The 288,358-nt window shown below is 42.5% G+C and overlaps 5 protein-coding genes across 13 annotated transcripts; 3 read left to right on the top strand and 2 right to left on the bottom strand.

The window, feature by feature from the left end:
- The first annotated feature begins 12,632 nt into the window (after window positions 1–12,632).
- ppp1r26 (protein phosphatase 1, regulatory subunit 26) lies at window positions 12,633–21,387 on the top strand. The gene is made up of 5 exons (XM_034095644.2): window positions 12,633–12,816; window positions 15,439–18,657; window positions 20,321–20,435; window positions 20,618–20,703; window positions 20,803–21,387. Exons 2-5 carry the CDS (start codon window positions 15,509–15,511, stop codon window positions 20,840–20,842), a joined length of 3,390 nt encoding a protein of 1,129 aa, XP_033951535.1. The 5' UTR covers window positions 12,633–12,816; window positions 15,439–15,508; the 3' UTR covers window positions 20,843–21,387.
- Window positions 21,388–21,430: 43 nt separating this feature from the next.
- Window positions 21,431–30,997, top strand: mrps2 (mitochondrial ribosomal protein S2). Its single transcript, XM_034096543.1, has 4 exons — window positions 21,431–21,539; window positions 21,770–21,886; window positions 21,979–22,099; window positions 30,051–30,997. Exons 1-4 carry the CDS (start codon window positions 21,515–21,517, stop codon window positions 30,613–30,615), a joined length of 828 nt encoding a protein of 275 aa, XP_033952434.1. The 5' UTR covers window positions 21,431–21,514; the 3' UTR covers window positions 30,616–30,997.
- Window positions 30,998–35,481: 4,484 nt separating this feature from the next.
- Window positions 35,482–40,864, bottom strand: dipk1b (divergent protein kinase domain 1B). The gene is made up of 5 exons (XM_034096199.2): window positions 40,363–40,864; window positions 38,544–38,678; window positions 37,619–37,726; window positions 37,120–37,296; window positions 35,482–36,817 (listed from the first exon to the last, which is right to left on the bottom strand). Exons 1-5 carry the CDS (start codon window positions 40,429–40,431, stop codon window positions 36,005–36,007), a joined length of 1,302 nt encoding a protein of 433 aa, XP_033952090.1. The 5' UTR covers window positions 40,432–40,864; the 3' UTR covers window positions 35,482–36,004.
- A 1,777-nt stretch (window positions 40,865–42,641) lies between these two features.
- Window positions 42,642–71,564, top strand: ttll11 (tubulin tyrosine ligase-like family, member 11). The gene is given in 11 exon segments (XM_034096640.1): window positions 42,642–43,325; window positions 43,327–43,771; window positions 47,652–47,751; window positions 48,971–49,104; window positions 54,562–54,852; window positions 55,621–55,905; window positions 56,383–56,478; window positions 56,569–56,681; window positions 66,829–67,071; window positions 68,055–68,161; window positions 69,565–71,564. Coding segments are annotated over 11 exon segments (2,205 nt in total). The 5' UTR covers window positions 42,642–43,251; the 3' UTR covers window positions 69,882–71,564.
- Window positions 71,565–74,078: 2,514 nt separating this feature from the next.
- Window positions 74,079–281,451, bottom strand: LOC117455833 (disabled homolog 2-interacting protein-like). Of its 9 annotated transcripts, none has more exons than XM_034095420.2 (16): window positions 281,346–281,451; window positions 173,464–173,585; window positions 162,062–162,180; window positions 120,358–120,511; window positions 119,061–119,159; window positions 115,563–116,117; window positions 101,399–101,543; window positions 99,734–99,878; window positions 98,289–98,525; window positions 97,957–98,158; window positions 96,454–96,641; window positions 93,211–94,096; window positions 90,263–90,400; window positions 84,219–84,421; window positions 83,446–83,533; window positions 74,079–77,892 (listed from the first exon to the last, which is right to left on the bottom strand). In XM_034095420.2, exons 2-16 carry the CDS (start codon window positions 173,548–173,550, stop codon window positions 77,725–77,727), a joined length of 3,414 nt encoding a protein of 1,137 aa, XP_033951311.1. In that variant the 5' UTR covers window positions 173,551–173,585; window positions 281,346–281,451; the 3' UTR covers window positions 74,079–77,724. The 9 variants fall into 9 exon arrangements, with proteins under 9 accessions (XP_033951311.1, XP_033951319.1, XP_033951315.1 ...); XM_034095428.2 differs by having other exon boundaries at window positions 173,473–173,585; XM_034095424.2 differs by lacking the exon at window positions 281,346–281,451 and adding an exon at window positions 277,044–277,269.
- Window positions 281,452–288,358: the final 6,907 nt, after the last annotated feature.

Below are 288,358 nucleotides of genomic sequence, written 5' to 3'. Positions count from 1 at the left end.
TCCTGGGGGTGGGACTTTTCCTTTGGGTCGGTCAGTGGTCGTCCCGTTGCCCTGACCGGTGCCCGTTTCCCGCCTGCTTCTGTCTTTTCAAGCAGCCTATAGCACGATGACCCTCCTCCCCACAGAAAAAGCAGTGGCTACAGTTTGGTTGAGCCTGAGCTATGCATTGTGGGCACCCATACGGTCTCCTGGTCTTCTTCTCTGGTCTGGTTTTGTCAGAGCAACACTGGTGAGTGGTTTGATGTAGCCCCTCAGGCACCTGGGTTGTTGTTGATAGCTGTTTCAGTGTTTCCATTGCCTGTGTTAAAGCCTCAACCTGAGCACTCAATCTCTGGATGACATTATCCTTACTTGTAGTCTCTCCCACACTGCTGAGTATCTCTTCAGGTTCAGCGAGTATGCTGTGTGCTTGAGTTAACTTGCAGTTGGAACTGCGTCCCAGTCTGCGCTTTCTTTCACTTTCTTCCATCGTAGTCTTGATAACCTGCCTTAACAGAGCTTCATCAGACACAGTGGGGTCAGCAAGCAGAGGTTTCAGCTCCCGTCTGACATCCTCATGTCTCTCTCCCATGCCTTGATAGACTGCATTCAAAAACACACCCTGCAGTGTAGACGCATCATACTTAATAAGTGCATTTTCCTGCTTGGAGGTGAACATTATTTTTTGTTTCAGTCCTATCATGCGGTATAGGAATTGCTGTGGAGCTTCATTTTCATGCTGTCTAGCACACATCAATTCCTGGAAGAGCTCTGTGCTGCTCTTCTCGCCAAGGTGGGACTGCAGGAAACTCTTCAGCTCGGTGACTGTAAGATCTTCCTTGTTTGTCAGCATGTCTTTAAAGTTTCCACCTTTTATTATGCGTGACACCCCTCTAATGATCTCGTCATCAGTGTGTTGCTCTCTGCAGCCTTCCTCAATCTGTTTACATAAGCTGTTAAAGCTAATGTCTGATGAAGTGTCAGTTATCTGCCCTCCATGAATCTTAAACTCCCGTCTATGCAGAAATGAAAGATCTTTAAGGGAAATCATGCTCTCTCGGGTGGGATTAGAGAGTCCTTCTGTAGATGTATGTGGTGAGTTGGGTATGCTGCTACTGGGTTGGCTAGAGTGAGGTTGCGGTGTGTCTGAACTAGGTGTGGTGACACTGTGTTGAACTTTGTTTTGCACCTCCTCTAAGCCCTTAACAGTTTCTGTATGTCTGCGTCATGAATGCCAGTCTTCAGTTGGATTGTCTTATGGCTCAAGTTGTTGGTTAGCGTTAACAGTAGCAGATAACATCAGAGGTGATTTAACAGAAGTATCCAATTTCACCCTCTTTGGAACACACGGTACCAGTGCTACGGTTTGCAATAATCAAATCAACAGTATCTTGTAGACACAACAACATTGACATTCCCTCATCTTTCTAGGTTTAGTAGAGTCATACTGTTCATATTCGCAGCAATATACTCAACACAGCCTCCTCGCCTCATCCCTGTTTAGCTCTGATGAGTCAGTCCTTCCACTGGATCGAGGTGTGTGGCAACTTCATACGCTTCATCTGCTGTTAGCTGATGAAATCTTTTCTTGATGGACCAGCTTAGTCTCTTCCTCTCGTTGTCAGCCATCCTGTGTGTTGGGCAACTGTGGCAAACAGTTTCTGCACTCCTAGGCGTAGATCCCCTTCAACCTGGTCTCTCTACCTCTTGAGTCGCTAACTGGAAGCACCTTCACTCCGGCAACACGTCGTCAGTCCGGTCCTTTAGGTCCAATATCACTGGATCAGCATGTGGTCGTCTCAAACGATGCTGACCCGGACGAGCCCCCAATAATCTGTAACAGGCCCCGCTATGCAGGGCGCGATGACAGATAGTATTTCCTGTAAAAACAAGAGAAATTATGAGCAGAGAATTCCTTTTTGCCAGAATGGCACTGCTAACGACAGCTCCCTCATCACGTCAGACATTTACGGTAGACGCGTAAATAATAACAAAACCCCTTATGGCCAGTGTTACTCTGCCATCTACTGCCCATGCTGTCCATTGTTAAAACAGGTAATATAAAATGATATTAAATATAAACATAAAATTGTGATGCACACACTGTGTGGGTCACACACATGCACTAACCTCCCCAAACACAAGGGTTTCAGTGAGACCTCTACAGTCGGACCAAGCCTTCCAGAGGCTCAAGAAGGCCTTCACCACGGACCCTATACTGACCCTTTCCCGGACCACGTCTGCAGTTTATGGTGGACGCTTCAGACGTGGGGGTTGGTGCTGTGCTCTCCCAGCGCTCCAGAGAGGACAACAAGGTTCACCCATGTGCTTTCCTCTCCCCGGAAGCTTTCTACCTGCTGAGAGGAATTACGATGTGGGGAATCGAGAGCTGTTGGCTGTTAAGGTGGCCCTGGAGGAGTGGCGTTCACTGGTTAGAGGGAGCTGAAGTGCCATTTATTGTGTGGACCGATCACAAGAACCTGGAGTACCTGCGCACAGCGAAGAGACTCAACACTCGTCAAGCGAGGTGGGCTCTTTTTTTTAATCGGTTCAACTTTTCACTAATATTATCGTCTGGTTCTAAAAACACTAAGCATGATGCTCTCTCCCGTCTCTTGATACGGCTCTGACCATTCTTCCCCCGCTACCATCCTGCCTCCCTCATGTATGGTGGGTGCTGTTACCTGGGCTATTAAGGAGAGGGTCAGAGAAGCAAATGTTGATAACCCAGGGACCGAATGGTTGCCCTCAGAACAGGTTGTTTGTGCATTCTTCCTCTTCGCTCTCAGGTCATCCACTGGGCTCATGCGTTCCCCTCTCTCCTGCCATCCGGGGATCAAACGGGACCATGTTTGTGGTCAAGCAACGCTTCTGGTGGCCCAAGATGGAGAGTGAAGTGGGGGAGTATGTTGCTGCCTGCCCGGTGTGTGCTCGGAACAAAGTTTCTCGTCGGCCTTCTCCTGGTCTCCTACGTCCCCTTCCTGTACCTACTCGCCCTTGGTCGGACGTCTCTCTGGACTTTGTAACGGGTCTTCCCCTGTCCCAAGGTAACACAACCATTTTGACCATTGTCGACAGATTCTCAAAGTTGGTGCATTTTGTTCCTCTGCCCAAGTTACCCTCTGCCAAGGAAACGGCAGAGGTTGTCCTGTCCAATGTTTTCCGGTTACATGGCTTCCCTAAAGATGTTGTGTCAGATCGGGGTCCCCAGTTCGTCTCCAAGTTTTGGAAGGAGTTCTGCGCTCTCCTGGGTGCCACCGTTAGCCTCTCCTCCGGCCATCACCCTCAGTCCAACGGACAGACCGAGCGGCTCAACCAGGAGTTAGAGACCGGTCTGCGCTGTCTAGTCTCTCAGAACCCCACTACTTGGAGTAAGAATCTTATCTGGGTTGAGTATGCGCACAACACATTGCCTTGTTCTTCTACTGGTCTTTCCCCATTTCAGTGTGCGTATGGCTACCAACCGCCCATGTTTTCCGTCCCTGGAGGGAGAGGTCAGGGTTTCCTTCTGCCTTGGCACTGATTCGGAGGTGCCGTCGCATCTGGACTGGGGCTAGACAAGTGCTGCTTAGGACGTCTGCTCTGTACAAGAGGGCAGCAGACCGCAGACGGATCCCTGCTCCCACCTATCGTGTCGGCCAGAGAGTATGGCTCTCCACTCAGGACCTTCCCTCTTCGAGTCGAGTCCCGTAAGTTGGCGACTCGCTTTGTTGGTCCCTTCCCTGTCTCAAAGATTATTAATCCTGTTGCTGTGAGACTCAAGCTTCCCAGGTCCATGAGGTCGCAGCCCAACGTTCCATGTGGCTCGGATCAAGCCGGTCAAAGAGAGCCCTCTGGTCCCTGCCTCCAGGACCCCCCACCGCCCCCCCGGTTCATCCGATGGAGGGCCAGTTTATTCTGTCAAGCGGCTCGCCAGCGGGGTCGTCAACGCCAGTATCTGGTGGATTGGGAGGGCTATGGGTCTTGAGGAGAGGGAATGGGTATCTTCAAAGAACATTGTCGACCCAGACCTCATCCGGGATTTCCACAGGCATCATCCAAACGAGCCTGGACCCGTCCAGTGCCGGTCGTTGAGGGGGGGGTACTGTCACATCCTGGCCCTGGCTGATCGCCTCACTCCCTCACCTGTGTATTTTTCGCTCCCTGTTAATCACCTGCCTGGCCTCAATGAGCCTCAGCTGTCCCTAATGATCACTCCTCACCTGTGTATTTAGTCTGTGCTGTTTCCTTGGTCAGTGCCAGTTCGTCTTGTCTGTATAGCAGAAAGTGCTCCATGTTTCTCTCCTGACGTAAGCTATTGTTCTAGCTGCTTAGCATTTTGTACCAACCTAGTTGGTTGTTTTTTTGTTGCTTCTCTAGTAGTTTTCAGCCAACTAGTTGGTTGTTTTTCGTTACTTCCAGTCAGTACATTTTTTGATCATTGCCCGTTTTATTTTTACCTTTGGATTAAACGCTTGACTAAAGACCTTATGCCTGGTTGTACTCTTGAGTCCTATTTTTTGCTCGTGCTCGTACTTGTGCTTGATACTCGCTAAGCGAAAATCCGGCTTCATAGTACAGACCTCTGGACTTAATGATGATTTTTGATAATGTATTAAATCTAAATTAAAGTAATTGATGTCAATGTCTCTCAAATAGCAATGATTATGGATGTCTGGCTTTTCTCTCTTCTATATCATACCATCATCGTACCATTGTCTTGAAGTGGATGGTCTAGATATATATATATATCTAGACCATCCACTTCAAGACAATGGTACTTGCGTACCATGCTGCGAATGGATCTGGCCCTTCCTACATCCAGGACATGGTTAAACTGTACACCCCAGCACGTGCACTACGCTCTGCATCAACCAAACGGCTCGCTGCACCATCGCTGCGAAGGGGACCCAAGTTCCCATCAGCAAAAACACGTGGGTTTGCTATCCTGGCTCCAAAATGGTGGAATGAGCTCCCCATTGACATCAGGACAGCAGAAAGCTTACACACCTTCCGGCGCAGACTGAAAACTCATCTCTTTCGACTCCACTTCGAGCGATAGAACTATTAACAAAGCACTTATATACTAATAAAGGGCTGGCTTATCTAAAGCCAGTTGAGTAGCACTTGAAATAGTTTTGCTCTATGAAGCCTGATGTACTTATATGATTCTGTTTTCTTCAAGTTTGTATGTTGTTGGTCGAACGCACTTATTTTAAGTCGCTTTGGATAAAAGCGTCAGCTAAATGCAATGTAATGTAATGTAATGTAATATTAAACTGAATACCTGACAATATAATCAAGGACAACCTTTAGACTTTGATAAACTGGCATGTCCAATTTTCTTTCTTTTTTACATTTTATAGACCAAGCAATCCAGAAGATAGTAGGGAGTTATAGTTTTTTTCTTTCAGAGACGCATCCCATATTGTATTTCAAGAATAAGAGGCAACTTTTATCTAAAGAACTCTAAAAGCGGCTAATATTGATTGAGAAGCTAACAAGATGGCTGTCCAGAAATATTTGGGTGAATTTTATTTTAAAAACATATGATATTTTCCCTCAATAAACAGGGGCCTGGCCAGAGTTGATGTCGCTGTTGTGTTTCGGCAAAATATTTTCTAGAATAAGAATATTTCAATACAAGCTTAGATATTGCACACAATGCCAGACTTTGTTGTTATATCTGTAATTTCTATTAAAGGTCCAATGTCATGGCCATTTCCACTGATCATAATTCCATTGTTGAGGTATACTAAAATAGATTTATACGGTGCATCTTTCCAAACACACATTGGTTTCTCATACAGCATCTCTGTAAAGAGTGTGTATTCAGCAGTATTCACTAGGCTTGTTTGAGACAAGCGAGACCTGCGCGGACCTGCGCAATTGCGATCAACGTCTTGCTAGTGCGTTGCATGATGGTTAGTCATTTTGTTGGACTTGCTCTGGAGGCTCGCCTATGAGATGTTGAAATCTCGCGGGACAAAGACGCCCGCAGACTTGAGAGCGAGGCGCGGCGAGGCGGCGTTTTGAGGTTATAATTCATTAGTACCTAAACATAGTATGGTATAACTGCTCTGTTGGAGCTCCCTAATCTGACTTTTCAAGGCTTCGTTCTCGTCGGCCACCTGATTTGCCATCACTGCCGTCGCTGGATTTAAACAGTACTCATGATCAGGCAGCGCAACTGTTTCCACCTCGTACTCAGCTGTCAAGTCCGGGGTGGGGCTCTCTGCCCTCGGCTGACTCTCCCAAACATTACGTCTTGGTGTAGGTAACTCGTAGTTATTCCATGAAAAGATAACAGGTGTAGCTCCTTTCTGTATTCTGGGCAGTCCTCCAGCTGTGACCAATAAGTCTCCTGGTCGAAAATGCACACACGGATATTTTTTGTGGGGCTGAAATTGTCCCTACGGACCTTGATCAGCCACTGAGCCTTTACCTCAGCATCAATAGGAAATGCATGGAAACTTATCCCCCGATTATAACGGGACATATTCGTACACGGGCACACAGCAATGTAGTGCTGACTTTCTTACCCGCTGGAAGGCCAATCGCTTTTCTTTACCCCAAAATCCGCTCATTCTTGCTCTTGGTGTGTCATAACAAGCTGTCAAAACTGTACTCAAACCGGAAGCACTCGCCCTCACACCCACCCGCCGGAAGTTGATAGACGCCATCTTGTGCACAGAGCCTATTGGAACAGTTTTTTGAGGCTAATGAAATTGATAATGGAGACAGACAAAGGGCCATATTAATAAGTGTTGTAGGATCATCAACATACAGCCTTATGAAAAACCTCCTGAGTCCAGATATGCCCAAGGATCAAACTTACACACAACTTGTGGAGCTGCTAAAAAATCACTTTGACCCAAAGCCTAGTGAAATTGTGCAAAGGTACAAGTTTGACTCCTGCAACCCAATGAGTCAGTAATGGAATACGTGGCTGAGCTGCGTCGGTTAGCGCAGGATTGCAACTATGGTAACACTTTGCAGCAGAGGTTGAGAGACAGGATCGTCTGTGGAATAAATGAAGATCGGATTCAGAGACGACTTATCAGAAGCGGATTTAATATTTGAAAAAGCATTGTCAATTGCTGTGGCGTCAGAGACTGCAAATAAAAATGCACAGGAGATACAAAACCAAGGGGCCACAGCTAAATGCTTCAAAATGGATAAAAAGCCACAGGAGGCTTATGCACACAGAGAACTTCAAAGAGTGTTACAGATGCAAGGGAACCAAGCACGAAGCAGCAGACTGTAAGTTTAAACAAGAGAAATGTCATGCATGTGGTCAAATAGGACACATTGCCAGAGCTTGTCGTAGTAGATCTACACAGAATGGAAACAGCAACAAAAATGCAGACCCAAAGAGGGAAAGGAGGCAAACCACATATCACCGTTCTCATAAAGTACAAGAGCAACAGAGCCAAAGTGATAGCTCAGAAGAAGATACATTCTTTCTGAATAAGATGAGGTTCAGATTGGGACGCATGAGTGAAGTGCACCTGAGACGAGTAGACCTATACATGGTTGAAGTGAAGCTGGATAGTAAGTTTGTTAACTTTGAGATAGACACTGGCTGTAGTCTCACAATAATGAATGAACAGACATTCCAAAGACTATGGAAAGACACAAAAAGTCCATGTTTGAGACCAACCAAAATCCACATCGAGTCTTATACAGGTGACCCTGTTAATGTGGTCGGAGCTGCCATTGTTAAAGTGAAATACAAACATCAAAGGCGGTACCTGCCCCTCATTGTGGTTAAAGGGGACGGCCCCAGCCTGCTGGGAAGAGGCTTGCTGGAGGAAATAAATCTGAGTTGGAAAGAAATCAAGCTCAGACACAAATCCCGGGTCCTGAAACACCTGAAGACAGAGGACAAATCGTTGCAGCAAGTACTGAGCAAACATGAAAATGTCTTCAAAGAGGAGCTTGGCCCACTGAAAGGTATGAAAGCTACCATCCATGTAAAGGCTGATGCAGTCCCTCGTTTCTTCCATCCAAGGTCTGTCCCGTACGCCATGCGCACAAGTAGATGAAGAAATAGACAGATTGTCGAAAGAAGGAGTAATCTCACCTGTTAAACATGCAGAATGGGCAGCACCAGGTTCCAATACTGAAGCCTGTTGGGACAGTAAGGCTATGACAGTAAGGCTATGTGGAGAGTACAAGCTCACTGTAAATACAGTTTCCTCACTTGAACAATACCCCATACCCCGAATGGAAGATCTGTTTGCAGCACTGACAGGAGGAAAACAGTTCACAAAGTTGGACATGAGTTATGCATACCAGCAAATACTCATGGATGATGAATCAAAGAAATACTTAACAGTGAACACGCAGGCTTATTCACATACAACAGACTGCCTTTTGGAGTAGCATCAGCCCCAGCTATATTTCAGAGGACAGTGGAAGGTCTCCTGCGAGGCATTCCTTTCGTGGCAGTGTATTTAGATGACATCCTGGTGAGCGGTGTGGATGAGGAAGACCATCTGCAGAACCTCGAGACAGTGTTGGCAAAGCTGGAGGAGGCAGGATTGCGTCTGAGAAGGATCAAGTGCACTTTCCTGGAAGAGGAAGTGGAATATCTGGGACATCGAGTGGACGCACAGGGACTTCACCCTGTGGAAAGGAAAGTCAAAGCCATCATGGAGGCTCCCAACCCCACAAATGCTACTGAACTCAAGTCGTGCGATGTGCGATGGACATGGCAAAAGAAACAGGAAGAGGCTTTTAAAAAATCAAAGGCCCTGTTAAACTCAGCAGAAGTGTTGGTGCATTACTCTGCTGACCGAGAGTTAATTATGTCATGTGATGCGTCACCTTACGGGGTGGGCTCTGTTTTATCACACGTAATGGACGAAGGAACTGAATGTCCTTTGGGGTTCATGTCGCGTACCCTAGCGCCTGCTGAAAATAATTACTCACAGCTAGACAAAGAAGGCTTAGCAGTTATATTTGGAATCAAGAAACTTGTATGGTCGAACTTTCACCATCTATACAGATCACAAGCCACTGATCTCTCTCTTCAACGAAAAGAAACCCATTCCACAGATGGGTTCCCCTAGAGTTCAGAGATGGGCGGTGCACCTGAGTGCCTATGAGTATCACATTGTGAACAAACCAGGAAAGAAGCATTAAGCAAACTGCTGCTGTCGGAAGATGTGCGAGAGAGTGAGACCGCAGAACAAGTGCTCATGATTGATCTTCTAGATGACACACTCGTGGACACAGCCAAAATAAAACACTGGACAGCTAAGGATGTAATATTGTCTCAAGTTCATGGTTATGTCCTGTCGGGATGGCCTTCAGTGACTGAGGCTCCTCTCAAGCCGTATCATCAGAAGAGAGAGGAACTGGGTGTGAGGGATGGCTGCGTGCTCTGGGGAGCCAGAGTCATCATACCAAACAAAGGCAGGGAAAAGATATTGAATGTCAAGGATGAAAGGTCTGGCTAGATCTTATGTATGGTGGCCTGGGATGGACCAGGATGTAGAAAAGGAAGTGCAGTCTTGTGAGGAGTGCCAAAAGCACCACAAGTCACCACCATCAGCACCAGTACATCCCTGGGAGTGGCCGGAGTCTCCCTGGACGAGAATTAATGTGGACTATGCAGGTCCTTTCCTGGGAGAGATGTTTCTACTGATAGTGGATGCTCACTGAAAATGGAAGGATATTTATCCAGTGACCATTGAAAAGCTGCGTCAGAGTTTCAGTGTTTTTGGACTTTCATGAAACAAAATGGCATCCGCCATGCGAGGTCAGCACCGTTTCACCCGTCTTCTAATGGGCTGGCAGAGAGGGAGGTCCAAATCTTCAAAGGGGGGATGAAAAAGATGAAAGGTGAAACAATGCAAACTAGACTGTCAAGGTTTCTGTTCAGTTACCGCATCACACCTCACGCGACCACAGGCCTGTCACCTGCAGAGTTGATGATGTCAAGGAGACTCAGATCTGCACTTGACCTGCTCCTGCCAGATGTGAAAACAAGAGTGCAGCAAAAACAACTAAAACAGAAACAGTTCCATGACACAAACAGGAAACTGAGAAGTTTCTCATCAGAAACTACTCTCATGCCCCTTTCACACCAGCGCCTTTTCAGCTCCGGCTCGGAGCTAGAGCCTGAAAAGCGCCGGGTTTTCCTGTTCACACCGCAGCGGCGCCGGTTCTTAGCTCCGGAATCCGCTTCATTTCCAGCTCCAAAAAATTGTCGATCCAGAGGCAAGAGATTTGGAGCTAAGAGGCGACGTCGCTTACGTCTCTCTTACGTCGAGGCGTGCAGGAAACTAAACCCACCTCCCCTGAACATGGGTCGACTGTTGTGCCTGCCTACAAGCAGTAGTGCCTATAAACACACTTTATAAAGTCAGGCAGCACTAACCAGGCTGCGTGTGATTCTGTTTATTTGTGCCTTACTTTGACCATCCGTTCACTGTTATCGATCATTGAGGAGAGAGGCAGACGTGTTGTTTTGTATTATTGCAGCTATCGGATGCAAGTAGTCAGTTTAGCTTCGGTTGCTATGCCAACATCACCCGTTTTATACCAGAGAAACTTTCATAACAGCGTTGTGATACCAAACAGTGTCAATTCAGACTGACACACATTCACTTAGGCTAAGGGGAACCGGGGATATGCATCAGCTGCTTGTGTGAGTCGGACAGTGAATACTTTAGAGCGGCCGCTGCAGTGTGAGCTAACCGGGAGCTAACGGGAGAATAAACTCCCGTGGAAGAGCAGCACTGCAGCGGTCGGTAAATGCTGCAGAAACACATTAATAAACAATGAACCACGGCACTCTGGAGAAAAGTATAAGGTTGGAGAAGTCGTTATTCCATTTATTCTGGCTTTGTGTGATTAAAAGCAACACGATCATCGACCCGACGCTGTTGTTGTGAGCGCTGTAATGGGGCCGTTGGGGAGCAAATCAGCGATGTAAACGGTGACGTCATGACGCAGCAGGGGCAGCTCTGGGGCGCCAGTGGGCGGTGTGAACAGAGCGGGAGCTGAACCAGAAAAGCTCCCGCTCGGAGCTAGAAACTGAAAAGCGCTGGTGTGAAAGCCGCATCATAGACCTAAATGGATCCCTGTGGTCATCGAGAGCTCATCAGGTCCAGTGTCATATACAGTGATCATTGGAAGTGGTCAAGTCGTGAAGCGGCATGTGGATCAAGTAAGAGCCAGATTGACAGACACCGTGCCCTTAGAGCCAGTGCTGGACTCCAACAGAGACACTGTGGTTCCAGTGACAATCAAGCAAGAAGGACCTCCTGCAAGTGAGCCAGTGGTTCTGTGTACTCCGGTCCCGCCGGACTTGCCTGCTACACCCGTAGTGAGACGATCAGAGCGCGAGAGACAGCCACCTGTTTACCTGAAATACTTTGTTGAATAGATTTGAATGGTTCAAAATGTAGGGTCGCGATTTATTGACAAAAGAAAAAGTGGGTCCCGAGGCCTGACCAGTTGAGAACCACTGCTCTAATGCTTTTCCATTTAGTATTCATTTCTAAATGGCAATGCATTGATTTGGCAAGGCTATTCCCTTGGAGGAGGAATGGGCTTATCTTTGCCAAAGAAGAGACATGATGCAAATGCTCTCTGTGGAACACAATCCAAATCATACATTATTGGAAAAATAAACCAGACATGGACTGCTCTTTCTGCTTCCTTATGTTTTTGGGTAGCAGTTTTCATTTTGGGTTTTAAAGCTTTTTGTGAGCATTTTTATTTAGCCTGCATCTGGTCTGTTTTAGTAATGGTAATATTATACAAATATTAAACTACATTCTTAAAATGTAAAGCAGCACGATAGTAAATCACAGCATCATTAGTGCTCATATGATAAATGATGTTATATAAAAGCTATATATTTTTTAAAGGGCAATTCTGCATAATACTAATGCAGTGGTGTATAGTATTTAAGTACATTTACGTATAGGTAAGATTGTGTACTTTGTATTTAAACTTGCAACGTTATAGCCTACTTCTATTAATTGGCAGATCTAACTACTTGCTCTACTACGTTTATTTAATAACTTCAGTTACTTTTAAGATTCAGGTAAAAAATACAAAATATAATCAGCAAATGAATTGCCATCTATTATTAAAGGTTGTGGTTAACTTTACCTTAGTGAAATTCACTAAACTGGCAGTAGGCCTAAAAAAAACAATGTTTCACCATTAGCAGAGCTCTGCAACATTAAAGTGCACATTAATGCATCAATGATTATGATCAAATAATATATTGGCCAATATTCTACTGAAATAGGCCGTTTTGCATAATGAGTAAACCTAAATTACTTTTGGTAGTCTTTAAGTTTTAAGATTTTAGGACGTATTTAAGTACACTATACTATTTGCATGATAATGCTAACCTACTACCTAAATAAGATTTTGAATGCAGTACTTTTGATGTCGACAGCGAATTTCTACTTATTTTATCTTTGTTTATTTACGTAAAGTGGGCTACTTCTTCCACCTGTAGTGTAGGCTACACTAAATTGTTCCCGAAAAAGCCAGTTTTCATGTTTTAATCTAGAAATACTAAATGTAAAACGTATCCCATCCCTGTGTTTTTGTTATGGCAGAGTGTACTTTAAAATGAAAGCGTGCATGTCTTCCGGTGGTGTGATGCCGTTTGAAAGGGGCCATGCTTGGCTGGACTCTGGGTTTAAGGAAGCTGGTCCGCCCGGCAGTTGCAGCGGAGGGAGACTCGACGGATCGAGCTTCTGGCGCTGTGTGAGCTGGCGACGGACCCCGAAATATCTCCACGACGACACTACAAACATCCTAAAATCCACGCAGCACTGAACACAATCTTACCGTAGAGCTGTTTTGTGTCATATCTAGGTGAGTTAAACGTCTACGCTTGTGTTTTTGTGCGAAATAGCCGAGGCTAGGAGGGTAAGCTGTGGCTCAATACAAAGGCTTTCTTTGCCGGAGAAAATGCCGGGGCTGCAGCAGCCGGGAGGCCCGCCTGTGTCTTTCAAGTCACCGAGTAGCCACGGTTATCGCTGCAACGTTTCACACCACCATCTGCTCAATTTTCTCACTAAATATGTAGCCATACTATTTTATAAAGACGTGTTTATGGAACTTTTTCGCGTTTAGAGGTGATATCGACTGAATATGGAGCGTTTTGACAACCGTGGCCGGTACGAAGAAACATGGTTGCTCTGCGGAGTCTCCTAGCGCTGCACGCCGGGCATCGGTGCAGTTCGTGCCGCTAGAGGGATACGGTGACAGCCGGGGTTTCTTTGTCACAAACAGGAAAGGGTCCGGAAGGGAAAATACACCCAACAACACAGTTGCTTATGCATTCTAGAAAATGCTACCCATTTATGTTTGAATGTGTAGTTAAACTTTGTTAGATATGTCAAACAAAGTTGGCATACGACTGCGTTATGCTACGTTTTTAGCTCGTTGTTTCTGCTTCTCGGCGTATTTTTTTCAGCGGGGCGTTTTTGGTGACCCATCCTAGTTTCCTGTAGTGGTTTGCTATTTTCTACACGTTTAGCAGGTTTTAATAATAGGAGTTGTGCATTTTGTCACTTGGTGTCAGGCTGTAGAGGGGATGCCCATATCCCCCTGCAGGGTGCAGAGTTCGGGAGGATTCACATTTAGGGTAGATACTAGGCTAAAGGCGGTTGCATAGCGACTGATATAATGTATAGTAGCATGTATTTACATGGATGCACAATACTGGCTTTTGCATCGTTGATCTCCAGACATGACTCATTATAGTATATGGTTCACCAGGTGCCATCTTACCATTCAATATCTACGCAGCCTGGCAGGTATCCAGTTATATTTTCGATGTGTTTGCATGAACTGCGTTTGCACCATGACACAGGAACAGTTAGGGTTACAGTCAATATGTGTTTAACTGTTACATTTACTCCAGTATTTGAGTATTAATACTTTTACTTCCTTTCATTTCAGAGGAAGGCTAAATATTATTCTTTTAACCTCACTACTTTTCTCAAACAACTTTATTCACTTTTGATTTTGAGATGGATCCTAAATGCAAAAGATAGATCAACTATCAATTACAATGTTTTATCACAGATGAGGCCACCCAACAGTACAGTAAAATAGTCGTTTTACTCCTCTTCCAACAGCCTCAACATGAGTTAGTCTCATTAAAGCATGAATAATTGTATTTTAATAATGTAATGTTAATAATATTATCAAGCAGGGCATTCTGCATAAGGAGTACTTTTACTTTTGGTACTTTCTGTGCAAAATCACGAGTTACTTGGTTTTGAGAGAGACATTTATTTGTTTAAAAGCAAAATGCCATCTTGTTCCATTATATTCGAGGCAACGCAGGGAAAAAACATAATCTGTATAATATCCGTTTTATGCATTGAAAATCAGACAAAATTAGCTGGGAACTAATTTCCCAACAAAGGATTTTGTGCAATATTATGCACCCTTATTTATTCTGTACTTCATTACACAGTTTGATGTGTGCATAGTCAAAGCTGTTCATCAACAAGGGTTTAAACAATATCCAAGCGAATGTGGTGTTAAAACTGAATTAGACAAAGGTTGTTCAAGAGACAAATACCTATTGGATAAACATGATCATATAATGATTTTAATTTAAAGTAATTGATACATTAATTTAATTAGAGGGCATCTTTGTATTAAAGTACAGCCGTTACTCTCTCTGACATTGTTAGTGCTTAGTAATAAATGCATGACCAAGCTACAACAACCCTTAACTTCAGTTCCTACTCCTACCTTACACAAGATGTATTGTGTAAGGTTTATACAACATTGTAAGCATGAGTGATCCACAGTGTTTCCCATTATACCTGCCAAGCAATACATACAAATGTGTTTATTTCTCTTTACTATACATGCTTTAAAGGTGGGGTAGGTAAGTTTCAGAAACCGGCTCGAGATACACTTTTTGTTATATTCCATGTAATGCTCTTAACATCCCGATAGCAATGAAAATCTTAAGTGCTTTGACAAAAAATCCATAAAAAAATTTCATCTGTAGAAGCCACAACTTTGATAGGATGGCCTACCTGCCTGTCAGCCTTCCATCGGGGCACAAACTTATCTCGTGCCCTCATTGGTCATGTGCGCGTTCGTGTGTGTTGGAGGAGGGGCTCTATAAGGAAGTGGCAGATTTTCTCTGGTTGTGTATTTTCAAATTCTAGCGATCTCGAGCCGGTTTCTCAAACTTACCTACCCCACCTTTAAGTAAAAGGGAAGCCCAATGTTGCCTTTGTATGCAGACCTTTTAAATAATGAACATTGGGTATCAAAAATCTATCTACTGAAAGTTATTATTGGATTTATTTTAATTCATTCTAATTTCCCTTCATATTTCTGCCAGAATGACGACAATTGTTTAATACATTTCATTTTATGTTGTCTTTAAGACATTTTTGGAAATACTGAATGTAGTCTGACGGGCTTGTCATTGTTTCTCTATTTCTGTTCTCTCCTCAGATTGAACGATGTGATTGATTGGAGGCAGCTGCACTCCAATGGTCGAGGACCTCACCCCCCCTCCACTAGAATGTACTTGATGAATGTCCCTCCTGTCGCAGCGAGGCAAACAGAATGGAGAACATGTGGCCCACCTGGAGGCTATAGCCTTCCAGTCTGCTTCAATGACTCTGACCCAGAGTTGTCCACCAGAGGCACACCTATCTCAGATAAGGTCCAGATGATCATAGAGAGCCTTAGGAGCACCCAGACCTCACTCGAGATGGGCGACGAGATTGAGGGAAACGTACCACCAGGACAGGAAGTTCACCCCCAAGTGTGCAAGGTTACGATGGGTTCTTATGTGGGGGCTGAGTCCAAAATTAAAAGTCCCACTGAGAACCAACAGGCAGATGTTTCCTCCCCAATCAACCACGAGAGCAGTGACTCTGACAGCGATAGTTCTGTGGACAGAGGAATTGAGGAGGCAATACTGGAATATTTGAAGGAAAAGGATGATCACAAACGCAAGGCGGAACCATGCTTCACCTTTCTCGATTCATCCAACATTCCCAGGAAAAGCCCTTCTTGTCCTGAGGTTTCCAAACAGAACTCTGACACCAATACATTTTTGATTGCCAGCAGCCAGTTCCCAAAAAGTGTCAAAGCTGAGACTCCCACATCACCAGCTGTTATACCTATACAAAAGTATATCAAAAACAAAATCTCCCCAAATGAAAACACAGCTAATACATTTGATTTAAATAAAAGTTCAACAACCAAAAGTTTAGTCATGCCCCCAGAGCCAATGAAGATCCCCTCGAAAACAATCAACCTCTTCAACAAGGCAAAACTCCCGGAAGTGGAGGAAGACTCCAATGATTCCAGTAGTGATGATGGCATCGAGGAAGCCATTCAAAGATACCAGTTGGAGAAAAAGGAGCAACAGGACAAACCAGAACCCTTCATTCCACACGCATTAAAAGAAGAGTCTGACTCAACTAGCGATGATGGGATTGAAGAAGCTATTCGCTCCTACCAGCTTGAGCAACTCAAAGATAAGAGTGTCCTTAATCCATTCTTGCACAAGCCAAAACACTTTACTAAGTCTTTACTGCATGTTGTTGGAAGTACGAGCACTGAAAAAATGAAGAAAAAAAGACTGAGAAAGAAGAAGACCGTAGCAGAGAAAGAAGTCAAATCTGTTCAAACTCCTTCTTCGTCCATTTTCATACCCAAGAATACACTCTCCGGGAGCTCGACGGGTAAAGGACATGAATTGCTCTTGTTTCAAGTTGAAGGTTTTAAGGAGCAACTTACTACGTCCCCTTCGAAAATTAATACTACTGCAGAGCTCATGTGTGCTGAGGCAATACTGGACATTTCAAAAACTGTCATGCCTGAAGTCTTCCATCATAGTGTTGGCCATAGCAGTTGCACCCCCACCGAATCTTCTGTGCAATCATCCCCTCCTGGCAACTGCCCGGGTGAAGAGAGTGATGGCAGCTCCATTGATAGTGAAGATGGGATAGAGCAAGAAATCAAGAATTTTCTTGAGCAGAAGGCCCAAATGCTCAAACAACCGCCCGCTGCTAAGACTCAAGAGACTCAAAGTATAAATGAGCCAGAGACAGCGAAAGAAGAACCAGTTGCAACTCAAAAGAAACCCCTAAAACTGTCTTTGACTCAGAGAAGAAAACAAAAAGAGGCAAACCTGAGCATTTCCAACCCTCCAAGGACAGATGACAATGTTGAAGAAACAGCCACGAAAGCTTCACCTGAGCGTGGAATAGATTCCAGCCCATCATTATTTCCCCAGAGTAGTCAAACATCCAGACTAATCAAGAAGGAGGAGAGTGGAGACAAAAGCAGCTCGCTTGACAGTGATGAAGACCTAGACACGGCTATAAAAGACCTGCTCAAGACAAAGAAGAAGACAAAGAAAAAGCGAGATCTTAAGCGGAAATCAAGGCTGAGCCTAACGGATGGAGAACCATTTCTGGGAAATACTTTAGAGACCAAAAAGTTAAAAATTGATCCTATTTCCATAAAGGTTCTGAAAAAAGTAGAAACGAGAAAAGTTGAGGTAGGTAGGTCTGGATTAAGTAAAAACAGAATTTCACAACACAAACAAGGTGAATTGACAGCTGGTGTTCAAGCCACTCTGTTGCCGTACAATACACAGACTGCTGTTGAGACAAAGGAGGACAGCAGTTCAGTGGACAGTGACGATAGCATCGAGCTAGAGATCAGAAAGTTTCTGGCTGAAAAGGCGAAAGTATCAACCACGGAGAAAAGTAAAGATGCAGATGTATCAAGAAACGGTACTACGGCGGTTTGTGCCCCACTTCAAGAGAGAGACATTAAACAGGAAAATCAGCAGGCTGAAATTCCAAGTCCAGGACAATCTCCTTTCTGGAGTCAGCCTCTTCCCACACCACAGGGTTTGATGCCAGACATATCTGCTGTCGGCGCACAACCGCGTCACTCCTGCGGCCTGGCTGCTTTGGAGCCAGCAGACGGGGCGGGGGCGGCGAGAACTGAGCAAATGAGGCCTGCCTTTGGAAAAGGTATCTTCCACAATGTCACCCCACAGATTGCGAAGGTTAGGCCTGTGTTGAGTCCTAACATTTCTCATTCTCGCTCTGAGGCAAACAAGTGGCGCCAGAGCTTCGGACTTCCCATTACTGACTCTAGGGTGCCTAGTCGAACTCCATTCCATATCACATCTTCTAAAATCAGCGAGACTTCATCAGCGTCTCCCGCTTATCAAAGCGAGGGGCCCAAATCACAAACTCCAGGCACTGTTTGGTCCTCTGCAAGGACCAGCAGAGCTCCTTTGCCCTGCTCCACAGAGACACATGTAAATGCCACGTTCAGATCTCCTGGTATGAGTCTTTTGTCAACTGCCAGGCAGCATCCAAGAGTGTCCTTTACACAGAGGTCTCAGTTCCCTATAGAAGGAGAGACGGAGAGCATGGTGCACATATCTAAAGACAAGAGTGTGTTTGTTGAACTGGAGTCCAATAGGACCAACCACGTCCAGGTTCGAAGCAGGGAAAGAAGCGAGGGCAATGAGAAGGTGGACTTGCTACGTGAGATGAAGAGAGAAAGTGAGAGTATGGAGATAGACGATAAAGAAGAACATCTAAAGAGGAGAGAGGAAGACTTTGTAGACGAGGCAGATTGTGAGTCAGGCAACACCAGAAATCCAGGGCAGAAGCAGGGCTATTCCGATTCGTAAGTATTTCCTTTGGCCTCTATGTCCCATCGCATCATGAATTCTATTTAAAATGAGTTTCTCAATTGTGACCTGCTTATAAATATAGTATAGGTTATGGTCAAGCTCATTCATGTTTGGGACGGAAGGGAATGTTTGTTAATATGGTAAGATGAAACAGGCTTTTTTTATGTGTGTTTGTACATTTATATGGCCTTGTAACGCAGTGGCACCACCATGGCAACTTGTTTTGTTATTTCATATCAGCAAACCTTTGGGAAGCAATACAGTTAAATGTTCAAACTGAAGGCAGACTGAATAAGTAGTACGATTATCAAAAGGCTTTCTTGGAGAAAAATACAGCATCATGCTAAACATCTTTCACGTTTTACTTCAAAAGATACATAAAGATTTAGGGTTAGGACCAAATGTGGATGTATCTTTTTTAATGTACCACCGAGAAAACTCAAATAGCAATGTTAATCAGAAAATACATGCTGTCATCACAAAATCTTACCCAATATAACTTATGGGCTTACTTTAAGTCATTTAATGTGCAAAAGCTAAAAAGTATTGTTGATGTTATTGTAATATGTTTTCCATCATTGCCTTCATCAGGGGTATCTCAATAAAAGCCATAAGAAAAAACTAAATTACAGTGTTCAATTAATTCACGTTTTCGAGTACAGTAAATCAAAAAACGGCACAGTTTGGTTTCATTACTTGATTGGTATATCATAAAAGAGATTTGCATGCAAAACACATTTGTCTTTGTCAGAGAGTAAATTGCATTACTTTAGGTTTTGAACATCACATGGGTCTCTGAGGAGCTCTGATAGGTAAAGATGAATCAGTTGATAAATAAATGGCTAATGGAAACTAGGAGGCCACTTGCAGAATGCAGACCCAATGACCTCTCACCCATAGATTGAGAATAGCCTTTCTAACTTTTGCACATAAGGGAAATAGCCAGGGTACACTTTAAAAACAGATTATATCCTTGACCCCTTGACAGGCACCTTTTGTAGACAAAATCTATAATAACATTTGGAGTGGAACAATCATGTTTCCTCTCTTAACTACTGTAGAAACATTAAACCACGTCTTCTCAACATTTGTTTTTCACGGTGCCCTTTTATGGTTTAAACTCAGATTAAAACGTATTGCTCATATAAGAGCCGCAATGACAGTCCTGGATTTATGACCTCTATGACTCAAGCGTTTTTCCAGAAGCCGCGTGGTTATTTATCTCTGGTTGATTATATTGATATTTAGTGTGTTAATTTCTTTGTCATGTTGACGTTTTCTCAAATTTCCTATATGAAAAAGGTTATTTATTTTTGTTTATCAAACAAAAGAAGTTACTGAACATGCTGTGCATTGCCAGGTTTTGTAAATATTTTGTAAGTTCTGTTTCTTTTTTTCTTTTACTCTTTTACTCTTTCAGAAAACAAAATGTTTTAAGTGCATCGGTGTAATAAAGATTGGAATCCGAGCTACATTGGGTCCTCATTAATAATGTATAATAACTCTAATTGCATCACTGTAACGCTCATCGTGGTTCATTGAACCCCTACAATTTGAATGTACACACTATGTTAACTTGCTTGAAGATGGAGTGATTAATAGAGCATTAAGTCATTACTAGGAATTTGTCTGATGTGTATCCTGCTCTTTGCCCAGGTCTTTTTCCAGTGCTATTGACCCTGGCTTCACCTTCAGACCTTGCATAGCTCTAACCACGGAGGATAGAGTCAGGATGTTCGACACGAGGTTCATTCCACACACATGCAAGAAGGTACAATTACATAGAAACCCCAGTGTCGACACGCTGTATCTTTTGACCTGAAACCAGATATTTAGCAACATAAAAGCTCAGATCCTTCAGCAATCTTTGGGTGGTTTTGTGTTATTATTTTCATTAGATGTGAGTTCAAAGTAGTCAATATCCAGAGTGAGAATTATTGCAATATGTTGCAGGGGGTTCCTTCGTACAGCCGTGCTCCTGCGTTCAGAAAGGCAGTGGAATGTGTCAAGAGAAAGCTTCAGTTCATTCCTGTCGACAGGTATGTGTGTGTGGTTAGACCTATATGTTTTTTTCCACAGTGACTAATCACATTCAAATAAAAATCCATTCATTTTTGGACGATTTTCATCTTTTTCAGGAACAGTGAAGCATCCAGCCACCACAGCGTAACAAAATAAAACATGCATTTGAGGCATGCATATCACAATATGTGGGTTGCTGAATAATTGTTTTACACTTCATTAAGCGTTAGAACATTTGTTGTTAGACTTGATGTTGAAGGCAGGTGGCATTGTTTTAAATTGGATTTCAAAAGAAACATCCTAATCCTAATTAAATATTAATAAGGATTTTCCAAAATATGTAATGAGTTTTGGAAGTTAATGTGTTGTTTATTTAGCCAACAGAGGACATGATTCTTGAGTTTTGGCAGTACATCTTCAGTTTTACATTGCTTATAAAATAATTAGTTTTAAGGTAGCCTATTGATATTACCTTATTATTATTATTATTATTTTCCTGCACCAAATAGATGACATGAAACATACTACAGCTGTTATTGTTTGTTTTGATACGTCATCTTTATTGTCAGACGTGTTCAATTAGTTATTTCTTCAAAGTAACGTTGGTTTATATTGTGTATATCTTTTAAAGCCAAATAACACGATGCCGTTGTTGTCAGTTGTTGTATTTCTTTTTCAATAAAGTTTAAACGTAAAGACAATTATTTTTCCGTCATGGGTGATGTAGTTTAATGCATAGAGCGTTCACGACAGACGGACTTTACGGCAGTCCCTGAACTACAAACACGCAGTCGCAGTTTGCTGACCTTCCGTGGTACTCAAGCGAGCATGGCTGCCCGGGCACTTACGAAAGGTATGGAAGCATAGTTTACTATCCGACACAGTAATGTTATAAACTGAATAATGTGGGAGTATCACACACAATAAACATGCTGTAGCATTGTTCTGCTTGTAATGCTAACGGAAACAATAGCATCACAGTTAACGTCCGTTACGTTAGCAAGCTCCGTAGCTAGCACTACTCGCTTGTCACAAGTTAACTTATATCGGTTTCTTTGACTGATATTTGTGTTTTATCTGAAGGGCTTTGGGCGCTACGACAGTCCAGAGCTGTTACAATCGGATACCCCGCTTCTGGACATTTCTACGGCACCGAGGCAGCTGTCAAATCACCTCAACTACAAGTTGAGGATGCTTCAGGTAATCGAACAAATGCTAAACCATCAGGTCAGGTGTCAAGTTGGATTTGTTTTCTGTTAGACTTTAAGCAATGTCATTTCTCCTACATACAGAAAGGATAATGACCCTGCCACTCGAGAAGCCTGACTTCTTTCGTGTGTCAGAGCTCTTCTCGGTCAAATCCCTGTTCGAGGCCAGGGTGCATCTTGGACATAAGAAGGGCTGCAGACACAGGTTGGTATTAGTAAAGCTCATCAGCTCTTTATGTATTTTGTTGCGTTGGATCTGCAGTGACATTGGGGTGGGAATTGTTTGGTTAGGGTCATCCATGTACCATAACCGCATACCGTATAAGTGCAGAGAGATAAATAATGTTAAAGCAACTCTATTTATTCAATCATTTGAGTGTAAAAGATTGGCCTGCAACTTTTTGTTCCTTATCAAGTAATCTGCTGGCTGTCTTCAAATACATTTATGATTCGTTTTGGGCTCTTAAATGTCAGAAACAAGCAAACAACTGAAATATCACATTTTCTACACTCAGCACCAAATGTGTCATCCTTAAATACATTTTAAAGGTCTCTACGATTCCAGTGAAACTATAATTGGCCATGCAATTCTTTGTTCACAGGTTCCCTTCAACAATGCCAATGTTTTAAAATGCAGCTACTAATCAGTTTGTTAGTTAGTTGCTGATTGTTCTTTTTCAGTTGTAAAACCAATCAATAAATTAACAAATAGCTTCTGATCAACTAAAGGAAATTGACCAGTGTTGTCTGTACTTTGGATTGACCTTGTTTCTGTTTTGATTTTCGAAAAATATTGATTCAAATTAAATCAATTACCAGTTTCAACCCAGTGGAGTAAATCTAGAGCATGGTAACTGTACTGGTAGAAAATAATTTTGGGACGAGTTAAAATAAAGTTAAAGTTAATGCCTTTTATTGTCACTATACACAAGGTATAACGAGATGCAGAGTGCAACTCTGTCCCGGTGTGCAAAAAATATACAAACAAATACATAACACCAAAAAACACAGCAATAGGACATACAATCATACGGGGGAATAAATAGTTAAAAATATTGACATAAAAAAAAAAAAAGTATATAAAGTGCATTAAAAGTGTGTGTATGTGTGAGAATGGTTACAGTTATTATTATGTGTGGTGGTTGAGCAGCCTGACGGCCCAGGGGTAGAAACTGTTTTTGAGTCTGTTTGTCCGTGACTTGAAGCTCCTGTATCTCCTCCCAGAAGGCAGGAGAGAGAGAACAGTCTGTGACCCGGGTGAGAGCTGTCCTTTATGATTTTATTAGCTCTGCTGAGGCAGCGGGAGGTGGAGATGTGTTCCAGAGAGGGCAGGAGGCAGCCGATGGTTTTCTCTGCCATCCTGATCACTCTCTGCAGGGCTTTCTTGTCCGCAGCTGAGCATCCTGCATACCACCCCGAGATGGAGTATGACAGCACGCTCTCGATGGTCGCCCGGTAGAAGGACACCAGCAGCTTCTTGTTAAGTAGGTTTCTCCGAAGCACCCTCAGGAAGTGTAGTCGCTGCTGGGCCTTCTTAACTGCTGCAGTGGTGTGTGCTGTCCAGCTGAGGCTCTCCGAGATGTGAACCCCCAGGAACTTAAAGGAGGAGACCCTCTCCACTCTCTCTCCATTGAGGTGAAGGGGGGCGGGTTCTGGTCGGTGTTTTCTGAAGTCTATGATGATTTCTTTCGTTTTGCTTGTGTTCAGATACAGATTATTTGATGAACACCACTCAGACAGCTTCAGGATCTCGTCTCTGTATGCCGACTCGTCGTCTCCCTTATGTATTTGGCCGACCACAGTGGTGTCATCTGCAAATTTGATAATGGAGTTAGAGGGGTGATTGGGAGAGCAGTCGTGTGTGTAGAGAGTGTAGAGTAGAGGGCTCAGCACGCAGCCCTGCGGGGAGCCAGTGCTGAGGGTGCGGGTGGAGGAGCAAAAAGGGCCTATTTTCACTGTCTGAGGACGGTCTGTAAGGAAATTATAAATCCAAGCGTATAAGATGGAAGGGAAACCTAGGCTTGACAGTTTTTCCACTAGTATGTCAGGTATGATGGTGTTAAAAGCTGAGCTAAAATCGACAAACAGCATCCTAATATAGTTGCCTGGGCCTTCTAGGTGGCTCACAGCTGTGTGAAGGACCGTGGCGATGGCATCATCCGTGGATCTGTTGGCTCTATAGGCGAACTGATGAGGGTCGAGGGAGGGTGGGAGGCTGGCTTTGATGTAGTCGGCTATTAGTCTTAAAATACACACGCACAAAACATTTAGAAACCCGCAAAATACACACATGTAGCTACAGCTCTGCCGCTGGCTGTGCCCGCAAATTCGCGGGTCTAGCTATGTTCTGAGTGTGTGTAGGACTGTCATCCTGGTTAGTGGTTACTCTGGGTTCTGTCTTCAGGACAGTGTTGGATGTTTTTGTTAATTGGATGGGACTTGATTGGATTTAATATTAGAGTAATTTTCTCGTTTGTGTGTTTGTTTAAATATATTTGGCCTTTGTTTATGTGATTGAATGATTTACTCAAATAAAAAGGTTGATGAATTATCATCTAATGATTTGTATGATGTTTTATTTATGTTAAAGGTAACTTTGAATGATTTTAACTAATGATAATGAAACTCACATTTTAAATTCGGGACGGTCCACATTAATTTCGGGACGGCTTAGATTGTATTTCGGGACGGTTCCGGGAGGATGGGGAAAAAGTTAGTCGAGAGCCCTGCTGCCCTGTATGTATATATGTGTATATATATATATATTTTTTTTTTTTTTCTCGCCGATCAAATGTCCGGACAGAATTTATTTTACCGGACAAATTTGAAATGTACCGGTCATGTTTCAATAATAATAATAAGAAGAATTGTGTGGCAGAGTTTCCCTCTCTCTCCTGACAGCCCGGCAGCGCGCTAAACAGTGGGCGGGGCTTCAGGTGATTATGCAGCAGCTGATCTGATCTCTCTCTCGTGTCTGGTTATACTCATGGATGTATAATAAGAACTGGATACAGCGTGGGAGGCGGGGCCTCATTCATTCCTATGAGAGCTGCTCATTGGCGCATGATGATAAAATGGCCCAACTTTTGAGAGAGTGAAACGTCAGATTACCCGTCATGCCTGAGAAGTACCCGTATGTGCGCTCATAGAGCATGCGCAACTTTAACCACGCCCCCCAAAAGGCTCGTTCACATTAAGCACGTCAATTTGCGTACACGTAACAGCACTGCGAGTTCATGACAGCATGGTACTGGATTTGTTATGATGGATTTGATATTAACGAGGCAGCCGCGGCAGTTAGCAGCTAGCGGCTAGCTAGTAATTATGCTAAGTTACACATCAATCGTTATGTACTTTTATATTACGCTGATAACAGGATCTAGTGATATCCAAGCAACAGAGCTTAATTTAGCATGATACTTGTGTGGGTTGTACATGAAACCACTTGGTAATATATAAAAATGTATGTATTTTGAAGCCTGTTATGATCAATTGTGAGTTAAATCTTATCTAAAAAGTAAAGCTGATGATGGATTACTACTGTGGCGGAGTTAAAATAACGATAGCCTTTTTCTCTTTGAAATGTGATGGAGTAAAAGGCTAGTAACTGTGACTATTCATGTTAAGTACCCCACAAGTAACACAAATGTATAATACTTGAAGGTAAAGTGTAAAATGTTTCCATAAATACCAATATCACACACTACAACACAGACACAAACACCCCTTTTTGTTAACTACCAACCATATATATATATATATATATATGCCGCCAAAACTGTGTAATATACCAGGCTGCTAAATCCTCCAAACTTTCCCAATGTAAGTCAATGGGAAAAAGTGTTTCCGGGCCCAGCTACCTAACGGAAGTGTAGTACCGCCGTTTGGCCACAACGAATATTCCCATCAGAGTTCGGCACACTTCCTGGGGGCTTGGTTATACTTCACTCGCGTTTATGTCCATATCGATCAGATCCAGCTCTACTGATCGGCTTTTATAGAGAGCACAGGTCAAACTATTAAGAGTGAATATCGGCCGATAATGATCGGCGGCCAATCGATCGGAGCATCGGACATTTTGACCGGCAGGTTTTGAATTTACCAGTTTTTTTTAAATTTTACCAGCTAAAAACCGGTAATTACCCGCTAAGGTAAACCCTGATACATACATACATAGGGTTCCCGCGGGGTCTTAAAAAGTCTTACATTTGATAATCAGAATTGAAGGCCTTAAAAAGGTCTTAAATATGATCAAAAAAATAAGAAAGGTCTTAAATATGATTTTAGAAGGTCTTAAAAATTATCGAATTTGAAAGGTACTTCTGTGTAGCGATCGCGTCTAAATGTGTTTTGGGGGAAATGTCCGGGCTGCAAAGTAACCAGTACGGTAATAGCCTTTCAGTTCCCCCCAACAATTTGTTTTTAAATAAATCAACATGGAACTAGGGGTGCAACAACTAATCGACTTAATCGATTAAAATCGATTACCAAATTAGTTGCCAACTAATTCAGTCGTCGATTCGTTGGTGACGTCATCACGTGCGTTTTACGCGCCGTTAAGCTACAACGTTATTGGTACTGGGGACATTTAAAAAATATGTCATGTATTATTGATACAAAAACATTATATCGCAGTCTTAGTGTGGCCAGCTCGTTTCTAATATGCAAAAAGACAAACAAATGCGTCTATGATGTATTTTCGATCAGACGAGATCTCTCTCCCTGGTCTGTGTGGGAGGGGGCGGGGCCGTTTACACACACGCGGCTGCTACATGCAGCAACACACACACGGAGGAGATGGCGGAGAGAACGCCGCTCCGAGGTGTTGTTAAACTTTACCCGTCTCGATGCTCGTTGCCAAAAGTGCAATAAGAGTTTAGCATGTAAGGGCGGTAACACGATCAATTTATCTAAACATTTAGCAAAAGTGCTCCACATTCAGACGGAGGAATGCACCGGGTTCGACTGTCTTTCTAGCAGCTCTGTAGCCCCGTCCACGAGTAACGTTTCCACGTCAGGTGTTCTGTATGCTAGCAGCAACACACCGAGTTAACTACATTATACAAACATGGGGTAATGATTTGAGGAAACTGAGTTATTTAGTTTGTTAAAGTTTCAGCTATTCTGTTTACAGTTCTGTCATCACATTATTTATTATTTGCTAAAACACTGTTGTTTCTTTTGATGTGAAATATTATTTATTTAATTTAAATGAAAAGCCATGTTCATTTTGTAAACAATTTGTTTAGATCATTTAATAATATGTATTTTTTAATCAAGTATTCATCTTTATTGTCTTCATTGTTAGTTTCCACATGCCTAAAACAACCTCAAACTAAATCTAAAAGTTGATGGCTAAATAAGAGCGCTTGAGAAATTGTGCAAGGCGTAATAGTCCGAATAGTCGATTAATCGTTTCATTAATCGACTATCAAATTAGTCGTTTGTTGCAGCCCTACATGGAACCAGTAATCACTAACTTTGTTTCCCCCGATCGGAGAACACCCAGTTAGTAACCTAGCAACCAACCAAGCTTCAGCTAGCGGCAGTCAGAAACCTTGGTATCTTTGAATCTACTTACACATAAATATGGGGAAGTGTAAGTTCAACCGTATTTGGTTGGAAAACATCAAATGTAGTGCTTGGTTGAAACCAGTGGAGGGGAACGTGTTTGAAGGCCGCTGCACCTTTTGCAAACAAAATTAGCATTAGTTAGCTAATGCAGCGTTGGCTAATGCAGCGTTGGCTAGTGCAGCAGCTCCCGCAACAACATCGGGGTGCCTCCGGGTGACGTTTGGGTCTACGTCAACCCTAAAAGCAGAGGTGCTGTGGACGCTAAATACCGTAGCTAAACACCAATCCTACAACAGCATGAAGACAGCAGAGCTCTGACTATAGCTCTTGTAGCTCACACACACACACACACACACACACACACACACACACACACCTAATCAATAGCTAAACACCAATCCTACAACAGCATGAAGACAGCAGAGCTCTGACTATAGCTCTTGTAGCTCACACACACACACACACACACACACACACACACATCTAATCAAATCAAGTTTTATTTATATAGCACATTTCAGAATATCAGTATGAGAAAAAACGACACCCTCTATCCTTAGATATTATACACACAGAGAGAGACACACACACACACACACTTTTTGTCTAACACGCTAACACAGGGACTGTTATCAGGGATGCAAACTTGTCACCTTTCGGCGATAATCGGCGTTTTGAATCGAAAATAGGTCGTTTGTGTGATTCATGTAGATCTGCAATAAAAATATTTTTGGGGTATGGGGGGGGGTCTGGGACACACAGTCTCAGCCGAAGTAAAAACAATAAGTGTGGCTTGATATTGAGAAGAAAAAGGTTGATAAACGCTGTGAGAATGGGTCTGCAGAGAGAATTTCGCCGCGATCCCAACTGTCTGTTATCAGCAGCAGCCCGGAGGAGACATCAGCTGAGCTGCGTGTGTGTGTGAGGAAGTCCGTGGATTGGTCAATTTGGACCAATCAGCGGGGGACTTAACGTAACGGCTCCGCGGACTTAACGTAACGGCTCCACGGATTGGTCCATTTCGTTCCGGTTACAACATGACGTCCTGATGTACCCGGAAGAATCAAATGGATGATGACGTTTCACCAACGAGGCGTTTTGGGGAGTTCTTCTCTGTGTTAGAGTTGTACTCGCTACAGGGTGTACTTTGAGGGTTTTGACTCTGCACACCGTTTACATGCATAAAAACCTTCATAACACACAAGGGGACGGGTGATAACCGGAGAAAGCATGACATGTCACCTTTAAATACATGTAGTGGAGGAAAAGTACACCATTTACCTCTGAACTGTAGAGGAGAAGAAGAACAAAGTAGCAAAACATTAAAATACTTAAATTAAGTACAAGTATCTCAAAATTGTACCCAAGTTTAGTACTTGAGTTTATGAACTTTAGTTACTTTACACCAGTGGATATACAGATAGAAAGACTCAGCCTTGCACAGAGGCATGAAAATAGATTTTCAAAATGCTCAACAGTGCTGCCAAAATTCTAAACTGACTGCTCCATCCATCCATCTTCTCCCGTTTATCCGTGGTCGGGTCGCGGGGGTAGCAGTTCCAGCAGAGAGCCCCAAACTTTCTTTTCCCTGGCGACATCAACCAGCTCTGACTGGGGGATCCCAAGGCGCTCCCAGGCCAGCGAAGAGATATAATCCCTCCACCTGGTCCTAGGTCTATCCCTTGGTCTCTTCCCAGCTGGACGTGCCTGGAACGCCTCCCTAGGGAGGCGCCCAGGTGGCATCCTAACTAGGTGCCCGAACCACCTCAACTGGCTCCTTTCGACGCGAAGGAGGAGCGGCTCAACTCCGAGTCCCTCCCTGATGACCGAACTTCTCACCTTATCCCTAAGGGAGACACCAGCCACCCTGCGGAGGAAACCCATCTCGGCCGCTTATATCCGCGATCTCGTTCTTTCGGTCATGACAAAACTGACTGCTCCACAATTAAAATAAATGCTTTTATATATTTCTATTAGATGTGACTCTTTGGCGTTTCTGTTATTATTACCTGCTGCTTTAGTTCTGACTGCTAAAATCCTCTGTTATTCCTCATTTTAAAGCCGATATTCCGTGGGGCTCGGATCCTTGTCACCTTTTTCATACCTGATGAGTTTGCATCCCTGTGTTATATTCAGTCATCGTTCTTATGTTGAACATGAATACATTTACTTTGTTTGTAATTATGGGACGTATTTCTTCTTTCATAGCAATTTTCCTTAATACTTTCTTGCCGTGAAATAGGTCTTAAATGCTCTTCAAAGTGGTCTTAAAAAGTCTTAAATTGAAGTTGGTGAAACCTGCAGGAACCCTGCATACACCTCTAACAAACATTTAAACCGTGGCACTAGCCCACTTTTTACTATACTTTGAGAAAAGCAATGGCTTTGAAGATTATTTCAGGAAAGCAGAACAAACACCATTTCACAATCTCCAATCTGAGGCAAGAGGAGGAAGCATTCTACATCCTAGGGAAATAAATATCTCGTCCATTAAGCCCACATATCATACTCAGAAACTGTGGCAATGAATAGTATGCAATATCATACATAGCCTAACTAACTGTAATTATTTTTGTTCACAGGCTCATGGAACCATACCTGTATGGCTGCCGATTGGAACAAGATATTATTGATCTGGACCAGACCGTGGAGCACCTTCAGCTGGCCCTGAACTTCACCGCACATGTAGCATATCGGGGGGGCGTCATACTGTTTGTCAGCCGCCAGCGTCAGTTCAGCCAGCTGGTGGAGAGCACTGCTCAGGGATGTGGGGAGTACGCTCACACCCGTTACTGGCAGGGCGGCCTCCTCACCAACGCCCCGATCCAGTACGGCCCTGGGGTCCGCCTGCCAGACCTCATCGTCTTCCTCTCCACTCTCAACAATGTGTTTCAGCAGCATGTGGCAATCAGAGATGCAGCAAAGATGAACATTCCTACAATTGGAGTGGTTGACTCAAACTGCAACCCCAGCCTGTTGACGTACCCCGTGCCCGGAAATGATGACACGCCTATTGCCATGGAGTTGTACTGTCACTTATTCAAGATGATTATCAATCGTGCTAAGGACAAAAGGAAACGCATGGAACTACTGCCGTCCGCTGCTCCTCTTAATGCTTCTGAATTATTGGGGAAAAAATCTAACTAGTGTTTTGGGGGAAAAGCAAGAATGCTGTCTTATGTTAAGGGTTGCAACTCAAAATTCAAATTATTTTAATAATCGATTAATCTGTCACTTCTGGACTATAAATTGTAAGAAAATTGTGAAAAATGTCCATTCCAGTTTCTCAAGATGTCATGTTTTGTCAGTCAATAACCCAAAAGTATTCAGTTTAATTTGATATAACAGAATAACGGACAACATTTGAAAGGCTGGAAAAAGCATTTTTGCCATTTTTGTAAATTACCTAAGCAATTAATCGATTATCAGAATATTTCTCTGTAGATTTACTAAGTGTTGCAACTCCACTAATGTTAAGACTGAAGTTGTGTGTATGTTATTATTATTATTAAAGTAATCTTTTTGTTAAGTATGGTCTTCTGGTTTTAATTTAATAACCTACTGTATTTTTGTAGACCTTCACTGTTTTGCATCTCTGACTAAACAATGAATTTTGTCTACTGCCATAATCTAAATTCTTGTGTTGCTGTTGTGAAAGTGTCAAATTACTTTAAAAACTCCTGTTATAGTTTCCCAGGTACCAGAAAGATTCTGTTCAAATTGCTTGAGTTGTCTACCCATTGCTGTAAAATGCTTAATAAAAGAGGATATAAAGGGAAATCAGCTTTTTTGCATGAAAAATGACTCGCCATCCTAGCCAAATCCCAACATCACATACAAACAAAGTTATATGAAAGGCAGGTTAATGCTGTCAAAAACAAATAACAAAACTAAACACAATCCTTTCCCTTTTTCAGTACAAACATGGCACCCTCACTTTATAGTCTAGCAGGAAGGGCCCTCAGATGTTGAGATACCCCTACCCGAGGTAGAACAAATGACGACAATGATTTTTCTTATCTTTAGGGTCTCCCATTAATGAAATTGATTGTTGTCAAATTTTATTTTGGGGAAAAAAATGTTTTTTTGGTTCTTTAGAACTACCCCAATCCCTGAAAAAGAGCCAAATTAGACCAGGCCGAATGTGGGAAAGATGACAAGAAAGTCCATCATTTGAGAATGACAACTCTTTTCCTCTTCAGATTTTCTGATGTATGAACCAGGTGGCTGTCCTACATCACCAAATATTATTTAACTAAAAAAATACTGAATTATAGTCCTGTAAATGTAGCTTTAGTTTAGACGGAAATTGTACTTTTGTTGATAGGAACATAGGACTCCATCACTTTTCTCTAATTTATCAGAAAAACAGAAATCCCTAAAAAATACACCATTACTGAATTGTCTAGGCTGCTATTGAACACTAACCAGTAGTTGTATGGAAATATCTGGTACAGTTCTATTGCAAATGAGATTTCATTAGACATCGGCCTACCTCTTCTCTGATACAGTCACATTCAGAATGGGGGAGAAGTGGCATAATAGCCTATAAGTTAAGAATGCTCACTCTGATGGTCATTATATTTGGAGAGGGAAATACTAGGTGGCTGAACTACATCACCAAATAGTCAGAATAAGCGTAACCCAATACAATAAAGTGTATCAGTTCTAAATTGCAAGCCTCTAAAACAGAGGTGTAAATAGTACAGGTTTTATTGAAACTGGAACCTTAATTCAAAGTACAGTATACAAATCATCAAATAATTATGTGAGAGGTCAAGTATATAGATACTAGAATATAATGTTAAATGTCAGGTTCCTCAGAAACGTTAGGGGACACATTTTGACATTCTGCACAGCAGGTGCAGAACTCCGTACAGGGAAGGCCAACAGAGAGGCACTGGCACTTTCCACTCTCTCCACACTTTGCATCTTTGCAATACAAGTGAGTAATGTCTCTCACTTCTGTAGGTGCTGGGGTTTTGTAAATAGCACTGGTTGAATGGCCCCATCTCTGACAATCCACCCCTTGCCAATAGGACTCCATAACAAGGGTTTGGGTTCGGGCTGTGACACCATATCGCATGTTGTTGAAATGCATCCTCTGTTGGCGACAGATTTTCCGAGGCTACATCCGTTGTTGATGCAATTATGAACCTCAGTTCATCCAAGTTTGTGCACATCAGTCCCATTTCCTTTTTTCCATATAGCAGAAGCGCAATTTCTCTTGCAACTGGCAAAGACTCTTCCAAGCTGGCAGAGAGTCCAAAATGGGCCTGATCTTTGAGCTCGCTGAGATGGGTCTTGAGTTTGGTGAATGCTGTTGTCTTTCCTATTCTGTACAAACTACTTGTTGTGCCACAGCCAGTGAGTGCATGACATGCTGGTAGACAGTTAGACATGTGGTTGCCGCCCAGCTTCAGGACCATCTCCAACTAAACAGCCTCTTTGAGAAATTCAAGTCCGGTTTCCGTTCCGCCCACAGCACTGAAACAGCTCTGGTCAGGGTCACAAACGACCTGCTGATGGCGGCTGACACTGGTTCCCCATCTCTCCTCATCCTCCTGGATCTGACTGCAGCATTCGACACATAGCATCCTCCTTCAGCGCCTCCAATACACCATCGGACTCTCTGACTCCGCCCTGAGCTGGTTCCAGTCCTACCTGTCTGGAAGAACAGAGTTCGTCTCCTTGGGAGGTGCGAGGTCCCAGACACACCCTGTCACCTGTGGTGTCCCTCAAGGGTCGGTCCTCTGGCCCACTCTGTTCACCCTGTACACTCTGCCCCTTGGCCGTGTCATCAGCCAGCATGGAATATCATTCCATTGCTACGCTGATGACACGCGGCTATATATAAAGACAGACCCTATCCCACATGCATCCTCACTGTCACCATCATCATCACCGTTCCCATCAACATCCTTTAACACCTGCATTGAGGAGATAAAGACTTGGATGCAACAAAACTTCCTGCAGCTAAATAGGTCCAAAACAGAGGCTATTTTAGTTGGCACACCAAATCAGGTCCAGTCATCCCCCATAACCCACATCACCTTTTCTGGCCAAAACATACCCCTCTCCACATCAGTTACCAACCTGGGTGTACGATTTGACCGACATCTGACCTTTGACACCCACATCAAACACCTGTTCAAAACCTATACTACCATCTCAGGAACATTGCAAAACTCTTGTCAGATGCTGAACAACTGGTCCATGCCTTCATTTCCTCAAGGCTTGACTATTGTAACGCTCTCCTCATCGGGACTCCTAACGGGAGCCTTCAGAAGCTCCAATACGTACAGAACAGTGCCACTAGGATCCTGATGAGGGTGAGAAAATACAACCACATCACACCCGTCCTTCATTCCCTCCTCTGGCTTCCTGTCTCATTCAGGATTGAATACAATATATCACTACTCGCCCATCAGTGCATCCACGGGAATGCTCCTTCATACCTAAAATAACTACTCACATCACAAACCTCACATATCTATCTCTCCTGATTGTTGGCACTTGACAATCACCTTCCCTGCATTTTACTCAGGTGTAACTAAAGTCTGATTTAAGGGTTGTTTATTATATTTCACATCATTAATCAGAATCTGAAAAGTAACTCAAATAAATGTAGTGGACTAAAAATACCAGGTTAACCTCTGAATTGTAGTGGAGTCGAATTACAAAGTAACAATGAGCTGTCATGTGGGTATATATTAATGCTGCCCATTATGGATAGGCTACAAGCGATTTTCACCCATGTAGCAATTACATGTTTTACATTTGTACACACCAATTTGTTTCCTATCGCCTAAACCTCCAGGGCTGTACACAGTTTAATACTGTCAACTTCTAATTTTGGGGAAAACGAAAACGTCTTTTAAAACTACAATTCCCAGTAGAGACAGACGTGCCATAGAGAACATGTTGCGAAACACAATAGCCAGCATGTGTAGTTCTGGGGGGGCGTTCGAGTCCAGTTTTGAATAGTTTGCCGTGATTTCGTTCCATTTCACAGAGCTTGACGCTCGGCGTAACCTTGGCGCACTGCCACTCCAACATCCAATCACAGAGCTTGAAGATTAATCACGGGGTTTGTCGCAAAGCGGACAGGCGTCGTCACAACAATAGCTGGGGATTGTGGGTAGTGTAGTGTCTTTGGCGCTCCACATTTCAGAGAAAACAAGTTGTTTCTCAGAATTGAAGGGGAAAAACACAAAAGCATTGTACACAATTTAAACCTATCAATGTCGTTTAATTAACAAAGGTAATCTGGTGTTTTTGAGTTGATGAGTAGTGGAGATATCACTTTCAAATCAATCAACAGTAAGGATAATACTTACTTCTGGGTGTACAATTCTCCGTTATCCAATGGGAATGGACGCTCACATTGTCTTGCTGCCGACATAAATGGATGCGGTGCTTCCCTGAGCGTGAAATACCGCCGCCGATGGGAATACATTGTAATCAGTTGAAAGCTCTTTGCGTCCATTTATGAAGCTGAAGGAGCCTCGGCGCGTCCCAACTGCACGCCACGGGACCCTGACCAAGCGTAGCTCCTGGACGTTTAGGGAGTGAGAGTGTGTTGGATAAACATGCAACAGGCTATTTTTTTGTTTTAAACTGTTTATGATATCTATGGCATCATAATAAGAGTTTTGTGTTCTCTTAATTGACTTATCCTAGGCCAATTAGTTTATAAATTAGCTGATTTTAGCAAATGTACTGGTGCTGTGTGAGGTTGGGTGTGGCTGCTTGCTGAGAGCAATGAGACTGTTACTGGTGACTGAGAGCTGTCATCAGTGGTCTGAATGTTCTTGGTCCTTTAAATCAAATCATTTATAAAGAATTAAAGAATTACCTCAAGTTGTTCCTTGTATCTCCATCCATCGTATTACCCATTTAAGAAAAAGGTACCAGTTTTCAATCAAAACATACTCCAAGAGGTCAGAAAGCTCACCAGAGTTTCAATATTTTACAATGAATTATTTGAACCAAATTATGTTTATTCACAGGTCAGAAGTTCATTCAAGTATAACCATGATCATCATATACAACCCCAGTCTGTACATTATAAACATAGGCACACATCAGTACTATCGTATTATTCCATCCATTGTTTGTATCTTATCTGTGCTTATCTGTGCTTCATTTATACTGTTCACAAAAAAAAAGAAGTTCAATAATTTCCACCAATAATTAAAATTGTACAAAAACCATCACGCCATGTCAAATTTGACATTCAGTAGGGATAGACAAGACTCTTTTATATATTTTGAAAACTAAATGTACTCAGATTATTTTACAAATAAAGTTAGAGGCAAGCGCCCTGAGAATATTATGTCCAAGGAGATGAATGTGCTTCTCAAAATAATGCATTGTAATGCTGTTTCGTACTGTATCACAGTTCTCTGTTGTTCACAGTCAATGCAGAGGGAAAACATATTCATAATCACCACCTTTCAAAACATTTGGCAGAGCTTCAGGAGCAAAAACGACCACGTTCATGACATAATTCACTGTAGATGATAAGCTCCTTTCAAGAGTACTGCGTGTTGGAGATTTTCTTCCACAGTAATGTCTTCAGGTTGTTGAGCACCAGTGAGTGGTGAACCTCCATTTGACTGGCCAGGCCGCTGAGTGTCACACAGGTGCGTAGCTGCTTCTCCAGATCCCCACGGAGGTCCACAGGGGCCCCAAAAAGCAGATAATCCTGCAGCAGCACACACACCTTCGCCAGATTGGGCTGCACCACCTCAGAGTTACACTGCTTGACCAGCCGGTCACAGGTGGCCGTGCAGTCCCGGCCGTAGGTGCAGTCTGCGTTGGTCTCACACCGCCGCCCCCTCATGAATCCCCGCACCACTGCCTCAGACGCCACGCTGCGCAGTTCGGCCATCTTGCAGTCATACTTTGAATTGTAGCCCACGTGGCGAGGACTGGCATCACATATGAGGAAACTCCCATAGGAGCCGTGGAAGACCTCCTCCACAAACTCCAGCAGGCCGATGGTGATGCGAGCCCTGCGAGGCCAGGCTGGAGCGAGCCAGTGGTTCAGGCTGGAGCTCAGGGCCTCTGGAACCAGAGCCTGCAGGTAGTGAGGCACCTCCAGCCAGTAGAGAGAGCTGTGGCCCACGTGTTCCGTCACATACAAGTCTCCACAGAAACCCAGCAGCTTGGGGGTGTGCTCCTTCTCCTGCAGCGCCACCATCAGAAGGAACTCGTTGATCTGCAGAAGAGCCCAGATAGACTTGGCCTCTGCTAGGGATACTTTGCTGTCCTTGTTGATATCAGCCAGAGTAATGACCCTGTCCACCAATGTGTTCAAAGATGGCTGCTCACCAAGGTTAGCCTGCAAGAAGGAGGTGAGTAAGGCTGTTAGAATTGGTCAAAAATAGATTAAAATGTTTCTTTAAAAAAAATAAACATTTAGGTTTTAACAATTAAAACATCTATTTTTGCACATTATGTCAATGACACGACATTCCAACTGGTTGCGAGCTCAACAGACCATTTACATTTTCTTAAAACATTCTTTTTAACTATACAAAAATATATATACATTTTTAGTATTTGTTGAGAACCCTGATTGTGATATATATTTTACTATTAATATCACAACAATGAATGTAGGTGTAATTGCTTAAGAAATACCTTGAGGAAACTGTGTAGCATCTCTTTAAATTCATCCATTGAGGTTCCACGAGTGGGTTTTTCAAATAAGCTCATCTCCTGTCGCAGAATAGAGCCTGGAGCCCCATCAGTCTTCAGCGGATCCTCAAGCCCACACTTGATCACAACAGCTCTGTCCTTCCACAGTCCACTGTACACCTGTGAGTTACAAAATGTGAAGAGAGAGAGAATATGGTATGGTTGTGATCAGGGGCGCCGTAAGGGGGTGAAAAGTTAGGACGATTATAAGGGCCTGTGACTGACAGGGGCCCTAACAATTTTAAAACATGAAGAAAACAATGTGATATCTTTTCATGGGGCCCAAAATCCCTGGCGGTGCCCCTGGTTGTGATACAATTAAGACTAGTGGCTAGACTGTCTATGGGATTTACATACAAACAAACCCTTTAACATACATGCCAAGTGGGTCTGGTTTGGTATTGTTTTATATCTGTGTGGGTGTGTGTATGTGTTACTTTACCTGGTGTGTAGAGGAGGTGGACATGCAGCGCTGCATGGTTAGAGTTCTCTGATCACACAATGCCTTGCAGGACGAGCCTGATATAATGCCCCTTCTGTAGTGATCACACTGAAAAAGGAAACAGGAAATGCTAAGCTTGAACTAACCAAAGACCTTATTTCAGTCGTCCAAACACAATCCATTGTGCCTTTGAGACTAGGGACTGGAGCTGAGGCACACAAAAACACACACACACACATACATTTCAGCCGCCTGTTCTGACAACATCTCTGGAAACAGCTGGGCACAGCAGGAGATCAGTCCAGCTAAAGGCTGTATCTTTAGCCAACATCAAAGGCCATGTGTAAAGGAAGAGGCCAACCCAAGCAGCCCCCAACTCTCCCTCTTCTTTTTCTCAAAAGACAGTCTTGTCCAGTATCCTGCCTTATTCCCCTTTGTTTTTATGATGATACATTATGAACTGTTTCTAAGGGCTATCTGCTGTTCTGTGGCCCTGCTGGAGCAACAAGAACAAACATAGTTTCAATGTTTACCCTAAACGCATTGGTCAAATATATGACAAAATGTGACAGAATTGCAACTGTTTAATTTTCACCCAGTATCTTATAAAACATATATTTTGGGTTAAAAAGTCCCTTCTGATTTGCATGTGAACAACTTTTTTCAAACATCATAATGTAGTTTTTCTTAAACTTGCCTCTATTTGTTTTGTAAATATTTGTTTTAACCCCAAAAGTGTATCAAAACATTATTTGAACCTAGTTCCCACAATAGAGCCAACTTTCTCGACCTCAGCTTAGGTATACAACTTTTTGGAGTGATTTCAGAAGTCTTTCAAATGTATGGCGTTTCCAGAAATGTGCATAAAAACAGGTTAATGAAAACGCACATATTGGGTGTTGCAGTGTTGAAAGACTTTACTTACAATGACCATGTGGCAGACATGCCCGCGGCACAGCTCAGAGTAGGAGGCGTACTGCATGTAGATGACCCAGCTGGTGATGAGGATGCCCAGCCAGGCCAGGAGGAGATACTTCACCTTAATGGCTGGCAGACGACTCTGATGAGGGTGAGAGTAATGGGATGGATAAGGAGGATAAGAGAAAACACAGTGAGGATGAAAACTGATCTTAAAAATAGGCCCACAACACAATAAAAGAACAGCTAGTAAAACCAAGATAGCTAGATAGATAGGGGAATATTTTATTTAAATCACACTTTGTTTGAATTGGATGTCTTTTGTATTTATTTATAGTTCTTCATGCAGTATTTTTATCCTTTTATGTCTGGAGCCTGGGATGTCCCATTTTCATTTAAAAACAATGCTATAGTGGTTTTCAAACTGTGGGGCGCGACCCCTGGTGGGTCGCGGAGGTACTGCAGGGGGGGCGCGGGAAGATTTTTTAAATTTTATTATTTTCTCCTTTTAGCTTTTTAAGCACCTTGAGATGACGTTGTTTTTAAAGTGTGTTATATAAATCAAATGTATTATTATTATTATTATTCAATTGTAAACAAACACTGCTCGAAAATATCTCATTGGTCAGAGAGCTGTGGGCATAATGCTGCCTTTTGCAACATCCTACTTGTGTGAGATAGGCTTTTCTTGCTGCCATCAAAACGAAATACAGATCAAAGCTGAACATTGAGAATGAACTGAGAGTGGCAGTCTCAAAACAACAGCCCCAGTTTGAGAAGATCTGTGAGGGAAAGCAAGCACACACAGTCATTGATAGGCTATGTGTGGAGGAATGGTAAAGTGATGTGATTGTTTGCAACCTGCAGTAGAAATAATAATTCATTAATATATTTTCCTTAAAGAAATTTGAATTTAAAAAAATCTACTACTCTGGGAAGAAGGCCTGCTAGTTTTAATTAGGCCAAAGTAATTCACAGTATCTATTACAAGCACTTTTGTTCATGTGTAATCCATAATAAAATATACAATTATAGTTGGATCTTTGTATCTTATTATTATTAGTAGAGAAAATGTAATGTTTTTACAACAATATACAATTAATCCTACCAATATAGATGGGAACCGGGTTGGGGGGTCCCGAAAATATTTCCAATTACCCAAGGGGGGCCCGACTGAAAAAGTTTGGGAACCACTGCTATAGCTAGTTTGCATAAATAAACCCTTTGTATTTGAATTTATCAGACAAGCATTGGCGAAATATTCAGATCCTTTAAGGGGATAGTTTAGTTTGTATATTGTTATTTTATTTTATGTGTGTGTTAAATAAATTACATTTGAATAAAACAAACAATGTTTCCCTTTAAAACGTATAGTATAAGTATACATATACCTATGATGATACAAGAATCGTGTGTTTGCATTTACTTATCATTTTATTAGAATATTATTTGTATTTATTTGCGCAGTATTCAATACAATAATTATTTATTATCTATGACAATTGTATTATTATTATTGCTATTAGGCAAGATTTTTTCCATGGTTGCCCTGTGTATTGTTTAACCCCTTGGATGTTTGTTATTTTGATAAATGAAAAGGTTAATGTGGAGGAGCCAGCTACCTGCTATTAAAAAGTGGCGGCAGGTAACCCACAAGTACCTAAAATATGTGTACGGGCCTGTAAAGCATATCAAATTGTATTTCATTTGGTAGGCCTATACTTAAGGAGCTCTAATAGCCTATGTAGAGTATTCGCCTAGATGCATATCCCCACTGCATATCATGGACCCTGGTACCACAAAGGCAGATCTGCTGGGCTCCATACCTGCAGCCCTTTGGACAGAGGGCAGAACAGCACCATATGGACCAGTCTCCGCAGAGCTCTCGGCATCATGAGCGGCTGGTGAGGAGGAGAGAGGAACCTGACCACTATCTGATCACATCGTCAGGGCAGACCTGCGCCATGCGTCGCAAATAACCAAAACCCAGCGCATCTGCCATAATATTTCCCGCAGATTTACTGCAAAAATGCCATAGAGCTGACGCACACGGTATTTCAAAATGCTGTTTTTAACACATCGCTCATAAGAAGAAAAATATATCAAGAGAGCGTCCTTGAAATTGAGCAATTTCACAATTCAGCTCCATATGGGGGAGAAAATCTCGGCTACATCCCAGATTTAAAGTCATCGTCCTCCTCAGACTCCAGCGATCACCAACAAATCCGATTAATTCAAAAGCATCATCTTATTTATCCCATCAGATTAAGCTAGAAGAGAAAATGTGACATAAATAGCCAGTGGGTCTCCCGATGAGCAGTCTGTTTCCCAGCGACTCATCACTGCGCTCCTTAAAGGGGAAGCTGCGGGCTCTCAGCCGGGAGAGAGAGGCTTTTATTCCGCCGACACAAATCTGTCCTCTGCTTCCGGTCCGTCTGATTTCTCCCAGAGAGCCCTTGCTTCAGCCTATGGCTTAAAGTCACTTTAATATTTGTATTATTTAAAAAAAACAACGTGTTCTATAAGATTACATTTGAGAATATAATTTTACCATATCAAATCTACATTCACAGGTTTCTCAATGTTAGTGTGCAACTGAGTTTAATCCTTAAATGCACATTTTAAAGGTAAACAAAATGAAAAGTACTATTTAGGGAGGCCAGGGACAGTTTTTGCGATTTTTCCAATAAATGAATAAATATTTCCTATGGTAATTTGCATCATTATAAACCTCAATGTGACAACTTCTGAAAAAACATTTAAATTAAATAGTTATACAATATCAAAATGCAGTGCAAAAAAGCTTTAACCCAAAGTTACTGATGTAGTGTCATCATAAGTCATGGAAAAGAAAGCTTGTTGAGAAACGTATTAGGTCAAACTCTAGCAAAACCGTGTCAAATACCGATTATCAACAAACCTCTTCCTATCAGAATTTGATCAATTGGATCTGATGCCATTTTGTGTTAGAATGCTCATCTTGTCTTGATATTTTTGAAAGTGATGCTTCACATTCACAATACAACCATTACAAAAATAATTATTCGTATAGGTTTAGAGATGAACAGTGTTATGACAAATAAAAGGAGACATGTGTTTTTGCTTATTTACCTATAGAGTTTGCTGTTTGAATTCCCAGTTGAAACATTGTATGTGAGAGTTCAGTTTGTGTTGAGAAATGAATAATGGAATAACATCAGTTGCATTGCTCATTTTATTTGTGTGCAGATGAAGTCCTTTGCATCACATGCATACACCTGTATCTGATCCCATGGACAGTATGTATGTATGGCAGGTGTGTATGGTTAGCAACATGATTGACAGATCTGTTCTTTTTATGCCAGCGCTTCTTGAATTGCACCGGCTGCCATAAAGCGAGGTGATTTCTGCAGCAGTTGTCCTCTTTGTCAAATGTCCTGGACTGGTTCTCGTTGGCACTAGTTCTGGATCTACAATAAGCCCTCCCTTTGGTCTGTATGGGACACATACCTCATACAATGCAGACCCTTCTGAGGACTTGGATGGATTTGTAAATGTTGCAGAATGTCAATTACCAGGGTGATTCTATTTTGTTCTATGAGTCTTGTTGGAGGGATCCTGAAATCTAATATTTGTATTGCTAAATAATTGTAATATGTGTGCTTATAATAAAACCCAGAGCAATTTAATAAATGTCCACAGAGACATAGATTAACCCAATGTAAATACATTACTGTATTTATTTAAATTGGGTTGAATAAATACAAAATACTGAGGGCCAAAATGGGTTAACCCAATTTAAATAAAGGACTGATTTATTTAAAGAGTTGTACCTATTATATCCCGCAGTAGGGTGAAGAGAAGAGGGTTAAGGATGTTTTTGATCTGGGGGACACACAGTCAATACAACATGGCATCCCAATAGGCCATTGCCTTCAGGTGACGTTGGAAAAAAAATACTACATCTCAGCAGAAACCAATTGAAGACATACATAGTACAGCTTCACAATATGTCAGTGTTTAAAATCGTACTCTTAAAGAAACAATTACACGTTTAAATTATTTTTCTTAACATGTATTTATAGTCAAAGTTATAGGGCCAACACGTCTTTGGAAGTCGGAGATTACGAGGAGCTCAAAAGGCAGCATCAGCTGTGTTCAAAGCAGATGGAGGCTGGGCGGCTCTGCCTTCTTCACAACACAGGGACGATAACATACACAGAGAGCGGACGAACTGTGGGCAACTCTACAATGCTGCTGGTGGCCGCATAAATATACATAACGCTACCTGTAAGGTAAAGTCTGTCATGGGTTAACGGGTAGTTACGCCAACGGCCCATATGTTAGCTAAATGACAGGTTAACGGCAGGTTTAGCTATCTTCAATTAGCTGCTAGCTACAAGTGCTAACGTTAGGGCAAGTCAACGCCAGCTTGTGACACTCGCTAGCCTTTTAAAGTTGTATTATTGTGGCCATATGGCAAACGTCTAGCGTTATTTGTTCCCCTTAGCATGAGTTGTCAGCCGGTAACTAGCCTAAAAAGACTGAGCATATCTCCACTCTGTTTATTAAACGACCTGACATAATCAAATGGCTTATAGTGTTTAATGAGCCACTTAAGCTAGCAATGCGTTCAGCATCCTTCCAGAATACCGTTAGCTTTCCGGGTTATTATTGCACTGTGGGGCACACCTGTCCCCTGCTCAGCAGCCTCCCTGCACATAGCATACCGCATTATGAGTGAGCATTATGTAAAAGTCAAGATTCACGTCGAGCAAATTAAACCATTCGGAGAGGATGCAGAGAATGCTGGATGCTGAGCAGGAGGAGCAGGTGGCCGTGTCTTCGTCCCCCCCCGCCTCTGTCTCACCAGACCCGCCCAGCATCACCATAGCCGGGAGAGACGTGTCCAACACCTTTAAACATAGGGGGACAAGTCGAATCAAGATGGGGAAAGATGACAAGAACATTTGTGGCAAGCACAACTTGGATGTGTCATTGCATGGTGGGAGAAACGTGAATAAACTAGGGCATGAGCGGACACTTCACATCAAAGGGACTGGACAAATACTGCAGGGCAAGAATAATGAGAATAATGGGGTCAGTATGCATCCTTCCAAAAACATTCAAGTAGCACGCCGTGAGGACGGATTCAAGCTCGCAAGGAAGAGAAGGCCAGTGACTGTGGACACGTCCAAAGCCAAAACCTCGCTGGAGGCCCTGAAGTTGAGCATCAGGCAGCTGAAGTGGAAAGAGGTGTGCTACATGTCTTTATTTCTAATGATTGTGCTATTGATATTCACCCATGTGCTTTGCAGGTCTCATTCCTATGAAACACTAAGGTACTGGTGAGAGCTGCAACCATTTTACAGAAAAGTTATCCTCTATTGATATTCATTAGGATTTAAGTAATTTTCATGCATAAATAGCAGGAAATGCAGCTTTCAGCCTCTTAAAAATGGAGATCTCCTGCTATAAATTAAATGTTTGCATATAAACATACTTCTTTCTGTCCATCAACTGCTTAACAGTTAGTCAACTAATCTATTATCCTTTTCTTTTGATATGTATTACTGAATGTGATGCAATTAATACCAGCTATCATTATTAACATGGTCTCCATTATGCATGAGAAGTAAAGAAGGGCAACACGATGACATTGCCGAAGTAAAGTCTCTACTTGTCACCGGTGACCACGCAGTGACACTTAACCCCTTGCAGGTCTGGTATTGGAAACAGTAGACCGAAGGCCTATACATTACCACGCTTTGTCCTCACCGCGCACCCCCGACAAAGTCAAGGGCGCTATAGTTCCTCTGACATTTTGAAAGTACCTGTCAGCATCTTTGAAGGGTCCCTTGAAACTCGAGTAGCTTGTTGAAAAAACTTGAAAACGTTAGCGATTTGTAATATGAATAACTTAAAAGGGTAGTTTGGATGTTTTAAGGTGGTGTTGGATGAGGTGGATACACTGACTATGGTTACCTGATAGAACCCTACTAAAAAGACCAACGCTTTACCATTCAATGACCATTTACATCCAAATAAGTTCTTCTCTACATCTGCAGTTATTTTGGCCTGAGAAGGACAGCTGTCCACTGACTTTCAGCTTATGGCCTGTACTCACACAGTGGGAAATGATTAGCTGTAAGCACCTCTAATCCAATAACTCCTCTAGTCCTCTTTTAGGCAGAGAGGTTGGCAAGCCTGAGGGTGTAGATGACAACTTCAAGAGATGAGACTAATAACCGTGCATCGAGGGATGCACTTGTTTTATTAGGATTCTACAGACATAGCTGACATTTTAAATGGTCTGCCACCTGGGCAGCCTTGGAGCATCTTTGGAAAATAATAACTTGTGTAACTGAACATTTTAGATGCTTTTTACATAACAGATGTTCTACAACTTTAAATATAGAATGATTCTAATTAAAGCGACTATTAATCATCACACACTGAAATGTAGACTCTAGGAACTGGCCCCTCTCCTGGCACCATTCAGCACTCAGTGCTGTCTGCTTCCTGAACCAAGTCCCTACGGACTGAACTACATTTCTCTGCCGGCCTATATTTGGTTGTCGAATACAATGGGCCTCGTTTTATTATAGGCTTTTCTTTTGTTCTTGTGAAAGATCCAAAGAAAAATCTGCATTGCATGTTCTCAATTTTGTATAATTGTTCGTACCTGTTTACCTAATATGAAGCACATGCCAGTGGAACATTGGTAAACGTTGTGCAAATTGCAAACTTGAGACTGCAGTGCCGTGCATACAGAAAATTGAAAAGGAAAAGTTTCGAGAAATAAGTAAAGAATGTTCAAGCGATTTGAAAGTGTGGAGCATCAAAGTCATAAAACAAGTCAATATTTAGTAGTATTAGTAATATTCCTGGGATGCTTATTCAATGTTGATTTGGTACTTGCAGTAGAACAGATACTGAAAAGGTCAACATTGAATGCCAAAAAGACATTTAGAGGAAGGACATTTGATGAACGACGCCCAATGTCCTTGTGCTTGGTTTCAGATATCAAAGTATCTTCATTCATAAAGTAGCTTAAAAACACAAACTTAGCCCACACATGATTTATTCCACAACACGGGGTGACCATGTTTCTATGTCTCCATTTGCGAAAAAGATGGCTATTTTATTTTCTCTGATTTAGAAAACCATCTCCATTTAATTGACTCTGATGGGATCAGACTGGCAGTATTGATAGCAGCTCTTGGCTGTGCAGCAGGTTTCCCTGTTTCACATGCTATGATGCTAACTCATTAATGAGATGCTCTGTCACAGATCTGACTCGTAGCTGGCCAGTGGCTCGGGTCTTATGAGAACCGCTTTAAGAAGTGCTCAGGATTTCCTCCTGACCTTAATACATCTTGATGTAGAGCCCTGATGTAATGAAGTTAAAGATGGCCTCCAGGACTAAATGATTCGCAGCTCAACGATGATGTCTTGATGCTCAGATGTGGGCTGTGTCATGTTTTGATATATTAATGAGGAGGTGGAAATCAGGGAGGACATCTTTAAAATAAATTATTCAGATGTGTTTCAGAAGATTTTCAGGATGAAGACCTTCCCCATAGACTGTAAAAATAGTATAAAAGACATTATTTAAAAAAAAATTGATTTAACGTTTTCCTGTCCTGGTTACAACTCTTGGTTATGTGTTAGCAGTGCACTTAATTATTACATTACTTTACATTTTATTTACCGGATATTTTTATCCAAAGCAACTTTAAATATTTTGGATATGTTGGTTCTGTTGGTAGTTTTCTAGTTGCATGCAATCAGAAGAGAGAAAGCTTCCTGAACAGTGCTGCAGGGTTGATGGTTTTGTGTAGGCCAACCCGCAAGTTGGCATCGCCCTGGTTCCCCTGACATAAAAACAATGGGTGTTTTCCATTGGATTATTGGAGACTCCCTCTGGCATACTTTATATCATGGTGCTATGGGAATTGGACACAAAGTCAGAGTGTGTGACAGAGGAAATGTGCTGCATATAACATGGGGGTCGCTTCGTCACAACAGAGGCCAGCAGGCTGAACAATACAGGATGCCGGGCACCCTTACTACAATATATAGTATTATATTTACAGAAATGTCACCTGCCGCCTTCATTTTGTGTCTTTCTTTACATAAATGGGAACATTTCCAACATAAAGTAGTGCATACAAATGCACCACAATGCAGGAAATGAAGTGTTTAATGCTAAAAGTTTCCTCCCCCATACATCCCCCTATGTTGAAATAATAAATAATTCAATTGAAGAGGAGGAGCCCAGCTGTGCCTCCCTGCGTGTTACAAGCAGATTGCACATGTGAGGTCGTTGTTAGCCCTCCTACTGTATGCAGGGAAATGCAGCCTCGCTAACTTTAGTTGAGCTTTTTTAGTCTATGACGCTTTCTACTGGCTCAAGATAACATGTGACCACAACTCATTTAAAAACACTGGGCTCTATTTCTTAGTGACACACAAACTAGTAGTGACTTTAGATAAAGACGTATGACTGTAATATTAATAATGATTCCATGGTAGCAGCACATGTGTTGGATAGTAAATGGTTTGGAGTGTGTGGATGTGTGCTGGAGTAGAGGTGTGTTAAAGACAAAAGTGGTGGCGTGTGCCAGGGGGATCGTTTCCCAGCTCATCACAACAGAACACGCACTGCCTCCCATCTTACAGCAAGATTACCCCTGCACTCTGCATGACTCCATAAACACCCGCTAATGTCCTGAGTCATATTACGATTACGATTCTCAATCATTTACTGATGCGATAATAGTGTGACTAAAAAATACAAAATCATTTTCTAACTTGCATGAATCAATTAACCTTCATACTTTTATATTATATTTTAAATAAGACACTCTTTTAACATGTGTAATAGTATTATTGCTATCTCTTGTATTCTTTGCTTTTTAATATACATTTTACTATCTCTCCATGAACAGTGATATTTACCTATGTACAACCTGATGTAGGCATTGAAATGTAAAACTCAATTTCGGATAATTTTGTATGTCCTAAAAAATGTCAATAAACAAAAATGTGAGAGAGAAGTAAATGTTTATCCTCAAAATCATTTTTTGTAACCATCTTTATTCCCATGTTTCCGTTTTCTCTCCCTCTGTAGTTTCCTCTGGGGAGACGAGCGCCCTGTGATGTCTACTGGCATGGCGTCTCCTTCCATGACAGTGAACATATTGTCTCTGGGCAGGTGAACAAGTTCCCAGGTATTTCACAGCTTCTCGAACCTCCTCTCGACGTAGAGCACCTCAAAGGGATGGATGTATTTCAGGCCGCAGTGCTTCATGTGTGCTCAGTATTCAGTGATCACAACAGCAGGGATTTAGTTAAACCCTGACTGATCCTCATAGAGCCAACGCTAACCTTTTCATGCCATGGCAATAATAATTAGAGGAGACTCAGAGATCAGAGATCATTGTATTAGTGAGACATGAGTGTCCAGGTTACTATGTATCTTCAATATATGATAGTTATGTTGTGGCTGCATGATTCAGTCTAAAATGCTAATCACGCTTATTTATTCGAGAATTTATAAATGTTAGCGACCGTTTGCTGCAGTTCTGCTACACATCTATAGATATTTCAAACGACAAGAGCTTGTTCCTCATTCACAACGCACCACCTAGAAAACTGAAGTAAAAATAAATGACTTTTGTTTGATTTTGATTAGGGCTGTCAGTCGATTAAAATATGTAATCGCAAATTAATCGCAACATTTTTTATCTGTTCTAAATGTTCCTGAGAGGAATATTTTTGTTGTTGTTGTATTTTGTTTATTATCATAAATATTGATTCTCCTGAATATTCTCAACACAACAACCTGGAATCTCTCTCTCTCTCTCTCTCTCTCTCTCTCTCTCTCTCTCTCTCTCTCTCCCTCTCCCCCAACCCTGTGTACTTCTCTGCACTGAGCCAGTTGCTCAAACAGACAAGCCTGTTTATAGTTGTCGGCGAAATGCCGCTCCTCTGTCTTCATAACGGTCAAAGCATGAGACTGAAGTTCCCACCTTGGGTCAAAATAATGCGCTGTGATGTGCAGTCGACACGTCGGATGCGATCCGAATTATCTAACGCAGCCCCTCGTCCTCCACAATGTTAAGCTGTAGCCCCCCATTTAGCTATCGCTGTTGTTGTTTGTGTCTCCCCGGCAAACTTTCAAGCGTGGTCTGCCGCAAGCGAGCGGCAGGAGCGGGGCTGTCAGCATCAGCTGTGTGCTTGGCTTGCTGTTTAAAACACCTTTTTCATATCCATATCTCTCGCTAGAATTTCCCACCTACCAACTAACAACAACAACAACAACAACAACGTCAAGCCTTTCGGCTCTGAAACTACGGGGCGGGCCGAGTACAAATACACATGCGTTAATCGCATGCTAAAATAAACTCAAACTCTTGCATTTATCATATACCTTCTTTTTTGTCACAGGAATGATTGAAATGCTGAGGAAGATCAACCTGAGTCGGGCAGTGCGGACCATGCAGGAGTTGTTCCCGGAGGAGTATGACTTCTATCCCCGCTCCTGGATTCTGCCTGAGGAGTGCCAGCAGTTCTCCACACAGGTATACTTCATGTCGTGATCCTGGACATGATACGACGAGATGAGTTGACCTATCATGCAAAATGCACTTTTTGATGTCTTTTATACATAAATAAATAAATAAATATGTGTCCCCGGTGTGTCAGGGAACTGGGGAGCCCTGGAGGGTTCATAGAGAGAAATATAACGAGGCCAAGTTTTATTAATTTGAACTGAATTTCAAAATAAAAATAACCGGAAACAGACGTAGGCCTATAAGGGACATTTCGAGCATCATTGCGATTGTCAACATTTTTGAGTTTAGGATGGCCGAAGACACTACACTACCCATAATCCCCAGCTATCGTTTAGGACTACAGTCCCCATGATTACTCTTCAAGGTCTGGGATTGGATGTTGGAGTGGCAGTGCGCCAAGGTTACGCAGAGCGTCAAACAGCTGTTTGAAATGGAACGAAACCACGCCAGACTATCCAAAACTGGAATCGAACGCCCCCCCAGAACTACACACTACACTATTGTGTTTCGCAAAATGTTCTATGGGACGTCTCTACTGAACGTTTTCGTTTTTCCCACAATTAGAAGTTGCCAGTATTAAACACATTGGTGTTATCAAATGTAAAACATATAATTAATAAATGGGTGAAAATCGCTGTCCATAATGCGCAGCATTAATATATAGCATTAATATATACCCACATGACAGCTCATTGATACTTTGTAATTCTACTCCACTACAATTCAGAGGTTAACCTGGTATTTTTACTCCACTGCATTTATTTGAGTTACTTTGCAGATTCTGATTAATTATGTGAAATATAAACAACCCTTAAATCAGACTTGAGTTACACCTGAGTAAAATTCAGGTAAGGTGATTGTCAAGTGCCAACAATCAGGAGAGATAGTTGGTGCTTGAGAAGACTAAACATGTATCTGCAATTGATATTAATGGAAACGAGTAATAAAGTATATTAATTACTCGTTATTCTCTACTAATAGTTAATTAAAGACTGTATATTATGGCTATTTTGCACATCCCCTTCAAGATTTCAAAGGTTTATTGACATATCATACACAACTACGGTGTAGTTATGCAATGAATGAAACACTTGGGTCACAGGTTCCTCAATAGTGCATTACAAGACATCTATCAATATGTGTGAACCTCCACCATTAAACTGTCATATTCTGCACATTTCTTATTCTATCTACATACATAAGAGTATAATCCATATGTATAATATTAGTTAAAATAAGTGCTTCAACATAGTTAACATTGCAGGAAAGCAATATATTAGACGTTAAGTACTTTTTCAGGCTTAATATTTATCTGTAGATAGATACCCCAAAGTTTTTTCTTATTTAAAAGAAGTCCTTAATCTGTTATTTAATATTTAAATAAAGGTTCATTCGTTTTTCGGTTTTGAACCTCCTATTAATATCTTTGTACATCCTGCACTAAACTGTTTTATTGTAGAGATCACTTATAGTATCTTCTTGATTTTTTATATTCTATATTTCTATCACAGACCTTCTACTTTCCCCCTATGAAAGTATATGTACTCTTAATATTTTTTTAATCAAATATAACACATAAAAACAATAATTCAATAACGTGCTTTAACCACACAAGGTACACACAGACACTTGTAAGTACAACATCTGAAGATGTGTAGTTTTATTCATGCTTTCACATAATTTTACATTCAAAATTCAATCAAATTCAAATCAGTAATATCTTTAAAAACTACAAGTCCTTTTCTATCAGCTGTGCACCTTTATGGTGTAAATATAATCTATCTATGAATTATATCAAATGTAAAAGTCAGCCGAATTAGTGTTGATACTGCAAGGAGACGTATTGTGTGAAGAGAAATTGAAGATGTTTTTTAATTGTTGATATATTTATGATCCACGTCAAGTATTCAGTTTCGGCGGCATTTCTTCAGTTTTTCCAAAGGTCTTCTCATCAGGGCTCTATCAATAAAGAACTACGGCAGATCTGTAATATGTAATGCAGCTGAACCGTGTATTACAATGCCGTTATGTGATGACTTTCAAAGAGAAAAGCAAGAGCACTCGGAATTAAGTATTATTTTGTTCTTTTAAAAATGTTTTCCGGATTTCATATAATATAAACACCAAATCACAGCATGCTTTGCGGCTAAAACATCCAATCAGCGTAGCTGAGGATCTTGGGTAATCGCTCGGAATGCCTACGTCTGTTTCCGGTTATTTTTATTTTGAAATTCAGTTCCTGACGAACGCAAAAAAAGCCTGAGATTATGGAATTAAACCAATAAATAAAAGCAAGGATAATTGTGTGTTATTGGTGAGTAAATAACAGTGTGTTATTTTGAAAAGAATAACAAATTAGAAGGAAAAAAAGATTTGAAAAATACGAGGCTCTGAGCCCCGTGTATTTTCCTCACAGACGGCAACACTAAAGGTCTAAAATAAAGACCTAAATGAATATTTGGGATGTTCTTGCCTTTAGATTCTCCCAATAAGTCCAAGTACAGAGGGTGACATTGCTGTGAAAAAACACATTTCCACCAAAAAAACGTTAGCAACCATGTGTACACATTCATGAAGTAATCTTCGTCATAACTAGCAAACTAAACATCATGTACATGTACTGCACAAATAATCAGAAATAAAAACTCATTACTCGCATAAAATGACATCAAAACGCATTTTAATGGCCAAATGAACCTTAAAATAGGCATTTTCCACCGAGAATAACACGAAGGTTGGCCATTGTTGTTGATCACGTGTACTGGGAGCTGTTGCAGCGTCCATAGCAACCACCTTAGCAACCATGAATGTGTACACATTCATGAAGTAATCTTCGTCATAACTAGCAAACTAAACATCATGTACATGTACTGCACAAATAATCAGAAATAAAAACTCATTACTCGCATAAAATGAGATCAAAATGCATTTTAATGGCCAAATGAACCTTAAAATAGGCATTTTCCACCGAGAATAACACGAAGGTCGGCCATCGTTGTTGATCACGTGGTCTATGAAGGTCTATGGGAGGCCCTGCCCGTAGAAGCCTGACGGGCAAGGGGTACCCTGTACGTAATATAGCGACGGGGAGGGGCCCTGACCGTCCGTCAATATGTGACGGGATGGGAGTGAGTGTGTGTGTGTGTGTGTGTGTGTGTGTGTGTGTGTGTGTGTGTGTGTGTGTGTGTGTGTGTGTGTGTGTGTGTGTGGTTGTGTGTGTGTGTGTGTGTGTGTGTGTGTGTGTGTGTGTGTGTGTGTGTGTGTGTGTGTGTGTGTGTGTGTGTGTGTGTGTGTGTGTGTGTGTGTGTGTGTGTGTGTGTGTGTGTGTGTGTGCCGACAGCACTTAGCACTAGCCTACATCGAGATTAAGATTAAACGAACTTCTTTCACTTGAGAATACACATATGGAGTTGGCCAGATGTGTGTAAATTACTGTTCATTGTAAATTGAAAACAAATGCCGGTGTCAGACACACATACACCGAACACACAGACAGAGCTGAGCAGAGCACAAACACACACACATCATATAGCATTTCACGTTTCCATAGCAACAACTTCCTGTCAACAGCGTAAACTCGCCTTCAAAATAAAAGCATCTAAATAAAACAGGAAGTTAACCTATATAAGACATATACAACTGCAACGAAAGTAACAAAAACAATGTCATATCCTTTGTTGACATTGTTTGTGTCACAGAACACAAATTGGGTTATTTACACATCATGCGCCCTGGTGACCGGACATCTCCTTCATAAAACGAGTAATAGGGGGGATTAATCGGGCAGTTCGGTGTGTGTGTGTGTGTGGCTGAAACCTAGCAACCTCAATCTCTATTCAGCTGTTCTAATGAAGGTAAACACAGTGAAGGCGCTGCGTAAAAGACACAGCTCTCTGTGCGCAGATAGCAGATACTGTGAGAGTCACGGACATGAATTCATAGATCAAAGCAGACTGGTTCACAGACTCTCCTGTTTTGCGAATCCGGTGCTTAAACAAATAGCTCTACACCTCTGGCCGAAATGTCCCTAAAATGAAGTCAAATGTATGCACTGCCATTTCCCCACATAAACATAACGGTCTGCAATGAAACGGTTATCTCCTGTGCGCTCCACTTCCTACTTGGTGCACCGGTAACTTTCTCGTGCGAACGAGAAAGTGTCTCGTGCGCACAGAAAAGTATATTGTGCGAACTAATTAATAAAGCGTGGCCTCGTTTTATTTATTTTTCTCTCTATGAACCCTCCAGGGCTCCGTAGGCAGAAAATGAAACCCTCTCTCTTTTCCTCCGTACCCAAATCTCTAAAAACGGGGGTACAACGAGCTGATCCAGATCAGCCCTATCAGAAACGTTGCTATCGGAAACAATTCCCGACTGTTTTGAACGTACTATGGTCTTTGTTTACATTAGCAACCATCACTAACACTCAGAGCTAACCTGTACTGGAGAGAGTATGTGTAAAAAAGCAGGAAATAAAGAAAGGAATTCACCGGTATAACCGGCAAGAGAAAAAGCATTTGAGCTCCATACTGTTTCAGAAATAATTCTTGATGTGGTTTGGAACATGATATGGCATTTCATCACGGCAGTGTTTCCCTGTATCCCGTAGAATTCTGAGCAGGCATTAGCTCCGCCTTTCTTTTCTTTTTTTTTCAAGCTAAGGTCCCCGAACCTGCATTTCTCTAACAGGGCTGAAACAGAGGGATATGAGGGATTTCTCAAATGCATGATCTGTTTGGTATTTTGAGCAAAACACCTCATAGATGTGTTTTTTATATATTTTTATATATCTGAGACCCATAATATATGCCTAAATATTTCATAATAGGAGAACTTTAAATTGCATGCACAGATAGTAACAAACGACATATCACATTGCAAACTGGTAGTAATATTATAATATCTCCAGCAGGGGGCACCAGAATATCAGTTTTCATTCCAAATGTTTGCAGCAGACGAGACTGAAGGACAAAAAGACCCAAACCTCCTTTAATATTTTTTGTATGTCACACTGTCAACATTTACTCAAGACACATTTATTTACAGCACATTTCAGCACTCTTGCAGTTCAAAATGCTTTACAGAAGACATGAATAGCATTGAAATAAATGATCATAAACATGATAACGACTTTTAATTACAATTTAAATCGGTCATTAAAGAGCTAAACAAAATCGAATATTCAAAGAAGCTGAAATGTAATAATAAATTAATAAAATGCAGCTCCAAAAGTTAAAGTGCAAGGCCTAATAATGATTTGATTTAATAAAAATATCTGGCATAAGATATTAAGGACCTATGCACATTTTATAAACCACCATAACACTTTTCTCACTCAATCTCTGGGACCTTTGTTTTAGATTTTTTCAACGGCTTGTGAAAATGTGTGATTCAATTCTTACCAGAAACTGTCTTTGAGGTTCTTGTTAAACGTATCCTCACCCACCCGCACCTCTGCTTTAGATCCGCATGGTGAAGGAGAACGATGCCTCTGTGAATCCCACCTTCATTGTGAAGCCCGATGGGGGCTCTCAGGGCGACGGCATCTACCTCATCCGGGACCCCAGTGACCTGAAGCTCATGGTGGGTTCACAGGCCAAACAGGCTGTGGTCCAGGAGTACATCCAGAGGCCGCTGCTCATTGACAAGCTCAAGTTCGATATCCGCCTGTACGTGCTGCTGAAGTCCCTGGAGCCGCTGGAGATCTACATTGCCAAGGAAGGCCTGACACGATTCTGCACCGAGCCATACCAGGTAGCCATGACGGAGCTGTGGAGGTCCACAGGTTCACTCTGAAGCTGTTCATTTGCTTCGATGACATGAAACACGTACTTCCACTTTTATGGCATGTCACTAAAATGGAAGGAGTTTTTCTGACCGCTTTGAGTTTTTAACCAATAGAGCAAAAAAATAAACAATCTTAAATACAGTAATTATAAATGATAAGGTGCCCCAGGAAAGACAAATATTTTGGGGGTCTAGGCATGCACACAATTTCATTTTTGATTGTTTTTTTCCACCTAATTGTAGAGAACATCAAGTCTCTCCTGAAGTGGAATTAACATATTATGGTTCCTATTTTGATTGTAAGATGCAGAGCAACATATGTATTTTTCAAAATGCACATTGGGAAAAATAAAATACTTAAACTACATGTAAAACAGGCAATATATTTTAAAGCCTCTTTTTGCCTTATTGTCTTGCGTCTCTGAGTCTGTTCTTTCTTACATTATAATTTTCCGTTTTCTTTTCGATCAGGATCTATGTTTAACTTGTCTACCATAATAGTGAGCTAGGCTTTTCAAGTTGCTCATGTGAGAATATTCACAATTATCAAGATGATGGAAATGGCCCATGGTCAACCTGTTGAGTGTTTTCCATTGCAAATCTTTTTAAAAGTGAAGTTGTCTGGATGAGCCGCTTTACCTGAGGAAGAGCAATCGGCTCTTTCTGAAAAGGAGCTTTTTGAACAGCACTGCAGTTGTACATATAATTAATGCGACTCTTATTCTCATTTTGTAGGAACCAAGCCAGAAGAATCTGAGCCATGTCTTCATGCACCTGACAAACTACTCGCTGAACGTCCACAGTGGAAACTTTGTCCACTCCAACAGCCAGAGCACAGGCAGCAAGCGCTCGCTCTCCAGCGTGCTGTACAGGCTGGCAGCTAAAGGCGTGGACATCAAGAAGGTGTGGTCCGACATCATCGCCCTCGTCATCAAGACCACCATCGCCGTGGTGCCTGAACTTAGAGTGTACTATCAGGCTGAAATACCTCCTGGCAAACCGGGACCCACATGCTTTCAGGTGGGGGACACGGAACGAAAAGAAGCTTAGTGACGATTCATTTTCTACCTCCTTCCAGAGGGGTTTTAAAGGAAGGGGAAGAAAACTCTAACATGAAAAGTAAATATAGCTGTCAGACAAATGTGCAGTAAAAGCTTCAAGATCAAGTGGAGTAGAAGAGCGTTGTAAAAAATGTAAATACTCAAGTTAATACAAAATATGCATACATTTGTTTAAAAACTGAATAGTTTCAGAACTTCTTTCATAATCATCAGATCAGAATTCCACTAATCTCATTTAATGTTGCCCATTAGGATCCAGACCATTAACAGCTTGAAACTATACACACATCCGTATATTCTAACAACTTCTATTGTAGGCGTGACCACTTTGTTCGTCAATCTGATTAAAACATAAAGATAGTGGCTGTTGTTCTCCTCCAGTGTACAGTCTTCTTTCTGTAACGTATGAACAACAAGAGATGTGTTTGTTTCTCAGATTTTGGGTTTTGACATCCTTCTGATGAAGAACCTGAAGCCAGTTCTATTAGAGGTCAACTCCAACCCCAGTATGAGAATAGAACATGAGCAGGAGGTAAGCGTGAAGGTCATCTTCAGTATTTGTCGTAGTTGTGTGATATTGTTGTATTCCCTTTGCTGTGATACGTCTTTGTGTTGGTCTCAGATGGCGCCAGGAGTTTTTGAATATGTTCCCAGTCCGGTCGACGAAGAGGTCAAAGTGGGGGTGATCAGGGACACTCTGCGCCTTATGGACCCCGGCCACAAGAGGACTGCAATGTAAACACACACACACACACACACACACACACACACACACACACACACACACACACACACACACACACACACACACACACACACACACACACACACACACACACACACACACACACACACACACACACACACACTTTGAAGTGGGGTTGTAAAATGATACCAATGAAAATACTTTACTACAGATTGCAATTCATAAAATATCACAAAAACACACTTTAACTACAGTATACAACACACACGTTTATTTATACATTAAACACAATTCTAACACAGTGCACATTCTACACTTATCCAAATTCAGTGGCAGCAAAACATTTTTATAATCCTCAACACATCCATATGTGTTCACATGTACGCTATATTTGGAATATTTTCACTCATTGAGCATACCATAAGAAATCCATTTCTGTCCGGACACCTTAGCTGATATCTTGCTCTCTTCAAAGCCACCAGTCTTCTTTGAGAAAAACAAGAATCGTACCTTTCAGGACACTGGAGTTACTGGTCTCTCTCTGCCTTGATAGGTTGGTCTGTGTACGAGCCTTTGGTGCTTGATAGGGTTAGTTTGTATCATAGATTGTATATTTATTACATGTCACTTGTTAGTCGCTTTTATCCAAAGCGACTTACTTACTCAATACTGTGGACAATCCCCACAGGAGCACTTTGGGGTGAAGTGTCTCAGGGACACAACGACATGCTGACTGCAGCGGGGTTTGAACCTGTGCGCCCCTGATCTGAACACCAACGCACTAGGCCACTGCGCCACACGCCTCCCTATATGTAAATGTTAGACGCACCAATGCAGTCAGTGCCAGTACTCTGTACTGTTTGTTGCTCCAAGTTGAAGCCGTCTGACCGTCATCTGTAATACTCTGACCATGCAAGAGTACCTCATTTAACCCGCTTCAAAACATCCTCTAAAAGAGTCCATTTTTAAGGATGTGTTACCATACCCTACGCTTCCCTTCTCAGAGCGCTGCACCGCTCTCTCCATAAGCCTGTTAAATGGAAAAATGTGATTGAGCCGAGTCGAGGTGGAGAGTCACACACAACTGTACGAGTGTGATGGCTCAATCTGCGTCGGACCAGCCCTGCTGCCTGGCAATAACCCTCCACCATTTTATTTTTGTACCCCTTTAAATCAGTTTTTCTTCAATGACAAGAGGATTTACTGTTTTCTATTCCACCACCATATCCATTTATTTCCTCTCTCTCCATTTCTGCCTCCTCCGCAGATTATGTTCCACATCAGATATTTGATCTGCTTTGTTCTGCCAGCGACGGGGATATCTTCTCGGGATAATACCCACTTAGCTATTACATTCATGATGATGAGTAACGCATCAATATAATGCGACTATAATACGTTTAATCCTCATGCCTCCTGGGTTGCTATATTTTCATCCAGCTAGAATCAGCAGAATCACATCGTGTGTATGAATTACACTCCAGCACAATGTCAAATATATGATTGGAATTCTGTTCATTTCAACTAATTCCAATCTACGTACTTATACAGACTCTTAATCCATTCATCCAATGCCACTTACATTTGTTATATTGATTTTGACCTCACATTTCCTATAAATATTGCAAGACATTTATTAAAAACACATCTTTTAAATATCTATGTTTGTATCAGCCACAACATTTCAGTGTTGGTTGAGCTAGCATGTTTCTCACAGCCCCATGTCCACCCTGTTTCCTTGTGACTAATATGAATAATAGTTGTTGTGTTGTGAAAATGTGGCTTTTAGCCTATGATTTTCAAAATCATCTGGCTCATTTCACTGTTCAAGGTCATAATCTCTCGACATCGGTACTGGAGGTTAAGCAATGTGTTAACAGCACAGATGGTGCAGCCACAAGTAAACACACGTGTGTTGTGGTCTCTGACAGCTGGGGCCTATGCTACGAACCTGGTTCAACCTAACCTGGATATGTTTGAGTTAGCCGGTTGGCCTAATCCAAAACATACGCGCTCTCGCTAAACTGTACTACGACGCTGGTTATCAAGTGGATCGCTCAAGCCAGCCGTGTCCTATCTAGTTAGGTGCGCGTTCACATGAAAGGGGTGGTATTTGGAGCATTCGACCAATCACAAACATGGAGAAGCGTACTGACAGCGCAGCGTCATACTTCCTGAATGAAAAGTGAACTTTAATACTAGTCAAACATGAAGAAGTTAAACTTTAAACATCCATGACTTAAACACTTGATCCAGGATCAAAGCCACAGAGCTGCACCTGCAAGGTGAATAGAGCTGGTAAAAGAGAAAGTGTTTGAATGCGTACATTAACAGGTTTATGATATCACTGCCCCGTCTAAAACACGATCTGACTTCAATTACATTTGTCTCGAGTGTTTCGTCAATTTATGTGTTGCTTAAAATAATACTTCTGCATACAGTATGTGACGCTGTGAGTGTTGCACGGCCAGATACGGCTCAGCTGACTCAGATCAGGAGATATATGATACATTATGAAGTGATATGCCGCGGACTGTACTTAATGTACTCTGATCCGGTTACTTATGTTGTGGCCGATATGTAAGTAAGCTTTCTTAACGCTAATGTTATATTAGTCAGATTGCTCTGAAGATGGAGGTGATATTCTATTCATGTTCACGTTCACACAGTCGGTGATTTTTGCCGGCCGTCTTTCCTGCGACGGCAGTTTTTCTGTATTTCCTTTCCCCTGTAATATGACTTGATCGCTTTAAACTCCGCACACTGAGCTCTGATTGGTCAGCAGGCAGTGCTTTCACTGAGTTGAGCTCTTAGCCTGCAACCTAACCTGGGGGGTATACTGCGAAGCAGGATTTTCGCTTAGCCGGCTAAATTCAGGAAAAACTCCGGCTTTCCGGTCCTACGAAGCTGGTTCTCTTTTTAGCAGGCTAGATCTCCATGGTAATATATGCTAAGCAGCTAACCTGGTCGGGACCAGGTTAGGTTGCAGGCTAAGAGCTCAACTCAGTGAAAGCACCGCCTGCTGACCAATCAGAGCTCAGTGTGCGGAGTTTAAAGCGATCAAGTCATATTACAGGAGAAAGGAAATACAGAAAAACTGCCGTTGCAGGAAAGACGGCCGGCAAAAATCACCGACTGTGTGAACGTGAACATTAATAGAATATCACCTCCCATCTTCAGAGCAATCTGACTGTTATAACATTAGCGTTAAGAAAGCTTACTTACATATCGGCCACAACATAAGTAACCGGATCAGAGTACATTAAGTACAGTCCGCGGCATATCACTTCATAATGTATCATATATCTCCTTATCTGAGTCAGCTGAGCCGTATCTGGCCGTGCAGCACTCACAGTGTCACATACTGTATGCAGAAGTATTATTTTAAGCAACACATAAGTTGACGAAACACTCGAGACAAATGTAATTGAAGTCAGATCGTGTTTTAGACGGGGCAGTGATATCATAAACCTGTTAATGTACGCATTCAAACACTTTTTCTTTTACCAGCTCTATTCACATTGCAGGTGCAGCTCTGTGGCTTTGATTCTGGATCAAGTGTTTAAGTCATGGATGTTTAAAGTTTAACTTCTTCATTTTTGACTAGTATTAAAGTTCACTTTTCATTCAGGAAGTATGACGCTGCGCTGTCAGTGCGCTTCTCCATGTTTGTGATTGGTCGAATGCTCCAAATACCACCCCTTTCATGTGAACGCGCACCTAACTAGATAGGACACGGCTGGCTTGAGCGATCCACTTGATAACCAGCGTCATAGTACAGTTTAGCGAGAGCGCGTATGTTTTGGATTAGGCCAACCGGCTAACTCAAACATATCCAGGTTAGGTTGAACCAGGTTCGCAGTATAGGCCCCTGGTCCCGACCAGGTTAGCTGCTTAGCATATATTACCATGGAGATCTAGCCTGCTAAAAAGAGAACCAGCTTCGGATGACCGGAAAGCCGGAGTTTTCACTGAATTTAGCCGGCTAAGCGAAAATCCTGCTTCGCAGTATACCCCCCTGGTGTGCAGCGGGATGTATGGGATTCAGTCGCTCAGAACGCAGAGTTTAGACTGAAGTCACCCACGTATGAATCTGACTTGTCAAGATGAAGTGGAAGAGAGGGGAGAACTGACCAGGCACACAATACAGAGATACAACTGTTTTTCTTATAAAGAAGACTGAGTGAGACCTTATATAAATCAGATAACTAAAAATAAAGTGGCAAACAAAAGGGCGAAAAAGTGTCATCTAGGAGAAAAGGGGGTAGAGGCTAATGGGGATGTATTCTGTGATGGTATCAGGGACACACAGCTCATTCATCCTGTGTGTGATGTCTGAGGGTGATTTATGAGTCATCATGAGAGATGTGTGGGTGGGAACAAACAACACATATTTGGAGGAACACATTTGTTAAAATAGTGTGCGAGGGACACGATAACTAAGGCATCATACACGTTACACCTTCATCTAAAAGCTGCATTACTAGGTTTTGGCCACTTGGGGGCAGCAGAAACAAGATGTGAACAAATGATTTACATGTCGACATCTTGTAACTGTGTTAACAAATAGTTGCTTATTAACACATACTGCCATTGCAGAGCATCATTAGCATAACACAACACTAACTCATGTGTTAACTTATGCTTCTTCTTCAAATCATGTCTATCTTCTTTTAATAATATACATTTAATAATTTAACATGTGCACTTGTCCTTGACATTGCTTGTGTTTTTCGAATTCCCTCATGTTGAAAATAACTTTGTGGTTAAGTGCTCTATAAAGAATGATACAGTGTATTATTTTAGAGTCTGGAGGTGTGCTTTTGAAGCAGCGCTCCGCTCACAGACTGGGACATTAAAGCCCAAATAGGTTACACACTATCAGATTGAAATACCTTTCCTGAGTCAGCCAGGACCTTTAGCTTGACTTCTCTTTTCTCATTTCTCTCTGCCATTGTTCTGCCAACTGTGCTCTTGGCATGAAGGCAACATTTGGCCCTTATTGCCAAATGGATAATTGCAATCGGATGCAAACGCGTTATGGTTGTGTTTGCGCTGCATTATAATTAGCTCAATATCTTTTAGGAATCAGACCTTGAGATGGGGCAGATGGCACTTGCAAAAATAATAATTGCATGGTGATTTTATCAGGGGGGCTGCGATCTCTTATTTGTGAATGTGTCCATGAGAGGGGGGGGGGTGAACCAAAAGAGTTGCAGTAATGATCTGGAGCCTGTGTTAAAGCTCCAAAAAGCCGAGGGGAGCTGCAGATTAGGGAGATGTCACATTTTAACACTTTCATGGGACTCATAGATGTAGTAGGTTGTTAATGTTATACTTCTTGATGCGTTATATTTCTGTGATTCTTGTAGTTGTGGTGATACTGTAGGGACAAGTGAAAAAAGTTAATATTTTAAATCACACGCACACACCTGATTTACACACATGTGGGAGGCTAATTTGTTCTGTTTGTGTTTCGGTGTGACTCAGCCAATCCATCCTGAATTCTACCTTTTAAGACTTTCGACAGTCTGAAACCACTTTGATGATTCTTTCACCAGGAGGCCGGAACAACCATAATTGCAGTGTAATGACAGCTACATTAGTCGTAGCCTCGTCTCACGCACACTCGGCTAGCTTTTAGCACCAGGCGTCTGAGTCTTTTTAATATCCTGCCAACTTTTTCTTCCTGGCCTAGCCTCCATCCTTTTCTCCCCTCCCTCTGCTGGGACCTTCCCCTCACTGTCTCTCTGCCTGTCTGTTGGCTTCTGGTGAAAATGTGTCTGTTTTTAGCCCAGCCGTCCTGTCTAAATACATGTGGGTGGTGTCCTTCTGGCTGCTGAGGGATGATTGATTCTATTAAACATTCAGCAGTGCTCTCTGTGTGCCATTCACACTGCTTACTAATTCATGGAGAAAGAAACTGTCTCCTAAAAGTCAGCAGCACTGAATCCCCTTGACGTTTGAATCCCCTTTGCCTTTCCTTCGTTACTTGTGTTGAACATTGGAGCTTATTTAAGGCGCTGCACACGCACACAGGTGTTGTCACTGACTCTCACGAATGAGACCTCTGCTCAGGTTGCTATGATATGATGGCATTTATTCAAATTCACTGCACAATGAACTTAAACAAATGATGAGGCCTAATTGATACTGGCCTACAGTTACAAGTTCTGCAAAGCCAACATAGAGAGTGGGAGATGTCTGTTAAGCACAGAGTCTACACTCCCACACATTCCTGAGGGTGAGGATGTGCAGAAACTTCTGACTGATCTTCATTTTCTGTGAGAAGGAGGACAATCCCTGGCACAACGGGAGAGCTGGCAGCGAGACACAGGCAGGCGGTGCAGAGCGCATCGTTCAGATGAATGCATTGTGACCTTAAAGAAGTGGAAATGAGTGGGACTGTGACCAATCAGACTTGATGCTCATCACATGCTTATTGTGAATTAGACGTTTTCAATATAAATTCATTACTTATGCAGGGATGCAATAAGTATCCGGCGAAATTCGCCGTTTTGAATCCAAAATAGGTCGTTTGTGTGATTTATGTAGATCTGCAATACAAATATTTTTGGGGTATGGGGGGGGGGGTCTGGGACCCGGAGTAATCTGCGGCCGCAAGCTGCTATGCCATCATGACACGCATGGTGTTCTTTTTGTATATATTATAATGAAGCGCGAGCTGTGTGCTCGAGTCTTCCTGCCTGTCGGCTCTGCTCATGGATGTATAATAAGGCTCTGCTGCTCCGCGATGATGGGCTAGCTTCAGCAGCTACATTACCTATAGCGTTCGTTAATATTAACTGTGTTGTCCGGAGTCACTGTGTTGGACCGCTGGTGAACAGCTGTTAGAACAACACACTCTCACTCCCTAAACGTCCAATAGCGACGTTTGGTCAGTGTCCGTGGCGTCCAGTTGTGACGCTCCAAGGCTCCTTCAGCGTCATAAAGGGACGCAAATAGCTTTCAACTGATTGCAATGTATTCCCATCTGCGTCGGGATTTGACGCTCATGGAAACACGGCATTCGTTTATGTCGGCTGCCCTTAAAGGTAATGTGAGCGTCCATTCCCAGGAGTAAAGGATGGCAGAAGACACTACACTACCCAGAATCCCCAGCTATCGTTTGGACTACACCATGTGCTCTTGACAAACCCCGTTTTTTTCACCATTCATTCTGATGGCTGGCGTCTATGTCACATGATCTTCAGAGCTCCCTGTCGGAGCGCAGAGCGTGATGTGCACTGAACAGTTTTTCTGTCGCAATATTATCGTTGAGCTAGCTAACTAGCAAACTAGCATCACTATCTGCTAACGTTAGCTTTAGCCTTCGTTTTCTATTAGTTTTTTTCATAGGCTATAAACGGAGGTGGTTTAAGTATATATCTTGTAATTGAGTAAAAGTAGAAGTACCCAGGTCTTGTACTTGAGTAAAAGTAGAAGTACCAGAATGTAGAAACAATCCTGCAATCAAAATGTTCCTCAAATAAAAGTACAAAAGTATTATCATCAACAAGTTAAAGTAGCGACAGTAAAAGTACTCAGATCTCGTAGGCCTACTAGAAGCACCAGAGTGTAGGAATACTCTGTTACAGTAAAAATACTGCATTCAAAATGTTCCTCAAGTAAAAGTATTAAAGTAGCGACAGTAAAAGTAGTCATTGTGCAGATTGGTCCATTTCAGAATACTATATGTGATATGTGTTTTATAATGATTGATCATGAAAGTGTTCTCAAAGCTGGTGAAGGTGCAGCTAGTCTGAATGAATGTGTAGACTGCAGGGTAGCTGGTGGATTTACTCCAGGTGGAACTAAAGTCTGATTTAACACTTGGTTATATTTCACATCATTCATCCACATCCGTGAAGTAACTAAAGGGATTAAATACATGTACACCATGTACCTCTGAACTGTAGTGGATTAGAAGTACAAAGTAGCAAAAGAAACATTGAAATACTTAAGTACAAGTATCTCAAAATTGTACCCAAGTAGTACTTGAGTTTATGAACTTAGTTACTTTACACCAGTGGCCATAAAGATAGAAAGACTAAGCCTTGCACAGAGGCATGAAAATACATTTTCAAAATGCTCAACAGTGCTGCCAAAATGTTAAACTCACTGCTACACAATTAAAATAAATGCTTTTATATATATTTATATTAGATGTGACTCTTTGGCGTTTCTGTTCTTAGTAACACTGCTTTAGTTGTTCTGACTGCTAAAATCATCTGTTATTCCTCATTTTAAAGCCGATATTCCGTGGGGTCGGGGGGCTCGGATCCTTGTCACCTTTTTCATACCTGATGAGTTTGCCTCCCTGTTATGTGTCAGGGGGTCCGCGGGGTCTTAAAAAGTATTAAAAGTTGATAAATCAATTTAGCGAAGATTAAGGCTATTAAAAAGTATTAAACGGCATTTTCCAAGGTGTTACATTTTGTAGCTTGTTTTCAAAAAGTATATAAATGGTCCAAAGAGGTTGTATTCTACAGTCTGCCTGAATGTAATCATGGCGTAGGTGTGTAGTGTGATTCTGTGCAGTTTATTGATGGCATCCCGTTGGGTCTGACGTCATCTGAACAGGACATCGCACGCTCACTGCTTGATAGCGCGAAGGTCCGTTTGAGCCGGTTGTTAAACAACATCGTTATGGGGAAATGCAAGTCTGCGTCCAAATGGTTGGAAGATAAGGAGGAAGGACAATCAATGCTGTATAGTCAATGTGAGGTAAAGTGTGTCGCCAAGGTAACCGGTTAGAACTCCAAGAGGCGATGAGGTCTTAAAATGTGTGGAAAGGGTCTTAAAAGGTCTTCAGGATTCCTGCATACACCCTGCACCTACTGCGGGGAAGTTTGGGGAAATGCATGCGAAACCATGACTAATGCTATATTACAGATAAAAGCTATAAGGATTGTGAACGGAGCCGTCTGTCATAAACCAACCAACGTATTATATTACTATAAATGATTCTAAAACTGCACGTTGAATGTATAAAGTAAAGAAGTACGGTGCGTTCAGAAGTGTTTTTCAAAATGAGATTATGAACTAAGTTTACAAAAAATTGAGATTAAAACAAATGAAAAAACAAAGATGTTAATGGCTAAATAAGATGCTTAAGCATATATTTTTACTTTATTATTATTGAATAATGTGTTTTTTGTGACCTTTTGGCTAAATATAAAACATACATTTATTTTGTGTCAGGACTTTTTCTTAACTGAGCCTGATACCCTTGACCTCCACAGCATATCATAATTTAACTTTTAACAATCAAGTTTTTAATTTTTGATTCAACACGTTTTGAAGGTCTTGGCAATACACATAATGCCTTTTTTAGGAGAGACACTTTCAAGCAGGACTTTGTTTCAAGAGAAACTCCTCGGGCTCCCTTTTCACTAGGGATCGTGAATGCGTCTGCTATCTCATAAAACATTTTCAAAACTTTTCTTTCAAGATTTTAAGACCAGATTCGACTTCCTCATTTGCATGGAAATCTCTTGTGAGAGTGATGCTGAATATACAAACGGACATAAGTGCTTTTATATTCTGCCTCACCAGCATTCATAGCATCTATCATGACGTCAATAATGAACCTCTGAAAGCGAAATGAGTCCACCATCAGCAGCGTGTGCATGTAACGGTCCATATTGCTCTTTTAGTTTTTCATGCTCAGGCTTGACTTGACTTATGTCTTATATAGAATAAAAGCACTGTGGAGCTTCTCCAGAGGCTCTGCTGGGTGGGACGTTTCTCATGAGTCAGACTGCTACTCCCATCATAAGTACTATTCCTTTTTTACTTAACTAAGTCTCCAAACTTTGTGAGGAGTATTAACTTTCTCTTTATAAGCATTCAAAACATATTTTAATTCTACATGCAACATGTATCGCGTGTAGATGTATCTACCGTTGCATTACATGTGAGCACAGGCAGTGAGAAGGCTGAGAGACGAGGGATACCCAAAAGTAAATCTCTGCTTTACGCCCGTCCTGAGGTGACATGGAACTCTGGGTGGCTTTTTGTTCTCCAGCTTCTCTCCTGCAGGGCCTGAGCAGTAAAGTAGGGCCTTTAGTCGTCCTTAATCCACATGCTCGATCAACTGCTTTCTTTTTTCAATACATTTTTAATATAATATGTTTTTCTTTTCATTTCCCTCCTACCATTTGGTTGCCATAGTTCCAACCTGAGGGCGGGTGGGCTGGACCACGGGGAGGAGATCCCCATGGAGGCGGAGCCACAGGACAGGAGCCCTGATGAAGGAGCCCTGCCCTCTCTGTGTCTGAAGCAGGTCTACCCCAAATACACCAAACAGTTCAACTACCTGCGGCTGGTGGAGCGCATCGCCGCGCTCTTCATCCGCTTCCTGGGGGTCAAAGGCAACATGCGGCTGGGCCCCACCGCCTTCCGGACCTTCATCAGGTACACGGCTCATCCATGTGTGCTATTGGGTCCCCGTTAGCTTCTGCCATAACGGTTACATGACTTCCTGATTGTCAATCAAGATCATTCATAGTGGCAGCATACCAGCAGTCGGATGCCGTGAGTACGAATGCCCTGTCCTCTGAGCTAGTGGCCTTTTCTCAACGATCAATGATTTCAGTGCCCGTTATTTCAAATAAAGATGATCTTGAATGGCATTATTTTTTTATGTATAAATCATTTGTCCTGTGTTCTTCTTCAAGAAAAAGTTACAAATGTAATATATATGTAATGATGTATTATTTACATAAAACAGTTGTATAGATCCATTCCTTGTTTTGGGTTATACAAAACCATTTTTTTTTGGGGAAGATTTTTTTTTAAATGTTGAAAGCATCAATCTGGTGCCCTTAGGAGCAACCTTAGGAGCTCTATGGATACCTCTCTCAACACCCAGATGAAACAGACCTGTAAACAGATTTACTTTTCTTTATGGATATTTTACAATTTAAAAACATCTTGACTTTTGAAACTTTAATATTTATTGAGTTTTTGTCTTTGCATACATCTGTGTGATAAATGATACATTTCTTCAAATAAAACATGTCCTCTCTCTAAGACGATAGATGACTTTATTCATAGCAGTTATCTCTTTAAAATAATTTCTGTAGGGGATTCAGTTTCATACCAATTTCTCGTTATTCTTGCTTGTGATCAATAATATCTTGGTTAAATATCTATCAATATAATTCATATAATCCTATTTATTCCTAAAGTGTATCATTGTGCATTCCTTAGGTATTGCATAACCCCAAATAGTTGTGTGATGTTTGCATCTGTATTCCATCATAATGTGATTGTGATGAGTTTGAATGTCCTTGAGCTGTTGACAGTATGTTTGACTGCAAAGGGGAGGAGTTACTAACTTCTCCGGTGGATTTGAAACGTGTCGACTGACATGTGTGATTCCACCGTGTCTTCAGGACCTGCAAGCTGAGCAACAGTAACTTCTCCATGGCCTCAGTGGACATCCTGTACATCGACATCACACGCCGCTGGTCAGGGACAATGGCTGACTCGAGAGAAGCAGGTAACACACACACACACACACACACACACACACACACACACACACACACACACACACACACACACACACACACACACACACACACACACACACACACACACACACACACACACACACACACACACACACACACACACACACACACACACACACACACACACAGACACACACAGGGAACAACATGTACAGTAAAGGACAGAGAGCCCGATATCCTCGAGACTCGGAGCAAACGACGTGCTTGGAGATAATTGCTTGTCATTCTTTGTCAGATTCCCTCTGACGCCGTGCGCCAGCGTAAATGAGCTGAGATCACAATGTGACAGCCAAGTGACTCTCCGACATGAATTATTCAGACGTTGCACCTTGCGAGGAATGTTTGCGAGGCGGAACGGATGGATGGAGATCACATGGACAAGGATGGAAGGGTCTGTACGGAGGAGGTGGTGGGCTGAATTCAGAATGAGCTCACACGTACTCAGAGGCACTCGAGTGGCGGGCGCTGTTACTTCTCTGGATGTGCTTTGGAGGATTTGTGGGGAAGCAATAAGAGGCGACACAATAGGATGTTGTTCTATGTTGGGGACATGCAGCAAAGTTCTGAAAGGACACATGGAGGCATTTAGGAAAACGCTCGCTTCTGGGATCTGTAGCAGTTTGGATTCACAGCAACACACTCACCGTGTCGCTCCTCTGTGCTTTGGCATCTTTATTCATTATTCTCATTTTCTTTTTTTGTCTGCAAATAATGTCTTCCTCTTCTTGATCGACAATCACAGAGGCCAAAGTACGGAGTAATTATCAGAGCTTTGGCAATTGTTTAATGACAATTCAAAAGGTATTTTGCATATTTCTATGACGTTATTTTATTTACATACTATGCCATGCCATGTTGTTTCAACATACTATGACTAGTGTTGTATTCTTCTGGGTGCTTCTTACCTTTGTGTTAACACACGGTTCATATCTACAGAAGCCGTGTCGAGAAAGAAACCTGGTTCTCTATTGTTTCATTGCCGGGTGAAATGGACAGTTATGGAACATAACATTATACAGCATGAAGAAATGTCAACCTGCATGCTTTCATCCTCATTGGAACGAGGGGTAGTGATCCACTGTAGCCTCCTGTGGCCAACATGAGTATTACAACAACCGACATCTTGGCCTTGCATGGAAACTCTCTCTGTTTTGACATTTGATAGAAGAAGTTTTCTCAGGGAACTTTTCGTAATGAGCAAGTCTAGACACTATTTACCGACACGCAGCAAGTATGAGCGAACACTTGGTGACAGCAACATGGAGTGACAGCTCAGAAACCTCCAGCAGAACCAGGGTCTGGGTTGCATTTAGTTTTTTTTATTGGCTTTGTCACAACTGATTCTCCTCTGAACCTCACTGTGTTGCAGGTATGGGACTCCAGGCCTTTGTGGAGGCCTTCTTCTACCTGGCGGGTCGCAGGTTCAAGTCCCAGCCTCTGAGGGAGCAGGTAGCCTCGCTGCTGGAGCTGTGTGAGGCCCAGCTGGAGACCCCCCCCCCGGGCGGAGAGGAGAGGCGCTCGGTGAGCTGCAGCAGGGCCCTGCCTCGCTCCATCAGGACTCAGACCCTGCCCCTCCCCCACCCCCAGCTCTCCTCCCCCGGACCCCTGCGCCGGGCCGCCAGCCAGGACTACCGGCTGCACCAGAGACTCAAGCCTCGCTCTCTCAGGGCCAACCTGGAGAACTGAGGGGGGGGCTCCAGCCGGGGGGTCCCACTCCCAAACCACGCCTGTAGCCCTCTCCCCAGGAGCTGCAACATTAGCAGCCCCTCCTCTCAGCTCTCACAAGCAGTGCATGATGGGAGCTGAGAGGAGGACCCCTGCTGGCTCACTTTGCGGGAGCACCGTTCTCAGCCTGATTGCTTTTTCTCCAGAGGGGGGGGGGTCTGCAGGGGGGAGAGTTGGAGAGGAAATAGAACATGGGATTCCAGAAGGTTGTTGCATTTCTTCCCCCCCCCCCTGCTGAGATCATATATGAACAGCGTGGTCCGGCCAGGAGGGGCTGCGTTCACTAAATGGTCTGATTCTACAGGGCAGCTATTCACTGAGACTCACACGAGGAGACGCTCCGGCCTCCTCTCGATGGGGGTAAACGGGCTGAGTGATCTTCAGCCACACACAGCCCACACATCTGTGCTCCGTGCAGCCGAAGCCAATATTCACATTTTTGTATTTTTAAAAGAACTTCATATGCAAACCTGAAGAAAGGCTAAGATGTATTTTAACATATTTAAAATGAAACCAAATCTAACATCACTATTATTAACAGTTTGACACTTTAAATGTACTTTGGTTTTTTTAAGGACAAAAGTACATCAAAAAACATACTTTTAACTTTTGCCTGAGAATTTAAATGAAATGCTTTGATGTAATCTGGCAAATCTTCTCCTCCTTCAGAAAGCTACAACCTTTCCCCTGATTGGCTGATGAGTGATCGTCCCCCGCACATCGTGCATCCTGAGTTTCACCCACAATAACTGGGTGTGAGGGAGTGTCCTTATATTCTTGAATTTGCACAACAACTCTGTGACATTTGCACAGAGACGGATGAGAGGGTGACCGAGCATTTGTGAGCACAATGTGTGTGTCAGTGTGTGTGTGTGTGTGTGTGTGTGTGTGTGTGTGTGTGTGTGTGTGTGTGTGTGTGTGTGTGTGTGTGTGTGTGTACTGTATTTATTTGTGTTTGGCTCGATGATGAAAGCTTCTTTACAGCCGTGGCTCAGCTGTGTGTCGCAGCTCCGTGAGCCCGTCGGTGATGGGTTAAGTGAATACGTATTCAAAGGGAAAAGGCCATGCCACCACTTATCCTCTTTTTCTGCAGCCTTTCCAGTCAGGCAGCCTTTCCAGTCAGGCAGCCTTCAGACCCCCAGTCTCCAGGATGCTCTCTCTGAAGGCACAATCAATTCCCAAAAGCAACTGCTTTTGGGAATTGATTATTGCATGGCAGGAAATGTCCCAATTAAACCAGATGCAATGTTTACTAATCAATCAGATAGCTTTTTGTAGTAAAGCCTCATCCTGTGGCCCCTCCTCACAACATGACGATACGACCATGGCTGTTATTTTAAGTTATTTACACTACAGCGACTCACTGAACATTCATATTTGAATTGTACGTTTGTTTCTTTTACACTTATTTGATTACATGACGTGACGCACTAAAGAACAATCCAACTGTAGCAGATGCAGCAGGAACCGGTTTAACAGTCTCTCAGATGTGTGTCCACGATACGTCCTGAGGACTAACATATTCTCTGCAGTATGTTTGTTTCTATGAAGTAGATATGAGGTTATTAACAGTGATCGATCATATGGATGAAATGTATTCATAGCACTGAAAATAATTAAAGTCATTTTGCTCTTTGAACTGAAGGTGTGTGTATGTATATATATATATATATATATATATATGAATATTTATTTTGAAAGAACTATGTTTAACTTTAGCTTTTTATTATAAAAAAACTAAACATCTCTTTAGTGTTCTTTATTCACCAGCTATGTTGCTAATCATGTATGCTCTTTTTCAGACATACAACTATGACGTTTATTTGGACATACTATGACGTTTATTTGGACATACTATGACGTTTATTTGGACATACTATGATGTTTATTTGGACATACTATGATGTTTATTTGGACATACTATGATGTTTATTTGGACATACTATGACGTTTTAAAACATTTCTTTCAACATACTATACTATGACTTTTTTTCATGTTTTGTCCACACACTAAACTATGACATTTTAATAGAAAATACGACCTGCAATGATGTTTAAAGAAACGTTTCGATATACTATGACATTTTTTTTAGACATACTTTACTTTGCCGTTTAGAATATATTTTTTAGACTTACTATAACCTTTTATTTCATGTTTTTTTATGAACTTTAAACTATTATGTTTTTTACGACATACTATGACTTTTTTCACATTTTTCGACACATGACATTTGTTGGACATATTATGTTGTTTAAAAAAAAAAAAAACGTATGACTTTCTTTTCATATTTTCCGTCAATATGACCTTTATTTCGTATTTTTCAACATACTATGACGTTTTTAATTATTTTTGACATATTGACTTTTCCTTTTTATCAACAATATAGTATGACTTTCTTTCACATATTTAGCCATACATACTATATTAGGAAGTATCTTTCGTATTTTTCGACATGTTTTCTGTTTTTTTCAAACATACTATACAGTACTATGTCGTTTTACATTTTTGTTCGACATACTACACTACAACGCTTTCTTCCAAATACTAAACTATGACCTTTTTTTTCAGGTTTTTTATGAACTATGTTTTTTTTCGACATACTGTACTATACCATGACTTTTACATATTTTTTGATATACTATATTATGACGTATTTGGAAGACATGCTATAATATAATTGTTTATGTTTTCCTTAATACAAAGGTGTTTTCGACACACTATACGACTTTTTTCAAAATTTCCGACAAACTATATGATGAAGTTGCATTTTTTTTAAACATCATATTATGTCCAAATAAACGTCATAGTTATGAAAAAATACATGAAAAAAGGTCATAGTTGCCTATATGGTGAAACGTTTGCATAGTATGTTGAAAACAGGTGTTAGTATGGTATGTCGAAAAATGTTTAAAACATCATAGTATGGGTGTCCAAAAAAACGTCATACGAAAAATATGAAAAAAACGTCATAGTCACAGTATGTCGAAACATTTTTTTAAACATAGTATGTCCAGATAAATGTCGTAGTAAAAGTCATAGTATGTCGGAAAAAAACCGTAATAGTTTATTGTTCAAAGAAATACATGAAAAAAGGTCATAGTATAGTATGTCTAAAACAAATGTCATACTAGAAGAATAGACGTTTTTTTTCAAAATACTATACTGTGACTTTTTCTTTTGTTTTTTTATGAACTACAAAATATTGTTTTTTTTCGACTTCCTATACTATGACTTTTTTTTCCAATTTCCCTACAAAATATACTATGACTTTTTTTTCTTCAAATACTATGACTTTCTTTCATATTTCTACGATATTTTTTTAAGACAGTCTAATCTATTACTTTTTTCCATGTTTTATTCGACATACTATGACCTTTTTTCTCCAGATTTTTCTGATTACTATGATATTTTTTTCAACTACACTATGATGTTTGGCAAACTATACTACAACATTTTTATCCAAATACTATGACTTTTTGTTCACATTTATTTTTGGACATACTAAACTTTGATGATTAAAAAACAGAACATTCTATATCATGCTTTATTTGACACATTTTTCTTTTAGAAAAACTATAAATACTATAATATGAGGCTTTTTTTCATATTTTTGGACATACTATACCATGACATGTTTACTTTATTAATGTGGTTCTCGTGTCCCATGAGCCTGACACCTTAATGCCCAGAGAGATGGTTCCACTTGGCCAAAGTGTGACTCTCAGGGAGCAATTAGCCTCCCAGGAGCGTTCCTTCTAATACACCTGAGAATGATCCGCTGTTAACGAGCTCCACACTCCCCATTGGAACATACTGTTTCATGATAACTACATGTCGCCTGGCTTTGAGCTATATTTAGAAACAAAGTGTGAGCATTTAAAAAAACAACAACAGTTAATTCTGTAAGAGACATTTTGCTAAAGAATTCCCCGTTATTTCCAGTCTTTCTGCTCCACTGTGGGGAATACCAATGAGGCGTTATGTAGGTCACATCGTACCCTTCACTCTGTCTCTGGACCGCTCGTCTGAGCATATGGTCTCGAGCAACTTGTTATCTATCTAGGCCTGCTTGAGTATTTAATGCGCATGAGATGCAGCTCCCACACGCAAAATAATCTTAATTTACATATAACAGAATGAGACAGACAAGAGGCAACAACATTTTTAAAATAGCTAAATAAAACTTTAATAGGTCTAGTTGCAAATGTACATAAATTGCACAGCCACATTTTGTCAACACAAATTCCTCTGTACATTATTGTTTTGTCACTGTCGTCAAAGGAAGCAGAATCCAGCAAATACTTTATACTTTCAACATACTTACAAAAGTATTTTCTACAAGATAATAGAAAACATACAACATCTTTTACTTTATTTATAGCTTTATATTTTTAATAGATCTTTTGTCGGACTGGATGAAATGTGTGACCAGAGCTTGTGGTTATTCTACTAAAACCTGGGTGAGAACATGGAGGGGATAAAATAACTGATTGATGAGAAGTGAAATTAAAAAAACAAAGCAATACTAAGTATATCAGTTAACTTGTATAGTTGTAAACTGAGATTTGAAGTAAGACTATGTCAAATTTGATAAACAACAGCCTTTACCTAATGCTTAACTACTGTTATGCTAATCCTCTGATTTAGCTACATGCTAAACCAGTTAAAAAACCAATAGCTTGGCATTTAGCTAACATGCTCTTACAGTAACTGAATTGAATAACTGCCTTTTAAAGCAAACATGACCTGACATTTGCTAATGTTGGCAACCAAAAGTGATTTGTCATAACAGACGATGCGAGAATTAGCATCACTAATTCCATGTGTTTAGCTAAGGTAAATGCTAAAAAGTAGTTAACAGTTTAGCATTTAGCTAAAATGCTAAGCATGGTAACAGTAGTATTAATAGCCATTATTCCAGTGAACTGAATAATGAATATGCCTTTTATCGCAAATGTATCTTGAATGATTTGTAATAAAGTATTATTTGTTTGTCAAAAGTAACATAGTCTTGCTTTAATCTCTGCAGTGAAAGATTAAGGACTGAATGTGAGGTAAATTTTTTTTGCACTATGAGACTTCTTCAGTCTGATAGAAAGGTTGGTGAATGGTCGATAGAAAAAATCCCTTTCTTAGGTTTTGAAATATGCCACTTTTTAAACAACTGAAATGGTACTTTGCTTAAAAAACAAGAAGCTAAAAAGCTCAAATAAACACCAACCACCGAGGATAAAAGTGCATTGAGCTAGACTGATGAGAAATGACAGGATTGGGCGGCATGTTCCACTACTTCCCAAGAGTCTAACTGCTCCTTAGTCCGTTTTTTGGCTAGTGATATTACACTCTAAATACAAAAACAATAGCTCTAACAGGGAGTAAACACTGAAGGTTAATTTAAATTGTATAGTTCTACCCCATGAGGACAGATGACTGACTGAGCCATTTTGTATTTACAATATCCATAGATACAGCAGAGTTTGAGCACAAGATACATTTACAAAAAAGCTCTGTTAACATTAGGTAAAAATAGTGTGTGCATTTTATTTACACGTTCCCAGGCTGTCCAGCCTCACGATGCACTCGGTTATCATATATTTACTGTATATGTCTGCAGCAAAGCATTCATCGTTGTCGTCATCACCTTCGAATTGGCAACACAAAAAAATGGTCTCGAGAGCGAGGTGAAGCATGCGGAGCCTCACACTTGATGTTTACAGTCTGTTACAGGTAAGAAAAAATCAATACAAAAATATACAAAATACAGATGCTGATGCATGGGAGCAAATGCAAAGAGATAAAAGGACCACACCCCATGTTAAGACCATCTGTGAGCTAGCATCTTCACATTAGAAGAGCAAGGGATGAAGAAGGGTGGAAGCGAGGAAGAGGAAGAAGAAAAGAAGCAAAATGATGTCACGAGGATTAATAATCACAGTTTGGATGCAGCACACGTCATCACCACCGACACATAAAGCAGTTAGAGATAAATGTTGAAACATAGGAGGCCATTATGAGAACGGCTCACCAGTCCAGTGTATAGTGTGAGAGGGCGGGGCTTCCGTTATCGGGTTATTTAAATCCCTCCGGTCAATATATTAGGTGTGGCATCATTGAAGGGCAAATGTGCCACTGATTGTATCATTTGACTGGCTGGGGGGGGGGGTCGGGGGGGGTCATGTGAATCACAGGCAAAACAAGCCGGTGAGCTTTGGTTTTGTTTGGGATTTTTTTCGTCCTTCTTTTTCACTGAGTTCCTCTTATGTGGGTACGTATACGTCTACAAGCTGGGTAAGCATACAATTACTAAGCCAAATGGTACTGTTAAGATGAATAAAATAGTTTATAAAAAATGATCCATTTCTACGTAAGAGGGGCATACCTCACATCAAATATATAAACCGACTGGGCTGTTTGCAGACCCTTGTGTCGTATATCCACCTGTGACTGTTGAGCACACGTCGTGCTGCAGCAGCCCCTCCACTTGGCCTGATGATGTGGCTCTTTAAGTGGCCTGCAGGTGAAGATCAATAAACACCAATAACATTTGATCAGAAGTCCTCCCAAGTGTCCAGGAAATTGAGATCTTCTAGGGCCGTCACTAACTGTTTCTAACGGAAACCCTGTGAGGGAGGGAGTGAGGGAGGGTCTTCACACGTCTCTCCATAGCTCCGGTGCTGCTAGAGCGAGAAGACCAAACGTGTGACTCAGAACGATGAGCACCAGAAGAAGAAACCGAACACATGCACTGCACACTGATGTAAAGGGTCAATGATGCAGGTTTGAGGGGGGGGGGGCGATGGTGCTGATCACTGCTCGGGGGGGACGGGGACCCTCTCCTCCAGGGCTCTGCAGCGACACACTACAGTCTTTCATCGCAAGAGAAGAACACTAGATCTCACTCCTAAATAAAGGGCTGCTTTTATATTTGAGATTATCAAATATAGACATGTGTGTATACTCTATAGAAGACAAGAAATGCATACATCTATATTAAATCTCATCAATATAGCCATCACATAGATTTACTTCACTCTTCATTATACATGTATGTGTGTACACCTTTCCTGTACCCTTTACAAATCCACAGTATAAGTTGTGCCTTTTTTGCAGAGATCGGGAGCTGTGGGATAAAGTCGAGGTGTGTTCCTGACTTAAGGCGGTTCATGTACCAATAGCTTCCCACAAAGTGCACGACATGGGGATGGGGGGGGGGGGACACTCAGGAACACACCAAGGAGAGAGAAAAAGGGACATAAAGATACTTTTGTTGACTAAAAATATCTATTTTTTTTGCGCACCTATTTGGTTCTTTATAAACAATGACTTTAACTGGAAGGTAATCCTCTCCAGACAGCGATGGTCCTCAAAGCGTGTTCGCGGGCCGCTCGGTTCTCAAGAGGGAAAAGCAGAAAGAGAGGAGGAAAGGAGGGTTGCGAAGGTGACCGTGAGAGGCGGTCGTCACTGTGAGTGGTTGAATAGTGGTTCGTCCCACGCGTAGGCAGGGTCTTGAACGTCCCTTCCGTCCTCTGGAGAAGTGTTTGACAGATGGACAGCTTTGAGTTTTCTATGTACAAACTCTGCCCCGCCCCCTCGGCCCGCCCCTCCCAACGAAGGCCGTCTGGTGGTCTTCTCGAGGGATCTGTCCGCTACTTGGCGCCCTCTCCAATGCTGCCCAAAGGCTGAAATATCCTCTCTAAAAACACAAACACTCGCAGTCTTTCAAACCGACATGCAGCCATATGCGTGCATGCAGACGTCCTCTCTCTGAATAACTGTACACACTCCACAGGGCAGAGGAAGGCTCTAACAGTTGCTGCTGTTCCGGAACTCTCCGTTCTCAGTGATCTGCAGCTTGGAGGGGTTGGTGGGGGAGATGCCGTTGCGGGTCTGCATGCTGTAGCGCTCCTTCAGCTGCGTGAGGGCGGACATCAGACGGGCGTTAGCGGCATCCAGCGAGGCTATGCGCTTCTCCTGCGCACACACACACACACACACACACACACACACACACACACACACACACACACACACACACACACACACACACACACACACACACACACACACACACACACACACACACACACACACACACACACACACACACACACACACACACACACACACACACACACACACACACACACACACACACACACACACACACACACAGTTAGAGCAACAGATGGAATCTATCTACATATACAATAGAAGGATGCTGCATGGAAGACGTGTTCTCTGAAGGCCACCGGGTAATGTACAGTAAACCTACAGTATGGTGTCTCGTTGAGCCACAGATATCTGCTGTTCATCAACATGTGAAGAATTCTGAAGCCAGCACACTCAAGTCAAACTGAAACCCACTGACTTCAGGTAGACGGGACCTCAGTGCAAACATGCAACCTTACTTTGACTTTATTCCTGCTGGAGGGGGGTTTCTAATGCGACATGGTCTTCTTCTTCTTCTTCTTCTTCTCCAAACCCCTAAGTACACCTTCCTTTTCTATAAGGCTTGCTTGTACACTTTGGATATACACATGTGTCTAAATTTCTTGTTTCATATGTGAAAAGTTATCCCAACAAAGCAAAGTGATTGGATTAGAGCAGAGTATTCACTTTGCTTCTGATATGGCGTACATGCAGACATGTTGTGCCCCTAACCAATGAGTGTGTGGGGGCTTCCTACACCAGGCTCTCCGTGCTGATCATGCAGAGGGCTCAGAGCGGGCACACCTCCCTCTCTGTCTTCATATGAGAATCCTCATCTCCCTCTCTGTCTTCATAACGAGAATCCTCATCTCCCTCTCTGTCTTCATAACGAGAATCCTCATCTCCCTCTCTGTCTTCATATGAGAATCCTCATCTCCATTCTCTGTCTTCATATGAGAATCCTCATCTCCCTCTCTGTCTTCATATGAGAATCCTCATCTCCATTCTCTGTCTTCATATGAGAATCCTCATCTCCCTCTCTGTCTTCATATGAGAATCCTCATCTCCATTCTCTGTCTTCATATGAGAATCTTCATCTCCCTCTCTGTCTTCATAACGAGAATCCTCATCTCCCTCTCTGTCTTCATAACGAGAATCCTCATCTCCCTCTCTGTCTTCATAACGAGAATCCTCATCTCCCTCTCTGTCTTCATAACGAGAATCCTCATCTCCCTCTCTGTCTTCATATGAGAATCCTCATCTCCATTCTCTGTCTTCATATGAGAATCCTCATCTCCATTCTCTGTCTTCATATGAGAATCCTCATCTCCATTCTCTGTCTTCATATGAGAATCTTCATCTCCCTCTCTGTCTTCATAACGAGAATCCTCATCTCCCTCTCTGTCTTCATATGAGAATCTTCATCTCCCTCTCTGTCTTCATAACGAGAATCCTCATCTCCCTCTCTGTCTTCATAACGAGAATCCTCATCTCCCTCTCTGTCTTCATAACGAGAATCCTCATCTCCCTCTCTGTCTTCATATGAGAATCCTCATCTCCATTCTCTGTCTTCATATGAGAATCCTCATCTCCATTCTCTGTCTTCATATGAGAATCCTCATCTCCCTCTCTGTCTTCATATGAGAATCCTCATCTCCATTCTCTGTCTTCATATGAGAATCCTCATCTCCATTCTCTGTCTTCATATGAGAATCCTCATCTCCCTCTCTGTCTTCATATGAGAATCCTCATCTCCATTCTCTGTCTTCATATGAGAATCCTCATCTCCATTCTCTGTCTTCATATGAGAATCCTCATCTCCATTCTCTGTCTTCATATGAGAATCCTCATCTCCATTCTCTGTCTTCATATGAGAATCCTCATCTCCCTTCTCTGTCTTCATATGAGAATCCTCATCTCCATTCTCTGTCTTCATATGAGAATCCTCATCTCCATTCTCTGTCTTCATATGAGAATCCTCATCTCCACTCTCTGTCTTCATAACGAGAATCCTCATCTCCCTCTCTGTCTTCATATGAGAATCCTCATCTCCATTCTCTGTCTTCATATGAGAATCCTCATCTCCATTCTCTGTCTTCATATGAGAATCCTCATCTCCACTCTCTGTCTTCATAACGAGAATCCTCATCTCCCTCTCTGTCTTCATATGAGAATCCTCATCTCCATTCTCTGTCTTCATATGAGAATCCTCATCTCCATTCTCTGTCTTCATATGAGAATCCTCATCTCCACTCTCTGTCTTCATAACGAGAATCCTCATCTCCACTCTCTGTCTTCATATGAGAATCCTCATCTCCCTCTCTGTCTTCATAACGAGAATCCTCATCTCCCTCTCTGTCTTCATAACGAGAATCCTCATCTCCACTCTCTGTCTTCATAACGAGAATCCTCATCTCCACTCTCTGTCTTCATAACGAGAATCCTCATCTCCACTCTCTGTCTTCATAACGAGAATCCTCATCTCCCTCTCTGTCTTCATATGAGAATCCTCATCTCCCTCTCTGTCTTCATATGAGAATCCTCATCTCCACTCTCTGTCTTCATATGAGAATCTTCATCTCCATTCTCTGTCTTCATAACGAGAATCCTCATCTCCATTCTCTGTCTTCATATGAGAATCTTCATCTCCATTCTCTGTCTTCATATGAGAATCCTCATCTCCATTCTCTGTCTTCATATGAGAATCCTCATCTCCACTCTCTGTCTTCATAACGAGAATCCTCATCTCCATTCTCTGTCTTCATAACGAGAATCCTCATCTCCCTCTCTGTCTTCATATGAGAATCCTCATCTCCATTCTCTGTCTTCATAACGAGAATCCTCATCTCCCTCTCTGTCTTCATATGAGAATCCTCATCTCCCTCTCTGTCTTCATAACGAGAATCCTCATCTCCATTCTCTGTCTTCATATGAGAATCCTCATCTCCCTCTCTGTCTTCATAACGAGAATCCTCATCTCCCTCTCTGTCTTCATATGAGAATCCTCATCTCCATTCTCTGTCTTCATATGAGAATCCTCATCTCCCTCTCTGTCTTCATATGAGAATCCTCATCTCCATTCTCTGTCTTCATATGAGAATCCTCATCTCCATTCTCTGTCTTCATATGAGAATCCTCATCTCCACTCTCTGTCTTCATAACGAGAATCCTCATCTCCATTCTCTGTCTTCATAACGAGAATCCTCATCTCCCTCTCTGTCTTCATATGAGAATCCTCATCTCCATTCTCTGTCTTCATATGAGAATCCTCATCTCCACTCTCTGTCTTCATAACGAGAATCCTCATCTCCCTCTCTGTCTTCATAACGAGAATCCTCATCTCCCTCTCTGTCTTCATATGAGAATCCTCATCTCCCTCTCTGTCTTCATAACGAGAATCCTCATCTCCCTCTCTGTCTTCATATGAGAATCCTCATCTCCATTCTCTGTCTTCATATGAGAATCCTCATCTCCATTCTCTGTCTTCATATGAGAATCCTCACCTCCCTCTCTGTCTTCATATGAGAATCCTCATCTCCCTCTCTGTCTTCATAACGAGAATCCTCATCTCCCTCTCTGTCTTCATAACGAGAATCCTCATCTCCCTCTCTGTCTTCATATGAGCATCCTCATCTCCCTCTCTGTCTTCATATGAGAATCCTCATCTCCCTCTCTGTCTTCATATGAGAATCCTCATCTCCCTCTCTGTCTTCATAACGAGAATCCTCATCTCCATTCTCTGTCTTCATAACGAGAATCCTCATCTCCCTCTCTGTCTTCATATGAGAATCCTCATCTCCCTCTCTGTCTTCATATGAGAATCCTCATCTCCATTCTCTGTCTTCATAACGAGAATCCTCATCTCCCTCTCTGTCTTCATAACGAGAATCCTCATCTCCCTCTCTGTCTTCATATGAGAATCCTCATCTCCCTCTCTGTCTTCATATGAGAATCCTCATCTCCCTCTCTGTCTTCATATGAGAATCCTCATCTCCCTCTCTGTCTTCATAACGAGAATCCTCATCTCCATTCTCTGTCTTCATAACGAGAATCCTCATCTCCCTCTCTGTCTTCATAACGAGAATCCTCATCTCCATTCTCTGTCTTCATAACGAGAATCCTCATCTCCCTCTCTGTCTTCATATGAGAATCCTCATCTCCCTCTCTGTCTTCATAACGAGAATCCTCATCTCCCTCTCTGTCTTCATATGAGAATCCTCATCTCCCTCTCTGTCTTCATAACGAGAATCCTCATCTCCCTCTCTGTCTTCATATGAGAATCCTCATCTCCCTCTCTGTCTTCATATGAGAATCCTCATCTCCCTCTCTGTCTTCATATGAGAATCCTCATCTCCCTCTCTGTCTTCATAACGAGAATCCTCATCTCCATTCTCTGTCTTCATAACGAGAATCCTCATCTCCCTCTCTGTCTTCATATGAGAATCCTCATCTCCCTCTCTGTCTTCATATGAGAATCCTCATCTCCATTCTCTGTCTTCATAACGAGAATCCTCATCTCCCTCTCTGTCTTCATAACGAGAATCCTCATCTCCCTCTCTGTCTTCATATGAGAATCCTCATCTCCCTCTCTGTCTTCATATGAGAATCCTCATCTCCCTCTCTGTCTTCATATGAGAATCCTCATCTCCCTCTCTGTCTTCATAACGAGAATCCTCATCTCCATTCTCTGTCTTCATAACGAGAATCCTCATCTCCCTCTCTGTCTTCATAACGAGAATCCTCATCTCCATTCTCTGTCTTCATAACGAGAATCCTCATCTCCCTCTCTGTCTTCATATGAGAATCCTCATCTCCCTCTCTGTCTTCATAACGAGAATCCTCATCTCCCTCTCTGTCTTCATATGAGAATCCTCATCTCCCTCTCTGTCTTCATAACGAGAATCCTCATCTCCCTCTCTGTCTTCATATGAGAATCCTCATCTCCCTCTCTGTCTTCATAACGAGAATCCTCATCTCCATTCTCTGCGCCTGCTTACCGAGGGAGGCAACTCATCGCCTTCCTTTGGCGTGTTTGTTTGCACATGCAACGTCTCATTACTCCCAGCGTGAGGGAGATTAATCACCTCTCCGTGTCGGCGAATGTTATGCTGCTGCAGCAGGGTGTCCCCCCCCCCCCCCCATGCTGTTGATGACTCCCATTGACATCCATCTCTAAAGACGCACCTTGGTGCTGAGAGGCTTTAAGGAACACTTTGTCTTTGTGCTAACTTCTTTCTTGCTTTTTAATTACTCTTAGCTCTTAGCTCGTTATATTCCCAACAATCAACTTTTAAGTTTGCACTTTTTTGCGTTCCTAGACAGATCTGAAACACAGTGGCATAGGAACAAGAACCACATGATTATAGAACGGCTTCGTGTTAACAGACAACTAGATAACAAATGACTAAGTGTAGGTTTCAAGAGAGAGGGAGCAGAGCCGCCCGAGCTTGTCAGCAGCAGCAGCTCTGAGTCGGCTATGAATGAGACATCTCTGGAGCGACCCTTTGTTTCCTCAAGCAGAGGACACAAGTGGCAGCACATAGATCTAGAACCACATAGATCTAGAACCACATAGAACCTGCAGAGTGAGCTGACCTGTGCGTCGATGATCTTCTGTTTAGAGTCCACCACGGCCTGCATGTCTGAGTGGTCCTTCTTCAGCTCCTCTTCCACCGACATCAGCCTGCACACACACACACACACACACACACACACACACACACACACACACACACACACACACACACACACACACACACACACACACACACACACACACACACACACACACACACCACACACACACACACACACACACACACACACACACACACACACACACACACACACACACACACACACACACACACACACACACACACACACACACACACACACACGTAAATATACAACTACAAATCATTGATTGTTAAAAAACCTCTTAAACAAAAGAATCGGACTTTTATCGTTTAAAAAAATGTGTCGATGGTATTGTGAATATTGTTGACCAGTTTCCTCTAAATCAAAGTCAAGTACAAGTAATTGCAATTGTTAAAATATTTAAAATACCTTTCCCTTTTGATTTGGGGATGTGCACAGACCGAGCGTGGTGACACAGCTGCTGCTTGTTTTCCCTGAAGCTAAATATGACATTTATAAAGCTTTACGAGGCCGTCTCTTAAAACCGTTGGCTCTTGATGGAGAATAAGAAATACACATGACCCCTGCCACTACATGCTTTTTTCACTCCTCCTCCTCCTCCTCCTCCTCCTCCTCCTCCTCCTCCTCCTCCTCCTCCTCCTCCTCCTCCTCCTCCTCCTCCTCCTCCTCCTCCTCCTCCTCCTCCTCCTCCTCCTCCTCCTCCCTACCTGCTGATGATGCCCTTCATCTGCAGGTCCTTGTCGTCCTGCTGTCTGCGCAGGCGCTCCTCGGACTCCTCCAGCCGGGCCTGGTACTCCATCAGGACCTTCTGGGCCTGCTCGTCCTGGCCCTTCAGACGGGCCTCGTACTCCTCCAGCTTCTGCACCGAGGCCCGCAGCTTCTCCTGCAGCACCAGGATCTCCTGCTGGTACTGAACAGAGAGAGGACCATCATCATGTTCTGCTTATCACCACCACCACCACCATCACCATCATCATCATCAGTATCAGCGGGGCGCATTCGTTAACATAGCTGACAAGAAGCAAAAGACATCTCTCATGGGGCCGAGAGGATCCTGTTGTCCCTGAGAGAGTCACTTAGACGGAGAGGGAATCACACGGTTCATTTACTGGACAAGCCATTTTCATTATTGCACTCGTACACTTTGCCTGAATAGCTGCCCTAAAAAACGTTCTGGGGAATCAATTATCCTTTTTTTCTTTCCCATCATTCACTTTCATCCATTTAGCAATGCTTTTCTGGCAGACAATACATCAGTGAGACCTCTGCAATAACCCTTATTGAGAAGTCAAACTGGCATTCAAATAGAGTGGAAGAAAAGAGAGGAAGTTTAGGATGAAACGAGAACAAAGAGGAGGAGGGAGGAGGGAGAAGGGAGAAGGGAGGCATGGCAGTAGTGAAGTAGGAGTCTAGTCTGTGAAATAAGCTCTGACAATCTCTCCCTGACCTCTCGCTGGCCCTCAGAGCAGCTTTCTCCAGGCGGGGGGGGGGGGGGGGGGACTAATGGGGAAATCGAATCTCTTCAGGATAGAAAAACACATTTCTTACAGCAGTGAGGGACACTGATCAGTCGGCGTGACGCTGAGACCAGGGAGAGTGAAGCCTACAGCCACTGCGAGCTAAGAGCTAACGGCTAACAACAACTTGCCCACAATGACACTTTACACATGTTAATGTTTAACAGGTTTAATATATACATGATTAATACAAATTGCAACTGAGGCAGAGGTCAGTAAACAAAGCATGTGAACATGTTGATCTGATGAATAATTGAACTTTAGCCAAATTCATTTCAAGTCTTCCTCAAAGGGACATGAGCAACTGTTCTGTTGCCACGGCTTTGCCTCCAGCAGTGACAACATCATATCGTGATATTGACTAATTGGTTGTCATCAGGACTAACCCTCGATGAATAAATTGATGTCATGGCAATCCAGGTCAGCTGACTGCTAATCACATGAAGTCACGCTGCCAGCCTGACTAAAAGGGGTGAACAAATTGTGATGCTGTCATATGTGTAGCACTGGTTGTTCTACTTAATGAAATCAATATCTTGTTGTTTTAAAGAAAATACTAGACTATTGACTATACTTCTACATTATCTCCTGTCTCCCATCGCATCAACGACAACATTCTGGTCCTCACCTACAAAGCACTCCACCATCTGGCCCCTCCTTATCTCTCACACCTTCTCACCCCCTATCAACCCCCACGGTCCCTCAGATCCACCGCAGCCGGACTCCTATCCATTCCCACATCCACACTCTGCAGCCTTGGGGACAGAGGCCGTTTCTCCATGTCAAGGAGGCTTGCTTGGTAGCACAAGTATGCTGGGCATTTAAACAGTGATTCGGCGCCAGTCGATAACGTAGTATGCTTGACATAGTGGCTCTGGAGCAGCTTTACTCGACATCGAGAAACGGCCATGGCTTCTCAGTGGCAGCTCCGAGGCTCTGGAATTCCCTGCCCTAAGATCTCCGTGACTCTGAGTCCCTCACAGTCTTTCAGTCCCGCCTCAAAACACATCTTCAACTCTGTCTACCCATAAGCCCCCCCCCTCTCAATCAACTTCCTCTTCACTGCCTTTTCTGTTTATATTATTTGACTATATTCACTTGTTTGCCTCCCCTCCCTCATACCGTAAAGCGTCTGTGAGTTGTAGAAATATCATGTGTTATTGTTATGATTAAAGCTCCCTGCCCCTGTCAAAAGTCTTCTCTGATATACCTGATACTAACATCTTTTTAGACCAAAGGAATAGAGCCTAAAAAATGAAGTGATGTTTTTTGCAGGGCGTCTAATGATAAGGTCCTCGTAAGATGCTTTTCAACAATATTTAGCGTTAAGAAACCTATGTAAACTGTACTAGCATTTAGCTAACTTTATTGCATGTCATGCCTTTCATCTTTCAAAAAGTGTCCTTTGAAAGTGTATTGTTAAAGTGCATTTTAAAGGGTGTCCTATTAAGACACTGCTTTGTTCTAGACCTGGTACCTGCAGAAAAAACTGAACTTAATATTATGCAGAGTTAACAGCTTTTAATGAAGCAACACAGCTTTTAAAATTATATACTTAGTAAGTTAAACTCAAATGTGTTTGTAATGTTATAGGCTATAATCAACTACCGTACTTTTCGGACTATACGCCGCGACTTTTCCCCCCATTTTTTTGTACAGCTACCGGCCACTAGGGAACCTCCTAAATCTATGGATTTTACAGGTAAAATTAACCACCTTTAACCCTATGGGCTCTAGGACCGGTCCGCGCCCGCCACCTTTAAGGGGCGGGCTCCAGCAGGAAAAGCTGGAGGCCGGAAAAGAGTGAGACAGGTAGCGCGCCAAAGTGAAAGTGGAACCGAGAGACAGAACGAGAGCAAGACAGACGGACTATTTAGCTGCTGCGGCTTATATGCAGGTGCGCTTTATAGTCCGAAAAGTACAGTATAACAAACTTATAAAGATACATTCAAGACATAGTCATCTATAAACTATTAGTTTATGATAAAGCCTAACAGTCTTATGATGCTATTATTTACAGTTATACACTCTTCTACCCAGATAATAAAGTGATACATCTTATTGGGGCCTTCTTGCCAATGAAATAAGGCTCATTTCAAATGAGCTGTTTCTCTGTGTTGTGTATGTTAACATGCTGCAGCTCATTACCGAAGAAGAACTAAGCAGGTCACAGACTAACTGCCGCATTCCACTTCTTTTTCCACCTCAATCTCTTGCCCACTACTGGGACACTTTCCCCATCATCCCGCTCTTCCCAGGAGGAACGGTGACGTCAAATAGATGAACCTCATGGCCTTTTGTCCACTCCTCTCTGTGTCTCTAACGTCTCCTGCTGTGAGATCCACTGCGTCTGTACCTGCCGCTGACAAACTCACCAGACATCCACTCTGTACCCCGATGTCTTTCCCTACCACGTGTGCATGTTTTAGAATAACTGTAGATAATGTCAAAACAAGCCTTCAAAAATACAACCTTTTAACATTTCCAGCGCCCACATGGAAGAGACAGACTACCCATGAATCGCTCTCCACGGTGCATTGTGCAGACATCAAGTGCACAGTTAGCTATCAATACAAAATATATCAAAGTACCTAATAGAATGCTGACAACATTTCAAGTGAACTGACCGTGCCCTTGCCTCTCTCCTCTATATTTGGAATACACTGTAGGATAAACTCAGAGCAAATCAAACTATTAAAGAAGAATTAATTAACTGTACTCCCCTTTGCTGTAGTTCTTTTCAGCCTTTCAAACGGTACCTTAGCAAAGGGCTGCATGTCTCTGTGTGCAATAAAAGCTGTTACTAACTTATTATTTTACGGCTGCAACTGATGTGGTATTATAAACAAGCACTGTTCACTTGAGTGCTTCTAATTGTTTCTTATCTTGACTTAGGCCAGTGCTTCTCAAAGTGTGGTCCGCGGACCACTGGTGGTCCGTGAGTGCCCCCTATTGGTCCGTGAGTATATTGGTAAAAAAGTTTTCCGCACTCTCGCGGGAATATCTCCGCAATGGAGCGAGCTTAAGTTTCACTTTTGATTGCATGTGTTTTTGGATATTTGTGGAGTTAGGTGGTCCGCGAGTGTTTTTTTATTGGTTAAGTGGTCCTTGGTATGAAAAAGTTTGAGAAACACTGACTTAGGCCTTTGACATTTGACCAACTACAGATTAGAAAAGTACATCTGACTATATAACAAAAGAGGACTAAAAAACAGAGGCTTTACACATCGGTTCAAACAGCAATAAGGATAAACGGATGTAAACATAATCCATAGGACAACACACTGTTGCAGTTTTTATGTCAATTCAATTGGAATTATATATAGTTATCAAAAACAGTCAACCCTTGACTTCCTGCTAAATCAGAAATCTAAATAAAATACACTGCACAAAAGATCTAAAATGTTAGTGCCTCACCTGTTATGCACTCAGTGGTACTCAACCGGGACATTTCTGTTGATATTTGAACTGCACACAGTGTCTTATTATTGAACTAGTTTGTGTTGAAATGAGAATATGATTTGATGTATAGGAATTTCCTTTTTGAAGTCTCCTCCTCCTATCACGACACATGCATGCTGCAATTTGTTCCAGATCTCTGAGCAGATGCAGCTCATGTACATGTGTGTGAAGGCTGAACATGGCTCCTGGAGATCTGTGTGTGGACCGTTAGCTGCAGCCCTCCTCTTGTTGCGGCTCTGCTATTTTAAGGCGACGGCGGCGGCTTCTTTGTTAAGACTCAAGTTATTTCCTTCTTTGGTTGCTCTCCCTGCCGCGGCTGCTGCCTTCCATAAAGTATGAGCTATGTTAGGATGACAGGCTTGTATTCATTATAGATGGAAAAGGAAGAAGTGGGGGAGCGTGTGGCAGCCAATCACAGCGTGGAAGCGAAGCTGAGGGTAGGAACAGCAAAAAAATGCTTTTTCTGTCTCCATCCCTCACATCCATGCAAGCTCCAACATGTCTGCGCTGTGACACACACACACACACACACACACACACACACACACACACACACACACACACACACACACACACACACACACACACACACACACACACACACACACACACACACACACACACACACACACACACACACACACACACACACACACACACACACACACACACACACACACACACACACACACACACACACACACACACACAAGGCTTTGTAGTTCATTCCAAAGATGGTGAGAGAGACGGGGGAAAGTTGTGAGGGGGTTATTCGAAGGCAGGCGGCGGGATCTTTTTTAATGAAGGAAGAAGGTTCAAACTACAACATCCAGCATCCCCTCACTGCACACAGTATTTCTAGGAGTTATTCGTGGATGTTGACAATATAAGTAGGGTATTTTTAGCCGTGCAAACACAATGGTTAGTTTATTTCTTGGTCAACAGCTGCAAATATTTTAATGATGGATGATCAGGTTGTGGCGGTGTCACACGGCTGCTCTGGAAGCACCGCCCAGTTATTTACTTGATTGCTCCATGTTTGTACAAGTGGGTTTTTAAAGTGACGGATCACAGGGTGCTCTTTTCAAAGTAGTTGCCTATGTCTGTTATAATGGATCCTTTGTCTTTTAAATGAAATACAAATCTACAAATAAAATAACCTACACCTGATTGATCTTTTGAGTCTAGGGCTGAACATAACAAATATGTTCTTGTTACAGACCATCGATACATCTATCTTACTTGTCACGTAAATAAAATATGGTACAATTCCAGTGAATTTGAATCCCAAATCAAAGTAACTGATACTTTGATTTGTAAATGAAAAAGTGATTGTTGATAGTAACACCGACTTTCTGTTGTCATTGCTGTTGCTATGAGTCTCCTGCACGCGACACAATGAGGCTCACTGCCGGCTGGGTGAAAAGCACAGGTATTGAAACACAGCATGTGCATGTGCACTAAGAAAGAGGTATTATGCAGCCTGCCTGACGCACAATATAAGCTATTTACCTACATGTTATGTAATAAATGTGCATATCATGACTATAAGTGTCAATTTGGGTACGTCTGAAGGCTTAGAGGAAAAGGAGTGGAGATAAATCCTGCAGACAATTAAAGTGTGGAAGGGCTGTTTAAAGGGAGGGAGGTGTATGCAGGAGCTAATGAGGGGTGAAGGAAGGAAGGAGAGTTGAGTGGGAGCGTCAGGTTGAGGTGGGTTGTGAAAGGAGGGGTTGGTAAAAGGTCAAAGGTCGGATGAGGAGGTAGGTTACCTTCTCCACCTGAGTCAGATCCTCTCTGTTTCTCAGTGACTCGGGCTCCATCCCCTCATGGTCTAAAAACTGCACATTCATATTCAAAAGCCAGGCTGCTGTGCGGTCCAGCGCACTGGGGTTCACTGGGGAGGGGGCCTAGTGAACACAATACAACACACACAGACACACACACATACACACACACATGAGCCGAGTGCAAGTGACAGGGAGGGGAGGGGAGGGGAGGGAGGGAGGGCAGGTTGCAATAACAGCACAGAAACAACAGAAATAAGCTTGAAATGCACCAAATCATCTGGACTGAAAGCAGCAGGTGGAATGGATACACACCGCTGTCTTCAAGCTCACACACACACACACACACACACCGGAGCACACACCTCCAAGCGCTGATCTGTGAGTGTGAGTGTGGACGCCTACAGTATCGTACTAGCAGCAAAGAAGGTAAACACTGTAAGATTAAATTAGAGCAATTGAAATCAGCCTGGAGGCCGATACTAGCAGTTACGGTGTGTGTGTGTGTGTGTGTGTTTCCATCTGCCAGTTGCCTGATATACAGATGAGAAGAAAAGCTGTGGGCTGTTGCAGAGCATGAGAGCAGAAGGAGGATGTGTTTACAGTTCAGCCCACTCATTTGCATCGAGGGCTTTTTAAAAGGCTGAAAATCGAATATTGGCAAACGGACAATATGTAATAAAAAAATAAAATGTGGGTGCCGTTTCCTCATTGGCTAGTCTTTTTTTTTTGGAAATGTTAAATAAAACTTGTACTCCTACAGATTAAAACAAATTATAATTGTTGTTACAATTACACTCATTCTGACTAATTATTGAATCGAGACCTGTAGGGAAAAGTCAAGATATGAATTTAAATTCATTTGGAATCAAAATGTTACTGTTTTCTAAACACATACTTCACTTTGAATCTTTTAGATGTAGCACATGTACAGTAGGTTCAATGGGTAGGAAAGTCAACTTAAAGCCAGTATGCAGAACTCAAATATTTCTGAATTTCTACTGTGGTAGGATCAAAAATAGTTATATTAAAAAAATGGTGATAAATACATTAAAAAAATGAACCCAATGCTATCGTTAGACCACCAAAGTAATTACAGATCATCCCGAGGGAAATAAAAGTGTATGGACAATAAGTCAGTGAGAGATATTTCTCTAAAAACCACAATCATCGAACAGAAGGAAAAGTCAAGTTCCTAGTATGCGCGAACCTACCTGGCAATACACCTGTTTCTGATTCTGATTCTGAGTTCTGATCTGGGAGCCATGAAGGTCTTTAGAAAATGTAAAAAAAAAAATCTATGTCAAGATATTTGACTAGACAATTTAAGATTTAGTGGTGCAAAAGGTCACTTGATCACAAAGCTGTTTGGATCCATCCTCTGGGGATCATTAACGTGTACAATTATATGGCGATCCATCCCACAGCTGTGGAGAAATGTCATTCTGGACCAAAGCGATGGAGCAACCAGCATTACAATCCAAATCTTTTTTTTTTAAAACATAAAAATCCTCACATAGTGGCTTTAAGGTCCTTTGGTGCTTCGACCAATACATCATAAATGAGTTCCCCTCACATGCACATTTCATTAGGGTTTGGTGCGATCAGTGAATAAGTCAATACTGTAGTATCCCACAGAGACGAGAGCTAAGCATTATGGTTAATATGCCCTTCCCTTGAGCCACTATCCAAGGGCAACTATTGATCAGTGTGTTAATTACAGCTGATAGTCCTGACCTGACATTATTGAACATAGACTTTCGGGTGAATGCATCAAACAATGTAAACCCCCCCACTGTGAGGACACACACAAGACTAAACCTAATTAGGGTGTCTGTGCCGAGCCCACCCACACAGCCTTTTTTAACATTAGATACAATTGCCGTTTTGTAATAAGAACTTTTAAGTGATTACATATGGCGCTTTCAGACCAAGTACTTTTCCCAGGAATAGTTCCCGGAACTATTATTTCCCCGGAACTATCTAGTAAATCGCGTTCACACCGGAATAAGTCCCTGAGGGAAGATTACGCAAATGAAGCCGCTGACGTCACTTCTTCTTCTTCTGCTTTGGGTTTACTGGCAGGCCGCAAACAACTTCACGGCGTATACTGCCACCCGAGGTCCCGGAGCCCCCCAGAGTCCGGGACTTTGGGTGGCAGTAAATCGCCACCCGAAGCCCCGGGTAAATCGTCAGAAGCGCCGACACCTCCTCATCACATGTTTTATTTTGTGTTGCCATAAGTTAGTCTCTCTCCGTTGGTGCGCTGGGTGAATGCTAATAATGCGAGGAAATAAAATGGCGGCTTCACAAACACTTTTCAGAGGTTTTTTTTTTTTTGGTTTGCAATTCTCTCCCCGAAAAACACAACATCCCAGGAACGATCGGAACTATTTCTGGGAAAAGTACGGGAAAAGTACTCCGGTGTGATAGCGCCTGAGGCAGCTCTAGTTGGCTGTCTTGAATAATGATCTTTAAATATGTTACTGGAATTCAGAAGAATACTTCCACCACAACATTATGATTTGTGTATTAGTTAGTCACCCTGTGTGACCTTGACACTTAGTTTTTAAACGGGACTTTTTAATCAAACTGAACAAGCGTATAGTTTATCATCAATATTATTTGTGTTTAGGAAGAGGTAAGATTATGAGTTCAGATTTATTGAATTGATCCTAAATTGGGATTTTGTTTTGTTACAGCATGTACAGTACATGTAAATATGGTATTGCACATACATCAAAAATAGAAACCCTAACCCAGAAAGAGTGTTTTTAAGACAGATATTTGGTTTAGTTTTGCTGTTTTTGCTGCCCTAAGTTACTTAAATTCATCGATCATTTTTTTTTTTTATACATGAATAGTGATTTTTACACGGTAACACAGGGTGGGTAATTGATAGACTATGTGTACGCTACACTGTGAGTGCGTACCTGTTTGTGTGGCCCCCTCTGCTTGGTCTCCGGACTGTCCCCTTTAGAGGAGGAGGACTGCTGCCGTAACCGCGCCCCGCTGCCGGGCCAGTCCGGTGAGTTGGTCATCATGTTTCCAGAGGAGGGCCGTGGGTAGGGTCCAGTGGTGAGGAGGTTTGGGGGGGTGCGCCCCCGAGTGATGCTCTGAGGCGGGGGCTGGTCTATCCTCCGCTGGGGGCCGGCGCTGTTCTGTCTGGGCACGGTGGGCTGGTGCTGCTGCTCTGTGAGGGACAGCTGTCGGCGGTTAAACTCCCCCGAACGCCGGGTGTACTCGTCCCCGCTGCTCCCCCCCCCTCCTCCACCTCCTCCACCGTGGTTCAAGAAGGAGTGCTTCCCTCCCGCCGTCCCATCCTCGTTGTTGCTATGGGAACTGACAGAGCTTTGGCACTCTGACCCCGAGTCGTTGATCCCGCGGGGGGACACAGGTAGGCAGGCCGCCATCTGGTACACAGGGTTCTGGAAGGAGAGGGGGGCTAGGAGCTGGGCGGGTCGGCTGGGGGTGCTCTCTGTTGCCAGGGTGGGGGGGGTCTGGCCTGACCTCCTCAGAGTGGGACCCCCCGGGATGATTCCTTGTGGGACTCTGGCTGACCACACCCCCAAAGAGCTTACACCTTCACTCAGGGCCTCCGAGGAGCTGGGACCTGGGCCCCCCTCCAGACTACGGGGGTCCTGGAGGTCCACCATGGACAGGCTCTTGCTGCCGTTGGCCATGCCCAGGTCGGGTTCATTGGTCTCGGAGTAGCTGGAGCTGCGTGCTGGGGAGGGCTGGATCCCTGAGCTCCGTGTCACAAAGAACAGGTCCTTATTCTCCGGGGTGGGGGAGGGTAACCGGGTGAAGTCTACTAATCTGAAGGAGACGGAGCGAAAACATACATAATTAATATGGTGTGCATTTTAAAACCTCAGCCAACTTAGTTCAGCCACAAGTGAACCTTGAAATGTGGACCCACACAAGCAGGAATTAGTTGGTGATTTCCTGTTTGTGAATGCACTGTAATTGCATATTTCCATCTCAGTGGAAACAGAAGACAGAGGTATTGTTTTCACCTTGAACATATGTGTTTAAGTATGTCAGTATGTGTTTGTGTGTGAACATATATTGTAACCATGCTAGGGTCGCACACAATGCAAATATAAAAAATATCACCTTTATGCCCAGTGCCAGATTTGGTGTCACAACATGTTCAGGGCGTGTAGTCGATAAAAACAAGATCACCACAAAGGGTGGTACGCAGTAGTGCTAACAAAACAAACATGAATATGCATTAAATGATGTGTTGGTGATGGTGATGGTGTTGGTTGCAGAATGTCCTAAAAGGCATCCTTGAACCACTTTAGCCCCTTGCCCAAAATGTGTCATTGCTGCTCGTGTAATCTACAGTATTTTAGCATGTTGCTACACAGTAGAGCGTGTGGAGAAGAGTCATAAAGTCATTGAACTGACTCAGTAATGTGGTCATTAATTAGCACTCTGTCTCCATAAGCTACTGGTCATAAGTAAGGTTGTCTAGCAACAGTAGTTTGAAAATGTAGCAAAAATGCTAAGCTATTGTGAAAGTAGCTGCAGTGGAAAATAGTCTTGAGGCTAGTCTTTGAGAATGTGTGGCCCTGCGGTCCCTTCCTCTCCCCTCTCTTCCTTCCCCTCAGCCAGCAGACGGAGGCTTTATGGCCAGAAGAGACGATTACCTTGACAGCCGTGATTTATCTTCCAATAATCCCAATGATTCACATCCCGCTCATCTCCTCCTTTCTATGTCCTTCTCCCATCCGTTCCATTACCCTCCCCTCATAACTGCTTTCCCCCTCTTCATTCTGCTCAATTTCTTTCCTCTCTCAATGTTGGCACCGTCTCCTACTTTGCGTGTTGAATGAGAAGCAATTATGTGAGAATCGTGAACTCATTTGAATATGGCCACAGACACACACAAGTCAATATATGAGCAAACGGTAACTGTGATAAAGTAAAGAGACGGACGCCAGGTCTTATAGGGACCTCTCTTAATTAGCTCTATTGATCGTGGACCTATGATTAGCATAATGCCAGCAGCTGTATGACCCTCTTCCTGTTGTGTGCAGTGTGTCTGCTGGCTGTTACTCACACATCTGGGCCCCTGTGTCTTCATGCTAATCTTTAGAAGTGTCACCTTGCCTGCTGCATTGTTCTGCCAGGGAGTTAGAGGACATAGCTAAGGTGCAGTCAGTGTATTCACCCGCAGGAGAGGTTTCATCTGGCTGGTGTAAACAAGCAGGGGTGACACTCACGCTGTGTCACGGCAACGGCTGACAGACATTAACACTCAGCAGAACAGCTTCTCCTTCACTCGTCCGTGTTTTAATACCCACTTGGATGTGTTGGGAACTGACCTTTATGCAAACGGGTGAGCTGTTGCGAGGGTTGCACGTTTATATTGTTGGCACCAAATGTTTGTATTTGTTTGTTTCCTAATATAAGGACTGTTTGAAGACTTTGTTGATTGGCTTGAAAGGCTGTGATATCTACGAAAGTAGGTTTTGTTTTTTCCAGGAATATGTAAAAAAGCTTTAGCTAGATTTTCATAAAACTTGGTGTAACGGTGTTAAATTGGCAAATGAAGAACACATCCATTTGGGAGTGGATATGAATCACAGTGCGGATAAACAAATACATGTTCACAAGTGTATTATGTTGTTACATCGTTTCAGATGTGATGTTTCAGTTGTGCTCTTGATAAGCCATTACAACAGTAAAAACACGTTCAGTTTCCTTTTGCTTTTTGTGTCTCCTGTTCACCAAAACATCCATCTGTGATGGAAAAAGAAAGTAATCCAAAAGTAATCTAAAAGTAATCTGATTACGTTTAAGACACGTAACTGTAACTGTATTCGGATTACTTTCAGAGCCATGTAATCAGTAATCAGTAACTGATTACATTTACAAAGTAACCCTCCCAACCCTGTGCATAGTATACATGTTTTAATTGTTCTATATTAAGGCTTTGCATAGCTATGGCTTGCAGCTGCAGGAACATCAGCTAGCTTCCTTTAACGTGCTGCTCGATCTAACAGAAAAGATACTCTATCAAATAGATAAACACCAAACAAAATAGTCTTTGAAACTTCTAATCTTTCAGTTAAACATAAAACAGTGTAATCTGCATGAATGAACACATAGTGTGTGTGTGTGTGTGTGTGTGTGTTCTAGAGGAGGTGTTTAATATGTCTTACCCTGAAAGCTCGTTGTCTATGACCATCTTCTGCAGGCCGGTGGAGATGCTGCAGCCGGCCTCAGGGGGGGGCGAGCCTGAGAGCTCTGAGGAGGGTCCGGGGGTCATCTGGACGCAGGACGGGTTGGATAGAGCCGAGTTGACCTCCCGCAGGATCCTGGGCAGAGGACCCAGCTTGGAGGCCACGCTCTGTGAGGAGGGAGACGAGGCAAAGGAAGCATCACTCTGGAGCTCTTCAGTGCGCTAGCTGGATGTAACAGCTGAGCTTTTTAGCTGAAGACGATATTTGCATATTTGTTAGACTTTGCTATTTCCCAGATGCCATGCATTCAACTCTCTTATTCAGACAACATACTGAATAATGAATAAGGCCGGTCAGCCTGATGGACTTATCTAGACACGCTGTGATTTCTGAATTATTGAAAGAGAGCAGGATGCTCTAACAAAAAAAGTGAAAAAAAGAATCTGCCCTTTATCTAATTATTACCAGCTTCCCATCTGCTACCAGCGCTAATGCACACGTCCTTGTAAATCCATTAATAAGCCTCCCCAGCATCTCAGGCTTCACTGTTTACGCAATGCAATAATGAATTACTGATTGATACGATTCCATAAACATCCTAATGTAGTCTGACTCAAACCCCGAAGCTTATGATAATCATTGAAAGACCTTTGGACCTCCGCAAAAGCTGATTTCGATCCTTTAAGAAATCTGTAGAATATTTATACATCCCAATTTCTTTTGGAGAGAAGCGATTGCATAACAATCTGAATTGTTTTTTAAAGAATGTGGAATACTGTGTTCAGAACAGCACGCTGGTGGCTGGAACAAACGGCTCTCGGGAAAAAAAGAATCAAATAATGAAGTAATATTCACTATTAACATGTCTCAGGCTTTCTTCTTTAAAGTCTCACACTGTTTTAAAATCCATACAGGACTTTTCAACCTTTCCCAATAATACATTTTCTGTTTCAAACACTTGACTCCTTTCTGTACAGGGATTGTATAAAGCAATAAAAGTGTATTTATACGTTTTGGATATGAGATTTGACTTCCTGCTTCCTTACATAACATTTGATTTGTCGGCCGTCTGGGATTTCAGAGAATAAGGAATCCTCCAACACGCTGAACAACAGCAGCCCTGTGCCTGCTGGTACTCCACCTATACACAAGGCTTTAGCTACCATCCCTCTTGCTGCAAGTCTCAATTTAACTTGTGGCCGCCCCTGGCCAACTTGTGGCCCCACGCAAAGTTATGTGATGAGGCCCCCATGTCGCGAGCGTCGGGGGGCCAAACTGTGGCGCGATTACACTAATTGCGCCGCATTTGCGCTTCATGATGATGCCCCCTCAGCAGTCTGCGTGATCGGCCTGTAGGGAGGGGCGGGCCTGATTTAACATCAGTAACCTTGTCAACATTTAAATGCACTGACAGTTATTCCATCATGTTCATATTGACGACATTCTGAGTGAGAGAAAGTCCTGGTGATGCCGAGTCAGTACCTGGTCCATCTGGAACACCACCTCAGAGAGGAGGGAGTGCAGGGTGGAGAGCTCCCTGCCCAGGTCGATGTACCCCTCGAAGCCCGCCGTGTTGGAGATGGTCTCTGGGTTTGAGATTTCCAGCAGGAAGCGCTGCATGTTGGTCCACTCGTGCTCCAGGAACTGGTTCATGAAGGACATGTACTCTTCCTTGTTGCCAAATCTGACGGCGAACAAGGACAGGAAGGGGGACAATGAAGAATGCAAACAAAGTTATTTTAAGCAAATTCCAAAGTCCTCTGCTCATAAGATTGGGACGGATGGTTTCTCTTTATCCAAATACCCACACTCACTTGGTGAAGTTGGCCAGGTTTTGTGTGACTTTGGCGATGAGTGTGAGCGTGCGCGCTGTGCGGTCGTCTGGATACTCCTGCATCAGATTGAACAGCGAGGGGGACATGATAGCGGGACAGAGGAACCGCAGAAACAAGGAGGCGCTGATGAGGCGCTCGCTGATGTCGGGGCGACCCCTGTTGCTGCACTCCTGACGCCACGACGCAAACACCTCTTTCAGCTCCCTTGGAAATACACTGCAGAGGAAACAAGGAGCGTTTGAAGGGCGGAACAGAGAATGAACATCGTGCCACGTGCACAGCATTAATAAGGTGTGAAATAAAGTACACATGAACATGGTTTTGGTCTTTTTTATATTCCCAAACCAGACTTTAGAGACAGATGGGCTGGAGCTGTTCATTCTCACTCCTGCTCCCCAACGTGAGAATCCAAATGATTCCAGAACGTTCTGTCTCACTTCAATGCTCTTGAATTTAAAAGAGCTGAGAATGATCCTTTAAAAAAAAATTATGAATATCAACACGTAATCTAAAGCGATATGTAGAATTCAGAACAGTTTTCTTTTAGCATATTATTTGCATTTGATTTGATGTGCCACCTTCCTTCTGCCTTTGATGAAAGCAAACAACAAGAATGAAGCTGTCACTCATTTGATTGCAATCACCTTCTATACATCTTGTGTTCTCATTATTCAGAACGCCTTGGCTTTCTGTTGTTTCCTTTTCATTAGAATTGAATCCAATCCATTTTAATCTATCAATTATCCATCACTTGAGTTTTTCTCGCAAGCCGACGTTATAATGAAGATTACAAAAAAGGAGAACATTTTTTATGAATGAAAGAACATGAGTTGTGTCAAAGAGTTCTGTAAACGTTTGGAAACAAAGGTTTGAATAGAGTTTTGCTTTTTGTTAAACAAGGCGCCTCATGTACTTATAATACATTAAGAATATTCTCAGTTTTCTGTTTATTTCTTCACTGTGTGTGCAGGCATAGAAATCAACATTTTTGATAAACAAATGATCATTTTTGGGATTAAGTGTTATGATTACCGTACTTTTCGGACTATAAAACGCGACTTTTTCCCCCATTTTTTCTGTACAGCTAACGGCCACTAGGGAACCTCCTAAATCTATGGATTTTACAGGTCAAATTAACCACCTTTAACCCTATGGGCTCTAGGACCGGTCCGCGCCCGCCACCTTTAAGGGGCGGGCTCCAGCAGGAAAAGCTGGAGGCGGGAAAAGAGTGAGACAGGTCACGCGCCAAAGTAAAAGTGGAACCGAGAGACAGAACGAGAGCAAGACAGACGGACAATTTAGCTGCTGCGGCGGCTTATATGCAGGTGCGCTTTATAGTCCGAAAAGTACGGTACTTGGAAGAGTGGATATTTTAAGTATGCCCATTGAGACACTGTTTATCAATGCTGTGTTCCAGTGCTCACCAGTATGAGTTGATGATTTTGCAGAAGGCCAGCTCGCAGCACATCTTCAGGTTACTCTGGTGCTCCTGCAGGTCGCCTGAGGAACATCTGGACGGATCCACCTCACAGTTCTCATCTGACTCATACAGAGCCTTGATGAACTCGCCTGAAAGCAAACACACAGGAAACAGGAAATGTATTGAGCTTTTCTAGATCAGGCAACTGGATTATTTGCTGATGTTCGTGAATTTAAGTGCTGCAAAGTCCGACACAGCTGAGCGAGGACAGAGGGAAGTATGATGGCTAAGCTACGGGGACAGAGTTTTACATTGTCCTTGAGATGTTTGCAGGCTGAACCTTAAACTAAAAAAAAACGGAAATTACTTTTTAAAACAGATGATTTTAGTTTGACCTGCTGTGAAAACGAACAAAAAGAGCTAGAAGATTCATGCACGCCAAGTAGGGCTGCACGATATTGGAAAAAACTGACATTGCGATATTTTGTGATATATGTGAAAAAAATACAGGAATTGAAGAAAAGACAGTTTTTTTTGTCCGCTAACCATCCTTTCTTGAACTTTAATGCTATACAATTGGTATTATTTTAACAATATTTAACCGTATGAAGGATTTTAGTCACGGACGTCTGGATCTTAAGTTATCAGAGCAACAAGCTGAGCCAGCTCCGTTATCCTGATGTGATCCTGATGTGATCTGATCAAGAGTGATTGTGATTGGTGGTTTGCTGTGCATGCAGAGCCTGCATGTCTCTCACTCAAGTACCACTGACTTGAGAGCCGTGCACGTTTTCCTTTTGTGGCAAGCAGCAAAAATAATTGTAACATTTTGTGTTTGAGTTCATTTGCCTGCTTAATCTCGCACGTCCTAAAAAGAAAATGTTTTAAAAATGTAACAAAATAATCACATGTCCTGGGATGTGAATATCATAATGTGATTAGCGTCACGACACGATATATCGTGCAGCCCTAACGCCAAGCAAGGTTACCCTCACAAAAATAGTGGCAAATATAACAATGTCCTTTGTGTTATGGGATAACAGACAAACCATAACTGCTACAATGACTCCATGCGTGTCCTTGGGATGACTCAGTGGTTTCAATAGTTCAGCCACTCATTAAACAACTACCACCATAAACACTAATGCATAATCGACCAGCCTTTCATATTTCTCTGAATAAACCCTGTGATGCGTCTATCGTTCAAAAGACACATAAACACACACGTTGAGCGTTAACATAGCAGAGGAGGGGGTGGCAGGAGGGATGTGTGCCGTTGAAACTGCCACTGTGTACATTTCTGAATGAGGGAGGGAGAAAAGTACACGGTGCATACAGAGTGCTTATTGTTACGCCTGCAGACAAACACACCTTGTCCAACACTGCAGTAGTGGGGGTAAAATAATCAATTATTTATACAAACACTCATTTGGAATTCCAACAGCAGCTTTTAAAAGCAGACAAAACAAACTAAAATGAAAACTCTTGAGTGAATGAATGCCTTAAGAGGTCAAGCAGATACAAATTGAAATGCGTAATATTAAAAGAAACCCCAATCTACGAACACATAGTAACTTTTTTCCACTTTTAAAACTATTTCTGACTCTCGATGAGGAGCAGCAGATAACAGCCTCTGCCTCCCATCTCTCCGGATCACTGCTCCACTCACCCAGGGCGTCCTGCAGGTACTTCTGTCCCACCAGTTTCAGGTATTCCTCGATGGCCTTGGTCGCGAGTGTGTTCTCTCTGAAGATGAGGTGCTCGTTCTCCCCGCAGCGATCCACCTCCGACATCATCAAGTCAGTGAGGAAGTCCTTCAGACAACAACAAACACAAACACAGGGTCAATCACTGCAAGTCATACAATCATGTGAAATTATTGACACGATGTCTGTCCATTTTTTGATAATCTTGCTTTTAAGTGGAGTAAATAAAACGAGTTTAAATGTATGAGTGGGTTGTAATGGGAACCCAGATTGGTCACCACAGTTTCCTCTGACTCATCTCTATCCACTTCCTCCGTTTGTCCTCTGATATTTTACATTAGCCATTTCAGGCACAGTTATTCCTACTTTCCACTCCCGTGGGTGTTTGGTTCCATTCTGCAGCTGGAACACCTGCTCCCTATCACTAATCCTCCTCAGTGAACACAAACTCCCCAGCCACTTTTCACCTGTCCACTAGCTTTGTTTTGTTTCCTTTACTCTGCTTATATTCAGGTTGTTTGTTTTTGTGTTTGACACACCAAGAGGCGCATTCACACTGCGGTACTTTCCCCCCAAGGGTTCATTAGAACTTAGTTCATGAGAACTCTTTAGTTCGCATGAACTAAGTACAGATCGCGTTCACACCGGAAAAAGTCCCTGGGGGAGGATTAGGCAAATGAAGTCGCTGACGTCACTTCTTCTTCTTCTGCTTTGGGTTTACTGGCAGGCCGCAGACCACTTCACGGCGTATACTGACGCCCAAAGTCCCCGGCCGGAAGTCCCCGGAGTTGGGGACTGGCTTCAGTAGAAGCTGCTGGGAGTCCCAGCAGCTTCTCCTGAAGCCTTCCGAGTAAATCGCCAGAACGCCGACACCTCCTCATCTCCACCGCTCCCATGTTTTATTTTGTGTTGCCATAAGTTAGTCTCTCTGCGTTTCTGCGCTGGGCTAATGCTAATGCTAATAAGAGGATAACAAAATGGCGGCTTCACAAAACTTTTTGGGAGTTTTACGGGGCGTGGTTTGCAATTCGCCCAGCCAATCAGGAATATAGCTCTTTTCTCAAAAAAGAGCCGCTCGAAAGTCCCTGCTCTCTAGCAGGGACTTTCGAGGGGGTAAAAAGGTTCGCATGAACTACTTTTAGTACCGGCTCTTTTTGGTGTGAACGCGATCATGAACTAAGTTCGCATGAACCTTTGTGGGAAAAGTACCGCAGTGTGAATGCGCCTAAAAAAATTGTCCCACAAACTAACCAGCAGTAGAACAGAGAGTCTTGTTCGCTGCGAGGTAGCATGACTGTTTCTGTCAATGCAGTCGGTTGGCTTTGCTGAGCAAAGATACACACGCCTCCGTTCCCTGTTAGTGTGAGCTGTCTTTTGGCAGAGTGTAACTGTATAACATATAAGTATACGGTACATTTGAACTGCTATTGATTTAGTTAGCCTTTTTGAGCTGGCTAAAATATGTGAGGCTGCTGCCCCATACAAAGCAGTCATTTGCTTTCTGTGTCGTCTGTGTTCTGCCCACCTCCATCTACAGTACCTAATAAACTAAAAGAACATCCATAACATTCATCTGTTTGCAACTCATATATCAATATTCCAATTACTGTATATTGCACTGTTTCTATTATATTCTATTTTATTGTATTTACTTATTGTATTGTGTTGCTCTGTTGGAGGAGCCTGTACACTCAGATGTTCATTGTCATAACTACACTGGAGCTATGCACACATGAGTCAATAAAAGCCTTGAACCTGACTATGGATTAGTACCTCACACTATCTCTTTGACTTGACTGAGCAGGAGAAGGTTAGCAATGAAGTTACTGTAAATCACAGCTTAGTAACCCAAGTTCCCATCAGCAGAAACCCGTGGGTTTGCTATCCTGGCTCCAAAATGGTGGAATGAGCTCCCATTGGCACCAGGACAGCAGATAGCTTACACACCTTCCGGGGGAGACTGAAAACTCATCTCTTTCGACTCCACTTCGAGCGATAGAACTATTAACAAAGCACTTATATACTAATAAAGGGCTGGCTTATCTATCGCCAGTTGAGTAGCACTTGAAATGTTTTAGCTCTATGAAACCTGATGTACTTATACATGTATGATTCTGTTTTCTTCAAGTTTGTATCTTGTTGGTCGAACGCACTTATTGTAAGTCGCTTTGGATAAAAGCGTCAGCTAAATGCAATGTAATGTAATGTAATCAATGTAATAACAGCTTGGATCAAGAGAATGCATTTGCACAACTTAGCCCCATCCAACAAAAACACACAACATGTTTTGTGATATATTTGGGTGAAACTGCAATGTCTTGATGATTTCCTGTGGGTCTGGGATCAGGAAACACATATTTTACAGACATGTAGTCATTAGCTCCACTGTTGATATTAAAAACACAACATATAGTAGCATTCATGCTAACAACATTAGCTACTTAATCTCCTTCCTTTTCCCTGCATCTATTTCCACATGTATCTTTTTAGTTGTAAAGGTTAGCAGCGTGCCTCACAAACCTTCATCAAGGTGGACATCACACGTCCAATTATCAATGATATATATCCCCTTTTCACAGGAATAACAATCCCTCTCAATTAACTGGTGCAATCAAAAAATGTTGCCCATTGAACGTAAACAAAACATAATTCTGTCATTAAAATAAACGGAAGGGAACGAAATAGCTCTATTTAAATCATCTTTGAAGTTGACAGAACGGATGAAAAACAGTGAGAGTACTCATATTGTTAATATAATGAGAGCAAACTATTTATTCAATTTCATTCAAATGCTACAACAATTAGCTTGTCTCCGTTTCCCACAAGTAGAAATGGAGAGTATTAACAAATAAAGGCAAACAAGAAAAATCCAAGAAGCTGAAGCTGTCAATATGATATGTGTTTTATCTACAGTATCTTTTAAAGGTGGGGTAGGTACGTTTCAGAAACTGGCTCGAGATACACTTTTTGTTATATTCCATGGAATGCTCTTAACATCCCGATAGCAATGAATATCTTAAGTGGTTTGACAAGAAATCCATAAAAAAATGTCATCTTTAGAAGCCGTAATACTGTAAAAAGTACAACCAATTGGATGGCCTACCTGCCTGTCAGCCTTCCATCGGGGCACAAACCTATCTCGTGCCCTCATTGGTCATGTGCGCGTTCGTGTGTGTTGGAGGAGGGGCTCTGTGAAGAAGTGGCAGATTTTCTCCGGTTGTGTATTTTAAAATTCTAGCGATCTCGAGCCGGTTTCTGAAACTTGCCTACCCCACCTTTAAGTCTGCAGTATGAAACATGTGTATAGAATTCTCTTATTTATACGTTTTACTTTCTTGTGAAGGAGTTATCTCTATTAGGACGACACAGTACTGAGCAGGAGAAGGGACATGACAGGCGGAGACATGCTTCACGGCTCCCAACATCCCACAAAAAGTCTGAAAAGGAGAGATGGAACTGGAGCCATCTGGGGATGAATCATCCCTTGTTTAGATCCCTCCGAAAGACTTCTGGGTGTACGCTCCTGTAAGTCCCCTGGCAGCTTGTTAAACTAGGGGAACCAGCGTGGCAGCAGCGGAGAAGAAAGTGACAGATGTAGAGAAGGAGAGGAAGAAGAGACAGAGCGGTGGTCTTTAAAGAAGAGAGGAGGAGGCGGAAGGAGAGACGCAGCCTCTCAGACTCTCTAGCTGCTGCAGACGCCTGTTATCCAGCTAATCAAAGATACACCGCAGGGAGCCAATCAGCACTGATGCGCAGCCAAAGGAGCCTTTTTGGGGACGCATTTGCACATTTTACACATGGACCAACCAACCCCATAAACACACACACACACACACACACACACACACACACACACACACACACACACACACACACACACACACACACACACACACACACACACACACACACACACACACACACACACACACACACACACACACACACACACACACACACACACACACACACACACACACACACACACACACACACACACACACACACACACACCTCAACTTTATCAAATTTGCATTAATACGAATTTTAATTCAACTTAGATTGTAGCATTAGAAGTGTGTTAGTAAGTCTATGCGTGTGAGTTTGTCGTGATCTGCTATTCACACAGACAATGATTTATAATATAATATACAAATATGTGCGTTTTCATGGTTTCCTTGTGACACACTATGACATCAATAAAGTGTCTTTTTTGACAGAGGTCAACGCAAATAAACATCTACAATGCAATTTGAATAAATTACAAATGTGTGTGCATACGTCCATTCAAAAATACCTAGTACAGTTTTTGCAGTGTCATGGCAAAAACATAAATGTTGAAGATTGAGGGGCAAGTCAGTGAAAAGTGTTAGTGACAATTAGGGCATGGATGTCAGTGACCATCCATCGTAAAGTAGTACAGCTACATCTATCAATTAGGATCATTAATGAGTGGTCGTACGAGAAGGAGATATGTACGGAAGCTAGGAGAACTCTAAAAAAGATTCAGAGTTTTAGGGCCTGATATTTCAAAGACTGCACACCACAGCGGTCTGGATGCTTCATGAGTCACAGCTTCATGGGGGGGGGGGGGGGGAAGAGGAAGAGGACACATATCTTTAAAAGACCTCCGTAGACATCACGGCTGCAGTTTTGCCAGAAGCCATGTGGGAGACTCTGAAGTCAGCTGGAAGAAGTTATTACAGTCTGATGAGAAACTGAGCATTTTGGCCCTTAGACTAAATACCATGTTACACTGCACATCATCATAAACACGGCCCCCCCACCGTGAAGCACAGCGGGGGCAGCATCACGCTGTGCAGCTGCATCCGCACCACTTCTGAGGGGAGAGGGCCACATTCATTCAGGGGGATCCTGAGGAGAAAAACAACTGATGTCGTCTGCAAGAAGCCTGTCGTCGCAAAGCTACACTGACTTTAAGACAAGTGAACGTGTGAGTGGCTCAAGGATGTCACTGCTGCCAAAAGGGCATTGACTGAATTTAAGGAGGTGAAATGAAGCATTTGGTGTTGTATAATGCATTTGAACACTTTGCAGAGATATGCTTGACATTAAAATGTTGTTCTGTTGATTAGTATCAAAAAAGTCTAATTAAATCTACCTTAGTGAACTTTACTGCACAGTAAATTCCCCCTCCTGTTTCCGAGGACACTTCCTACTTCAGGAATCTCATTCATGCTGGCACCATTACAATTGATGTAACACTTTAGAAATAAGAAAATGTCATCGCAATTATGATCTTTTCTCTTTCCTCCCCCCTCTATGGCTCACCCCTCCCTCCCTCCCTCCCTCTCCTCTGTACTCCCTACGAGGCCACTGAGGCGAGGCACATCCAGGTCTGATTACAGACAGAGGACGATTGGAGGAAATGGAGAAGGAGAGAGTCTGAAACTGAGAGGAAGACATCAAAAGTGAGCCGGAACAATTCCTCTCTCTCTCAATTCAATTCAATTCAAAGGGGCTTTATTGGCATGAAAGTTAAATTAAACAATGTTGCCAAAGCATCACAATACAAAATAATTAACAACATTAACATACATTTCAAATGTTTACATATTATTGATGATATATATACAGTGATATAATTACATTTCAACACGTGTGTGTGTGTGTGTGTGTCATTCACTGTCCCTCAGGTTGTGGCATGTGTATACATATTGGGCAGCAAGGTGTGCCTTGTCTCCTTCTCCTAGGAGTACTCTCAGTCTTGAGAGGTCATCAACCTCCTTGAAACCTGGGATTACAGAGTTCAACTTGTTCCAGTAAACGCTCCTTACTTCGTTGAATGTTTGGCACTTCAGGAGTGCTCTCTCTCTCTCTCTCTCTCTCTCTCTCTCTCTCTCTCTCTCTCTCTCTCTCTCTCTCTCTCTCTCTCTCTCTCTCTCTCTCTCTCTCTCTCTCTCTCTCTCTCTCTCAATGTAGTGAGTCTGCAACTTCTAGCATGAGCGCACATGCTCTCAGAACTTCATCACAACATATTGATATAAGGAAATTAGAGGGACTATAAAGTTGGATTTGCACACTATCTCACCTCTGCCTTGAGTATAAACATTATCTCCACCATATGCTGGTAGACTGGTATCTTACCTTCCAGGTGGCGACTTGTGCCTGGTTTTCTTTTCAGCGTGCTACTAAAACAGACTTGAAAATGGACCACAACTCTCGTGTTTACAGACTTGTCACAATCCCTAATTCGAGAGCTGGCTGCACTGACAGGGCTTTGGAAATCAAACCAAGACGATGTGAATTGATTTCTTATAATAACCAGACCAAGAGATTATGCTGGCGCTAGCCACTGTGGGATGCTACAACACCAAGAGAAAACAACTCAAAGCCTGGGTGTCAAATATGGCATGTTGTTTTTTTTTTTTAGCTGCGACCAATAACTTTACAGTTTGCTGTGGCAGTCCAGAAAAACTATTCCCCAACCTTTGGAGGAAGTAGGAAGAACTAACCTAACGTAAATGCTACCTTAACTGATCAGAGGAAACACATCTAATAATAATATACTCCTTTGCTCAGATCTTTCAGACCAACTTGTAACAGCCGTATCACTCCTCTAAACTGCAGCCAGCTTTTTCACCTGTATCAAATAACATCAAAGTCTGCCTGGAAGGTGCTATAGGAAATCAATGCAAAGCTCTTAGGTATGCTTTGGAAAATGGTTGGCAGCGATGCTAAGTGCATACATGTCTTAGTTTTAGTGCGGTGTTGGCGCAGTGGGTTAGAGTGTTGATCATCAGATCAAGGGGCGGCGGGGAACTCCAGTTCGAAACCCGCCTCGGCCGCCACTGCGTCAGGCTGTTGTGTCCTTGGGCAAGACACAGTGTCCACAATGTCCACAGTAATGACTCTTAAGGTGTAATTGTAAAGCGCTTTGAGCTCTAATAAAAAATGTGATGCATTATTATTATTAATAGGTTAGGACATGAAGAACGACTGGCATTATGAAAGTATAAACGACCAATACCTAAAAAGAGACTGGAGCTCCTTCCCGTTTCCCTCCCATCATCCCTCAGCCTTTTCTCTGACGCCCTCAACCCTGCAGCCCCCCCTCAACTCCCGTCCCCTCTGCTTCAGTGCTAATAAGGAGAAGTAGAACGCTCTCTGTATTGCTGCCACATCCCATCAGCCAAACCATGCCTCAAAAAAAGCCAACACACGGGGCACAGAGAGGGGGGGGGCAGATATGAAGCTAGGGGGGTAGATGCAGCACGGCTGATCATATCTAATAAATAATAAGGCAACCGAGCCCTGTTGGAGAGGACGAGGAGCTCCCTGTAAAACTCATAACGTCTTGTGCTCGACACACAACCATCTACCTCGAGGCACTGTGTGTTTGCTTCCATCTCTATCCTGAGATAGTCTCCGGCTCAGTCTGCAGCTGCGAGTTATGAAGGTGAAATATAAAAACTTATTGAAGAGACGCCGATGTTTTAAATGGCACGCATTGCAATTACTGGACCTTGAGTCATGGGGAGGAAAAGGGAGAAAGAGTAGACGAATAAAGCGTCAGGCGTTTGCTTTGTGCATGCTCAGATGTGTTTGTGTTTCTATGGCAATATAAAGCAGAGAAATACAAGGTTGAGAGCAAGACAATGCCTTAAAAGGAAAATACTGGAGCTGTGAAAAAGCAAGAGGAGGAAACAGAACATGTTCTTCAGCTCAAGTTAAGTGTCGCTGATGTATCACTTTGCCCACCTCAATGTTATCAATGCACTGTATGTGCGCTGAATGTAAAAGCGATGTCGATAATAGTCCTGCCGGTATCTTCACGATATACATTTAGTTTTCCATGTGTACATATTATATTTCAACGATGTGCAACAGAGCACAAACTAAGATTTTTCTTTTGGCATAAATGCTTATTCCTTCTTCACAGGTTGTAAATGGGAAAACAACATTATGATTGGAGAGTGGATTGTGGAACTAATGGAGATCATTAGAAAACCAACAACATGGAATATACCTGTTGGTGCTTTGAGTGTGTAGCAATGTAACACATACACATTTTGTAGGGCTCAGTAATTGGAGGATTGTTACAGATCGGCATGACAACATAATTGAATGCGATGGGGAAATGAAACCCTATAACAGAAGCAGTTTGTCTGATCGATGAGGCTGGTTCTTCAGCCTCGGGCAAGGGCTGAGGACAGACTCCGGGGGAGAACACAGGAACCACTCCCGCCTCTCCACCCTTTAATCTCCTCATCTTTCCCTCTCTCTCTGCCTCCCCTGGTCTCCCTCCCTGGAGACCCGGTGGCTAGGATTACAGAGTCATCGCCTGCAGCTCTTCCTGTGAGGGTCATATCGGGTTGAATGGAAGGACTGGAGGGCCAAATGGAAGTGGAAGCGGCTCCTCCCTATATGCACAGAGGCCTGTCATTCAACACAACAACAGGAAGGGCTGCAGCGCTCCTGAATTAGCTAGCGGTGCACATGCTCGCTATGAGGTTAGCTTTGACCGGAGGGGGTCTTACAGCAAGTGTCATCAGCATCCACACCTCATGTTTGATGATTACTCTGACTAACTGAGAATATTCCCGACGCGTGTGTTTCTGTTTCTGTTTCGGTCCTGATTTCTATTGTGTTGGAGTAATGATCTTAAAGATGTTAAACAAGGGGAATTATGTTTATAGCCCACTCGTAAAAGTATTGAAATTTCAAATTATTGTTAAGTAACTTAACGTTAGTACTTTTACGCTACTAGTACGCTACTTTTTTTTTTAGTCGGCAAAAGTTATTTTTCATAATCAAAAATGCCTTACAAGGCTTTTTTGGGCTCAATTTAAATCCTTGCAGTATTTTGTTCCTCTCCTCTGGGACATGTCTCCGCGCTCTAATGTTCAAAAAGCTCTTTATTTTTCTCATACTGCCTGTGCTACAGCACCTCTTTTCACCCTCTGTCTGAAACCAGAGCCCAGTCTTGGTTAGCTGGCCGGCTCTGTTGAGATAGGTCAACCACTTTGAGATGTCCCGCCCCTTAGCCTATCACCTACAATGTGTTTGAGCACGAGCCAATAGAAGCGAAAGTGTTACATAATGATGTCACTATGGTCCGTAAGTAAACAAAGGAGTCCAATGGATGCGCTTCAGTCGGTGGGGGGAATGTGTAGGAGAGAAACTCCCTCTGGAGGGAACACAGGGATTTCCCAGGCTTTTTTGGACTATTGACATGCACACACAAATCTGTGTAACACACTACAGAAAAGGGCAAACCCAAAAAGCATAATAGGGCCTCTTTAAACAACATAGAGGTGACTGAATCTCATAACAAGGAGGTGACGGAGAGAACAGTGCCTTTGTATTCTCAGTGCCAACACAGACGTCCGGAGGGTCCGGATCGATGTGTTGCTGAATGTTTCTCCTTGCAGTCTGCGGCTGTTTGGCGCCGCCGCAGCCACACCATCTCATTCTCCCTCTCCCTTCCTCCCCTCCTTGTCAGTGCTCTCACCTTTCTCCTCACCTCTCCCTGCTTCACCTCTCCTCCATCACTCCACGCTGTCAGGGGACGGTCAATAAAAATCCTGCTGGAATTACCAAGCAGTCTGAAGATATGATGCATTGCCTTTGTAGTGCACATAGGAGTGCCTGCGAAGAGTGCTTTGATGGGTTTGGTCTTTATTTCCTGATTTCATTATAGTCGGTATATAACTACGTGAATAGCTAACATCTCCCGTTATGAATGTGCCCTCCTTCTCTCACTCAAACACACTTCAAACACTGTTTGTCTCCAACATCGATCTGAGTTCCTCCTAAGAATGCTCACTTCTTACGAGTGAAAACACAAGACTACAGCTATTAAAGGGGTTAGTGTATCAGACAAGAGCAAGTACAGAATACATTGCAGTATATATTCGAGAAACACCGTTCTAGTGGTTTTCAAAAAAACAATGTACATCAATAACGGCAATATTAATGCAGAGAGTATTGACAGCTAGCTAGCATGTCATAAATGCTCGCTGGTCCTCTCAGGGGACGACTGAGTCATTAAAAGACGGAAGAGGAATATAGTACCAGAGCCTTTCATGCCGCGTCGGTAAATCATTTGTCACATCGTGTTATGTCCGAGCTGTGTGAGAGCGTTACAGCTGTGGTGATGACAGCGCTGCACTCATTAATGTGATGTGTGTGCTGAATGTAAGTTGTGCTTCAGGCTGCCGACAGTTCACCACAGAGGATGTTCGCTAGAGAGGAGAGTCTTGCATATTTCACACTCCTAAGAAGGGCTCGGATGCAGTAATACAAAAACCCAACGGCTAAATAACCAGATCCTCACTGGAATCTGCCAAGTGACCATGAGGATACATCCTCCTTATCGGCGATGCGGAGAAGCAACACATTAGAACATAATCCTCCCACAGGGCCGCGGCGCCGAGAACACTAGATCGATAGCGCAGAGGATTCATGCTGGCGGTGGATATTTCCAGACGATAGGAACTTCTTCCAACACAGCACAGGGTCTTGTTGTTGAAACCGTGGGAGCTTCCAAGAGCGCTGTGTGTGTGTGTGGATATAACATCATATCCCACAGGGAAGGAGAGACTGGTGTTGTGACCTCACAGGAAGCCATGATTGGATTTTTCATTTCCATTTACGGTTGGACTTACGGGCTTCAAAATCAAATAAGATCAGCTGATAGAGAAAGACTGCACTGCTGACCTTTCCATGTGCTACTTAAAGCCACATGTGTCTTAAAACAACCGACAGCCTACTTGCTCAAGTGTAACATGTAATCACTGACCTAAAACCACCTGCTTTAGGCTTATGGTTTATACGTAGGTGTGTGCGTATAACGTTAGCATCCGCAGGGCGCGCCCGTTTTGCTCACCAAGGCATCCCGACATCAATACAGCATCCGTAATGACATCGCTCCAGAAAGCTGTGGCCTCATGACGCAATGGAGCATGACAGAGAGATGAAGGAAGACAAAGACGGAAAGCAGGGAGAGGACAAGAGAGAAGGAGCCAGTGTGCAACGGAGCGGGATATTTGGTGTGGGATTATTTGGTGATGGGGGATAAAATGAGACGGGAAGAACCAGGAGTGTAGTCGGTGTTGTGTATACTAATACCGCCTGGAATCTGCATCTCCTAACAGCAGCCTTCTGCAATTATAGGAGATGTTTTCCACCTGTACACAGCTGATTAAACACCATCAGCAGAACTACAAAGTCACCGCTTCATCGCCTCCCGCTCACCCACGCTGGGTGGAGGAGTGTTAGTTAGTCTTAGTTGCCGTCTCATGCGACAGCAATGCAAATCTCTGTCTGAAGTACAAACTGAAATACACTGGGGTACTGGAATAAACAGACACTGCCTCATGGATTTGAGTCGTTGGAAGTCTGTGTGTCCCTTATTCAAAAAACAAGTTAATAATGTATTAATTGTAATAATAATTGTATTATCGTGAACATATTCAGGCGCCTCTTACATCATTTGGTTTCTTGTATATTCACAGACTTTCTCTCCACCTCACTACAATTTATTTAAATGTGTCATTCGTTTGAAAAAATTTACTAATGGGGCAAAGACCACATCAAAGATGGCCGTATGTACACATAAATGGATACAGACTAATGGTTTTGACTGTTTTGGAAGTGTTGCGGTATACCAGCAATGACATCAAATTAGGGGTGGGCAATATGACGATATATATCGTCGTAACGATATTAGGTCTCCACGATATGCTTTTTCAGAGATATCGTATCTATCGTGATAAAAAAAAATAAACTTTTCCCTTCAGTTATGCTAAAGTATTTATTGCACTTCAAGTCTAACGTTTACATTTTAATTGTTTGGCACTGACTTTTCCTCATTGATGTTTTATGTTTTACTTAGTTATGTTTTACCCTCCTTTTCATGTGTATTGATGTTCCCTGCTAGTGCTACCTCAGAAAGTTCTTGTTTATACTGAGAAACTGCCTTGAAGCCATATCAAAATGTTGAATTGTTCATTCAGGGATTCATTTCAGAAATAAAACCAGCTTGAAATGCTATTTTGGTCTGTTACTCCTTTTTGTTTTAGTTGCTGTTACCTTGTAGGTGCTTGTACTGTTAAGTAACTTGAAAAATAACCATAATAACCGACATGAAAAAATATCGTGATATATATCGTCTATCGTGATACTGCTTGAAAAATATCGTGATAATATATTTTTCACTTTAATATCGGGAAAATAATAAAACTGTTGTTTCTGTTACTTAATTTTGTAAGCTTTTGTAAATGTACACGCTCTCCACCTCTTCACCCAGATTTTGAATGTAAATAATTGTGCCCGTACTTACGCAGCAGAGGATTTTGAAATAGGTCTCAGGAATATACGAGTGGTTTATTGGTATTGCCGTGTGCCGTGCTTTGCCAAACATCACTCCTTTACCCACCAAGGATATATTAACAAAACGTACCGTCTAAATACCCATGTCAGACCGCTTCCCAATGTGTAGAATGATGAAAGTCTTTTGAGCGAGGCAGCTGCAGCTCACGGCTCTGACACTTGACATTTCTAAAGCAGCTTTCATTAATGCTTCCCGTTTACGTCAATCCGACAGCTTCTGTTTGCCTATTTCTCAAGAGGCAACACCAGCTCGTCTTTGTGTGTACTGCCAGCTAATGAGGAAATGAAGAGGATTTGTTTTTCTTGAACATAAATGGGATGTGTGCGGGTCAATCTCATTACGAGCAACCTTGGATATCTATTGTGTATTAAAGGCGGCTCTAAGGCTGCAAAACGTGAAGGTAAAAACTCATCATGACTATTTTTGAATGATTTAGTGATTACGATTTTTCTTAATATCATTAAAAAACATATTTACATGAACATAAAGTGACTTTTTAAAGAGGATCTGTACCAATCAAATACGTTTTTTTTTAATCCGTTGACTTTGATTTGTATGACATATCTTTGCAGCTTCACAAAAAATGGTGTTACAACACATAACTAGCCTTTACAAATATTGTGCTTAGTATATATACATGTCTTAGAATATTGCACTAATCCATATATGTAATTTCAATTAAAAGTAGTGATACATTTTGCAGCACATCCACTAGCTAGCATTGAACACTTGGAGGGATGAGTAAACGTTTTAGAGCTGTGCTGGTAAAGTGTGGATTAATTGAAGGTAATTAAGGACATGGCACCTCTCAGGAGACCAGAGCAGCCCCCCCCCCCCCTCCATCAGCATCCATCAGTCCTGAGTCTAAAGCGGCAGTACAGTGTGGATAGACATCACTTCTTAGGCACTGATCGTTCATCACTCCGCTGAGCTGTGATAAAGTCAGAGAAAGTTTCAAAGCTCTGCTGACGAGATGCCGTCAACGAGAAAACTAAATTGAGGCATAAGCTGTCGCGGCCGACTGAAGAGAGAAGACGAAGCGTCGAGGCCGCAGTGAAGAAAGCCGACTGAAGAAATATGACTCTAAAAGCAGACGGCTTTTTCAAACAACAGGAGCTGATGAAAAAAAGATCTGTAATAATATATGCTTGGGATCTGAGTGTGCTGGTTAATTTCATCTTTCATTTTCTCTATATCCCTTTCTTCATCAGCAGCCAATAAGACAGCCTTGCCTCTCATGCCCCATGCTGATGTTATGCAGGGTCAACAATGCCTGCGTCTGTTTCCCTGCACTCAAAAGGCAAACGCTGTGCTGTTAAAATGAAGTCAAATACAGCCATTCGTGCTGGATGTGAGATTATCTGAGCCCAACTGCCTGCTGTCGGGGAGACGTGGCTCCCGCTGTGGCAGACTAATCTCCCCGTGCTTCATTGCTGCAGACAGCGGTGGAAACAGTGTGCTTCCGTCCTGCATCGGTATGCCATGAAGCACTGCGGGGGATACATGTAAGGGATTAGCTTGAGTTAAAAATGTAATACCGGCTGGTGCAGCGAAAGGAAATCACCCGTCTGTCTGCTCTTTGTCTGCCCCTTCGGGGGGTCAATAGTTCATAGCATGAGCAGGCGGCGGAGGAATTGCTAACCTCATAATATCTTGTCAGTGCCTCAAAGCAGAATAATGGTTTCATTTGATGTTTTTTTATCTGGTATGTCTCCTTGGAGAGTTCAAACGAGGGTAAAATGGAAATAAATGATATATTGGGTTCTTACCTTAGCCTTGCCGGTGCTCTGCAGGATGTGCACCAGCGCACACGCCATCTCCTCCTTGTTCTTCACGCTAATCCCAGGCTCGAGCACGGAGCACAGCAGCATGTAGTTGTTGGTGGTGTACTCTGCAAACTCCTTGTACATCTCCATGGGCAGGATGTTCATACTCTGATAGCGGGCCTTGATCCTGATCATAGGCCCGGAGGTCTTTCCCTTAGGTGGGTTTGGCAGGCTGACCTGATACCATTTCTCCATAAACTGTCGCCCGGTAACCGCGGCGATGGGGATATTGACGAGTCCAATGTAATTGTTTTTATCTTTCTTTTTCTTCTTGTCCGTGTCTTTGTACAGGTGGGCTGTGATGCTCTTGACGGCGGGCAGGTTGTTGAACTCAAAGTGCTCGCCCCAGAACACATTGTCAGTCTTGAGTTTGCAGGTGGTGCGGGCGTAGAGAGAGTCGTCGAGACAAAGCTCGCAGAAGTATTTCTTTTTGGCAGGCAGGTCCTTGGCCTCGATGATCCACAGCTTTAACAGGTTCTCCACCCGACGACTGTTGTCCTGTAGAGGAGGAAAGGAAGTCGGTTAGTACGGTTTCTTAACAGTTTAAGCTTATCTTCAGGTTCATATGTATTTTGTGCCTTTTCTGTGACATGTCTCCACGCTCTAATGTTCAAAAAGCGCTTTACTTTTCTCACACTGCCTGTGCTGCAGAACCTCTTTTCACTCTGTCTGAAAGTGGAAGGCTCTGATTGGACAACCGCTTAGAGATGTCCCGCCCATTTCATGTACAATGTGCTATACACTACCAACTCCCTCTTGATGGAACACAGGGATGTTATCCTTTGAGACCATTTATATCAGGGGTGTCAAACTCAATTTCATCGTGGGCCACATCAGCATTACGGTTGCACTCAAAGGGCCGGTTGTGACTTTAATACTTTATAAATATACATATATAATATATTTAATATATATAAAATAATGTATTATAATACATAACTTCCTCTGCATTGGATTATTACCAGATAGGGTGATAACTTCATAATTAACTACGTCTGAAAGCAGAAGTCCAGGGCAAATAATTGCAAGTCTCTTCAGTGTGCATGTCACAAAACAAGATGCATTGTGGGACATGTAGTTTATGGGCAACGTGCTCCTGTAAAGTGGCGTGTAACCGTATAATAAACTTATTATATTCTTTGTATGCTCTTGCGGGCCACATTGAATTAAGTCGCGGGCCGGATTTGGCCCCCGGGCCTTGAGTTTGACACCCCTGATTTACATGCACACAAACCTATATTACTAATCACTACACTACAGGGAAGGGAACAGCCAGGAAAAGCTAAATAGGGCCTCGATAACAGTTTCCAAAAATATCTCCACAGGGAAGTTTATAAGAGAAGAGGTTCAAAATGGCTTCTAGTCGGAGCACATGGCTGAAAGTAACCAACGGTAAAACTAAATAAATCGAATGACCTCAGAAGTTAAATGATAACATACAAAGGCGTAATTTCCTTTAACCTTGATGTCGAAGTGTCTCCATTTTAAATGACAGAAACATCTCAGAAAGTACTTTTATAATTATAAATATTTTATCTCCTGCATTTTCAATATTTTAGAGAGCAAGAAAATGGTACTCCTACACTGTTTCACAGAGTGCTAACCCATTCTCGTGTCACTAATAGATGTGTTGCCGAGAGCAGGGCATACTCTTGGACCATTATTCAGATTGCCTTGAAAACGACCTCTGAAGACGAAGAGAGCGAAGAAGGAGCACGTCATTACAACATTAGAGAGAAACCCGAGCCTTACATAAACACAAGGACGCCAGTGGATGAAATAAAGGTAGCTATGCTGGAGAAGAATGTCATTAAAATAATTGAAGTCACGTGTTTCTGTCTCTTCATCCAAATATCAGGTGTTTCTAAACTGTCCAAAATATGCATTAGATGGGAGACAAGCAGAGGCTGATCCGTCAACCAATAGGAGGTCAAGTGTTTGGGTTCATCACGCCTCACATCACCAATTAAACGTTGGGTTATTATGTCACACGGAAATGTATTAGCAATTAAACACAAGCCTAGAAAGACGGTACTTGTGTTAATAGCCTGTTATCATAATCACCCGTAATTAGACACGAGCTACATTGCTCAGGTTTATCATTTAGAACACACAATCCCATTTACAGTGATTACATTCTGGTAAAGAGGTGTGGAAAGTCACTGCATCTATTTTTTATTTCCATTGCTATTCCATATTTGAACTATATGAGCATCTTCTTCCTTCTGTCGAGCACCAGCGCAGGAACAGAATCTCTCAGGCGAGGTCCCAGAAACAAATACTGAGCTTCAAACCAGACACAGGTGGAGTCGTCTGGGTCCCGCATAACGCCCGCTCAGATTAATCTCTGTCGAACAATATGTACTTTATCATCGTAGATACATATTAAGATGTATAACAAGGAGCAACACTTGCTGTTAGAGTTGTTCCAAAGTTATTTATCTTGATACCTTTATTACCCATTAGTGGATGAATAGTCTTGATATTATAAGTGTGTGTACATTGGTGTGTGTACATTGGTGTGTTACCTTGGAGGGCCACTATTATGCCTTACAACTGTCATATTAGTATTTAGTGCCTCTGCAGTGACATGTCTCCATGCTTTAATGTTCTGCAGCACCTCTTTTCACCCTCTGTCTGAAACCAGAGCCCAGTCTGCTCTGATTGGTTAGCTGGCCGGCTCTGTTGTAATTCGTCAACCACTTAGAGATTTCTCGCCCCTTAACCTATCGGGTACAATGTGTTGGACTGCTAGCGAATAGAAGCACAAGTGTTACGCAGTGATGTCACTATGTTAGCGAAGAGAAACCCCCAAAAACATAACAGGGCCTCTTTAATATTCTCTCCTAGAAGTGCAAAATATGTTTAATCAATTAAATACAACTCTTGAGACTTCCTCATCTCAAAGAATCCCGCCGTCTGACTCCAGTTTGTATGCTTGCCAGACATATTGCATCTAATCCCTCAAAATCATAGAATAATTAAAAACACAAAGCAAAGGACGATGGATATATAAACACCTCTTTGCTAAAAATAGCCGAGGAGAAGGCCTCCAACGTTATTAAGGATTATTTTTTCCAAATGACGGCGATTTACTAGATAATGAAGCTGTGAGAGGAGGACTATTTTCTCGGCTTGATACGCGATGCAACTCTGCTTGTGCCACAGCTGTGTCTGTCCTATAATGGATGGTATCAATGCTCAGGCACAGAGCACGATGTAACCTCCGTGTCCTCTGTGTGCGTGCAGGAAGGGCACAGCTGGAGGCCACGGATCACATTGCGTTGTTGTTGGAGTTACAACACCATTTCAACACCGTGTCTCTCACCGGCTTTGTGATAACCAGTGTTGCAAAGCGCGGTGTGGAATTGGGACACTCGGGCATGAACTTATTAGCGGTGATTGCGGCACGCGGCATCGTCCCACCCGCTTCCTATTTACCTTGTTGGGTTGCACAGCTCTCCTCAGATTCTCCATCCACTTGTCTCTCTCTGCGGATGACCGGCAGGAGAAACATTTGGTTCCTGTGGAGGTGGTGACCTATGGAGAACAACATGTGTTACTAAACTTAGTTATTACACACCACTTTGTCTCAGAGAAGCTTATCAACACAGACACAATGAGGATGGCTTGGTAGTGTCGAGGATGACTGAATGTGTGAATGGACGGAGACGGGATGATGACTGGATCATTACAAACCCCACGGTGGGACGCAGGGAGAACAGAAAGGAGTGAGAAAAGAACCAGCGGCGTGATGAGCAGGATCATGAAGATTAGTGGAGATTCCTGCTCTCTACGGAAGAGAGTGTAGGCTTCAAAGTATTCAGTCATTCCCCCCACCCGAGGCCCCCAGCTGCATGCATGCATATATGTGTTTGTGCACACGAGAATCCTACAGTAGTTAGAGGTCATTCGTTGGGAATGACGATGATGATGATGATGATGATGATGATGATGATGACGATGATGATGATGATGATGATGATGATGATGATGATGATGATGATGATGATGATGATGATGATGATGATGATGATGATGATGATGATGATGATGATGATGATGATGATGATGACGACGACGACGATGATGATGATGACGGTTCATCAGTGTTCATAAAGCCAGGGACTACAACCAGCAACATGTGGCCGAGGCGTTTGCTTCTGCTACTCAATGCAGAAAAGCTGTCTGCAAATTGGAGTCTCAATAGAAAGTGAATGTATTCGCTGGATTCTAAATGATTGTTCCAACAGTGCGTATTTTGGAATTTCAAAAATGTAAGGGGGTTCGTTTAAATGCCTTTCTGGCTGCTTACAGTTACATTTAGGATTTAAAGGCTCTATTGTCATATTCAGAATAAAAGGAACATCTTTATTCCCAGGGTCCTCCAATTGGTCGACATACTTCAAAATACATCGACATAAAATGAAAAAAGACATAAAATACTTCAAGAGAATAGTGCAAGTGATATATTACGTAAGGAATACGTAAAAAATGCATATATACAATTAATATTAAAGTGAATAAGCCTGACCAACATTTGTTTCGAGTTGCCTATTTGTTGTACTGAGAATGTCACTCATAATTGTCAATGGCGATAATAATGATCATTTGAAATGGGATGCCTGAAATAGCAACACCAGATTTAAAACTGTATGTCGGCGCTATAATGAAGTAGAGCCAGAGGTGTGGACGTTCTGTAGTATTTGTGTGTACATGTACAGTACTCCCCCCTCACCTCAAAGCAGTAGTCCTGCCCGAGGATGCTGCTGTGAACAGGCTTGATGGCGACCTCGTCCTCCATGCTTATGTCCAGGGCTTCCACAGCGCTACTGGGGCTGAGCAATGACTCATGGGAGCGAGACTCCTTCAGCCTGGGCATCAGATGCGATCTAAGAGAGACACAGGAGAAAAAGAGAGAGAGAACTGAGTCACCCTGCGGAGCGCGAGAGAGAGGAGGACGTGACGGCGAGAGAGGGAGCATATGCACGGTGCGTATTAGCGAGCATTCATGGTGAGTGTGAAGGGAGAGCGCGAGAGGGTGACGAGGAGGAGCTCCACTCGCCTCAAAGTCAAGCGTGCACACTTTATCAACACGTGTTCACGCACCCACTTCTAAAGCCACTTGCTAATGTGGATACTCATTACTCACTCGTGCACGCTAAGACAGGAAGCAACTCACATCACAGACTGTCCTTCTTAGCCACGTTGAGGCGGCTTTAATGATGTTCTAAAGCTTCGCAGCCAAACACGACTTGTATCTGTGTTGTGGGGCGTCATTTAACAACACACGCCTACACAAAGTCACAACCTGCCACCTGTCCTCCAGTGCGCGCTGACGGCAGCTCAGACTGCACTTTAGGGAGTGTTCACTATTCTGACAGTGACGACCCTGAAGCTCTTTTCTCGGGCACTTTTCTAGCCAGAGAAGATTAGGAGAAAAGTAAAGAGCTTTCCATTATTTGCTGTCGCCCTACTTTCTGTGTTTTTAACCGTTGCTGAAGTGCCGTCACCAGGGAAGAGCACATGTGTCCTTGCAGGGAATATGTGCCCATGACTGTGTATGATCCCGACAATTGAGTTCGGCCCAACATCTGGAGAAGATAATTAATGTGGAAGTAAAGTATATGTCACGAGGTTAAGTTAATGTTGTTCACGGAAACAAGATCAGCAGCACTTGCTTTTTAAAACCGCACACATTGTCAAGAAATAATATTATATTGGTTCTTTGTAAACAATAAGACATTGCATTTCAGTCGGCTGACGCTTTTATCCAAATCAACTTAGGCATTGAGTTAAATGCTTAGAAAGGTCAGTGTCATGGGGATTCCAAAGTAAAGGCGTGTCTTAAATATGACCGTTGCCACACCTAGGTCTTGGGGTTTAGTTTAACAGCAACCCATGTTCCAGTGAGCCTCACTTAGCATAACAAGCTAAACAAGCTAGCAGGGGCAGCCAGGCCACACACACATCAGACCCCGACACAATCGGGACAAGGCGACGACGGGGGGTCATCTCGTGTAATGAGAGAAAACATTCTTTGAATAGTGCCCTCTATTGCCGGCTTACACACTAATCCCATGTATGCCTGTGTGTGTGTGTGTGTGTGTGTGTGTGTGTGTGTGCGTACATCTCTTGTGTGGACTATAAAAAAGAGCAACTCAGGGAAAATGCAGCGGCCTTAATGACAGATTAGCGACCGCCACAGCCCTTTGTACAGTCGGCCGGCTTTGTTGTCCAATCCACTGTCCGATGTGAAGTGGATAATAATCTACCCTCCCTCTCCCTTTAATCTCTCCCTCACACACACAGAGGCGCATGTCATCACTTCAAATATAAACAACACGTGTACACGCCTCAAGGCTTTCATTTGAGAATCTAGCTGGAGGACTTCCTAGCCTCTTCCCAAAGCAAAGCAGCTGCAGAGGAAGTGTGTTTGCAGCTATCTCTGCTCTGTGATTGGCCGGCTGGGTACCGGGCAGAATTGAGAGCGAGTAGAGTAAGAGCAGAGGAGGGGACACAGGGGTTTCTACTGGGATGTGTTGTTAAGAGACAGAAGGAAGGACACTTGTGGCAGGAGTCCAGAAACCTGCAGGAGAATACTTCTGACTCGCAGACTGAGGAGGAGAAAGCCACTTTACAAAGACTGTCAAACATGTTGTATTCACTTGTAGCATACACACTAAACTCACAGCAAGTATATTCCCTGTGCACTTGATTATGCATCCAGCGTACCTCGCCAAAAGCAGTATTCTGCATGTTGTGAGCCAATCATCTTCAAGCGACGCATATTTTAATCTGCCATTGTGTTTTTCTCTCAGCATATCGTATTAGCACATCAGTGTCAGTAGAAATGGTGGGAGGTGGTGAAAGTATGCATCGATGAATAATAATGCCCCTCGTCCACTTTATGGCACTGTATCAAGTTGCTTTGTAATTTACAGCCTATTGTGGTACACTTTGAAGTAAGTCAACGAAGGACTGTCCGTGGTGTGAAATCTGCTCATAACTTCTTTATCACACAGGTTGACACACTGTTGATGTCAGCCTCTGTGATAACAGCTGGGCGTCTACTCTATTGGTTCCCTTCCCCCAACATCCTATATATTTGTGGCACACGTCCTTCTTTGTCCTTGATAATCCTCCATTGCTCTGCCTCCATCTCTACTCGTGTCCTTCTCCCATCCAGTGTTTCCCTGAGGCGGTGGTTCCAGACTCTACGGTACACGTCTTCTTCTTTCACCGTTCTGTTTATCTTCCTTCCTTGGTATCCATCCTTTTCTTCAAGGCTCCTTTCAAGGTGTTCTATATACTTCAGATGGCTTACACACTTCCAGTGACTCCTACACACAAACACGGTAATATATAAAGCCCTGTAGTAACATGCATTATTGAAGAGGTCAAGGCATGAAGAACAACATCGAGGGCTTGTCAGAGTGACTGGAGATGTTGCAGAGAGACTATTCGGCTTTAGCGGTTAGCATTACAGGACGGACTGCTCGTTTGAGAGTGTGTACGTACAACACGACACGGGTTACTATTAAAGAGGTCGTTTGCAACCTTTCAGGTTCGGTCCAATCAGGGTTGATGGTGAATGAGGTCATGGAGCTACACAGTACATCCCAGTGCGTGCTACATTGACTACCAAGTTGAATGCTTCAATGGACTACATATACCACCAACCCTTATTGGACATCTACATAAAAGATGGCTTTAACATTTTTGTCCAAGTTAAGGGAATTCAAATATGTGAATCAGGGCATGGGAGTTGCATCATTCATGAAGCACAAGCAGCGCTGCACTTCATGTAATGACTGTTTCCACCTAAATGGATTCATTTGTCCCTTTTTATCTGCGTGCACCCTGGTGTGTTTGTATTCGGTGATATAGTGATAGAGAGGAAGGTAATATAAATCAAAGTACACTGTCTAGAAGGTGGTTACGATGAGCAGCGAGTAGCAGCGCAGCGTGGAAGCTGAGAGCAGAGGAAGCAGACGCAGGCACCACAATATCAAAAAGTCTCTTTCTGAAGAGCCTGTTCTTTTTCGATACGCCAACTTTCAGCCGAGTGTAGAAACTTTTCTGTACAAATGTTACAGTTGTCTGCCATTGATCCTAGTTTGTATGTCTTGTTTCTCTCCTCAGGTGCATCCGTTAGTGTTGCCGCGATACCTGTTACGGTAACCGCCTGACATCGAGCTGCGCTGAGCCCGGCTAGGGTTCAATGGAAACTCAGTTAGGAGTGAGCACACGGCGGCAGAGCCTAATGGCTTCTGAGTGTGACTGAGCTGCACCCAGCGCTTTGTCTCTGCATGCTGCAGCAAGAGTTCATCTGATAGCTGGTCTGGGATCTGATATAGTCTGAAATCACGGGCCATATAGGCGTCAGAGCACTTAGACGTGGAACACACTGGCTTTCTGGCTCACTCGCTGTACCACACGGGACTATATGTATACTGATATCTCAAGGTAGGCTGCATTAAAGCACTTCACATTACAGCACTTTGAAATGCTTCTTCCTGCTAGAGTATGCATTGTTTCACGACATGTACAGCAACAGCACATTATGGGAAGTAGTTAGTCTTCACATGGAAAAGAATACCCTTGTTCTCATGTGCTTCCACTCACGCTACTGTAGTAAGCACGTTGCAAAGTGACCCTGATGACCAAAGTCATGGTCCTTAACTCCAGTTAAAGCTAGCGTTAAGCATCCTGATAAGTATTCGTCTTGCTGAGCGCTCTTTGTGGTCCAGTGCTTACAATAATCAACACACCCTCCATCGGCTCAGCACTGGCACAGCAGCTACTTGTTAGTATGCTCTCTACCAAATATGAGTGTTGTGTTCTTCAGACTAAGAGCATGGTGATCTGTTAACATCAAGTAGCTTGAGGTTTTAGATAAGTCCAGTGGGCCTCTTCCTGCACTGCATATTATTTAGTTAGGCATGTGTATTACAACAATGAATTGTGCACAAAACCATAAGAAAATAAACAAACAATAAACAAGTAGAACCAGGCATGGAGCGACACATTATTGTTCTCACAGCGAGCTTGTGTTTCTACGGAGGTATGACGATGAGCTGATGTCGGTTACATTAAGAGCCTTTCGTAGAGAGTTGGAAACACTATGGAGTAGAGAGACGTAACAATGTGTTGCTACGAAACACGCCGAGTGGTTCAAGTATGAACATGACGTGAATCATTAGTGTCAACCTGCCACTCTTATGAATAACCATTACATCCTTGTGGGCTTGGAACCCAGCATTATTATTCCCCACCAAGGGCTATTTTATACAAACTATATACATAAAACAAATGATTGACTACAAATATAAATCACAATACTGTCATACAAATTGAGCATAGCCTATATTATACTGGTCTACCCAGAAAGAGTTATGTCCGATTCAGAACAGGTCGATCAAAGAAAATACAGATGGTTTAAAGCCACATCAGCATTATGGTTGCACTCAAAGGGCCGGTTGTAACTATATAAATATATATAAATATATAATATATATAAAATAATGTGTTATATTACATTATTGCCTCTGAATTGGATTATTATCGGATAGGATAATGACTTAGTAATTACCTACGTCTGAAAGCAAATAATTGCAAGTCTCTTCAGTGCGCATGTCACAAAACGAGATGCATTGTGGGACATGTAGTTTATGGGGAACCTGATTCTGTAAAGCGGCATTTAATCGTATAATAAACGTATTACATTCTTTGCAAGCTCTTGCGGGGCCACATAAAATGAAATCGCGGGCCGGATGTGGCCCCCGGGCCTTGAGTTTGACACCCCTGGTTTAAAGGAACTGTGAAGATTGTGGAATGACATTGCGATCAGCAGTAAGCGTTGTGTAAGACCTAATCTCGACACATCAAGGTATCTATCGGAACAAGCTTAGCTCTGTGTTGTCCCAATACCACGATAAGACGCCATGTTTTCCCCTCAAACTTAGCAGCTATCTTTGTATAACAACGGTTGTATCTACGATGCAGGCCAAGTACTGGCATGAATACAGCCTCGAGGCAAAGGAGAACATTTTGGCATCAGCTGTCGGATAAATTCAATAAAAAACAAGCAGTTATGTTGCCTGTGGGATATGACTTTGGCAACCTGTAGATGCTAAACCAGATGAGATGGTGTGTGGCAGAGTGGTTTGTAATAACGTACTTGAGATGAGGTTGCAATAGAGTTTTCAGCATATTTTGTATCCCCGTAGAGTCTCGAAAACGACTTCTCACATGTGCTTGGCTTGGGAATGGGGGTCGAATAATAATACAAACAAATGTATCCAGTCCGTAACACCGAGCACTCGGCGAGCACCTGGGCCCTGACTGGAACATCAAAGCAGGAAAACAAACCCCAGTAAACAACGAGACACGAACTGCGTGCACACACAATCGCCCAGTAATTGCCCAAGCTCAATTATGAAACACATGCACTGCGGAGACAGGCAACCGGACAGATAAGCCATTATTCATGCATGAAGATTCACATAATAAAGTGCCCATTATTCCCACTGCCTTGGCGCAGTCAGGGGAAAAGACCACAGGCTGTTTGATGACACAGCTACGTGTCTGTCACGCAGCAGAGCACTCCGTCACGGGACCATTTAAACCAATCATTTGCGGTCCGTCTTTTCTCAGTGCCTGACGGACATAATGAGGCCCATCAGCCAGAAGAGGAAGTCAAAGTGCCTCGGACAGTCCTTTGTCCTTGTAACTTTCATTTTCCCTACGGGGATCAATTATGGTCCTTCTTATCTTAAATCTTACCCACATGAATATTAGCTGATTCATGTCTCTATTCGTATAATATTCAGAAATATAAAGGCATGTGTATTGAGGTGGCAGTGGAGAAAACAGTGATGGGTAGCCGGAGAACATAGACAAGAAAACAAGCGTCTAGCCAACAGCGAGAGACCGAAAGAAGAGAAAGGAAAAGAGACAAGGGGGATGCTGTCAGATGCTGCCGGTGCAGAACGGCAGAACGTGTGAGCTGAACCGCTGACATGTGGCTACAGGGCCTTGGAGCCAGAACACCAATCAGGGAGGCTAGAAGAGCCAGTCAACAAGAGCACACCTCGTCCGCTGCAGAGAAAGAAAGAACTCTGGAGAGTGTGGGTGAACGGAGTGAGCTGGAGACGCAGCAGCTAATGCGAGAAGCCCCACCACCATCCCCTTCGCCATTAGCCCCTGGAGGAACATTTCCCCACATAACATTGAGACTCTCTGTATCAAAAAGCCCTCTCTGCTCATCCACCCGTGCCCTCTGTGAGCCCTGATTGGCTCTCGTATCGGGCCACATAACAATGGCAGCGAAAGAGAAACACGAACATGTGCATTTAGACAGACGGGCAACACAGATGAGCGCGCACGGTGAAGTCCACGTTGGTCCATCTGGTGCATTAGTGCTTTGCGACACCTGTGCTGGTTGAGGGCGTCCGCTCTTTGGACTAACTGTGCCAGCGGTCTAATGCACACAAGACAAAAGAGAGAGAGAGTGGATACTGGGAAGAGAGGAGAGGAACACTGCCCTGGGCATCACCAGGGACTACACACTGAAGCTATGGTGTGACCGCTTTGTGAGGGACAACTAGTTAGAGCTATAGATGGAAGCACATGTTAGCTAAAAGTGTAGAAGCACGCAGACCACCTTCCACTTACAGGAAGCTTTTAAAGGCAAGACAAGAACCACACACACACCGCTTCTCACTTGACACACACATACTGGAAAGGAGTTAGCATTAGCATGTTCTAACCTCAGCTCTTCTGGACACTGTTGATGGGGATGCCTGGCGGACACGCTGCATTGTGGGAAAGTTTGGCTGGTAAGTGAGATCAGGTGGTTGGGAGAACTGTTGGGAGAGCTAACGCAGCCATCGAGCCAGACTGTGACACACACACACACACACACACACACACACACACACACACACACACACACACACACGCACACGCACACGCACACGCGCACACGCACGCACAGCTTGATTACAGTGAGAGCGAGTCCCTGCTAGGCTAGGAGGTAATTCAGTGTAACATCTGCTAGGACACTCACCGCGGGAGACGATACGCAGCGCTGAGGAGCTGCGTGGGGTTTGGATATGAGGTCATGTGCGGAGTGAGAGAACAGAACAGCTGGCTGCGAACACAACCACTGGACAGAGGAGATCACACTAGCAGCTGCAGGACAGTCAGCCAATTCGCTGCGAACACTTTCATTTTGGTGGTGATTTCATGACAGTATTCATTCGTGCCAAGCTCTGCAGGATGTGACACATGTGGTACATCCTTCTTACTACTTATTCTTCTACCAGATGAGCTATGAGGGAAATGGTCATTAGATCATAGTACGTATGACTGTACACATTAGAGCAGGGGTGTCAAAGTCAAGGCCCGGGGGCCAAATCCGGCCCGCGACTTCATTTTCTGTGGCCCCGCAAGAGCTTGCAAAGAATATAATACGCTTATTGTACGGTTACATGCCACTTTACAGAAGCAGGTTGCCCATAAACTACATGTCCCACAATGCATCTCGTTTTGTGACATGCGCACTGAAGAGACTTGCAATCATTTGACTTCTGCTTTCAGACGTAGTTAATTACTAAGTTATTATCCTATCCGATAATAATCCAATTCAGTAATGTAATATAATAGATTATTTTATATATCTATATATTATATATTTGTATAGTTACAACCGGCCCTTTGAGTGCAACCTTTATGCGAATGTGGCCCGCGATGAAATTGAGTTTGACACCCCTGCATTAGAGTAAGGCAATACTTATAATTTCCTAATAATTCCTAATATAAGAACAGATATACCCTTATATTTTAACAATGACACTAAAGTGATGTTATGTTAGTGTACCAGAGTGTAATGATATTTGCCTTTACACGCTTAGTCATTACATTCAATTGGCTAAATGCAAGCATCAATAGCTAACCCTACAATACTGTCACAATATTGATATTAAGGTATTTGGTCAACAATAATGGGACATTTGATTTCTTCAAATGACTTAGCTCTAGGACATGTAATCGTATCGAAACACATAGTACAGGATGTTTGGTTAGCTATGCCGTTGTTGCTATGGGACCTCACTTTAGAGATGTTACTCCTGGATAGCAGGTTGTATCCACAACGTGTTGGCAGTGCACCAATCAGCTGTCAGCTGTATCATGCTAGTCGGTTTAGCCCAGTTAGCCAGATGAATTAAGCTCAATGGACAACATGGATACACTCCACACATTAGTTTACAATGTCTCTTGAATGTGTCAATACGCAGAATGAGACGCACTCAAAGGGAAGGTGAGTGTCAGAGTAATCGTTTATGCTTTGATGCTATCGTAATTAGATTTCTATTTTGTTTCATGTACATTTTAGTCAATGTTCTGCCTTGCCTAAATCAGAGCAAGCGTCATCACGGTTCAGTAATTGATCAGCATGTCTGAGTTTAAGATGGAGCATAGCTGGCGTTTATTTATTTGCGTTCATTCCTTTTCCTTACGGCACATATGCTACAATGTGTGCCCGAACTGTTGTAGTAATAATTACGGCAAATGAGCCTCTATTGAATGCGTACGTGTTGGTCATTCGTTGTCCTCGTGGAACCGAACACATGTGGACGATGGTCTCTGTTGCATTGGAGGGAATGTGCATGTGCTGGTGTTTGTCTTCGACTCACAGTAATTACACTCAGGGGCCAGAGAGGAACGCTAAAACACTGCAATGACAGATAATGCGTAATAAGGTCAAAGGTCGGACTAATGACTAACTCCTTCAGTAGCAGCTATTGTCAGAGGACAAAGGTCAAATGTCAGTCTAATGACTAACGGCTTTCCGGAACTCACCAATGTGTTATTAGCGGAATATTGATTCAGACATTGTCCATTGTGGGACATGTTGGGAAAAATCCAATCATGATGGAATATGGCTGGACTACCACACACACACACACACACACACACACACACACACACACACACACACACACACACACACACACACACACACACACACACACACACACACACACACACACACACACACACACACACACACACACACACACACACACACACACACACACACACACACACACACACACACACACACACACACACACACACACACACACACACACACACACACACACACACACACACACACGGTATCTTCCAAGGAATCCCCAAAGACACAGCCACATGTGAAGTAGACTAGTATGATTGTGAATGACTAATCAGTGCACCAATGTCTTCTATAAATGGGTTTGCCTTTATAAAACTGTCACATAATAATGACTCATATGATAAATAACATGTCATAAAGTCTTTTCTAAGCAAGGACATATAAAAACAAAAAACTAAAATACACCAAGGGAAAAGCTTTTTTCGTGGGGTGGTGGCGATGTCCATAGGGATTGGCTTGGGAACCGAAAGGTTACCGGTTCAAGTCCCCGAAAGACCAAGTGCTACCGAGGTGTCCCTGAGCATGGCTCGGTTCCCTACACTGCTCCCCGGGCGCCGTACATACCGGCAGCCCACTGCTCTAATGCAGAATGTACATTTCCCCTCTGTGGGACGATTAAGGGTATGTAACATTGAAAAAAAGAAATCACAATTCATGACATCATTTTTAGAGCTATTTTCCATTATCTATATATTTATTTTTTTCGATCTACTGAGCAAATTCATCCATCATCTTTTCCTCTCCATCATATCCCTAACATTATTCCATTAATACAATTACATATTTGAGTTGTTCTCAGTCAGACTAGGTCAGCATATATATGTTAGTTGATATCCTCCGGAGCAACAGGAACATCGACAGACTGCCGCATGCATGTTGTTTGTTTAACGTGCACTATCAATACATTGAGTGTGAGGTCCGATGAAGTCACAGGCTAGGAATGGATTCTTTCATAAGCACGCAAAATGAAATGAACCCAAATCAATACGATGCACCACTCTATTGATATTTGCTTTTTTCTACATATATTATTTATAATGATGATGTATGCCACACAATGCATGTCACAAACCCCAGGAGCAAAACTAACGTTGAACAATATTTGAAAATGGGAGTAAATGACCAGGAATACGGGAATGTGTCTTTAAATTAGAAGTTATAACTAACTAATTAGAAGTTATATATAATGTATAGTCATACAGCATTCATTAAAACTACGAGGTGTTCAATCAGCCTTGCATTCATTGGACACCTGATTTGCAGCCATGTGTGCTGGGTGATGGCTGTTTGTGATAAGTATAGGCTGCTTTAGAAACCAGCCAAATCAGTCCACTTTGCCAACAGATAACCTTTGATTCATTATTTCAAACTATAGAACGCAACACGCTTCGCAAAACAAAGGTATTTTTCGTTTCATTTTGTATTTCAAATTACCTTTAGCCACTCAGCACAGTCATTATTCCGCACTTAAATATCACAGCAGAGAGAAGAGAGGGGGGGCAGTGGCAGAAGACGGAGGCAAAAATAATATACTTATCACCATAAGCGAGGGGAAAGTGAAAACACTGGCCAATTAACGGACTTACTATCTGGCCACGGGCCATCCAGAGATCCTCAATGTTAGAGACTGAGGGCCGTCAGAGCGGGCTCAGAGACTGGCCTTCATAATTAGAACCCGTCTTAACTCGAGAGGAGAACAGATCATTTCTTCACATGAATCGGAGAAGTGTTCTACCGTCCAAAGCCATTTCTCTGTAGATGTCACACAACTATACACGATAAAGCATGCCCACACCAAAATACATCCTTCAGTGTGAGGTTACCATTTGCTTTATGTTTTTGCTCAGTAGCCACCAGTATCGATTCTGTCATTAAAACTGTTATTCTCCATTTGCTATTACTACTAAAAGCTATTGAAGACAAAACAGTCATACATCAGCTGGTATGACTGAATACTAAAGGCATGTGAAGGTCATGGACACAGTGTTTGCATCTGTGCCCATGTGCTAAATAGCCTGATGTAGAGGCTAGCACGATACTAAGGCAAAGACAGACCAACATCCCATACAAACTAAAACATTATCTTCAGTCCATTGTTCCCCACCGACAGAGGGAAATATAAATGAGATTCAAGCGAGACAGTGTTGTGTCTTGAACTCGACAGTAGCATAACTGCCAAGTGCTCGGGAGCTGATAGCACCAGGTGCAAAGGAGTAGAAGAGATGAGGAAGTCTCTTTTTCACTTCTTGACCTGAATATTCAAAAGCCTGTGGAATTGAACAAACACTCAAGTTCACGAGGCAAGAAGGAGAGCACAGACTTTTCTTCCCACGCAACATTCACGCACTGATGGGAAAAACAACAGCTAGCCTATAATCTTTGCAAACACTACATTTCCCACTTCATTTTCATTTTCTTTCATTTATTTAGTTGCACCAAATGCAGACGGGTGAAGTAGCTTTATAACTGGCTCTAAACTGCTAAGCCCACAGTCCAAATAGGGATCTTATGTACTCCAAAGCCATGACTTGCCTCTGGCAGTGAATACTTTTATGTTCAAGTCCAAACATGCCCTCGTTTTCCTTTCAGCACTTATCCTCTCCAACTATTCACGTCCTTTTCTCTTTTTTAACTATCCTGAGTAAAAGTAGTCTTCAGAGCTATTTCATATATTCCTGGAGCAGGTCATGGAATGTGTGAAGCGAACAATTAGAGGAAGCCACAGTGCTCGGCGCTGAGTGAACCGTGGGTGGATGCAGAGGCAGAGGCTTCCAACAGCCACAGCGTGCAGCTGTGCTGCGACCATCCACAACAACAAGCACACCCTTAGAAGAAGTATTAAACAAAAGGACACTTACGATCGACTGAATATGTGAAACATGGTCCAGCAGAACCTCTCCGCGCCGGATTCCCAAAACGCACAAATCCACTTTGGGTCGCATTCCTCACTAACGCTGGTCTCAGTGTTTCCCCGACTATTTGTGAGTCTGTGGGAACGTGGCTGGAGCCTCTGCCCTCTGAGCCACACCACACCGCTCCCAAAGGATGTCTGTTGCTGCGAACACACCCCTCTCCACATCCCATTTAAAAAGACAGCGCTGTTATTTAGGACGAGCCTGCTTATAGTGCAGAGCACACTGTACTGTACTGGGATGAAGTCACACACAATACCACTTATTACTAAAGCTGAAGTTTTCTTTAACATTGACAATTTGAAAATAGCACGACACTGTAATGCTGGTAAATTACCATACACTTTATACTAAATGTACTTTTATGGGTCTTTTCTTTTCTAATATATTTGAGAACATTCAACTTTTTATATGCAGCTGATATATTTTCACATGATGTTGTTTCCAGATACAAAGAGACCTGACTCCTACGGTGTCTGTTCTTAAAGAAAGACGACAACACACCGCAGCACAACAAGGGCTGAAGGAGAGAAGGCGCCGACAGCAAGTGAGGACGTGTTGAGGTGCTACTGTCCGAAAGTAAAGCATCATCACATTTCCTCTAGCTGAGCCGAGTCCCTGGGATACTGGGAGCTATTCTGCCATCATCAGATCTGTCTGCCCTGCTTTCTCTCACACAGACACAGGCCCCGAGTTGGCAGCCAGGAAGTGAGCCGCCTCCTCCTTCCCTGCAGCAGGAAACAAAGGCCCAGCCTTCAGCGCTACACTCTGTGGGAAAAAGCTGGGTCCTTGGCCGGAGAGAGGAAAAGGGAAAATAAATGCACAAAAAAAGGAAACAAGAGACAGAAGGAGAAAGGAAGCGAGCCAGGTTAAAAAGGACACGCACTGACAGATGTATTGTACAGTAGCATGGCGATCCAGTGTCGGAAGGCCGAAGTCACAGCTCAGACAAAACAGATGTCTGAACTCCAAACCCAGACACGTGAGTCATCTCCTGTAAAATAATGCCATGGAAACCGCTCCGCTTTCAGCACTTCCCATTAATGCTTTCTGACTGACAAGAGAACGTTCCGGCTCAATCATCCAACAGAAACAACACGGCCGTCATTACAGTATGTAAAGAGACTTACGTGAAACTCTGAAGGAGCCCGTACCTCAACAATGGAATTCATTGTGAAAAGGTCTCGGCACCCCCATTACAGATGGACCGGCTCTCCAGCTCCAGAACTATTTAAGTATCGTTTGGGGAGGTGCAACGGGAGGAGGTTTAATGCACTTGTTCTCCCTGATGCACTGGATTAGAGTGGCTTGCTCTTATCACGAGTAAACAGACCTGCATGCCGTGCTGTTCTGGAGAATGGCTGGGTAAAGGTCAACTACAAAGCCAAGGCGAAGCCGGGCGACTAAACACTCGGGGGAATTTCCTCATTCCTCCGGACTGGGTCATGATAACATCATACGGTCGTTTGGACTGTGACTGCCACTAAGTATAACACGGGATGGGCTCAGGCGGTTTGTTTGCAGCAGGAGAGGAATGCAGTAGACTATCTCTACATCTTCATTTCTCCTCGGAAAAAGCAGTTGCCTCCTGTGCTGAGTAACATGGATGTGTATGTGCAATAGTGAGTGCAGACAAGGTTTCTGCGCATGCACGCAGACAGAAAATGTGTTTGTAGTGATGTTGTGAGAAAATCTGTGTCAAATCGTGCCAAGGAGTGTGTGGGCGGGATATGTGCGAGGTCACGAGCGAAGTGCACAGCAGCAGACAGCAGCAGGACGAGGTCAGGAGAGGAGGAGGAGGAGGGAGAGATGGGATAACGGTCCGTCTGTACGGCAGTCCCTGAAGGCCTCACCTCAGACATGACTCCCGGCTAACCCTAACCGGTTTACTAGAGCAGGTAGAGAGAGGCAGGGCGGGAGCACAGACACACCATCGGGAGATACAGGCCATTCCAGGCAAGCTTCCACAAGTCTGAGTCGCAGAGTGGGCGGCCGATGCAGGGAGGGCGAGACGCGTCGGACAAGTAGGTGTCAAGGGCAGGAGGAGGAGGAGGAGGAGGAGGTGAAGAGAGCGCCGAGACAAAGAGAAGGACAAGTTGAACTCGCACTGACAGGAGGCAAATCTAAATAAAAGTATAGATTTGAAAATTAAACCCTTGAGTTCTCACATTAGTTTCCTAGAATAATCACGCTGGTAATGATACAAATATTAAATGACCAAGAGATATTTAGTGTTTTGTGAGACAGCCTTTAAAGGTCTCCTATTATGCAGCGCTGCAATAGAGGGGTATGAGGCATGTTGAGCAAAACACTTCAGAGACATGTTTTTTATATATCGGAGAACTAGAATATATGCCATAAAGTATAATCGGAGGCTTTTAAAGTTGAGGTTCAGGTTAGTGTACTTCTAAAGCACATTTCAGACACACAGGCAAAGTGCTTCACATAGGCAATAACACATAACAATTACAAACTAAATACATTGAAGAGAGGAGGGATCGGATTATTAAATAGAGACATTGTAAATACCCACAATGCAGCAAGAAGTGTTGAAGTGCAGTGTGCTCTGACCTCTGTAAGCAGCATCAACAGCAAGGTGCTCAGCCTCGATTTCACTTGGAAGGTATTGAGATATTTCTTATGAGCCGAATCGGCCAGTGCCAGTCAGAATGCGACTTATGCTAAAGACAGCCTCTCTATGTCTGGAAGTCGGCGCAGAAAGAGAAGGTAAAAGAATGGTAAGGAATAGAGGCTTTGGGGATCCCTCCCTCCCTCCCTCCGTCAACCCTCTCATCCATCGCTCTATAGCCAGCCCTCCATTTCATTTCATCTTCGTAAAGCAGCTTACCGAGGAGGGATGGATAAACACGGGCAGTGACGTCAGCTGTCCTGTGGGCTTATTAAGTGTGAAGGAGAAAGTGTATCAGCGTGGAAGGACACACAGACCTGTAGGACTGAAGCCTCTCATGTCGGCGCCTCACTACATCCTCCAGGGCAGACGAGAGCCAATAAGTGATTCAATTATTGACAACGCACAACACTGCCCCGTCACGAGCATGCTCCCCTCGCATCCTCTCCCGGGCAGGGCAGATCCAGAATACTGTTACAGAAAGTCTGCACACTTCAAGCACCCTTCATCCACAATGGCAAGAGATTGAAGTCGATATGCTAACGTGCTATTTGCAGACACGCATCGTACCATTCAATGCATTACACTAATTGTATACCAGCCTTTAGAATTTAAGATACTTTGATGTAAGGCCTTTAATTCTCTCCCCTTAACCGATTGATTGCTTTGAATATTACAAGCCTAAGTGCTATTGTGTCTGTCCAAAGCCCCCCTAATGTTTTGTGTCCTGAATCATTTAAATCAAACATTTAAAATGCATTAGATCAGGGTCTCCCAGTTCCAACCTCCTCCTCCTGAATAATGGATACAACAGGAAGTAGAGGCACTTCTGAGGGAAGTCAAAACGGATACTACTGTTATGTAACTATTACTGTCTTTGTGACTGTTTGAAGGAGATTCTACACTATTGAAAGGTTTTCTGGACACTGCAATACAAATGAGATAACTATTCACAACAACAACAACAACAACACACAGCCTGTATGTCCATGTCAGTCTGGTCATGATTGAGTCTTGTTGATTGAGTGTTAATCTGTGGCTGACCCCCCCCCCCGTCTCTCTGCTCACTGCCAATGGTTCAGACTTATTGACCCCCCCCAGTAGTGGAGTGACCCATGGGTGCGGCGCTGACCCACTCACCACCCCCCCCCCCCCCTCGTACATGTGTCTGATCAAATCCTCTGCTCCACTTCACCGGCTCCGAGTAAATCGATGGACATCAGAGATGCTCCGTGACAGAGTAAGAACACTCAGACAGAACGCTGAGAGACGCAAAGAGACGGGAAGGAAAGATACTGCACAGCTCTGCGTCCATGTGTATCTTCATATCAATAACATTATTTATAATATATCAAGTGTTCAATTATTCACTTTGCTCAATTTCTACATTCCGTCCAAAAGCAGGAATTAAGAGCCGCCTCCCGGAAGGTGAGCGGACATTGCATAAGAGGTTTAAGTACCCCAAAATAAAACTAGCACACACAATATGGAACGTTAACAATAGCACACTGTCATCCCTATTATGCCTCGCCTGTATTCCAGTCTTCTGATCTGCATCCCTTTTCTCTCCCCGTCTCCCATTGGCTGGAATCACCCCCCTCTTTGTCCAACTGCATGTTTTCGGGCTGTGAAAATGACTAACAGCTCTATTTCTCGCTCAGCCATCCCTTGTCTAGCCTTCTGGTTAGCAAGCTTCTGAAATAGGATGGGAACATGGAGACACAGACACTCCACATGTGCATGCAGTGTGTGTGCACATGTGTGCAATCTGTGCAGAAACATGTGCTCATGCATGCAAGCAGATCCAGTCCCCCAGGCTGGAGGAACACACACACATCACACTGTTACTGCATACAAATGGAGACGGACACACATGCTTGTAGCAGAATATGATGAAGTCGAGCCCCGTTTTCTTCTGGAGGGCTCGACAGCAGGCTACGAGCAAGAGGACCACCAGCTGAGCCCTCACACTCAAACATATCTGCATACTGCGGTACAAGAGCCACCGAGCCATCACACTATATCTGTTTACCCAGCCCAAGATGGCTTTCTGCCTGTTTAAGTAAACTATAATGTGGCAGGGAGGATCAACAGTATGTTCGGTCCAACACATACAACTAACTGGGATAACTTCATTATACTCGCTTGTACAGTCGGTTGTATACAGTATGTATTATGTAACTGTGTATTAACAGGACAGTGGACTGTCAGGAAACGCGTTTATATAACCCATCCGTACAATGCAAATACTACTTGAGCCGCTCACACGATGATATGTACTGCCTGACTTCATTCTGTCTTTTAGGATGACTTTGAATCTAATGCCGGGATATGAACTCCCCAAGGCCTGGGTGATATGCTGAGTAACCTCAGAGAGTAGCCTCTCATCTCATCCTCTCTTCCGAGGGAAATGTATATACAATGAAATGAGCTGTTGCTCTCCGAGACACCCTGCACCTCCAGGACATGCAGCTCTTTCTGTAAACTGCTAATTGCCTCCAACATATGACCCGCACTCCGAATGGCAGCCAGAACGAGCCGGCTGACCTCACAGCGTGGGCCAGTCATCTGATTGGTGTTCGCTGGCTGCCCCTCCGTAACACAGGCCGGGTGTTGTGTGATGTCGCTACATTTAGAAAACAGCCACTATCAAAGCGCCCTCTCTGCACTATCATCTCCGGTGTTATATCACACCGTGGATGCAGCGCTCTGAACGGAAGTCCTTTGGGAGGTGAAGGCAGTCGCATGACACATGGCAGAGTAACCTGAATGTACGCAGGCTATAGCAGCCAGAGAGGAGCAGGGACACAGCTGGGCAGCGTAACACTCTCCGTGAAGCATCCTCAGGTCGTAGGCAATCAGCCGCTGCATGAACCGAGGCAAGCGGACACACAAAAGGGCGGGAGTGACATGTGAAAAGCGGAGTAACACTCACCAGGCATTGTCAGAATTCCACAGAACAATCAAAGGCAGTCGGGGAGAGACACCGAGGCGGACCGATAAGCAGAGAGGCAGGGATGGATGAGGCGATTTCAAAGCTCCATTCCCCCTCCTCCTCTGCTGCTGCTGCTGCTCGCCCCTTTCGCTTCCTTACGTGTGCTTCTCTTCCTCCTTGCTCTCCCTGACTCCTTCTCCTTTTCCTCCCGCTGCTGCTTTAAGACAAGGGGTGGAGAACGAGCGCTCCACTGCTCTCACTCTCCTCCTTTCCTTATCCCACCCTGTACAGAGCGTGCCCTACTTCCTGTGTTGCCTCTGAAATGGGACACACACTCTCTCCTTCCCTTTATTCTGATATATTCTCACTCCGAGGCGGGATGATGAAGACCGGTGCCCTTTTCTCCCTCCTGCTGTCTCTCCCCCCTCTCACTAACCCCAGCCAAACCCACTCTCGTTCCCTGTCAGTGAATGGCTGCCCCTCCCATTTCTGTCTCCTTGCGCAGGGAGGAGCCTGCATAGAGTGTGCAGGAGAGGGGGGTGGTGCATGTGTGCGTGTGTGTGTGTGTGTGCGCGCGCGCGCGTGTGTGTGTGTGTGTGTGTGTGGCGCAGCCTAGCTTGGCCCTGCCCCCCTTGTGTGGCTCCAGTGGGAGTGTGTGTGTGTGCTCTTTGTCCTGTCAACTCTGTAAGAGGTGTGCTGCTTCCCTGTCAGCCTCCACGCTGCTGTCGCCTTGCTCTCGCCGGACTAAGGGGTGGGGGGGGGGGGTGCATATACATACAACCTGCCTTGAGCATGGACCAGGTTCAGCTTGACCCCTGATGTGCAAGAACATTCCCTTTAAATATACAACTTTGAGCAATGTATACGCATGTGTAATGTACCCTCGTGCAACCATGCTTTATTGGCAGCTATAAAGCTTATGTTATATGGTCACTCTTTTTAGCATATCTACTGCTTCTTCTTTTGTTATCCTGCTGTACTTATCTAATAATAATAATAATAATATATTTTATTTCTATAGCGCTTTTCTTGAACCCAAAGACGCTTTACATTTGGGAGGGAGGGTAGACAAACACATTTTTTTTTTTTTTTTTTACTTGTGTTTTTATGATGCAACACGTGTGCAAACCTAGTTATTTTTTAACATGTATTGTATTCTCTTTACTTAATCTGCACTATACTTCTGCTGTTGTAATAATGTACATTTCCCCGTAGCGGGACAAATAAAGTAAATTCTGAGTCTGGAGACGAGGGCTCAGTCTGGGGCTCAGAGAGAGAGACACAGTGAACATGTGAGGCTGGAGCTTTGGCTAAGTGACTTGGCTACTGGGGCCGGCCAAAGGGTGGGTAGTAGGGAGACTGGAATGTGGGGGTGGGGGGGGGGGGGTTACCATGCTCAATTTGAGCCAGGATTGGTAGACTGGCAGAGTAGATAGGGGGTGAGTTTGAGGCTTTTGCTAGAGCTTACACACCAACAGAGCCGGCACGAGGGATTAGGAGCTGGGGCAGGACACACCAGTGAGGCAGCTGTGAGGAGAGTGGCCTCTAATCTGCAATCCCTGCACGTCTGCAATGATGTCACCAAACATGACATCACCCTTAGCCTCTTTTCTCCAGGACACAGACACACACGTGCATGTGTACACCGAATGACCATACGATAGGATGTGGAAGAGGTTACACATACTGAGATCTCACTGTACACCCATCAGAAACACAAGGTCAGTTTAAAAAAGACCAGATCATGGAAAGTAGCTGAGCAGCTTGAGGCCGGCCCCCTGCCTCCTCCTGCAGGAAAACATCCCACTTAAGTGTAGCAGCTTTTGCACTTACCAACAAGCTGATTGTAATTCAATCTCAGCGTGGCTTGGTGTGGATTATAGATTAAGGACTTGTTCTTACAGAGAAAGCAATGTCAGGTGCAATCTGGTGCAACTGCTCTGAAATGATGGGGATGGTTAACCTCACACTGACTGCAAAACACATCGTTCTTTGGTGAGCTTATTTCCCACTTCAATATTGATTTTGTTCCCAGAACGGAGCTAGCTCAAAACCAGCAGAGAATGCAATAAAAAAACTTCAAGTATTTCATGTATTATTTTGTCTCGGCGTTGTTCGCTACATGTGTTGTAGTCTAGATGAAAATTGCTGACCTCTATTATATATGAACATTGTAGGCTTAATATGCAAATGTCAAAGCCTACTGATTATTAGACATTTGAAAGAAAGCATAATGCAGCCTCCCTCTGCGGTGAAATGATGAATATCAACACACTTGTCATTCGGTGACAATAACAATGACATGCTGGTCAGTGGATGTGTCTGGAACCCACTGTGTTTGAGGACGAGAGTGCATTCTGGGAGCAGGGGGCTATTTGCTGAACGTCTGACCCAGACATAACCCAGCTAACAATGACAGCACTCAGAGAATACTCACAGCTTTTTAAAGGCATACTGTCGAGTGCCGTCTCATCTCTCCTTCACCTCACTGACTGTCCCTATAGTAACCATTCTCCATATAGTGAGCATGTGATGCAGCACAATGACGGCCATGAGTAAAGGATGCAACGGGGGGAATGTAGACTCCAACAATAAGTCAAATAGACTGTTCAGTTTGGTGCAGCCATGCTATTTTAAAATGAACATCAGGCCAATGTCAAAGAGGCTCTATTATGCTGCATGGGCTTTTCCCTTTCCAGTAGCGTGGTCCAGGTTTGTGTACATGTAAGTGATCTGCAGAGGCTAAAATCCTTGTGTTCCCTCCAGAGGAAATGTCTCCCCTCCCCCGCCCACCTCTGCTCATTGGAGCCCTTTGTTAACTTCCGTAACATAGTGAAATCACTATGGGTGCGTCTCGCTTCGGTTATTTTTCATTTCCTCGCTCCTCGGGCTCGGTCTCACCGGAAGTTGATTTGTCTGCGCCATCTTGAGTCGCGTCCCGGTGGCCTTATCTTTGCCGGAGGATCGAGGAGCGATAACGGAGGAGCAATAACGGAGGAGCGGTAATCGAGGAACGACGAGATCATCTTCCGGTGAAATCCTCGGAAACTCGCCCCGCCCCCTTACTGTGTATCGCTCACTGATTGGACGATGCAGCGCACGCACCGATCTGGCTGCTGTCAGACGATCAGCTGTGCGGCGTCATCACAAACGGACGTCGCTCCACGTGACGCTCCGGAGGAAAGGACGTCACATTGCTCTTAAAACTAATTTCCCTGCTTCTCGTGGTTTCCTTGCATCCCTCCATGCTTCCTTGGTGGGAGGGACTAGTCGCATGGAAACGACGCAAGGAATCCATTTAACCGAAGTGAGATGCACCTGAAGTAACACTCGCGTTTCTATTGGCTAGCGCTCCAACAGTTAGTTAATAAGTTGAGGGGCAGGACATCTCTGAGCTGTTGACCAATCAAAACAGATCCGGCCAGCTAACCAATCAGAGCAGACTGGGCTCTGGTTTCAGACAGAGGGTGAAAAGAGGTGCTGCAGCACAGGCAGTACGAGAAAAATAAAGAGCTTTTTGAGCATTAAAGCATGGAGACATGTCCCAGTAGAGACACTACATACTGATACAGAGCTGAAATGTGCATGATATGTCCTGAGGGGAGATAACCTGTGAAATGCAACACCTCTGACGTTAGCTCCTCCGTGTGCTTGCAGGACAAGCTATGAGCAGACAGAGGTAAACAGCATCTTGGTTCCTAAATGTTTGCTTCTAACTAGGTCAGAGCTTTGCTGCCACATATACCAGTCTCTCTCTTCTCAGTTTTCACAGAGTTTAATTCAGTTAAATGAGAAAGTAGTGCAGCAGAAGTATTTAATTCACAGAGCATGATAACGAGTATCAAAAGGAATGATAGATTACAGTAACCATGATTACATGTTCGTCGTATGTGAGCAGATCTACTTTAGAAACGTGTGATGTTCATATCAATGCACACACAAATACGCAATATCGAGTAGATATGAGAGACATCTGAGAAAAGGGTTTTTAGTGGAGTTTCTCGCTGCCTGTTTTTCTGTCCAACTTTTCATTTCCTCACTGGGTCACAATGGCCGGGCCTAATTCAGACACAGCACAACAGTCTGACCTTAATGAGGCAGAGTCTGGTCCATTGTGCAGCACACCAACCATTGAGCTTCATCACTGCTGAAGTGCTCCATCACAAGGTTTCTAAACACACTTACTCATATAGAAGCGCACATTATTAAACGTACGGAATTGTTGCAACATTGCTTCCAGAGTGATTTAGTTTGTGTGAAGTTCAGTGGTAGATGTAACTGGAGGCTGTGTGTAATGCAGCCTGACCGACGATCAGGCGATTCCTTCATCTTTGTCCGCAAAAAATCCCACAATGGAACAAAATTATCTCCATGAAATGAAATGATGAAAACAAAAACCCTCTGTAAATCTAGTTTACATTTCACGGAGCTACTCTGACTGTACTACTGTTCATTCCTATCAGTTACATGTAATGATGATAACATGTTTTTATACTTCTTCTCATGTTAATAAGCTTGGATAAGGAGCAATGCAATTCTTACAACAGTATGTCAGATGCACACAAGCAGAGGTTTGCAATATATAGGCTTTTATAAGTTCATGTCAATATAAAAACCCTGGCAGGCTACACACAACATATAAAAAGATGCTTGAAAGGGAGGTTGAGCAGTAAAGTGGCACAGAGGCCTGTGAGTGAAGGGAAATTGATAATTCAGTGGCTCTATAGGAGTCACAGAGCGCCACATGGACTGCCAGTGCCATTTATGACCTCTTTTATTGCGCAAGTCTGTGTGTTCCTACTCAAAATAAAGATATTATGTGTAAGCTTTATCCACACACATATTTATCTTTCTTTCTTTTGTGCATGGATTATTTCTGTTGAAAGATTAAGTTTAAAGAGTGCCAAAACAGTATTTCTCTTATACATTTAATACTGCTCTAATGCCAGCTCTAAAATGTCAGATATTCACCTTCATAACAGTATATGCCGTGTTTCCTTTAAATTCAGTTCCCATACAACAAAACTACATTTTCAAATTTTTTTTTTTTTTTAATGTAACATACATATTGAAGTTTGGCAGGATGGATCAATCATGCTGACACAGGAAGGCCGCTGTTATTGTCCTGTTTAAAAAAAAAAGGAACTTAAACTAATTCAAATGTATGTCTGTAACTTGACTATCATAACAACATACCGTACTTTTCGGACTATAAGCCGCGACTTTTTACCCCATTTTTTTTGTACAGCTAACGGCCACTAGGGAACCTCCTAAATCTATGGATTTTACAGGTAAAATTAACCACCTTTAACGCTATGGGCTCTATGACCGGTCCGCGCCCGCCACCTTTAAGCGGCGGGCTCCAGCAGGAAAAGCTGGAGGCCGGAAAAGAGTGAGACAGGTAGCGTGCCAAAGTAAAAGTGGAACCGAGAGACGGAACGAGAGCAAGACAGACGGACAATTTAGCTGCTGCGGCTTATATGCAGGTGCGCTTTATAGTCCGGAAAGTACGGTACTTCATTTTAGACAAACCATACAAGTGTAGTGGAGGTTTTGTTTTAACTAACAACCTTATCCATGTGTAAAAGTGTAATGTTTTCCATGCAATGTAATTAAGAGTATGGTTCAGTTGTAGAACGTAATAGAGTGGTGCAGGGATGACGTATTTACCCGGAAGTAAGCTGCGCATGGATTCCCTCGACAAAAAGGCAATGGGATTTCTCCATAGGATTTTGCAAAATAGCTGGAAATAAGGTCTGTGGAAAGCAAGCCGGTTTGATAAATGCACGTTTTAAGCCGGATTATATCCACATGTCTACTTCTATAATTTTCTAATCGTAAATCTAGTCGCCAGAAGCAAACATGCTAACGTTATGCTATAAATGAACTACATCAGGCTTCAACGTCACGCCAACTTCACATCCATGTTCAGAAATACAGATTCAAAATTGTACGAGTTGAAGCGTTTGTTTGAACACTTTGCAGGACGCAGGTACTTGCTTTCAAGCAGAACAGGGCAAACAAACTTAGCGGGAGTGTTTTACGTGTTCGGCGTAATGACGTACAACGACCTCCTCAACTTCCGTAGTCCTCTTCAGCCACTTGGTAATAGTGTTGTCACGATACCAACATTTTGGTTTCGATACCGATACCAAGTCAAGAATTGCGATTCCGATTCTTTTTCGATACTTTTCTTAAAAAAAGGGAAACACGGAATATCGGCTTTAAAATTAGGAATAACAGATGATTTTAGCAGTCAGAACAACTAAAGCAGCAGTGTTACTAAGAACATAAACGCCAAAGTGTCACATCTAATATAAATATATATAAAAGCATTTATTTTAATTGTGTAGCAGTGAGTTTAACATTTTGGCAGCACTGTTGAGCATTTTGAAAATGTATTTTCATGCCTCTGTGCAAGGCTGAGTCTTTCTATCTTTATAGCCACTGGTGTAAAGTAACTAAGTTCATAAACTCAAGTACTACTTGGGTACAATTTTGAGATACTTGTACTTTATTTAAGTATTTCAATGTTTCTTTTGCTACGTTGTACTTCTAATCCACTACAGTTCAGAGGTACATGGTGTACTTGTACTCCACTGCATGTATTAATCCCTTTAGTTACTTCACAGATCTGGATGAATGATGTGAAATCTAACCAAGTGTTGAATCAGACTTTAGTTCCACCTGGAGTAAATCCACCAGCTACCCTGCAGAATACAAAGTACTTCAAACTAGCTGCACCTTTACCAGCTTTGAGAACACTTTCATGATCAATCATTATAAAACATATCATATATATTATTCTGAAATGGACCAATCTGCACAATGACTACTTTTACTGTCGCTACTTTAATACTTTTACTTGAGGAACATTTTGAATGCAGTACTTTTACTGTAACAGAGTATTCCTACACTCTGGTGCTTCTAGTACAAGACCTGAGTACTTCGCTACTTTAACTATATTTTGATGATAATACTTTTGTACTTTTATTTGAGGAACATTTTGATTGCAGGATTGTTCCTACATTCTGGTACTTCTACTTTAACTCAAGTACAAGACCTGGGTACTTCTACTTTTACTCAAGTACAAGATATATACTTATACCACCTCCGTTTATAGCCTATGAAAAAAACTAATAGAAAACGAAGGCTAAAGCTAACGTTAGCAGATAGTGATGCTAGTTTGCTAGTTACATTTGCTCAACGATAATATTGCGACAGAAAAACTTTTCAGTGCACATCACCCTCTGCCGCTCCGACAGGGAGCTCTGCTCTGAACACCTGAACGGCCCGTTCACAGACTTCTGGCGTCTTTTTTGTCAACAAGCCGAGGCGCAGAGGCCATGCTTCTTGTTTTCTCACATGCTCTGGCAGCTAGCGCGTGGCCGCATGCACGAGAGAGAGGGGAGGGACTTAGAACGTGCTTGAGAGGAGCGGGACTGCAGGCACAGCTGCAGTGCAGGGAGTGGAAGCAGAGCGCTGAACACACACGGCTCTTATTAAAACGGCGCTTTTTCACAGGAGTACTTTTCCCCGTCATTCTTAAAGTACCGATACTAATTAAACGGAGGAATCGTACCGTTTTTAACGGCAGGGTATCGCGGTACCTTTCAAGTATCGGTACACCGTGCAACACTACTTGGTAACAACCATCGTTTTTCAGACACGTACACTCTTCAGAAATCACCAGCGGGGTCACTGCTGATGGATTTGATGTCGTAGAACAAAACGTGATCCGTCTCTTCAATGTGTCTCAACCACAGACCTTAGTTCCAGCTATTTCCCCAAATCCTATGGAGAGATCCCATTGGCTCTGAGACCAGGGAACAGGAAGTGGTGAAATGCTAACTCACTTCCGGGTTTCAGGACACGTCACTGCACCACCCTGTGGTAGCACTGGGACGGGTGGCGCAGTGGTCTGTGCATCCGATCATCAGATCAAGGGGGGGTGCTGGGGAATTCCAGTTCGAAACCCGCTCCCGCCGCCACTGCGTCAGGCCGTTGTGTCCTTGGGCAAGACACTTCACCCGGATTTGCTCCTGTGGGTATTGTCCACAGTACATGTATAATACCAATGTGTACTTGTAAAAGCGCCTCGATGACCTCGAGGCGTGAAGATGGACGGTGTGGCGCAGTGCGCGGCGGGAGCGGGTTTCGAACTGGAATTCCCCAGCACCCCTTGATCATCAGATCAAGGGGTGAAACCCGCCGCTGCTGCGTCTGTAAAGCCGCTGTGTCCTTGGGCAAGACACTTCACCTGAACTTGCTCCTGTGGGTATTGTCCACAGTGACCATTGCATGTATGATATGTGTGTAATGTGTGTATATGTAAAGCGCTTTGAGTCATTGAAAAAGCGCTATAATAAATGTAAGGAATTATTATTATTACAACAACAAATGATCAACACAGGTGCCTGTTTACTCATTTACCATACATCTATTTCTTTAGTTTACCATACATCTATTTATTTAGTTTACCATACATCTATTTCTTTAGTTTACCATACACTTAATGTCTATTCTTATGGTTTTTCATACAGTCTGCCTGTGTTTCTATAGTTTACATTTAGTTGAAATGAAGGAACACAGTCAAAAGATGCTATGAGAAGGCGATAAAGTTGTTGTATAGCTCTTATATGTGCACATGATAAATAACTGAAAGCTTATGCCTGGGGTGGATTAAAGAGAGGAATGAATTAGTGTTTGCATGCGTACTGAGCATCCTTTAAAGGATGGCAGGGTCCAGTTCTTTGATGGATACCTCGGTATTCCTGTCACGCTCCAGGCCCTATCCATTACAGCTCATTACCCCGGGAGGGAATGAAAGAGAGGAGACCCTTGGCCGGGCTCACAGAAGGCCCAGCAGGGTTAAACATCCCCCCCCCCCCCCCACAGTACCAGCTGGACAGGTGTCAGCAGCACTACTAATGCAGGGAGGATTGTGCTGCACATTATGGAGGCAGTAAAGTGATCAGAGGTACTATACAGCACAGCTTCTCAGATCACAGGAAACATCATTTGGTCCAATGTACATCTCACCCACTGACTGAGGGGAGGAGGGAAGCATACTTCTCTTAACTTAAGTAGGTTTCATTTGACAGATTTCTATCTTCAGGGTCAATTTCAACTGTTTTCGTTCTCTTGTATCTTCTATTTTGAGATGTTTATATTGTATAATTGTTTATTTTCTACTCTTTTTATTTCAAATGATGTGCCATACTTAGTGTATGCTGCTGCTGCTTTCTCCAATTGCAGATAAATAAAGTACATCTATTCTTATCTTAAATAAAGAGCAAAAGGTGTTTAATCAGTGCTGACATAAGACGTGGAACCGACGACAGTTGAAATATAATTGAAAAACGTTGTCATGAGCTTGTCATACAGAAATAGGAGCTCGTGTTGCAAAGCTTTTTGAAGGGCTGATTTTAAAGCAGTTAGCTCGATTGGAAAACATCTGTAATTCTCTTGAAAGATAAGATGCAGATAAGTGCATCAATTTCTTCAGTCTACAAACAAGGATGTATTGCCGTACATATGTACATGAATAATCTGCAAGTGGCCACTCAGCTGTGCCATGTGTCAACTTCTCAGTCGCTGAATGTATTCTTTATGTTAGCATTAATAGACTCTTATGAAGTTTTGATTACATACACTACTTATCACAAGACGTGTAGAGATATTGAAGATATTAACACTAAAACAAAGTCTTGTGTTGACCTTCAAACACTCACAAGCATCTCCTCACCGAGTCTTTGAGAGAAGCTTTTTCACTTTAGTTGATTCTGATGTTCTTGCCCAAGAGAGGCTTTGAACAACAAACAACAACAACAACACCAATCGGCTTCAGAGGACTTAGTTAATGTACTTAAGCTACTTTGGGGAATCTGTTTGACAGACCTGACTTAACCTCACATCAATGTGTTAGAACTGTGCTGGTTATCTCTGTCAAACTGGTAACAACATTGAGAGAGGTAAACACACACACACACACACACACACACACTCAGCCAGAGCACTCGAGCTTCAAACTGAATGATGTGTCCTTGACGCAAATGAAGAGTCCTCTGTTTATCAAAGCAGGGCACATTAACCTTTTCAAAACACCTACCTCTTCCTAAGCACCTCAACAACACAGCATCATAGTTGAATTAACAAATGATGATTCAGAATGGAGAGGGATAACGCCATGAAGCCTAATACACGCAGACACATTAGAGTCATTAGGCGCTGCTGCTATCCGAGTCTGCGCGGGATAGAGCTGAACAATGCACAGTGGTGGGTGAGACCTGCTCAGAACCACACATTATTACCCAGAGAGCCCCGTTTCATCTGCACCACATCATGCTGAGGCATCACAGATGAGACGGCGAGAGGGGAGTGCCAAACACGGAAAGATACAGAATTCCTCAGCCTGATTATACGGCTGCAACGAACATAATGAAAGCAACGCTGTTGGTTTGCCTCCGATTGCCCAAAACAATCTGTAACTGGAAATGTGATTGCACTACTGAGGGGCATTACTTTTCTGGAAGCCCTAACTGTGTGTGTACGTATTGCTACCGATAGTCATAACCAAAGGAAACTGAAACAATATGTGAGAACATTATGCAGTGAATGAATACATTAATGATTTGATATCAAAACGAGTCACTTCTCTAAATGAAATGCGAGTGTCTGTATTTGTATCCAAGTGTCTATGCTTGTGTGTGAAGTGTGTACGTGATCAACACGCATGTGACCTTCAGCATAAGGGAAGTGGGATTGATGGTTTGACTGCAACAAACAAGATGGAGGATGAACAACAAGTACACGAGTGACTTTCCCCATACATGAGTAGAGACAACAGTTTGGGGATCAACACAATGATGACACATGTGAACAAGTGGAGGCACAAGGATGTTGCTGCAGTGGCACGGATTGCATGAGAGGGGGCAGAGAGAGGAGAGGAGGGGGTTTAGGGACAGGGCTGAGTTTAATGTAGCAGAAATCCACCAGTGATCTGCAGCTCTGAACATTAGTATTAGCATGAGGACACAATAAGACCGGAGTAAAGGAGTGATTGACAGCAAAGCAAAGGCAAAAGAAAGTAACAGCAAGAGAAGAGGAGAAAGTGAAATGTGAGGAGAAGCAGGGGATATTATTAAGAGTTAAAAAGGCCATATTATGTTTAGTGGTTTTCCATTTCCTGTAGTGTGTTATAGGTTTGTGTGCATGTAAATGGTCTGCAACGACTCAAACCCCAAAGCCTCCACGAGACTCCTTTGTTTACTTAGGAAAAAACCGCACATCACGATGTTACACTCGTGCCTCTTTTCGTCAGCGCTCCAACACAATAGCCACGCTGCCACACCGCAGTACTTTTCCCACTTTAGTTCTGAAATGCCGCGTTCACAACAAAAAGAGCCGGAACTAAAATGAGTTCATCAGAACCTTTTTACCCCCTTTTCCGTCCCTGCTAGAGAGCAGGGACTTTCGTGGGAGAAAAAGGTTCCTATTTCTGATTGGCTGGGCGGATTGCAAACCACGCCCCGTAAAACTCCCAAAAAGTTTTGTGAAGCCGCCATTTTATTATCCTCGCATTAGCATTATTAGCATTATTAGCATTAGCCCAGTGCACAAACGCAGAGAGACTAACTTGAGACAAACGAAGTTGTTTGCGGCCTGCCAGTAAACCCAAAGCAGAAGAAGAAGAAGTGACGTCAGCGGCTTCATTTGCCTAATCCACCCCCAGGGACTTATTCCGGTGTGAACGCGATCTGCTCATGAGAACTAAAGGTTTCTCATGAACTAAGTTCTGATGAACCTTTGTGGGAAAAGTACTGCGGTGTGAATGCGTCTATGGTACATGACAAGCTAAGGGGTGGGACATCTCTAAGCGTTTGACCAATCATAACAGAGCAGGCCAGCTAACCAATCAGAGCAGACTGGGCTCTGGTTTCAGACAGAGGGTGCGTCTCACTTCGGTTATTTTTCATTTCCTCGCTCCTCGGTCTCGGTCTCACCGGAAGTTGATTTGTCTGCGCCATCTTGAGTAGCGTCCCAGTGGCCTTATTTTTGCCGGAGGACCGAGGATCGAGGAGCGATAACGGATGAGTGATAATCGACGAACTACCAGACCATCCTCCGGTGAAATCCTCAGACACTTGCCCCGCCCCCTTACTGTGTATCGCTCACTGATTGGACGATGCAGCGCATGCACTGATCTGGCTGCTGTCAGACGATCAGCTGTGCGGCGTCATCACAAACGGACGTTGCTTCACGTGACGCTCCGGAGGAAAGGACGTCCCATTGCCCTTAAGACTCATTTCCTGCTTCTCGTGGTTTCCTTGCGTCCCTCCGTGCTTCCCTGGAGGGGGGGACTAGTCGGAGGGAAACGACGCAAGTGAGGGACGCAAGGAATCCATTTAACAAAGTGAGATGCAGCCAGAGGGTGAAAAGAGGTGCTGCAGCACAGGAGAAAGATAAAGAGCTTTGTGAACATTAAAGCATGGAAACACTACATACAGGTATAAGTGGACATGATCATAATAGGACCCTTGAATAGACGTTGGTATGCTGGCAGAGCCAAAAGTGAATGCGGGTAAGAGAGTGAGAAGCAGAGAGGAAGAGAAGCGGGAGCAAAAGAAAATAATGTTGATATTACAGTTGAACCACCTGGGGAATGTTTACAGAATTTAATAACTCTAAATGGCATCACTTTATTGGATTTATGGGTGGATGTGTCTCTCCCTCCCTCACTGCGCTTTTCTCACACACACACTCTAACACCCCCTCCTGATACAATTGCCATGGCACCCATTGGCGCAGCGTTATGAAAAATGACAGGGGGTTTGTATCGAGGGCTCTTGAATTATGTGACAGGCAGCCTTTCGGAGCTAAGGGGAAAGCTTCTTACGACACACACGCTGATACCACGGCTTCATTACCTTCGCTGAAATAGATCAAGTAAGCAAAACCTAACCCTCCAAACACATTTGTCTAAATCTGTTTTTTTAAATAGATACAAAAACACTCAATCCAATACAAATGGTTACAAAAAGCTCCTATTATCTCATAGGTTCCTTTAAAATGTTTACGAATGCTATTCTCATATCAGGAATTGGTCATAGCTTCGTAAAGGACACAGAGGTCCTCTTTGAAGTTGTTTGAAAAAGCGTTTTGTCTGTTAAAAGTATTATTAAAATGAAACCACATTTCTTTAGAATTGACAAACGGTTAAAATAATTTTTGTGAATGTAAAGATGTCGCGTCTTTATAAGATCTTATTTGGAAAAAAAGGCTTTATATTTCAATTGTATCATTTGTTATCTGCAGCCCATAGAACTTAAACAAAAGTATTGAAGATTAAGAATCCTGCCCTCGGTCGTTTCAAATCCTCTTTCAGGATAATGTCAATTCTCTGTGTTTTGTAATAGCTGTCGTTGTCTTAGTTGTAGACATTTAAATATATATTTCATTTTTGTGCATCCATTTGTAGACTTCATTAATGTGTTCAGCTTCCTCTCCCAGCATGCATCTATACGACCTCTCAGCAGGCAGCATTCTGTGTGATGCACACACAATGAAAGCGTATTGTTTGAGATAAGTGAAACAGCAATAGACATACGGGTGTTATAAATCGCTGCAGCCATTTGATCCATCTGCTAATGTCTGTGAGTGATGGCAAACAGCTTTCCTGCTGTGCAAGAGACGCAGCCGCTGCATCAGAAAGCACGAGTCATTGGTCACACGCACACGATTACAGACTGAAAATGCCAATCAGTTATTTTCTGATCTACCACCACTGGGGCCACAACATCAGCACAAAGACTTCTTCCTATTACAAAGTAAAGAAGCAGGATAGACAGCAAGTCACCTGCAACCTCGTCAAAAAGGATTTGGGGAAACTTTGTTGCAACAAATGACAGGGGAAAACAACTTTTTCCATAAGAGGAGAACATCTGATGCAGAAATAAGGACACTTCTGAGACCTTACATGTTTAGTTCACACAAAAAGAGCTTGAATATGCTATTAATGATGTCCCTAGGGGTTTATGTTTATGGTTTATGTTTGTGAATAATTCCAAGATTGAGTGATGGCATGTTGAACGATGATCTACTATGTTTAATAATGTATACACTTTTTTTAAATGTTATAAAACATATCTGATTCATCTCTCATATACTGTAGGCCTGATGCCTTGTCAAAAAATAAGTTAATTTATAAGTTATTGTAAAATATAGAGATGAGTAAAGTGCCTCTTCATGTTTTTCCCCCTTTTATCTAATACATTTGACTAACAATTGTTTATTTACAAGCTCCTGGCCTCTGGTCATTTTGCAAACCCCGGGGCAAACTACAGTATCCCTGCACCCCAGTGAGAACATGTGAGTGTGAAGCATGCATGTATTTATAAAGAAAACAAGATGTTGAAGAGGGAGCAGAGTGTTACAAGTTCAGCTAAAACACACAGGCAGGCAGTGAATCACTGATAGCTTGAATATTTAATGATACTGTATAAATGACCCTGAATTGCAGTGACCGTCGACATCTGGCATGATGCAACAGGAAGGAAAGCAGCAGCAGCAGCGAGAGGAAAGTGAACCGATCACAGACCTTGATAATGTTTATTTAATCCGGCAATTGTGCCTTTATAGGAAACTGTTGGATGATAATTAAAAGGGGCCAGCTATAGCTAAGTTTGTTGTGGAAACACACAACGTATATTTAAAGGTCCCATGACATGGCCATTTCTACTGATCATATTTCCATTGTTGAGGTCTACTAGAATAGATTTAAATTGATCGGTCACCGATCGAGATCGGCCGATACTCACACTCCAGCGATCAATCGGTGCTCTCTAAACATGCCGATCGCGAGAGCCGATCGCATGACGCAAAATACATGACACTTTTCTCTGTGCGCGGCAAAACAAGCTCGCCAACATGGCTTCACCGGTCTAGCAGTATTTTAAGGTGTCCGAAAAAGACAGTAAAATAGCGGAATGCAACGTGTGTGAAGCAGAAATCCTGCAGCTCCGCCCGCTGTGACGGACCGGTGAGCGGAGCAACACACAAGAGCTAGACCTAACGCACTTAGCTATTTTATCTACCTCTGGAACAAGCTAAACTAGTTATACATATATTTATTCTTCACTGTCGGGTCACTCATTACTGGATCAGTGAGCTGCATGAGATACTGACAGGCTGTCAGGAGAGGGAGAGAGAGAGGGAGAGAGAGAGAGAGGGAGAGAGAGCGCTTCCGCTCATTTCTCCCGTGTTATTCTCCAAAGTGAATGTTAACTTGAATAATGTACATAATTTGAATGTAATAATTAAGTGGAAGCTCCAGTGAATGAGCCCCATTAACTGAGTTTTAAACATCACTTTAAATGGAAGATTTAAAGTGATGTTTAAATCTTCCATTTAGGCCCCGCCCACTCGATCGGATCGGCGATCGGTATCGGCCGATACTGATTCGGCCCCAAAATTGGCGATCGGAGCATCCCTAGTTGGGATGTTGGGAGGCTCGCTGCTGCGAGGAGTGGACAGGTTTCCGGGTCGGCGATACAGCGAGAACAAGCTAAACTCATCCTGAGCACACACAAACACTCACAGCCGAAGTAAAACAATAAGTGTGGCTTGATATTGAGTAAGAAAAAGGTTTATAACGCTGTGAGAATGGGTCTGCTGCGGAGAGCATTTCTCCGAGATCCCAACTCGTCTATTACCAACCAGGGAGCTCTCTGCAAGTCAATGGGGACTCCCTGTTAGCCAAGGGATCCTTCCTGGTGTGTGAGGTGCTCCACGGATTGGTCCATTTGGGCGTTCTGGGGCAGCACAGACAGGTCTTCTCTGTGTTAGAGTTTTACTCCCTACAGCAGGGGTCTCAAACTCAAGGCCCGGGGGCCAAATCCGGCCCGCGACTTCATTTTATGTGGCCCGCAAGAGCTTGCAAATAATATAATACGTTTATAATATAATATGCCCATAAACTACATGTCCCACAATGCATCTCGTTTTGTGACATGCGCACTGAAGAGACTTGCAATTATTTGCTCTGGACTTCTGCTTTCAGACGTAGTTAATTACTAAGTTATTATCCTATCTGATAATAATCCAATTCAGAGGCAATAATGTAATATAATACATTATTTTATATATATATATTATATATTATAGTTACAACCGGCCCTTTGAGTGCAACCTTTATGCGAATGTGGCCCGCAATGAAATTGAGTTTGACACCCCTGCCCTACAGGGTGCACTTTGAGGGTGTGTGACTCTGCAGAGCGTTTACATGCAGAACAACCTTCATAACACAAGGGGACGGGTCATAACCGGAAAAGCACGACATGGGACCTTTAAGCTATTTTTTAAATGTCCTATGTGAGTGATTAAATACATTAAAAACACTGATACGTTAACTTGCATTAAATGTATTATGTCAACACATTTCACATAACTGTATTTGGTTAGATGAAAGCAATAACATTAAGTTGAACATATGATTTTTTATTAAAATGTAATATTATTGCTTTTAACTAAACTAATACAGTTATTTGAAATCTTTTGGCATTTATTTCATTAAATTCAAAGTTTCAGTTTTTTCAGTGTATGTACTTCCTCAAATCTTTGTCTTCTATACAATGTCACAGTATATGTAGATGGGCCAAGGAAATAGTTGCACCTGATAAACTACAACAGTTTGAATGTCCCACTGTGTCCATCCAAGGCACTCTGCTGTTGGTAAAGAATCTAAAAGCCAATATGTTGCAGCAGCTATGATAGTGTCCAGTGTGTCCACAGAGGCCGGTAAAGGTCGGTGTCCATCAGATGAGGGCACCGGAGCTGGTGAGGGTCAGATGATATCTGATACAGGTACAACGTGTAAGGAGCAGCAAGAGACATACGGTATGGTTAGATCCGGTCACCGCACAACACAACACCAGACCATCGCATGAAACACTAGTGAGTGGCATTAAGAATGTGATTTGTACCCACATTAAGGGTATTCCGATCACAGGTTAAAAAGCTTCCATAAAAGTTCTGGTACTGCATCTTCATGTCTGTACTACCCTCGGTTCCATCAGTACAGTAATGAGAAGCCCTGGCAATTATGTGAGGTACTGTGACTTTCATTAGCAGCGTATCACATCTGGATGGAAACCTGGACCACAGTCTGTTGCCCAAATAATTACCTCCACTGCCACGGTGGCAGCTGAGACGAAGCTGTGCAGCGTCTCACTATCTCCAGTTGGTATTCACATCAACACATATCCTGACTGTATTCTGAGGAGTGTAATAAAGTATAAATAGATGCAATTCCTTTAGGCGAAATAATAACAGTAATTTGCTGGTGTTGTACAGTGTCGGTGTGCGCCCACACGCTGCTGTGTTTCTGCTTAGCCAATCAGCGAGTGTCCAGCCTCTGTTACCACAGATGAATATTTCATTTAGTAGTCCAGCTGCTGCTCATCCGCAGGTCGCTCTCCTGAGGCCTCCTCAGGCTGCATGGCCCAACACGCTCACGGGAAATGTGTCGTATGATATTAAAACGTGCAAATACTGCAAAATCTAATAAGAGAATATGTTATGATTATTCTAACTAATACAAATAATATTCATGCTGAAATATTGTACATAACTCTCTGATGAGTGAATACTAAATGTTCCCAGCATACATTCATCTCACAGTCATGGCTGCACACCGGTGAGTTTACAGGCTGTAGGATTCCCACCCCCCCCCCCTCCCATCTCCATCTCTCCACGTCTCATCATCTCTCCCCTCTTCTTCTTCTGTTGGGAGGCTGCTCGCGGGCTGACACCGACTCCTCTCGTAGCACATTAGTCTCTCAATCTAACACTCTTTCATGCTTTCTTCCACAGAAACATGAGCAAACAAGCGTGCATGTGCTACTATATCCGTCCGTGGCCATATAAGGAGCTATAGGAGTGTAGGCTCTCTTCGCTACATGAGGATATGTGTATGGAGACGACAGCTGCATATTTAATTGATATTTCACAGAAATGTGACTCGTGCAATATCTAAATCACGGTACGTGGAATATTTGGATAAAGGTGTAATTTTAGAAAACACCTAAATAATGTATTGAGTTGTTGAAGACAAACAGTATTCTACAGACTTAGGAAAAATACTTGTTTTTACATTACATTGCATTTAGCCGACGCTTCTATCCAAAGCGACTTACAATAAGTGCATTCGACCAGGAAGACACAACCTTGAAGAAAACTGAATCATAAGTACATCAGGCTTCATAGAGCCAAGCATTTCAAGTGCTACTCAACTGGCTGTAGATAAGCCAGTCCTTTATTAGTATATAAGTGCTTTGTTAATAGTTCTCTCGCTCGAGGTGGAGTCGAAAGAGATGAGTTTTCAGTCTCCCCCGGAAGGTGTCTAAGCTATCTGCTGTCCTGATGTCAATGGGGAGCTCATTCCACCATTTTGGAGCCAGGATAGCAAACCCACGTGTTTCTGCTGATGGGAACTTGGGTCCCCCTCGCAGCGAGGGTGCAGCGAGTCGTTTGGCTGATGCACAGCGGAGTGCACGTGCTGGGGTGTACGGTTTAACCATGTCCTGGATGTAGGAAGGGCCAGATCCATTCGCAGCATGGTACGCAAGTATCATTGTCTCAAAGTGAATTCTAGCAGTTACCGGAAGCCAGTGAAGGCAGCGGCGGAGCGGCGTGGTGTGGGAGAATCTGTTTGTTACAGATCCTCTTGTAGAAATCTATACCATGATGATATCATTTGACAAAATGAGAATGTGAAAAACATAGATACAAAATGTTTAGAATCATACCGCAAATGAGCTTTCATTGAACACACAAACTCAAACAGATGACTGCGGCTGAGGCACCAGATAGCAAATGGTATGCAGTTAATAAGTAATACAAACATTTATTTGCAGGCAATAATTATGTTGTATATTTAAATACTTTCAAAAAGGTATAAACTGGTTTCACCTATCTTGATCTGTGGATTTCCATAAAATGGTAAAAGAAAAAAAGATAATATTTCCGTATAAAAGCATAAACAACTATTTCATTAACTTACGATCACTTAGGAATGATACATTTGCTAGAAACAAACAGCAAGACAATCATTGTATTACTAGCTCCAATGGCTTGTGCAGCTCTAATGGAGAGCGTATCGGAGTCAGCTGAGATAAAAGACCTCCTGTAGTCCAATTCCCTGTCTTATTAGCTTCCTTTGTCATTCTTGATCCGAGGGAAACACATACGTGCTGATAGGTTAGCACATCCTCACTACTGTTGTAAGAACAGAGAAAAGGAAGGGGGACAACGAGGTCGGAATAGGAGAGTGATGAGTTTGAAATGGATAGAAGGAAGCGGGGTTAGAAAAATAGAGGCATTATAGAACTGGGTGGAAGTAGGAAAGGGAATGAGAGAAGACAGCGGGACAAAGAGAGGACAGATGAGCTCATTTTGTTCCCTTGCACCAGAGAGCCAGCTCGCTCAGTTCCACACTGAACAAGCGCTAGTGTTCCCTTGTGAGAGTTTGACAGTGATGGTAATGCCTCATTAAAAATACGAAGAGAGGCAGAACTCGGCTCGGAGTTTTGAGAACAAAAGCTGCAGAACATCTTTTCAAAAGCAGCACCTCCATTCATTAATGTCCACAGATGGACACGTTGGCTTTACTCCAAGGCGCTGGGAGATATAGCTGTTACTTTGCATGCATGGGAACACCATCAAAACATTTCAACAACCGTGCGATCACAGGTCCGGAGAACTAACGGACGTCATCAAGCCAGGCCAAATGTTTGCCAAGTGGCTGAACTGCTGAGGACATCAGGAGAGGTTATCAGAAATGGGCAATTACCAAAGCCTGAAGCAAAACACCATCTCAGGGGCAGCGCTGTGGACGCGAGGGCTAACATCGATCTGTTGAGTTCAGACGGAGACCAGAGAAGGCGGGACTGATAGAAATGATAAGAGGCAACTTTATAAGCTGGGCACTTCATATTTCAAATATAAATGAAGTCACTATTACTAACCTCAAATGTTTTCTTAAAAAGGAATAATTCACCCTCAAAATAACGATATTATACATAAATGACTCATCATTAGGGATGGGTATCGTTTGAAGTGTATCGAATCCGATTCCGGTTCTGCTTATCGATTCCGGTTGTTATCGATTCCGGTTGTTATCGATTCCGATTCCGGTTGTTATCGATTCCGGTTGTTATCGATTCCGGTTGTTATCGATTCCGGTTGTTATCGATTCCGGTTGTTATCGATTCCCCGTTTCGATTCCAAAATTGTAAAAGAAAGAGGTCAAACGTTTAGATAACAAAAATATCTTTATTCTTTTAAGCTTTACAGTAACTGACATTTTTACAAATAAAAGATATACATGCAATACAAATAGCTGTGCTTTATTTTAACGGAGCTATGCCTGTGGCGAGCTATTAACAGGCATTACACTGTGCCTTGTCTTTTTCTTCTTTAGTGGAGCATCACTTCAGAGCGTTTACCGCGACCCATCTTTGGTGTTATGAAGTGACTGAGCTCGTGAAATGTCTACGGGAGGGCGGGGGGAGCCTCGCTGCGGGGCAACTGTGGGCCGCAACGTACATGATGCCGTTTTAAAAAATTAAACGCGGTGCCGTCCGTTAGCGTACCGAGCCGTTCTGTGATTCTCCAGAACACACAGATGGCCAGTCCGCCCTTACCCTGTATTCCACCGGGTCACCGCGGCGCAGACGGACCCCGTGGAATACAGGGTCTACCGCGTTTAGGAACCGTTAAGCAGAACCGAACGTCTATTTTTTGTATGGGTACCCGGCATTTTCTTATCGGTCCTCATCTGGAGCCGAGTTTCGGTTCACAACTCTACTCATCATACACGCTTTTAACTCCTAAAGGAACGTTATGGAAAAGTCTTAAAAACAGCATGACTACATCAAGAAAGGTTATGCGTGCTCCACACTTTTCTGAGGATTGTTAAAGAACATGGCAAGTGTTTTAAATAGCAACATTTATAACACAAATGCATTGTCTAGGCAGTAGTGAGCAAACGAGTGGATTTATAAGATAATACTGTACTTCTGAGACTTGAAAAAACAGATGCTCTGATTTAGATTTGCTGTCGTTACATTACATTACATTTAGCTGACGCTTTTATCCAAAGTGACTTACAATAAGTGCATTCGACCAGGAAGACACAACCTTGAAGAAAACTGAATCATATAAGTACATCAGGCTTCATAGAGCCAAGCATTTCAAGTGCTGCTCAACTGGCTTTAGATAAGCCAGTCCTTTATTAGTATATAAGTGCTCTGTTAATAGTTCTATCGCTCGAGGTGGAGTCGAAAGAGATGAGTTTTCAGTCTGCGCCAGAAGGTGTGTAAGCTATCTGCTGTCCTGATGTCAATGGGGAGCTCATTCCACCATTTTGGAGCCAGGATAGCAAACCCACGTGTTTCTGCTGATGGGAACTTGGGTCCCCCTCGCAGCGAGGGTGCAGCGAGCCGTTTGGTTGATGCAGAGCGGAGTGCACGTGCCGGGGTGTACGGTTTAACCATGTCCTGGATGTAGGAAGGGTCAGATCCATTTGCAGCATGGTACGCAAGTACCATCGTTTTGAAGTGGATTCTAGCAGTTACCGGAAGCCGGTGAGGGCAGCGGAGGAGAGGCGTGGTGTGGGAAAACTTTGGAAGGTTGAAGACCAGTTGTTAAAGGAATGGTATGCTCATGACACTCATTTTTAAATAATTATCATCCGATAAAACAGACCAGTCTCTGCCAGTCTTTTTTTTTTTTTTTAATCCGATGACATTATCAGTGATTTTAAACTGATTATATACCGAAATAACATCAACACTGTGGGCGCCGCCATTTCCCGGACGTGACGTAAACCATGCGTTTGGTTTTCGAAGACACGTTGATCTCCATGTTATTTACTGTAGTTTCTCTCTTCAAATATGCCTCACTGTATCGCGAAATATTGCCACAATTCTGATAGGAACAATCCACGGAATGCTCGGTTCCATCTGTTGCCAAAAGGTAAGCATAAGAAGTACATTCGGAGGCAGCGAAATGTGGCCGGCCCGAACCGAGAGATTTACAGGCTCATGTATGCAGCGAACATTTCAAATTTCCGGACGACTACTCTGAGAGTATGATAAAACATAACATGGGATTTATGGAACAACCATTACTTAATGGAGATGCAGTACCATCGGTCTTTCTGGTGTCATCACCGACCAGGACACCAGTTCGGCCAGTTGAGAAATCGCCCTCTGCAAGTGTGAAGCCACGGAGGAGCAGAAGTAGTGCTCGGAGTAAGAATAAGGTATGTTATAGCGCATTTCCATTGCAGCGGCTAGCCCCGTTTTAACGTCCTTTAGCGTCCAGGCCAGGACAGTTTTTGGTGGCCTTTCCATATAGCGTAGTACCGGCTAGTGTGTATTTTCCCGGCCCCATAACATCGTGATTCTATGGCCAGGGACAACGAAGCTGAGTATGCTAAACTAGAGAGGGAATCGCTAGCAAGGGTGGTACTACATGCATACATATAGTATCTTATATCATCTTCCCATTATACCCACATGCATTTCCAAACATTTGGACTACCTATGTTGCAAATGTATTATCTTTTCAATTTACACACGGCATCTATTGCACGTCTGTCCGTCCTGGGAGAGGGATCCCTCCTCTGCTGCTCTCCCTGAGGTTTCTCCCATGTTCCCTTTAAACTGTGGGTTTTCTCTGGAAGTTTTTCCTTGTACGATGTGAGGGTCTAAGGACAGAGGGTGTCGTATTGTCATACTGATATGTATGGCTGAATTCCCCCATCCAATCTCTTCACATTGGTCAAAACTTCTTCCTCTGCTGACGAGTCCGAACTCAAATACTCCCCATGTTTCCGTGTGTTGACAAAGTGAACGCATGGATGACGTCACGACCATCACGTGACTACTGAAAATGGCAAAAATGGCGGCGGCCAGACGGAATATACAAGTTTTGATAAAAAAGAGCTATAAAATCATTATTTACCGGGGAATATCGCTGATTTCTTCAGGGTATGGTTTAAACATAATGTTTCACTAAATACTGAAGTTTTGATTAATTATCTAATGAGTGGACCATTCCTTTAAACATTCCTCCCAATTACTTCAATATACAAAACCTGTATCTGTTTTTAGATTACATGGAGGAATTCACGGATAAAAAATGCTTCACAAATTCAAGTAACGAGGCGAATTACTTATTACAAATGTGGTAATTTTGCGGGTGACGTGTTCCTGTAAGCTTACTCCTTCACATTCAGTAGAATGAAAAACCTAAAAAAAGGCCAACAGCTGTTTGAGCTCAAGAAAAATCATCTATTTTAATAGATTGTATGAATCCTTACTTGTAAAAAGGTTTATTTGATCTTATATCTTGGGTAAGTCTAAGGTACCTCATGGCACCATAGCCCTTGCTATAAAACAGCATATGGCATATGTTTATCACCGTGAGGAAAGCACAAGCAGTTTGCTGCTGTGCTTGCACGCTTTATTAGGGATGCTTCAGGTGACAAACTTTCCTTGTTGACAAAGGTTTGTGACTTGATGAGCTGCTTTGTTGCGATCTGCATATATCAGGTTTTTATTCCCAAGCCCTTATGGCAATGCAAATACATTCATAATTCAGCATACACACTCTAGCAACAACTCTCCTAATAATCAAATGTGCCATGGCATGGAACGACAGAGGACATGAGATTCCTCCTGTATTACAAAAAGCCCACAGAGGGAGAACACGGTACAAGTGACAGACGGGAGAGTCAGGACTCACTTGTTTTCACCAACAAAACAACACGCAAATGTCAACAGCGACCTGAATAACCAGCTGTCAGGCAGAGACAGAGAGGTACCAGAAAAGACAAGAAATCCAGCACACACCGGCACACACACCGGCACACACACCGACACACACACCGACACCCCCACACACACACCGTACCTGTCATTGTCAACGCTCCTGAAGCCAGGCAGGATGTGTCTGAAGCTGGAGTTTCGGTCCAGTTTGGGTTGGCTCTTGGTGCGCTTTATGGAGCCCTTCAGCCGGCGACTGAGGAAGCCCTGGTGGAGAGAGACACGTACAGTCAACAAAGCGAGTCTCTGCTACTTTGGGAGGACTTATTAATACTGACATTGTGATCCATGTCCTAAATCCAGGGTGTCATGAACAGTACATGAGTAATACATGAGTATAGATCGTCACATCAGGGTGATGTTGACAGCCCGGAGGACAATGTCCAACACAATGTATTCCCGAGATACAAAGAGACAATGCAAACACATTCAATAACCTCTTGACAAAAGAGTGGTGTAGTGGTCATGCTTTTTTCTAAGATGACCCTAAAGTTGGCATGGCAAGGTTTCCTTGAAAATAAATGAAAAGGAAGTTTGGAGAAAATAAGATCCTTGGTGAACACACGCTACAGGTTTTGTCACCAGGATAATCTCCTCATATGTACACTAGTGTTTCAGCATAAATGCAATCCCTAGAATTAAAGAGATAACGCAACGCTATCGACAAACATCACGGTCACATGGCTTCATCACGACCGCTAAGCTAAAGGCGGCAAACGTTCAGCTTGATGATGTTTTGTAGTCTCATTGAATCCCCTATTAGCAACCAGCTATTTTACGAAACCTAAACGCGTTAGACATTTCGTAACGTGACGTATTTGACACGTAGAAAGAAACTTGAAAAGTGGGTTAACTAGAACAAACCACGAGCCTTATTGCAGGCATTTACATGTAACCAAAACTCACTCAAAGAAACATTGGCTTGGAGACGAGGGAGCCTGGAAGCTGAAAGGCTGACTCATTTCCCGGCACAGGACTTATCCCTGCAGCGCTCAATAGGTGATTCCCAAAGAGCATACACATAATTAGCCGATAGGACACATTTATGCAGAAATTAGGGATTGTTTCCCACTGCGGTAATTATGTCAACATTTAACAAATTACAGCGCTCAAACATCTGTGTTTTTATACCCTTTATTTGTTGTTCTGTCATCCCTTTCTCTGTCTGGGTGTTTACTTCTTCTCACATCTGCAATCACACTCCCCCAAGCACCTCGCCGTCTCCATGGCAACTGTGGCCGGCATTAAGAGCGAGGGAATAAGAACGAATGAGATGTCGTGCAGAGACGGCAGGCTGTGGCGAGTTTTTAGATAGAAAAAGATTAGAACATTTCATTTTTTTGTTTCTGCTTTATTTTCAAATCATTCACTGCTGAGAAAGAGCTCAGGAGGATGAAGAGGATGAAGAGGATGAACGAAGGTCTTTGGATGAAGAGGGTGAAGAAAAGAGTTGATGGAGTAGCTTCAGCACGAAGACATGTACAACTCAGCATGCTGGAGAGGTAACTAAACTAGAAAGCATTTCGGCTCAGTCAGGTGTAGCTTGTTTTATTAAAATAGCACAGCATAGCAGCGTCAACAGTCTGAACACACTCATAATGTAACCTCAGAGACATGGCTGCAGCACTGAGACCTTCACTGGCACACACACCTCACAGGGAGGGCTGGAACACACACCGTGATCAGACCTCCCTCAGTCCCAGTCATGCCATTAACACACCTGTATAATTACCACCTACAGCGTGAAGAGGTCGCCCAGGGCAACAGTGGTAAAGGCATAATTAGAGAGTGACTTGCAGACAGCCTGCCAGCTGATAACCGAGCAGCCACTGCATCCTGATGAACAACACCTGCCATCGGTGAAACTCTGGGAGAGGACAAAGAGCCGCGATGTCAGAATACAGGGGTCGTCAACCAGGGGAGGGTCTCTGCTGCGTCAGCGACAAGTCTGTGTTCAGACATCACTTCAGTTTAGTGTGTTCAAACTGGACAACTGATCATAGTGAATACATTTAAATGTACACAATGTTATATTTCAAGTTAGCTGTTTTCATGTATAATAAAAATGTATATTACATATGATGCCTTTAAATGCAGTCTTTCATATACACATTCGAGAACATTTAGAGGCACTTTTTTGTGTCAGATGCAAAACAGCTACGGCGTAGTTTTGTCAGGCTCCTCTAACAATGCAACATACAATAGACTTAAGGAAAGGAACAATATATAAAAGTGCTATAAAATACAGAGAGTAAAACATATGTTTCTTTAAGTTGTAACATGTTGGCAGGCATGTTTCCACTGTGCAACAGTCACCTTCCGTCATTCCCCTAGAAAGGGACATGTAACGTAGATACGTTGTGCCTCTTCACCTATACATTTGAGTTCTTACTCTTTCACTTAAATCCTAAAAACTTAGATCTTATATTTAAAACTTTATCCAAAACCTTTCCCCTCTCTGACCTCTCGAGGTTCTACTAGAGGGTAACAGGTGGCAGAGAGGCCTATCCCGGCCGGGGAGTGTGGAACGTAGTCACTGACCTACTCCTTACCTCTCACCAATTCAGGTTCCAGTGGGGACCTTTCTCCCTGCGTGCCTCTCCACCTGTTTCCTACTTCTTACTCGCTACCCTTTCCCTCAACCTATCCTAAGGGTAGTACGTAGACTAGGGATGTTAAGATTCACCGATTCGCTTCGGTGCACCGGCATAAACGTTCAAGATGCGAGTGCACCGGTTGAAAGAGTGCACATCGGCTACAGTTTGGGTTGAACTTGCGATGCATCGATTGCGTAGCGTCTTTGCATCGGTAAAAAAACGATTCATTCATATAATATCCCCTCATCCAATCAGCACTCAGCAGAGACGACCTTTGATCTCTGCTTCTCACTACGGAGGCCGAGAGTCTCAGATATCAACACACATGGACGTCGAGGAGAAAGAGAAACACAGCGCACCGAAAAATACCTACAAATCAAACGTTTGGAACACTTCGGATTGTTCAAGAAAGACGGTCAACTTGAAAAATCGCTCGCAGATTGTAAACGACGCCGTGCCGCTTTAAGTACACAAGTAGTACGAGGAACTTAGCGACGCACATAAAGAGGCGACATGGGGTCTGCGGCTGAAAAGAGAAACCTGAAAGTTAGACATGAGTGAAATCACTCAGAGAGGTGTTCCTGTCAGAGAGTGGTGTTTAGTTCACAGCAGCCTGTGACGGCCAATCACAGTTTACATGTCTTCCTCACTGTAAGCAGTTATGAAATAGCTGTTTGTGAAAGGTTATTTGTATTCTTTATTGTTCCCATAGAAACCAGTGTTTTCTGCTCACTGGTGAGTCAGCCTATGGATGAGTGTTAAGCACATCAGTCAGCAGCTGTATGGGCATGGCTCTATGGTAGCTGTTATCTGCACATATCATGGGCAATGCATCCTTACATAGTTTAACTGTGAGGTGTTATACACTTGTACTGTGGAGAGTTTGTTAAGGTAACAAAGAAACAGCATGATGGGATGCGCAGTACTAGTAGAGAGAACCACATATGTAAAGCACTTTTTTGTTAATTTATTTGCTGCATATAAGGAATACAACAAAGATCCTCTGTCGTACCATATTGAAGTATCATTATTTTGCATCGCATCGCATCACATCGTATCGCATCGTATCGCATCGCATCGTATCGCATCGCATCGTATCGCATAATGTTGAATCAAATCGTATCGAACTGAATCGCAACAGGGGTGAATCGTATCGCGTGGTGTTTCAAATGTATCGTTAATGTATCGTATCGTGGCAACGTATCGAGATGCGCATTGCATCGGCCTCAGTGATGCAGATGCACATCCCTAACGTAGCCACGTTAGTTTAGCTGCTATAAGCTTGGACTGTTGGGGGGGGCACCTTACTCCGTCTTTCTGGCTGTCTGTACCGGTGTACTCTCATGTTCCGAATAACACAGTTTCCCCCACATTTATTTTTTGTGTCCATATCTACGCCGGGATCCGGAGTCGAGGCTGATCCTGTTGCTGTGGTCGTGTGTCCTGGATCCTCTATCCTGAGCACTGGATCTGAGTCCTGGACTTCGAGTCGTAGCTGAACCGGTCTCTTCGGTCCTGCCTGACTCTCACCATACTACTTCCCTGAAGGCTCCCACAAGATTGTTTACATCCTCGTGGATTCATCTCCTTATTATAGACACATGCATTTCCTAACATTTGGTCTTTCCAAACATTTGCTCTACCTACGCTGTAAAATGTATTATCTCTTCGATTTAGACACGGCATCTATTGCACGTCTGTCCGTCCTGGGAGAGGGATCATACTGATATTCTGTACAAACTGTGAAGTCCACTGAGACAAATGTAACATTTGTGATATTGGGCTATATAAATAAACATTGATTGATTGATTGATTGATTGATTGATTAGCACAAAAACAAATCCATAAACCTGTATCAGGGTTCATACACTTTTTCACCAATGATTTTCAATGACTTCTCCATGACCTTTACCTAATTTTCCATGACCAACAACATGACTCTGTCTCAGCGTTCCACTGAAAACGGTTTATTTGAACATGGAACAGGAAAATAAGGTCTGCATATGAAACATGTTGTGCCTATCTAAAACAAATCCAATAGGCTTACTAGCTTCTACACGCTGAAGCAACTCAAATCTCTCACCAGCAAAACACCTCGTCAGATAAATGCCATTTTACGTTTCATTACTATACAGTATTTATTATCATTATAGTATTACTATTTCGGCAATTAGCTAAAATATAAATTATATTTGATGCAACTTTAGTTACATTTTTCATGACTTTTCCAAAACTTTGGGACAAATATTGTTTTCCAGAACTTTTCCAGGGCCTGGAATTTGCATTTAGAATGTTCCAATTGTTTTGAGGGTGCTGTTTATGCTCACTGGAATGTTCATGGAAATGGAAATGGTTACTCCCAGCTGCTAAACATTCAAACTAGCTGCTGACGGTAGGGAAACAGCTAGAGGAAAACAAGCACTAATAAAAGGAGAGTTTCTACACAGAAGATAAGGAAGAACACTCAGTTCTTCTGAGGCTCTGCAGGGAGCTTTCAAAAGTCTAACAAATTCTAAAATCTTCACATTTATAACAGAAGGACTGCATTTAAATGTGGACATGGAGTTTGAAAGACGTTAGCATATCCAAGGCAAGGAAAGTCTATACAAAGATGCTACCGAGGTCAAAGTCTACCAATGTATTGGACTGCAACAACTGTATAATAATAAGTTGACATTATTAAAAATAAAAATGGAATGCCTTTGTAATCATCAACAATGGCAGTTACGCACAATCCATATGGATCTGAGCGTGGTGATAATAATGATAGATATGTATAGATATGACATGGCGTGCTTCAAGTGAGACCACTGACAATGGGCAGAAAATGACTTCCAAGTGTTCCCTGCCATCAGTGAAGTGTGTGCGGGAGCTTTGAGGTGAAGAGGCTGAGTCACTGCTGCACCTGAGGCTCTGCTGCTTCCTCAATCAAACTCTCATTCTGTTTCCTCCCCTCAGCCATTATCCACTCCATATGTGGATGTGTGGGCATGGTTAGATTAGCATAAGCACCATTCTAAACAATGTAAAACTATGAGTCAGACTCTGTGCAGAAGGAATATTGGTTTTTTCCTCAACTGCATTTAGCATCCCCTCCAGACCAGAGCCTTCAACATAACATGAGGGAAAGACTCGAGGCGAGGCAAAGGACTGTGATCTGTTGATAGCTAAGATGGCAGAGCAGTATACAACCGACACCATGACACACACCTTTTAACATGTCTGGATATCATTGCTGCTGCTGCTGCTGCTGCTGCTGCTGCTGCTGCTGCAGCTGCTGCTGCTGCTGCTGCTGCTGCTGCTGCTGCTGCTGCTGCTGCAGCTGCTGCTGCTGCTGCTGCTGCTGCTGCTGCTGCTGCTGCTGCTGCTGCTGCTGCTGCTGCTGCTGCTGCTGCTGCTGCTGCTGCTGCTGGCATCACAGCTAACAAATTAAAACCTCTTTTTTCTCCATCCGTGGAAATAAGCCGGTGAATAGAAACCTGTCCCCGTAGGCGCGGTGAATTGATTAGTGGCTGTTCTGTTTTCACTTCTATGCTTCCCCTGACGGATGGACGTTTTAGAAGGAATGGAGCGAATCGAGAGAAAGAAAAAGACACTCCCTATAACTTCTCATAATAGTGTTCCTTCTCGCTTAGTGCAGCGATGCAACGTGATATACCGCCCCTCTCTAATTAAAGGTTAAAGGTCAGAATATTTAAACTGCCTATTTCAACACTTACAATCAGTCAGTAAGGATGAGTGACGCCTACATTAACGTCAGATTATACCCCACGGGAGGCAAGGCGCTCTAGAAGCGCTAAAGTGTTAGCATTTAATTTGTCTTCAGCGCCTGCTCGTGAGAGATGATTGAGAGGGCAAGAGAAAAAACTATATGTGCCGGATGAAATAGAGAGAGGACAGAAATAGAGGTGAGACTATAGTGAAAAACAGACTTAAAGGACAGTGAGTGATTTCCAGAGACGGATGAGCTATGATAGAAGGACACGTGGAGACGGGGCGCACAATGAGGGGACGGCAGAGCGTGAGCTGATGGAAAAAGCAATAGAATGAAAGTAAATGAGGGGGAAAGTGAGGAGACAATGAGTGACGTGGTGGCCGTGGATCAGGGCTCGGCACATCACAGACATTGAGACTATAGAATGAAGGTTGTTCCTCCCTGTGGGTTTCGTTCTGATCAGTCCGCTTCTTAGAAACGTGCTTCAATATGACACTCGTTATTACAGAATACATTTTCAGGCACACAATATGAATCACCTATTAACCACATTCAAGAGTAGGCTAAACACCTATACTGTAGTTAGGGCTGTGTTCAGGCTTCCAGAACTCCTGTCCTACCTTTTATGGTATTCTTTTGTTTTTATGAAATAGTATTTTGTTTCACAATTTGTTTTATGTCCATTTGGTTTGATTTGATTCATGAATAAACATATAATGAGTAAGTTAAGAATTCCAGCAGTATTTGTTCTTCTTCATTAGCTCCAATTCTACCATTCCTGAGAGACAGCTTAATGCACCAATAATCATATTCCAGTAATTGAATATATATTGTTTTGCAATGGTCCATTACAGAGGATGGGTACTTTAATTGTATTTAGATCCCAACACTCACACTTTAGTTGTGTTACTATATCCGAGTGCTCCTTCCACCACTGTGAACACACAGTGTTAACACCTTGGTGTCTCCACATGACGTCTTGCTGTGTTCGATGAGTTCTTACAGCTGACAAGGCCAGTAACTGCTAACATACACACATGGCATCTAATGAGATGCAATACGTCACATCACGGTTCTATTGTATTCTAAAGAAATGTGTAAATCGACTTATGGGAATACAATATCCCTGTGAGCTTGGTTACATAATAGTAATGTCAACTATGACTCCAGGACATGAATACAGACCCCTTGGAGAAATGTCTCCAGTTAGTCTGTTCATGTTCAGGCTATTACAGCCAGTGCAACCTGACAGGGTCCAACACAGTGCCACATATTCGCATGCATTTCAATGAGCTCTTTAATAATTCCACATTTCCACGGTTGACAGCTAATTAGCGGACGGAGGGGATGGATTCATCCGACTCAACATGCATCCTCCAAGGGGAGGAGGGGCTGGTTTGCGCCAACCCTCGATAAGTCTAAATGGAATTTCATGGTAGTGGAAATAGAGCCTCGGTGTTTACTATGTCACCGTGTTTACAGTGCAGATCTGTATACTTGTGAGAGTGCAGAACAGGCTTGCATACTTGATTGTAATCTCAGCCTGTCCGAGCCCATTAGCTGAGCACTGAGAGGACAACTCCATTTCATTGCTGTGCTTTTTTTCATGAAATTAAAGCAAATGCAACAAGTTCATTCTATTCCCTCGGCTTCCCTAATGGGCTGTGATAGAATCTGTGCCTGGACAATCAGCGGGGTGTTCCCTGCTGCTCCATCAACCTCTCTGTCCTCCTGTAGCACAACCTGAGGAACACAAGAGACATACCTGTCCAATTAGAGCCCCTGCTAGCATCTGAGAGGAGAGGGGAGGTGTGGGGGGGATAAAGTCAGGGAGAGATTGGACAAGGAGCTAAGGCACAATTGAGAATCAATCCAGTCAGCGGGGGCAATCAGCGGGACGAGGACGTGACGGACTGAGATAAGGTTTGTTTGTCCGCTCTTTAAACAGCCACTGACTAAGAGAAACTAGCAAGTAGCAACTTTTTATACTTGATGCATGCACTTTCCTAATATGTCTGAATTGGCTGTGGAAGATAAGGCTATGGGGACGTTTTAGTTTTCTCCAATGCCTACTGGGGAGAAAATTGTTTTGGAGAAGTGTTCCAGGCTGGGCTTCTGTGTGAGTGTGAGCGTGGCTTTCAATAGTGAGTGCACACATTCAACCCAGTCTCTTCAAAACACATGAGAGAAAAGCATTTTGACAGATTTAGCTCAAGGCCTAGGAGGGGTACTTTAGATGTCACCGCAACTCTTTTCACTGAAGGGAGAAAAGTGAGAAGCGAGGAGGAGAAGAAACCCGCCGACTGCCTGCCCACATGTGTGTGTGCCACCATGACTGCACCGTATCCATCTACATACTTTATCTATTGTGTCTATATACTACAAGTGTTTATTTTTGATATTCCATGCCATTTAACTAACACCTTTATCCAAAGCGACTTAGATATACTTAAAAAATGTAGACATGCCATTTCATCAACACCAATTTTTGGGGTTGACTAACCACTGACCCTCTGATGGGTAGACACCAGTGGTGTAAAGTAAAGTACATTTACTCAAGTACTGCTGGTAAAGAAGCCCTATTATGCATTTTTTTACAAGATCAGTTAAAATGTACTTTTGTAGGTTCATATTATTTATACAAAAACCAAAGTAAATAATGAATGATGGTGTCTATTATGGATGGAGATCATGGGCAGTATACAGGTTAATGTGTCTCTTTTCCAGCTTCAAAATTAATTATCCAACGCATTAATGGATCAGTAATTATAATCCAATAATAAAATACATATTATTCTGAAATTGGCTACTTAAAAGTACTTTTAGATTTGGTACTTGTGTATATTTTGCTGCTAATACTTGTACTTTTACTTGAGCAGAATATTTCTACACTACGGTATTATTACTTTCACTTTAGAATAAGATCTGAATACCTCTTGGACCATTGGTAGACCCCAATTTCCCCTGAGACACAGCCGCCCCTTTCAATGAGTATGTGATCTATCTCCACCTCCCTTACCTATCCTTCAAAAGTATTCATTCAAGCAGAACATTTAAATATCTTTAATAAAAGTTCATTTAAAAAAGTTGCCTGGTCGGCTGTGCTGCCTCTAGAGACCAGAAGGGGGCAGTATGAGAAAAAGTGCAGGAAAGGGTCAAACACTGTCTGGTGAAGGTTTGTATCTGCAAACACTCGCTGCTGCTTAGCAATAAGCCATCAGAGTAAATGAAGTGGTCATGTGATTGGGACAGGATGACTTTGCTGCAGTGCTCTCTCTCTCTTCCTCAGGAGAGTGCTGCATGAGACACTTAATCAATAGTTAGCCTCCACTATTGACCCTTTTTGTCTCCTGCAGGCTTTTTATTCACCTTCTACCTCGTTGCTTCCTGGTCATATCAAAGTAAAACAGTTCAATGACTCAATTAACATTCACAAGACAAGAGCCAACACATCCATACATGCACACACTCCCTTGCAACGCTCTCTTCACTGTTGTATCTAGACCAATGAGAGTTTGGCAATCTCTGCCTCTTCAAGCTGAGGTGCTTTTATATTTGCACCTTCTAAAATTATTTCGTGACACACTTTATTCCCACTCCGCAGGTGGTCCAACACCAGCGGGTCTCGCCTAGTTGTTAATGTATTCACTGTGAGCTTTTACTTTCCTTAGAGGCATCCCAATGTTGTGTTTTGTTGTTGAGACGGCCTCTTAATAACACTGAGTGCTGAAGATGGCTGATAGAAAAGAAGAAAGAAATGACACCTTTCAGAAATATTGCAATGCCTTTCAACACTCAACATGGCCCATTATGGCGCGTTTCCACTGCAGCGGGGAGCTCGCTTTAAGCGTGCCGAGCCGTGCGGGGCCCGTTTTTGGTTGTGCTTCCACTTGGCCTAGTTTTGGCCCGGGGCGACTTTTTCACCTTTTTTCTGGCCCGACTAAATCGTGGTTCTAGAGCCAGGAACAACCAGGCTGAGTCGGGCTGAGTATGCTAAACTAGAGAGAGGGCTACAACTACAACAAGATGAACATATTTTACCGTGATTTAATTGTAATACACGTTTCAAAATAATGCCGAAGTAACAACATACTGATACCGGTTAGTAAACACCATGAATTAATGCTTTGACAAGTCTGCAGACAGACGACAGGCGGAAAACCCTTTTAAAATGTTTTCTGAATGGAGTTCGGCTAAGCTAGCGTTATATATGCTCCGACCGTCCACACTCACAACAACGGCCTACAGACATAAATAAACCAGCGACTGTATTCTCCATGACACAGACAGTCTGTGGTTTGTACTTGTTTCACTTTTGTCTAGTTTCTGAACAGATATGAGGAGCTGTGAGCTCTGAGTGCTAAGAGCTACCGGCTGTGTTGTTTTTCTGGGGCGCTCATTGAAGATGACGTCACGGCTCCGCCTACACTGCGTTACTATAGTAACTGCCCCAGTTCCTAAACTGTAATGGAAGCGCAGCATTAAAGTGAGCCGGGCCTAATAAGGCCTAACCAAACCGAGCGAGGCCTGCAGTGGAAACGCGCCAGTCGTGTACCTGCTAGAGCTTCACAAAGGCTGAAAGCGCAGAGTGCTTTTGGCCCTTCTGGCCCAACATCCACAGTTTACATTTCACCTCCGGGTCGTCATCTCCCCACTCGTTATTTATTAATGGAAATGTGCACTGCTAATTGCTAATTAGCTTGAAATTGATGACTCGCAGCGGATCTTTTTTTTTTGCTTCATTAACTGGCTGTTTATCTATTGAATTAAACATGGCAGCACGCATGCCGGATTTGATTTACAGCCAGATGAAGACTGCTCTGTGTGAGAGTGTCTGTGTGTGTGTAGTTGTTCTCTTAAGTGAGTGAAAGTGTTGTGCGTGCAGGTTCTGGTTTGGGAGTGTGCGTACAAGTTATTCAGTGTGAAATGCAATGGAAAATCACACAGGAAGTAAAAAGGCAGCAGAGGATGGTGTGCTGAACATAAAACCAAGATGTGTAGATGTGTGATGTGTATGCGCCAAACATCAAAGGCCCCATTCCAACATTTGAAGTCAATTTGTTTTAAATTGGCACGAGTCCATCTGAACACCAGAGCAGCCTTCTGTACACACTGACGTACAGCTAAGGGCTTCTTAAGGCAAAGTAAGGAGGAGACAAGTCACAGTACACACTCACAGTACTCACGGTGACTCTGAAAGGCGTGGCAGCAGTGGACGTAGCCTCCATGGTGGGGGGGTTCTTGTCTGAGGAGCTGCCGGGCATGCTGCGTCGGCGTCCGGACCTCTCTGGAGGAGACTCTGCAAACAGACACAGAAATGTTTCCAAATTAAAAGACCAATTTCAATTGGTTGACAATTTGCTAAATACACCGATTGCTTTCTTGCCGAGAGTTACGTAAGAAGATCGATAGCAAAGCTGAGCTACACTGAATCGAAGGTAGAGCTTTGAGTGTTGAGCAAGAGGGAGAATCTTGGCTCTTCCAATGGACATGGACTGATGCAAGAGAACGTTTCGATGTGGGTGAAACATATTTCACCGTGACAAACTAGAACCTACAGTAGTTTGCCTACGGTGTCTAAAACATTCATCATGTGCTGGCAGTCAGAGATCAAAGGTATATGTTGTATCAGAAGGTGCAAAAAGAAGATATTGAGGTTGCATCATATTAAAGGTAACTTTATTAAATGAAATAAACCTTCACTATATCCTGACAGTGGTGCGTTTGATAAATAATGTGTCCTCCCCGAATGCTCCTAGGGTTTGCCTGCAGCAGAGTGAGCAGAGCTTACTTTGAGCCTTACTGCTTTTAACATCCAACATCACCTTCTCTCTCATTGGACGTCTAAACAGGAAACTAAAATATGGTTCTGAAACAACGGAGGGGGGGAATAGGCAATGGAGAGACTTGATTAACATTTGATGAGCTTCCTAGTTAGATTAGAGTTCTGGACATTTCTCAGCTCTGATTGTTCAGTTCTTTTATTCAGGCAAGATCAAATCATTAGGAGTACTGGGAGGGGGGGGGGGGCAGATACCCCGTCTCACGTATTTCTGTCAGGATATACTGACAGTTTTAGCAGATATGACAAAGTTATTTTTAATGAAGTTACTAATTAACGGCTTTAACTTTCAGATGACCCATTCCTCCATGAATTCAGCAACGAGTCCATTCCATCGCTGATATCCCCACCCCTTCCCTGTTTACTGAACTCATCGTTATCTTTTCAGTGAGAAAGAGTTGTGAAACAGGGAAGTACAGGAATGAGGATGTGCGGCGGCAGCAGCAGATCTGGACACGTCCAGGAGGAATGCGAGTGATGCTGAACATACACGTCTGCACAGATGTCTGATACCCGTCACGGCTAACAGCTACAGAGCAAACCACCAACAACTTGTGTAACCCCACATGATTGGACCATTATGTCCCGTACATAGCTGCAGGTTTGAGCACAAAACAGTCCAACGTGTCACAGTTAAGTTTTCAACAGTGAAGACTCCGGCTAGGTGAGCCGAATTTATAAAGGACACTCTAAGATATATTGCATTTCATTTCATCAAGAAGCCTCAAACTAAAATTGTGTACGACTGGGTCAGATATGCTGATCAATTATTTGAAACACATTGGGTCTTTCCACCACTGAGACTCTGTTAGATTATTTAAATACACTGGAGGCAACATTGGGAACTAATTATATTAGTGTTAAGTGTGAGGCAGTGAGACTTTAATACAATTATGAAGCAAATCTTCCTCTTCTCTCTCACACAAGTTCACTACACATTTTATTGTGAACTCCTACAGTTGCTTATCCAATCATCTCCAGATGTTGTTTGCAATATCAGTGGACTTCCAACACGTCATCGAACCTTGGTATCTTCACTAAGATTATCAAAAATGTTCACCGGATCTGAAACCAAATCTTTGAATCCCAAAATGTGGGGTGCACATAACACGCAGGTACGCATGCGCGGCAAAAATGTCACTACGCGCCTTTGCGTACCTCAAAAGATCTAAACAAAACACATATTTCGTCTATACGTGTTTCTTGTCAACAGTCAATGGAGTAAACTACTTGACATGTAAAAAAAAACAACGACATTAAGCAGCTACGTTGCCGTTTCGCTCCCTGCAAAAACTCTTCGGACTTTCTGTGACTGACTGAACTGGTGCTGGCCGAGCCGCGCAGGACATAACCGACGGACCCGTGAAGCTTACAGGAGGCAGAGGCTTACATCACCGGACAACAGAGTTGGTGCCGTGTGCACAGACGGGGTTAACGTCGGTATGAACAACAGAATTGTGCCAAAACTCCGCCAAGTGGCTGCAGTGGGAGACTCCCCTGTGCACATTCTGTGGCGCACACACTGGAGAACTGCGCAAAATCAGCTGATCACAACGTTCACGCTCTGTGGTCAAGCTGCTGCAGTTTTATTTACTACAAAGTGGAGTAGAACACACAGCTGCAAAGTTCCTCTGGGTGTTAATGGAAGAGTTTGAAATCAGACAGAGGTGGAAGAAGTACTCAGATCTTGTAGTTGAGTAAAAGTAGAAGTACCAGAGTGTTACTCTGTTACAATAAAAGTCCTGCATTCAAAATGTTACTCAAGTAAAATTAGAAAAGTATTATCAAAATATAGTTAAAGTACCAAAAGTAGTCATTGTGCAGATTGGTCCATTTCAGAAAAATATATATGATATGTTTTGTAATGATTGATCATTGAAGTGTTCTCAAAGCTGGTAAAGGTACAGCTACTTTTTGCAAATGAGATCAAAGTCAAGGAAAGTACAAATATCTCAGTACTTGAATAAGTGTACTTAGTAACTTCCCACATCTGAAATCAGATATGACTTCAAGTCATGTGATCATTTCTTAGCGTTTGATCCTTCCACTTGGCCTCAGGAAATGCAAGGACTTCACAGTTTTGGAGAAAGCAAATCGGAGGCTTAAAAAGAGACAGGGAGGTGCATCTTCATCATCTTCATCATCGAGCATGCAAGAAGTGTAAATAGAGGACAGTGAAGGAGACACTGAGGAGGACCACGCTTCGTGTGGGGTGTCTCCTGGTACGCTGTCTCCTGGTACTCATCTGAGTAACTCACTCAAAGTGATGTGCCCCCTGGCTATGTGTGACATTAGAGAACCAAGCTAGACAGCAACTGTACAAACTGCTGATTGCTGAATACATTTGAGTTCTAAACTTTGGAATTATACTACTAGACAAAGGAGGGAGGCGGGCATCTTTGAGAAAAAGTGAACTGCAGTGAACGAGTAATGATCTGCAATGATACTCCAGATAACATGTTCTCATGGAGCATCTGTAATCGGCCACACACAAGAACACACATGTCTGTCAGCTCTCGTTGTTTCTGTGAGCTCATGAAGCTGAGCTGAGCTAAATGAGCTGTCTGCTGTTTAACAGAATGGTTAACTGAAATAGCACATACTGTAACTGAGGAACGAATGGTGGAATAGCACTTCCTGGTGTGCCGAGCACTGGCTGGCATCCCAGCCCCCATAATTCCAATTTTAATATAAACATAAACACAGTCCACGACAACAAACGGCAGACGAACACAACAAGCTCTGACACTGAGCAGATGTCCCAGAATCCAATTTCTATAATTAAGAATCGGAACCATCTGGATCCTCTGAGCAGTGATCCGAGCTCTGGAGGTAAGCAGGGTTTTATTCACAGGGACTTGTTAAGCCTGGCCTGGGATCTCTGCATTCTCCTCATCTCACACCAGTATCAGAACTCATAGGGAGACAACACTTAGGAGGGGCCTGACAAAAGGGGGGGTTCAAGTCAAACCTCAAATAAGCAAAACAAACAAGTCTCCATAACAAAGTAACAGCTAATGCATCCATGTCAACATATTCTTTTCAAATATGTGTTAAAGAGTCCTTATTATTCTTCATCTTTTTTTTTTCTTTGCTTAGTGTTAAAATCCCAAAGTGTCTCCCCCCTGCCTGAAACGCCTCCATTGGACTCCCTTGTTTACTTCTGTAACATGGTGACATCACTATGTAACACTCGCGCTTCTATTGGCTAGTGCTCCTAACACATTGTACGTGATAGGCTAAGGGGCGCGATTGAACAATCACAACAGAGCTGGCCAGCTAAGCAATCAGAGCAGACTGGGCTCTGGTTTCAGACAGAGGGTGAAAAGAGGTGCTGCAGAACAATAAAGAGCTTTTTCAACATTAAAGCACGGAGACAGTAGAAGAAAAAAATACTAATCTGAAGCATAATATGTCCTCTTTAAGTCCAAACAAGGGGTCTAACAATGAAATATGTAAAGGTGTATGACTGTGTGGTCATGCAAGACATACCGTCGTGTTTAACAGTCAAAACCAAAGGGTCTATAATCTTTGTTTTAGTTCTCAAATCAAGTATTTAGTGTAAAGTCTCGGATAGTTTAAATCTCACAGAAGTCAAATCTGTCAAAAGAAGTTTTAACAACTCCTGACTTTTTGTAGTTTGTTGTATCAGAGTGATTTAGGTATGACGCATTCTAGTAGGCGGACCCTATTGACAGCATCACCATGGTTCCCTTGACAAACAGCCATTGGGACTAAATGATGATGAGGAAATGTAATCATGGGGAAGTGGGCACATCAAAACCTGCTCAATCCATTATAATGGCGTGACAAAGATCTGTCTCCCTTCCTTATTATAGCAAACCATAATGGTGGAATTGAAATGTCTGCTGCCATGACAACAAGGGTATTTTATCCTTTTAAATCAGAAAATAAGTCACAAATAAATAGGGATGATAAGGTAATCACAACTTTTGACTGACTTAAGTCTCCAGTGTGTATCGATGTGCTCCTGTAGAAAACGATCCCACTCAACTTCACCAAATGTGCCGCTTTGGTGTTCTTAACGGAAGTCTCCTCGCTCGTACACAGCTGGCTGTTACGAGCGCTCAGAGGAAAGCTCACACACAAACCCACAGTATTTAGCTGTGAACTAATTGCTGTGTGAAATTGCAGTGCGTGCCTCCACATGTTATCACCATCTGTGTGTGTTGCTTCTCTTCAAATGAATGGAATATTTCCATTTACTTTATCCGGCCCGTGTCTCTCTCATTTTATAACCAACTGTCAACTTGTGTTTCATAAAAACTTTAATTAAAACAAATTCCAAACTGAAGTAAATAATCAAAGAGACGTTATAGACTGCAGCTGCTTTCAGATAGTAAACAGGCGCTGTTTAGAGGGGTCTGTTTAGCGGATGTGCACGAAGATATTTGTGTAGCTTGAGGTGAGGGAGCATCTAGCATGCATGTCTCGAGTTCGAAGGTCGATAGGGTCAAAGACCATAGCTGTAGTGTCAAGAGGTGAGCTATCTTTAAACTACGAGGCCTGGAGGTCTTTTAGGCCACACTCCGTGTATATTCACTTTAGAATTGTCTTGAAACATGGTTGAATGGTGAAGCATTGGCCAGTTGGAGATGATTTTAAAACTTCACAATTCCACTTTCTTCCCTCAAATTAATTTTATTTTCAAACCACCCTGAATCTTCTCATTCAATCACAACTTCATCTCAACTTAAGGTCAGCGTGTGGTCAGTCGTTACCCCTTCATTTCTCCTCACTTGCTGTAATTCTCCATCCTTCACATTCCCTCAAAAGTCATAGCACCAACTCTCCCTCCTCCCTCACCATCTGCCCACAGATAGAGCCATCACTACATCTCGATTCCTCCCACCTGCAGGCTTGCTCACAGTTGTTTAATGGGACCCTAAAAAGGCCATTGAAAGCCCCGGGGGGCCTAAAGCTGCACAGAGTAGATGATAGTCACCTTCATTGTGTGTGCACAGAGTTTATGTGTGTCCCAGTCTGCCCTCAGAGATAGGGGCTGTGAGTGTATCTTTTTGAAAACATTAAACTTATTATAAGTAACAGTTTTGGGGAAAGATTGACTCTCAGAGTTATACCATATTGATAGCATTGTCACGTATGTAAGCTGACTGTGAACTTTAAGACAACAAGCAGTAAGCGACGCGTAGCTTAGTATAAAGACTGGAAGCGGTTTCTAAAGTAAAATAAATAAATTACACCTTTTAGCTCTTTCTAAAATTACTAATTAACACGCTGTACTATCTTGTAAGTGCAAACCAATAGTGAATTTTAGGTGTAAAAGTCACACATGTTATTTTCTAATTTATGTTTTGTGTCACCTTGATGTGTCAAAACGAACAGAGGAAGAAAATAAAAAACCTTGTCCCTTGTTATTTTGTTGTCCTGGTATTCATTTCACAATTAGTCTTTTTAACAGATACAAGATCAGAGATGTTAAATATTTGATTAGTCTTTATACTATCTATCCTAAACTGTCTACCTCCCTTAAAGGGGCCCTATTGTCCTCATGTTCATGTATATCAGTTAGGGATAGGGTTGGGTACCGAGAACCGGTTCCGGTTCGGAACCGGTTCCAACATTTCGATTCCAACGGTATCATTTAGAAATGTGAATTTCGGTTCCGCTTTTCGATTCCTGAGGAAATGTTTCTCGCCGCTCTCCGTAGCCTACTGCATGACTGCAGCGGGGCGGGAAATGTAGCGTTGTACCTACACTTCCTACAGTGTAACCTGAGACCAGGGCCGGCCCGTCGCACTGGCATTATAAATGTTCGCCTAGGGCGCCAGATCTGTGGAGGCGCTGCGCTGACAGCTCTGGGAGAAAAAATAAATGTTTTGACCGTTGGTGCTCATCCTAATTTTCGGCCTTGATGTAACAACATTCATAATTAAGTAAATGTAACACCCTTTTCATCCCGGTTACACTTTTCATTTGCCCTGTACGATGGGCGCTGCAAGTGATGAAAATGGGGGATGTTGGCTTATCTGGCAACCGCAGCTCACGAGGGTGCACTGGAACCGGCGCTGTTGTTATTAGCATCTGGTGCTAGCTGCTCTAACGGAAGAAGAAGAAGATGTTTCCACAATGATGTGGAGGGAGAGTCCTCTCCAGTCAGACTGAGAGGCTGATAACTTCAGCTCAGTGAGGTAAAGGACTCTCAGTGTTTAGATAGTTCACTTTAGTCTAAGTTATCTCAGTGGGTCTCAAACGTTTTGATCACAATTGATGTAAACACATATTTCCAAGGCACTCCTTTATAATTATTGGGATAAAACAGGTTTGAAATCATTCCAATGTAAACTATAGGACAGTAAACCAGACATATCGTTTTAAACTGGAGAGATAAAAAAATATGCATAAATAAAATAGTAAAATAAGATATGAATGAACAACAAAAATAAAATGCATTACATGTAGGCTATTTGTTATTTAATTATTCAAATGTAAACCGATCTTTTTCATATGGGTGTTTGGAGTTGTACCCCCTAGATCTAGTCTCTAGTAATTCTGCGTGTGCACCAGATTGAAGCATTTTACTTCAAAATGTTCAAACATTTCTTCCCGGTATGCCTGAGAGGCAGATATGCTTGTTTTTCTCAACAAGAACTGTTTTTAAAAGTTGGACTGTTGTAGCTTCAGGGGTTCTCAGGTTAAAGTTACATAGCAGTGAATATAAACAGACTGATTAATGTGAATATTACTTTAAACTAACCTGTGTAAAAGTTTCTCGAATAAATGTAATTTTTTTGGTGGAAGAAGCATGTATCATTTTTTTACCCTGCCCCTCAAAGAATCGGAATCGAGAACCGTTAAGAACCGGAATCGAAAAGTAGAATCGGAATCGGAATCGTGGAAATTCAAACGATACCCAACCCTAGTTAGGGATGCACGATATTGGTTTTTTGAAACCGATACCGATAACTTCCTGCTTCTCAAGACCGATACCGATAACCGATAATAATATAATATATATATATTAAATGTACCTGTAGTTTTTGCACACCTGGTGGTAAAAAAAAGACTAGTAGTGAGCAAATGACATGAGCATTACTACTATGAACAAAACAAAGCCAAGAACAGTTTTGACTCTTCAAAGTGACCATATTTATTTTCCCAAATAAATATAATTGAGTCAATCAGTCAATGTCAATGTGTTTCCCTGAACAATGAGTCCATATTAAGAAATGGAAACAACTATTACCTGGCATTTAAAGGACAGCACGCCTATCAAACATTTGCCAAAAGCTCGTTGCCTTTTTCCCTCCTCGTGGAACTTCTGCATCGCATTTGTTAATACAAATAGCAAGCGAACTATCTAACTCTGAAACTTTGAAATAGTCCCATACTACCGACGACATGTTTGTTTACTGTCCTCACTTCACGGCCGCACAGCATTTACGTCCCAGCCAGGCATGAGTTAGGGAGCGCTGGATTTGTGAAAAACTCCCCTCTTCCTAAACCACTAATACCACAGTACTGGCAAAACGGGAGGAGCCGAGTGAAAAACAAGCGCCCCTCATCCCAATCCACCCACACCGCAGTATTTGTTTCTTTTTTTTAAACCCAAAAAATATATTGTATATTATCGGGGCTATTAATACTTTTATCGGGTTTATCGGGATGACGTCATAATTCCTAATATATATATAGATAATTATCGTGCACCACTAATATCAGTATGTAGTGTCTCTACTGGGAAATGTCTCCATGCTTTAATGTTCAAAAAGCTCTTTATTTTTCTCATACTGCCTGTGCTGCGGCACTTCTTTTCACCCTCTGTCTGAAACCAGAGCCCAGTCTGCTCTGATGTGGTGTGCTAGCTAATAGAGTCCAATGGAGACGTTTCAGTCGGTAGAGAACACAGGGATTGTAGTCTTTTGTATGCCATTTACAAGCACACAAAACAACCCACTACAGGACAAAGCATAAGGCCTCGTTAACATTTAGTTACAGGTCAGAATACATATTTCCTCCGGTTATCCTGACCAGGCGTGCTCAATCCAGAGACCGCTGCCCACTGACCTTCACTTCCTCTCAGCCCTAACAGAACAGGATATTGCTGTTTGCAAATGAAAGGGTGGAGGAGAAAAGATTAAAAGTCTCTTGAATTCTAAAAACTACAGTGATTTTTCGACATGTTGTGCTGCTATCAAGGCAATACAAACAGGGTAAATATAGTCTGACTTTGTGAGGTGTGCAACCAAACAGCATGCTGGTGGTAATGTGTCACACAAAGTGTTAGAAGACAGACAGGCTACTGATAGCATCTATTTAGCCATCTAAGAGGCAAACAGGACTGGTGATTACATTTTGCATAACAAGTTATTTTTAGTGGGGATGTGCTCAAATAATAAGAACGACAGGTGACTTTCAGCACACGTGTTGCTTTGTTGCCTGGAGTGATGTGCTTTATGATCTTTATTGCTCGAGCTGGCTGTGCTAAGTGCCGTCTTGATGAAAGAGGAAATTCAAAAAGGTCGTTGTTGCATTTAATCTGTGTTACAGAACATTCAGTATCTACTCGGTACACTGAAATTACTCTGCAGATTCTCAGTTGCTGATTTGTGTCTTTTGTTTGACAAACGAACCAAAGTCCCTCTACAGCAGTGAAAAGATGTGTAATCTAGTTCTTGCAAAAAACAATTTAAAAAGGCAGTCACATCCAGGATCCCAATGGGATTGCTGCTGAATGTAAAATAAATATCTAGAATATATATAAGGCACCAAATAGGATGTTATGCTGCGTGGTGTATCTAACACCAGGCTCTTCTTCAGATACTGTAGTTGCCCTATAAATACATATTGTTTCGTCATCATGGTATTTATGATCCCTACTGTGTACAGCTGTGTCTGTTCATGTCAATGAACATATATGATGTACCATTGCACCTACTTGTACATTGTTGCTGTGGTTTCTATAGTGACTGCTGCGTACAATCTTCAATCATTATTTCAACAAAACAATCTAATTGAGACGAGCACAGACATGTTATATAACTGGTGTGAGGACTGATTGGATCCTAGTGTGGTTTAATCAACCTAGACACAAAGAGCACTGCATCTGCTGGTGAAAGGTAGTTAAAAGGTCCCGTTAGCAGTAATGTGCTTATGTACACATCCAGCTATAGGGACAGAGATATAAATAGTTATTTCTTTGTATTTTATAGTTATTTTAAGCATCTATTTATGAACACCCAGTATTATTTAAATGTTGTAGTTTGTATATTCAAATGTGTTATGTTAGTACAGGAAATGTTAGTCTCTATCAACTTATTTTAGAATCATCTGCCGTTAAACTATGAGTGTTGGATGAAAGTTATTTGGCCCCATTCCCAATGCGGATCCGTTATTACTGTTTGCTATAGTTATCTGCCGAAACCAAGTCTGGTCAAACACTAGCTGTATACTTAAATGCACTTCAATACATCGAAATGTTGATTAAATATGTATCTGACACATTGAAAGTATAGCTATAGCCTATTTCAATTTGCACTTTCAACCAAATGCTGGAGGATCTGCTTTATAAACGTAGTAACATTTACTAATATTTAACTGTCCTCCTGAGCGACAATTTCCACATTCACCTCATCATTAATTCCACTATTGATGTTTCAAAATGCATTATATCCACTTTAAAGAGGGTATTAGAACAAAGCAGACATATAATCCGGCCTGTGCTGGTGGAGCTAATGAGAGTTTGAGTACAGTTGTTATCAATAGCAGCGCGTGTCGGCATTTCAGGAAGTCTATACCCGGAGGGCTGAAACACAGCCTCCAAAGAGAAGGCAGCGTTCTTGTATTATGACAGAAGGGAAAATACACACACACACACACACACACACACACACACACACACACACACACACACACACACACACACACACACACACACACACACACACACACACACACACACACACACACACACACACACACACACACACACACACACACACACACACACACACACACACACACACACACACACACACACACACACACACACACACACACACACACCGGTGAAAGGGCAGCAGAACTTTCAGGTTGTCAAGCTGTGTTTACTGTGTTCTCTTTACCTAGAGGACTATCTTCTCTCGGTCCAGCCCCATCATCCTCCCTCTTCACAAATACACCACTTTTCTGTTTTCCCTTCAAGTACCAGACAACTAGAGCTCGTATTGTCTGGCTGATAGTGCTACAGAAACAGCTCAGTCTGTCTCTGGAATATAAACTGTAAATTAATGTCAATCAAAGAGCAATCTGCCAGGGAAAATATTTCTTTCTTCATTTCATCTCGTCAGAAGGCATGGTCTCATTAGTGGTGTTTCTGACTCCGAGCTGGACGGTGATCCATGTAATGGGGGTCACAGTGGAGGCCCACCCAGGCTCACACTGTATCACAGACACAGCTTTCAGGCTCTGTGGCTTCGTCTAAAAACATATGTTAGTGAGACAGGGAAAGGAGGGAGGGGGTGAAATTGTTTGGTTGTGTGTGGGTGCACAGACAGTGTAATGTGTTAACACTGAGCTGTGAGGACGGAGCTGGACTTTTGACCCCTAAGATGTGATGTTTACACAGCGCAGAGATGATGGGGTGATAAAGAGGTGCTTCTCCGTCTCCTCGGAGCGACTCTGTGGACACGATTAAGTAACCATTTCAACCTAAAACAAACACTAGTGGAAACAGTCATCAGCCAGTTAACTCTCTGCCAACACTGAGCCCCCTACAAACATCAAAGCAGAATGTATTTATAGGAGAAGTAAATTGAAAATAGAATATGGGACGGATATCTTTAATCGGTTAACCCCTGAGCCTGTTTTTCAGGTCTCAGGCTCGAAAATGACATTCCCAGAACAAATGACCATATCTTCCCTTTTAAAAAAGGGGTAAATTAATAAAAAAAATTCTCAAAGCAAGGTTACATCTGTGAGTTGGATGTAGAAGTGTCAGAATCAATATAGATGTTTTTATTTTAAAGTACATTCAAATGGAACACAGTAAAAACATGAATGTCCGCCTAAAAAAAAAACATTACTTATAGTGAAAACCACCCTTGAATGATGGGCTAGTAGTTTAGGAATCCAAACTATAACATATAATAAGTACCCTGTATCAAGATTGATGCAAAACAAGTGAAATTTGACCTTTTTAGAGAGGTTTAGAAAAATAAAGTCCAAGCGGACTCACCTCTGGGTAATTTGGGAACCATCAGTTCCATTTGAACTTTTTCACTGTAAAAATCATTGTATTACTTTTAATTATCACTATAGGTATTCATTCCATCCAAATACAACTGTTGTGAAAAAATAAAAAATAAATAAAATAAAACATAGGCCTACTCTGTTATCCTCTGAGCCTCTGAATTAGCCCCGAGCGAAAAATGCTAACCTATTACTGCACCGAAAATCACTCCTAGCTCCCTTATTACTTATCCTAGCTGCACATCCAACACATTGTTTATGATCGTAAAGACACAGAATCTAACGGTGCCCACCTCAACACTGAAAGATACACACTCGCGACGTTATCAACAAAAACGTACATCAAAACAAGTAGCCCTAGCGCTAATGCGCTAGGCTAACATGGCTCACCTTCCTCTTTGTCTGGTCTAAACTGGTCTTCAATGGCATTAAAACGATAAAAACGATGATGTAGTTAATCCATAGGTTAATATCCAATGTGGCTGTGTCCCCTTTGAAATGTTCTGATAATCTATAAGCAATAAAACTGCAATTCCGTTATCTGCTCTGTGCTCCATTTGCTCTAGGTCCTGCAATTCCTGCTTCTTTACGTAGTAAACGATAAGTAAAGTCTCCTGCGTAATGTACTTAAGCTGGCTGGCATTCTTTATACTTTACGCAGGACCATATCTCTGGAACCCATTGGTCGATTTGGGTGATTTACACCTTTTTCTTAACCATTACATCCAATAGAATCGATGGGCAGTTCCCAAATCAAACATTACCATTGCGGACGTAATAGAGAAGCAAACAAAACATATCTGAAAGTACAAGCCTGGACGGCAAAACTTTATACCCAGTATATTGCCATAAATATGATGATGGATCATCAGTAAAAATGTCTACGTGACACAAAGACATTGGATTAACCTTGAGCGGCGTTTTTATTCCGTTGAACACAACTTTTGATCACAAATCAAAAAAGGTAAGACGTAATTATTGTAATATTTTTGAAACCGGATGTTGTTTACTTTCTCTTTTCTGGCTGATAGCTCCAGGAATTCGAGGTCGGACAGTGATGACATTACATGTGTGGAATCTGTGGAGTCTCAGCTTTAAATCGTATATCTTGTTTGTGCAGTTAAGAAAGTAATAAGGGCATTTCTACCGTGAGTTCTGTGTAAAAAAGCGTTAGCATTAGTTAGAATTGTTTCGCTCAATGCTAATTCAAAGGCTTCGTATTACTTTTGTGTTTTTTTTAGCTAACAATTGTTCTTATTGTCAGTTAGCGGAGTTTCTTACCTTTAAAAGGGTATGAAACATTAATAGTTTCATAAATGTTAAGAAGCCCTGAGACATAGTCTCGTAAAAAAATGGTGGGAGGGGTCCACTGGGGGGACCTTCGGGCTTAAGAGGTTAAAGACCAATCTTTATTTGAATGTGCCTCTTAACCGGAGATATTAGTTATACAGTAATAGTATTGACAATCTAAAAAAACTGAGCAACTCAACAGTCAACTTTGTGTTTCTTATTGTCGAAAGTATTTATTATTTTCATTTTCCCCCTCTCATATTCAGTGTGGACGGATTGAGACAGCATGGTGTCCAGAGAGCTGAAGAGACTTCAGGGAGAAACCTCCATGTGATGGACATCCAGTTTGTTGGAGTGGAGAGGACTGAGGGTCTTTCCTCTGCGAGGAGGACCAGGCCTGATGGAGGAGCCCATGCTGGGCATAGCTGATACCACATTCACATCTGACTAAAGATTGGCCCCATTTATTTGTGACGTTGCAAACTCTGCGGTACAAGGCACAAGTGATGTGAAGCTCATAAAGCGAGGCAAATAGAAATAATCAGCGGATGGAGTGTAGATGTGGATATAGCTGCATTCGATCAGCTGACTGTTTTTACAATAAAAGTAGTTTCTTAGTGTACTGGTCTTAACATCTCATAGCATCAGCTTTTAATGTTCCTCTTGGATGTTCTTCTTGACCCTCAGAGAAGGAGAACATGTCGTGTCTTTCAGGCATGTCCTTTCCTAACAAAAATGACAGGAAACATAAAACATACTATTGCAGAACAAGTGTGTTATTTATGAAAGCGGTGTGTTTGTGTGTTTAGGGGCTGTTGATATAATTATTTTGTAATTGTAATGTTTTTTTTTTATTTCAACAGTGAGCTACAAAGACAATCAGATTATGAATGAAAAGTATGAAGTTCATCAACATTGAAATATATGTTATTATCAAAATAATATTTAACTGTTATCAAAACATAGTGCAACTGTAGAAGCTTGCTCTGTTGTCTCACTGAAAGAATAACTTACCACGTTTTTTACAGACAATATTGAGAGATAAATAGTAGCAGATCTCACTATGTGTTAAATATCTTTACCTTTAATACATTAAATTAGAAAGCTGACAAAATCATAGTGCTTGTTAACATCTAAATGTAACTTTTTGCATGGAAAAAACCCTCAACTTAACTGATGTGTAGGTGATCTAGTGTTTAGTATTGTTTAATGGAATGTATATCAGTGTATTAAAGTCAATACTTCATTCAAATATCTTTCTTGATTATTTGTACAGTATGAAAAAAAGAGTTCACTGCTGTGAGGAGTCCAGTTCTGTCTCTCACTCTCTGGTCCAGCCTGTCTGCATCACCTGGACACAAACAGATATATATGTAAAGTACCATGTGTACAAACAATATAACTGATTCTCTTCTGTTGAACATGTTGGATTGTGTATTGTCCGAGTCAGGGTCCTTTTTATTTTACTGTAACTTTGGAAGTTGTGTTACCAATGCTTACAGTTTATTTGATATCCATTGTTAAACAATTAATAAAAACAGCAAGGTTTGGGTTCGTTCTTCATATGACTGACGTTAACGTGTAAGCTCAATAATGAACTCCAGCTCAACCAACCATATTGTAATATCTAAGTAATCATCTTGAAATATGAAATGAATAATTGTAATACACTAGGGGTGTAACGGTTCACAAACATTTCGGTTCGGTACGTACCTCGGTTTTTAGGTCACGGTTTGGTTCGGTACGTTTTCGGTACAGCAGAAAAAATTATCACAGAACATAACATATTTTTTTTAAATTATTATTCAACTGTGAATAATGTATTCACTCAAATAAATACAAAATATAATAAAATAAACATTAAGGTGCAGCTTTTCGATGAACTGAAATAATCTGTATTTTAACTTTACTGTACGAGTAGGGCCTACTCACAAAACATAAACTATTAGTTTTGGGTTTTTAATTATTATTAAACTATGAATATTCACTCAAATAAATATAAAATATAATAAAATAAACATTAAGGTGCAGCTTTTCGATTAACTGAAATAATCTGTATTTGAACTGTACTGTACCTAAGCAGCCAGTTTGACATTAGGACTTGCTTGTCATTGTATTTTCATGTTTTTTTAAAGAAAAATGTACTTGTCCACATTGCTTGCCGAAAGGGCAGATCTGCTGGCACTAGCAACGTCTCCTGCTGTGGAGAACACACCCTCTCGCTAGGGACAGAGGTAGTAGCAGATACAGCCAGGTAGCGCTTTGCTAACATGGCAACATAAGGATATTTGCCGTTTGTAATAGCTTTGGCTCGGTCTGAAGTTTTTGCGAGTGGTGGAGGCTTAAATGCTAGTGGGAGTTGGGTTTGCACTTCAGTCTTTTTTCTTTTGATACCGGTGATATTCACGTTCGGGTGATGCCTTTTCAAATGAGTGTGCAAGTTTGATGTATTGCAAGCCGCGTAACCGATTTTAGTCGAACAATGCCGACAAACAGCTTTGGTTCGGTCCACCTGTCTTTGTCCGTCATCCTTGTACGTAACTGCGAAACCAAAATGTTCCCAAACCGGAGACTTCAATGATGCTGGAGGATTTTCGAGCTCAACTTTATCTGCGTTCGCCATTTCGACAGTTCCTCAAATTACTGACTACATGTGAACGCATCCCTCTGACCAGCTCGTCCAATGAAATGACTTGCTCGCTCTATGACGCGTTGATCACAATGGGTGCAAATTACTCTGAATGCTGCGACGCAGCACCTGAGATTACTTCCAAGAAGTTGTTCACGTTCTCAATTTTTTACGTTTAACGTTATATGCGTTCGGTACACTTCGGTACACACGTGTACCGAACCGAAGGGCCCGTACCGAATAATTTCGGTACGGGTACGTGTACCGTTACACCCCTATAATACACACATCTTATTGTGAGGTTGATTTCACATAGACTACTTCGACGTTAACTTGTCTACATACTTGAGCATAGCCAATTTAAATTAACCTTAGCGATGCATACAGTTCTACCTACATAATAAAATATCTCTCTAAGTTACAAGGATGACCTTATTTTATCAACCTCAAACAGAAGCTGTTTGTTCAACAGTATTATCCCACTTAACTCTTAACACTTGTCAATTTCGTTTTAACCTTTATACAGTCTATGATTTTAACTTGGAGGCTACGATTAGCATCGTTAGCACCGATGTAGCTACCACTCGCTTACATGCTAACCCAAGCCTTAACATTCATTACGTAGCTGATTCATTCAAATCATTAACACATAAATAAAGCACTCGAATTTCACTTACCGCATTCATGCACCGTCTGTTTTAACCGCAGAGCGAGTCACAATAGTCCGATATATAAGCATGAAGAACAAACAGCCACGGCCGGCTACAAGTTGTGTTTCCTGGATGAGCTGAGCAGGCAGAGTCCCTGTAGCTTCACGGAGCAGCTAGCAGAGAGACAAGAAGCTAACAGCAGCAGTCACTTCACAGAGCCGTCACTCAATGTGACCATGCCCTAATTTATGCAAAAACTTTAAGACCTAATATAAATAAAAGGGTCGTGTTAGAAAACAATTCACTCACAGATCCATAATCATGAAGGTGGAATCTAACTATATCGATAATAAAATGTATGGAGCCAGGGGTAGAAACATGTTTTTCTTCTGCTGTAAAATTGGGCATTTTAACATGGGGGTCTATGGAAATTGCTCCTTTCTGCAGCCATCGCCTGTCGGCCAATATATGAACTGCAGTGTGTGGCACTTCCGTATTGGTGTCCCGGCTATTCCCCAGAGTTTGCCGCTTGGGGTGCGAACGCAGTCCGCACCAAAACATAGGAAGCGTAGTATTTACGTGTCACAAGAACGCGGATATCTTCAAAATCTTTAGCGAAAGAGTCTTTCAAGACATCCGCGGTTGTTAATTTAAAGAGTGAAGCAGAATAAAGTGCTGAACAGTGTCGTATAAAGTAAAAATTCTCCGTCAACTACATAAAAGTTAGAACACCTGTCGTCGGTGAAACACCCCTCCTTACTGCAGAACGTCTCATTATGTTATAATGTTTTTTAACGGACGTTGTCTGATTATATAATCATATGTGCGGGCCGCTAGTGTCTGTTGCTCTCCAGATTAACAGCAGCATGAGAATAACCTGCCGAAAGTACCGAGGCTCCATGGCGGAGGCTCCGGTAGAAATTGCCGGGATTTGCGTTTTTACCCCCTTAATGTCTGACCAATTGTTGAACAGCATTTCCGTGCACATGACTTGTGTTTAAAGTTTATAGTCCGTTTGAGTTTTGCCCGTGTGAACGCAAACCGAACCTTCTGAAAAATGAAACAATGTAACAAACTGTCGTCGGTGCGCAGCTGAGAAGCGGACTAGGTGTGAATGCACCCTTTCTTATCTGCTTCCTCAATAGAAACCAAAACATTTAGAACATTTGTAATGAATTGAACTATGACGGTGTGCCACATTTAGCGAAACAACATAACAAAGTCCTTAATAAACGCTCTCACACCCTGTAAAGTTCAATCCAATCTGATATATGCAGTTGTGTGCTCACTTCCATGCAAACAGGGAGGGGTGGCGCAGTGGTCTGTGCGTTTGATCATCAGATCAAGGGGGCGTTGGGGAACTCCAGTTCGAAACCCGCTCCCGCCCCACTGCGTCAGGCCGTTGTGTCCTTGGGCAAGACACTTCACCCGAATTTTCTCCTGTGGGTATTGTCCACAGTAGATGACCATTACATGTATTTATGATCTGTATGTGTAATGTGTATTTGTAAAGCGCTTTGAGAGTCATTGATAAAGCGCTATAATAAATACAAGGATTATTATTATAAACTCATGCATTTCCCTCAAAATGTACTTTCTAATAAACTTCTGCATAATCAGTTATTCCATAAACAAGTAGTGCATCTGCCAAAGCGTGAAAGTGTTTATGCAAAAAGGTTTCTCATACTAAGGATTTTGCATAAATACATGTTTGGGAAGTGCGTGAGCTAATGACTGGATGTATAATGCTTGGGTTATACTGCACAAGTTGTGTCCGAGGGCGACAGAAGCAACATTCCTTCGACTGCCGGCTGAGATCCTACCAACTTCAATAACATCCAGAAGCTCCGATATGAAAAACACCCCGTGCAGGCTGAGTGTCAGATGATAACTTCACCAGACGACATATGACAGACAGCTCTCGGAGATGTTTCCCCCAAAAAAGACAGGTTGCACAGAGCCAACCTGGCATGACAGGCCCACTTTATTGGCAAAGCTATGCGTTTCACTTCTGCTTTCAGATCGGATCTTCTGGACTGGTTTCAAAGGGAAATGGATGCATATGGTTTTGCATTATTTATTGTCTTCCTCGTGTTTTTATATTGCATATTGTGGTTGTTTTCTAGCCCCTAGTATTCTAAATGTAATATCAGATGGACTGATTTCGGATATTTTTGTAAAGCTCTGGGAAAGACGAGAATACCAAATGCATGTTATAGAAACACAGTTGTATTCATATTCCTACCATGACTGTGTGTATCTCAAGTGCATGAGAAGATATATGTTACTTGAACAGACTGCCTGCTATATGTTACAGGCTATTTTCAGGGTGAAAGATGGCGATGATCCTCGATAGTTACATATTCTCCAGAAATCCTCCACTGGCTCTCGTTTATAATCTGAGATGATATCTATGGATTAAGGGGGATTAGCCTGCACCTGTCCCCGATATTGGACTCTTTTGGGTGCTGAGAAACACTGCGTCATCTGGCCCATCTCCATTATTCACCAGGCAGAGAGGAAAGGCGGTAGACAAGGACAGCCTCACACACGGCCAGAGATGAGACTGCGATCGGAGAGTAATCCTGGGTTAAACATCGAGATGATGTGGAGAGCTCTGGCAGACTCACTTCACTGTTTGATTGCTAGATCAACTTTCCCTGAGCTCTCTGTAACTCTGCTTCCCATTTTACCGTCTCAGAGGAGAATTGATTACCCTTTACTTTTCACCTGACTCGACCAAGTAGATAGGATGTACTTTTACTCCGTTTTATCTTCGTACATTCTCCTGCCCCTTGGTCTGATTGCTAAAAATAAAAAAGACGATCAAAGACTGAGGCTGCTTAGCGAAGCCTTTGTTTAACTAAAATATGACCCTAATCTCAGAGAGGATGCTGGGGCGAAAACAGATCAAAGGGCTAATCTGTTTTAGAGAAAGCAGGAAAAGTAATTCCTTCCATAAAGTTAACGTCTGAACTCGGCACTACTGGGCTCTAAATCTGTCGTGTTCTCCGCATCGTGTTAATATTTAAAGTAGCTTAACACTTTGAGATACAAGTCATTAATACAGACGTGTTTCCAGCCTTCCGGTGTTTACAATGTGACCGAGACGTAGGAAATGATGAGTCATAACTGTCCTAATCTGGCTGTGCTTCCCATCTAACAGCGTTATTTCTGTCCTCATGTCCCATCAGTACACCAATACACACAAAGTCTTGCGACATCACAAACAGCCCGGCAGAAGCAAAGCTTGAGGCAGCAGCACACATCAAAAAGTGTTTCTTGATAATGACCCATTGAGAATATGATGATGTGCAATAACTGTCAGTGGCAATGCATTATTAGGTTGCTATTGAGGACTTCAAACACTTCCTTTGAGCTGCTGGCTGGAAGTCTTTCTGTGCTGTTGTGATATGTCATGTTGGTACTTGTGTGTCTGCATGCTGTGTGGTGTATGTTTGGAGCTCTCACTGGAACACAGAGCTGTCAGATCATACGCCTCTGTGACTGACTTGACTTTATTTTGGATGTATTGTTTGGGACTTATAATGTTACTATCGCTGTTGGACTCCATTTGTGTTATTGTTTTATATCTGTCTTTCTCTGGGGCTTTTCACAACTACAACTCTGCTACAGTGTATCCTTCTCTTTCATTGATGTGTTATGTTAATCCTTGTTTTAGGAGTATTGAAATAGTGTTGAAGTGGACCTGTACAGGACGTGTTGTAACTCGCAGAGACCCTTGAAGTAGGTGCATCCCAGCAAGGACTAACTACTACTGTAATCTAAATGTTGGTAAATACATCAGGGGGTAAATCATAGATTTGCTTTTGGGGTTTTCCCTTTCCTGTAGTGTTATATAGGTGTGTGTGCATGTAAATGGTCTGCAAGGCCACCATCATGCCCTGCCTGAAACGCCTCCATTGGACTCCACGGTGGTGGCGAAGTCGATAGGGACTTGGCTTGGCAACTGGAAGGTCACCAGTTCAAGTCCCGGCAAGACCAAGTGCTACCGAGGTGTCCCTGAGCAAGGCACCGTTCCCCACACTGCTCCCCGGGCACCGTTCAAAATGGCAGCCCACTGCTCTTAACACTAGGATGGGTCAAATGCAGAGAAACAATTTCCCCACGAGGGATTAATAAAAGTCCGTCTTAATCTTCCCTAACATAGTGACATCACTATGTAACGCTCATATTGGCTAGCTCTCCAACACATTGTACGTGATAGGCTAAGGGGCGGGACATTTCTAAGCGGTTGACAAATCACAGCTGACCAATCAGAGCAGACTGGGCTCTGGTTTCAGACAGAGGGTGAAAAGAGAGACAATAAAGAGCTTTTTGAACATTAAAGCATGGAGACATGTCACAGTAGAGACACTACATACTAATATAGCACGTTTGAGTCCCGCTGCAGTCAGCATGTCGTTGTGTCCCTGGGAAAGACACTTCACCCAAATTGCTCTTGTGGGGATTGTCCACAGTACTGAACGTATGTAAGTCGCTTTGGATGAAAGTGTCTAACAAGTAACATGTAATAAATATACAATCTATGATACAAACTAACCCTATCAAGCACCAAAGGCACATACACAAACCAACCTATCAATGTAATGTAATATGAACCTGACAATTTGCATAATATGGCCCCTTTAATGGCAGTCAATCTGATACAACATAAAACAATACTATTGCATGCAATAACGGCCCAAACAAGCCACGTAAGATATCAGCCCAACAGGAAGCAAGAAAAAAGAGATTCACTTTGATAAAACTATCCACTTTTACCCGGAACTTTCCAGAGCCCTATTTTCCCACCACAGCGACGCTCTCTGAGGGAATAGAAATGTTTACTAGAGCCCACTTTTCTATGGAAAGTCCTTTACAATGCAAAGCCGTGTTGTGTTATCTGTCAGTGCAGATAAAAATAGAGGCAGATGATGAATTCTGTTTTGAAAAAGTGACAGCATTTCATTCACAGGACAATTGAGAACAAAGAGTTTGATTACATCAAGCGTTTCCCAAACACGGCAGGAAAACAACTCGGAGCAGACAACGTGCTCTCTCTTTCTCTGCCTGCCATTTTGTCTTTCAGATAAACACTCATTTTCTATGTAAATGTCACCGACCCCTGCGATAGAAGGGGAAACGGATCCGGAGCGATGTGAGGGTGAACAGAACTGATATAAGTTTTCCATTTGAAGATAATGACGCGCCGACATGCCACACATGCTGAGAAAACAATACACATAGGCTCAGTGAAACTGCCACCTCATCTGTCCCAGTGACAGTGTGTACAGCAACCAGGCAAGTCACGTCCTCCAGATACACTCGCACACTGTGGCTGTGGTGTGAACCAAAACACCATGTCTATACTGCGCTGGCCTCGCTTCTCCAATAAGACACATTTCATCATCACATCATCTAGCTCCAAGCACAAAGAACTGTGTACAGTGAGACATATCTATGTTTTCTCCTCACAAGCCTCATTTCAAAGAATGACAGCACACATGCACAGACTCAGGGGTGCACAGTATGGATAAAACAACTTTGATCACTATTCTATAAACACAAGTGTTGATGCTAAAGTCATGGTTTTTGCTGAATGTAATACATGACAAGACAACGTTTTATTTCCTGAAATAAAAGCAGAACTGCCCAATTTGCAACATTGGGTGTTTAATTAAAGTGCATTAGTGCATGACAAACATCTACGACTTCCACTGAATGCAGAAACAAAATAAGGAACACAAATCGCAAATCATGAAGTTTGCATATGTAACTTACTACTTTACAAGAATCCTGGAGTCAAATGTACGACCTTTCAAGTCCTTTTTTAAGACCCTTTCCACACATTTTAAGACCTCATCGCTACTTTGAGTTTTAACCGGTTACCTTGGCGACACACTTTACCTCACATTGACTATACAGCATTGATTGTCCTTCCTCCTTATCTTCCAACCATTTGGACAGCAGACTTGCATTTCCCCAAACGATGTTGTTGCTTAGCAACCGGCGTAAACGGACCTCCGCGCGCTATCAAGCAGTGACGCGTGCGAATGTCCTGTTCAGATGACGTCACATCCAACGGGATGCCATCAATAAACTGCACAGAATCACACTACACACCTACGCCATGATTACATTCAGGCAGACTGTAGAACACAACCTCTTTGGACCATTTATATACTTTTTGAAAACAAGCTACAAAATGTCATACCTTGGAAAATGCCGTTTAATACTTTTTAATAGCCTTAATCTTCGCTAAATTGATTTATCAACTTTAATACTTTTAAGACCCCGCGGACGCCCTGTACTTTAGCTTTGTTTTAAATCTCCACTTACTCATAAAATAACTGTCTCCTTACTTAATAATTGCTCCATTAAGCCCATGTTAACTGGCTAGTTGCTAACGTTGCCTGTTTGTTGCTGGTGCCATGAGAGCTCTAAGACTCAATCAAAACAAGTTAAGTTGTCGGATTGAAATAACCCAAAAACAAGTTTAAAGATGCTCATAAAGCGATGTCGAGCTAGGGAACTACACATGTGGTTTGATAACTCAATGCGAGTTCATAACAATAAGCAATTCCTCCAGAAAGAAGACAGAAATATTGATGATATCTGCTTTAAGAGAGCGAAAGTATATATTTTCCCACAGAAGACATTACTACTGCACGATGCAGCAGCTCCAACATTCTCTGCAGCTTCAATAATCAATATTGATTCAATTATAGTCATTCCTGTAGATGCAGGAAATGTGGTCAAATGACCACCTGACGGTTCTGCAAACTGACCCACATACAAGTGTCGTGAACACACTGAAGCACGACGACACATTCTTTCAAGTGTTGGACTTAGAAAGGAAAAGCACAACTTCTTTAAACTATTTGAAGTGCAGAAATCAAAGTATGCTGTGTAGTGCGCTTGAGAGGGGTCTTTCCTTCGCTTCATCTGGAAACAACTCTCCTCTCTCCGTGTCACTGCGTTGATGTGTGTACTGTGTAAAAGTTTTTGTGAGGGGAGCTTGCACTTAGCTACACAGATCAAGGCAGAGTGTGGTTGTTGTGTGTCTTTGTACATACGCTCAAATGCATGTGTGTGTGTTTTTTGGAGGACTGAATGACACAGAGGGGAGACTTCAAAGCAGCTCTTTCATCAGACAAAGAAGAGAAGTAAAGACAAAGCAGGCACCTGCACACTCTGTTGGTCTCTCTCATGACCATGACTGTCTTTGTCTGTCTGACTAGAGGACTAACTAGCCTTACATAATACGGGTTATCTTCACATAAAGGCGGTGTAGAGTTTCAGTGAAAATGAGCCCCATGTTTGCCAGCCTGAGCTTTTGTCTCCAGGTTGTGGCACCACGATCCACAGCAAACAGATGGGCAGCACTGCCACTTCTGAATATCTCTGGTTGGCAGTTAAGGCAGTTCATTTGGAGGGAAACAAAGTCAATAGGCTGATGATTTCAGAGGAAACTTCTTTTCTAACAATCCAGAAACTGGAGCTAAGCCTTAGGGGCAGACTCATCACGATAACCTTGCCGTTCAAAAAGCGCCTCCAGCAGTGAGCAGGGAGCATGGGAGGCAGCAGCCGAGAGAAGAAGAGAAGCGCTGGAGGACACGGGCTCACAGAAAAAGGAGAGTTATTCAGTACAGAAAATAAAATAATACAGAAGCACCGATTCATCGCCCGCTGCCTGGAACTGGTCATCAGCCTCATGTAGTTTGTGTATACATATAATAAAATGCAAACAACCACACCCTGAGGTCATTAACTACAGAATCAATACGGTTGTAGACAGATAATACAAAGTTGACTGTATTAAAGGCCTACATACACAGCATAGGAGAATTGTCTTAGTAATGTAAATAATTGATTTGAAACCATTTCCCATTGGACAAAGAACAGACTAAATCATCAAACACTTGATCTCTACCCTATGGTAAGTTTGGTGCGTGTACAGATGGAGTGGAGATGTCTCTGTTCAGAGCATATTGCACACCGCTCTATACGGCACATCTGTGGTCAAACTACAGAAAAGCAAGTTTACGGAAACTTCAAGTAGCTTATAATGATGCCATGAGAATATTGCTGAAGAGACCTCGATGGTCTAGTGCAAGTGAAATGTGTGTGGCTGCAGGAGTCAATACTCTACCAGCTGTTTTAAGAAATCTTATGTATAAATGTATTTGCCGGCTTAATGACTCTGATAATGAAATCCTCTTGGCCTTATCGAACATAAGGTTTAGTACTACACGCTACCAATCGCAGCTGTGGAGACATTGGTATAGTTGTCTCTTTGTAGGACACTGATTTAAATTATTCTTAAACTCTGAATTCTTTTTATGCTATGTATGTAATTTATTATATCTAATGTCTTGTCTTTTATCTGGACCCTGAGTCTGTAATAAAGTTTTCATTCATTCCTATGGTAGTTTATAAAACTATTTACACATCGTGTTCATAATCAATAAACATACTATGTAGTTATTTATCCAAAAAGGTATAGAATCATCCGTTGATCCTTGTTCTTCGAAAGGAAGAACATCAGGAGAGGGTAAGATCAGGGGGTAAATAGCAGGTCAGACGTGTACAAGTTTTCCAAGTTGCAATTGTTGCATTTCTCCTCACTTATGCATCCAAAACCCTTCCTTTTGTGTTGGTAACTTTAAACAGAAATACTCTTAAAAGGTTGGAAGTGTGCAAGTTGTCATCGAGCTGTGAGCTGTCAAGTGTTGATGGTGCAATTTGAGAGTAGCATCACCTCGTGAAAAGTGACGCCAAACTGTCCTCCCACTCTGTTTCTCATGACACACACGAGCACACATCTATTCTGCAGTGGTGCCACCATGGGTTCTAAACATAATGTTGCTATGCATTGCTTGTATTAACAAGAAAGGGGAACTTCCTTTCCTCATGTAGCGCATACAGAATGTAGCCTGCATGTCCAAGACAAAGACGTTATACTATCAGAAATATGCACTTGCTAATGAGAATCAGAAATACAGCCACTGTCAACATGAGTAACTGAGCGACAGTATGTTTCTCCTGAACTTTAACAGCTACAGCTCCAGTGTTTTGTAGGTGCAAAGTTAAAAGCCGTGACTCTTGAAGTATACACAAAGCTGACACTGCTGCATGGTGAACTTGTTAAGCAGTATTATTATTACCCCTGCTGGTAGACGGCCTGGTGCGGCTGCGGGACCGGCTTCGCTGACGCTGCAGTCGAGACTTGCCCAGGAATCTGTAGTAGTACGAGGGTCTCCCAGATCCCTTTCTCGTGACCCCTGCCATGGTGCTCGTTTCCCCTCTGAAGCCCACCAACAACCAGGTATCTCTGCAGCACTGGAAACACGTCCTCTTGAATCTGGTCTCAGTGCAGATAAACTCCAAGCAACATTCTCATGAACTCTGTGTATTGCAGACTTCACTCAGAGTCCTCCAGCACACGTTAAGTTGAAGTCTGTGTGTTGTGATCAAATCCAATCCATTGTGAAAGCGTTTCCCGTTGGAGAAAGAGATTATTGAACCATCAGACATGCACCTCTGCTCAACACTCGTGTCCTGTCTTACGGTCCTGTCCCACAAGCTTAGATCTAAGCTCCACCTTTGAACACTCCCCCTCAAAGTTTCCCACAGCTAGGTCCCAGAGGCATGATGTCCGGAGTACTGTGTATCCTGAATGACAGGAATGCTGTTCCTGTTCCCAGAGGCAGTGCAAAGTGAATATTATAGAGGCAGAAAGTCAGGGCGTCAGTTTCAAGGAGCTTCTTGTAAAACTGTTTCATACGTGCATCTAAAACTCCTGTGTCTCTGGGTGAGTGTGTAACAGACAGAGATAGGGCTTTGTGTTTGAGAACAACAGGAGGGAAAGTTTGGGCTGTATAGAAAACATGCATAGATAAGGGATTCAGTGGAATGGATTTAAAGAGACAGCTATCAGATTACAGCATGTTTTCCTACCCTCCATTAACCCGAGTAATCCGTTACCGACACACTGATAAGATCTGGTGCAGTAAACAAGTGTGACAGAAAAAGAAAGCCCAGCACTGAGAGGGACTCCTCATCCAGTGTCAGTCTCAGGCAGGTTCCTGGTTTTACAGCATCACCCACTTAATGTGCCTCCCAAGGCAAGAAAGGCCTGGCAGGGAGGGGCGGCCTATCAGAAGCAGATGTAAATAGGCTGTTAAACAAAGTCTAACAGCCAATCAGAGCACGCCCTACAGGAAAGGGTCAGGCAAACATGGACAATTGCAAGTAAGTGTGTGTGTGTGTGTGTGTGGTCAGCATTTTCACATGTTGATTTTGACCTTAACAAATCATGACGCATGAACACACATTGCAATCTAATTATCAGTGGCGTTTTCTCCTGGGGGCCAAGGGAAGCCAGGCTTCCCCTGTTTTTTCGGATTGTAGTTATAATTTAAATAAATAAATAAACACTTTGTTTTGTTTAGATAATTCTGCTTTGCTGTGTGTTGCTGCCGACCCGTCTCTCCCCCATTCTCATTGAGTATTTTACAAATATTGAAACAGCGCCCCTCTACATGTTATGGTGAAACAGTAGATTGCACTCACTGTTGCGAGAGGAGGCCAGCCGAATCTGGCTTCCCTTGGTGAAAAAATATGGAGGGATTGACCAGTCAGATGTCGCTCGCGTGATGCCCCTGCCAACCTGTGATTGGTCAGGGTCATGCCAAGGGAAGCCAGAGGCGGCTGCTCTCGGTTTCCCTCGACAAAAAAGCAAATGGGATTTCTCCATAGGATTTAGCAAAATAGCTCGAAATAAGGTCAGTGGAAAACGAATCTGTTAGATCAGGGGTGGGGAACCTTTTTCCTCTCAAGGGCCATTTACATTTTTTCAACATCCTCCAAGGGCCATACAAATTATTGACCTCTGCTTAAAAAACTAAAATCACAGCCCATTTATTCTTCTTTCTTTCATGCTGTGCAAAGAAAAAGCAACCTCTTAATCCAGATATCTCACCATGACTCGCGTATGCATGCACATGCACGGTTGTGGCATGACCACCAAAACAGAAAGATATGGACACAAGATGTGTGCAAATGTATTTAGTTTCCTATCCATGTGGACATGATTTAAGTGGTGGGGGGGGGACCTAACCTCCTCTAGGGGGGTTCGGGGGGCATGCTCCCCTGGGAACATTTGTTTTAAATGTTGAAGTTAAAAGCATCAATCTGGTGCACTTTGAGAGCAACATTAAGAGATCTATGGATAATCTCTCAACACCCATATGAAACAGACCTGTAAGCATATTTACTTTTTCTTTATGGATATTTTACAAATCACTCCCCTTTCAAACTGTATTCTTGTTTATTAATAACAACTTTTTTTTACTGTCATAGTATTTTATACCTGTTTACTTTATTCTCTTATTTTTTTATAACTATAATGATCATATAAAGATGTGCCTTTACCTCACTGGTTGTAGAAAAAGCTTCTTATATTCGTTAGCATAGCTAGCTAACCAGATGCTAATAACAACAAAGCTATTGACTGTATGATCAGTATGACAGATGAACAGATCGCCACTGGGCTTTCAACTAAAGACACAGCCACGCAAAAACTGTGGCATGTGTACGGCTCCTTATCTGAAGTGCCGAGCCACGTTCTGGTGCTCTCCGTCAGAACTGCACCCCTGTCAGACGAGACATATACCACGTGATGACACGTTAGGCTCGTGTTGTGTTCATGGACCCTGACCTTGGCCAGGAAAAACAGGCACTCACTTGTTTAACTTTTTTTGCGGTCAAGATTTCTTAATTTTTTTTCTTTTTTGCGAGTGTTTATAAATTACCTCGAGGGCCGTACCAAATTGTCTCGCGGGCCGTATACGGCCCGGGGGCCGGAGGTTCCCCACCCCTGTGTTAGATAAATGCAAGTTTTGTTGAGTCGGATAATATCCACAGTCAGTGCCTCTGCATCAGGAACAGCAGATGTGTTGTCTCTGTGTCCACTTAACATCAATTCAGACATCATGACACAATTCCATCAGATTAATGATACAAACCTAGAGGACATTATACAACTTCTGAAATCCTCCTCCTGCTGCCTTGATATTATTCCAACAGGATTTTTCAAAGATGTTTTGCCCTGCATGGCCTCAGAACTACTTCATATAGTAAACAAATCTCTTCACTCAGGTATTTTTCCACAGGCCCTGAAAACTGCAGTCATTAAACCGCTCTTAAAAAAAGAATAATCTAGATGCTTCAGTAATGAACAATTACAGGCCCATATCAAACCTGCCATTTCTAGGTAAAATCATTGAAAAAGTTGTTTTTCAACAGTTGAGTAATTTCTTGCATTTAAATAGTTGTTTCGATGTGTTCCAGTCAGGCTTTCGTCCAAACCACAGCACTGAGACTGCTCTTGTAAAGGTCTTTAATGACATCCACTTAAACACAGACAGTGGCAGAACTTCAGTGTTAGTATTATTAGATCTCAGTGCTGCGTTTGACACTGTTGACCACAGCATATTACTAGACCGACTGGAAAACTGGGTGGGACTTTCGGAAACAGTTCTAAATTGGTTTAAATCCTACTTAAAGGATAGAAACAACTTTGTTTCTATAGGTAAATACACATCCGAGTTGACAAATATGACATGTGGGGTTCCTCAAGGCTCCATCTTGGGGCCTCTTCTCTTTAACATCTACATGCTACCACTGGCTCAGATAATGAAGAACAACAAAATAAGTTACCATAGCTATGCAGATGACACACAAATGTACGTAACAATTTCACCAGGAGACTATGCTCCAATTCAAACACTGAGTAAGTGCATTGAACAAATCAATGACTGGATGACTGGATGTGTCAGAACTTTCTCAAATTAAACAAAACTGAGGTAATGGTTTTTGGAGCCAAGGCAGAACGTATAAAAGTTAGCGCTGAGCTTCTGTCTGCAATGTTCAAAACAACAGATAAAGCCAGAAATCTAGGTGTAGTCGTGGACTCTGACCTGAGTTTCAACAGTCACATTAAAACAGTTACTAAATCAGCCTAATATCACCTAAAGAATATATCTAGGATTAAAAGACTAATGTCACAGCAGGATTTGGAAAAACTTGTCCATGCCTTTATCTTCAGTAGACTCGACTACTGCAATGGTGTCTTCACAGGTCTCACTAAAAAATCTATTAGAAAGCTGCAGCTGATTCAGAACACCGCTGCTCGAGTCCTCACTAACACTAAGAAAGTGGATCACATCACTCCTGTTCTGAAGTCTTTACACTGGCTTCCTGTGTGTCAAAGAATATATTTCAAAAATATTGCTGCTGGTTTATAAAGCACTGAATGGTTTAGGCCCAAAATACATTACTGACCTCCTGCTAAACTATGAACCATCCAGATCTCTCAGGTCTTCAGGGACTGGTCAGCTTTCTGTCCCCAGAGTCAGAACTAAACATGGAGAAGCAGCGTTCAGTTATTATGCTCCAAATATCTGGAACAAACTCCCAGAAACCTGCAGGTCCGCTGCAACTCTGACTACTTTTAAATCCAGGCTGAAGACTTTTCTTTTTGTCGCTGCTGTTTAATTGAACTATTCATATTTTAGACTGCACTGTAACTTTTATCCATGTATTTTTCTTTAATGTTTATTTTATTAGCTTTTCTTTTTTAATGCTTAATGTCTTTCATTTTTTTTTGTAAAGCACTTTGAATTGCCTTGCGTTGAAAAGTGCTATATAAATAAACTTGCCTTGCCTTACCCTACTTTTATAATTTTAGAATCATAAATCTAATCGATATAAGATAGATAGCGTCACTGCATCACTCTCACCGCCGTTAGAAAGTGGCAAGCAACTGAAGCAAGTGCAATTACGGAGGGTGGAGATTTGGAGTATTTCATCAAAAATAATTGTACTAAACTTCCGCTACAGCAGCAACAACAAATACAATCTGATGACAGGCCGATGTCAAAACTGGAGCTGTGTACAGAGGAAAAAATATGCGAATCGGACGTAAAACGTTAAAGGTCTCCTGATTTAGTTTGTGAATGAATGCTTATTAGAGTTTCGGCTGGAGAGTGCGTGCGGACATGTCGGTTAGATAACAGGCGTGTGTAAGTCCTGCATCTAGGGGTGTAACGGTATTCGTATTCGTCCCGTACCGTCACGGTTCGGACGTCACGGTTTGGACGTCACGGTTTGGCACATGCAGTCACACGGCGAATACGCCTTTTTTTACGAGTGGGAAAAAAGTCTGTCACTCAGGGCAGTATTACACTATATATAATCCAGGGGGCGGTATTGCGCCTAAAAGCCAGCCGCCCGTAAATAACAAATGAACAACAAGAACAAAACACAACAAAACGAACACAATACATGAAGAAGAAAAGTTAGCTATGGCGAGTTCACACAACACACAGGAGATAGAAGACCCACCTGCTTCTTTTAAATCAGCTGTGTGGGAACATTTCGGGTTCCCTGTGGGCTTCAACAACGATGGGGTGCGAGTTGTGGATCGGACGAGGACGGTGTGTCGGCGTTGTTCGACAGCGGTGCGGTATGCTAGTGTTAACACGTCAAACATGCTCAATCACATCTGAGTCAGTCTCAGTCCCCAGCGAGAGGGTTTTCTCGACGGCAGGTGACATAGTTACCGCCAACAGATCTGCCCTCACTACTGACACGTAGACAAACTCATCTTTCTGAAGAACAACTTGAAAATAGAGTAAAGCTTGAGTACCTTTATTTAGGCATAATGGCCTCACACACTCACAAGTTAATTACACGTGTTAGACATTGCTCCTAAAGGTACATATTTTATTTTGTTTTATATTTATCATTGTATTTATTTATATGTTGACATCAGGAGATGTTATACAGTTCTGTATTGCCTTTTATTGATTGTGATTGAAACACTTTCTTATTATTTATTTTATTATTTTCAAGACATTCTTTTTAGTTCAGCTTATTTAACCTTTTTGTTTCACATCAGCCAATATAAATAATATGGCCATGAGTGTGTTTGTTACTGTTTGTGGTTTGTTTTTATCTGTGTAATACAGTTAATGATTCCAAATGTTAGAGTTCCTTATTTTCATACCAAAACTTGCACTACTGTTAAAAAATAAATAACAGCAAAAAAAATATGCATTTGGGACTTTTTTTTGCTTGTCCTTGTTGTACCGAACCCGTACCGAACCGTGACCCCCAAACCGAGGTATGAACCGAACCGTGACTTCTGTGAACCGTTACACCCCTACCTGCATCTGATACAAATGTGTGTAAAATTATACCGGGTGCTGTAATCACTCATCTGGTTATTACATTGACCACCACACCCCCGACCCAGAGATGGGGACTCGAGTCTGCGACTCGGACTCAAGTCGCACTTAAGTCGCACACACAGAGACTTCAGACTTGACTTGTGACCAAAAGACTTCAGACTCGACTTGGACTCGTGTGTTGGGACTCGTGAACAATCATTGTGTTTTCTATTTTTGGCGTATTAAAGGTGGGGTAGGTACATTTGAGAGAAACCGGCTCGAGATCGCTAGAATTTGAAAATACACAACCGGAGATAATCTGCTAGAGGCTGCTACTTCCTTATAGAGCCCGCCTCCTCCAACACACGAACGCGCACATGACCAATGAGGGCACGGGATAAGTTTGTGCCCAGATGGAAGGCTGACAGGCAGGTAGGCCATCCAGTTATTTTAGCCGGGCTCATTACACGCAGACGTGCGTACTGTTACTACCTAGTAACACAATGGCGACCGGCGGCACACCTGCGGCTGTACCGCTTGTAATTAGGTTCAACTACAAAAACTTCGAACAAAACGCCGGCGGCACCAACAAAAGGAGCGCACACTGCAAAGTCTGCAATATCAAAATCAAGGATGCTGGCGCAACAACGTCGAATTTCATCAGGCACTTGAAAACTCACCCGGAGAGGTCAGTCACATTAACGCATGGACGGTTAGCAAACATGTTTAGCTCAGCATATGTAATGTTAACTTAGCTTGCTACTAGCTTTGTATTTGTGATACTGATTTCTGATTCTGAAGTGTTTTGCTTATAAGTTGTTTGCATTTAGCTAAAGTGTGATGTTTTTCCTCATATTGCATTGCAATAGCCTGTTTAAATTGATCATATAACAAACAACTAATCAGTACTGATACTGTATGCTAATAGATATAGGAGTGATAATAACACAGTAAATGCTTTGAATGTATTAGATATAGCTGTGCAGTATTCTTAACAGACTGGATAGCAGCAGACAATAGAAGGCTTATTACAACCAGAAGAGACATGAGACTTTTATTTTTTTAGAGACTTGAGACTTGACTTGGACTCGTGACCAAAGACTTGAGACTTGACTTGGACTTGCAAAAAAAGACTTGTGAACATCTCTGCCCCGACCCAAAAGAAAAGACGTATTATTGGCTTCCCCTAATTTTTTTCCCACGCCACGCTACTGCTAATTATAAGGAGGTCCTCTGCAGTGGTGGACAGTTACTCATGTTAGCTTAGTTTACTTGAAATATTAGGTTCACACTAATACAAAAGTTTGATCAACAAATAATTATTCACGGTTTATAAAAAGGTTATGATAAAACTGTGAGATTCCAAAGCTAGCGAGTCAAAAATATGGTTGAAACTTTCACAAGTGACAACGATTGTTTTAAATTCCTATCCAAGTTCCAAGTCTTTTCTGACTGATATCAATACTTCCATGTCCTACCAAGAACCCTTCAGCACCAGAAACCTCATTTATACACCCTATAGCTGGTACCATTATGTTTGTACTTCATAAAGAAATCTGAACAAATAAGGTTGAAAAAGTCTATCTATATCAGGGGTGTCAAACTCAATTTAATCGCGGGCCACATCAGCATTATGGCTGCACTCAAAGGGCCGGTTGTAACTTATATATAAATATATATATAAAATATGTATTATATAACATTATTGCCTCTGCATTGGATTATTATTGGATAGGGTAATAACTTCATAATTAGCTACGTCTGAAAGCAAAAGTCAAGGGCAAATAATTATTGCAAGTCTCTTCAGTGAGAATGTCACAAAATGATTTAAAAAGAAAAACTGGAAAAAAAGTCAAAAACAGAAGTGACATTTAAAAAAAAAGAGGAAGTGACATTTAAAAAGTCAAATTCTGAGAAAAAAAGTCTAATTTGAGATGCATTGTGGGACATATAGTTTATGGCAACGTGCTTCATTAAATCATCATGTAACTATATAATAAACATATTATATTCTTTGCAAGCTCTTGTGGGGCCACAGAAAATGAAGTCACGGGCTGGATCAATCATCAATCAATCAATCAATCAATCAATCAATCAATCAATCAATGGTTTATTTATAGCCCAATATCACAAATGTTACATTTTTCTCAGTGGACCACAGTTTGTACAGAATATCAGTATGGCAATACGACACCCTCTGTCCTTAGACCCTCTGTCCTTAGACCCTCTGTCCTTAGACCCTCACATCGTACAAGGAAAAACTTCCAGAGAAAACCCACAGTTTAAAGGGGAACATGGGAGAAACCTCAGGGAGAGCAACAGAGGAGGGATCCCTCTCCCAGGACGGACAGACGTGCAATCAGGGGCGGACTGGCCATTGGGAATACCGGGAGTTTCCCCGGTGGGCCGGTGCTGTGTGTCAGGAGGGCCAAAAAAAAAATCTAAATCCTACCGGCCCACATTTGTAAGTGTTCCGGCCCAGCCCAGCGGGGTGTGGCTGTTTTGCTACATTTGTTTCAATCTCACACATCAGGCCCTTAGCAGCTGTCACTGCGCAGTGAACGATCAGGAGTGAGTGACTGAGAGACCTAGCTGGCAGTTGCTTACAGATGGATAAACAAGCTCCAAAGCGTAAAGGCGTTTTTGTATAGTTTGTGTATACAGTATTGTAGCGAGCCCTGGGTTCAGAGGGAGGGGCTTGCATAGGGGAGGGGGGGGGGGGGGTTGTCAGGGAAACGGGGTTCAGGGGGAGTGGCTGTACGGCTGTACCCGTAGGATAGAAAAGGGGGAAGGGACGTCTGACTCAGAGGTCACGCGGCTGTGGAGAAGAACGTGTTGCCCACATTCTGTTACTGAGTTTAGGCTAGTTTGCTAGCAGGTTTATTGTTTTGGGTGCAGTCACGTTTGCCTCCACTTGCTGTTCAAATACATGTTGAAAGAAAAAGTAAATCTGTTTACAGTTCTGTTTTATATGGGTGTTGAAGAAGAAGAAGAATTGGGAGGGATGAAACCCTCTTTAATGGTCACACATGTAGAGCACATAGCACACACAGTGAAATGTGTTCTCTGCTTTTAACCCATCCTAGTACCAGGAGTCGAGCACTAGGAGTCTAGTACCAGGAGTCTAGTACCAGGAGTCTAATACCAGGAGTCTAGTACCAGGAGTCTAGAACCAGGAGTCTAGTACCAGGAGTCTAATACCAGGAGTCTAATACCAGGAGTCTAGTATCAGGAGTTGAGCACTAGGAGTCTAGTACCAGGAGTCTAGAACCAGGAGTCTAGTATCAGGAGTCTAATACCAGGAGTCTAGTACCAGGAGTCGAGCACTAGGAGTCTAGTACCAGGAGTCTAGAACCAGGAGTCTAGCACTAGGAATCTAGCACTAGGAGCAGTGGGCAGCTATTGTACAGCGCCCGGGGAGCAATGGGAGTGAGGGGGGAGGGGGATGTCCGGTGCCTTGCTCAAGGGCACCACGGCAGGGCAGGAGGTGAACTGGGACCTCTCCAAGTAGAAGTCCACAATCCAAATAGGTCTGGTCGGGGACTTGAACCGGCGACCCTACGGCTCACAGTCCAAGCCCCTACTGACTGCCATAGATTTAGTCCCTAATGTTGCGCTCAAAGTGCACCAGATTGATGCATTCAACTTCAACATTTAAAAAAAAATCTTCCCGGGGGAGCTTGCCCCCGGACCCCCCTAGAGGAGGTGAGGTCCACCACCTGCCCACACCCCCTGTTAAATGGTCTCACCCACATTGAGGATGCTTCCTACGCCCATGTTTTATTCCATGCGTCAAGTCAGGCAAATTGGGTCCAAATGTTATTGCATCAATGATCTGTTAACATTCAAATCACTAAATATATGCTGTAACTATTTAGCTGTAGGCAACTCAAGGGCTCAGGTAATGTGATTACTATATGAATAATGGTCCAAAATAACATCAAATGCATAGGGTTTTTTGTTAAGTAACATACTTTCGTCGCCAGCCGGCCGATACATGCCGCGCATTAAGTGGGCCTGTCTGTCAATTAATCCCCGGGCCACTTTTTCCCCCAGTCCGCCCCTGCGTGCAATAGATGCCGTGTGTAAATTGAAAAGATAATACATTTGCAACATAGGTTGTCCAAATGTTTGGAAACGCATGAAGAAGATGATATGTGGTTTAAAGCTCTGTACAACGTTATAAAGGGGTAGATATGAAAGAGCATTTCAAACAAAGACTCAACATGTTCGAGGCTAAAGGCTCAGAACAGAACATAGTAAATTAACCTTAGCGATGCATACAGTTCTACCTACATAATAAAATATCTCTCTAAGTTACAAGGATGACCTTATTTTATCAACCTCAAACAGAAGCTGTTTGTTCAACAGTATTATCCCACTTAACTCTTAACACTTGTCATTTCGTTTTAACCTTTATACAGTCTATGATTTTAACTTGGAGGCTACGATTAGCATCGTTAGCACCGATGTAGCTACCACTCGCTTACATGCTAACCCAAGCCTTAACATTCATTACGTAGCTGATTCATTCAAATCATTAACACATAAATAAAGCACTCGAATTTCACTTACCGCATTCATGCACCGTCTGTTTTAACCGCAGAGCGAGTCACAATAGTCCGATATATAAGCATGAAGAACAAACAGCCACGGCCGGCTACAAGTTGTGTTTCCTGGATGAGCTGAGCAGGCAGAGTCCCTGTAGCTTCACGGAGCAGCTAGCAGAGAGACAAGAAGCTAACAGCAGCAGTCACTTCACAGAGCCGTCACTCAATGTGACCATGCCCTAATTTATGCAAAAACTTTAAGACCTAATATAAATAAAAGGGTCGTGTTAGAAAACAATTCACTCACAGATCCATAATCATGAAGGTGGAATCTAACTATATCGATAATAAAATGTATGGAGCCGGGTAGAAACATGTTTTTCTTCTGCTGTAAAATTGGGCATTTTAACATGGGGGTCTATGGAAATTGCTCCTTTCTGCAGCCATCGCCTGTCGGCCAATATATGAACTGCAGTGTGTGGCACTTCCGTATTGGTGTCCCGGCTATTCCCCAGAGTTTGCCGCTTGGGTGCGAACGCAGTCCGCACCAAAACATAGGAAGCGTAGTATTTACGTGTCACAAGAACGCGGATATCTTCAAAATCTTTAGCGAAAGAGTCTTTCAAGACATCCGCGGTTGTTAATTTAAAGAGTGAAGCAGAATAAAGTGCTGAACAGTGTCGTATAAAGTAAAAATTCTCCGTCAACTACATAAAAGTTAGAACACCTGTCGTCGGTGAAACACCCCTCCTTACTGCAGAACGTCTCATTATGTTATAATGTTTTTTAACGGACGTTGTCTGATTATATCATATGTGCGGGCCGCTAGTGTCTGTTGCTCTCCAGATTAACAGCAGCATGAGAATAACCTGCCGAAAGTACCGAGGCTCCATGGCGGAGGCTCCGGTAGAAATTGCCGGGATTTGCGTTTTTACCCCCTTAATGTCTGACCAATTGTTGAACAGCATTTCCGTGCACATGACTTGTGTTTAAAGTTTATAGTCCGTTTGAGTTTTGCCCGTGTGAACGCAAACCGAACCTTCTGAAAAATGAAACAATGTAACAAACTGTCGTCGGTGCGCAGCTGAGAAGCGGACTAGGTGTGAATGCACCCTTTCTTATCTGCTTCCTCAATAGAAACCAAAACATTTAGAACATTTGTAATGAATTGAACTATGACGGTGTGCCACATTTAGCGAAACAACATAACAAAGTCCTTAATAAACGCTCTCACACCCTGTAAAGTTCAATCCAATCTGATATATGCAGTTGTGTGCTCACTTCCATGCCAAACGGGAGGGGTGGCGCAGTGGTCTGTGCGTTGATCATCAGATCAAGGGGGCGTTGGGGAACTCCAGTTCGAAACCCGCTCCCGCCCCACTGCGTCAGGCCGTTGTGTCCTTGGGCAAGACACTTCACCCGAATTTCTCCTGTGGGTATTGTCCACAGTAGATGACCATTACATGTATTTATGATCTGTATGTGTAATGTGTATTTGTAAAGCGCTTTGCAGAGTCATTGATAAGCGCTATAATAAATACAAGGATTATTATTATAAACTCATGCATTTCCCTCAAAATGTACTTTCTAATAAACTTCTGCATAATCAGTTATTCCATAAACAAGTAGTGCATCTGCCAAAGCGTGAAAGTGTTTATGCAAAAAGGTTTCTCATACTAAGGATTTTGCATAAATACATGTTTGGGAAGTGCGTGAGCTAATGACTGGATGTATAATGCTTGGGTTATACTGCACAAGTTGTGTCCGAGGGCGACAGAAGCAACATTCCTTCGACTGCCGGCTGAGATCCTACCAACTTCAATAACATCCAGAAGCTCCGATATGAAAAACACCCCGTGCAGGCTGAGTGTCAGATGATAACTTCACCAGACGACATATGACAGACAGCTCTCGGAGATGTTTCCCCCAAAAAAGACAGGTTGCACAGAGCCAACCTGGCATTACAGGGCCCACTTTATTGGCAAAGCTATGCGTTTCACTTCTGCTTTCAGATCGGATCTTCTGGACTGGGTTTCAAAGGGAAATGGATGCATATGGTTTTGCATTATTTATTGTCTTCCTCGTGTTTTTATATTGCATATTGTGGTTGTTTTCTAGCCCCTAGTATTCTAAATGTAATATCAGATGGACTGATTTCGGATATTTTTGTAAAGCTCTGGGAAAGACGAGAATACCAAATGCATGTTATAGAAACACAGTTGTATTCATATTCCTACCATGACTGTGTGTATCTCAAGTGCATGAGAAGATATATGTTACTTGAACAGACTGCCTGCTATATGTTACAGGCTATTTTCAGGGTGAAAGATGGCGATGATCCTCGATAGTTACATATTCTCCAGAAATCCTCCACTGGCTCTCGTTTATAATCTGAGATGATATCTATGGATTAAGGGGGATTAGCCTGCACCTGTCCCCCGATATTGGACTCTTTTGGGTGCTGAGAAACACTGCGTCATCTGGCCCATCTCCATTATTCACCAGGCAGAAGAGGAAAGGCGGTAGACAAGGACAGCCTCACACACGGCCAGAGATGAGACTGCGATCGGAGAGTAATCCTGGGTTAAACATCGAGATGATGTGGAGAGCTCTGGCAGACTCACTTCACTGTTTGATTGCTAGATCAACTTTCCCTGAGCTCTCTGTAACTCTGGCTTCCCATTTTACCGTCTCAGAGGAGAATTGATTACCCTTTACTTTTCACCTGACTCGACCAAGTAGATAGGATGTACTTTTACTCCGTTTTATCTTCGTACATTCTCCTGCCCCTTGGTCTGATTGCTAAAAATAAAAAAGACGATCAAAGACTGAGGCTGCTTAGCGAAGCCTTTGTTTAAACTAAAATATGACCCTAATCTCAGAGAGGATGCTGGGGCGAAAACAGATCAAAGGGCTAATCTGTTTTAGAGAAAGCAGGAAAAGTAATTCCTTCCATAAAGTTAACGTCTGAACTCGGCACTACTGGGCTCTAAATCTGTCGTGTTCTCCGCATCGTGTTAATATTTAAAGTAGCTTAACACTTTGAGATACAAGTCATTAATACAGACGTGGTTTCCAGCCTTCCGGTGTTTACAATGTGACCGAGACGTAGGAAATGATGAGTCATAACTGTCCTAATCTGGCTGTGCTTCCCATCTAACAGCGTTATTTCTGTCCTCATGTCCCATCAGTACACCAATACACACAAAGTCTTGCGACCATCACAAACACCCGGCAGAAGCAAAGCTTGAGGCAGCAGCACACATCAAAAAGTGTTTCTTGATAATGACCCATTGAGAATAATGATGATTGCAATACTGTCAGTGGCAATGCATTATTAGGTTGCTATTGAGGACTTCAAACACTTCCTTTGAGCTGCTGGCTGGAAGTCTTTCTGTGCTGTTGTGATATGTCATGTTGGTACTTGTGTGTCTGCATGCTGTGTGGTGTATGTTTGGAGCTCTCACTGGAACACAGAGCTGTCAGATCATACGCCTCTGTGACTGACTTGACTTTATTTTGGGATGTATTGTTTGGGACTTATAATGTTACTATCGCTGTTGGACTCCATTTGTGTTATTGTTTTATATCTGTCTTTCTCTGGGGCTTTTCACAACTACAACTCTGCTACAGTGTATCCTTCTCTTTCATTGATGTGTTATGTTAATCCTTGTTTTAGGAGTATTGAAATAGTGTTGAAGTGGACCTGTACAGGACGTGTTGTAACTCGCAGAGACCCTTGAAGTAGGGTGCATCCCAGCAAGGACTAACTACTACTGTAATCTAAATGTTGGTAATACATCAGGGGGTAAATCATAGATTTGCTTTTGGGGTTTTCCCTTCCTGTAGTGTTATATAGGTGTGTGTGCATGTAAATGGTCTGCAAGGCCACCATCATGCCCTGCCTGAAACGCCTCCATTGGACTCCACGGTGGTGGCGAAGTCGATAGGGACTTGGCTTGGCAACTGGAAGGTCACCAGTTCAAGTCCCGGCAAGACCAAGTGCTACCGAGGTGTCCATGAGCAAGGCACCGTTCCCCACACTGCTCCCCGTGGCCACCGTTCAAAATGGCAGCCCACTGCTCTTACACTAGGATGGGTCAATGCAGAGAAACAATTTCCCCACGAGGGATTAATAAAAGTCCGTCTTAATCTTCCCTAACATAGTGACATCACTATGTAACGCTCATATTGGCTAGCTCTCCAACACATTGTACGTGATAGGCTAAGGGGCGGGACATTTCTAAGCGGTTGACAAATCACAGCTGACCAATCAGAGCAGACTGGGCTCTGGTTTCAGACAGAGGGTGAAAAGAGAGACAATAAAGAGCTTTTTGAACATTAAAGCATGGAGACATGTCACAGTAGAGACACTACATACTAATATAGCACGTTTGAGAGTCCCGCGGCAGTCAGCATGTCGTTGTGTCCCTGGGAAAGACACTTCACCCAAATTGCTCTTGTGGGGATTGTCCACAGTACTGAACGTATGTAAGTCGCTTTGGATGAAAGTGTCTAACAAGTAACATGTAATAAATATACAATCTATGATACAAACTAACCCTATCAAGCACCAAAGGCACATACACAAACCAACCTATCAATGTAATGTAATATGAACCTGACAATTTGCATAATATGGCCCCTTTAATGGCAGTCAATCTGATACAACATAAAACAATACTATTGCATGCAATAACGGCCCAAACAAGCCACGTAAGATATCAGCCCAACAGGAAGCAAGAAAAAAAGAGATTCACTTTGATAAAACTATCCACTTTTACCCGGAACTTTCCAGAGCCCTATTTTCCCACCACAGCGACGCTCTCTGAGGGAATAGAAATGTTTACTAGAGCCCACTTTTCTATGGAAAGTCCTTTACAATGCAAAGCCGTGTTGTGTTATCTGTCAGTGCAGATAAAAATAGAGGCAGATGATGAATTCTGTTTTGAAAAAGTGACAGCATTTCATTCACAGGACAATTGAGAACAAAGAGTTTGATTACATCAAGCGTTTCCCAAACACGGCAGGAAAACAACTCGGAGCAGACAACGTGCTCTCTCTTTCTCTGCCTGCCATTTTGTCTTTCAGATAAACACTCATTTTCTATGTAAATGTCACCGACCCCTGCGATAGAAGGGGAAACGGATCCGGAGCGATGTGAGGGTGAACAGAACTGATATAAGTTTTCCATTTGAAGATAATGACGCGCCGACATGCACACACATGCTGAGAAAACAATAACACATAGGCTCAGTGAACTGCCACCTCATCTGTCCCAGTGACAGTGTGTACAGCAACCAGGCAGTCACGTCCTCCAGATACACTCGCACACTGTGGCTGTGGTGTGAACCAAAACACCATGTCTATACTGCGCTGCCTCGCTTCTCCAATAAGACACATTTCATCATCACATCATCTAGCTCCAAGCACAAAGAACTGTGTACAGTGAGACATATCTATGTTTTCTCCTCACAAGCCTCATTTCAAAGAATGACAGCACACATGCACAGACTCAGGGGTGCACAGTATGGATAAAACAACTTTGATCACTATTCTATAAACACAAGTGTTGATGCTAAAGTCATGGTTTTTGCTGAATGTAATACATGACAAGACAACGTTTTATTTCCTGAAATAAAAGCAGAACTGCCCAATTTGCAACATTGGGTTGTTTAATTAAAGTGCATTAGTGCATGACAAACATCTACGACTTCCACTGAATGCAGAAACAAAATAAGGAACACAATCGCAAATCATGAAGTTTGCATATGTAACTTACTACTTACAAGAATCCTGGAGTCAAATGTACGACCTTCAAGTCCTTTTTTAAGACCCTTTCCACACATTTTAAGACCTCATCGCTACTTTGAGTTTTAACCGGTTACCTTGGCGACACACTTTACCTCACATTGACTATACAGCATTGATTGTCCTTCCTCCTTATCTTCCAACCATTTGGACGCAGACTTGCATTTCCCCAAAACGATGTTGCTTAGCAACCGGCGTAAACGGACCTCCGCGCGCTATCAAGCAGTGAGCGTGCGATGTCCTGTTCAGATGACGTCACATCCAACGGGATGCCATCAATAAACTGCACAGAATCACACTACACACCTACGCCATGATTACATTCAGGCAGACTGTAGAACACAACCTCTTTGGACCATTTATATACTTTTTGAAAACAAGCTACAAAATGTCATACCTTGGAAAATGCCGTTTAATACTTTTTAATAGCCTTAATCTTCGCTAAATTGATTTATCAACTTTTAATACTTTTTAAGACCCCGCGGACGCCCTGTACTTTAGCTTTGTTTTAATCTCCACTTACTCATAAAATAACTGTCTCCTTACTTAATAATTGCTCCATTAAGCCCATGTTAACTGGCTAGTTGCTAACGTTGCCTGTTTGTTGCTGGTGCCATGAGAGCTCTAAGACTCAATCAAAACAAGTTAAGTTGTCGGATTGAAATAACCCAAAAACAAGTTTAAAGATGCTCATAAAGCGATGTCGAGCTAGGGAACTACACATGTGGTTTGATAACTCAATGCGAGTTCATAACAATAAGCAATTCCTCCAGAAAGAAGACAGAAATATTGATGATATCTGCTTTAAGAGAGCGAAAGTATATATTTTCCACAGAAGACATTACTACTGCCACGATGCAGCAGCTCCAACATTCTCTGCAGCTTCAATAATCAATATTGATTCAATTATAGTCATTCCTGTAGATGCAGGAAATGTGGTCAAATGACCACCTGACGGTTCTGCAAACTGACCCACATACAAGTGTCGTGAACACACTGAAGCACGACGACACATTCTTTCAAGTGTTGGACTTAGAAAGGAAAGCACAACTTCTTTAAACTATTTGAAGTGCAGAAATCAAAGTATGCTGTGTAGTGCGCTTGAGAGGGGGTCTTTCCTTCGCTCATCTGGAAACAACTCTCCTCTCTCCGTGTCACTGCGTTGATGTGTGTACTGTGTAAAAGTTTTTGTGAGGGGAGCTTGCACTTAGCTACACAGATCAAGGCAGAGTGTGGTTGTTGTGTGTCTTTGTACATACGCTCAAATGCATGTGTGTGTGTTTTTTGGAGGACTGAATGACACAGAGGGGAGACTTCAAAGCAGCTCTTTCATCAGACAAAGAAGAGAAGTAAAGACAAAGCAGGCACCTGCACACTCTGTTGGTCTCTCTCATGACCATGACTGTCTTTGTCTGTCTGACTAGAGGACTAACTAGCCTTACATAATACGGGTTATCTTCACATAAAGGCGGTGTAGAGTTTCAGTGAAAATGAGCCCCATGTTTGCCAGCCTGAGCTTTTGTCTCCAGGTTGTGGCACCACGATCCACAGCAACAGATGGGCAGCACTGCCACTTCTGAATATCTCTGTTGGCAAGTTAAGGCAGTTCATTTGGAGGGAAACAAAGTCAATAGGCTGATGATTTCAGAGAAACTTCTTTTCTAACAATCCAAGAAACTGGAGCTAAGCCTTAGGGGCAGACTCATCACGATAACCTTGCCGTTCAAAAAGCGCCTCCAGCAGTGAGCAGGGAGCACTGGGAGGCAGCAGCCGAGAGAAGAAGAGAAGCGCTGGAGGACACGGGCTCACAGAAGTTATTCAGTACAGAAAATAAAATAATACAGAAGCACCGATTCATCGCCCGCTGCCTGGAACTGGTCATCAGCCTCATGTAGTTTGTGTATACATATAATAAAATGCAAACAACCACACCCTGAGGTCATTAACTACAGAATCAATACGGTTGTAGACAGATAATACAAAGTTGACTGTATTAAAGGCCTACATACACAGCATAGGAGAATTGTCTTAGTAATGTAAATAATTGATTTGAAACCATTTCCCATTGGACAAAGAACAGACTAAATCATCAAACACTTGATCTCTACCCTATGGTAAGTTTGGTGCGTGTACAGATGGAGTGGAGATGTCTCTGTTCAGAGCATATTGCACACCGCTCTATAACGGCACATCTGTGGTCAAACTACAGAAAAGCAAGTTTACGGAAACTTCAAGTAGCTTATAATGATGCCATGAGAATATTGCTGAAGAGACCTCGATGGTCTAGGTGCAAGTGAAATGTGTGTGGCTGCAGGAGTCAATACTCTACCAGCTGTTTTAGAAATCTTATGTATAAATGTATTTGCCGGCTTAATGACTCTGATAATGAAATCCTCTTGGCCTTATCGAACATAAGGTTTAGTACTACACGCTACCAATCGCAGCTGTGGAGACATTGGTATAGTTGTCTCTTTGTAGGACACTGATTTAAATTATTCTTAAACTCTGAATTCTTTTTATGCTATGTATGTAATTTATTATATCTAATGTCTTGTCTTTTATCTGGACCCTGAGTCTGTAATAAAGTTTTCATTCATTCCTATGGTAGTTTATAAAACTATTACACATCGTGTTCATAATCAATAAACATACTATGTAGTTATTTATCCAAAAAGGTATAGAATCATCCGTTGATCCTTGTTCTTCGAAAGGAAGAACATCAGGAGAGGGTAAGATCAGGGGGTAAATAGCAGGTCAGACGTGTACAAGTTTCCAAGTTGCAATTGTTGCATTTCTCCTCACTTATGCATCCAAAACCCTTCCTTTTGTGTTGGTAACTTTAAACAGAAATACTCTTAAAAGGTTGGAAGTGTGCAAGTTGTCATCGAGCTGTGAGCTGTCAAGTGTTGATGGTGCAATTTGAGAGTAGCATCACCTCGTGAAAAGTGACGCCAAACTGTCCTCCCACTCTGTTTCTCATGACACACACGAGCACACATCTATTCTGCAGTGGTGCCACCATGGGTTCTAAACATAATGTTGCTATGCATTGCTTGTATTAACAAGAAAGGGGAACTTCCTTTCCTCATGTAGCGCATACAGAATGTAGCCTGCATGTCCAAGACAAAGACGTTATACTATCAGAAATATGCACTTGCTAATGAGAATCAGAAATACAGCCACTGTCAACATGAGTAACTGAGCGACAGTATGTTTCTCCTGAACTTTAACAGCTACAGCTCCAGTGTTTTGTAGGTGCAAAGTTAAAAGCCGTGACTCTTGAAGTATACACAAAGCTGACACTGCTGCATGGTGAACTTGTTTAAGCAGTATTATTATTACCCCTGCTGGTAGACGGCCTGGTGCGGCTGCGGGACCGGCTTCGCTGACGCTGCAGTCGAGACTTGCCCAGGAATCTGTAGTAGTACGAGGGTCTCCCAGATCCCTTTCTCGTGACCCCTGCCATGGTGCTCGTTTCCCCTCTGAAGCCCACCAACAACCAGGTATCTCTGCAGCACTGGAAACACGTCCTCTTGAATCTGGTCTCAGTGCAGATAAACTCCAAGCAACATTCTCATGAACTCTGTGTATTGCAGACTTCACTCAGAGTCCTCCAGCACACGTTAAGTTGAAGTCTGTGTGTTGTGATCAAATCCAATCCATTGTGAAAGCGTTTCCCGTTGGAGAAAGAGATTATTGAACCATCAGACATGCACCTCTGCTCAACACTCGTGTCCTGTCTTACGGTCCTGTCCCACAAGCTTAGATCTAAGCTCCACCTTTGAACACTCCCCTCAAAGTTTCCCACAGCTAGGTCCCAGAGGCATGATGTCCGGAGTACTGTGTATCCTGAATGACAGGAATGCTGTTCCTGTTCCCAGAGGCAGTGCAAAGTGAATATTATAGAGGCAGAAAGTCAGGGCGTCAGTTTTCAAGGAGCTTCTTGTAAAACTGTTTCATACGTGCATCTAAAACTCCTGTGTCTCTGGGTGAGTGTGTAACAGACAGAGATAGGGCTTTGTGTTTGAGAACAACAGGAGGGAAAGTTTGGGCTGTATAGAAAACATGCATAGATAAGGGATTCAGTGGAATGGATTTAAAGAGACAGCTATCAGATTACAGCATGTTTTCCTACCCTCCATTAACCCGAGTAATCCGTTACCGACACACTGATAAGATCTGTGGCAGTAAACAAGTGTGACAGAAAAAGAAAGCCCAGCACTGAGAGGGACTCCTCATCCAGTGTCAGTCTCAGGCAGGTTCCTGGTTTTACAGCATCACCCACTTAATGTGCCTCCCAAGGCAAGAAAGGCCTGGCAGGGAGGGGCGGCCTATCAGAAGCAGATGTAAATAGGCTGTTAAACAAAGTCTAACAGCCAATCAGAGCACGCCCTACAGGAAAGGGTCAGGCAAACATGGACAATTGCAAGTAAGTGTGTGTGTGTGTGTGTGTGGTCAGCATTTTCACATGTTGATTTTGACCTTAACAAATCATGACGCATGAACACACATTGCAATCTAATTATCAGTGGCGTTTTCTCCTGGGGGCCAAGGGAAGCCAGGCTTCCCCTGTTTTTTCGGATTGTAGTTATAATTTAAATAAATAAATAAACACTTTGTTTTGTTTAGATAATTCTGCTTTGCTGTGTGTTGCTGCCGACCCGTCTCTCCCCCATTCTCATTGAGTATTTACAAATATTGAAACAGCGCCCCTCTACATGTTATGGTGAAACAGTAGATTGCACTCACTGTTGCGAGAGGAGGCCAGCCGAATCTGGCTTCCCTTGGTGAAAAAATATGGAGGGATTGACCAGTCAGATGTCGCTCGCGTGATGCCCCTGCCAACCTGTGATTGGTCAGGGTCATGCCAAGGGAAAGCCAGAGGCGGCTGCTCTCGGTTTCCCTCGACAAAAAAGCAAATGGGATTTCTCCATAGGATTTAGCAAAATAGCTCGAAATAAGGTCAGTGGAAAACGAATCTGTTAGATCAGGGGTGGGGAACCTTTTTCCTCTCAAGGGCCATTTACATTTTTTCAACATCCTCCAAGGGCCATACAAATTATTGACCTCTGCTTAAAAAACTAAAATCACAGCCCATTTATTTCTTCTTTCTTTCATGCTGTGCAAAGAAAAAGCAACCTCTTAATCCAGATATCTCACCATGACTCGCGTATGCATGCACATGCACGGTTGTGGCATGACCACCAAAACAGAAAGATATGGACACAAGATGTGTGCAAATGTATTTAGTTTCCTATCCATGTGGACATGATTTAAGTGGTGGGGGGGGGGACCTAACCTCCTCTAGGGGGGTTCGGGGGGCATGCTCCCCTGGGAACATTTGTTTTAAATGTTGAAGTTAAAAGCATCAATCTGGTGCACTTTGAGAGCAACATTAAGAGATCTATGGATAATCTCTCAACACCCATATGAAACAGACCTGTAAGCATATTTACTTTTTCTTTATGGATATTTTACAAATCACTCCCCTTTCAAACTGTATTCTTGTTTATTAATAACAACTTTTTTTTACTGTCATAGTATTTTATACCTGTTTACTTTATTCTCTTATTTTTTTATAACTATAATGATCATATAAAGATGTGCCTTTACCTCACTGGTTGTAGAAAAAGCTTCTTATATTCGTTAGCATAGCTAGCTAACCAGATGCTAATAACAACAAAGCTATTGACTGTATGATCAGTATGACAGATGAACAGATCGCCACTGGGCTTTCAACTAAAGACACAGCCACGCAAAAACTGTGGCATGTGTACGGCTCCTTATCTGAAGTGCCGAGCCACGTTCTGGTGCTCTCCGTCAGAACTGCACCCCTGTCAGACGAGACATATACCACGTGATGACACGTTAGGCTCGTGTTGTGTTCATGGACCCTGACCTTGGCCAGGAAAAACAGGCACTCACTTGTTTAACTTTTTTTGCGGTCAAGATTTCTTAATTTTTTTTCTTTTTTGCGAGTGTTTATAAATTACCTCGAGGGCCGTACCAAATTGTCTCGCGGGCCGTATACGGCCCGGGGGCCGGAGGTTCCCCACCCCTGTGTTAGATAAATGCAAGTTTTGTTGAGTCGGATAATATCCACAGTCAGTGCCTCTGCATCAGGAACAGCAGATGTGTTGTCTCTGTGTCCACTTAACATCAATTCAGACATCATGACACAATTCCATCAGATTAATGATACAAACCTAGAGGACATTATACAACTTCTGAAATCCTCCTCCTGCTGCCTTGATATTATTCCAACAGGATTTTTCAAAGATGTTTTGCCCTGCATGGCCTCAGAACTACTTCATATAGTAAACAAATCTCTTCACTCAGGTATTTTTCCACAGGCCCTGAAAACTGCAGTCATTAAACCGCTCTTAAAAAAAGAATAATCTAGATGCTTCAGTAATGAACAATTACAGGCCCATATCAAACCTGCCATTTCTAGGTAAAATCATTGAAAAAGTTGTTTTTCAACAGTTGAGTAATTTCTTGCATTTAAATAGTTGTTTCGATGTGTTCCAGTCAGGCTTTCGTCCAAACCACAGCACTGAGACTGCTCTTGTAAAGGTCTTTAACGACATCCACTTAAACACAGACAGTGGCAGAACTTCAGTGTTAGTATTATTAGATCTCAGTGCTGCGTTTGACACTGTTGACCACAGCATATTACTAGACCGACTGGAAAACTGGGTGGGACTTTCGGAAACAGTTCTAAATTGGTTTAAATCCTACTTAAAGGATAGAAACAACTTTGTTTCTATAGGTAAATACACATCCGAGTTGACAAATATGACATGTGGGGTTCCTCAAGGCTCCATCTTGGGGCCTCTTCTCTTTAACATCTACATGCTACCACTGGCTCAGATAATGAAGAACAACAAAATAAGTTACCATAGCTATGCAGATGACACACAAATGTACGTAACAATTTCACCAGGAGACTATGCTCCAATTCAAACACTGAGTAAGTGCATTGAACAAATCAATGACTGGATGACTGGATGTGTCAGAACTTTCTCAAATTAAACAAAACTGAGGTAATGGTTTTTGGAGCCAAGGCAGAACGTATAAAAGTTAGCGCTGAGCTTCTGTCTGCAATGTTCAAAACAACAGATAAAGCCAGAAATCTAGGTGTAGTCGTGGACTCTGACCTGAGTTTCAACAGTCACATTAAAACAGTTACTAAATCAGCCTAATATCACCTAAAGAATATATCTAGGATTAAAAGACTAATGTCACAGCAGGATTTGGAAAAACTTGTCCATGCCTTTATCTTCAGTAGACTCGACTACTGCAATGGTGTCTTCACAGGTCTCACTAAAAAATCTATTAGGAAGCTGCAGCTGATTCAGAACACCGCTGCTCGAGTCCTCACTAACACTAAGAAAGTGGATCACATCACTCCTGTTCTGAAGTCTTTACACTGGCTTCCTGTGTGTCAAAGAATATATTTCAAAAATATTGCTGCTGGTTTATAAAGCACTGAATGGTTTAGGCCCAAAATACATTACTGACCTCCTGCTAAACTATGAACCATCCAGATCTCTCAGGTCTTCAGGGACTGGTCAGCTTTCTGTCCCCAGAGTCAGAACTAAACATGGAGAAGCAGCGTTCAGTTATTATGCTCCAAATATCTGGAACAAACTCCCAGAAACCTGCAGGTCCGCTGCAACTCTGACTACTTTTAAATCCAGGCTGAAGACTTTTCTTTTTGTCGCTGCTGTTTAATTGAACTATTCATATTTTAGACTGCACTGTAACTTTTATCCATGTATTTTTCTTTAATGTTTATTTTATTAGCTTTTCTTTTTTAATGCTTAATGTCTTTCATTTTTTTTTGTAAAGCACTTTGAATTGCCTTGCGTTGAAAAGTGCTATATAAATAAACTTGCCTTGCCTTACCCTACTTTTATAATTTTAGAATCATAAATCTAATCGATATAAGATAGATAGCGTCACTGCATCACTCTCACCGCCGTTAGAAAGTGGCAAGCAACTGAAGCAAGTGCAATTACGGAGGGTGGAGATTTGGAGTATTTCATCAAAAATAATTGTACTAAACTTCCGCTACAGCAGCAACAACAAATACAATCTGATGACAGGCCGATGTCAAAACTGGAGCTGTGTACAGAGGAAAAAATATGCGAATCGGACGTAAAACGTTAAAGGTCTCCTGATTTAGTTTGTGAATGAATGCTTATTAGAGTTTCGGCTGGAGAGTGCGTGCGGACATGTCGGTTAGATAACAGGCGTGTGTAAGTCCTGCATCTAGGGGTGTAACGGTATTCGTATTCGTCCCGTACCGTCACGGTTCGGACGTCACGGTTTGGACGTCACGGTTTGGCACATGCAGTCACACGGCGAATACGCCTTTTTTTACGAGTGGGAAAAAAGTCTGTCACTCAGGGCAGTATTACACTATATATAATCCAGGGGGCGGTATTGCGCCTAAAAGCCAGCCGCCCGTAAATAACAAATGAACAACAAGAACAAAACACAACAAAACGAACACAATACATGAAGAAGAAAAGTTAGCTATGGCGAGTTCACACAACACACAGGAGATAGAAGACCCACCTGCTTCTTTTAAATCAGCTGTGTGGGAACATTTCGGGTTCCCTGTGGGCTTCAACAACGATGGGGTGCGAGTTGTGGATCGGACGAGGACGGTGTGTCGGCGTTGTTCGACAGCGGTGCGGTATGCTAGTGTTAACACGTCAAACATGCTCAATCACATCTGAGTCAGTCTCAGTCCCCAGCGAGAGGGTTTTCTCGACGGCAGGTGACATAGTTACCGCCAACAGATCTGCCCTCACTACTGACTACGTAGACAAACTCATCTTTCTGAAGAACAACTTGAAAATAGAGTAAAGCTTGAGTACCTTTATTTAGGCATAATGGCCTCACACACTCACAAGTTAATTACACGTGTTAGACATTGCTCCTAAAGGTACATATTTTATTTTGTTTTATATTTATCATTGTATTTATTTTATATGTTGACATCAGGAGATGTTATACAGTTCTGTATTGCCTTTTATTGATTGTGATTGAAACACTTTCTTATTATTTATTTTATTATTTTCAAGACATTCTTTTTAGTTCAGCTTATTTAACCTTTTTGTTTCACATCAGCCAATATAAATAATATGGCCATGAGTGTGTTTGTTACTGTTTGTGGTTTGTTTTTATCTGTGTAATACAGTTAATGATTCCAAATGTTAGAGTTCCTTATTTTCATACCAAAACTTGCACTACTGTTAAAAAATAAATAACAGCAAAAAAAATATGCATTTGGGACTTTTTTTTGCTTGTCCTTGTTGTACCGAACCCGTACCGAACCGTGACCCCCAAACCGAGGTATGAACCGAACCGTGACTTCTGTGAACCGTTACACCCCTACCTGCATCTGATACAAATGTGTGTAAAATTATACCGGGTGCTGTAATCACTCATCTGGTTATTACATTGACCACCACACCCCCGACCCAGAGATGGGGACTCGAGTCTGCGACTCGGACTCAAGTCGCACTTAAGTCGCACACACAGAGACTTCAGACTTGACTTGTGACCAAAAGACTTCAGACTCGACTTGGACTCGTGTGTTGGGACTCGTGAACAATCATTGTGTTTTCTATTTTTGGCGTATTAAAGGTGGGGTAGGTACATTTGAGAGAAACCGGCTCGAGATCGCTAGAATTTGAAAATACACAACCGGAGATAATCTGCTAGAGGCTGCTACTTCCTTATAGAGCCCGCCTCCTCCAACACACACGAACGCGCACATGACCAATGAGGGCACGGGATAAGTTTGTGCCCAGATGGAAGGCTGACAGGCAGGTAGGCCATCCAGTTATTTTAGCCGGGCTCATTACACGCAGACGTGCGTACTGTTACTACCTCGTAGTAACACAATGGCGACCGGCGGCACACCTGCGGCTGTACCGCTTGTAATTAGGTTCAACTACAAAAACTTCGAACAAAACGCCGGCGGCACCAACAAAAGGAGCGCACACTGCAAAGTCTGCAATATCAAAATCAAGGATGCTGGCGCAACAACGTCGAATTTCATCAGGCACTTGAAAACTCACCCGGAGAGGTCAGTCACATTAACGCATGGACGGTTAGCAAACATGTTTAGCTCAGCATATGTAATGTTAACTTAGCTTGCTACTAGCTTTGTATTTGTGATACTGATTTCTGATTCTGAAGTGTTTTGCTTATAAGTTGTTTGCATTTAGCTAAAGTGTGATGTTTTTCCTCATATTGCATTGCAATAGCCTGTTTAAATTGATCATATAACAAACAACTAATCAGTACTGATACTGTATGCTAATAGATATAGGAGTGATAATAACACAGTAAATGCTTTGAATTGCTTAGATATAGCTGTGCAGTATTCTTAACAGACTGGATAGCAGCAGACAATAGAAGGCTTATTACAACCAGAAGAGACATGAGACTTTTATTTTTTTAGAGACTTGAGACTTGACTTGGACTCGTGACCAAAGACTTGAGACTTGACTTGGACTTGCAAAAAAAGACTTGTGAACATCTCTGCCCCGACCCAAAAGAAAAGACGTATTATTGGCTTCCCCTAATTTTTTTCCCACGCCACGCTACTGCTAATTATAAGGAGGTCCTCTGCAGTGGTGGACAGTTACTCATGTTAGCTTAGTTTACTTGAAATATTAGGTTCACACTAATACAAAAGTTTGATCAACAAATAATTATTCACGGTTTATAAAAAGGTTATGATAAAACTGTGAGATTCCAAAGCTAGCGAGTCAAAAATATGGTTGAAACTTTCACAAGTGACAACGATTGTTTTAAATTCCTATCCAAGTTCCAAGTCTTTTCTGACTGATATCAATACTTCCATGTCCTACCAAGAACCCTTCAGCACCAGAAACCTCATTTATACACCCTATAGCTGGTACCATTATGTTTGTACTTCATAAAGAAATCTGAACAAATAAGGTTGAAAAAGTCTATCTATATCAGGGGTGTCAAACTCAATTTAATCGCGGGCCACATCAGCATTATGGCTGCACTCAAAGGGCCGGTTGTAACTTATATATAAATATATATATAAAATAATGTATTATATAACATTATTGCCTCTGCATTGGATTATTATTGGATAGGGTAATAACTTCATAATTAGCTACGTCTGAAAGCAAAAGTCAAGGGCAAATAATTATTGCAAGTCTCTTCAGTGAGAATGTCACAAAATGATTTAAAAAGAAAAACTGGAAAAAAAGTCAAAAACAGAAGTGACATTTAAAAAAAAAAGAGGAAGTGACATTTAAAAAGTCAAATTCTGAGAAAAAAAGTCTAATTTGAGATGCATTGTGGGACATATAGTTTATGAGCAACGTGCTTCATTAAATCATCATGTAACTATATAATAAACATATTATATTCTTTGCAAGCTCTTGTGGGGCCACAGAAAATGAAGTCACGGGCTGGATCAATCAATCAATCAATCAATCAATCAATCAAGGTTTATTTATATAGCCCAATATCACAAATGTTACATTTTTCTCAGTGGACTTCACAGTTTGTACAGAATATCAGTATGGCAATACGACACCCTCTGTCCTTAGACCCTCTGTCCTTAGACCCTCTGTCCTTAGACCCTCACATCGTACAAGGAAAAACTTCCAGAGAAAACCCACAGTTTAAAGGGGAACATGGGAGAAACCTCAGGGAGAGCAACAGAGGAGGGATCCCTCTCCCAGGACGGACAGACGTGCAATCAGGGGCGGACTGGCCATTGGGAATACCGGGAGTTTCCCCGGTGGGCCGGTGCTGTGTGTCAGGAGGGCCAAAAAAAAAATCTAAATCCTACCGGCCCACATTTGTAAGTGTTCCGGCCCAGCCCAGCGGGGTGTGGCTGTTTTGCTACATTTGTTTCAATCTCACACATCAGGCCCTTAGCAGCTGTCACTGCGCAGTGAACGATCAGGAGTGAGTGACTGAGAGACCTAGCTGGCAGTTGCTTACAGATGGATAAACAAGCTCCAAAGCGTAAAGGCGTTTTTGTATAGTTTGTGTATACAGTATTGTAGCGAGCCCTGGGTTCAGAGGGAGGGGCTTGCATAGGGGAGGGGGGGGGGGGGGGTGGTCAGGGAAACGGGGTTCAGGGGGAGTGGCTGTACGGCTGTACCCGTAGGATAGAAAAGGGGGAAGGGACGTCTGACTCAGAGGTCACGCGGCTGTGGAGAAGAACGTGTTGCCCACATTCTGTTACTGAGTTTAGGCTAGTTTGCTAGCAGGTTTATTGTTTTGGGTGCAGTCACGTTTGCCTCCACTTGCTGTTCAAATACATGTTGAAAGAAAAAGTAAATCTGTTTACAGTTCTGTTTTATATGGGTGTTGAAGAAGAAGAAGAATTGGGAGGGATGAAACCCTCTTTAATGGTCACACATGTAGAGCACATAGCACACACAGTGAAATGTGTTCTCTGCTTTTAACCCATCCTAGTACCAGGAGTCGAGCACTAGGAGTCTAGTACCAGGAGTCTAGTACCAGGAGTCTAATACCAGGAGTCTAGTACCAGGAGTCTAGAACCAGGAGTCTAGTACCAGGAGTCTAATACCAGGAGTCTAATACCAGGAGTCTAGTATCAGGAGTTGAGCACTAGGAGTCTAGTACCAGGAGTCTAGAACCAGGAGTCTAGTATCAGGAGTCTAATACCAGGAGTCTAGTACCAGGAGTCGAGCACTAGGAGTCTAGTACCAGGAGTCTAGAACCAGGAGTCTAGCACTAGGAATCTAGCACTAGGAGCAGTGGGCAGCTATTGTACAGCGCCCGGGGAGCAATGGGAGTGAGGGGGGAGGGGGATGTCCGGTGCCTTGCTCAAGGGCACCACGGCAGGGCAGGAGGTGAACTGGGACCTCTCCAAGTAGAAGTCCACAATCCAAATAGGTCTGGTCGGGGACTTGAACCGGCGACCCTACGGCTCACAGTCCAAGCCCCTACTGACTGCCATAGATTTAGTCCCTAATGTTGCGCTCAAAGTGCACCAGATTGATGCATTCAACTTCAACATTTAAAAAAAAATCTTCCCGGGGGAGCTTGCCCCCGGACCCCCCTAGAGGAGGTGAGGTCCACCACCTGCCCACACCCCCTGTTAAATGGTCTCACCCACATTGAGGATGCTTCCTACGCCCATGTTTTATTCCATGCGTCAAGTCAGGCAAATTGGGTCCAAATGTTATTGCATCAATGATCTGTTAACATTCAAATCACTAAATATATGCTGTAACTATTTAGCTGTAGGCAACTCAAGGGCTCAGGTAATGTGATTACTATATGAATAATGGTCCAAAATAACATCAAATGCATAGGGTTTTTTGTTAAGTAACATACTTTCGTCGCCAGCCGGCCGATACATGCCGCGCATTAAGTGGGCCTGTCTGTCAATTAATCCCCGGGCCACTTTTTCCCCCAGTCCGCCCCTGCGTGCAATAGATGCCGTGTGTAAATTGAAAAGATAATACATTTGCAACATAGGTTGTCCAAATGTTTGGAAACGCATGAAGAAGATGATATGTGGTTTAAAGCTCTGTACAACGTTATAAAGGGGTAGATATGAAAGAGCATTTCAAACAAAGACTCAACATGTTCGAGGCTAAAGGCTCAGAACAGAACATAGTACGACTGACATTTGAGAAGTAACGAAATAAAATAACATTGACCACAAAGACACCTTTGAATTTATAAATGCTGATATATGAATAAAAGCATACAAAACAAGTCCTTCACCTACATCCCCAAGATAAATGAATTGAATTCTTATTATCTTCCTCTGTATCACCTTTTCTTATGGCTGCTCAATTGTTCACTGTGATAGCACTGTAGCTAGTGAGAGCCATGGGAACCATAATGCTACACACAGTATGAGGTTTTTGTCATTTCCTCAGCCCATAAACTCACAATGACAGAATGCAGCAGTGTGTGTGTTTCTCTACGTGTCGAACATAGGCTTCACTGTTCCCCCCGTCCCACAGAGAGTATTTTGGTGGACCATTAGTAGCAATACATCCTTGAGATCAGACGTGTGCCAGGTAGCAGAGGGAGTTTAAAGGCCTGCAGGCTTCACACTGCTGCCGCGGGGCTCATGAAACACCCCGAAGACACTGTTAACATGTTCTCTCAGTCTCACGGAGAAACCAGTGTCAAAGTATGTCTACGTTTTAAAGTCTCTAATGACACATAAATATTAATAAATTAGGGTCACAGCTAGTTGGCTGGTGTGAGGTCTCCCTTAAAGCTGAATGATTTGTCTTGCATGCATAATGGTCATGCTGGGAATAGCTACCGACAATGAGTTCTTGTTAGTAAGGACAGGAGCCTATAGAAAGGCATATCAGGGAATCAGGGTCAAACTAAGGTCAACCACAGGCTTTTGTTTTTAAGTAAACTACAGCTCTGAACATAAACAACCCCCAACATTGGTCTGTCAGGTCAAATAATGGCTGAATTAGGAGAAACCAAATCATCTCAAAATTAAAAATAAGATAAGAAGGATGTGACGAAGGACTGGCGGCTTCGGGCCTTTGCACATGTGGTTTGGTTTGGGGGTGTTCCCCAAACCCGTTGTGTCTGTTGCTCCCGATTGTGTTCACCTGGTGCCCTGTGTTGTATCCTCCCCCCCACCTGTGTCTAATTGCTGATTAGTGTGTGGGTATTCAGGCTCTGTTTCCCTGCCTGTGTGGGTGGTAGTGTGTGTGCGATCCTGGTGGCTGGTGACTGTGCTCACGTGAACAGCAGATTGAGGCCGTGTCATATGTTTGTGAGTAATAAATGCCCACACCGGATTGTATTTTGGACGTTCTGCCTCTGCCTCCTTGCTTGGTCGGGCCGCTCAACGGTCAGCTTCACAAAGGCACACATTGTCCTATCTTAATGTTGAAAATAACAAGTGTAGTTCCAATTGCTAGGCTTCTGGTATTACTGCTCACAGCTTTCTCAATTACTGCTCATCCAAACATGTTCATACTCAACACTGCACAACCCCATTTTGAGGGATGGAAAGTAGCTCAAAGCTACATCCGGCATATTTACACTTGGCACATTTCATGTTTTACGTGTTCATTAATGTGCAATGTCCGTGCCAAATAAATGAAGCTAGAAATAAGATTTGGATCTAATTCAAGGAGCTAACATCCAATGACTGTTGTTAGCAAATATAACTGAAGGATTCTTGTGATTTATTTTGTGATATTCTAAGAACAAAACCAACTATCAACTACGAGTATTTTCTTTACTACTAAAGAAAGAAGATAGTGTATCCTCTGTGCTTTTATTAAACCGAGCCACCGTGTAGCATTAGCACATCTGCAACAGCTCATGAACCCAGGGGCATTTCAGTCGATCCCAAAAACAGCTGCTATTACCACGTATTCCTCATCATTAACTGATCATTGAGTACCAATGTCTGTTAACCCACGGCTGACTGAAGTCCCCATCAAATGCACCTTTTATAAAAAGGTTGACGATGACAATAATATGGACTATCAGCAGACTTCTCGTTAGTGTCTAACATTGTGCTGTTAATCTCCACCTGAATAGGGTGGCATACATATATTGTGCTTTTACAATTTTCTTTCCACACGTTGAAGGCATCACTTCAAAACCAAGGCATTTCCACCAGGTATCTAATAGCCCACTTTCCAGGCTGTCAGCATTCTGAATTGTTAATTCATGTTGGCAGAGTGGAAATAGTTTGGAAGTCTTAAAGGCTATGGAAACACATTAATGGCTTGAATAGAAATGCATCAAGATGAATGCATTCTGTTATGATCAGCAGTAGCCATTACGTGTGCTGAGTACAGGATAATCGATTGGTGTTTGGAAGTAAACTAATGTGCAGCTACAACCTGAGGGATGACGTTACTTCCTGTTCCTCTGCATGAATAAAACATCCAGGACTCAACCAACGAGGCCTTATGTTGAGATGTACTGCAGCATACAGGGATAAATGAATCGGGTACTCAAGAACAATACAATATTTTACAAACTGGAGGAAAGAATATGTTTGACGTCGCTTGTTGAGACCAGAAAGAAACATGGAATATGTGAACAGAACTTCCTGTTTCATCAGGAAACACAGGTAAGAGTAAACATGTCTTACCTATGGGAGAGCCAATGGAGGGATGAGTCGAATCCATGTGGAAGCAAACAAAAAGAAGAAAAGGTGCAAGTTAGACCAACTGGTGCATTATAAAACAAGTATACATTTGATCCGTTATGCATATAGGACTTTCCAGTCTTTGCGACCCCGCATACAGAGACCGAGGCTGCAGTACAAGCTTCCACTCAGGGAGACACACGAGGATCCATGCCATCTGGCCAGGCAAGGACAATCGACATGTTGACTGCAGGAGCTGGGGATCGAACCAACAACCTTTCGATTGGAGGACGAACGCTCCACCTGAGCCACAACTGTCACATAAAGCATTTACCCCACTTCTATAGTTAGGTATCCAAACTATTATTTACCTAATCCTAATACTAACCGGGTATTTATTTTTCACAAGAGTTTGCGCAGGCACACTCACGTTGTTGGAGATTTATCAGAAAATACACAAAAAGTCAAAATAACTTTTCTGAAGATGTCAACAAAGCACAGCGACAACCATTAAAGACATAATGAAATGGTGACAGACATAACAGCTTGATTTAAATGAATGTATGTGAATGGAAAAGTCCCAACACCAAGAAAGTTACTGAACCTTTCAGGCTTTAAAACGTTACTTAGAAATGCTCGTGTCCAGCAGATGGAAAAATAACTTTTCAATTTGAGAGAAAACAAAAAGACAAGGAGATGCACTGATCCTCAATGTAGCTCACGCTCTTGTCTCACAATGGAGAGATGTTTTCACACAGAAAGTGGCACATATCGGCCATTACATCTCAAATATAGCCAGCCATTAGAGCAAAAGGCCTCAGAGGGATTCGACGCCTGAGATAACAGAGCAGGCAGACATAAAGAAAACATAAAGACTGGAGGATTGAGAGTCTGTACGTCTGGAAGTGACACAACATATTGGTATGGATTGCGAGCATGTGGATAAGACGAGATTGATAGCTACTGCTGCTGGAATATCCTTGGGCGGACACACGTTCACCCTCTAAAACACAACTTGACTTTATTATATGCAATAAAGTCAGTGCTGCTTTGATGTAAACAACAACAAACTATTATAGACGCGAGACAGAGGAGTCTTTGCTATCCTGAAGCAGCAGAGTTGAAATAATGGTGCTTCTGAAAGATAAAGAGGACTTCTTAGAATTCCCTCATCAACATAGAAGGAAACACCTGTCATTAACTATGTATTGATTATCAGAATATTTACCAAAGTGTGTCCTATCGTTTGACTTATTGATGAATCTGCTGTTTCAGCTCCAGATACAAAGAGTGCAAACTATTCATAATGCATCCGAGTCATTTTCCTCCAACACAAGAACATACTTTACTTCACATTTATATGTAACATTCCATATACACCACATGTGTCTCAGAGCCTGAGCCCAAACATTGATGAACCAAGACGAGATGCCAAGTATCTGGCTTGGCCTAGCATCACAGAGCAGCACACTGACTTTCCATGGAGGTTTCCTTTTGCACTTTTCCTCTCACAACAACAGGGCATGTCTGTTTTTTCTTTGAGGGAAAATGTTTTTTTGAAGCTTTTGTTGGCCTGTGGAAAAATCTAATCATAAAAAATGACTCTGGAAAAGCTGCAGATAGAGCCATAAGAAATTAATGCAACTGATTATTTAATTTATAATCTTGTTTTTATAGGCAATAATTGAAGCTTTGTTAGTTCCAGGTTTAATATGTGGAATAAGTTCATTTCAATAAGTTCTGCAATAAACATTGAACCAGTCCGGACCTCGACTAGTACCCATTTTTTATTTTGGCCCACTGTGTATTTGAGTTTGCCCCCCCTGATATAGACTCAGCATGAGCCACACATACACATCAACACTGTATCACTACTGACCCCTCCTGGAGAGCATGGCAGTGTGCAGCTGGTAATAACCACTCTGTTACAGAATGACACGGTTTTGACAGATGTCGACGCATAAGGCGTCTGTGGAACCGGACCAGGAATGACTGAAACACGTTGAACCACAAAACAAACTTATAACATCTAAATGACTAAGTTTCCTTGTTGTGGTTGGCTTTGATTGTCCAGCATAGTAAGTCATGCAGAACACAGATAGAGGTAATCACATGGTTCTAAAGCAGAAACATTATTTAGGTCCATGTTGATATATTGTGTTGGCTAACTGCCAAATCCCACACATCATCTTGCTATCCAATCAACTCCTAATCTGAATGTATCCGCAGATATGTGGCGGAGAAAGGACAAACAGATGGACAGAGAAATCATCCACCCTTTTCTCCTCATATATATTAGATGGTAGTAGATAGTCTGTTCTGGAAGAAAATAAAGGTTTTCATCAAAAAGGAAATGAAGTGTCTGGGTTGATTGAAGGGATGTCCACATGGAGCCAATCTACAATATCTGGCTATCTGAAGGGACATTTGACAAATATGAAGATATACAGAATCTGAAACATCGCCTAGTGAGACAGCATTAATGAATGTCTGTCTGAAGTTAAAGTTGGAGCACACTACTGTAACTTAAAATCCCTGCTGCTAAAGTGACAGACTGGTGCCATCTATCCAGGCAGGCTTTGCTTGCTCTTTTGTTCATGCTGCCCACGCCCTCCTGGCCCGAGAGTAAAGGCCAAAGTGCAGAATGTACCATCCCAAGCAGGACTCATTAGAAACAGACTAGCGACAGACAGAGAACAGAGCAGTCTGTGTGACTCTGTTGGACACGGACAAGCACACAGGCGAGGAGGAGGAGGAGGAGGAGGAGGAGGAGGAGGAGGAGGAGGAGGAGGAGGAGGACTCTCTTTTTCACTGATGATTAAAAGGAATAGCACAACTACGTGAGAGATGGAGAAGCAGATGAGAGAGGTCTCACTAACGAAGCAAACACTTGAGAGATGAGCGCGGACAGACCTCTGGCCATTTTCTAATTTAATATAAATGTGCCCCAATGGCAGACTGTGGGTGTTTCTCAATGTCGAGTGCGCTTGCTTGGTAGCACATGTCTTCCGAGTCACTTGCTTCAGAAGTGAGGCAAGAATGCTTCCTGGCATTTGGAAAACGAAGAGTGGAACAGGCGAGCAAGGGTGCAGGTGTGCGTCTTGATATGAGAGGCCCCGCCTTACATTTTCCGCCACCGATTTGGGGAAATTGGTCCGTGCGCAAAGCATTGTGGGGATTTTAAAACCGCGGAGTCTACACATGTGCAGCCTCGACATTTCTCGCTATGAAGTACGCCGGGCTCGGTAGAATTCCAAGTATGCTGGACATTGGAACAGTCCTTCGGCGACACTCGATGGCGTAGTATGCTTGAAATAGTGGCTCTGGAGCAGCTTTCCTCGACATTGAGAAACACCCAGTCACACATTCATGCAGCATCAGGCTCACTCTCAAACTATTCACAAGTCCTTTAGGCAAGGCAAGTTTATTTATATAGCACCTTTCAACAAGGCAATTCAAAGTGCTTTACAAAAAACGAAAGACATTAAGAACATGGCATTTAAAATCAGTCATTAAAAAGAAAAGATAATAAAATAAACATTAAAAGAAAAAATACATGGATAAAAGTTACAGTGCAGTTTAAGATATGAACAGTTCAATTAAAAGCAGTGACAAAAAGAAAGGTCTTCAGCCTGGATTTAAAAGTAGTCAGAGTTGCAGCGGACCTGCAGGTTTCTGGGAGTTTGTTCCAGATATTTGGAGCATAATAACTGAACGCTGCTTCTCCATGTTTAGTTCTGACTCTGGGGACAGAAAGCTGACCAGTCCCTGAAGACCTGAGAGATCTGGATGGTTCATAGTTTAGCAGGAGGTCAGAAATGTATTTTGGGCCTAAACCATTCAGTGCTTTATAAACCAGCAGCAGTATTTTAGAAATGTATTCTTTGACACACAGGAAGCCAGTGTAAAGACTTCAGAACAGGAGTGATGTGGTCCACTTTCTTAGTGTTAGTGAGGACTCGAGCAGCGGCGTTCTGAATCAGCTGCAGCTTCCTAATAGATGTTTTAGTGAGACCTGTGAAGACACCATTGCAGTAGTCCAGTCTACTGAAGATAAAAGCATGGACAAGTTTTTCCAGATCCTGCTGTGACATTAGTCTTTTAATCCTAGATATATTCTTTAGGTGATAGTAGGCTGATTTAGTAACTGTTTTAATGTGACTGTTAAAACTCAGGTCAGAGTCCATGACTACACCTAGATTTCTGGCTTTATCTGTTGGTTTGAACATTGCAGACTGAAGCTCAGCGCTAACTTTTATACGTTCTGACTTTGCTCCAAAAACCATTACCTCAGTTTTATCTTTGTTTAATTGGAGAAAGTTTTGACACATCCAGTCATTGATTTGCCCAGGTGGCATCCTAACTAGGTGCCCGAACCACCTCAACTGGATCCTTTCGACACGAAGGAGGAGGTTTGATATGGGCCTGTAATTGTTCATTACTGAAGCATCTAGATTATTCTTTTTTAAGAGCGGTTTAATGACTGCAGTTTTCAGGGCCTGTGGAAAAATACCTGAGTGAAGAGATTTGTTTACTATATGAAGTAGATCTGAGGCCATGCAAGGCAAAACATCTTTGAAAAATCCTGTCATATCAAGGCAGCAGGAGGAGGATTTCAGAAGTTGTATAATGTCCTCCAGATTTTAATAAATTAATCTGATGGAATTGTGTCATGGTGCTTGAATTGATGTTAAGTGGACACAGAGACAACACCGTACCTGATGCAGAGGCACTGACTGCTTGTCTGATTTTCTGAATTTTGTCAGTGAAAAAGGCAAATTCATTGCACGCCCTGATGGATAGAAGTTCAGAGGCTACTGACACTGGGGGGTTAGTTAGTCTGTCGACGGTAGCAAACAAGGCACGTGCGTTGTTTTTGTTTTTGGTAATGATGTCAGAGAAGAACGATTGTCGTGCGTTTTTCAATTCCAAATTATAAAGGCCAAGTCTCTCTTTATAGATTTCAAAGTGAACCTGGAGATTTGTTTTTCGCCACCTGCGTTCCGCTTTTCGACATTCTCTTTTTTCACGGTCATGGCCTTTCTCCATGGAGATATTTTCTTGCCAGACACTTCCTTTACCTTAGTTGGAGCAATGGCATCTATAACATTTTTCATTTTAGAATTAAAATGATCTACTAGCTCATTTACTGAGATGTTAGCAGGGGCAAGTGTGGAAGAAAAATTCTGAGTAAAAATGTCCCTAGTATTTTCAGTTAAATATCGCTTTGTGGTTACCTCTTTTTGAACATTTTTGTGAACAGAAATAGAGCTCTCAAAGGAATGGTCAGACAGTGCAACATCAGTCACCACAACCTTGGAGATATTCAGACCCTTTGAGATAATTAAGTCCAGAGTGTGCCCCTTATTGTGTGTGGGCTCTGTCACATGCTGAGTCAGTCCATAGCTATCAAGAACACAAAACAGTTCTTTCGCCCCTCTGTCCTGGGGGTTGTCAACATGGATATTAAAATCACCAACAATGACTAGACGGTCAAAGTCAATACACACTATAGACAGCAGTTCGGTAAAATCATCAAAAAAGCTTTGAGCAGTGATTTCAGTGGAGGGCGTGAGCCTGTGCACCTGATCATACGTGCACGTGCCTGTACACACTTATTTAATCTACATGGCAACCCCCCTTTAAATCCTGGGTCAAACGACATGCGATGGGGAAAGAGATTAAAAAAGAGTGTTGGACTGGCTTTCCAGGACATTTCCAGTATGCATGACAATGAGTTGACTTAGGCTACAAACAAAACTCACATCAGTCCTTCAATTGTCTTTTGAACATGACGTACTAAACACTTGCTGTGGGCTCTGGATTTCCAAGTGACCTGGTTTTGTCAATATTTGTTTACAAGCAATCCTACTTCGTGGCCATACTGTAGAGTGGTGCAGTAATGAGTCCTAAACAAACTAGCATTTTACCACTTTCTGTTCCCCTTGTCTGGTAGTCATCCATTTTGGAAGTGGTTTGCAGAGAGAAGCCTGAAATAAGGTCCATGGTTAAAACAAGCTTACCAGATCTTCACGCTTTGTTCTATGGCATAAAGTACGCCAGTAATTACCCCACTGGTGACTGTCTGGAGCTGCTATGTCTCTGCGCTTGCTAACATGTGGCTAAATAAACTTGTGGGAAACGGTATTTCGATCTCTCTGTCTGTACCGGTCTGTACACACAAACGGATAGATTGACAGTAAAGTTGACTTTGACTAATGTCATAATGCTAACCATTAGCCGCCTTTAGCTTAGCAATAGTGATGTGCAGCCGTGTGAGTGTGATGTAGTTTGTGACAATAGCTCTTTATTCCTGGTGACTGCATTTACGCTTCAAAAATTTATAAAGTTTATATGTGGAAAACATCCCGCTGAAAAGACTTGCTAAGTATCATAGACGTTTTCTGGCCAAAAAGATTATTTTCTGCAATTTACCAAAAATAAAATGGAGAAATTCCATTGCTTTTTGTCGAGGGAGCTCATGAGATCCTATCATCCGGGTCGGCCTACAAACATACTGTGTGTCATTACTGCACACTGATACAAAAAAGACTCCATTTCCTATTTTGAAAATCAAATATCACATGTGCCTTAATCAAAATTAACCATTAATTTAAAGGTGGGGTAGGTAAGTTTGAGAAACCGGCTCGAGATCGCTAGAATTTGAAAATACACAACCGGAGAAAATCTGCCACTTCCTTACAGAGCCCCTCCTCCAACACACACGAACACGCACATGACCAATGAGGGCACGAGATAAGTTTGTGCCCCGATGGAAGGCTGACAGGCAGGTAGGCCATCCAATTGGATTGGCTGTACTTTTTACAGTATCACGGCTTCTACAGATGACATTTTTTTATGGATTTTTTGTCAAAGCACTTCAGATATTCATTGCTGTCGGGATGTTAAGAGCATTCCATGGAATATAACAACAAGTGTATCTCGAGCGGGTTTCTCAAACTTACCTACCCCACCTTTAAGCAAATTAAAAACACATATTTCTTTAATAATATACACCAATCAATAATAGGGAATGAATGAATGAAGTGGGGCTTGAATACAAAAACTAAATATCTACAGGAGGTTATTTTTAGGCAAGCATTAACTCTTGTATGATTAGTACTAAAACCTTTTTCTGTGTTAATCCTTTTTAGAGTTTATACAAGGTAAATATTGTACCCATAACTAATCCAAATATTATTTTGTGTAAGGCGTCTGTGACAGTGTGGCAGTAAAGACGCAGGAAAAGAATTAGAGGACAGAGCGAGCCAGGAAGCCGGTTTTATAGGTAGCCCAACATGTCATTACAGAAGTGGGACTGTAGTGCTTCAATTATCCTCCTCTTGGTTCATTCCTAAGCGTTTTATTGCTGCTCTTTATAACATCCCCCTGTAGGACAGAATCACAATGTCTCATTCTTTACTTTCATTGCTCACTTTCTTTTCTTTGCTCGGTTCCCATTCAAACGAAAACACTAGACCAGACTCTAAAAGCAAATGTAGGACAGAGCAAACCACGCCTGTGCTGATATGTTGACGTGGCATGAAGTGGGTTACCTACATTTACATATCTGTTTTATTCTGTTATAATAGCTTTATGTTGGAATTTATGGAATCCAGTCACAGCCCACATAAGGGTCACCACCTCCCCTTCAGCCACAGAGACTCCTTTGTCATATGAACAATACGCATAATTTGTTTAACGGTCATGTGAAATTTAAGTGGCCCACAGAGTGAGTCTAAGTAGGGGGGGGGGGGCTAGGGATTTGGCAGCGATACAGGCAATACTGAGCTGCCAATTAATGCTACTGTAAAAGTTCTCGATCCATCAGCCGCTGACCTTTGATATGTGCGAATGTGCTGACTGTTAATTGAGCTCTCGCCTGCGTGTCCAGAGTCTGGAACAAGCGCCGCGTCCATCGCTCTAATGGTGGTCAATGTGCTGCAGAGATTATTATGCATGAACGCACAAATGGATAAACACAACGTGCCACAGCGTCGACAGTTTTGATACGGATACTTCTAGAGGGGTTCCAATACAAACTGTAGACAGTGTTATTCTGTGGACGCATATTGTCTTTAGTTACAATGCCAATGTTTCTAGAAAGGAGAAAAGGAATGTATTTGTAACACTCGATACAACCTACGTTCCTTCAGCTGCATTGGATTGGTGAAGTTTGAGGGACAGACAGCTCAAATTGAATGTGATAATAACACTAATATATACACACACACACACACACACCACACACACACACACACACACACACACACACACACACACACACACACACACACACACACACACACACACACACACACACACACACACACACACACACACACACACACACACACACACACACACACACACACACACACACACACACACACACACACACACACACACACCACACACACACACACACACACACACACAGAGGAAGCCTTTACCTAAATACATGTACAGCTGCACGTGGTTGTCTTTTTTTGCAAAGATTACTAACCATGAAAAACATATATTCCATGTGCAAACATAAAGTTGAAGTATATTTGCACAGAAGAAATGACTTATCTACAGAAAATGTTGCTTAATCTCTAGCTGGACTCAATGCCTGATTTGTTCACAATGGTTCCCCACATTGCGTTCAACTTGGAATCGACTGCATTTAGAATATTAAGTCCACTGTAAGATCGCTACGCCCTACATGAACATCTGAATAATGTATGATGTTGTTACCGCTCGTTAGGAGACCACCGTGTCGACCCTGCTGCTGTGTGATGGCCACATTTTATCACAACAAAGTAAAAGAACAGCAGTCTACATTCTACACGTGTTTGGTCAGCATGAGGCTGTCTGAAAGCAGATGTTTCAAGCCAGGTCTGCAGCGCTGTGTTATTGCAGGAGAGGGAGCTGCTCTCTGACAGAGAGAGATTAGATGTCAGGAGGAGGAGCTGCGGCTCAATGTCTGTCCCCCAGAGCCCCACATACAGTCATTCATCCTTTTGATGTGTGTTCAATACAACAAGCACAGCAGGGAGAGAACTGCAGGGCCAACATGAGACGGTATAAGATAGGTGAAAGAATGAAGAAGAATACTACACACTGTGTTGCGTTCAATGTTTTATATTTCAGTTCCTCATCAACTTAGACATTGCCGTTTTATGTTGATAGCTTATAGTGTTCCTATATTAATGACGGCTGCTCCTATTTCTAGCATGTTCAATTGCTTAACTAAGCTGGTTGCCATGGTTAGCATTAGGCTATAGAACTTAATAGCAACATGTTAGCATTGTCAGTGTGAGCCAGGGTTTCCGTTAGCCGGTAATTACCGGTTTTTAGCTGGTAAAATTTATAAAAAACTGGTAAATTCAAAACCTGACGGTCAAATTGTCTCCGATCGATCGGCCGCCGGTCATTATCGGCCGATATTCACTCTTAATAGTTTGATCGGTGCTCTCTATAAAGGCCGATCAGGAGAGCTGCATCTGATCGATATGGACATAAACGCGAGTGAAGTGTAACCGGACGCGAGAGAGAGATCAGATCAGCTGCTGAGTCTGACCGAGACACGCAGCTCTGCAGGATCACCTGAAGCCCCGCCCTCTGTTTAGCGGGCTGCAGGAGCTGCATGAGAAACTGACGTGCTGTCAGGAGAGAGAGGGAGGGAGAGGGAGAGAGGATCCGTTTCTCCCGTGTTATTATTCAAAGTTGATGTAAACTTCTGAATAATGTACGTTATCTACTACAAGTAGTTTGTTTGAATGTAATAATTATGTTGTTTGTTGTTTGTGGAATCATTTATTGAAAAATGAATCTGTTACGATTATAAACTGAAGCAATATAAAAATGAGCCCTGTGAACTGAGTTTTAAACTGAAGCATATCTGCTCATAGTCCGGTAATTACCTGCTAACGGAGACTCTGCTACACAACTATTATTATTATTATTGAAATATGACCGGTAAGTTTCAAATTAGTCCGGTAAAATAAATTCTGCCCGGACATTTGACCGGCGAGAAAAAATCCTAGCGGAAACCCTGGTGTGAGCATGTTAGCTACTGGTTGAAGAGTGTGAGGCTGCGGCCACACGAGGACGAAAACGGCTAAACGCATAGGATTAACGCAAACGCAAACAAGCTTCCGTCCACACGCAACAGTCATCCGGATAGTGTCTGTCCACACGAGACCGCTCCGTTTAGCTCCAACCGCTGGAGAAGCTGCAGTACATATGCCGAGCCTGTACGTGGCGCTGTAACTTCCTCCACAAAAGCAGCGAAGAAGCATGGTTGTCATGGTTGCCCTTCTGTTTATTCTCCGCGGTGGGGGCCGAGGGAACCGGGCAGAGTTTTTCGCCAGTCAACGTGTATTAAAGTTTAAATCTTCCGGACACAATTATAAAAGTGCCGGTCAAAGGTCTTCTTTGTTATTTATTGAGCTTTAAAACAAATGAATAACGACTCTATATAATATAATGATAAAATACACGGAGCCTCTCTCTTTTTCCTCCCTCTCTTCGGACAGCGTCAGTGTCCGTCTCATGCAGCAGCTGATCCAGTAATCAGTGACCCGGCCGACTGTAAAAATAAACATATTTATAACTAGTTTAGGGAGTTTGAGAGGTAATTAAAATAGCTAAGGGGGATGATCTGACTTGAAGTGTGTGTTTTGCTGCAGCGGGAGGAGCTGCAGGTGGGCAGAGCTGCGTGTCTCCGTCCTGTCAGATTAGACTTCACTCGCGTTTAGGTCCATATCGAGAGAAAGATAAATAATCTGAATTCAGGGTGCAGTTTACTTTGACGCGGGGGTGAGCAGCAGAGGTGGGGAGAGGCGGGGCTATTGCCTCATCATTATTGCTGTAGATGTTGCACAAACAACTGTAGCATGGTCAATAGCGTCCGGAGCACGATAGCAACTCTGCGATCCGCCATTGTTGTTGTTGTTGGTGGCGAATCACTTCAGCACTGGCGCGGGGTAAGCGGAGGTGAGCAGAAGAGGTGGGGAGAGGCGGGGCTATTGCGCAATCACTATCAGTGATCTGAAAATATTCGTATAGGGCGCACACACGGAGCTGTTTGACCCCCCAGAGAGTTGCGTATGCCTTTCTATCCACCTTAGGACCCGTTGTCGTTTCCCCAGTCGTTTAGTGCCATATTCGGTCGTCCTCGTGTGGCCGAACGGTCTATATGACACTAAACAGTAACGCAAACGACCGAATTCGTCCTCGTGTGGCCGCAGCCTGAGTCTTGTTACAGTTCAAACAGCTGCAAATTGCCCAATGTGTTAAAGTACATTCCTTCCTCAGGTTGTGAAACCAACCCTCGATGCATCTCAACTAGGGGTGTAACGGTACACGTACCGAAATTATTCGGTACGGGCCCTTCGGTTCGGTACACGTGTGTACCGAAGTGTACCGAACGCATATAACTTTAAACGTAAAAAATTGAGAACGTGAACAACTTTTTGGAAGTAATCTCAGGTGCTGCGTCGCAGCATTCAGAGTAATTTGCACCCATTGTGATCAACGCGTCAGAGCGAGCAAGTCATTTCATTGGACGAGCTGGTCAGAGGGATGCGTTCAAATGTAATCAGTAATTTGAGGAACTGTCGAAATGGCGAACGCAGATAAAGTTGAGCTCGAAAATCCTCCAGCATCATTGAAGTCTCCGGTTTGGGAACATTTTGGTTTCGCAGTTACGTACAAGGATGACGGACAAAGACAGGTGGACCGAACCAAAGCTGTTTGTCGGCATTGTTCGACTACAATTGGTTACGCGGCTGGCAATACATCAAACTTGCACACTCATTTGAAAAGGCATCACCCGAACGTGAATATCACCGGTACCAAAAGAAAAAAGACTGAAGTGCAAACCCAACTCCCGCTAGCATTTAAGCCTCCACCACTCGCAAAAACTTCAGACCGAGCCAAAGCTATTACAAACGGCAAATATCCTCATGTTGCCATGTTAGCAAAGCGCTACCTGGCTGTATCTGCTACCTCTGTCCCTAGCGAGAGGGTGTGTTCTCCACAGCAGGAGACATTGCTAGTGCCAGCAGATCTGCCCTTTCAGCAAGCAATGTGGACAAGTACATTTTTCTTTAAACAACATGAAAATACAATGACAAGCAAGTCATAATGTCAAACTGGCTGCTTAGGTACTAGTACAGTAAAGTTCAAATACAGATTATTTCAGTTTATCGAAAAGCTGCACCTTAATGTTTATTTTATTATATTTTGTATTTATTTGAGTGAATACATTATTCACAGTTTAATAATAATTTAAAAAGAAATATGTTATGTTTTGTGATAATTTTTTCTGCTGTACCGAAAACGTACCGAACCGAACCGTGACCTAAAAACCGAGGTACGTACCGAACCGAAATGTTTGTGAACCGTTACACCCCTAATCTCAACACTTCTTACAGTTCCTACACGATAAAAGCCTTTCAGAACATTATTTCCGTTGTGTTTTGTCCCAACCGATGGTGTGTACAACGAGAAACTGAATCAATGTATGCAGCCTATTTATAAACCATAATGCCTCAATAGAAAGTCAATACAATTCCCCAAATTGACTTTGAAGTAGTAGCAGGACATCACTGAGGCCTAATTAATTCCTGGCACCACAACAGTTGGTCTGGCTCTATTTTGTGTTGGTGTTTGTTCAGTGTGAAGGGCCAGCTCAGAAAACAGCATGGCTCTTTATATCCGTCAGATACAGGTAGGAACAGAAAACCTTTGAGAGGAACAAGAGAAGAGAAAAGACAAGGAGGAGCTAGACTCAGTTCGGAAAAAGCGTAATGTGTTAACGGCTGTTCGAGGTGAGCTACACCTTTGTAAATGTCCTGTCATGGCAACAAGCCTTCTGATTTCAGCTGCTTTCCGCATGCCACACCATAGATAAGTCGAACAATGGGAATCTGCTAACAACACACACACAATACACACACTTGGACAACGACACACAGACAGACTCATACAAGCAAGGAGAACAACGGTACTTGAAATAAAGTAAATGTACAAATCAACATGGTGTTCAAGTGTAGTCAGCAACACTTGATCCATCATGGGAATCCACATCAAGCTAAACAGCAATCTTCCAGTTTCTCTCTCTCCGACACACATGCACAGACACATTGTGTGTGTGTGTGTGTGTGTGTGTGTGTGTGTGTGTGTGTGTGTGTGTGTGTGTGTGTGTGTGTGTGTGTGTGTGTGTGTGTGTGTGTGTGTGTGTCCTTCTGTGGAAGAGATATTAGTAAGCGAGGCCAGAGGGAGGGCAGCTTTGCAATTCTGTATTTTAGTAGCTTTATACACTTTAAAAAAGGGACTGTATCCCTCTTTCATAATGGTTCAGCCTCGATGATAAAGGGAACAACGTGTGTGTGTGTGTGTGTGTGTGTGTGTGTGTGTGTGTGTGTGTGTGTGTGTGTGTGTGTGTGTGTGTGTGTGTGTGTGTGTGTGTGTGTGTGTGTGTGTGTGTGTGTGTTCAGAGCGATCGAGGGCAGTACGCAGGAGGGGAACACGTATCAGACAGTGCAGTCTCCACCAGATGTTGCATTGGTTAACACCTCACACTATATTGTATATCTGTATACTTGTCTACACACGTTAACATCAATTGTGGAGGAGACACTTATTTGAATCCTCCATTTCTGCTGAAATATGATTAACTTGTCATCAAAATAGTCTTAAGGATGTGTGTGTGTGTGTGTGTGTGTGTGTGTGTGTGTGTGTGTGTGTGTGTGTGTGTGTGTGTGTGTGTGTGTGTGTGTGTGTGTGTGTGTGTGTGTGTGTGTGTGGGGTCCAAATAGAGAGAGTTATGTGACAGGAAGTGATGTGCGATGGGAGGGAAGGGGAGCCTTTGGGAGTGGAATTCATTTCCCCCCCTTTCCTGTTTTCTGTTTCGTCTCAGAACGTCAGACCACCGTCTTGCATCATCAACATGATTTCTCTCACTCCCACGGCCCCAGTGTGTGTGTGTGTGTGTGTGTGTGTGTGTGTGTGTATGTGTGTGTGTGTGTGTGTGTGTGTGTGTGTGTGTGTGTGTGTGTGTGTGTGTGTGTGTGTGTGTGTGTGTGTGTGTGTGTGTGTGTGTGTGTGTGTGTGTGTGTGTGGTGTGTGAGAGAACATTGTAAGATAAACTGAGAAAGAACTGATAAACAGAGGACTTGCATGTATATCTCTCCGAGTGGAAAGGTGTGCTAAAGCAACAGTGTGGATGTATCTTAAAGGGACAGTACTGTTAGGTACCTTAGTCAGTGTTTGAGTACCTCATTTGACCCCACTGCAAAAGACCCAAATGACCTCTTTAAACAATGCTTTTGCTATCAAGACATCCTCTCACGTGTTAGAAAAATAATATGTGGAGAAAAAAAATATGACTGTCCATGAAATTTAAATTATTATTATTATTATGTGTTCAGTTATCATGTTAGTGAGTCTCTCTTAGGATCAGCATGCGTCTTTTGGTTGATTTTGAGCAATGACTATAAATTACAATGTATTCTGAATCCCCTTGCTGATTACCATAGCAACCATGAAATCCTTGTAATACATTTCATATGTTTTGTAAATGTCTTGTTTCGTGATGTCTTGTCTTCGTAAGCTGAGTGACATGAGACAAGTCCATCTCAGATCAGGGAGCTTCTCACCGTGCTGCCTCATGAATTAGACAAACAGTCAAAGGCGAGCTCAGACAGCAGGAGAACCACAGCAGAGTAATATCCACGCTGGCTTTTCCACGGGTCAACACCTCGAGCTGCCTGCGTGTTCTCGGAGCGCGCAGACGAGTGCTGCATGCCAACAGAATGTGCTCTGCAAGACAAGTTTCATTTTGTTCCGACAGCCAGGGGCAAGGAGCAGTGATGGGCTTTTTATATCTGCACACATTTGATTGGTTACCAGTCTGTCTGGGACTGCGATGAAAGACTGTTTAAATGCACATCAGTGTCAAGGCAGATTGAAAAGAAGGAGGAGAAGAGGAATACAAAAGAGTGGGCACATTGAGTCTTATTTTTGGGACCTGATTGTATCTGTTAAAAGAAGTCAGACAAGGCAACACAGCACCTTCAGTCACACCATGAGGCAGGTGTACACCCAGGGCACTCAAACTTATTCAGAATGCTAAATACGTTTTAGATTTTAAGTTTACCTTCAACAACATGTGAGTGCACGAAATAGGAGTATTATTCACTTTCTGTTTTAACTCCAAATAAAGTGGTTCATGGTATACGGCTGGAAGGTTTTAAACCGTCAGACTTCGTAGGAAAGTAGATATATTCCCAGATTCCCAACAACTTGGTGTGAAAGTAATCCAAACGTACAGAGATGATGTGCTTCATGTCTTTGTGTTGCTTTCGTGTTTGTCTAGTAAACACAACAGTGTTGTTCTCCTACACCCTGCTGTGAGCGGTCATACAGGTCACATAAACACGGAATTGGGTTCCCACACTTTGGTGAACTGAAGGGCTTCTCGAGAGCTTTGCAGGCCTATTTCTCTCACATGAAAGACATTGAGACACATATAAAGGGTAAATTACAGTCACAAACTGAACATTTTTATGATGAGATGTAGCAGACTGTACCGAAGCTCACAGACAGCAATTAAAAAGAGATGTCTCCATGTGCTGTGCTCGGTTGATGGCTATATGGTCTGTTGTGTTCTCTAACGCAGCACAACGATTGAGCGATAGAGACTTTTTAACAAGTTAAAGAGCAAAGTAAAAAACACTTACATCTCGATTCTTGCACAAAGTCTAATTATCTCTATATTCAAACACTTTAAAAAAGGCTTCATTTTGCCCCCTCAAATGTGTACACTTAAATAAACTGCGCAAACCGGTTCGCGAATCCTTAGCAACAATTATTTTGAAACAAAACAAACAAGAGGACGTTTGACAGCGAACATCCACACACACACACATATACATCTGTCATAGATATTCCCCTTAGAACAACTTGTCTACTCATCAAAGGTTGCATGCACGACTAAATTGTTAAATCTGTGATGTGGCGCTGCTGGAAGCACAGGCTGGGAGATACTTGCTGTGTTTCCTCCTGGCTCATTGACGGCTCAGTGGGTGGTCGCGCTCCCGCGAATCAACACCACAGTGCTTTGCAAACAAGACAGCTGCACACACACAAGTGTCACACCTTTACATAAATGCAGACTCACAGAACATCATCTCTGCGTGGGAGATTTACACCCCAGAAGTGTCTTTCCAATAATGGCATAGCAGAAGTGCTGTAAAAGCCGCAATAATTCTTCTCTTGATCTACAGAAACATCAGAAAAGGGTGCTTTTCGCTGGTCTAACAGCAGCCAAAAAAATAATAGTAATATGATGGAAACCCCCACATACTTTATTTATTAAGCAATGGATATCATCCTTCCATGACCTACTAATTTCAGAGCTGTCAATCGCTTCTGCTAATAAGGCTAAGGGGGAAACATTAGAGGCTATTCAAAGAGCTGCTGATCGGGTAATATCATTCATGTAAATGATGATTGTACATATACGCATACCTTGGTGCAATTGTTGTTTATTAGGAGTTAATCGCAATTCAGCTTAAACAGATGAAATGTTATGTGAAAAAAAAAAGAATGTATTTTATGTGGATAAATTGTTATGCTATAAATTGTTATGCTATAATATATAATATATAGATGAACTCAGACGATTGCTAAGAAACATCAGGTAGGATTTTCTGTGAAATGGCAAGATGGGTGGGAAGAGGGGGGGGACGGGGTGGCATGGGAAAGGGATTCCCTATATATATATATATATTTTTTTATTTCCGTCTTTCTTTCTTTATTTTGTTCTTTTTTTTTGTATTGTCTATATCATTTGTATCTGTATATGTCCCTTTTGTGAGGGCAAAAAAAAAAACAACAATAAAAAGTTGGTCACAAAAAAAAAAAGCCGCAATAATTATAAAATGAGATAGACTCATGGCCTTCATCTATAACGTACACACTGCTTTATTTAAATTGGATGTTAGTATTTGTTCAACATATAAAGTTATACATGAACATGACTTAAAATGACCATCCCTAACTGATATACCATAGTTATTTCTGTGACATTTAACATTTTAAATGCAACTCTCTGCATCCTTTCTTTGGTGTTGTACACCTCAGGTTTCATTAAATAAGACTATTTAAGCTTCAAGAAAAAAACTAATGTCGTAGGGAGAAATGTCAGAGCTGCAGAATAAAAGGCTAACAAGAGTTGCTTTCACACCGGAGTACTTTTCCCGTTTAGTTCCGATAGTTCCTGGGATTTTGCGTTCACACCAAAAGGAGAACTTATTTCATGAGAACTTTTCCCACCTCTTTAGTGCCTGCTAGAGAGGTGGTACTGTCCTGGGGAGAAAAGAGTTCCAATTTCTGATTGGCTGGGCGAATTGCAAACCACGCCCCGTAACACTCGGAAAAGTTTTGTGAAGCCGCCATTGTGTTTGCTGGCATTAGCATTATTAGCATTAGCCCCGCGCACCAACGCAGAGAGACTAACTTGAGGAGGTGTCGGCGTTCTGGCGATTTACTCGGAAGTCCCCGGAGTTGGGGACTGGCTTCAGTAGAAGCTGCTGAAGCCAGTCCCCAACTCCGGGGACTTCCGGCCGGGGACTTCGGGTGGCAGTATACGCCGTGAAGTTGTTTGCGGCCTGCCAGTAAACCCAAAGCAGAAGAAGAAGAAGTGACGTCCGTCCGCGGCTTCATTTGCATAATCTTCCCTCAGGGGACTTATTCCGGTGTGAACGCGATCTGCTCTTAGTTCCATGGGGGTAATAAGTGCTGGGTAATAAGTGCGGCAAAGTACTTACGGCAAAGGCTAATGAAACAACGACTGCGACATTAATGAAAACTGTATTTTACTATACTGTAGTATTTGTACCGGGTTATAAACGCAATTACTGATTCAAAGCCTTAAGTTACATTCAAATAATTACAATTTGGATGGAGTTCCACAACCTAAATAATACATCTAAAAAAGTCAGTTGTCAACAGTTTACCCTGCTAGCATATACTGATTTTACAGATTTTTCTATCAAGTCATCAAAACGGCATAGAAGCATTGACTGTAACTACATCTGCATGCAGCCTGGTGGCAGCCAGCACGCTGACACTGCATTGTGTCTATTCAAACTGTAAGCCTACATGAATACAAGCAGACACACAGTGAGCCCAACATCCGTTAAACCGGCAGCTGAGTGGAGGGTGTGAGGGGGAACGAGCTCAGTCAGGGTCAGGCCTGTTGCTGAGGGCCACATCTGCTGTGAGGGGCCACAGACTACAGTTACAAACATATGGACTCCAGCTGGATAATAACAGTGAGACTGAATATATGAACATATTAATATTGCATGAAGAGTAGTGTTGTTCATACTTGTACACACCTGCAGTAGCCTACATATAAATGCACACCCACGCAGAAGGAGGGCTGTTGCAATATCTTATTTCAAAACGGTGCTATTGACAAGCCAACGACGGGGAATGTCTCTGAAGGAGCCTCAGACTGCCTCGACTTTGCAGAGCTACTTATTAAATGCAATGAAGAATGTAATTTAGTAATCTTTCCACAAAGTATGTTACCGAGCGTGTGTGTGTGTGTGTGTGTGTGTGTGTGTGTGTTCCCTCAGAAGTGAGCACTGGGGTTAATTATCGTCTGTAAGGAGTGTTTAGGGAAAGCAAAACAAACACTTTAGATCCACAATAGCCCTGGTTTTCAGCCCTAAACTCAGATGTTAAGCACCTAATTGCCATAACAAACACACAGTACATACATTTCCACGGTCCTCATTAGTGCTCTGCAGACCAGAGAACAATGAAATGATTAACTTACATATTAAAAAGCAATGAGCGCCTGTGTACACAATCTAGCTGCAGACACATGCCCAAACATGCAATCTAAAAGAAACATCATTTCTCTCAAACATGATCACAGAGTGCACCGGGTAACGTGGATAAGTGTACGTTATGCCAACAGACCACCAGCCTACCCCCTTCTTCTCCCCAAAACCCACTTACAAAGTGAAACCACCCAGTTTATTGGTGTCAAACATGCATCAGGATTCCCTCTGTTGTCGGTGATTTATGGCGCTGACTAATTACAAAGCTGATCTTCAGAGAGCTGGAGGGAGGGGGAACGCTGGGAAGAGAGTGGTGGGAATGAGGGCAGGTGCTGTGGCACTGAACGCCTGGAAGCCACGGTGAGGTGTGTGTGAGGAGGAAGCGACGACTTTGATATTAAAAGGCAGAAAACTATGTCAGACACACACAACAAAGTATGTTACAGAATAAAATCTCACCAGCATTCCAACACGTTTTAAACTCTTAAAAGTGCCATGTTTTCTTGATTATTTAACAGATATATTAGTCACAGATACACCTCTAATTAAAATAGAAGTCACCCCATCAGAAAGAAATGCCGCCTGAAGGTAATCTTTGATTTCACGATACATATAAAAGTATCTAAACGAGTTTGTTAATTCAAATCTTTTCTCAGTTGTTATGTTTGCGTCGATTAGATTTGATTTAACTTCATTGTCATTGCAGTACAGTTTCAGACAGCTATGACAATTCCTCTGGAAGTTTAGACTTAAAAGGTCATTTCTCTTTCAACACATCTCTGTATCAACACTCCAGGTAATGGGGAAGTGATAAATAACTTTAAAGATCCAACATGAAAAAGAAATACAAAAAAGTCCAAAGGTGTCCACATGACAAAGCCCTTGTTGTCGTACTTATCTAAAAGCAGTGAGCAAGTGTATTTCTCTGGAATACACACCTGAGATTTACGAGTGGAGAAAGGCAGAGATAGCAGAGATATGCGAGTCATTCTGGGATGCCATTATCTCTTTAGCCAGTGTGGCAGCAGTTTATCCCAGCAGTCAATCACCGAGTAATCACTATCTGCTTCCACTTTCACCACTGAGAATACCCTGTCAGCTTCCACTCGGCGCTGCCGCAGATAAAGAGCTACAAAGAGTGAGAAAGCACACACGATGACAGATGGGTCCTACTTTATTTATCACCCTTTATTCAAACTTAAATTGCCAGCTATTACAGTGTCACTGGAGTCTGTAATGAAATATAGTAATTCTAGAGAGGTGGTACAAGTTAGAGACAAATTCTAAAGGACTATGATGTCCTTTTGTTGTTCTGTTTATGCTTTTATGCTTCATGTGGAACTACTTGAACAGGTCTCCCTTGGAAAAGAGATCAATGATCTCAATGGGATTTTATCTGTATAAATAAAGGTTAAAAAAAAAAAAAAAAAAAACTACCAATGAGGCGATAAGTTGGTTGCATGAAAATAAGTCAGCTATTTTAAAAGTTAACAAAAGCAGGAAAACATTCAGTCATTATTTAAGAATCAGTGGTTTCAGTAGATGTGCCAATTATTATTATTATTTAAGAAGTGTATAGCAGTTAAAGATTAAGAAAAAACAATGAGAGGATTAGTTGGGTGCCTGAAAATTAATCAAATAGTTTTAAAATGATGAATCGCTCATGAATCAAGCACTGCTTTCAGCTTTACTTAGACGTGCTGCTTTTATCCCTTTACGTAATTGTAAACTCAAATAATATTTGAAATTCTGACTGGATTGGTTTCAGTGTTATCGAGTAATAATGAAGAAGAAAGATGAAATACATTTATTCACATGCATATATTTCTTGCACCCTTTAACAAATCATTGCCCGTGAATCAGCAGCCGAGCCATCCATGTGTTGGACACACGTCATCTGTGTTCAGCGCAGATCACGGTTGACCTCGAGGTCTTTCCTTATGATCCACACTGATCCCTGTCTGCTGCGTCGGCCCACTCATCTTCCCTCACTGCCTCTGCCACCATCGGAATGCCATTCCAGTCTGCCCATAATTCCCGCTCAGTGTTCCCAGTAATCCCTCTTCTCCGGCTGCTCCGAGTCTCCTTCCTTCCTCACAGCTGCTGGGCGGCCCGCTTGCTCTAATAATAGGACAACAATGCCCGCCCCACGCCCGGACACACTGCACTACTACTGACAAAAAAAAAACGTAAGCGTCTCCAAACTCCACTTGAATCTGGGATATGTAAAAGTTTACCACAAACATGTACTTTAACTGATCCTTTATCCAGACAGGTCAGATAATTAACACACGTGTGTAACTCACTACAGATGTTGACGTCCCTGTCAAAAAGAGCTACATGACACAAACTTGTTGACACTTCTTTGTGTGGGTTATAGAGGGCAGCATGTAAACACATGTTGGTGGAGGAATAATGATGAGGCTGCGCACTCAAGTGAGCTGCGATCTGTGGTAGAGTCAGAGAAAACACTGTAATCAAGCACGAGCGGATAAATGAGGGCTACACTCTGCTAAAGTGGTTAAACACTACCTTCTGGTTGTGTATGGTGGAATTGGAAACTCCTCCAGCACACACACAGACACACACATGTAGGAAAGGAATACAAGATGCATGGTCCTGTCAACAAAGACCAAATAAATATCCAGAAGTCTAAAGAGTTGTATGTTCTCCTCCTCTGCCGTCCCACATGTAACAGAGCTGTGACTCACACGTCGCACCTCTTTGTTTCCTCTTTCCCCCACATTAGTACCCTTCATGTAACATTCTTTCCTCCCCTAATGTGCTTCTTTCTCTGACAGATGAGTGATAAAGTTGCTCCGCCGCACGTGAAAAGCCTTCCTCCACACCTCCTCCTCTCTTCTAACCCCCCTCCGCCATTCCACCAAGAGAGCAATCCCACAGGAAAGCTCACACAACTTAAACTCCTTTTCTTCTCACATAGTTATCAACCAGAGAAATTAGGGGGAGGAAGTGAAATGCAAGCGCTCACCTCAGACAAGGTCCCACTGCCGCAGGGAAAGCAGAAGAAATGCCATCCTCAATCCACACAGAAAAAGCAAAAAAGCAACAAGTAGTAACTCCAGAGATTCCTCCTCCCCTCTCTCACACTCCTGCTTCCTCGCTCTGCTTCTCCTTCTGCTTTGGGCTCATTCAGCCTGCAGTAGTGTGTGTGTGTGTGTGTGTGTGTGTGTGTGTGTGTGTGTGTGTGTGTGTGTGTGTGTGTGTGTGTGTGTGTGTGTGTGTGTGTGTGTGTGTGTGTGTGTGTGTGTGTGTGTGTGTGTGTGTGTGTGTGTGTGTGTGTGTGTGTGTGTGTGTGTGTGTGTGTGTGTGTGTGTGTGAGTAAGTGTGTATGGTCCTGTGGACTCCTGCAGGGGTATTGACTCTTAGCAGGGTTCAGGTCCTCCCCCTTCTTAGGATCACAGTGCGAGAGAAAAAAATAAATCTCACCCACACACACAAACAGAGGGCAGGAGAGTACTCTCTTTGTCTTTTGTTGCTATTCTCTCACTTCCTTGATCTGTCTCGTCAAATGTCTGGAACTCCCTACTCTACAGCCCCCTTCCATAGGAGAATGGGAGAGAGACTGTGTGTGTGTGCGTGTGCGTGTGCGTGTGTGTGTGTGTGTGTGTGTGTGTGTGTGTGTGTGCAGAGGGAATGCCATCGTGCTCCAGCGCTCAGGGCCGGGAGGAGGAGAAGGAGGTGGGGCTTAGACCTCAGAGAGCCTGAATTCCTGCCTCACATCCAGCCAATCAGAGGCCATGTTGCGGTTGACCAAAAACCGCGGGGCCGGGCCAGGCCCCACTACCACACTCCAGCTTTAAAGCATTAGCTGCAGTTTGCTGGGCACTTAGGCTTCATTCTGCAGCAGTGCAGTGGATGACCATTACTGTTTTATGTCGGGAAATGTGCATTTTGCTAGCCTACTGTATTTCAATATTGATCCAGCAAAAACACTCTGTTTATTCTAATGTTCAGCATAAAAAAAAATGTATGTAGCATATTAAGGGCATAAAGGCACATTTAACGCATACATATTATAAGTGACGAGTGTACTTCCAGCAAGTTTCCATGTGTTTAAGTTCCATGTGTTTAAGTAGCATGAAAACATGCCAAAACTACAAAGGTAAAGGTATGTTACAGTAGGACGAAGTAGAGATGTCTCCTTGCCTTTTCCCACGACCCTCCCTCCTTCCTGCCAAAGAACAGTACTCTCATGTTTCTGCTGCCGGCCTTGGCTAGACATTTGTCAAGCAAGGCATTTGTCTACAAAAGTGACAGCAGACCCCCCATCCCCCCACACACACCCATTCCCCCTCCTGATATTCACACCGGGTTATTGTTGACTACTTCAACTTTTCAACACACTAAAGCCTTAGGGCTGTGTTATAAGAAATATGTCATGTGATGATCTCGCCTGATGGTCTTCATCACCACCATTATTTAGTATTGATAGGATGTGAAATTGAAAAGAAACACATGTTAGCCACGCTAGCATATGTACTACATGCTGACAGTGACAATGCTAACATGCTGAGGTTAACCTGCCATAATGTCTTGTATAAGCGTGCAAGCATGCTAATTAGCACTTCACAGAAAATACAGCTGTGGCTGATGGGGTTGTTATCGGTCAGCTTTGCAGGGGTTTGGTCATTAATCAAAGTATTACAGAAAATGAACCCAACACATTTAAATGTTGACCTGTTGGTGAATGATCACCAAAGTTATTATAATTAATTAATTATTAGAACGGATATTGAATAACGTGTACAACATTTCATGGAAATCCATGCATTGTTTAATAAATATTTCCATAAGACACAAATGTTGACCTCATTTTTGTGCAAGAATAAAAGTCAAAGAATTACTAGGATTATACATATTTGAAAATTGTTACAAATGTCAAGAGAATCCATCTAACAGTTGAGATATTCAAGCCTGGGTCAAATAGGTGAACAACAGATCATTGTAATCCCCTAGTAATGCAGCTTCTTGTGTTAAATGTTAAACATTTTCACAGAAATAAGTGTGGCATGAACATGCACTCTAAAGGCAGCATTTAGCAGAACAGAATGCACAAGATAGAAATAAAACATTTGGAAAAGAGACCCGTTTTCAAACTATGTATGATTCTAATATTTCTGAAAGTATTAAAATGTAAGGGCTGTGGGTGTATTTACATTTATTGATACCCCATTTACACGGGAACGTTTGCGTTTACGCACCAAATTCATTTTCAAAAAAGTCGTGTCCGTTCACACGAGACCACTGGAAATGCTGTAGTACATGCCGGGCCTGTAAGTGGCGCTGTACTTCTGCACGAGACCGCTCGAAAGCACTGGAGACACTGTAAGTGGCGTAGTAACTTCTGCCACAAAATACACCAAAAGCAGCGAAGAAGACCCCTGAGCATGGTCGCCCTTCTGTTTATTCTCCGCGGTGGATTTAGCAACATGTAGATCATGTAGTTCTCCATGTTGTCCACTTGTTGCTGGTGGTTGTGGTAGAGGAGCTGTAGATTTTTGCACTAACTGTAGCATGGTCAGTAGCAGTAGCAGTAGCTACTGACCATGCTACAGCAGTGAGCAGCAGAGGTGGGGAGAGGCGGGGCTATGGCTCATCGTTATCAGGACAATTATCGTATAGGGCGTACACACGGCCTTGTGTGAACGAACGGGCTAAACGAAAGAGAAAAGTTGCGGATACAACCGTTTGCGTTATCGTGTAAATGCACATTAGCCCGTTATAGACCAATGAGTCATTTAATGAGCAAAGTGGTGTTAAAGGTTAACACATTTCTAGATATTCTGGCGACAAGATGTTTCCTTCATTTAGTGGGAATGCATTCCAACTACAGTGGGGAATAAAAGTATTTAGTCAGCCACCAATTGTGCAAGTTCTCCCACTTAAAAAGATGAGGCCTGTAATTTTCCTCCTAGGTACACTTCAACTATGAGGGACAGAATGGGGGGAAAGAATCCAGGAAATCACATTGTAGGATTTTTAATGAATTAATTGGTAAATTCCTCGGTAAAATAAGTATTTGGTCACCTACAAACAAACAAGATTTCTGGCTCTCACAGACCTGTAACTTCTTCTTTAAGAGCCTCCTCTGTCCTCCACTTGTTAACTGTATTAATTGCACCTGTTTTAACTCGTTATCAGTATAAAAGACACCTGTCCACAACCTCAAACAGTCACACTCCAAACTCCACTATGGCCAAGACCAAAGAGCTGTCAAAGGACACCAGAAACACAATTGTAGACCTGCACCAGGCTGGGAAGACTGAATATGCAATAGTTAAGCAGCTTGGTGTGAAGAAATCAACTGTGGGAGCAATTATTAGAAAATGGAAGACATACAAGACCACTGATAATCTCCCTCGATCTGGGGCTCCACGCAAGATCTCACCCCATGGGGTCAACATGATCACAAGAACGATGAGCAAAAATCCCAGAACCACACGGGGGGACCTAGTCAATGATCTGCAGAGAGCTGGAACCAAAGTAACTAAGGCTACCATCAGTAACACACTACGCCGCCAGGGACTCAAATCCTGCAGTGCCAGACGTGTCCCCCTGCTTAAGCCAGTACATGTCCAGGCCCGTCTGAAGTTTGCTAGAGAGCATTTAGATGATCCAGAAGAGGATTGGGAGAATGTCATATGGTCAGATGAAACCAAAATAGAACTTTTTGGTAAAAACTCAACTAGACGTGTTTGGAGGACAAAGAATGCTGAGTTGCATCCAAAGAACACCATACCTACTGTGAAACATGGCGGTGGAAACATCATGCTTTGGGGCTGTGTTTCTGCAAAGGGACCAGGACGACTGATCCGTGTAAAGGAAATAATGAATGGGGCCATGTATCGTGAGATTTTGAGTGACAACCTCCTTTCATCAGCAAGGGCATTGAAGATGAAACGTGGCTGGGTCTTTCAGCATGACAATGATCCCAAACACACCACCCGGGCAACGAAGGAGTGGCTTCGTAAGAAGCATTTCAAGGTCCTGCAGTGGCCGAGCCAGTCTTCAGATCTCAACCCATTGAAAATATTTGGAGGGAGTTGAAAGTCCATGTTGCCCAGCGACAGCCCCAAAACATCACTGCTCTAGAGGAGATCTGCATGGAGGAATGGGCCAAAATACCAGCAACAGTGTGTGAAAACCTTGTGAAGACTTACAGAAAACGTTTGACCTCTGTCATTGCCAACAAAGGGTATATAACAAAGTATTGAGATGAACTTTTGTTATTGACCAAATACTTATTTTCCACCATAATTTGCAAATAAATTCTTAAGAAATCACACAATATGATTTTCTGGATTTTTTTTTCTCATTTTGTCTCTCATAGTTGAGGTATACCGAGGATGAAAATTACAGGCCTCTCATCTTTTTAAGTCGGAGAACTTGCACAATTGGTGGCCGACTAAATACTTTTTTGCCCCACTGTATATGTTATTCTACGCACAAAAAGTGTATTATTATTATTCCGCCAGGACTTTGGCCCTCTTCTCCTCCTGCATTGAACATCGCAGAAACTCCGTTCAAACATCAAAACGTTCAGCTCGGTCGGGAATCGATGGCTATTACTTTTCTCATTCATAACTTTCATAATTCCAGAGATACATCCCATAATTCATCAGATGTTTAACATTGAAGTCAATGGAGAAAATCTTCAGACTTCAACAAATCTTCATGCGACTTAAACTGCTAACTGTTCATGCATACTTTCACTCAGAAACCTCATTCCAACTTTATAATGTTACACATCCTTCTGGCATCATTTGTGTAAAACAACTTTTAAATCCGATTCTTAATTTTAGAAATATTAAACATTGTTCAGACCTTGTTAAAGAGGTGTTCTTCAGATTTTAACATTAACTAGAGTGCGTGAGGTCTTGAAATTTGCCTTCATATATTTTTGTAAAACTGCCATAATTCCCAAACCCTACATTCCTGAGACATAATTTTTTATGACAAACGTAGGCAAACATCTCGTAGCTTGAAAAATGACAAATAATTAAGCAAAAATAATTAGATAAAATGCCTCGAGGTCATGAAGTGACAAAAACATTCAACATTCCTCCATTAAAGCCCATTGTAATTTCAGGCTGATATTTCCTCACGGTAGCAGCCGCACACCTTTAGTTAAACTGCCAAAAAGGCCACATTATTAACCCGAAAGTACACAAAAAGTATACATCAGATACTCAACTTCCTTGACATGCTTCACGTTTTGAAATTTCACAGATATCTGTTACGGTTCTTCCACAAAACGTTCACATGTAAGAGGTTTATCTCTCATTCAGAACAATAGAGTGGCGAAGTCCCTCCCCTTCCGGTGGACCTCCATGGGACCTTATTTCGAAAAAATTATGTATTGAAGTCAATGGAGAGAGAAAGATTATCTTTCGATCCCGTTTGAATTGTGCCACGAATTACACATGATGTTTGCAAATTTAAAAGATAATTTTGCAAGTAAAAAAAAATAAAATGTGTCGTAAAACTGTGAAGTATTTGTTTGTGTGAAACGCTCAATGAACTACATCTCTGGTCTGGCAGAACAACACACGTCACCAAGATGGCCGTCACTACTGTCTTGTCAACAAAACGATTGACTACCCTCACAATCACCACAATGAAACACGTCCAGAAGAATGTCATGCAAAGCTGCCTGCCTGCCTTCGATTCTCTCTGAACTGCCTGGTCTTTTTTAATGTTTAATGTCAACCATTTGTGCAGATAGCATGAAGTAGAAAAGATCGGCGATCGCCGATGCTAGCGTTAGCATTTCTCCCCCGGGCTTAAATTGTGTATTATCAGGCAAGGCAAGGCAAGTTTATTTATATAGCACTTTTCAACACAAGGCAATTCAAAGTGCTTTACAAAAAACGAAAGACATTAAGAAAATGGCATTTAAAATCAGTCATTGAAAAGAAAAGATAATAAAATAAACATTAAAAGAAAAAATACATGGATAAAAGTTACAGTGCAGTTTAAGATGTGAATAGTTCAATTAAAAGCAGCGGCTAAAAGAAAAGTCTTTAGTCTGGATTTAAAAGTAGTCAGAGTTGCAGCGGGAGTTTGTTCCAGATATTTGGAGCATAATAACTGAACGCTGCTTTACCATATTTAGTTCTGACTCTGTGGACAGAAAGCTGACCAGTCCCTGAAGACCTGAGAGATCTGGATGGTTCATAATTTAGCAGTAGGTCAGAAATGTATTTTGGGCCTAAACCATTCAAAGCTTTATAAACCAGCAGCAGTATTTTGAAATCTATTCTTTGACACACAGGAAGCCAGTGTAAAGACTTCAGAACAGGAGTGATGTGATCCACTTTCTTAGTGATAGTGAGGACTCGAGCAGCGGCGTTCTGAATCAGCTGCAGCTTTCTAATAGATGTTTTAGTGAGACCTGCAAAGACACCATTACAGTAGTCCAGTCTACTGAAGATAAAAGCATGGACAAGTTTTTCCAAATCCTGCTGTGACATTAGTCTTTTAATCCTAGATATATTCTTTAGGTGATAGTAGGCTGATTTAGTAACTGTTTTAATGTGACTGTTGAAACTCAGGTCAGAGTCCATGACTATACCTAGATTTCTGGCTTTATCTGTTGTTTTGAACATTGCAGACTGAAGCTCAGCGCTAACTTTTATACGTTCTGCCTTGGCTCCAAAAACCATTACCTCAGTTTTATCTTTGTTTAATTGGAGAAAGCTCCGACACATCCAGTTCAATGCACTTACTCAGTGTTTGAATTGGAGCATAGTCTCCTGGCAGAGATGGGGACTCGGACTCGAGTCGCACTTAAGTCGCACACACAGAGACTTGAGACTTGACTTGGACTCGTGACCAAAATACTTCAGACTCGACTTGGACTCGTGTGTTGGGACTCGTGAACAATCATTGTGTTTTCTATTTTTGGCGTATTAAAAGGTGGGGTAGGTACATTTGAGAGAAACCGGCTCGAGATCGCTAGAATTTGAAAATACACAACCGGAGATAATCTGCTAGAGGCTTCCTTATAGAGCCCGCCTCCTCCAACACACACGAACGCGCACATGACCAATGAGGGCACGAGATAAGTTTGTGCCCAGATGGAAGGCTGACAGGCAGGTTGGCCATCCAGTTAGCCGGGCTCATTACACGCAGACGTGCGCGCCTCTGTTACTACCTCGTAGTAACACCATGGCGACCGGCGGCACACCTGCGGCTGTACCGCTTGTAATTAGGTTCAACTACAACAACTTCGAACAAAACGCCGGCGGCACCAACAAAAGGAGCGCACACTGCAAAGTCTGCAATATCAAAATCAAGGATGCTGGCGCAACAACGTCGGATTTCATCAGGCACTTGAAAACTCACCCGGAGAGGTCAGTCACATTAACGCATGGACGGTTAGCAAACATGTTTAGCTCAGCATCAGCTGTGTAATGTTAACTTAGCTTGCTACTAGCTTTGTAACTGAATATTTGAAAAGATGAGTGAATGTTTGCTTGTCACACTTGTTTGAGTTGAGTGGCGTTGACATCCAACTCTTGACATGACATAAAAAAGGTCGGTAACGTTAATCATTACGTTCCGCTGCCACCATCTACTGGCTAACGTTAACCGTAGAAAATACATAGTTACATACATAAATACATCTGTGGGTTTATAGGCAGGTTACAGGTTTATTGTTGACCACGTAGCGTTAATGTTACAGGTTTATCAGGTTACCATGACACTGGCTTTGAGTGAGAGGATAGAGGAATATGTTTATTAATAGTAGACTTAAAATATGTCATTAGAGACCCAGTGTATAATAACACAGTAAATGCTTTGAATGTCTTAGATATAGCTGTGCAGTATTCTTAACAGACTGGATAGCAGCAGACAATAGAAGGCTTATTACAACCAGAAGATACATGAGACTTTTATTTTTTTAGAGACTTGAGACTTGACTTGGACTCGTGACCAAAGACTTGAGACTTGATCAAGTCTCACCCCACAAAGACTTGAGACTTGACTTGGACTCGTGACCAAAGACTTGAGACTTGACTTGGACTTGCAAAAAAAGACTTGTGAACATCTCTGTCTCCTGGTGAAATGGTTATGTAAAAGTGGGTGTCATCCGCATAGCAATGGTAACTTATTTTTTTGTTTTTCATTATCTGAGCCAGAGGTAGCATGTAGATGTTGAAGAGAAGAGGCCCCAAGATGGAGCCTTGAGGTACCCCACATGTCATATGTGTCAACTCAAATGTGTATTTACCTATAGAAACAAAGTTTTTTTCTGTCCTTTAAGTAGGATTCAAACCAATTAAAACTGTTTCCGAAAGTCCCACCCAGTTTTCTAGTCGGTCGAGTAATATGTTGTGGTCAACAGTGTCAAACGCAGCACTGAGATCTAATAATACTAACACTGAAGTTCTGCCACTGTCTGTGTTTAAGTGGATGTCATTGAAGACCTTTACAAGAGCAGTCTCAGTGCTGTGGTTTGGACGAAAGCCTGACTGGAACACATCAAAACAACTATTTAAATGCAAGAAATTACTCAACTGTTGAAAAACAACTTTTTCAATGATTTTACCTAGAATGATCACACCGGTGACAGTACTCTTCAAAGGGTTCACGAAATATGACTACTACTCTTACTGTTTAACATTGTGGGTTACTTAATGTTACTTCATATTAAGGCTACTAAAAATGACAAGGCTGTAATGCTAACTAACGTGCTAGCTACTAGCTAGGTAGCCAACTTGATCCAGCCACTCCTGGTCCTTTCATCAGACGGGAAGCGAAAGAACGAGCAAGACTCATTGCTGGTATGATAACAACCTGGTACTAAGCACACAGGCATCTTGTTAAAGTTATCTTATCTTAGCCAGCTCCATATAGATAGATTATATCTATATGGCGCTGATCTTAGCTATCTCTTAGTGGAGGAAAACAATTGTGACATCACTTACGCGACTCTGGGATTTGTAGTCTTTCTAGTTGCGTATTTTTCATAGTCTTATATTTCAACAGTTGTACGACAAACTGACTTTTTTGACATGGAAATTATTTTTTAAGATTGACAAACATCATATGTGTAATTCATGACACAATTAAAACGGGATCGAAAGATAAGTTTTCTCTCTCCATTGACTTCAATACATTATTTTTCCGAAATAAGGTCCCATGGACCGGAAGTAAATGGGCGTGACGTCGCCACTCTATGGAAACCTTTGATCTCTGCACACCTCTTAGCTCAAATATAAACACCTGTGTCATGGAACACGATGATGTCATCGCTCCAACTGACATGCTCAGAGCAGCAGACTTCAGATAGCAGTGTGCTAACAGTCCAGCCATGAAGACATCTACGGGACAATTTTGAGATTTCTTCAAATGCCGTTGCCTTGGCAACGCAATGCTCACCTTGAAACACGGTTTCTCATAACTTCAGTGAAAATACTCCAAACAGCCCAGAACTTCACAGGTTTAGTAACGATGCAGCCATCAACGCATCTAAGCCTAATATGGGGTGTCATCAAATGCCGTTGCCATGGCGACAGACCACTCGCCATGAAACACGATGTGGCTGTAAGTCCAATCGACACGGTCCAATCGTCCCCCAATATTCACTTGTATATCACCGGTCAATGCCTCAACAGCTCTACGCCAAATCTGAGATCTCACCATATGCCGTTTCCATGGAAACGCATCCCTCGCCATAAAACGTGATGTCGCTATAACTCCTATAAAAATTTTCAAAAAGTGCTCAAACTTCACGTGTGCCAACAGTCCAGCCGTGAAGAAATCTACGGGACAGTTTTGAGATTTCTTCAAATGTCGTTGCCATGGCAACACAATGCTCGCCATGGAACACGGCTTTCTCATAACTTCAGTGAAACTGCTCCAAACGCCCCAAAACTTCACAGGTTTGGTAGCAATGCAGCCATCAACGCATCTAATCCTATTATGGGGTGCAGGGTGGGAATTTCACGACGGCCATGACGGCCATGGCCGTCATTGCCCCGCACTTTGGCCGTGATGCCCTGTTAAAAAAAATGCAATTCACGGCCAAAGTGGCCTTTGTGCCCCTGTCAAAAGTAAAAAAAATGTCCTGTGGTATTGGTATTTTGACTAGCAATTTAGTTAAATTGTTTCGTTTATCAACGCGACAACATAGCGTTTCGTGAGTCGGTTGTCGTTGTTGGGGGGAAAAGCCAACAGCTGTTTGCTGCGGAGCACAGCGTGAGCAGGCTCCCGTGAGCGGGAGAGCGCTCCTTCTTCACTACAGACTATCGCGCCACCTAACCATTCGCCAAAATGTTTTTAATACGCGCGGTAACCGGCCAAGCGCCATGCAAAAAACAATCTTCAAATAAAAGAAAGTCACCTGAGGAGTTAAAGGAGTGACAGGGAGTTGGCTGCAGTGCCGCGTCCTAAAACCCTTTTATAATCTATCGATTAGATTTATGATTCGAAAATTATAAAAGTAGGGTAGACATGTGGAGATTATCCGGCTGAACAAAACGTGCATTTATCAAACAGGTTTGTTTTCCACAGACCTTATTTCCAGCTATTTTCCAAAACCCTGTGGAGAAATTCCATTGCTTTTTGTCGAGGGAACCAGCAGCTTACTTCCTGGTTTCAGGACGCGTCACTGCACCTCTCAATATGATGCCAGTATAAACCATAAACAAGGTCTTCTGTCGGCTCTGTACATCAATGCCGACCTATGCTGACAAGTAAGTGACGAGTAGACAATATAAAGGTATTGGCGAAATGTCCCACCAGTTTAGGATAATGAAGGTTCTAATCAAATCAATTACATATAGCCATTACATGTCTAACTCCTAATGACAGGAAGGCAGAAAGTGCATTATACAAATAATAATACTCATAATGATAGCAGACATTTTTTAACAATGACCACAATATCATTATTTTAATAAACCAAATATGAACAATTGAGGAAAATGAGGAAGAACTGATGATTAAAATGTTGTAGTACAAGTAGTAATGTAGTTAGTGCATAAATTATTGCAACAAATGTGTTAATTTTCTTCATTATTAGTCGATTTATTTTTGGTGGACGAATCCTCCGGGCCGCCAGTGGTTACAATGGTGAGGCCAGTGACAATACAATTGTACCCTTACTGTCTACCCCTGACTGACTTATGTGGTTTATGGCTGAACTTAACGTATACGTTTAAGAAACACTATTGCTATTCAGCCGTTTGTAAAACGACTGGTGTTGACGTTAGTGCTACACTTTTCAGTCATGTTGATTGACCAGCGTAATTTAACCAAACAGCCTTTGTGCCCTGTCATGTGGCCTTTGTGCCCTGTCATGTGGCCTTTGTGCCCTTAAAAAACAATGTGAACGGGAAGGCCAAATGGCCTTGCCCCTAAAATGACGAAATTCCAAGCCTGATGGGGTGTCATCAAATGTCGTTGCCATGGCGACAGATCTTTCGCCATCAAGTTAGTTCAGAAGTTTGCAGTTCAAATATTCTGCTGCTTTTCCAAGCCTTTTTACTTTATTTTCTTCTCTCATCACACATTCAAGCCCCCAGTGTTCATGTATCATTTCAATCTAAATTATTCACTTTCTTCTTACACATTACATTTCAACATAGCAGTTTAGTGTCAGCTTTTCAGCATAAAGCATTCCCACTAGCAATTTCTTTAGGAATTGCATTCTCTAGTTTATACTTCTATTAAAAATATATAATTAAGCAAGCAATAATAATATTAACAGAGCATTAAAGTAGGCCAAAGGTTAGAATAAAATTAAGAGGGACAGCACCATGTTTCCTCCAATCCACATATAGTCCTTGCCTTCAAAAACCAAAATGAAAACAGGCCTGTTTCCACATGGCATGAAATTATACAAATTGTGTTGGTCTGTGACTTCATTGGGGATGGGATGACTTTGTTGATCTATTACTTTCATATGGTTCCTACTTCTGAGGCATTTTTGCACAACTATACAACTCTCCAGTTAAACATGTTGTTGAGAGTTGGTCTTTGTTTGTTGCATAACAAAGATTGGTGATTCATTGTTTGACGTTGGCATGCGCTGTAACTGCTTCTTTGTATTTTTGTCAGTTTATGACAATTAGTGCAAATGTTTGCCTCGGCCAAGGAGGTTGTGTTTTCGATTTTGATTGTTTGTTTGTCAGTTTGTCAGCAGAGTTAACAAAAAGTTGGCCAATCTACATGAAACTTGGTGGAAGGCTTTATCATGGGCCAAGGAAAAACCCATTGGAGCAGATTCTAATCAAAGCGAAGACTTTTATTTGTACACACTTGTTTACTTTGCAAGACATGGCATGTGGTTCAGACAAAGGTATACTGTCAAGTGCTATTCTAGGTTTCCAATGTCTTTTGCTGATTAGCAACCATTTTTTATCAGAAGATTTCTGTGTCGGCCCTTACCAACAGATCATGTTTCCATGCAGTTTTAGTTTAGGTTTTGCAGTCGAATTGAAACGTCATCAACACGCCCCCTCGCTAGCTATACATTCTCTGCACATTAATCGGCTCCATCCACACATGGGATATTATACAGAATTTGTACTGATGTACTGCTGATTCAGACAATTTTTGTTCTCGCATACATTTCCTCAGGGTAATGTCTGGGTAACTTTAGGGCTGCAGTACATGTGTTAAAGGGACTTATAGTTATACTGTATATACCCAGTTCTAACTTGTTTTCTGCAAGTACAGATATTTCTTTTGAATTATTTATTTTTCCTTCTGGACCCCGGCTTAATTTTTTATATAAACCGTACAGCAGTGTCATGTGCTTATTTTTCATTATGGTTAATTAGGTCTTGGCTCCTGCCCACCCTAAAGTCTTATGATTCTAGAATAGCCTTAAAGTTGTCTTACTCATTACTCACACTGTACTTAGTAGTAATAAATACTTACATTAACATGTGGTTGCGTAGTGGTTTTAGAGCAGATTGAGGTTAAACCAGTAAGAACTGCTAATGCTACTAATGCTTGTTTAGGCCGATGTGTGGCTAAGGGCTAATTCCACCTTCTACTAACATTACAAGGAAAACATTTTGAAAATCAGAGAATGAAAGTAAAACATGGGAAAAAAAGGAACCCAAAGGCTAAAGTGACATAATAAGCGAATCATTTGGTATGTGGGGATATAGAGTTACACAGGGACAAAAAGTAAAGCAGTGTGTCCACTTCTATAGAAATTGGGACACACCTCTCCTTTTATCTTCCTCTTCATTTGTCTCCCTTGCAGTCTCCTTAATCCCTCACCCCTTGTTTATAGTCCAGAGTTGATTTGTGTGTTTATGTCCCAGAACGTGTGAAATGTTAACAAAATGGTTAGGTTTAACCATTATTGTCAGCAAATCTTTTTGTGTATTAACATATAAAAAGTCAGGTTAAGAGTATGACAGGGGGAAAAAAGGAAATAAACAGGATATACAGGTGAGAAGAAGACAAGATGGACCAGTGACAAGCAGAAGAAAAAAATGGAAAGTGCAATGTGACCATAGTGCTGACAAACACAGGAAACAAACAGTCTGTCTAATGTGTAGCTACAGTGTCCTAATGACCTGCCTCCTGAGGTAATTATATCCTCTGTTGAGTGCTTGAGGTCTAAACCTAAAGCATAAACAAAATGACACTGCAGTCCTCAGAGAGCTGAGTCAGAGACAATTAACACATAAACAACATCAATTCAAATCAGAGTGTGGTGGATGATCAGTCTCTGATTCTATCTCTCCAATAAAGCCAGAGAAACACAGGAGTGGGTAATTCAGTTGTAGGAAGCGTTGGGACAGTCAGGAATGCCATCATTTTGGAGACAAAGGCACTTGTGTGGGACACGCGGGGTCAGGCCATGCCAGCAAGTGCTTTTTGTGGAAGGAATCCAAGGCAAAGGCTAGAACTGGGCGAACCCAGCACTCTAACACGCATACCATCCAACTGCCAAGGTCGCAATTTCATTAAGACCATCGTCACAAATAAATCACACCTCTTTCTCCATGATTTATGTCCCTCTTTACTCCAAATCATCCAATAATGGCAAAATCCAGAAATTGTATTTTTCAGACTAACTTTCCAAAGTCTGACAGCCCAGTGGTCGTTAAAGCGGTCTCGTGCGGAAGTACAGCGCCACTTAAAGGCCCGGCATATGTACTACAGCGTCTCCAGCGCTCCCGAGCGGTCTCGTGTGAACGGAAGACTTTTTTGATATCGTATTCGGTTCGTTTGCGTTTCATATACGTTTGCGTGTAAATGGGGTCTCAAACAAGATTGACTCAAAGAGCAGAGCATTTTCTGACAAAATAACAACATAACCTTTAAAAATGTCGTGGTGTTATGATCCATTGATTTAGATTGAGACATTGATTCAATTATCGACTATTCAATATGATGCAAATGAAAAACATTGATACGTAAAGCAGCTAGCGATCAGCGTTTTTGAGCTAAATATGTTTACTACAAGGTGGTCCTTCTAAAACAGGGGTGCCCACACTTTTTTTGGCTGGTGAGCTACTTTTGAAATGACCAGCTCACCGAGGTCTACCAACCAAAAATAAAATCCCAGATTGCAAGGGTTGCTGAATAACACGTTTTATTTATACATGGGATAAATACAATAGGGCTGCAACAAACGACTAATTTGATAATCGATGAATGAAACGATTAATCGACTATTCGGAATATTATGCCTTGCACAATTTCTCAAGCGCTCTTATTTAGCACTGATCGTTTAGGCTAAGCTAACCTGTAGCTGCTCCCTCCACACTCACAACAACCTTCAAGCAGCTGTCTTCGCCACACAGGAAACACACATTTAAAACGGTATTGCCTTCTGTTTTTGTGTACACAAGCATTCATCAATGGTTCAGAAAGTGGCGCTGTACCATAATAATATAAAGGCTTGTATTTGCGTGCATTTCCTGTTCGGAAAGTGGCGCTGTACTGAGAGTGGAGGTGTCCTGAGATTAGCGCCTGCAGGCAGGCTCCCTGGACCTGTCAGCTCCGGACCGCGCAAAATGCGTACATGAAGCGCTTCGTCATGAACGCAAGACATCTACCCTCGTGGGGGCGCGCTCATGTGATTGGCTTAGAATTGAGGAGACATCTGATTGGCTATAGATAGAAAAAATTACAAGTACGAATTGGCTGACCATCAGGGGAGTCTCAAAAAACCCACACACGAATGCACAGCGATCCGTGCACAGAAAGCGGTTTGTGTTGCAGGTGCAGGAGATTTAAACACAAAACAAATATGTGAGGATCAAAAATACATATGTAAACTTTTTTCTGTATTTGGATTTTATTTACATGTATATGAAACGGAACACATTTGTGTGTGCATTGAAAAACACAAGTGTGGATCATGAAATACAAGTGAGAATCCTTCTATGTGTATGTGTGTATTATGAGACTGTTCTGAGCCCATATCTTCTCCGTGTGTTGCTGCATGTAGCAGCCGCGTGTGTAAACTGCCCCGCCCCCTCGCACACAGACGGGAGAGAGAGATCTCGTCTGGATTGGAAAGGTCGAAAATACACCGACCGTAGACGCATTTCTTTGTCTTTTTGCATGTGAGAAACGAGTTGGCGACACCAAGACTACAATATAATGTTTGTGTAGCAATAATACATGACCTTTCTCTTTCTCAACTCGCTACTCGGAGGGAAGTCGCTGTCATATGACGTGAACACTCCGATAATGCCTCTCCACGTTACCTTTCTTTGGCAGAGCAACGCTTGCTTTATAAATAAGGCGAATAACCTTTGAATGTGACATCACGAAAAAATATTCTTCCTCCCATTCAGGGTGGAAGTGGTATGTCTTTAGCTTTTTGCTCGGTCCCGCACTCATTTTGTTGTTTGTCTCTTGTTTGTCTCTTTAACTTAAATTTGAGTTTTCCTGGCACTTGACTGATTTTGTATCGCTTTGCATTCTGGGTTAACAGACTGGAAAGCGATAGGTCGCTTTTTCTGTCCATCAAGTAAACTCCTAAATTAAGTGGCAGGGAGGACAAGGGAGGAGGGATCAAAAACTGTTTTGTCTATTTTAACGGAGCTGGATTTTTTTTTTTTTAAGAATGACTCGTGATCTACCAGCATTGACCCCGCGGTCGACCTCTGTTCTAAAAGGTCAATAACAAGTTGACATTACACTACATATCTGGATAAAAAAAAGATTTCCCTGAGTTGGCCATATAAACAGAATTCAATCCTAACCCTAAACCTAAAACTGAATCAAATCTTTAATCAAACTTCTAAAAGTAAAGTGAAGTTGATTCTCAAAATACAAATTGTAGGCTAAAATGACTGCACTCTCCCATCAGTGTTGGCACCAAAATAAAAACTTGTGTGGATCATCACATATCTGTTACTAGTTAACATAAACAATGAGGCTGAATAAACAAAACACTGATTTAGATCTGTTTGTCTCGGGATTCTAGTATTCTCATCTGATAAGAATCTCCAAGGGAAAGCGTGAGTCTGCTGGAGTTCAGCTCTTTCTGGCTTTACCAGTTTCTTTACACAAAGTCTTTCCTCAGCTCATTCCCTCTCGCCCTCACCCTCTCTAGCCCTCAATGCTCAGTGTGGGGACGGCACATTACCATAAGACTTACAGAGACTTTTAAAGCACATTTGCCAACATGGTGTTGTTGCATTCACTTCAACTTGTACACACATCACACACTTGAGCAGCAAAACATACCCTGACACACAAATAATAACATTAACAACAACATGCTGTTCTGCTCATATTATTATCACTCCTGGCTGCTAACACTTAGGTTGTCCATTCCAACAAGAATCTGTATGTTATGTCGATATATAAATTGTATTTTTATTTACCACTGCAACACAGAGTATTCTACAATGTTACACTTATTTTATAAATACTGCTTACTTACTTATTTTCCTTCTGTTTGTAGTTATGCACATTTGTATTTATACTATATGCATGCCTTTTTTAATCTAATATATATATATATATTCTTCTTCTCTATCGATACTGCTGTAACATGTCAATGTCTCCCTCTGTGGGACGGAAAAAGCAGTTCTGACTCTGATCACACCAACATGCTGAACATTTACTTTACAAACAGAAAAGGCACAGTATGGATTTGTACAGTGTCCTTGACTTTCTTTTGTCTTGCGCTGCATTTCTCCTTTTCCTGTCCATCCCTTCCTCCCTTCCTCCCTCTTTTCCTCCTCCCCCTCCCCCTCCACAGGAGTGTTGTTGAATGACAGTCACCCATCACGGAGGCTTCCTGACAGATGGGGCCAAATGGAGTGGTGCCACTGTTGCTGCTGGCCGGCAGTCCGCTCTGTGGTTATTGCTGAGCTCTGCTCTCACTGATATTTATATCCCACATCTCCAGACTAGTTGTAAGTGTTTGATTCACTTTTCATATGTCGTCTCCTGTGTGGCCCTCACAGCTGCTGGTTAGCAATGTACCGTGTTTTCTTACTGTAAACTACTGTACTGCGTATTTGTGGGAAATGTCATTTTCGATTTTAGTGTTATAACCAGTGGCGACTGGTCATTAGGGGCAGGTGGGGCACAGCCCCACCTAGTGTCAGCAGAAAGTATTAAAATAATGATTACAACAAAATGCAAAAAATAAATTAAAAAATATATAAAATATATTTTAAGATCATGTTTAATGATCTGATTCGTCTGTACATTGCTGTTTTAGTATGTGTTCTTCTAATTAGTGTCTACAGTGTGTGCCTATCGAGCTGTTTAGAGCCATGTGGGACAAAACCTGATCCTGCCCCTCCCTCTGACTGTCTAAGTGAACGGTGACTGCAAAAACTACACTGCGCATGCTCAGAGTATTTTCCTATGTAATGTGTGTGGCAAAAAATAATGACCATAGGGGCGAAGTGCTGCCATCCCCACCATACGTCATCTCACATAATTCAGAGCTGATTGGCTGTAAGTACGTGTGCCGCGAAAAGTGTGGTGTGTGAAGAGGAGGAGAGAGAGCTGCAGTGAGGCGTCCTAAAACCAGGAAGTAAGCTGCTCATGGCTTCCCTCCACAAAAAAGCAACGAGATTTCTCCATAGGATTTTAGAAAATAGCTCAAAATAAGATCTGTGGGGAACGTAGCTGTTAGATAAATGTACGTTTTGTTCAGCCGGATAATATCCACATGTCTACCCTACTTTTATCATTTTCGAATCAAAAATCTATTGATTAGATTAGATTTATGATAGACTTTTGAAACTACAAGAAGATAAGGAGGACTTTTACAAAAAAGTAATAGAGATTTTTGTCCAGAAGGATAGGCAAATGGACTTAATCTTCAAGTCAAGGTAAGACTGCAATTTTATTGAAAATGGGATCTTACTAAGAGAGAACAATTCAATATTTAAATGATAAAATTACATTTTTGTGGGTATCCTTCTGTTGAACTGTCTGTTTAAAAGTAATTGAAGCATCAGACAAAAAAAAGCTTTTGAAAATAATATTATATTTTGATTTAATATATTTGTAAACCTGAAGAGTCAGTGCCAGTGCCTCACCAGCCATGAACCTCTCTGCAGAAGCTTATATATAGACATCTGAGTTTTTTGTGCCCCACCACTTTTGTACATATAGAAACGCCACTGGTTATAACAGTACAGTTGGAAAATGCGGAATCCTTTTTATATCTGAATTCTGTATGACATGACTTTCTACATTTTATTGAATTTCATTTAATTAAAACAAATTTGAATAGTTTTTTTTCCTATCAGAACCTTTTTTTATTACTGAAAATTAAATAAGATTTGGTCAGGAGCAATGTGTGCGACTACCTGAGTCAGTAATGGCCTGTTTTTCACAATAAAGTCTTCCAAAATAACTAATATTATGAACCACAATTACCCTTGTGGTTTGTAAAAGGTTCTGTCCAAATGAGAGCCTTCACAAAACTGTAAATTGAGCATGATTTGTATCTTATATACTGTAACTATAATCTAGATCAATCAATATAAAGAATAAAGAAAGAAAATCCTGCCCATATCCTGCATGTTCTAGATCTGAGGCAAATAAAGGAGCAGGCATACAAAATATTACATAAGCGAAGGATATAAGAAATGCACGGATCAGGTCCTGAATGTGTCGGTTGCTTCAGGACATGGACAGGACATGGATACATTTATCTAATTATGGAGAGTAATGTCCTTGACCTGTTACAAGGACCCCTACGCAGGTTTGAAGTAAATACATTTAGCTCGACAAAGCTTCCAAACATAGACCCCTGAGGGATTCTTTCTCTCGGGTATTCTGCGTCTTTATGGCTCTTCTCATCCAGCTGATCTTTCTCATTTCACTGCCGTTCTATCCATTATGCAAATAGCCGCACTGCCGCAGCAATCCTCTTGTGAGGCTGCATGGTTAAGACCAAATGTATGTGATGAGTGGTTTTTCTTCTTCTCCGTCTTCAGAAAAACCCACAATTTCCTTCACAGATAAAGTCAAATATAGGCATGGAGGCAAAATCCCATCACAAGCAGCCACTCAAGAGCCTTATGAAAATAATTCTCGAGCCAAGTGTGAAATGCATCAGGATGCAGACACAATCTGAATGTATTCATGGGAGATAACAAGCAGTGACGATGCGCTTAACGTTCAGTACTTAGCAGGTGGAAAAGCAGTTTGTTTTACTAACAGATGTGAAGGTCGTGTTCAGTCTTAAGGTCAGGATCATCTGACGCACAATTGAAGAGCTAGTTAAATAAGAAAAGCCTGTGCCACATATACAGCCTGCCACAGGCATTCTTTTCCAGCACAACTAATCGAGTGCCACTTGCGTGACCTCTGGAGGAGCATGACCAACAGCATGCCATCAATTATTTATACTTATTTAAAATGCTTGTGATTATCCGAGAGAAGAGAATTACCCACATGTTACTGTACTCCTTCATTCTCGCCTACAGTATCTCATAGAATTGCTTTCAGCTGCAGCAGGCAGATGTTTGACTTATTTAAGTTAGTGACTAGCTGCTAAACATACAGTTGTGGAGCACTTGGAAGCTAGAGTGACAGGTATTTACCTCGTGAATTTGTAGGGACCGAAAAAGAGGAAAAAGTACTAATACACATCAGTTGGCTGGAACACAACTCTCAAACTCAAAGATCTGTCAGTGTTGTGTTCACAACTTATAGCTGCTGCTCCCAAGTGTTGTAACCCCCTGCAACCGTTAAATACCCCCTTTAAAGGATAAGGAAAAAGACAGAACTACAAACTTTGCCAAAATGTCTTTCCAACATAGTTGATCTAGATTTGCTCAGTACAGAAACAAACAATGAGACAGGCCTACACAAAACATTTTACAGACTTAACAACATGTTTTTATCAGCCTCTAAAGCAGGGGTGTCGAACTAAATTTCATCGCGGTTGTAACTTTAAGACTATATAAAAATACATATATAAATATATCGTATTATATAACATTATTGCCTCTGCATTGGATTATTATCGGATTAGGTAATAATAACTTCATGATTAACTAAGACTGAAAGCAGAAGTCTAGGGCAAATAATTGCAAGTCTCTTCAGTGAGAATGTCACAAAATTATTTTTAAAAGAAAAGCCAAATTCTGGAAAAAAAGTCACAATCAAAAAAAAGAAGTGACATTTTGAAAAAAAAGTAACATTTAAAAAAAAAGGGCAAATTCTAAGAAAAAAGGCATATTTTGAAGAAAATAAATCAAATTCTGAGAAAAAAGTGAAATTTGAGATGCATTGTGCTCCATGTATGGGCAATGTGCCTCTGTAAATCGGCATGTAACCGCATAATAAACATTATATTTTTGCAAGCTCTTGTGGGCCACATAAAATGAAGCCGTGGGCCGGATTTGGCCCCCGAGCCTTGAGTTTGACACCCCTGCTCTAAAGCCTTTAGACAAAACCTCTCAGAGTGAAGAAAGCCTCCTGGACACAGCATGAACATGACCATAAGGCCTGGTGCAAGATAGTGTTTCCTGTATTAAAAGTAGATTAACATTTATAAGCCGACAGCCCAGCTCCGGGTAGATCTTAGCACATGACAACACAAGCGAGAATACATCTTTTATTTAAAGCTGAACATTCTTGAAGACAAAACCCTGCGGCGCTCTCACCCACAAGACCGCAGATTCATCTGGATAAAATCTGGGAAATCTTCGAAAATAAGAGAAGAGCCTCTTGTCTTTCATAAAAATGCTTTATAGCGAAAGAGAAGAGATGTTCAAGGTCAAATACATCCAACACATACTAAGACAAAAACACACACACCCGTGAACAAAAACATATCCCTGAGTTTTCTACTGCAGGACATGAAGAGGCAGGCAACCTTTCACAACTGGGACACAACGTGCAGACCTATTTACAAGTGAATGAAGCCCATGGAAAAGGCCCTCGCTCTGCTTTGCCCTTTTTACTTTCCTCCCTCTCATCTCTGCGTTGCTCAGACCATGTGTGTATGCCGGATAAAAGAGATGGCTGCATTTAAAGAGATGTGTTCTCAGTGTATTCCTGAGAGAACTGTTCTGGGCACAGATGTGCATAATACAGCTAAACATGTAAATTGAGGTCATACATCTGACTATTGATTTGGTAATCTCGTGAACACTTGAATATGGGCTCTTCTGGTAGAAATGTCACTCAGCATTTGATCTAAAGTTCTGTACGGTAAGAGCGAGTGTCCAGCATTAGCAACCACTAGCTGTCTGAAGATGGCAACGGGAACAAAGCTGCTAAAGTGTCTGAGCCAGTGCGCCATAAATAGTGGTGACATCTCCAAGAGGTTGACCAATCACAACAGAGCCGGCCAGCTAACCAATCAGAGCAGACTGGGCTCTGGTTTCAGACAGAGGGTGAAAAGAGGTGCTGCAGCACGTATGAGAAGAATAAAGAACTGTTTGAACATTAAAGCACGGAGACATGTCCCAGTAGAGGCACTACGTACTCATATGAACCTGAACATGAGCAGAATATGACGAGTGTTGGCATCAAAATGTACTTAAAAGTATAAAGGGTAAACTTCCTTAATCCGGATTGGCTTCTATATTGTAGAATATGAAATCATATTCATAAAAAACATTTTAATGTTGTAGTTTGTCAACACCGAGACTATTCTTTGCATTTGATTGCATGCTGCATTATATGATGTTATTTACTTAGGTGTGAAATGACTGCAGTGGAGGAGAAATGAATGAAAGCAATAACTGCATGTGTGAGAGGAAAGATGGATGCATGAGGAAGTGTGAGCGGTTCCTTAGGCTTGCCTGATGTGAGCTTATAGTCGATGATATCAGATTATTGCTCTTCCTACTTTCACTTTGCTATTTCTATTCTATTCTACTTCTGTGGCGGTGAGCTTGAGAGAGGCCTGCCGGACTGGTTGAGAGGAGAAAGTCATCAATCAGTGTTTGAAGTTTAAGTTGGGAAACCTTACTGTGGAGGTGAGAACATTCTCAATGTCCTCACTTATTCACGTGTAAGATCATAACCAGAAGCTCCGAGCCTCGGGAGATGGGTTACATGTAGTCTTTAGCAGTTCTCCTTTTCTTTCTCCGTCTCCCCTTCTCCATCGTGGCAGAGAGCCCAGTGCATACAGCGGTGTGGCTTAGACGCTGGCTAAGAGAAACATCTCTCTCCTGGAAATATGTTCACTGTTGGTTATTCACATTCTTCATCAGCAGCACAGCAGAGTCCTTCCCATCGGCCATGAAGACAAAATACAGTCTTTTCTGGCCTAGTTAATAACACACCACTTTCTGCCTGTTAACCATGTTGTTTGGAGCAGAGGAGGAAAGAGGGGCAGTGGAAAATGAGGGGGAAGACAAAGAGTGATCACTCTCACCGGCCTACAGTGCAGGCTGGATCCCCCTGGATGTATGTGTGAACATAACTCTTTCTTTCTGTCTCCCCCCTTCTCTTTCACTCCCCACTTTCATTCTTTTGTGCCGCTCTGTGTCCATTACACAAACACCCACATGGTGCTACCACTACCCAGCATGCAAATACACAGATTCACATAACCGTCAAATTATCGTGCTGCCTTTGAACAGAAATGCTACACCCACGGCTCTTACAGATGCCACAGTTAATTATTCCATTCAAAGAGTGAGAGGACGGCTTCCTGCGCCACGACGCTCGCACCAAATCAGCCGGACGGAAAACCAAACGGAGGACGATGCAAATTCCAGAGAAACAATTGCAATTTGGAACTTTTTACAAGTTTCTAATGCTGTTAAAGTAATGGTTGAAAGGTCAGTAGAGCAAAAGGCTGTTCAACTCATCACATTGCCATGGAACACCCTCCACCCCTCCCAGCAGAACAGACTGAAGTCCCATTCATCTGACCACAGAGGCTCTAGTCAACAGCTTAAGAGCCACATGGAGAGCCTCCTCATAGTAGCAAGCAAACAGGAAAAACCATGTGACCAGACCGCCTTGTTCTCCAACTCGCCCTTTAACTTTTTCCCCAGAATCAGATCTAAATCTTTCCACCCCAGCCGGGCGCTTCCAATCTCACTCACCGTGCTGCGTCTCGGGATGGGTGCTGCTGGTGTCAGGCTCCATGTTAACTTCTCAGTGGGATGATCAGATCAACGCTCCCATATCCTGAGGCACCGTAACTGAACTACAACTACTGTCTTGTGTCTGCTGCCGCCGCCACTGCGCCTCTCCCCCCAGCTGTTCTCTCCGGACAGAGTGTGGCCCTGCCAGCTCAGCGTGTAGCGCTGCGTTACATCTGTCTGACTGAGCCCCTCTCTGGAGAGCGGAGAGAGAGAGAGAGAGAGAGAGAGAGAGAGAGAGAGAGAGAGAGAGAGAGAGAGAGAGAGAGAGAGAGAGAGAGAGAGAGAGTATAACGGAGCACGGAGAAGAGGGAGGAGAGAGAGGTTTCCACATTGTGGCGGTGGAGAGAGAGAGAGAAATATATGGGTCGAGTGGCAAAATGTTTCCACTTTGATCAATTATTTTCTCGTCATAAAAAGTGGCTAACATCAGTTTGGAAAATATTAACATGGCAGCAGAATTTAGGAACTTTATTTTCGTACTGCAGCAACAATATGTGGACCCTGGCTGCATCCTGGCATGCTTTTTACTCACATTTCAATTTGGCACAAGCTTCCTCTGCTGACCTGAATTTACAGCTTGAGCGGAAATGTCCGATTGGGGCTGAAACTATCAATACTTTTCATTTAAAATCCAATAGTTTAGACAATGACCCAAATGTATGCACTTGTTAATGATATGAAATAGAAATTCTATAAATGTTGATACTGGACTAAGAAATGATTAGCATGTTGTTTTGGAGGAGTAATTGATTACGAAAGTAGTTTCCCTATTTAACGTTCTATTGATTGACTATTTGTATAATGGACTAATTGTCCTGCTCTAGTTAAAGAGGCCCTATTGTGCTTTTTGGGGGTTTACCCGTCCTGTAGTGTGTTATAGGTTATGAGCATGTAAATGGTCTGCAAAGGTTTCCTCCAGAGGGAGTCTCTCTCCCACACACTCCCCCTCCTGCCTGTAACGCCTCCTTTGTGTCCTTCTGTATCATGATGACATCACTATGTAACACTTGCGCTTCTATTGGCTAGCGCTCCAACACAGAGGGTGAGAAGAGGTGCTGCAGCACAGGCAGTATGAGAAAAATAAAGAGCTTTTTGAACATAAAAGCATGGAGACATGTGACAGAAGAGACACTACATATGAAACTGAAAATGAGCCGAATAGGGCCCCTTTAAGATAACATGAAAAAGACAAAGAGACTGAACAAGGAATACTGCAACTTATCCTCAGAAATATGTCAGTGCAGCATCTACATTGACTGTTTGATAATACTGGCTACAAGGCATGTTCAAATAACTCTCCAGCCTTTGGTCAGGTATCCAGTTCTGGTTGATCCTATCCTAAGTGTTGCAGCTTCAGTGTAAATATTTACAGGAGCAAGTGAAACACTAGGGAGAAAATAGGGCAGCCTATGCCCTAGCATCTTTAAAGAAGTTAGGCGAGAACCTTTCCAAAGCAGCATCAAAAAGAATCTTTTACTTCAGAGAAATTAAGCTAAGCTGTTCAGATGGGAGCAACGCGTTCCGTCGTTAGCATGTTTGTGCCAAACCGCGACGATTTGGAAAGAACAGAGGCGGCCGGCGCTCACTGTTCACTCAGAGGATGAGAGCCCTCTGCTCTCTGATTTGCTGTGCATTCCTGTTGATCAGTTTTTATTCATCATGTTGCATATTAAAAGCCTGAGTCACACAAGGACAAGAGGAGGAGGGGCCTACGCAAATGAATAATTCATAAAAAGATTGGCTCGAGGAGAGTTGAATGAGATTTAAAAAACCATGCATATGCACCGGCACAAATGAAAGTGTAAAGATCAGTCAGTGAAGAGAGGACTCCAACATGTCGTACTGTTTGGTTGTCAGGGATAGATTCAACAACAACGATGTTCAAAGAGGCCCTCCATGGTGTCCCTCTGAACAAATATTTAGCAGTGTTTTAATGAAGCTCCAGCATTATATGAGCCAACCACCAATGCTAACAGCAAATCACATTATCCAGTATATGCATCTAATTAAAGGGGGTTTCATGCCTTGTAGATGTATATGTGTAACGTGTGAATATGACTGTGTAATGTATGCTATGCTCAGTAGCTTAAAAGGTGGCAGAATACTGTAGTACCAAATCATGCCTGATATATCCACTACAGCATTTTATTAATGTATTATAGCTAACATGCAGAAATATGTGGCTCGAATATGGAAACATGAATCAGAAATTCAGAAATAATGCTACAGTACCTCATCATCATGGAAAAGTTTCAGAGTGTCATATGTACCCTGTGATTATGGAACGAGCGGGCAGACTGTGTTTATTCTTTAAGCCTCTGTCTCTTCTCAGATAAACAAAATCATTATAATCACAGATCATGTGAAATGATGCATCTATGTGCGAGACTACAACAAAGACACACATATTATAAAACGTGCCTTTGCTCTTACTTTTGTGTTTGTGTGATACGGCACTGAACTATTTCAGCACGATTGTCCTTGTGAAAAGTCAAATACGTGCCATGTGGATAATGCTGGGTTCGAGCCATGCCTTTGAGAAGATGGAAGGACACGTCTGCTTGGCATCGTCATCTTTCATTTGAGAGATAAAGAGTATGATAGATAGAGAGAGATGTTGGGCCATGAACAAAAATGCAATGGAAACCATGTATGACACATAACACAAGTTGCCTTGATGCTTTCAAGAGGCCCATTTCATCTTAAGGAACCTCACATGAGGAACACATATTCTTGTAAATACATGTTGTCATTGTAGTGGTTGTGAAACACTAAGATTTAGGCCAACTGTATATATAAATGAATAAATACACCCTTTAACTCGGGTGGTTTGGACGACTTGGTTGGGAATAAGGTGAATTAAAGGATGAAAAATAACTTTGTAAATGCTTTGAAATACGGTTAACACTGAACAAAGTGGCTCCCTCTCTTGGTCAAAGGTCGGTAAAGTAAACACTGACGAACCACATCTTTGTAAAAACTCCCGGGCCTGGAGGTTCTACAGAAAGCTCTGATCCCAGAACAAGCCTCACTAAAAACCGTTCTGTTCCATTGACAATGTCTCAGGGGGCAACAACACCTCAGTCAGGAAATGACTCAACTTAATTAAGCCTAAATTTAATGTTCTGTATTGTACTGTAAACTTCTAATGACACCATGTGCAAGCACTTAAACCAAACAACCATTCAGCACACTGATTTAAAGGTGGACTATATTAGGTTGCATGCTAGCCAGCAACCCAGCAACAGTAACCGTGGGATACAAACACTTGAATGTCAAACCTCAGTGCCACCTACTGTTTCATTTTGACTGATTCTCCTTTCAGACGCATCCACAGACTTCGCCGTTTTAAACTGAGCTGCTCCATCTTTCCCGTCGACACATGAACTGGCCCATCCAGAAAGTACTGATGTTACACCTACTATACCGTCACAAAAAGCAACAAGGCCACAGCCACCTGCTGTTTAAAGAAGACCACACCCTTTTTCAGTGTCTGTGTGAGTGGTTAGGAAGAAGAAGCATTACATGTGCAGTGAAGGGGTTTGAAGCAGCAAGCCCTCCATCTAGTGGATATGAGGGAGAATTAAAGGGGATCAACTATTGCCCCAGGCATGTGAGCAATGCACGGCTCACTTCCATGTGCGAGTGTTTAACTGGTTATGTCACAGTGAAGGAGAAAGAAGTGCTTCTCTTCGGTTTCATTTGACCTTTGCATATAACACATAAGCATCTGCCTGCTTCAGTTTGACGTTAGGAGACATTTTAGAAGCAAAAACACCACTCATTCACCAAGGTTACGATTATAATAAATGTTGCATTTAGGAATGTTCATAAATTGTTATATTTATTGTTATATTAATGTAGGTATTTATAAAAAATGTTGGGCTATGATTTGTTTAATAATTGTTAGCATAAAAGAGACTATGTAATGTTTTAAGAGTTTGTTGATTGTTGTGTGTGTACCTGTCCAGGGACTGCAGGTATAGTAATAGTTTAATCTGTCAACAACTACAAAAGTATACACTTTTGAGATTTGTATGCATGGTCTTTGTATAATAAAGACATAATAATATCAACAATAATAATAATAATAATAATAATGTCCATCACCAAATATATTATTTCTTCATTCGTATTTAATGGTATGGTTTCAAAGAACGTAATAAAGGTTTTTCCAGAGACTGTATGTGAGTGCGTGTGTGTGTGTGCGAGTGTGTGTGCATCCTAATCACTGCAGAGGTATGCCTGCAGGCGACTCACCGCTCTCCGTGGACAGCTGGCTGTGGTATTCTGGAAAGTGAGTTTCCACAGGCACGCTGATGGTGCGGCGCAGGAGATGGACCTTGCATGACGCGGGGCGCCTCTCCTGCGAAAACAAGGAGCGGATCTGCTGAGACAGAGGGAGGGAGGAGAAGGAGACGGAGACATAGAACAAAGAATTCAAGACAGATAAAAGACTGAGGAAATTCAACAAAGCACAGATACAAAGTGAGCACACACAGAAGATACAGAAGAATGAAGGCTAACCAAATGAAAAATGGCGCCTGCAAGAAATGTAAGATATGCACAGACAAGCTGCTGAGGCTCCTTATCTACGTTCTTGTGGTTATTCTGGTCACCATGTTGAAAGCTGTGTTAGGCCAAAAGCACACAATGGCTGAAGAGCTCCTGATTCATTGGATAAAACAAAGCAGGCATTAGCAGCACATCAGTCCGTGTCAGGCCATATCTGCCTATAGCTGGCATACCACATGTTTGGCTTCAGAAGATTAAACAGACAAAAGCAAAGGGATGGCCGTGTTGAGAGAGTGGCGCCTGGAAGAGAAAGGGAAAGGGCCGGAAGCCCTCCAGAAGGAGTGATAATGGTGTATCGAACATCCTCACACCTCTCAACCATCTGTCTGGCTCTCCATGTCTGTCTGTTTATCTCTCTACGTCTCTTCACTTCACCTTCGGCTTTAAGTACAGCTCGTACTGAAACCTCCTCTGACGTAAAGACAACGTCAGGAGGTCTGAGGAATGATGACTAAGCAATGAGAGCTGTAATTTGAGTCATACTATTCCCTGCATCATTTTTATTCTGGGATACATTCAGGAAAATACTGTCAGAGGTTATGCGGATGATACTCAACTATATTTATCAATCAAGCCTGATGAAATCAATCATCTAAATACAATTCAAGACTGCCTTAAGGACTTAAAAACGTGGATGACCTTACACTTTTTGATGTTAAACACGACCAAAACTGAAGTTATTGTACTTGGCCCGGAGAATCTACGAAACAAATTATCTAAAGATATACTAACTATGGATGGCATTAATTTGGCCTCCAGTGAGACTGTAAGGAATCTGGTGTTATATTTGATCAGGATTTATCCTTTAACGCCCACATAAAATCCATTTCAAGGACCGCCTACTTCCATCTACGTAACATTGCAAAAATCAGGCATATCTTGCCTCAAAACGATGCAGAGAAACTAGTCCATGCATTTGTTACTTCTAGGCTGGATTATTGTAACTCTTTATTATTATTATCAGGGAGTACCAAGAAGTCAGTCAAGTCGCTTCAGCTGATTCAAAATGCTGCAGCTCGTGTACTAACCAGAGTTAGGAAAAGGGACCACATTACTCCTGTTCTGGCTGCCTTACACTGGCTCCCTATAGAACACAGGATAGAATTTAAAATTATTCTTCTTGCCTACAAAGCCCTTAATGGGCAGGCGCCATCTTACCTTAAATAACTCATTATACCCTACTGTCCTACTAGGGCATTGCGTTCCAAGAATGCAGGGTTGTTGGTTGTTTCTAGAGTCTCTAAAAGTACAATGGGAGCCAGAGCCTTTTCTTATCAAGCTCCACATTTGTGGAACCAGCTTCCAGTTTGTGTTCGGGCGGCAGACACCCTATCCGTTTTTAAGAGTGCGCTTAAGACCTTCCTTTTTGATAAAGCTTATAGTTAGGGCTGATTAGATTCAGCCCCTAGTTTTGCTGATATAGGCTTAGTTTGTCGGGGGACATCTTACTTCTTCCTTCTCTCTGTCTATACCTGTGTACTCTCATGTTCCGATTAACCCAGCTTCCCCAAATGTCTTTCTTTTTGGTGTCTATATACGCCGGGATCCGGAGTCATGGATGATCCTGCGGTCCTGTGTCCTGGATCGCGAGCCCTGGATCTTGAGTCGTGGTTGTGGTCCTGGATCATAGGTCCTGGATGGATATCCTCGTGGATTCATCTTCCTATTATACACACATGCATTTCCAAACATTTGGACTACCTATGTTGCAAATGTATTATCTTTTCAATTTACACACGGCATCTATTGCACGTCTGTCCGTCCTGGGAGAGGGATCCCTCCTCTGTTGCTCTCCCTGAGGTTTCTCCCATGTTCCCTTTAAACTGTGGGTTTTCTCCGGAAGTGTTTCCTTGTACGATGTGAGGGTCTGAGGACAGAGGGTCTAAGGACAGAGGGTGTCGTATTGTCATACTGATATTCTGTACACACTGTGAAGACCACTGAGACAAATGTAACATTTGTGATATTGGGCTATATAAATAAACATTGATTGATTGATTGATTGATTGATTGATTGATTGATTGATTGATTGAAACAGTAAAGCAAATGGCTAAGCCCATGTACTGTATAGGTAGGGCTGCACGATATATCGTGTCGTGACGATAATCGCGTTATGCGCATGCGTGATATTGACATCGCAAGACGTGCAATTTTTTTAAATAAATTGTTTAGGAAGTGCGATATTAAGCAGGCAAATGAACTCAAACTCAAAATGTTACAATTACTTTGCTGCTTGCCACAAAAGGAAAACTTGCGCGGCTCTCAAGTCAGTGGTACTTGAGTGAGAGACATGCAGGCTCTGCATGCACAGCAAACCACCAATCACAATCACTCTTGATCAGATCACATCAGGATAACGGAGCTGGCTCAGCTTGTTGCTCTGATAACTTAAGATCCAGACGTCCGTGACTAAAATCCTTCATCCGGTTAAATATTGTTAAAATAATACCAATTGTATAGCATTAAAGTTCAAGAAAGGATGGTTTGCGGACAAAAACAAAAACTGTCTTTTCTTCAATTCCTGTATTTTTTCACATCGCAGTATATATCGCAGTGGAAGAAAATATCGCAATGTCAGTTTTTTCCACTATCGTGCAGCCCTACTTGGAGGCCTTTGGAAGTACGCTCAATCCAGCAGGAATTCTGGACACAAGCTAAACTGTCTTTGTCTTTAATCATGAGCCCCCTCTATTGGCAGTCATGTGCACATTTAGGAATGTAGATGAGAGTAATGAGCTGAACATCTTCACTCTTTTGTGAGAAACAACTGAAGGCTTCAGCGAGTTGAAAATGAGAAAAGTCCCAACCCCTGGAATCACACCTTTCTCTCAGTTGCATTACCTTCTTATTGGAGCACTGAAGAAATGCCACACTTGGCTGAATGTTGAGATCTGAGTTATCTGTTCTCGTGCACGTTTTGCATTCTCTCGTAATTCCTTATTTTTGTCTCTCTTTGTGTTTGAGGAGCATCTTTTGTCTTACGATAACAATGTTGGATGCTAAGAGCCTAGTTGCCTAATTTACAAGGTCATCCAAAAATGACATTACAAAGACATTTACTGAAAGAGAAAAAAAAGAATCAACAAAAAAGTTCGGATCAGAGGAATAAAGAAAATAAAGGTTGTGCACTTCAAACACCTACAATAAAAACTTCTACACAGAAATTCAATCAAAAACAATTATGCTTTTTAAATGTTTTTTAAAGAATTAATCCATGGAGTTTTAAATGAAGCTAACCGAAACCTAAATCCTTTTAATGCATTTTTTTTAACTAAATCACCATTAAGCTCAGCGCATAAAGGAATAAATATGTCGACAAGACACACAAAAACTCTACTAAATGTTCATTTGAGGCTAAATCTGAATTATTAAAATGTATTTTAAATATTATTTTTGGTACGTTACATCAGGAACATTGCATCACATCCACAACAAAACTAAAAGGTTTTGTTTGAGTGTTTTACGCTTCCGACTAATTTCTTGTGGCATCATCAAAAAGGAACACCAAAGAACTTCTGAGACTGCATCAATATTTTGTGAAGAGTTTCTGAAATGTCTGAAAACCTGATACTCAAGACAACACAGGTGGTGGACATAAACATTATACAATATAGAAGTTGTTGATCTGACCTCTTGTGCTCAAAATTGTTTATAATATCATCCCACCTTGATCTTTAGCCAGCCATTATAAAACCGTATTTCATGATCTTGACCTGCAGTATGCAGACATCACAGAAATCCAGCCGAGTGAGAGATGACCTTTCAGAGCCCGGGACTCGAGATGGACGCATTTAAAAGCTGTTATTCTTTGCTGCTGTGAAACAAAAAGCACTAGAGCAGGAAGGCTGTCAGCCGGTCGATTCAAATTATTCCTCCCAGCAATTATTGCTCCCTTTCAGCTTGGCATCCCTCAGTAAAAACACAGATAACATGAAGCCAAACGTGTCATTTCAGATCCAGCAGACATGTTTGTATGTACTATAGGTTTTAGGTTAGTCTGTATCACTGCTTGTAAATATCCACCTAACACGCCAAAATAAGTAAAGAAATGTATATAGGGCATGAGGGAGCCTTGAAGAGGAGTTCACAGAAAGTTATTAAAACAGGACATGATATTGCAGCCTGAATAATTTGGAGAACTCTGCTGACTCCTGATTTGTTGGCATTAACCTGCCTACAGGTAGTGTGGGGACACTCTCACACAACAGAGGGTTCAGCCAGGAGCTCGTGTTTCTCCATGAGTAGATACATTACGATAGTCTTTAAGCCTGACATATATTATTTCAAAGGCCAACAAAAATACCTGATGCCAGCTGATAGTAATCTTTAAAATGTAAAGAAATAGGTTTGTTTTTGTTGCAAAGATCTACAACAAGATGCATACTGAGCAGGACATTTTTTTATGTAAAAATGAACCGTCAGTACTCAATAACGGGCAGACTATCTAACAGATGACACCTTTTTAGATTGGCTTTTATATTCTGACAAATTTAAACAGACAATATAATTTCTGTATTAGGAAAATAATCAATCAATCAACGAAAATACTTTATTAATTCCAGGGGGACCGCAGTACTTCCCACTTTAGTTCCGATATAGTTCCGACATGTCGCGTTCACACCAAAAAGAGCCGGTACTAAAATTAGTTCATGAGAACCTTTTTACCCCCTTTTCCGTCCCTGCTAGAGAGCAGGGACTTTCGTGGGAGGAAAAGGTTCCTCTGTCTGATTGGCTGGGCGGATTGCAAACCACGCCCCGTAAAACTCCAAAAAAGTTTTGTGAAGCCACCATTTTATTATCCTTGCATTAGCATTATTAGCATTAGCCCAGCGCACAAACGTAGAGAGACTAACTTATGGCAACACAAAAGAAAACATGGGAGCAGTGGAGATTAGGCTGCTGGGAGTCCCACCAGCTGAAGCCAGTCCCCAACTCCGGGGACTTCCGGCCGTGGACTTCGGGTGGCAGTGTCACTGCCCGATCTGCAGCTCTGCCCGATCTGCAGTGCGCATGTGCGAGATGGTCCGCCATATTGGAGAACTCCGGACGGCAACCAAGAAGGACAGCCATATGCCATACATGTTTGCATACATTCACAGTAAATATTTATTCAGTATGTTAGCTGTCTAACAGAAGTTAAATTCATTTCTCACTTATTCTGACAATGTACTTAACCCCAAATAAAAGAACCCAATAAAAAGAGTTGTTAAATAATAGTGAAGTCACGTTGTAACGCGCAGTGGTCTGTGCATCTGATCATCAGATCAAGGGGAGTGCTGGGGAACTCCAGTTCGAAACCCGCTCCTGCCGCCACTGCGTCAGGCCGTTGTGTCCTTGGGCAAGACACTTCACCCGGATTTGCTCCTGTGGGTATTGTCCACAGTACATGTATGATACCAATGTGTACTTGTAAAAGCGCCTCGATGACCTCGTGGCGTGAAGATGGACGGTGTGGCGCAGTGCGCTGTGCAATGATCATCAGATCAAGGGGTGAAACCCGCCGCTGCTGCGTCTGTAAAGCCGGTGTGTCCTTGGGCAAGACACTTCACCTGAACTTGCTCCTGTGGGTATTGTCCACAGTATCTGACCATTGCATGTATGATATATATGTGTAATGTACACACATTACACATATATATCATACATGCAATGGTCAGATACTATGTAAAAGCGCTTTGAGTCATTGAAAAAGCGCTATAATAAATGTAAGGAATTATTATTATTAATAACAATAACTCATCTCTCGAGTTTTATTTTTCAGCTTTGCCAAAAGCCACTGTGTCAAGTGTCCTTCTTGGGTTGCCGTCCGGAGTTCTCCAATATGGCGGACCATCTCGCACATGCGCATTGCAGATCGGGCAGAGCTGCAGATCGGGTAGTGACCATGGATGTATAATAAGAACTGGATACAGCGTGGGAGGCGGGGCCTCATTCATTCCTATGAGAGATGCTCATTGGCGCATGATGATAAAATGGCCTAACTTTTGAGCAGTGGCGAGCCGTGACTTTTATACCGAGAAAAAGAAGAGATATTACGTCACAGCGTATACTTCAGCGGAATATCAAAACAGCAGCCCGGGTGCAAAACGCATCAATGACAGCGACCCAATACCACACAATTTATATAAACACCTATCATGACAGGGCACCCACAGCCAAGTAACAATTACCAATGAATTAAATCGGCACGGCGGCCCGCATTGAAAATGACTTAGGCCTACCTTTGATGATCAAATCACTTAAACACAAAGTCCATCCTCCTGTCCTTTTGAATGAAGCACTTGCGGGTCATTCAGATGATCCTTTGCCACTCCAGTTTATCATTGTAACTCAATCTTGAAAATGACTCGGTTAATAATTTCGCAACGATGTCATCATCACTATCACTGAAGTGAGCCATCATGAACGAACTTATGCTAATTATAAATATATCGATCATAAATCTATCGTTTAGATTTATGATTAGAAAATAATAAAAGTAGGGTAGACTGATATTATCCGGCTGAACAAAAACGTGCATTTATCTAACAGGTTCGTTTTCCACAGACCTTATTTCAAGCTATTTTCCAAAATCCTATGGAGAAATCCCACTGCTTTCTGTCGAGGGAATCCGAGCGAAGCTTACTTCCGGGTTTTAGGACGCCTCACTGCACCACTTGCATAGACCTCACAGCGGGCGGAACCTGTCATAAAGTCC

This window comes from Pseudochaenichthys georgianus, chromosome 12 (genome assembly GCF_902827115.2).
Source record: "Pseudochaenichthys georgianus chromosome 12, fPseGeo1.2, whole genome shotgun sequence".
NCBI classification, from domain to species: domain Eukaryota; kingdom Metazoa; phylum Chordata; class Actinopteri; order Perciformes; family Channichthyidae; genus Pseudochaenichthys; species Pseudochaenichthys georgianus.
Note: the sequence above shows the minus strand (reverse complement) of the source record. Positions and strands in the feature narration are given on the sequence as shown.

Bases quoted from the DNA above. Each gene is read 5' to 3' on its own strand.
- ppp1r26 (XM_034095644.2), top strand. From the start codon at position 15,509: ATGTACTTGATGAATGTCCCTCCTGTCGCAGCGAGGCAAACAGAATGG. The intron at 20,436-20,617 runs GTACAATTACAT...AATATGTTGCAG, and splicing joins TTCCACACACATGCAAGAAG to GGGGTTCCTTCGTACAGCCG. The intron at 20,704-20,802 runs GTATGTGTGTGT...CATCTTTTTCAG, and splicing joins CAGTTCATTCCTGTCGACAG to GAACAGTGAAGCATCCAGCC.
- mrps2 (XM_034096543.1), top strand. From the start codon at position 21,515: ATGGCTGCCCGGGCACTTACGAAAG. The intron at 21,887-21,978 runs GTAATCGAACAA...TCCTACATACAG, and splicing joins ACAAGTTGAGGATGCTTCAG to AAAGGATAATGACCCTGCCA. The intron at 22,100-30,050 runs GTTGGTATTAGT...TTTTGTTCACAG, and splicing joins AAGAAGGGCTGCAGACACAG to GCTCATGGAACCATACCTGT.
- dipk1b (XM_034096199.2), bottom strand. From the start codon at position 40,431: ATGATGCCGAGAGCTCTGCGGAGACTGGTCCATATGGTGCTGTTCTGC. The intron at 37,727-38,543 runs GTAAGTAAAGTC...TTCCTTTTTCAG, and splicing joins ATGTCTGCCACATGGTCATT to TGTGATCACTACAGAAGGGG. The intron at 36,818-37,119 runs GTATTTCTTAAG...TCCTTCTTGCAG, and splicing joins TGCTACACAGTTTCCTCAAG to GCTAACCTTGGTGAGCAGCC.
- LOC117455833 (XM_034095422.2), bottom strand. From the start codon at position 199,223: ATGGCAGGGGTCACGAGAAAGGGATCTGGGAGACCCTCGTACTACTAC. The intron at 116,118-119,060 runs GTAAATAGGAAG...CCTCCTCTACAG, and splicing joins GAGCTGTGCAACCCAACAAG to GACAACAGTCGTCGGGTGGA. The intron at 98,526-99,733 runs GTGAGCACTGGA...TTTCCTCTGCAG, and splicing joins AAAATCATCAACTCATACTG to TGTATTTCCAAGGGAGCTGA.